At 50.4% G+C, this 202,586-nt stretch overlaps 6 protein-coding genes across 11 annotated transcripts; 2 read left to right on the top strand and 4 right to left on the bottom strand.

Moving 5' to 3' along the window:
• Positions 1-1,660: 1,660 nt before the first annotated feature.
• LOC120761116 (myosin-3-like) lies at positions 1,661-23,210 on the bottom strand. Its single transcript, XM_040082013.1, has 39 exons — positions 23,007-23,210; positions 21,711-21,854; positions 21,473-21,629; positions 20,627-20,654; positions 20,437-20,545; positions 19,851-19,943; positions 19,483-19,546; positions 19,299-19,397; positions 18,174-18,277; positions 17,955-18,093; positions 16,892-17,010; positions 16,565-16,714; positions 15,952-16,122; positions 15,031-15,340; positions 14,796-14,869; positions 14,480-14,567; positions 14,279-14,396; positions 12,809-12,932; positions 12,592-12,728; positions 12,260-12,515; positions 11,838-12,080; positions 11,295-11,471; positions 11,069-11,214; positions 10,892-10,982; positions 10,082-10,471; positions 9,854-9,980; positions 8,857-8,975; positions 8,181-8,377; positions 7,811-8,010; positions 7,014-7,169; positions 6,272-6,396; positions 5,771-6,079; positions 5,482-5,685; positions 5,221-5,346; positions 3,507-3,677; positions 3,309-3,413; positions 3,139-3,234; positions 2,881-3,018; positions 1,661-1,678 (listed from the first exon to the last, which is right to left on the bottom strand). The coding sequence occupies exons 1-39, from the start codon at positions 23,208-23,210 to the stop codon at positions 1,661-1,663; spliced, it is 5,826 nt and encodes a 1,941-aa protein (XP_039937947.1).
• Positions 23,211-27,406: 4,196 nt separating this feature from the next.
• LOC120760957 (protein SCO1 homolog, mitochondrial) lies at positions 27,407-34,438 on the bottom strand. Its single transcript, XM_040081743.2, has 6 exons — positions 34,373-34,438; positions 34,197-34,287; positions 33,322-33,519; positions 32,371-32,463; positions 32,142-32,257; positions 27,407-31,084 (listed from the first exon to the last, which is right to left on the bottom strand). The coding sequence occupies exons 2-6, from the start codon at positions 34,225-34,227 to the stop codon at positions 30,956-30,958; spliced, it is 567 nt and encodes a 188-aa protein (XP_039937677.1). The 5' UTR covers positions 34,228-34,287; positions 34,373-34,438; the 3' UTR covers positions 27,407-30,955.
• Positions 34,439-34,573: 135 nt separating this feature from the next.
• ADPRM (ADP-ribose/CDP-alcohol diphosphatase, manganese dependent) lies at positions 34,574-37,212 on the top strand. Its single transcript, XM_040081742.1, has 3 exons — positions 34,574-35,132; positions 35,641-35,757; positions 36,071-37,212. The coding sequence occupies exons 1-3, from the start codon at positions 34,580-34,582 to the stop codon at positions 36,355-36,357; spliced, it is 957 nt and encodes a 318-aa protein (XP_039937676.1). The 5' UTR covers positions 34,574-34,579; the 3' UTR covers positions 36,358-37,212.
• Positions 37,213-37,238: 26 nt separating this feature from the next.
• TMEM220 (transmembrane protein 220) lies at positions 37,239-41,971 on the bottom strand. The gene is made up of 6 exons (XM_040081741.2): positions 41,883-41,971; positions 41,749-41,778; positions 40,593-40,653; positions 39,379-39,502; positions 38,982-39,041; positions 37,239-37,904 (listed from the first exon to the last, which is right to left on the bottom strand). The coding sequence occupies exons 1-6, from the start codon at positions 41,952-41,954 to the stop codon at positions 37,772-37,774; spliced, it is 480 nt and encodes a 159-aa protein (XP_039937675.1). The 5' UTR covers positions 41,955-41,971; the 3' UTR covers positions 37,239-37,771.
• Positions 41,972-48,255: 6,284 nt separating this feature from the next.
• MAP2K4 (mitogen-activated protein kinase kinase 4) lies at positions 48,256-113,222 on the top strand. Of its 2 annotated transcripts, XM_040081863.1 has the most exons (12): positions 48,256-48,378; positions 73,058-73,160; positions 82,806-82,901; positions 88,458-88,632; positions 97,961-98,080; positions 102,471-102,590; positions 103,334-103,385; positions 103,772-103,899; positions 107,854-107,931; positions 108,881-109,029; positions 109,534-109,579; positions 110,320-113,222. In XM_040081863.1, exons 1-12 carry the CDS (start codon positions 48,291-48,293, stop codon positions 110,431-110,433), a joined length of 1,269 nt encoding a protein of 422 aa, XP_039937797.1. In that variant the 5' UTR covers positions 48,256-48,290; the 3' UTR covers positions 110,434-113,222. The 2 variants fall into 2 exon arrangements, with proteins under 2 accessions (XP_039937797.1, XP_039937798.1); XM_040081864.2 differs by lacking the exon at positions 82,806-82,901.
• A 4,471-nt stretch (positions 113,223-117,693) lies between these two features.
• Positions 117,694-151,427, bottom strand: MYOCD (myocardin). Of its 5 annotated transcripts, none has more exons than XM_040081735.1 (13): positions 151,057-151,427; positions 143,641-143,706; positions 140,091-140,146; positions 135,762-135,837; positions 133,162-133,323; positions 129,518-129,693; positions 127,872-127,997; positions 127,112-127,377; positions 126,607-126,760; positions 124,581-125,522; positions 122,284-122,397; positions 121,325-121,382; positions 117,694-120,359 (listed from the first exon to the last, which is right to left on the bottom strand). In XM_040081735.1, exons 1-13 carry the CDS (start codon positions 151,109-151,111, stop codon positions 119,791-119,793), a joined length of 2,820 nt encoding a protein of 939 aa, XP_039937669.1. In that variant the 5' UTR covers positions 151,112-151,427; the 3' UTR covers positions 117,694-119,790. The 5 variants fall into 5 exon arrangements, with proteins under 5 accessions (XP_039937669.1, XP_039937670.1, XP_039937671.1 ...); XM_040081736.1 differs by having other exon boundaries at positions 121,325-121,379; XM_040081737.1 differs by lacking the exon at positions 122,284-122,397.
• Between the last annotated feature and the right edge of the window lie 51,159 nt (positions 151,428-202,586).

Raw genomic sequence — 202,586 nt, 5'->3', positions numbered from 1 at the left:
GACCCTGAACCCAAACCTGCCCTCGTGCCCTCAGGATCCTCTCCTCCAAACCAGCCAGACCTACGTGCACGGTGTGTTATTGCCAACACAGGCACCACAATCCTGGATATGTCAGCCTGGGGACTCCAGGTGCCAGGTGGGAAAGCCAGGCTCTGGCACCAGCCAACCCTGCCGTGCGCCAGAGCCAGCACAAACCAAAAGTGAATTCCACTTTATGAAATGGGAAAGAGCTGCACTGCCAGCAGAAGGGAGCTGGTGCAGTGAAGGTAGGGATTATCCATGCAGAGCCTTGCAGGGACTGCTGGGGCTGCTGTGCTCTGCCCACTGTGCTTGGAGCCTCAAAGAACCAGGCACTGTGTAGCTGGGGCAAGAGCAAACAGCAAACCTTGTGGCAAAATCAGACAAGAGGGCTGGGAGGATTACATGACAGTGCCATGTCGATGCCTGGATGCTCTGGAATGGATAATGACAGGCTGGTAAGGGGTACCAGATTTGCCTAGGAGTTAGTAATTTTCTGTTGATTTTGCACAGCTACTCCTAAACAGAAAAAACTCCTGTTTTTCTGCAGGTTCATGAGGTAGAGTATGCACTGAGTAATCAGTCATTTGACATGGTGGGTTAAGGTCAGTGACATGGCCTAGGAGCACAGCAGGACTTTGGATTGCACCCTGAAGCACAGCACTGTGCCATGAGCTGCTGAGAACAAGATCTGGTCTCCTGAGAATGTGCTGCTTCCAGGCTGCAGGAGCTGAAACAGAATTCATCCCCTGGGGAAGCAAAAATCCTGTCAAACCTCTAGGTTTTAAATTCAGGATAAAATTGGTCAAACTGGTCACAGAAGGAGTAAGACTGAAACCCTCAGTTTTGACTAAATTCAGTAACAAATGAGACTTTAATTTAAAACTTCACATTTGGAGCATCTGAAGTTGCAGGTATCTATTTTATTGACACTAAACAGAAAATATCTGTGTTCATAAACAAAGGGAAAATTACTTCCACAGCTGGAGAGATACTTTGTGGAAGTTCTAGTTATCCCAGAAGAAGCTCATTTTTCGGTTTCTGACACCACCTAGAAAGGAGAGGCTTTGTTTAGTCTACGTGCACCCAAGGTGAGTTTTTTGATCCCTAAAATCATCCATCTCAGTGCACCATCCAGCTACGATGTGCAAGGGGAGCATGAGCCAATGCAGGGGTGTTTGGAACCCTTCAAACCACTGTGTGAGTTGAATATATGCAGGTAACACCAGGACAGCCACCATCCACAGCTGAGGCATTGAGAAAATATTAATTCCATTATTTCACTGGTAAAATGAGGACACATGCACTGCTAAGCTTATTCAATCTTAACAGGGGCCTAAGCCTTGCATTTGGCCTGGAGCAGGCGCAGTCTTTCACCAGGCTGTGTTTTACAATCTCTGAATTTCTTATCTCCCTTCTCCCCTTACAACGAGGCCCCAGTCTGGTGGGAAAAAAAGCTTTCAAGTCTTTACCAATATTCTGTTACCTGCTTTCAGAAAATGCCATTTCTTCTTTAGTGCACAGAAAACAACCCAAAACCAACATGTCATAAAAACATGAAAAAAAAAAAAAATCTGTAAAGTAGATACATTAATACTCTCACACTGAGTATTTTCTAACATCTCCCTGGTGCAAGAGCATCTCAAATCAGGATTTTAACCTACAGGATATTGCAGAGAGTGGTTCACAGTCAGCCTGTTCACCTGGGGATATCCAATAGAAGATACCTGAAATCTTGCCTCTGTCTGGGCTTCCAATTCAATTAGAGATTAAGCATTCCCTCTATAACCTTATCTCATGTCTAGAGACTTTGCTGAGCAACCTGGACTCAGCCATCCCCTGGAGTTTTGGCAAGATAACCTGGCAAGCACTGAGCCAAAGCCTTTTCCTGGTGCTCAGCTTTAGGTGGGGGTAGGAGCGCTCTGCAGAGGGACATGGACAGGCTGGATTGATGGGCCAGATCAAACAATGCGAGGTTCAAGGAGACCAAGTGTCGGTGTTGGTCACAACAACCACCTACAGCGGGGAGCTACAGGCTGGGGACAGAGTGGCCAGACAGCAGCCAGGCAGAAAGGGACCTGCAGATGCTGGTCAACAGCTGACTGAACACGAGCCAGCAGTGTGCCCATGTGGCCAAGAAGGCCTATGGCACCTGGCCTGGATCAGGAATGGTGTGGCAGGGCCAGGGCAGTCACTCTTCCTCTGTATTTGGCACTGGTGAGGCTGCACCTCGAGTGCTGCGTCCAGTTCTGGGCCCCTCAGTTTAGGAAAGATATTGATGGGGTGAAGTGTGTCCAGAGGCTGGTGAAGGGTCTGGAACACAAGTGCTGTGAGGAGCAGCTGAGGGAGCTGGGGTTGTTTATCCTGGAGGAGGCTCAGGGGAGAGAGAGCTCATCACTCCCTACAACTCCCTGAGAGGAGGGTGCAGCCAGGTGGGGTCAGGCTCTTCTCCCAGGGAACAGGGACACCACAGGAGGACACAGCCTTAAACTGTGCCAAGGGAGGTTCAGGTTGGACGTGAGGAAGAAATTCTTCACTGGAAAAGTTGGGCATTGGACTGAGCTGCCCAGGGAGGTGGTGGAGTCACTATCCCTGGAGGTGTTTAAGGAGAGCCCTGTCACTAAAAGTCCTTGCAAAGAGTCTTTCACTGTCTTTCTTGCAAGACCCATTTAAGGGGGCCAGAATAAAGTCTGCTCAGAGCCTTCTCTTCCTCAGGCTGAACAACCCAAATCCACTCAGTTTGTCTTTAAAAGCCCTTCCTTCCAGAGCTGTCCTTTCCAAACGATGCCTGTGCCTCTGGCAAGGCACAAATCTGCTGCTAGACTCATTTGAGCAAAGAGCACACCTGCAGTAAAGCCTTACCTTTGTAGTGAGGCATCCTCGGGCCTTAGCTCTGAGCTTATTTACTTGGTTCTCAGCAGTCTCCGCCCTCTCCAGGGCTTCACCTATCTTATGCAGGGCAGTTCTCAGTTTGGAGAGATCAGTATTGGCTTGTTCATCCTGAAATTCCAAAAGAAAAATTTAAAACCATCTGGCAACAGGCTGGGGCACAGAGCCAACTTTTAAACTGACAGTCCCATGAACTGGTAAATAAGTATTTGCTTCGCTTTAGTGACTCACTGCTTCCTCAGCTTGTCTTCTGTAGGATTTGATTTTCTTCTGCAGTTCATCCACCAGATTTTGTAACCTAATCATGATCCTCTTTTGCTCTTCACACTGTGGAAAGAGAACATGCAATTTTATGTCCTTGGGAGACAAAACATCAGAATTGCTTTCTATTTTTTACCCACATGGACAATGAGCACTTTCAGTCGCCGTTCAGATTTGCAGATGTCTCTCAGAACCTCTGAGGATTGTTTACGTTCTTCTTCCAGTTCAGCTTCTAATTCTCGGATCTGATGAATTAATCAAGAATTGGCTTTAAGCCCTCTCATCGGACTTGGAGAAGAAAGATGTTTCTGACACCTATGTTCAGTGCTGGTTCCCACCTTGGCGTCCAGCTTCTGGATCTCCTTCTTCCCTCCCTTCAGTGCCAGCTGCTCAGCCTCACTCAGGTGAAGCTGCATGCTCTTCACTGTCTGTTCCAGGCTCTTCTTTGTCCTCTCCAGGTGGGAACTGGTGTCCTGCTCCTTCTTCAGCTCTTCTGCCATCCTGGCTGCCTTGGAAAGGAGATGACACAAGAAACTGGAAGAATCTGAAAGAACAGCACATACTGTGCACCAGCAGATGATTAACTCCTGTGTCCTGCTGACCATTCCTGCCACCCCACTCCCTATTTTGGTTTTCCATTTTTCCCATGACATGATAATGGCAAAAACACGGCAGGAAATAGTAGTGAAAAGGATGGGAAAAGTCTGCCTTACTGCACACAGAGCTGGAGTGACAGAAAGGAGCAGAATGCTCTGACCCACTGCACGGTCCCACTGTGACCTCACCAACAGCTGCGTGCCGGGGGAAACCAGCCACAGCAACGGGAGAGTCTGGGAACAGGACATGGAACACCTGAAAAACTTCTGTGTCAACACGTCTGGGGTGTGCTGAGTGCTGTGCTTTAGTGCGTGCCCTGCTACTGCCACAACCTCCTGGACGGAAGTGCCACAAAGGCACAAAATAGTTTAAAATAATCTATGTTATTTAAGACTAACTAAGATTTATTTTGGTCTCAAATGTTGGATTCCTACACAATATAATTAAGCACTTTGATGAAACATTATAATTAATGTTATAGTTATATATTTATAATTAATGTAGAATTCAACAGATTGCTTTGGCAGCAAAATATCTGAAAAGGTCTAAATTGAAAAATGTGACCACTAGACATTTTATATAAATATATATGTGTATGCGTGTATAATTCATTGTAATGTTTTCTTTCTCTTTTATTCAGACAGAATAGAAAGCATTAAAACACAAGAACACCTCAACATGAGGAAGAGCTTCTTTCCATGGAGGATGGCAGAGCTTGGAACAGCTGCCCAGGGAGGGCATGGAATCTCCCTCTGGAGACATTCCAAACCTGCCTGGACATGTTCCTGTGTCACCTGCTGCAGGTGACCCTTCCTGGACAGAGAGGTTGGAGTGGGTGATCTCCACAGGTCCCTTCCAATCCTAATAATACTGAGATTCTATTTAATTTTTTTTTTTCCTTTAACGAGCAAATTGAAAAGTTTTCTTTCTATTTTAATTCCACATAATGTATCTAAGATTTTGGTTTGATCCTCTGCATCAAAAATCATGAGCAGATGGAGTCCCATGACACACCAGTCCTATTGCCTGCTTCAGCTTCACAGGTCTTGCATGGGAGGATTTAACACCAATCTTCAATGGAAATTTACAATTGTCAGTTAAAAAATTGCTAAATAGGATTCTGCAAAAAGATCTGTTGAGATGCCTTAGCCACTTTACTGGTTTCAATATTGCAAGATTCTTTGTGGATTATATGTTTTCATGCAGCACTGAAGAAAGCTATTTTGTTTTTGACTGACTAAATGCAGGTTTAGTTCTTTATGATGGCAACAGCCCCATCTGTCAGCAGGACGAGTTCCCTGTTGCTCTAAACCTCCTCAGACACAAAGCCTTTTCAACCAGTCCCACAGACTGTTCCTTGTCCAACATATGACAAGAGTATTTACATTAATTCCCAAGAGCAATGCCACTGGAAGCCTTGAAAATTCAAAGTGAAAACCACAGTAACATCCTCACATCTGTCATTGCCTTCTTAGCCCTTTCTTCAGCGCTTCTTGCTTGTTCAGTAACATCCTCTATCTCTGTTTGGAGTTGTGCCATATCAGTTTCAAGCTTCTTCTTTGTATTAAAGAGGCTGGTGTTCTACAAAGGAGAAAGAGAGAGGCTTTGAGTGTCTGTCTTTGGTCTGTTACACATAGAGATCATCAATTACCATTCATTCTCCCTCCATCAATCTCTGGGCCCCAAAATACATCAGTCTTAGCAAAGCTAAACTACCTGGGTATGGAGGAGCTGTGCACGTTCAGTGGCATCCAGAAGCTCCTGCTCAGCCAGTTTTCTCGATCTCTCTGTCTGCTCCAGGGCTGCCCGGAGCTCCTCAATCTCAGCCTGCAGCAGGTTTGTCCTGCGCTCCACCATGGCCACCTGCTCCTTCAGGTCATCCTGTGCTCTGACAGCATCATCCAAGTGCAGCTGAGTGTCCTGCATTGGAAGAGCCAGATTTATCCTAATGAGTTTCTTGAACACTGTGCTTAAAAAAGAAATTGACCGAATGGTAAAGCAAGACCTTGAGAGCTCCCTGGATGCTGTGCAGGTTCTTCTGGGCCTCTGCAGCCTGGCGGTTGGCATGGCTCAGCTGGATCTCCATTTCATTCAGGTCTCCTTCCATCTTCTTCTTCAGCCTCAGGGCTTCATTCCTGCTCCTGATCTCAGCATCCAAAACACTCTGCATTGTCTCCACAATCCTTTCATTGTTCTTTTTTAGCTGGTTGATCTCCTCATCCTTGTCAGCAATCTTTCTACTGATTTCTGACTTCATCTGAGTCAGTTCTTGGTTGACACCAAGGATTTTGACTTCTTCATGCTCAAGAGCTGCCTTTAAAAGGAAAAGGGGAAAAACAAAGATGAAGGTAACATTTCAGAAACAGGATTATTGAGCCAGTACTCAGTGCCTTCATAGAACTTCCTAAAGTTTGTGACAATCAACCTTGCACACAGCTACTGCCAGAAAAGGGAACAGAAAGCTGCTCATCATGCTCTTTACTATTTACAGTAATATTTAACTCACCTCTGCCTCCTCCAGAGCTAATTGCAGACCATTTTTTTCAATTTCAGCTTGCTTTTTGGCTTTCTCAAGGTCTCTGATCTTTTTGCCATTTGCAGTAATTTGCTCTGTGAGATCAGCTGCTTCCTCTGTGAGAGAAGAACAGCATCAACCAGAGGAGCTGAACTCTATGCTTGGTTGCTGCATTCAGCACCCCTTTTGCACACATAAATAGATACATAACACAAATGTATGTGCGCACACAATGGTTCACATGTCTGTAAATATGTACAGATAAAACTAGACACAACCAACAGATGCAGGCCAAGTGGGGCATCAGGTGTGCACGGTGTGGTTTCACAGCCCTCCTTACAGAGAGCCTGGAAGAGCTCTGCATGAGTTGCATCTACAGATAGGCCATCAGGGTGTAAAACAACAGGTCCTGTCTTTGTGTTCAGTGCACCTGTAAATCTCACTTTCATGAGCTGCTCAGTCTCCCATGGTCACTACCTTTGCCTGGGAAATGGTACCTCAGTGTCTGCAGAAGATGAGAGAGCCAGGACATTTGCTTTATTGGCTTAATCACTTTACAGTCACTCTTGGCAACTTTTGGTAAGACACTGATGTTGTGCATGAAGATGGAGAGCACGGGAAGGACAGAGTGCTGTCACTTGGTGCCCTCGTGCTGACATGAGTGTGCTCGTGGAGCGCACCTTGCTGTGGTTGGTCTGTGAAAGCTAACGGGAAACCAGAGCCAAACACGTACGCTGGAGAGCGGAGTTCTCCCGTTTGATTGTTTCAAGCTGATCTAAGGTTTCCTCATAGGCATTTTTCACTTTGAAAACCTCTGTGTTCAGCGAGCCTGTTTCTTTAGAGAGAGCTTCTCGCTCCAGCTGGCTCTCCTCATACTTCCCCTTCCATTCTGCCGTGACCTGGAAGACATCATAGAATCATAGAACGCTTTGGGTTGGAAGGGACATCAAAGTTCACCTAGATCCAAATCCCCTGCCATGGGCAGGGACACCTTCCACTATCCCAGGCTGCTCCAAGCCCTGTCCAACCTGGCCTTGGGACACCTCCAGGGATGGGGCAGCCCCAGCTGCTCTGGGCAGTCTGTGCCAGGGTTTCACCACCCTCACAGGGAAGAATTTCATCCTAATATCCAATCTAAACCTACTCTCTGTCAGTGTGAAGCCATTCCCCCTTGTCCTGTCGCTCCATGCCCTTGTAAACAGTTTCTCTCCATCTTCATGTTAGCTCCCTTTAGGCACTGGAAGGCCACAGTTAGGTCACCCCAAAGCTTCTCTTCTCTAGGCTGAACAATCCAAATTCTCTCAACCTTTCCTCATAGGAGAGGTTATTATGTTTCATTTCCTGCTGGCACTAAAAATGTTATTTTGTCTGTGATGACATTTTGTACTAGATAAATAATGCAGTCTCTGAAACCAGGACAAATTCCTACTGCCATGCCCATAGTGGCTCTAGTTAGATTCACCTTGACTTCAGTATTGACTGATGTACAGTGTTATTTTGGCTTTCTGGTAGGCTACACTTGAAAGATACCGTGCTCATTTATGACCTTATCAAAATTCTGCTGTTTCCTGTCGAGGGCAGCTGCTGATGTGTTTGCTCTTTGTATGTCCAGTGCCAGATCCTCCACTTCCCCCTGCAGCTTAAACTTCACCTTCTCCAAGGAGGCACACTTGGAATTCAGCGTGTCTGCCTGCTGCCCTGCTTCCTGGAGACGCTGAGAGAGCTTTTTCCTTAAGGCACATAAATAAAACAAGTGTATGATTAGAAAAAATCATTGCATTATGTGTCTCAGTTAAGACTATATGCAACCCCCAAAAAAATCATTTAAGTGAGGCTACTAAAAGTGGGTCTATGTCCTTCCCAATGTACATGTGGACAGCTCATCTCATCTATTCCGTACTTGGCCTCCTCGAGCTCCTCTGTGCGCTGAATCGCGTCCGTCTCGTATTTGGTTCTCCACTGGGCCACTTCACTGTTGGCCTTGGACAGGGCTCGCTGCAGCTCCCCCTTGGCCTCCTGCTCCTCCTCATATTGTTCCCGGAGCAAGTCACAGTCGTGGCGAGCCGACTGCAGGGCGTGGGCCAGGGCGTTCTTGGCCTAAAAAATATCCACAATATCATGTATTTCTGTTAGGAGCAGGAGACCATGTGACCTTCTGAAATACCTGAAATATGATCACTGCAGTGTGGGCAGAACACAAAGGGCTGGGGCTTTGTAAGTGTTCAGGAAGCTGCCTTAATCTGTCACCAATTCTACTGCTGGAAAAGACCAAAAGTTATGCTTTCACCTTGGCATATGCTGTAGCTTGTCTTCCCTGTGGCTACAGAAGCTAAACAAATCACATAGACCATGGCTTTAAAATTTAAAAACAAGAAAAAATTCACCAAGCTGAACCAGCTTTCAGCATGCCAGAGTCATCCTTTGCACACAATTCTTCCTGTACACATCCTTCCCCGGACTAATTTTACTGTGTTAGACTATAGGCAATACTTACAAACTCCCAAAAGTGGTTTTCAAATTAACTGAGACCCTGATACATTTTGAAGCCTTATCAGGTGCTCAGTAGTTCACACTACCTTGATCTCTTCCTCCAGCTGCCTCTTGAGTTCTTCTATTTGCTGTGTAAGTGCTTGCTTGCTTCTGGACAGCTGCAGCCTTACGGCTTCTTTCTCTTTGAGTTGACGGCTTAGTTCCCCTATGACAAGGGAGGGCAAGTTCTCAATACTGCCCAGATTAAGCATCCTGAAAACACTCATATATTTTAATAGTAGTAGTAGTAGTAGTAGTAAATAATAATAATAATAATAATAATAATAATAATTATTATTATTATTATTATTATTATTATTATTATTATTATTATTATTATTAATTATAATGATAATTAGTGGAATCACACAGCACTCTTATCAGTTGCTCTCATTATGTACATATGTCTACCATTGCACAATATATTTTAATCCTTCAAAATACTTTTGTTGTTCTTTCTTTATCTAAATTCACCTGATTCCCTAACTGTATTCCTTATTACAGTTCTGATCCACTAGATGCTATTTTTTTTCCTGAAGAGAAATGCTTTTGAAAATTTGCTTAATTGCTTTTTTTAAAGCCCAATTTTAATTGTGAAGCAGTAGGATTTTATGCTGCCACATTGGCTGAACTGACACAAAATGCTGTAGCAGTTTCCCGTAAATGGCCTTGTGATGTGAGAGATAAACCCTAAAGTTTCATTTCATAGGGTTTACAGTAACTGGAAAACATTTATTCCATATCACCCTCTGTCCTGGGGACTGAAGTACACCTCTCCCCTTTCTTGGAGAGGTGCCTATAGCTTATGCCATCGTCTCTAGAATTCTCAGTATTTCTTGTAGCTTTCCAATATCATCTTTTTCCGACTTTTCCTGAGCTATTTTACATTTTTTCTCAAATTTTCAATTTCATTCTAAGACTCCCCTTGAGCACTGCGCTCGATGACCTTACAACAAACTGGTCACAGGAGGGTACACCTGAGAGAATCTGTTTGCTACTGAAGGGAAAAAATATCCTCTCAGCACATCTTTGTGCCTTCCTTACCAGACTCTGTCTGGAGCTGGGTTTTTTGCATCACCATCTCAGTCACATTCCTCTGGTGCCCCTCAAGTTTGGCTTTCATCTCACTCATCTCATCTTCCAGTGTGCGATACCTTTTTTCCAGAATAGCCTGAACGAGAATAAGGAAGTGGAATCAGTGTAGGTGTGTTTGTAAAGTTCCCATCAGACAGAATTATTGGTAATTCGAGTATTTAAGTTATGAAGAAACACCTTGGACTTGGTAATGGTCTCTGTACGACTGGCCAAGTCATCAATCTCCATCTTCAGCTCGCTCTTCTCCTTCTCCAGCTTCTGCTTCACGCGTTGCAGGTTGTCGATCTGCTCGCCCAGCTCAGCTGTGCTGTCCGCGTGCTTCTTGCGCAGGGCGGCAGCCGTGGCTTCGTGCTGCAGCGTGGCCTCTTCCAGGTCACGGCGCATCTTCTGGAATTCTGCCTCGTGCTTCATGGTGAGCTCTGTTTGAGCAGTGGTGGCTCCTCCAGCCTCATCGAGGCTTCCGCGGATTTCCTCAAGCTCCCGAGCCAGCTCAGCACAGCGCTTCTCTGCTTTTGCCCGCGCCGCTTTCTCACTCGTGGTCTCCTCTTCCAGCTCTGCAGCACGGGCCTGTAAAACAAGGGAATGGCACATCAGGAATTAAATAGGGAACAAGTCATTCAGTGCTTAGGTTACTGCATATTTGTCACAGCAGAACACCAAGAAATTTGCTCTGGAGACTGTAAGCAAAACAAACTTCCTTCGAATGTCACTGTTTTGGCATTGTAGGTAAAGGCTTACTGACAGGAAAAGACCTATGGATTAACTCATTATAGCTTTAGATCACAGCTTTCTGTTGTTGTATTGGGTTTGCATGGCCAGGTTTTGGTAGTGGGGGGATACAGAGGTGGCTTCTGTGAGAAGCTGCTGGAAGCTTCCCCTGTGTCTGACAGAAGCAATGCCAAACTGTGGACACCAAGCATTATTGGTGGTACTACAGTTTAAAACTAGCAAACAGTAATGATGAAGTAGGTACATAAAGTCTCTTGCCTGCAATTCTCTCATCTTCTTCTGCAAATGGGTACCTGAATTTTGCTGTTCCGCAATTTTGTTTTGCATCTGGTTGAAATCAAAGTCTTTCCTGTGAAAGAGATGTTCTTTTTATTAAAAGAAACAATGTCCAGTTAAAGCCAAATAACAATTTTTTCACTGATTTTTTTCTCATACTTCCTTAATTTTTCATCTAAATGTTGTTTATCATTCTCCAGATCTACTATGGTTTCCTGTGCAAGCTTCAAGTCTCCCTCAAGCTTTCTCTTTGCCCGTTCAAGGTCCACACATGCTTTTCTTTCGAGTTCCAAAGATCCTTCAACCTGCAACATAAACATATATAAACATGAATATATAAACAACTAAAGAATCTGCTCCTTCTCCTTGTGTTGAACATGCTCACATCGTTCACTTGCTGCTCCAGCTTGATCCTAGCTTTGGTGAGGGTATTAACTTTGTCCTCCTCTATTTGCAGGTCATCCACTGCCTGTTGCTGGGCTTCTTGCAGGGCTTTCTTCTCCTTGACTAACTTTGCAACAGTCTCATCCAAACCTGTCACTACTTCAGACAGATTTTTGACCTATTGGAAGGCAAAATACTTTAAGGTCACTAATAATTTTGACCCTCACAATGAACACTGCTGATGAACTTGCTGTCAGACTCCCAAAGAGGCTTTGACCATTGCATGGTCACACTCTACAATCTCTCTGTTTATATATCAGCCCTTCAGAAGTCACAAAGCAATGCTGGACTTTAATTTTACTGCATTTTTGCATGCTTATGGGTTGTTTTTCTTGCACAACAGAGGTGCCCAGATTCAATACCAGGCCAATAAATCTCCTTACAGAGCAGCATGTAAGCATTCAAGTTTACTGAACCTTTGCAGCCTATACATAGACAAAGCAATTGTTATTAAACATTCCAGAAATAAAAAAAAAAAAACCACCTTGTTTTCAATGGCATGCTTTTCCTTTTCAGCCTTCACCAAAGTTAACTCAAGGTCATCCATATCTCTCTTCAGCTCAGAGCATTCATCCTCCAGTTTCCTCTTTCTGGCTGACAGATCAGCATTCATCTCTTCATCATCTTCCAGCTTTTCCATTACCTCCTTCATTTTTGCTTCCAGCTGGAATTTCAGTTTGATCAGCTGGTCGCATCTTTCTTCAGCATCAGCCAGATTTTCATTTTCCTTTTTATGGAGAACAGAAATGTGTTTCATTATCACGCATTGGCACTGACGCTTGCAGAAATCACCTGCTTATTAAGTGGCTTGTACACGAAATAACAGAATTTCCTTTCAGCCCTTTCCTGAACACTCAGACAAAACTGATGTAATCTGAAGAGCCAAAAATTATTTAAATTACATACAGCTTGTACTTGCAGCTGTAGATCTTTTTTCTCTTGCACCAGAGCCACCATTTTTTCTTCCAGTTTGCTCCTCGTGGCTTCTGATTTAGCCAGTTCTTCTTTTGTTCTCTCAAACTCTTCCTTCATCATGGCCAGCTCTTTCTCAGTTCCCACACTTTTTAAGAGGGGTTTGAACTTGAAGTACAGCTTCATCCAGGGCCACTGCTTGACTTTCATGAATGCACGGATGTTGTACTGGATGCAGAGGATGGACTCCCTGCAACCAACGTGATCCATCAGTACTGTGAATAAAGCCCATCTCTGAGCAACCAGACCTGGCAGAGGACACACACCTGTGGTCGAACATTCTTTTCAGCTCAAGTCTCCGGAGGTACCCCCTGCACAAAGCCTGGGTCCGTGTGATCAGCTGTCCTAAACGGTCATCTCGCATCTCTTCCAGGACACCCAGCAAACCTGCCTTGAAGAACACCTGCAGACAAAGGACAGACATCACTCGTTGCTGGGCTTGCATTTCAACGCAATGAATGTTTGGCAAAATTAAACATTTACCTTAGTGTGTCCAAATCTGTACTGAGTATGATCTATCGCAATGGAAGAGAGCAACTTTTCACACGCCTTCCTGCTATCGATAAACTTTCCTTCTGGAATGACACTGGCATTCAGAAGGTGGTATCTGATAAAACAAAGAGAAAAGCTTACCCATCAGTACCATTTCAGTGCACAAGATGCCACAAGAACAGCTGTCAGTTTGAAGATACAGAGGAAGGCTGAGTCTGGCTCACACCTCCAGCCTCAAATAGCAAAGCAGTAAGAAAAGCAGCAAATAGCAGCAGGACAGTTCAGTAGGTTCCAAGGATGCATTACAGCCCTCAGTGAGACTGAAGGCATGGACAGTCTGTTCTCTGCACCTGAGAGACTCTGCTCGTCTGTGTCAGTCATTACCACTACTCTAGGGGTCTCTAGAATTCTCTCTGAATCTGTTCTAGCTGTAAATTCACAAAAATTGATGGATTTTAAGAGTAAGGGAAACTGCTTTTCTGAACCATATCCAGCTTCTCACATTCCTCATGAACCATGTAACCCAGAATTAGACTTTGTATCCAGCAATGTTCTTCCTAATCCTACACTGAGAGGTTATTCTATACCTATTTTCAGCATCGACACACAAATCTGCCCTCCCACACCAATGGCTGGGCCAATGCCTTCATTTGGGACCCAAAACACCATTCCAGCCCTTCTCAGTGTCCTGCTCCCCAGCACACCCTGCACAGAGTTGTAAGGGGGGAGTGATTGCTTTGTTCTTAAAGATCTGACCCTACATTTGCCTTTGTTATAACACAACGAGCAGATGACCCCAGCTGGGTTGTCCTGAATTTAGCAACCCTTTATAAATGTCTTATTTGCAGCAGTTCCTGTGATAAGAGTTCTTGGTTGTGGGGTTTTATCTATAAATGAATCTGTAAATGCTGTAGAAATGTTAGCATGTAGAAATATTAGCCCACCACAAAATGAGAGGGCCATGTGGAACTAACTTGGATTTCCTGTTGGAGCCCCTTTTGTTACTGCAGCTCTATTTGCCAGTCAAACTCAGCATTTCATCAAGAAGTTGTATTGGTTTTAACACAATTTCATCTTTGTAAAACCATTCTAGTTAGAATTGTTTAAACCACACTCTTCAAACCTCTACTAGACAGCAGTTAAATACAGGATGTGCATAGACCACCCTCTGTATTTTTGCTGAAACATGTTTGTGCCCAATTTGAGAATTAAAGCAAAGAAGATCCAAACATTCAGATTAACTGGAATAAATTAAAAATAGGTTTTGGCACACAGTATTGAGGAAGGCATCTGGGTGGGCACTGCCCACACAGACCATGCTATTGGATAGGTCTTTTGCTTTCCATGCATATTAAATATTAAAATAGTCTTTTCCTAACAACTGTAGCATGGACTGGTTTAGCACGGCTCTTCTTTCAAATGAACTGGGCTCAATGCAAAAACAAGAATGTTATTACTGACCTTTGTTTGAAATCCCCATATGGTATCTTGTTAGGAAATCCTTTCCTGCAGATCCGAATGCCTTCCAGAACACCATTACACCGCAGCTGGTGCAGAACGAGCTTGTGATCCATCAGGCCTGTGACAGAGCAGCACGGGGACATACTGATTGCTCCAGCATTGCTCTTTCTGCCCCTTTCTATTCTATGCTTTATGAATTACCTGGGGTCTTTGTTTCATTGGGAATGATGCAACGCACAAAGTGAGGATGAGTGGTTCGTAAGTTAGACATCAGCTTATTTAGATTTTCCTGTAAAACAGAGATAATTTCTAATCTCTGTATTATCTCAGTTCTCAAAGTGATTTGACTCTGCTGAAAAGCAAAAATTCAGAACTTTGTCCTTTCTCTGCTACTGAATATTCTACAATCCTGTGTAGGCATCAGCAAAGTAAGTGACTACTACTGAAGAGCTTCCCTCCTGTCTTAAAATGAAAATGTGGCTGTGGTGTGACAGTCTCTGCCAGAGAGCACACTTACCCGAAAGAGTACAGAGACAGTTTGGAAGGAAGAGCCCTTCTTCTTGGTTCCTTTCTTCTTCCCACCACCTTCCGCTGGAAAATGAGATGACAGCCCAGCTGAGAAGTGCTGCAGATCCCTTGTTAGAACTGTGCATCTAACACACGGCACACAAGCACTGGCTCAACACTGATCCACATCAGGTGAGAGGCACAGTGGGAAATCCCAAACTGGAAACAGAATCCTCCCAGCCTACCTTCATCTATGGAAGCAAAACTGGCATAAAGATGGCATAAAATTTTCATAGATGATTTCTGGTACAGCCCAATGACAGTTTCATTCAGAGGGTCCTTGTTCTTCTCCAGCCAGCCAGTGATGTTGTAGTCCACTGTTCCAGCGTAGTGCACCAGGGAGAAGTGGGCCTCAGCCTTGCCTTTGCCAGGTTTGGGCTTCTGGAAGCTGCTGGACTTGCCCAGGTGCTGGTCATAGAGCTTGTTCTTGAAAGAGGTGTCAGTTGCCTTGGGGAACATGCACTCCTCTTCCAGGATGGAGAAGATGCCCATAGGCTGAATAGAAAAATATTGTTTTCAAATAAGATGAATTTCAAGCTATAATAATACAGAGTGAAAAGCATGCTAAAATTGAAGAACCGAAGGTATTTTATAGAGAATTAGCCTGGGAGGAGCAAATAAACAAGATTTATTTTTTTTTAACAGCTGGTAATATACTTAAAAGAACGCATGAGATTTTAATATACAGTTTTGAACTATCCAGACAGTGTGTGGAAAATAAAAGAAGTCAGGCAAAAAATGTGCAGTAACTTCTTAGAATACAGTAGTGACTTCTTACTCAGACATGAGGCTTTCTGGGATTTGAATTCAACTGAGAGAAAACCTGAGGGGGAACCAATACACAAAGAGGAAGGAAGGAAGGAGGGAAGGGGGAAAGGAGGGAAGGAAGAATAAAATTAGTGTCTTTTTAGAAGACAGGATACAGTCTGATTTGCAGTCAGTGGATAATTAATTAATCAAAAGGATCATATTTAACAAAACAGAGCAGGTGAAGAGACCTGAAAGCTTCCCACAGAGATTGTACTGAAGGCACTCGGTGAAAACACTCTCAAGAACCCTTTACAGATCCAATTTCTGTGATTCCACAAGGTGCTTAAGGAACTGACCTTCTCAATGAGCTCAATGCAGGCAGCCAGGTCCATCCCAAAGTCAATGAACTCCCATTCAATGCCCTCCTTCTTGTACTCCTCCTGCTCCAGCACAAACATGTGGTGGTTGAAGAACTGTTGCAGTTTCTCATTGGTGAAGTTGATGCACAGCTGCTCAAAGCTGTTAAACTAATATTTGAGTAAGTGTGTTAATAGTGTTAAACTGCCACTGATCAGTTTTTTTCACAGAGATGTCATGGCAAGGTCAAGCCAGACTGTCCCAAAAAGGGTTTTGATAACAGAATGTACTACGGGTGTCCAGGCTTACAGAAAATTGTGCAGTGCAGTGCAGGGTTGCTGCAGCCTGAATTGCCCATGGTTTGGGTGGCCCTAATGTCCCTAAATACAGAATCTGTGGGGAGACAGACAGCAGCTTCATGGCTGTGCTTCTGCCATGTCTCTCCTCTTACAAAGTGGGCGATGGATCTACAAAGGCAGAAGCAGCTTCAGACAGACTTGCCCTGGTCTTGAGGGCTGCACTGGGGTGAGGAGGAGGGAAGCTCAGAGAAGACAAACAAACAAACAAAAAAAAGCATTTAGAGACAGGCAGAAGTCTGAGAGCATTGCAAACCTCAAAAATCTCAAAGCCAGCAATGTCTAAGATCCCAATAAAGTGCTGTCTCGGCAGCTTCGTGTCCAGCTGTTGGTTGATGCGCGTCACCATCCACAGGAAGAGTTTCTCATAGACTGACTTGGCAATGGCATTCACCGCCTGGTGCACCTGCAGGGACGTGGTCACACAGCTGTGTCAGGGCACTGCCAGTGCACCCCCAGAGCAAAACACCCCTCACCATGCCCACACACAGTGGGCTAACAGGCCTTAATCATTCTCAGATGTGACCTGCACCCGTTCCTTTTCCTTAGGGAGAGCAGGTCCCTGCTGCTCCTTGACACTCACCTGATCCACTGTTTGGCCCTTCATGACATATTCATTTCCCACTTTCACTCGGGGATAGCACAAAGCTTTCAGCAAGTCTGCTGAGTTCAGGCCCGTCAGGTATGCTGCTTTGTCAGCCTCTGGAAAACAAAATAATTACTGGAAATATTTTCTTCTTAGCTCGGACACACACACGGGGCACTGGAACCAGTCAGAGCTCACTCTGAAACTTGCAACTTGATTGGCTTTACCCCATCCACAAATCTTGACTAACATTCTCATTTGCTTTCCTCAACAGCTTTGTAGGACTGGTCCTCATGACAGAGTGGCTACGGCAGCCCTGAGAGATGTGGTGAAACCCACGAGTGCACTGTTGATGGGACAACGCAAAGTTTTTCTCATCAAGCCACTTCTCGGCACTGTCACCTAGGCAGAACAAGTGTGTATGTGTGTTACCCTGGTTTTTCTGAGTTTCTTTATTAGCCTTTTGATTTTCATAAATGGAGTCAGATCTTTTAGTTACTGTAGAATATTAGAGCAGTTTTCTACCTTTCCCACAGAAGTAATATAAACAAACCCTTTGTTTTTCATTCTTTGTCCTTTGTTTGCATATTTCTAACCTGAAAACAATTGTAACTGACAATTCGTCTGGCCACTGAGGCTGAGGGGTGGAAACCCCAAAAAGCCAATCTTCTGCTAGACCCACAAATGTATAAAAAGTAAAAGAATAAACAAAGGGGTCTCTTCTCTCCGCCCTTTCAGCTGGAAGCTGGATCAGAAGAACCTCTGCAGAAATCTCTTGTCTTCGTGTGATTTCTTTGTGTTTCACGGTGACATATGTGTAACCAGAAACTGGAGGACACTACAGTAATGTGCCCCAGGCACAGGCTCCTACAGCAGAGTCATCAGGAATAAACTGGAAGCAGAAAGTGCCTCTACTTGAGGTGCCAAGTTGAAAATCAAACTTCATTTTTATGTTTATCAAGGAACAACTGCATCTCGCCTGGAAGACTCCCTCCATTTCTACTGAAAAATGTCATGGAAACAGTTGGAAATAGTTCTCTCCCAGCCTTGAAGGCATTACCTTCTGTGCCATCAGGCTCTGCCTGCTCCTCACGTGGTTTCTGCTTGAACTTCATGTTCCCATAGTGCAGGATCGCCCCCATCAACTTGTAAATCCCCATTTTCTCATCGAGGCTGAAGCCCAAAGTGTTGATGGCCACCTGCACACCAGACAGATCAGCTGGTTTTAACAGCGGTGAGAGCGAAAGTGACACTGTCTCTCCTCGCTAACTGTACTCACATCTGTGGCAACGAGCTCCTCCTGGTCATCGATGCTGGCCACAGAGATCTGCCCTTGGCTGATGAAGGGATAGTCGTAGGGGTTGGCTGTGACAAGGAGCATCTCTGAAAGGCAAACACAGGAGTGAGAGCCTGGCAGGGAAGGTGGGACAATGGCTCAGTGAAGTTTCATGAGCTCTCCTTTCTTTTGCATCCCAAACCCTTGGTTTTCTATTAAGAGGCCAGAAAGACAGAGTAAAACCTTTCACCTGCCTTCCCCTGGCTGAGCAGTCCTTCCAGTTTAATATGCTGTCAGCTGAGAGCTGCGCTGTCTGTGTGGCAGGCACAGAACACAGGCCGTCCACAGAAAGAGCTTTTAAGAAAGAGGCTTTTGGAGAAGGCTCATTTGTGCTTTTCCTCATACATGACACACACAGAGTGGGAGGATGGGAGCAGGAGCACCACCCTGGGAAATGTCCTGTGGATAGTTGGGAAGGATGGGCAGAGTGGATCGAGGATGAGTGCAGCAGCTGGGTGTGTGGCAAAAGGGACAGATGTGGGGCACGGGTAGGGAGTGCTGTGGCAGTGGGAAGGGGGAAAAGGTCAGAGGGGTTGCACTGGAAACAGGAAAATAACCTTTGCCCATGCGATGAAAAGCTCAGATAAATGGTTTGTATATCAGGGTACCTGCCCATCCTGCACCCAGAATTGCTCACCTTTCTGTTGAAGATTATTCACAGGACCTGGCCCATCTAAGTCGGAATTTCTACACCATGGAGAATAGCAAGGGGCAAGGCAGAGTACATTGGCCACCCCTGCACCTCACCTGCACACAGTTTGTGTTAGAACTTATCCAGGGAGGATAAATGGAGATGGAGTAAAGCCCTGGTGCGACCCTGTCATGCAGAGACACAAGTACAGCTTGGGGAACTCGGGCAGGGCTGATGCTGCAATGCTGAGTTTGTAAATCAGCACGTGATCCCTGTTCTGCACAGACTGAGTCACTGCCAAAGGGGCACCTGGGAGCGTGTGACACAGGGCACAGTGTCCTGGTACCGCTGGACCCTCTGTCACCGGGCGGGCACATGGAGGGAAACGTTTCCCACGCTGACTTTACTCAGTGTCACCAGGTGGTGGCTGTCCTTACCAAGCAGCTCAGGCTTCTTATTGGAGAGGATCTGGTAGAAGATGTGGTAGCTTCTCTCAGCTTTCAGCTGGAAAGTGACTCTTGACTTTTCCAGCAAGTCTGTAACACGTAGGCACATTTTAGACATTTTTCAGGTTCTTTAATTTCTAGCAAGGCTGTCACCCTGCCCCCCTCAGTTACTCACAGGTCTCAATGTCACCAGAGGCCAGTTTCCCAGAGGTTCCAAAATGGATCCGAATGAATTTACCCTGGCAAGCAGACAGAAGGTGGTGGTCAGTGCAGCAATCTCAGAGTGTTTTTACCTCTTCAGTCTTAGTGACAGCATCACCAAATCAGTCTGGTTAGCTTTGACATATATAGATAAAGGGGAACACTTTGCTGCAGCAATATAAGCATGAAACAGCTGCCAACACATCAGCATTTCATAAAGAACCAAGAAACTGGTCAGCAAGAACATTTTTCCCAGCCAAGGGGCTCGCAGTCACAGCTAACAAGCAGGCAAAGAGCACTAGAAACACAGGAGGGCAGAGGGACAGACACAGGATGACTCACAAAGCGTGAGGAGTTGTCATTTCTCACGGTCTTGGCATTCCCAAAGGCCTCCAGCAGTGGGTTGGCGCTGAGGATTTGATCCTTGAGCGTACCCTGCAGGAATAATTGAACAATTATTGAAAAGCACCATGAGCTATGTGGTAGGAAGAAGTGACTCTATGGCATGATTACATATGCAGCCATGTGCACTTCATTTCAGCTTTGCAGTGCTACTGCAGCCCCTTCTTGACTCCAGCACCAACTCCTGGGGGTAAACAACAAATAACTCATTTTCCTCTTATTCAGAGGAAATTTGTCTTATTTTCTCCCACAGTCAGAGCTCTTAGGTCTCAGCCACGGGGACAGATTGATCCATGTCAAGAAACTGCAGCCTCTGAATCTTCCTGCACACCTGGTTCCAGTCCAGGTGAAGCTACACCTTGGCAGTGTCAGCTCTGGTGGTTTGTATTTATTGCTGTCCTCACCGCACATCACCCCCTGGTCCGGTCCTACTGCCTTTCAAAGCGTGGCTGAAACTAATAAAAGCTATTTTGAGGCCGTGGTGAACATCCTGGACTGCCCTTCACCAAGCCCTTCCTCCCCACACCTTCATCAGGGACGCCTTCTTGGTGGCCGGCTCCCCGCTGGCGGCGATTGTCGCGTAGTACTGGATGACGCGCTTGGTGTTCACCGTCTTCCCGGCACCGGATTCCCCGCTGGCGAAAGAAGGCTCAGAGTGAAGAATAATCTGCCCACGTCTCGTTGGAGACAAAGTCCCGAGTGGCAGATGCACTTACGTGATCAGGATTGACTGGTTCTCACGATCTGTCGAAGGGAAAAACAGCTGCAGTCAGAGAAGCTGCAGGGAAAGTGCTGGTTCACAGGTAGCTGTGACCTGGTGTCCGGCAGGGGGAATGGAACAAAATCTCTGCAGGCGAAACTGAAAAGGTGCATGGTCTACTCTCCACCTCTCTTTCCCTCCCAATACTCCACTTCTTTGTCTTCTCTCCTCCTCCTTTGCTGATCCTCTGCTTGTTTTCGCTCCTGTCTTTTCAATTCTTTACCTTTAATACTTTTAAATATGGGACAGGACTTTATTCAAATTAAAACCATGTGTTTTGGTGACAATATTTCTACCAGCTCTGTTCTGAATCTATCTGCTGTTCCTTGAAGCTGCATGCAGGTGTGATGCCCAGGGACTTGTGATATTGTGTCCTGTCCAAGTGCAACTGCCCTTGGCAGAGATCCCTGTTAGGCTGCTTAGCTTGGTACTTCGACCAGAAATATAGATAATGCACAGCACAACAGCACAGTGCTTCCAAAATAGAGAAAATATAGAAAATACAGAAAATACAGAAAATATAGAAAATATAGAAAATATAGAAAATATAGAAAATATAGAAAATATAGAAAATATAGAAAATATTTCGGGAGGTGGGGAAAACTGTCAGGAGCTGGTTTTTGCATCAGCTAGGCTTGATAATAAAAACCAAGCAGATAATCTGCAATATTACACAGACCAAGCACTCTCCAAGAGATGGGAAAGGCGACTGAGCCGTGGCAGCATGGAATGGCACTTGGCAGAAGCAGCGGTTCTGCACACATGTTTTTACTCCAAGTCTGGTCAAAATAGAAAAGCTCACCAGTCAGCATGAACTGATAGGCGTTGTCAGAGATGGAGAAGATGTGTGGAGGGGCCTCCTGGCGCTTCTTGCCTCGGTAGGCCAACACCACCTCGGGGTTGTACACCGGCAGCCACTTGTAGGGGTTGACAGTGACGCAGAAGAGCCCCGAGTAGGTCTGCAGGAAAAAAAATAGAGGCGTCACTGAAGTCCAGCTCCTGCAGCTGTATTTTCTCCTTTGCCAGAAGAAGGAGCTTACATAGATCATCCAGGAGCTGTAGCGGTCCTTCAGGTTGTAGAGGACAGCAGGTTCATGCAGGTGGATCAGCATGGCCACATCCTCAACTCTGTCAAACTTAGGAGGGTTCATGGCATACACATCGTCAGGTTTGACAGCAACTGTCTGTGATTCAGAAAAAGAGCAAACCTTGGTTCAGCCACACTTGACAGTCCTTCCACAACCACAGGGAAATAATAACATCTCTAAGGCTACTCTAATTCATATTTTTCTTTATGTTTAACTGTGCTAAGCAGGATATGGCTATTTCAGGGAAAACACTGCAGCCAGCCAGGAACCCTACAACACTGCTACAATGACAGGATGTACATTTACTGGAATTGTTATGACCACACGGACATGATTTGTGCTGGACCAGATCTTTCAACACATTACCACTGCTTCTGAGCTTTAGGTCTCTGCTGCTCATGGCTGTAAGAGCCTGGGGCACGTCGGCTGGCCAGCCAACTTCCCAGCCTCCAGGGTTCCCATGACAGCGACAGGGAGCCGAGACACAAACAGCACAAGACTCATAAACAGCAAATCCATCCTTGGGACAGACTTGTTCCACTCCCAATCAAAGAAAGGCTCTGTCTCTACCAAACAGCACCATCTGCAGGGCTCACACCGTGGGGAACCATCCTGTCACACAGCCAGAGCCTGTGGATATGTTGTGGGGGCGGCAGAGGTTCACAGCTGGCAGCAGCTTAACTCAGCCACTGCTTTCGAAAAGCCTCGTAGCACCTACTGCCAAGACGTTGGTCGTGGCTGTTCTTTGAACTGCTGCAGTTATTCTTACAAAAGGTATCAGGACACGAGCTGCTAAGACATTTCAGCGTTTTGGAAGATTAACACCTTGGATGTTCCTCTGGGAAACTGCAGCCAGTGTCACTGACAACTTCATATGTAAATGCGACTTGCAAAGTATCTGTCTGCTCAGCTACCAGCAAAGGAAGGAATTTGTGAGTGGATATGACAGCTTTAGCTGAGAAAGCGTTAAAAACTAAGTTAAGACTGGCAAGGCTACAATCCAACCTGGTTTAGAGCACTGCCTGGTTTTTAGAGCCCAAACCAAGAATAATTATCCAATGAATACTTTTATCCTACCATCCAGAGCTATACTTTCCTGTGGAGGATGTGCTGGTCCCAGTCAGAGGACAGGGGAGGGCAGGGCAGATTTCTTGCCTGAGCTAGCCTGGTGCTTTCTCAGTTCATCCCCAGCAGATGCCCTGGGTCCCTAAGCAGGGCTGGGAGAAGGGCCACAAGGAATGCACTTACTCTGCCATCCTCTGTCTCAACAGTTATCTTCCCGTCCTGTGCAGCCTTAATCCTCCCCCTGGTGTACTCCACCTCGGGGTCAGCCACAAAGCAGTAGGTCTTGGCATCAAATGGCCGGTTCTGGGCTTCTATTCTCTCCTTCTCCGATTTGCGCAGGTACGGTGCAGCCTCACCAAAAATCTCCATGCCAGCGTCTCTGCTCATGGCTCTGAAAGACAAACCCTGCTGGGCTGGTCCCCTGCGTGGTTCTTAGGGCAGAGCTGCACATCCACGCTCAGCTGGCTGCTGCAAGCTCACCCCTCCCAGCTCTCAAGTGTGTGAAGCAAGATCTTGAGGGAGATGTTTGCTTTTCCATGCTGGAAGGCACAAAAGCAGTGGAGAAGAGCTCCCACCCTTCATGCCCCCAAGGGAAAGAGATCCACATCCAAAGGAGGAGGAGGGCTCCCCAGGGAAGTGGTCAGATCTGAAGGATTCATGTGGTCCTTGGAAAAGGAAGATTATTTGTCTTCTGGTTTTTAGTTCATGACTTCCCCCACTCTCTATTAACATGGAACCTGCTCTAGTCTCTGGTGAGCAGCCACGGTGGGCAGGAATGGACATGTGCTGTGGCTTGTTAAAGGAGCTCATGGAGAGGGAAAAACAGGGACCTGCCCACAGTGAGCACAGGAGAAAAGCCAGCTCGTGCCAGCCTGGGCAAGCTGTTAGTTTTCATGCCTCAAATCCTCACCTTAACAATCAGTCAACAGAAAGCGAGAAGGAACCGGCTGACATCTGGTGTCTCTGAAAGAAAAAGAGTCAAAGGTCAGACTTCAGCTAAGCTGCAGCCTCTCCAAGGCCCAACACCTTTCACTGTGTCTCTTGAAGGCCAGAAAAGTTCACCGGGGACCACTCCTTCCCTGCCCAAGGAATGGCCCAGTGGGGAATCTACAGCAGAATTCCCACCACAGTGCTACAGCCCTGTGAGGCTCCAAGCATGGGGAACAGGACCTGTGGTAGGAGCCCTCTGTCCCTCTGCTGTCCCTCAGCCTGGCCAGGACATCAGGAGCCACCAACAAGGGCTTTCTCCTTGACAGCTTTTATAGGCTCCGCTTAGTTCCCCTGGTTCAGCCCCTTCCCTATATTTGGAAGGAAGGGATCGACACTCCTGCCTGCTCACCAATTCATGTTCATTTTTTGCCATATACAGTGTGTGAAGAAAGGACCTGCTCTTCTCTCCCAATTTTAGTAACCCTGGGATCTATCTGTGGTTTGTAGACTTTTGTTTGGTGGAAATTTCCTTTACTGGGGACGTGCTCTCCTGCCAGCTACGGCCACAGCCAGCACTTCACTCTCACCAGCGTGTCGAACAAACGATGGCACAGAAGGGACCTGCCTCACTGCTCCTGCTCACAGGTCACCTGGGCAGAGCTGCACCGTGGTGAGGGAACCCAAACCAGCTCTGTATGGGGTGGAGAGGAAGGCTATGAGAAGGAGAAAGAGGATGAGGATTCACGTAGGATCAGTTATGGGAATTCTCCTGGCTTACAGCACTGCACGTGTCAGGGAGGACAGGATGGGAGCCCGTGACCGAAATACAATGTGACAAACACGGCAAATTAGAGGCTAGTCACAAAGAGCAACATCCAAACCTGCCCAGGGGTGGATGGTTCATGAATGTCAAATCATGAATACACTACACAGGTTTAGCTTCAAATACAACTTTGGCTGCCCACGATGTTCACTGCCCTTGGTGCCAGAAGGAGCTGCAGAAGCCCCATTGCACCATGGAGGTTCTCAGATGTGTGACTGTAATTCCCACATGAGAAGGACACTGGGAAAGTGGGCTCTACATGGAGGTCTCCCGGTCCCAAACACACTGTTTGGTTGGTACAGAGCAGGCAGGGTGGGCAGAGCAGCAGTTTGCAGAACAGTGGGAGTCTTCACGCACAGCTGGAGTGAGCTCCTGGTGCAGGAGAGGAAGGGTCTCCTCCCTCCTGAGGCATTCTGGCTGTTCTGGTCGTCTGCCACTGTTCAGCCACCCCTGTTTGTTCTCTGCACTGCACAGACACTCACCCAGGGCTGCAGAACCAACCTTCCCTCAGCAGAATGAAGACAACAAGACTTGTGTGAAGCCAGAAGCCCCCTCCACCCTCCCTGAACAGCTCCTGCCACCTCCCAGAGCACCACTCGCAGCTGGGGGAGCACCCTGGGACACCTGCAGCTGCTGCTGCAGCACAGGGGATGTCACCCTGCCTTTTGGACACTGCCTGACCCTGTTTGTGTTGGCTCGATGGGAGCTGAGCCTGTGGGCTTGCAGCAGAGTCACTGTCACTAGTGTTTTGAAAAACATGTTTCATGTTGCCCTTAATTTCATTTAAGGTCACTAAAAATGGACACCAAAGCCACATATCTCATGAACCATGAATTCCTAGAATCCCCCTAAGCCCGGAGGATAAGGGAAAAGCTTATTTTAGCATCCCTTGTGATCGGCCCTTTGAACTCAGCACAGCGGATGTGCTGAGAGCAAAAAGCTGAGACACACCAGACCAATGAGCAGTTTGGGGCTTTGTCCTGACACCAAATTGCCACTGTAATTCAGAAAAGACATTTCCTGCTGCCAGGCACGCTCAAAGCAGGAGGGGCTGGACCTCACCCACACAATCACTGGGGTTTGGAAAAGACTAAGTCCACTTTTGACTGGTGCCCACCTTGTCACCTGGCCCAGAGCACTGAGTGCCACATCCAGTCCTTCCTGGGACACCTCCAGGGATGGAAACTCCAGCACCTCCCTGGGCAGCCTGTTCTGTTGTTTGAACACCCTTTTAGTGAAGAATTTCATGCTGCTGTCCAAGCTGAGCCTCCCCTGGCCCATCCTGAGGCCGTTCCCTCTCCTCCTGTCCCTGTTCCCTGTTCCCAGAGCCTGACCCCCCCCCCCCCCCCCCCCCCCACCCCGGCTGTCCCCTCCTGTCAGGAGTTGTGCAGAGCCACAGGTTCCCCCTGAGCCTCCTTTTCTCCAGGCTCAGCCCCTTCCCAGCTCCCTCGGCTGCTCCTGGAACTCCACACTCTTCCCCAGCTCCATCCCTTTCTCTGGACACGCTCCAGCCCCTCAATGTCTTTCTTGTCAGGAGGGGCCCAGAACAGGACAGAGCACCCAAGGTGCCTCAGCAGTGCCAGCACAGGGGAATGGTCACTGTCCTGCTCCTGCTGGCCACACCATGGCTGGTAAAGTCCCCACACCCCGCTGTGGAAGCAGAACAAAGAGAACCCTCAGGCAGAGAACCACTGTCCCGGTTTTCTCTTGCTGGTCCAGGTGCCCAGGTGGGAGCAGAGTGCAGGAAAACAAGTGGCACTGAGCAATGACCCGTGGCAGCTGCAGGTACATCTGCTGCTCTGTGCTGCCAGCATCACTGCGGAGCTGTCCTGAGGTGAAGGTCATGAGGGTGCTGTCACCACGAGCCGCATTGCCTTGCAAGGCTCTCTCATCCCATCCTGGTGCTGCCAGGGAGCTTTCACTGCTGCCCTTCATTCAGAAAAGGGCACACTCATAGCTCAATATACCCCCACAAATTAAAGGTGGATTTACTGGTTGGTGTCTATCTATTTTTGCACAAAGAACTTCGGGAGAACAAGGAGGTTTTGTAAGCTGCAGCTGAGTAAGTTCCCTGGCACGCTGAAGGAACCTGCTTTATTAAACTAGTAATACACAGCTTAAAACATGGAATGAGCTGGCTCTTGCACAGAGACAGGTGCAACCGTTCCTGCCCAGGTCTCCCCAGCACAACTCTTCACACTCCCAGCAACACATACAACTGATGTAGAGCTGCTAGAAGTCAGGGGCTAGACACTCCACCACCAGCATAACTTCCTTTAAAAAAATCAGTTTCCAACTGAACCAAATCAAATTTTAAAATTCTCTTACAGGACACAGTCAGCTTTTTGCCTTTCCTTTTAGGCCACCAAACCTAAGAGCAGTCCAGCAAAACCGAGGGGCTTGTCAGTTCACGTCTAAAGTAAGGACTGTGGCCATTCCCCCTGCAGCACAGACCAGCACATCTGCTTCCCTGAGTGCAGACTCACTGCCCCAAGGCTGGGGAGCTCCTGAGCAGCCCCAGCACACACTGCACTGGAGCTACAGCTCCTGGGAGCTCCAGGTGAGTACACTGCTTCAGCAGCAGGGGCTGGGAAGCCTTGGCTGCAACAAGCAACCTCAAGTGCCTTGGGACAGGCTGTTCCCGGCTGTTTGACTCCTCAGCTGTCCGTGCACCGCTTGTTCTACCTGACTGAAAGCACAAACTGGTTTGCAGAGAGGTGGTGAAGAGCCCAACTCTGCTCAGCCTCAGCTCCGTCCTGCAGGTCGCTGAAGAGCACATGAGATCCTTTGTCGCTAGAGGATACGAAGAGAAATGACACTCACACTCTGATTTCAAGGCAAAAGAAGGGTAACTTTATTTAGATTACTTTGCTTATATAGATTCTGGACAATGACCAGGGGTTGGAGAACAAGGTTACCACCTCCCCACACCACTGGCCAGGCTAGAAGTCAATCAGCTGTCCCTCATCAGAGAGGAATGTAAATGTCAACTTGTTTATGTTACAAGCCTGAGAAGATTCCACTACAAAATGTAAACATTGACAGAAAGCTAATAAAATATAGCAACAATCCTTCATTCATCCCAGATCCTGGCTGTGGGCTGATGGGAGCACATCTCCAGAATGCTGGGTCGCTGCTGGGACCATGCAAGTAGGATGAAGGGAGAAAAGGCTCAGAAAATTCAAATTATCCTCAAAGGCACTGGAGAAGGGGAGAAAGAGCAACAGCATCTGTGGCCACACGTGACCTTGACCCAAGACTTGCTTTCTTCCTCAGGCTGTGCACAAGGATGAGGCGGCTGTGGGTGACTGCAGCAGGAGGTTGCACCCCAGACCTCCCGAGCGTCCTTCTTATCTGAGTCTTTCCACGATCTGGACTGAAAATGCAACACAGGGGTTTTACAGTTGTTTAAGCACCTCTTCAGGCCCTGATTCTGCCCATGCTGGTGCTGAGAGCATCCCTAAAACAGCCAAGCTTCACCCGTGTGGCTTTGCTCATTCATTAAGCTCCTCCATGGGCTGTGCAGGCGGCACAGGAGGAATGTGCTGCCTTCCTTGGGTAGACAAACGGAGCCGATCCTCATTCCTCAGACATCTCGTCACTGGTCCCCAGCCTGGGATGGCAGCAGCTCTTCAGCTGGGGCTGTGGATGTCAGCCCCTCAGAGGAGATGCTGCTCTCCACTGGTATTTTCCGGGACAAATAGCCAGCGCTGGGTGTGCTGCGGGCAAACGCAGCAGAGCTCTGCAGATCGGCCTCTGCCAGGACTCTGCTCTGTTCTCCCCCTGCCTGAGGGGGTCCCAGGGGTCCCTTGGGGAACACAGGTTCACCTTGCGCAGCACCAGACTCCAACAAATCCGGTTCCCAAATGAAACCAGGTGAAGTTTCCAGAGAGGAGATCCACTCGGGCAGCCTGGCTCTGCTCGGCCCCACACCAGCACCCAGCACAGCCCCCAGAGAGGAGCCCAAACCTGCCCTGCCAGAGCTGAGCTCCCTCCCTGCGGGCTGGGCACTGCACCTGGGGATACAGGGAATATGGGTACGGTGAGTACAGAGGGAGTCTGCTTCATTTCTAATTCTGGACTGGAAAAATACTGAATATCCACCGACAAAGTGTTTCCAAGCACCCCCAGCACGTTCTCTTCCCGTCCTTGACCAGCTCTGCCTCCTCCCAGTGAGCACTCAGCACAACCCCTGGGCCTCCTAAATACACAGGGAACAAATCTGTGCTCCCTGCTGTCACTGAACAGGACAGGGAAATCCTAACACTTGCCTAAACATAGTTTTTGGGTTTTTTATCAACAAACAAAACTCCAAATAAAGAAAAAAACACAAATGCCAAAGAACAAAACCCCACAGCCAACCACAACAACAAAAATAAAATTCTTCACTTTCAAAAGGCCTCCCTCCTGGAAAAGCCACGGGAAAAGTGATGGGCATGGTCAAATTGGGAGGCTGAAAAAAAGCAGCCATGAGGCAAGGGACTTGTCACTCCATCTGAAATCCTTCTGGGCCTTTGCCACACTCCCCCCAGTCTGCCAGAAGCATCCTGGGTCAGCTGGTTCTGCCTTTCAGGGCACAGGAAAACAAGGTAAAAGGACACGACACCGCTGCCAAAACATTTGGGAGAAGACAGGAATCCTGTATTCGTCTCTGTAGTTCGAGTCAGCTGCAAATGAGCTTTAGAGAATTCAGTGTAACAGGTGACTCTTCCCATGCTGCAGATCATGTGCTGATTTTGCAAAGCCTCAGGACAGAGGTTCGCCTTGTCCAAATTCTGCTTTAACTTGGCTCAGCTGTAACACAATTCTTTCTTCTGAGCAGCCGCCTCTAACTAATTTGTTTTATTTTTACTTACCACCGCTTCATACAATCATGATTTTGCAGACTGTCCTCTGTGCAGAAAAGGTATTTGGCCCTAATGCACTGCTGCAATATTTAAAATACAGGCCTGATGTGACAGCAGAGACCTTGGGAAGGGCAGACAAAGGCTGCTGTGCAGAGCACAGCCACAGGATGGTAGGAGATGGGGCAGAGATGGGCCCTGAGGGTTCCACAAACACAAACAAATCACAAGGGATCAAATCAATACAGACCTGCAGGTGAAACCCACGGAAAAGAGCAAATATCCAATATATGTAAAAATGCACGAGAGATGTCACTGCTCTGAAACAAGTAAAGTTTACTGTTTTTCATGGTTTTGGAAAGACAGAAATTTCCCCAGGCTTTGCACCTTCCCTCAGATGGGAACATTCTCTCCAAACCCCCACACTCAGGAAAACACCAGTGCTACCTGCAGGAACATCTAAGACTCTGGAACTCACACCAAGAATTGCTCTGATTTGTCTCGTGTGGGCCATTCTCTGAGGTCCAGCTTAAAAAAGCACATTCAGCTCCTGATGTGCATGACTAGAAATAAATACTGCTTTCTAAAAAGAAGGAAAGCAGAGCAAGAATATGAAGTTTGACCAGTATGCAAAGTTCTGTTGATACTCTAGTAAAACCTAAGGAAATAAAAATACGTATTGCCTATACAAATCAATCTTTATTTTCAAATGCTGCTCTGCATAAAATGTATCTGATTGCCAGCCCTGTGCATGGACACAGCCCCCTTCCACCTCCCCACCTCCCCTCTCAGCACAGCACAAGCAAAGCAACTACACAGACCATCATTCGCACCAGAAGAAAAAACCTCTTTGCAATCCAATTTTCCTTATGAGTGAACAGTGTTCACCTGGGAAAAAAATCACCAGAAAAATACATTTAATTTCTGCATTCAGGTGAAATGATCAGGCACGCTACAGGGCTGGTCCCATGTGTGGAAGCTGTCGGTGCTTTCAGCGCTCTTCACCTTCTTACCCTGGGTAAAGAAGCACTCTTAAGGCTCCCCTGCTTTTCATAGTGCAACTGCCTCTCCCAGAAGGCAAAACAGTGCAGAGAAACCAGAGGGCAGAGCTCCTCTGAGAACGCCATGGCCCCGTGGCTTTGCATCAAGTAATTCTCCTGCAGTCACTGTTCTTGCTGATGCCTTGCCAGATCAGCAATTTTTTTTTTTTTTTTTACCAGCAATATTTTACCAGCAGCACACACGTTCTTCCCAAGTGAAAAGTGCTTTCTATCCTTTGCTCCCAACAATGTTTCAGAGAAGTCCCAAATTTCATTCTGTACCCAAGATCTTGTTGGAAATTACATCCATGGGGAAGGCTCTGTAGGGATTTTTGGTAATGAGAATTTGCAGAAACACGGATGCCCTTCTTATTAGGAAGAAAGGAGACCTGCTTGGCAGGATGTTACACTTGTGTGCTCCTGCTTTAACTCCAATGTCCAGTCACAGCCAAGCCCACAGGTGACATTCACAGCAATCCTTGAAGAGCTTCTGTTTTAGGATCTGTATTTTCTCATGTGTGCAGCGATAGAAGCCGAAATCTCAGCGCTCCTCTTATTCTGGCCATAGTAGTCCACAAAGTCCCCATCGGGGCCGATGAGGTACATAATTATTGTGTGATCCACCTGCAAGAGAGCACAGCGTGGCTTGGGAAGAGAGACCACAGAATCTCAGCTCAGAAGGGAAATGGGGGATCGGGACCAGCAGTGGGATACAGGGAAATGCGGGATCGGGACCAGCAGTGGGATACAGGGAAATGTGGGATTGGGATCAGCAGTGGGATACAGGGAAATGCAGGATCAGGATGAGCAGTGGGATGCAGGGACATGCGGGATCAGGATCAGCAGTGGGATGCAGGGACATGCGGGATCGGGATCAGCAGTGGGATGCAGGGACACGCGGGACTGGGATCAGCAGTGGGATGCAGGGACATGCGGGACTGGGATCAGCAGTGGGATGCAGGGACATGCGGGATCGGGATCAGCAGTGGGATGCAGGGACATGCGGGACTGGGATCAGCAGTGGGATGCAGGGACATGCGGGATCGGGATCAGCAGTGGGATGCAGGGACATGCGGGATCGGGATCAGCAGTGGGATGCAGGGACATGCGGGATCGGGATCAGCAGTGGGATGCAGGGACATGCGGGACAGCGGCGCTCCCTGCCGGCGCACTGAAGCAGCCTCACTCATGCACATCCGGATATTCCTATTGGATTTATATCGAAATTAACTCCACTGCAGATTTATTTAAATGACGCTGCAAGTGCTGTCTGCACCTAACCACGAGAACACCGTTCTCAGCAAAGACACGGAGTTCCGCTGCTGGAAGCCATGACTGCTCAGGGCTGAAATACAGCTGTGCTCTGAGTTCAGCTGCCTCAGAAATGAGAAATCACAGTGACTTTGGAGCACACAGGAAAAGGGCCAGTCAAATATGTCACAGATCAGAAAGAAATTCGACTATTGCTGGGCTTGCTAGTTCCTGTGCTACTGTCTGCATTTCTGGGATTGTTTAGAACACACTTTGGTATGGTTCTGAGCCTGTAGGAGGGCATTGTGGTTCTGCCAGCTTAACATACCACTGTACATGGGACTTCAGTAAAGATCCAACAGCTGGTTTTAAAATGTACATGCTGCTCTTACACAGAGTCCTTCAGCAAGCAAAGGCTCCTTTTACTTACTATGTAATCATTGTCCTCATCCTTGGGCCCTTCGCTGTAGTACACACGGTATGCTTTAGCCACTTGGTCAATCTGTGCCTTGCTACCAGTCAATCCCACCAGCTTTGGAGAAAATTCTAGACAGAAAGAAGACATTTACACATTTTAGTGAAAAGAATTCCTTCCAGAGGCTCCTTTTCAGCGCTCTGCTCTGCATGCTGTGAGACACGGAGGGAGAAAGCAGGAATACCTTTAACATATCTGGCAATGGCTTCTTGGTTGTCCCTCTCAGGATCGATGGTGATGAAGAGTGGGGTCAGATTAGGCAAAGATGGAATTCGATCTGTGACATTAACAATTTATTATTTATTTTAGAGAACCAGGTATCACCTCTCATCTTCCTTCAAGAAGCTCACAGCCATGTAACACCAATCCAAGCCCACCCCGAGTGACTAAAAAGAGACCATTTTGTGCAGCTTTATCCACGTAATTTGTGAAGGAAGCAAATGCCATGAGATGCAATGCTCTGTGTCTGTGTCAGAGGCCCTGCCCTGCTCAGGAGCGATGACAGACTGGCTCTGCTGCAGAGGATGCTGTGGTGTGATGCATGTGTTGGAACAGTGACTGACACAAGGAAAGCACGCCAGGATGGTGGAGGAAACATGAAAACACAATCCAGGCTCTTTTCTTCACACTCCAGGCAAAGCTTTCACTTTGGTCTGATCTCCCCCATGCTAGGTTATTATTAACCCTCCCCAGTAATTCTTCAAGGCCTGCAGGCTAAGAAAACACAGCTAACACAGAGCCTTCCTCCTCCCTCCATTCCACAGCACAGGCACTCTGCTTCAGGAGAGAATCTCATAGAGATGAGCAAAACAGACAGAAAAAAATCCTAACATACCTCACAGTCACTTCTTGGCAAAAATACAATGCAATGTATTTCCTGTACCCTGCCACTCTCTTTTTATTCCCAAGTCCCCTGCAGTGCTGTCACGTCAGACCCTAGTGACATTAGGTATCGATCTATGTACCCCTTAGCAATTAATTCAATTACCGAATAATAGCCAGCAGCATTTTAAAAAACCAAAAACCAAAAAAACATTACCAGTTATCACCATCTGCGGTATTTTATCAGAATAAACCTGACCTACCCCAAAAAAATCCCTGTTTACTGACCCCTACGCCAACTGAATTCCCATACCAATTTCGTCTACCACTGCAATCATTTTCTCCAGTTCATCAGGACAGATGTCAGGGCAGTGAGTGAAGCCAAAGTAGATCAGCACCCACTGGCCAATGTAGTCCTTGCTGGTCCTGGGCTGTCCCTCATGGCTCACGAGCGAGAAGGGCCCTCCCAGCAGCGGCTTCCCAATGCCTCGGTTGCGTTCCCTCTCCAGTTCTACAAGACACAAGCGGGAATCAAACACACCCATGGCACAGTGCACAACGCTTCCCAGGCAAGCCCTGGGAGCAGCCACTGCTCAGGGTCACGTCAAGATCCAACCACACAGAAACCCGACATTCACGTGCTTTTGGACAACATCAAATATATCACTAAATTCCTTTGAGACACGACTTTCATTGTTACTGGACCGCATTTTTGTTTAAAAAGAGAAAAATAAAGACAGGTATCTGGCCTGCTGTGAAACAGTGAAACCGGCATCTGCTGAAGACCGAAAAGCTGCAATACCTCTGTTTTCAACAGTAAATCCACGAAAAGGAAATGTGCGGGCAGTTCCTGCGGGAGAGGGCAAAGCTCATGGGCGGCACAGCAGGAACCCAAGGAGCTCACATCACCCAGCTCCGTGTCTGCGCCGCGCAGGCTGGCACAGCGTGGGGCCGAACACAACTACGGCAACGCAGGAACTTTAAAACGCTGAACCTTGAATCGCTTTTAACTTCTCTAAATCTTCTGCGGCACTTCCGTCAACACAGCCACCAAGGGTACAGCGAGGATGCCGCCCAAGCAGATAAAATACATCTGAATGCAAAACCCACATCATCTAAACGGGAAAACTGCTTCGCCCGCACACGAAACGCGGCACCCCCGGCGCTCCTCCCGCAGCCCGCACTCACTCTCCTCCTTGAGCCGCTTCATCACCTTCATGCCGGCCAGCAGCCCCCCGCCCAGCACCACGGTGGCCGCCAGCGACCGCCACGACAGGAGCTGCGGGGACAAGGGGTTTGCTCGGTGAGCGCTCAGCGCACGGGAGCGGCCCGGCCCGCCCGCGCTCCCTCCCTCCCTCACTCACCCGCCTCTGCGCGCCCGCCCGCGGCCCGCGGCCCGGCGGCGGCTGCGACAGCGGGCGGCTGAGGGGAGCGGGCAGCACCGCCCGGCCCCGCACCGCCGGGCCCGACAGCGGCCACAGCCCCGCTCGGGCCCGCAGCAGCCAGAGCCGCGCCGCCCCCGCCATGTTCCCGCCGCCCGGCCCGCCCCTTCCGCCCCGCCCGAGGCCGCCATGCAGGCGGCGCCGCGCCTCGCCTTCGGGGTGGTCGCTGACATCCAGTTCGCGGACGCGGAGGACGGGCACGACTTCGGCGGCTGCCGGCGGCGCTACTACCGCAACAGCCTGCGCTTGCTGCGGGAGGCGGTGCGGGCGTGGGGCGGCGAGAGCCCGCCGATAGACTTCGTGCTGCAGCTGGGCGATAGCATCGACGGGCAGAACGCGCGGCGCGGCGAGGCCGAGAGCGCCTTGCGGCAGGTGCTGGAGGTCCTGGGGCAGCTCTCGGTGCCGGTGCACCACGCCTGGGGCAACCACGAGCTCTACAACTTCAGCCGGGCCCGGCTGGTGCACACCGGGCTGTACAGCCGGCCCGCGGGGGGCTCGGACGGGCCGGCGGACCGGGAGTGCCACGCTTATCACTGCAGCCCCGCGCCGCGGCTCCGCCTCGTCGTGCTCGACTCCTACGACGTGAGCACCCTGGGCGCCGACCCCGGCAGCGCCCGCTACCAGGTGGCCCTGAGGGTGCTGCGGGAGAAGAACCCCAACGATGACCTCAACAGCCCTGAAGGTATCTCCGGCTCGGCAAGGGGCACGGGCGGCCGAACCTTCGCTGTCCGGAGCTGCCGGTGCTGACAGCGGGACGCCAGGGGTTCGAGCATCTGCCCCGTTGCTGCCCACCTCGCCGCCTCCGTGCCGTCAGTGCGGCTCCAGGCGGGCACGGGAGATGCTCCCCCGTACACCCGCGGTGCCTCTGGGCTGGGGCTGTGCCGTGCTCTGTGCCCTGCGGGATCGGAATATCACGCAGAGCAACGAGTCGTGCCCACCCTATCCCACGCCGGGGGGACATCCAGCAGTGGAAACCTTGTTTGTGTAGTGTGACCGAAACTCCCGAAAACACTAACGAATAATCTTCACCTTTGTGCAAGGGGGCTGGAGTTTTGATCCAAGAAATGGAAAAAAAACCCCAACCCCCTACGGTTCTGAGAGTAAACCAACCATCAGTAGATTTACATGAGGCAAATAGAGGGGCCATGGGAGGTGTATGCATTTGTGCCTAACCTTCTTCTTCATTGCAGGGCTCAAAGAACCTCATTTTGTAGCATTTAATGGAGGATTTAGCCAAGCCCAGCTGGAGTGGTTCGATGAAGTCCTCAAGTTCTCTGATGAAAACCAAGAAAAAGTTATAGTTACGGGTAGGTGGATATGGAGGGGGATAAATAGATCAGAATGGTTTGTGTTGGAAGGGCCCTTAAAGCTAATCTAGTTCCAACCCCTATATTCCATGGAAATATGTGGGGGGGAAAAAAAAAGTTAGCTAGCCTGTGTATATTAGCTGTGGAAAACATGCAGTTGGTCTGGTGAGGGACAGGTAGAACCCGTGAAAGAGCAGAAGAGCAACCATGCCTCACTCTGGGGGTGAGCTGTCTGTACTGTTGGGTGGCTGAACTTCCCAGCAATGAGGCAGATTCGTTACACTCTCTTTATTCCTTTCCCTCTGCACCGCAGCTCACGTGCCCATTCATCCCTGCGCTTCCAATGGGGTTTGCCTGGCGTGGAATTACGAGGCTGCGCTGTCAGTGATCCACGCGCACCGGTGCGTGGTGTGCGTCCTGGCAGGGCACCTGCACGACGGCGCCTACTGCCTGGACTCGCACGGAGTTCATCACCTCACCTTGGAGGGCGTGATCGAGACGCCCCCGGAGAGCAACGCCTTCGGAACTGTTCACATCTACGAGGATAAAATGATACTGAAGGGGAGCGGCAGGATTCCCGACAGAGTTATGCCTTTCTGAAATACCAGGCAAATACAGATTGCTCTTCTTCAGGAAGGACTCGGACAAAAACGTAGGAGATTCAGCTGTTTGCTTTTAGAAAGCTGTGCATGGCTGATCCTTATTGCTTTAGCTCAGGCGTTTTTTTCTCTTGGCTACAGAATTTTAGAAATTGTGTTTCTGTAAGAAAGCACCTTATTTCTTTTTGGAGAATAGAGAAGGCCAGTAATTGAAATAAATATACTCAAATGCAGAAGGTTGATTTCAAACGCCCAATCCAGACTGGATTGCTACTGTGAAAAGATGCAAACCAAAAAAAGCTCCACTGCTGTTCTCTCAGTGTGCATTAAAGCATGCAGAGTTGTACCTGCCCAGCCACTTCTCTGTTTATTTATTTTCTGTGAACATTACAGTAAGGTCTCATGTCTGGCAGAATGTATCCAGCCTGTAGCCTAATTCAGTCTTCCAACATTGCTTTAAAAGACTAAAGTAATCCTCAGAAAAAGCTGAGCCTAAGGAGAATGGAGCCCATCTGCGCTGCAGCACGGAATTCTGCAGATACTCGGGCTGTGTGTGCACAGCTGGGATCACCTGCAGCAGTGCTGAGAGCCTGAGCTCTGACACCCATCTGAAGAAAGGTGCTGTGTGTTACACCTGGAGCTGCCCTGGCTCTGTCCCAGCCAGTTCCTGAGTCCAGGGTATCCACCTGTGCTTCCTTCTGCAGGATGAATAGTGGGACATGCTTGCTGCTGCGTGGGTCCTGCTTTCCAAGAAAAATTAGGTGAGCAGCAGGGTTGTGACAGAGTCCATATCTGCTGGTGACAGGCTTGTGTACGCATATTCCAGAAAATAAAAAGATACAGAAGCCTTCATTGAGTTTTCTTTTAAAAAATAGTGTTTATTATTCAATAAAACAGTGGCTTTCACTTCAAGATAATAGCAAAAATAATTTTTTCAGATATATTCTACAAATTATTTTAGCACGGGACAGAAATACAGACTGCTCAGTTTTCCAGTAAATCTGAAATGGATTATCCAGGCACATTTTTGAAAGTTCTATGGCTGTAAATAGTCATTTATTAAAACAGTATTTGTTTTACTTGTCCCTTATGTTACAGAACAGTAATTTCCCAATCTGTGAGGTGATGGGAGAGTGATCCAGGGATGCAATGATATCTTGAATATACCATCAGAATAGACATTAGATCAATGGTGCTTGGAAAATGTAAGAACCAGCAAGGTGAACAGTTGCCATAGATAATTTCCCCACTCAGATTTGAGGGTGTTCCTCAACATTTTACCCAATCTCAACTGGCACTGCTGGAAGCAGCCAGATATTCTTGGGTCCTATCAAACTGACACTCACCTTTTGTTAAGCACCAAAAACAAAGGCAAGTACAGTCAGCACAGTTACTGTAGACTTTCTCCCACCCAATTAAATCACGGTTTTGCAGTGTGTTGGCCAAGACTCTCGCATGTCTTTGTTGACATAAATGTACAGCCACGAAACAAAGGGGAAGAGGGCAACAACAACTGCAGCAACCAAGCGAACTCCTCTCAGAGGACTCCTGTAACAGAACAAATCCAACAGAGCTACCTCAAACCACTGAATCTGTAAGGTTGAAAACGACCTCCACAATCATCAAGTCCAACCTTGGACTGCATACCACCATGCCCACTAGACCCTATGGTGCAGTGCCACATCCAGTCATTTTTTTTTTCCAGGAATGGAGACTCCACCACCTCCCTGGGCAGCCTGTGCCAATGCTTGACCACGTTTTCAGTGAAGGAATTTTCCCTCGGATCTAATTTCAACCTCCCCTGGCATAGCTTGAGGCTGTGTTCTCTGGTCCTGTCCCTTGTTCTCTGGGAGCAGAGCCCGCCTGGCTACACCCTTCTGTCAGGGAGCTGTAGAGAGTGAAAAGGTCCCCCTGAGCCTCCTTTTCTCCAGATTGAGCCACTCCAGCTCCCTCGGTGACTCCTGGTGCTCCAGACCCTTTCCCAACTCTGTTCCCTTCCCTGGACACGCTCCAGTCCCTCAAAGTTGTTTTTGAAGTGAGGTGCCCAAACCTGACCCCAGGACTGGAGGTGTCTCAGCAGTGCCAGCACAGGGGACAGGCCCTGTCCTCATCCTGCTCACACCATGGCTGGATGTCCTTGGCCTTCCTGGCCACTGCTACAGCTACCACAAAACATTCACATCTGCCTGCAGCTGGAAAGACAGCAGAGAGCCTTTGGCCACTTTAATAGGGCTCCTCTGGATGTCTTTAACAGGAGAGTCACAAAGAATTTTCTGACAACTCAGGCTACAGAAACTAGTTGGAATTAAAAAAAAAAACAAAAAAAAACCAAAAAAAAAAAAAAAAAACAAAAAAAAAACCACCACCCTAAGCAAAGGGAAAATGTCCCTATTATGGCAGGGGGCCAGAAAAAGTGTTTCATGTAGCCTTGCATTCCCCCGCTGCCCCAACTTTTATCTGTGCAAGATCCTCCAGGCTGTAGCACCAGCTGGGCATCTGGAAGGTTCAGAGGGTGACATGAAACAGCAAAATAAGCTGCCAAAATCAACTGTGTGTTTTCAAGGAGCTAGTCACTAAATGTGAGTATTGGAATGGAATATAAAAAAAAGAGAAAACGAAACTTACTTTGCTGAACTGCGACAAAGACTCATCCATATTGTAATAATCACCAGACCAAACAACTCTCTAAAAAGCCAAGCAAAAAACAGATCTGAAAATAACACAAAGTATAGAAATTTTGCCTCCAATCCAGTAGTGGCTGCTCCTTTGGAGAAGTCATATATTTTGCTAGGATTATAATTATAAAGGTATTTACAAATCAGGGAAGTGATGACTGTTCACTTCCCTGTGTCCAAGGAATCACTGGTTTGGAGCATTATGGTCCCTCCTCTTTGGTCTGATTCCTCTGGACCAACAGCATTTACTACAACAGCCCAGGAAGTAAAGTATTGGAAGGCAACACCAAGAGGAGATGACCTGGAGAGCTGGATTTGGGTGGGAGCAAGTAAAACCCACTGCTCACCTGCCTTCCTCTTCATGAAAAATGTTTCCTTGAGCGTAAGCAAACAAAGAGCAAGCCAAGGCAACGGTCCCAACAACACAGCCAGCAGAATGAAGGTCACAGAGGCTCCTCCAAACACCATTGTCTGGGGAAAAAAATAGACTGTCAGTCATTATCATGAAGCATGAATAAACCCACCTGGTTCTCCTACAGACATGAACGGCAAAATGCCCTTTGGTGAATTTACATAAACCTGCAGTTTTACAAAAGTTGTGCTATTATAATCTTTCTGTTTCCACAGATCTTGGCACAAGGAAGACCCTAATTATGAGCTTAACGTGCAGATTCTCTTGATCAGACAAATGCCATTATGCCACTATTACACAGTAAACCTCCACTGAAATATTCAAAACCATAAGCAACCAACCCTCATGAGTTCTGAACTTAGGAATGCTGCCAGTTGATATGCTTAAGGTGTCCAGAATGACAAGAGACTGCAATAGTGTAATTTGTGACAATACCGTGCACTCCTGAAGGTTTTCTTTTTTGAGTGTGATTTTATTTAGTGTGAGTATTCATCCAAAACAGATACAGTCACTTTTTGTATATAAAATAGCCTTAAATTATTTCCACTGAATTAAATACAAAGATCTTAACTGTATTCTGAAGACCTGAAACAAATCTGATGGGAATGATCCTCCAAACTGCTGTTAGCCCCACAGTAAACAGTGTTGGAAACACAGCCTTTGAATGTTCCTGCTGCTGCCCATTGCTGCAATACCAGGCACTGAACTAGACCTTTAGCCTTTCACAGAACTGTGCAAAGCTCAGATGCTCTTGCACGAGGTAGATAAACAAAAACACAGATTTACAACAACGAAACAAAGTGAATTAAAGTGCTAAGGTCAACACAGAGCCAGGCTCAGAACAGGCTCCCAGGCTTCTGCTCCAGAAGGCTTTGAGCTGGAATTGGGGTGTAAAGGCAAGTCCATCCCAGCTGGGCTTTCTGCTGGGCTCCTCTCGTCACCTGCAGCATGCCCAGCCACCAACACTAAAGCAATGATCAGCTTCTGTAGAAACAGGCCCTGCAGCTTTATGCCCTCAGAAGGGAGTAGGATGTGTTTCCACACAGCCTGATTTTAATGTGCGGTTCAATTAAAAAAATAAAAATGGAAAAAAACCACCTTTTGAGGGCAAAATTTGAGCAGAGACTGTTTTGCACACCAGTATCATACCTGTTATTGAAGGGTTGATGCTGACAAGCAGTGTCAGGGCAGCTGGCACTAAGTAGACAACCTGTTAATGACATATAAATCTACTCGGTTGCAAAACTTAGCAGGGTCAGGAAGCAGAAGCGCCCAGCCACAGCAGCACTTCTCCCCTTTGCAGCAGTTTGTCAGAGGCACAGAGCACATCCCGGTCCCTCTTCCTCCGGCATGCCCTAGCAATGCTAGCGCTCATCTTCACCATCACCACCCAGAATCCCGGGCCATCAGCCCACAGCCAGCCCGTGTTCCTCTGCTCCCGGCTTACCCCTGCTGGCTGCCCTACCTTTTCCCTGAATCCTGATCCTCCAGGGAAAGCACTGACGGGACATGGTCCTGCCCCAAATCCACCCCCTCTGGGGAGTTCTCCCCGGCTCTGGTACCGCTCTCAGGGGGCTCACGCTCCCCAGGGCACAGCCCCTGCCCAGCCAGCAGCTCCTGTGGCACACGCACACCCCGTGCCCGTCTGCCCGCAGCTCCCAGCGCAGGCCCGGGGCAGCACGGGCACAGGAGCGGGGTTCGCCCCCTGTTTCCCGAGGAGCCCCAGCTGAGCGGCTCCGCGGGTGACTCAGGGCGAGCACAGCACCACGGGCACAGCGGGGCAGGAGGAGCGGGAGCAGCGCGGGATGCTCCGCACAGGCAAGCGCAGATCTGGGGTGAAATGAGGCCGATCCTGGAAGCACGGTGGCATTCCAGCCGTCGCTGCAGTAGACATCGTTTTCCCGGCGCCCGTCCGCTCTTCAGCTGGAAGCCGGGACGTTTCCTCCGGCGACCCCGGATCGGACGGGCATAAGCGGAGCGGGGCTGGCGCCGCCGGGACCTCCGGGGCAGGAGGTGCCGAAGGGGAAGGGAAGGGAAGGGGAAGGGGAAGGGGAAGGGGAAGGGGAAGGGGAAGGGGAAGGGGAAGGGGAAGGGGAAGGGGAAGGGGAAGGGGAAGGGGAAGGGGAAGGGGAAGGGAAGGGAAGGGAAGGGAAGGGAAGGGAAGGGAAGGGAAGGGAAGGGAAGGGAAGGGAAGGGAAGGGAAGGGAAGGGAAGGGAAGGGAAGGGAAGGGAAGGGAAGGGAAGGGAAGGGAAGGGAAGGGAAGGGAAGGGAAGGGAAGGGAAGGGAAGGGCGGCCCGTACTCACCGTCCACAGCCCCGCGTCGGGGTCGTTGACCTGCAGCGGGAGGAGCGCACTGAGAGCCCGCAGCCGCCGGCCCGGCCGGGGCCGCGCTCCGCGGGAGGGGAGCGGAGGGGACGGGACGGGAGCCCCGGCCTCACCTGCACGGCGGCCGCCAGCCCGAAGAAGGCGGCCATGAAGAGATTGCAGAGCCGCCACAGAAGCTCCGCCATGGCCGGGGCGGCCGGGAGGCGGGACAGAGGGGCGGGAGGCGGGCGAGAGCCGGCCCCGATCCCGGCCCCGGTCCCTCTCCCGGTCCCTATCCCGGCCCCGATCCCCATCCCGGTCCCGATCTCGGTCCTGGCTCCGATCCCGACCCCCATCCCGGTCCCGATCCCGATAGCGAGGCGGTCAGCACGGCGATACTGCGAGGGACGCGAGGTCCTGGCACAGGGTGCCCGGAGCAGCTGTGGCTGCCCCTGAATCCCTGGAAGCGTCCAAAGCCAGGCTGGACAGGGCTTGGAACAATACTGGAAGGTGTCCCTGCCATTGCAGGGGGCTAAATGGGATGAGTTTTAAGGCTGCTTCCAACCCAAACCATCCTGTAATTTTTTTTTTTTTTTTTTTTTGTAATGGTTCAGAATTAGTTTTATGTTTAAGACATTCAGTCATTTTGTGTAGTCTGGGGACCCAAAAAGGGTGTTGCTCAGAAGAATAGCATTGTGCCATCGTTCACTGATCATTTATGATGAAAAGTGGTAATAAGTGATGAATTGAAAATGGATCCTTTAGAAATGTGATATTTACCAAAACTGAGCCTCTGTGAGATCATGTCTCCCACTGATTTCAGTATCAACATCATACGGTTCCCTCAGCACCCAACAGAATCAGGTCTTGCTGAACTGTCGTGTGGACAACACATAAATGTGTCCACATTTGTGGAAAGGATTAATTCTCAGCTTATTTTTAACTGAGTCTTTCCTTGAGCAGGTTGCAAGAGATGAAATTACGGCAAATAAAGCCACAGAGAAGTATGAGTTATCTTTGTGAGACTTCCTGCCCCTCACCTCAAAAGAAGCAGGGGTCTAGTAATGAATCACCTTCATGCCTTGTTTCCAGGTCAAGGATAGGCTCTTGAATGTATTTTCTAACAGAGGGGAAGACATTTTGGGCTAGAAAATGGAAATGTCAGGGATTGAAAAGCAACAGGGGTGATAAAAAGTGTAAGAAGAATGTAAGAGACAGCATGTCTTCCATTTGCATAATAATTATTAGCATAATATGATAGGAAAATAAAAGCAGCCAAGCTTTTCAGGCACACCAGTCCTTTTTTGTGAGGGAAACAAAATTATGAGTCACTGCTTGTTTTTTTTTTTCCAACCATACTAGCCGATCTTCAAAATGAAAATTAATCTGTGATGAAGACTTTGGCTCTTTAATTTGTCTGATCACAAGTTATTGTGCAAATTTGCACAGCCCACCTAGTTTCTGTCACGGCTGGGCTGCTCCTTGACATCTATTAGGCTGCACAGTCAGGAGGGGAGAGAGAGCAGATGAGAGAAGCTGATAGAGACTGGGAAGGAAGCAGAGGAACAGCTGGAGAGACACATCCAGGACCCTGCGTGACGTGGGACAGAGCTCTGCTGAGGGGAAGGGAAGGCTGGGCTGGCAGAAAGCAGCTTCTAATGGGCATTTTGGAGGCATGGCATGGAAGGTTTGGCAATCCTGCGAGTGACCAAAGTTCAGCGACAAAAGAGCAAGGGAAGGCAAGTGACTCTCTGTCTCTCCTGAGGGTAGGAAGGAGGGATTGGTTTACCAGCTGTGGCGTTCTTTACTGCTCTAATTCACAGAATCACACAATATTCTGAGCTGGAAGGGACCCATGAGGATCACAGAGTCCAGCTCTTGAGCGGATGGCTTGTATGGGGATCAAACCCACAATGTTCACGTTAGCATCATGCTCTGGCCAGCTGAGCTAAATGGAATTCAAAAGCAATCAGGCTGTAACAAGCCTTAAAAATAAAAAGGTCTTTCAGTGCTGGGTGTGCTTATCTCAAAGAAAAGGTCGTGGCTGTTCACTTTAAAGCTTTACCAACCACCCTGAGCACTTCCTCCAACCACCCGCTGCAGGGACTCAGGAGGCTTTGTCGGCAGAAGGCAATACTGACTTCTCCCATGAGAGGGAGGCCAAGAACCTTCAGTATCCTTGCGTCGAACTTGAGCTACTCGTTCCTCAGTGTTAGGCAAAACATCATCCGTCCTGATGACTCTCTGGATCTTCGACTCACCCCAGAGCAGTCTGGGATTATCTTCGCTGCGACAACTCCGCCTGTAAAGAACAGACGCAGCAGGGATGGGCCCTGCAGCCAAGCTGTGATACTGAGAGCCAGGACATTTCTCAAGAGGCTGTACCAGAGATGTTACTACGACACAGCCAGAGTCACCCATCACAGTGTCCCATTTCATAATGGTCCATCCTTGTGTCATGAACGGTCATAGATTGGTTTAGATCGGATCAAAAGTGATTAAAAGGCTCTGGGTGGGCAGGTGAAGGGTTCAGGGCCTAGGGAAGCATGGGGCCACCTTCCTGAGAAGGGGAGCAGCCCCGTGCTCCCTGATTGACCAGCTTCAGAGGACACACTCCTGAAGCAAAGGCAAACACATCGCTGGGATTGTTTTTGCTCAAGGACCTGGGTGCACCAGATGAGTAATGCAGAGGGACAGGGAAAGATACATACCTCAAAGGGATTTGATTTTTGGGTGAGAACAGTCTGTAATGTTGAATTTCACATGAAATATTGATTGTTGAATTCCAGTGCCAGTCTATATCATAGTTACCATGGACAATCAGTAGAGACTGCTCCAGATACACCAGTCATGGACTAACTGAACTCAACAGACGTCTCGGTGCGGATGGCCAGTGACTACTGAAATAACAGCTGTGCTCACGTAGAGTTATATGAAAATATATGTATATAACACATATATAAAAGTATAAGATCCAGGCATGATGTAAATAGTACAGAATAAGGGGTGGATGATGTCCTGGTTGCAGAGAGAAGGGCACATCAGGAAAAAATGCTGACAAACCCCTCTCATATCCTGGTGTGGCACAATGTTTTAGGAGTAAAGTGATAAGTAACAGATGTCACATATGTTGACTTCAGGAAGGATTCTAACATTGGCTGTCCTGACCCCTTCTTAAGAAGATATAAGGGCATGGTGAGTGTAAAACTGGTGAGGTCATTGTACCTCAAGTACTAATTATCAGTGTTTGTCAAAATGGAAGGACATATTCAGAGGATTTTTGCAGGGGTCCATTCTGATGCCAGATCTTTTTAATTACTTCAGTTAACAGCCTGGATGGTTAACATCCATGACTGCCTTATTAAACCTGCTAATTACTCCAGACTGCTGAGGACAGCAAAGACAACAGGATTCAGCACGAGATGGAGAAATGCCCTGCAATCTACAGGGCAATATTCAACAAGTACAAATTCCAGCATTACTTTTATGAGCAGTGAGCAACACAGGTTTAGGTGAGGGAAATGGGTAGATACAGTTTTCAGAAAAAAACCCAAACCAAACAACAAACAAGCAAACAAAACCAACCAACCAACCAAACAAACAAAAAAAAAAAATAGAGTCCACAGTGTAATGTAGAGCAAACTGAGCACCAGCAATGGAAAAGGCAAATGCCATCCTGGAGCATGTGAGCTGTAGCCTCCAAGGCAAGCTGGGGTAGTATGCCTAGCTAGGGATGCTTTACTTCAAAAAATGCAGACGGACAGAGAAAACATCAAAGGAGGTCACTGAGAATGCTGGGAGGCATAGAAAACAGGAAGAAATGCCGAATGAAGTGAATTGATGTAACATGTAGAAGAGAAAGCTGAGGCAAGGGCAAGAAGGGAAACATTGCAGTTCATCAGTGCACATCACTGAGTGCTCAAGGGGTGATTTTGAAGAAGGCTATGGCCATAGTGAACAGGGCAGGATATAAAGGATTTGAAATTTAAAAAAAATACCCCTGAAGTTAGGCTTTTGGACGATGTTAGGATGTGTGTCAGAACAGATTGCTAGGGAATGGCACAATCCCCATCACTGGAGGTCTTTAAGGAAAGGTTTCACAAACGTGTCAGAACGGGTATTGTTGATCCTCCCAGATTTGCAGTGAGGTGAAAGTATGACTTTAGCTAATTGTAAGCAAAGCACATGTAGGTGGCACACAGCAGAAGTGGAAGTCAGCTTGTGCCAGTGTTTGCCAGTAGGCACTGGGTTTCTGCATCAAAGCCAAGGTGCCAACCCTAGACCTGCCCTCAGGGGTTAATGCAGAAGAGAAGGCTTAACCAAAACAGGGAAGAGCAAGGAAAGATGTGGAACTAGGGAGGGGAATGTTTTTTATGTCAGGACTCAAAGTGCACCTTCTGCCCCTGCCTCCCCCAAAGAAGTTTAACTCTTAACATTTAAGACAACTTTGCTGGTAAGAGAAAGTGGTTTAATTGCCAACTGGCTTGGGAGCATTTTGGGAAAAAGAAAGAAAGAAAGAAAGAAGCCCTGTGTGTACGTACGTATGTATGTATATATATATGCAGCTTGAGAAACTGCTAATGGAAAGGGTCACAAAGGCAGGTTCCCCCGGGCGCCTGTTTTTGTGACAGTTAAAAAACCCACAAGAGCACTGCTCCAGGTTGTCAGTGAGATCCATCACTCTAAGACAGACTCTTCTCCTAAGCAATCGATGAAAGACTGTTTTCAAATAGTCTTGTAATTTTCAGCCAGGTGAAACTGACAGAAACTTACAAGGTTTGTCTCTGTGTTGTTTTGCGAGAAAGTTAACAGTTTGGAGAGAGAGAGTGTTTTTGAAGTTTCATTCTGTTTTGTTTTAGTTTTTTTCCCCAAACTTTCCTTTTCCATTCTTTTAGTGTGTGTTAATAAAACTATTTGTTCATTTTTAAGCTTGAGCCTGCTTTGCTTTTCTCCTAGTCTCTCTCCCAAAGAAAAAGAGTGAGCGCTAAGACCACTACACTAAATTTAGCAACCAGAATTTGACGAACGTGAAACCACTGCATTAATACATAAACTACTCTTCACTCATTCACCTGGCAGCTGTTTTTAGCCAAAGCTCTTCCTTTGCTTCCCACCTAAGTTCAAACCCTGCAAAGAGGTTACTGGGATTTTGGCTCATGTGAGGGGTTATGGTGTTCCCCAAGGCAAAAGAAAGCTGCATCCTTGGCAGGGAGGGAGGTGAATTTGCTGGACTATCAGGAGCTGGGAGCAGAAATGGAGATGGTCAGGACTAGTTCTGACCTCTTCTCCCACTTCCTGGCAAAGGTGAGCTCAGCAGTGTGAGCTGTTCCCTGCAGAGCAGGGTTTGGGCAGAAGGCTGGGCTTCCTCTGTGCCCCAGGGACTATTCCAGCCTGTCTCCCTGACACCCCAACAACTGAGCAGGAAAACCAAAAGGCTCTAGGATGGAAGAAGATGCTTTCCTAAGTTCAGAACATAGGAAAGAAAATCTTGGCCTTATCATGAGGCCAGAGGAATCAATATAAGCTGAACTGGGAGAGAAAGAAGAAAGAAAGAAGGCATGGAGAGGCAGCTCATGCCCCAGCCTCCTCTCCCACTGCCCTTGTACAAAGGGTGATGGTTTGCAGCTCCTGGAGGCACTTCCAGTGTATGTTCAGGGCTGTATTATCACCTCCATGGTGACCTGGGCAATGGAGCAGCAGGGAAAGAGCCCTCATACTTCCAGTACATGGGACATCCAGCTCTTTCCTCAGCCCATCTCCATTCATAAAGAGGGTCAGTATTGTTTCTACCACAAAGATGAGGACACAAGGCCTCCTGTAGGTGAAGGGACTCCCTTATGTCATGCAGCAGGCTGGAGAGGGCCCACAGCTCTGGGGCAACAATTTCTCTGCTCTAATTCACAGTTATGTGCTGCCCCTATGTGACTATCAGTGTGGGTTTGCTGCAGTTAAGAGGAACGGCCAGAAACCATGTGCTGGCATGGACAGCAGTGGCCAAGAGGGGTAAAAAAAGAGGGGGAGACTGATGGTGGCAGGAAGAGGCTGATATCATGGGTGTCCAGGAAAAGCACGGCAAGGAGTCGTGCCCTGTGGTCTACCAGGGAGTCGGGAGAAGTTTGCAAGGGGCTGCCTGTGTAGGAGAAGTCCTAACCCCAGGGTGAAGAGGGGAAACGCGATAAAGCTGCTCGGGCCGGCTGCCGGCCCCCGAGGGGATGTGAGACAGGACGGCAGATGACCGTGCGCCGCCGACGGAAGGGCCGGCGGGGCCGAGCGCCGTGCGGGGTCCCCTGACCGGCCGCGGGCGATGTCCCCCGGCCCCAGGGAGCAGGAGCGGATCCGCAGGACCGCCCGGGGATGCCCCGTCCCCCCGCGGGAGGCAGCGCCGCCTCCGCCCCGCCGCAGCGGTGCCGCAGGCGCGGGGCCCCGGCGGGGAGGGGTTTCGCGGCCCCAGCCGGGGGCGGACGGGCGGCGGGGCCGTGTGTCCTGCCCTGCCGGGGAGGGCCCTGCGCAGCGCCGCCGCCGCTGCTCCCGCTCCGCGCACAATGGCGACTCCCAGCCCCAGCGGCGGCTCCGGGGGGAGCGGGAGCGGGCCCGGGCCGGGCGCCGCCGGCAGCAGCAGCAGCATGCAGGGTAAGCACCGCCGGGCCGGGCAGCGCCGGGCCTGGCCGGGCCGGGCCGGAGCCGCCGCAGGTCTCGCCCTGCCCGGGCCGCGGGGGAGCCCTGGGCGCTGCCGGCTGGCTCTCCCCGCGCTGGGCCGCGGCTGCGGAGCGGCGCTGCCCGCGGGAAGCCCCGGCTCCGGCTCGGCCCGGCTCCGGCGGCCCCGCTGCGGGCCTGCCCCGCTGGCGGCCCGGCCGCGCCCGGCGCGCTCGGCGGGAGGAAGCGCGGCCCTGGCCCTGCCCGCCGGGGCGCGGGGCCTGCCCGGAGCTCGGCCCCGGCCGTCGGGACAAAGGCCGGGCTGGACGCGGCTCCGGCTTCTCCCGACGGAGAAGGGTTCTGCGGCCGCTCCGGGCTGACCGCCGCAGGCCGCGGCTGCAGCAGCATCCCTCGGGGAGCCGGCCGGAGAGAAGAGCGCTGGGGGCGGCCCGTGCCCGCGGGAGCTCCTCGGGGCGGCCGGGCCGGGGCTGCGGCACCACGGCACTGCCCCGGCCAGCCGCGGTCTCAGCCGGCCCTCCGCCTCCGGTGTGTGCTTTCATCGAGACGAACATTGGAAGTAAAATCAGTTCAGCACGAACTTGCGGTTCAGTTTCGTTCCGTTCCGTTCCGATGGAAATTTACAGTGCTGCAGCGGGTCGTGTTGGTTTCCACCGGCACTTGTTGATGGTTGAGCAGCCTTGCAAAAACAGTGGATGTTTGTTTTTCGGAAAGGCCTCAGCAAACCCTTTGAATTTCTCCTTTAAAGTTAGACCACTGAAAAATACTCTCTGCTTGAAAAACATTTTAGGCCTTATTAGGCTGAGGTGGCACAGTGCTGGTTTGTTTCGTTATTTTAATTAAATACAGGGATGGTAATATTGAAGAAGCAGTTTACCCTGCTTTGGGACTGGAAGAAAGGAGAGGTTGTGCTCTCTGTGACAGAAGTGTAGGTACTGTTGTGAAATAATGTTTGTCGCAGTTATTTGCTGTATTCTGTGTTCTCTCCTCCTGGTATGGACTGTGCTGAGACTGTGGGGACTTGTTTGGGCGGAGAACTGATGGCTCAGCTGAAGAGTTTGGTATATTTGGAGTAAAAAGGTGAATTTTGGCTCCTTGTAGCTTCCTCTGCCTGGACGATTGGGTACCTTTTGGGCCTTGTCAAGGTAGGATTACTCATCTTTCAAAAAGCAGAATCCCAGGCCTTGTGAATTAAATGCGTGGTTTAAAAATTTGACCATGATATGCCAAAGCAGTTGTGATTTAATAAGAGCAACCCTTGTTCTTGTAGCGCACTTACAACCCTCAGTGTTGCCCACTGTATTTCCACCTGACCCATTTTTGAGTTTGAGTCGTTCCTCTGAATTGCCTGTATCTTCCCAGGCTCAGAGTTGGTTTTGCACCCTGGCACCTGCGATGCCCTGTGAGCTTGTGGTGATGTAGCATCTGCTCCTCCAGTGGAGGAAGGACACTTGGTTCTGCTGTAGCTGGTTTAAAGTGGCTGTTTAAATATGGATTCAGGACCATGGGCCAGTGTGATGCTGCCCACGTGCTGCTGGTTTTTCCTGAGATAACAGGGGAGTATTTAGATGTCCCAGGAGGAGTTGTGTGTGGGATCCTGGCTGGGCTCTGGAGCAGCAGGTTGCTGTGACTGTGATGGTTCCTGGAACCTGCAGGAAGCTCCATCCCAGGAGGACCTGTGCTGCCACACCACCTGGGTGGGATGGGAAGGGGCTGGACGTGGCTGCAGGTGGTGTGCAGGCTGCTGGGGCAGCTCTGGCTGCTCTCCAAGATGCACAGTGGCCTTGCTGATGCCAAGGCAGGCTGAGCTGAAGAAAGAAAACGCCACAGAAGTGCCGAGCAGGTGGGATCCCAGCTTGTGCTTGTGGTGGGGCTGGGCAGGCGCTGGAGCGAGGGAGGTGCAGGAATGCACTGCTGGATGGGGAGAAGAGTAGGTAGGACTGCATCAGTGTTGATTTAATTGGCTTAAACAGCATGACAAGGTGGAGCAGGGAAGTCATTAAGCTGGAAACAAGTAATTATATTTAAAAAAAAAAAAAGTTTTGCTCAGTTAATTTTCAGAAACACTCTGACCTGGCTTGTGCAGCTGTTGCTGGGAGGGGAGTGGGAGAGGGTGGGACTGCCTTGCCCAAGGACTGTGGCAGTGCTCTCCTGGACAGCAGTGTGTTGCTTTTGGAGACCCTGCCCGGAGGCCATGTGCTTGGGCAAGCTCTCCTGAGGTGAGAGTCCCTCGCAGGGGAGGTTTCTGTTTTGGTGTCAAGGCTGGCAGTTTTATAAGAAGTGTCAGCTGTCAGGGCATTCATCAGGGCCTGGGGGTAGGGAAGAGTTAGGAGGGTGCTGGTACACGGGAGAAGTCTTCAGAGAAATTGAGGCCCATCACATTGATGTTCAGGGCAAGGGCGGCAGATCCAGAAGGTCTCTGCAGGCCACCCAGTTATGGTTTTAATTCTGTGTCCTACACCATTTTCGATGCACACAGACTAAAGTCCTCCAGGTGACAATACAGAAGTGAAGTGACACTGTCCTGTCCTTGTGCTGGGCTCACTGTGCAGCCTTGGCCCTCAAGCCTGGTGATCAAGAAAGGGGTTGCTTTAGGCTTTATTGTTCTACACCCTTATTCTGCATGCCCCAGCTTCACTCTCATTTCTTCTCTTGGCTACCTGGATCAGCTGCCCATGCCAAAGGACCTGGAGCTTCATTTCCTCCCAAAGAGTCTCCTGGCCAGTGCAGTTCATGGTGCTGCATTCAAGGCACAGCTTGGAGAAAAAGAGCTGGAATTCTGAGTATTAAAACAGATCCTATTCCATGATTTTTTAAATGTCTGTTGCGTGCACACTGAAGTCTGACTGGTGACTGCTGGTGTGAAGAGTTGTCGTTCTTACTCATGTGTAATGTTAAAGTTTAGGAACAGTCCTGGATATTTAGTGTCCTAGATGTTTTGTGGAGGAAACCGATCCTGTAGGAAGTAGGATACCTTCGACAGTGATTTAAGGAAAAGCCAGCACTCAAACTGTAATTTGAGCAATTTTATGTTTCTCTCATTGCCAAAATTAGTAATAGTCATTACTGCTAATATTACTCAGAAAATGATAATTTGAAGAATGGTGCTATGAAATCTAGAAATGTAGTTTATTCCAAGGCAAAGGGAGAATTTGGATTCTAATTACAACCTGTGGAGTCACTCATCCTAACTACAGTGCCAAAGAAGAACTGGAACCACTTATAACTGATGGTTATGGAAACAGCTCAGCTGCATTGGGCGCTCAGGAAGACTGGAGGCAGCTGGGACTTCTCCAAATACTCAGTGCCTGGCGTGTTCTGGTGTCCTTAAAAAGCAAAGCAGGGCCACTTTATGGGTCTTCTCAGAGTGTTCATCATGGCTCAGATGTGTTGGGTGGGAGTTCCTGACTGGTTCAAGCAGAATTTAGGATTCTCAGTTCCCATCACATGTGTGGTCCTGTTTGCTCCCTCATTGATGTCTTTGCCCTCTTCACCCAACTCCAGCCATTTTTGCAAAAAATCAGAGGAGGTCTGTCTCTGCTGAGAGAGTCCTTTGTGGGTGTGAGGCAAGGAGCCTGGACAAGGAGGTTGTTGAAAGGTGTCTGAATGCATGAGGAGATGAACTAGAGTCTCTCTCTTACCCTTGGGTGCCATTCACGACATCAGTGGTTTACTGAAATTGTGTGATCAGTTCCTATTTACAAGGAAACTCTCTCCTGTACCTTTCTCTTCCTGGCAGAAAAGAGCTGCTGGGAAGCTCTTTGAGGGGTCAGGAATTGTTCATGTTTGGGTAGTGACAGAATTTGTGGGTACCGTGAGGGGCTTTGTCAGTCACTGTGGTCAGGTGAATTTGGTGTGGGTGTGAAATGTACACTGTGTCAGTGGAGTAATCACAGCTCCCACACACAGCACTGGCAGGAGCAGAATATTGCTTGAAACCATTTGTGGGCATCACTGTGACCAGACTGATGCTCAGGATGGGAATGCTGTAAGAGATGCCGTGGTTCCTGTGTCCTCCTCTGTTGCTGGCTGCCTGGGTGAGTGCATGGAGTGACTGGAGCTGCTCCCCTGCCCACTCCTGCCCTCGGTGGAATTATCAAACCTGTGTGTGTTAGCAGACAGCACTGATGCAGGCTGACTCTGGCAGATTGACAGGTGTATGTCTACTTGGACATATTGGCATTTGTTAAGAATGATAAAAGCTGTGTGCTGAGCAAATCAGTGTGTTTTAGTAATTAGTGTATTTTAGATCATTTGTGCCCCCAGTTTATTCCTGTATGGGCCTTAATGGCTGTGTCTGCTTTGTGTTTGTGTCTTGGCTTAAGCTTGTGTGTGTAGGGTTGTATTGGTATGCAGGCATATGGGTTTGCATTCTGGCTTTCTATTTTGTTTTACTGTTAATCAACTGATGGTTTTGATATGTCTGTTTTGTTGGTAAAGGGGCAGCCCAGAAGTGCTAGTGAGTCTCCTCAGATGCTGGGAGGCCTCTTCAGTTATTTTACAGGGAATTGAGGAAGCCAGGAGGTGTGAAACACTGTTGCCCATCAAAATGAGAGTTGTGCTGCAAGAGAAAGATGAGGTTTGTGAGGAAGCAGAAAAAGCCAAAATGTGTACTTTCCAAACTTCATGTTGGTGAGGAGTCCCTGAAATTAAATTTGTGTGTATGCAGTGAAGCGTTACTTACAGGAATCTAGTATAACTACATCAAGCTCTGCGTGTATCAAACACACATAAAAAGCTTTTTAGCATCACACAGCTTTGAAGCTGAATGTCTTCTATTGGATTTAGGTTTGATAAGATTTTACGTGAAAGAAAATGTGGAGGTCTGCTTCCCTGTGGAGGAAGCAACTACCTGTTTTATCCTGTGGAGACTGGAAAGGAAAGCTGTGTGAGGAGAAGAAGCTGTGCAGGGTGTTTGTGTCGTGCTCTGCCCTGTGGGTAGGAAATATCTATCTCCAGGCTCCACTGAAGTGATGTTTATAAAGAAGGTATAAAAATCTCTGAATGGATGTGACGCTCCTGGCGTCCTCTCAAAGGCTGAAGTGCGCTGATTTGGACCAGCCTTGGAAAGGTGCTGGTGATGTTCCCTGCTCTCGTGTGCCTCATTTAAAATGGGCTTCATCGTATTTAAATGCCTCCTTAAATGTGCATGTGTGTCTTGCCCTTCTGCCATCCACTCAGGAATATGGGCATTGCTCTGCTGCAGCAGCAGGGTGAGGAAAACCTGCCTGATACTGGCAGCTGAACCTTTTTCCTGTGGTTCAAGAAGTATCACCTTGGGATAGAGGCTTTTTCATGGATATTCTGGCCAGGATGGATTATTTTTATTATTGTACAGTGTTGTCTGCTGGCTTTGGAGAGATGAACAAATGTTTTGGGCATTCCTTTGTTGATCCTGGTCATTTGCTGTTGCTGGGCTGTAACATCTCTTCTGCAATGAGAACCTGAGTCCCTCTGATGACACTTGTTCAAAAGAATCTGTGTCTTTAAGTCTATTTGCCTAGGAGTTATTGCATTTTTAAACTGTTTTTTTAATCAGTTTGATTGATTTCTGGTTTTTGGTTCTCCCTTGGCCAGTGCATTCAGTAAAGTGAATCTTCCACCGTATTATTCCAGGCTGCTGGTGTTCCCTGCAAAGGGCCTTTGTCCGTCTTCTGGTTACTCAGGTTTCTTTTCATGTTGTGGATTTGTTTGATTGCAGAAGGGATGTGTGAGCAATGGGTAAGTGACAGTGCAGCGCTTGTTGAGCAGGGAAAAATGTCTTTCAAAAAAGTGTGTTACTACAGCTGCTTTACTGAATGTGCAGTAGATACTCATGGTAAATCCCGTGAGAGAGACACTTCACCTGTGTTTCTTCAGTTCAGCTCATAGATAACTTGAATACTGCATCTCTGCTTGGCTGAGAATGGAACAGCTATTGCATGTTCATGTCCCTTTGGTTTGGAGGATGTCTGGAACTTGAGTGTGAGGCTTGCCCCTCACAGCTGGCACTGACTTGGCTGTCAAAATATTGAAATACTTGATTATCAAAATCAACGAGAAGGAAAGTGCTCAGAGTTATCCTGAAGGTGCTGAGCCATTGTTCATAAAGTGTGAAATGCAAGGAGAGTGGGTTTCATCTTGTTCTTCTGAGATGGGATTGCGGAAAGGATTTGTGCAGCCTTGGAGCTTTGGTTTTTACTTGTGGTTATGTTAGTGCCTGAAGAAGACAAAATAATTTTTGCTGTGACTCTGCACCCTGTTTTCTACCCCCACCCACCTCTTCGTACTGCTGTTGATTTGTTGGACAGGTTATCTCTGTTACAGGTCTCTTGCCGAGGTTTGCTGGGTGGATTTATGTAAACTGTATATGAGGTGCTTGGAAAACTGCCACTGCAGGTGACATCTCATGTGGCAGCCTCTCGAAGAGCTGCTCCTGTGCTACCAGCCTGGAACTGACTGCAAGAGCTGCTGTGGATTTACCTTTTACATACACGTACCTGTAACATACACAGCCCATCTGCTTGTTCACTTTGTAGGAGTTTCCCTTGTTGGACCATGTTTGTCCCCTTGCCTTATGAGTGATCTCAGCTCTTCCCTCTTCAGAACTGTGTCTGAGTGAATTTGCCTTTTTCCTGGGACCCTGGAGCTGGTGGGAAGGGTAGACTGCAGGGAGATTTGCAGTAGGAGAGACTTCAGTTAATTCCTGTGATTTAATGTGATAAACTCAGAGCACCCAGAGGACAGTAGGGACGTGTTTTAAACCAAAGGATGTAAAAGAAGACTGATAAACTTTGGCAGCCAAGTATATTTGGAAATAGTGATAGGGAGGGAAGGGAGAGTTGAAAACTTGCTCTGCCTCAGCAGTGAAGCTTTGTCAGCCTGAACATTTGGATTTTGGAGCTGGTGTTCTGGACAGGCTGTGGTCCTGACTTAGGTTCTAAATTTCTCATTTCACTTTTATTTTATGTTGCATTAGTCTGGTTCTGATGGTCATCTTCAATCTTAACTGGGTTTGCTTTTGTTTGAGGGGAAGCTTTAGATCTTGAAACTCCCCATGGATTTCCTGGTCTGCTTAGGTGGCTATTACTTCAAGATTAGTCCTGCAGTTCATGCAGCTGTAACGTGTCTTTGTCTCCTTGTGGTTAGCAAGAAAGGTGCGAACATGATTTTTATCAGATGTCGTAGGTTTGTTTAAGCACGGTCCCAGTGGAGCTGTCTGCAGCCCAGTGTGCTGCCTGCTCCATGCCTGCTCAGATCCTTTGCGGGGCATGTGAGGTATCATTGGCCTGGATTTGCATCAGGAGTATCATGTGATGCTGCAGAGCATCTTCCAAAATGTGTGACCTTGACACCTCAGGCTGTACCCTCGGTGGTGAGAGCTCAGCTATTGCTGTTAGTGAGGAAACACAACACGATGTTGCCAAGTCTCTCTGCCCATCTCCCTCCTGTTTCTCCTCTCAGGTGAGCTGAACTTCATGCACATGGATGGTACAGTGACAGTGTTCAGTGGGTATGGCCCATTAACCTCCGTATGAGCATCGAGGGAGATGGGAGTATGTGTATTGCACAAATTGTGCATTTATTAGCTGCTAAATTGATTTCCTCTTCTGCAAATCAAAGCCTTGGTGTCTGCCCTTTACTGGAGGCAGGGTGAGCCCTCCAGGAAGCAGACAGCTCTGCTGGTCCTGGAGCAAACAAAGAGTCCAAGCGCCAGGAATTAGTCTGTTTTGAATAATTTATCTGATCTTTCTGAGGTGCTTCAGGAGATGCCCTGTGGCGTAAGGAGGACAGCTGTTGGGAGCAGACAGCTGAGCTGAATGCGAGTTTATCCTTTATCCGTTTTTGTCTAGGCTTATTTTTTTCCTGTGGACCAAAAGGGTTGTGTGGTTTGCTTTGGACCTAATTCTCTGGAAGTGGTTCTCTGAAGTGAATTAGCTATCTCTTTGCTTTTGGACCAGAAAGCAAAGTGTTTGTACTTTGAGGAGGTTTGTGGACAGAGATAAAACAGTTTCCTTTAAAAACATATGGCTGTGTTGTTTGACCTGGGAGGGGTTGTGGACTAAGATGAAAGCATTGCATTTGGAAATCTCTTCTGGGGCCAGTGGGACCGTGTCTGAGTTTTCCTGTAAAGACCAGTTCCTCTCCTGAACACGGTCAGTTCAGGACTTGGTCTCATGCCAAACTCTGGAAGCCTCATCCTACCTTTGATATCCTGTTGTTTCCTCTTGTCCCACCCAGAAACCTGCATGGGCAGAAAGTAGAAAGGGGGAGGATGGTCAGAACGGCTTTGTGCAATGCTGGCCTTCAAGGCCCTTTTTGCCTTGGGGTGGGTAGCTGCAACAATCAGTGTGTGGAAAGTGGGGCATTTGCATGTCAGTTTTTAGAGCTGGTTTGCTTTGTGATCTGCAGAAGAGGTCAGCTTTCTCATCTCATATAGCCCAGCTGTTGTCACTAGAAAGTGTAACACTAAGGTGTAAGTTAGTATGCAAGTTTACACAGAGGAGTTGTGAATGAGCTCAGACTTCTGTCGGAAGAAGAGAGGGTTGGATGCAAAGGTTTAGATAATGTGCTGCTATGGGCAGCAGCTTGGCAGTTGAGTTCTTTCTACACTGGAGCCACACGTTGTGGAATATCTGAATAAGCCTGCCAGCATTCTCCTGGAAATGCAAAATCTATTTGAAAATATATTTTTAATTAATGATTTATTTTTGAGAAGAATTGGAGTAATAGCCTGGAGCTTATCTGCCCAGTTATGCCAGAGTCATTCATAGCCAGATAGGCTTCTTATGGGTTGAGCTTTGCCACTGTGTATCACAGTGCTAGAAGTCCGTGGGGCTAAGAACAAAAATTCACTCTCTGGCCTGTTTCTGTGGTTTCATCCCTGCTGATCCTGCTGATGAGGACTGCAGCTGAGCAAATGGGAGAGGGATCTTCTCAGCAAGTGTGGAAGTGGCAAAGACTGAGACAGAAGTGGTGGGAGCTCGTGTCCAAGGCCATGTGTGTCTGTCTGGAGGGTTGTGTGGGAGGGCTTAGCTGGCTTCCCCATCAGGGCCATGATTTGGAATCTTCTGTGAGTTGAAGAAATTCCCAGTCTGATTTGTCAGTATGGCTGCTTTCTTCCTGCCCTACAAAAATACAGGAATGAAGAACGTGTGAACGCAGAGTTTATTTCAGTGAAGCCCTGCAATGATTCTAGGTCTGGTAATTTGCTTTAATACAGACAGGCCTTAGTCAGGTCTGACTTGAACAGGAGCCTGGAACTGAACTGCCAGCAGGAGTCTTGAACCCAGACCAGGGCACTGTGCTGCTCTCACAGTACCTGGGACACAGTCCAGGAGCCACTTGTCCACAGTGTTGTTTCCACGTAGTAAATAGCAGCTTTCTGGGAAGTTTTGTGTAGGGTTTCTTTCTCAGAGCTAAGTGATACTCTGACTTCAGCAGCAGGGCTTTGACTGCTGAACAGTTTTCTCAGAATAATCCTGTGCTGGCATGTCCTGACTCCTTGAGACCCAAACCAAACACAGATAATGCTTTGTGACAACATTCTTCACCAGGTTGATGTCCTTGCTGTTGAGCAATGCAGAAATGGAGGGTGTTGGAAGACTGGGGTCATCATCTTCCTGTCTCTTTAGACACTGTGCTCAAGAGTTGTGACTTTAGCAGCCAACACAGGTTGCTCCATGGCAGCTGACCTGGTAGAGGGAAGTTTGGGTCATCTTCATCCAAGCTGCCAGGAGTTGCTGCTGCTTTACTGCCCAGCAGGAGCATTGACGTGTGCCAGGAGAAAAGTGACTTCCTCTTCCAACCTTGATGATTCAATCCCAAGTATGGCAGTTGGTTTAGATGACTCTGGGTTTGGTATGATCTGGTCCATGGTAGGACTCAAAGAAACGCAAAAACCTTTGGAAATCTCTTTGAAAAGAGAAGTAAAATAGTGGCATATAGCAGCACAGTGAAAGAATTGTATCTGCACTGTGTGGGCACACGCATTCTGCTGGGACCAGCCAAAGCCCAGCTGATGCCCTTACCCCCCTAAGGGAACTGGCAAGCTGGGTGCTCAGGGATTCCTGTGACAAGTTTAATGCTTTATCTCCCCTACTTACCCCTTTCTACCTCATGCGTAAGCGTATCAGACTCCTCTCTGAAAACAGCTAGGACTCCTGGCTCTCAGTAGATTATTTCAGTCATTAGCTGATGTATTCTTTCTGTTGCCACACCTTGGTGATTTCATGGCACCTGTGTAGCTGTTGATCTGGCATCTTCAACATGCATGTGCTGCTCCCTGTGTAATGTCTATATCTTGGAGGTGTTTTAGGGTGTGATGGTGTTCCTGCCCTGGTGTGCCTTGGACTGAGCAAGGAACCAGCCTCCTCTCCCCTTTCCAGCATATGGGTGCTCTGTTCCCACTGATGGGACGTTATTTGCAGTATCTTTGGAGTTCCCATGTCTCTGGAGTTCGCTGATGGTCTTGTATGGAGCAGAAAACATGAGCAGCAAGGCCAGGTTGCTGTACCACAGCTTCCCCCTTCTCAGATGCCTCCGAGGGCAGCAGCACCAGGAGCAGACCTAAGCTGTGCTGCTGCCACGAGCAGAGATGACACCATTGATACAAGGTCATGCAGCTCCCACCTTCTCAGCAAGAACTGGGGAGCCCTGCTGTAGTGGAGAAGTTTCAGCCTCATAAACTGAGACACTTTGCTCTGGGGTGAGCAAGGCCAGGCAGGCAGCAGCACTGGCTCTGGCCACAGGCCACGCACGGGTTGCTGCAAAGGTGGAAAACTTTTCTTTGTGGCGCTGGGACACCTTGTGGGAGCCAGGAGGGGACTCCTGGTGCTTTTTTGTGGGACAGTCTGTTTGTATGCAGGGCTGGTGCACACATTCCTTTTCCTGGAAGCTTGGAGGGAGAAGGAGTTAATGGGGACAAGGGCAAGGGAAGAAGATAGCTGGATCTCAGCTGGGGCTACTGGCTGATATTTTTGCAGCAGTCTTCTGTTACCCAGTGTGAGACCGCGGGGATTAGCTGGGCAGACTCTCAGGCTCCTTCCGGACTGAGGGCCCGCCTGCCCTCTGCACACCAGTAGAGCTTTTTTACACAGACTTTCAAAATCCAGTGCACTTGGGGAATTTTTATTGAGAGATTTTACAGTGCTTATTTCTTCAGCAGTGAAATTTTGTGTTTGCCCCTAGTTATTTATACTGGTAAAATGGTAAACAGCAAGGTTGCTGCTTCCTGAGAGTGCAGTGGTGCTAAATTCCTTATGCACATTGCTGTAGTGCCTGCATCCCAGAGCCTGCTGGATCACACCTGCCTCTTCCAAGGTGTTGGTGGGTCGGGTGCTTGTCCCTGCTCAAAGAGTGGGAGCTTTGCCATGACCTGCTCCTTCTATCGAGCAATGGATCTGGAACCTGGTCTGTAGTGTGGTTATCTGGTGTGATCTCTGTGTGATGAGGAAGAAATTTCTTTGCCTGGGAAGAGATTGTGAGGATGATGAGACCTTAGCACAGGCTGCCCAAAGCAGCTGTGGCTGCCCCTGGATCCCTGGAAGTGTCCAGGGCCAGGTTGGATGGAGCTTGGAGTGACTTGGGATAGTGGGAGATGTCCCTGCCCATGGCAGGGGGTGGAATGAGATGGTCTTCAAGGTCTCCTCTCACCCAAGCTGTTCTGGGATCCTGTGAGTCTGGCTTGGCTGCTGGCAAGGTGAAGTGGGGGCTGCAGGCAGTGCTGCTTGCCCAGGTTGCTGTTGTACAGGTGAACTGTCATTAGCAGCACCTTTGGGGGAATTTCACAAAAACCCACTGTAAGTATCCTCCCCCACTCTGGGCAGGTGTCTGATGAAAGTGTGGAATGCTGTTCTTGACCCGGTCTGGTCTTTTACTGTGGTGGCAGTGCTGGAGAGTTGTGCTTCCGTGGGAAATTGCCTGGGCAGGAGTAGCTGGACCATCTGTTTTAAAATCTTGATTAATGTGGGCAGGTTTACTTCAAACCTTCAGCTTTAAGGGAGCAAAACAATCTCTTCAGTCTTAAAGTTTGTTACTTCCTATGGTGCTCTGGTCCACTCCTTTCCTGCCAGATGCCAGTGTTTGTCCCCTGCATCCTGATGATGGGACTGCTCTCTATTCAAAGCAGTGCAGCCTAAAGTTGGGTCGAAAAAATCCATTTTATTTATGATTTTAGAGTAGATGTTGAAAGATAAAAGGAGATTCTTAATGCTGGTGCACTCCTTTGAGTGAATGAATGAGAAATGGTCTCTTGCTTTAGGCTTTCAGATAAGCTTCTGTGCAAGAGCACACAGAGAGAAAGCTATGCTTTCTTTTTAGCATTATCCTTGCTTTTTTATCAATATTGGTACTGAGAATTTGCTTTTTCTTGCAACTAATGAGATATACCATTCCTAGTCCTGAGAGAGCCACTGTTTCTCACAGTGCTGGTGCAGCAAGAATTCAATTAAGACTTCTTAAAAGGTCAACAATTGTTGGGGTAGATTTGTGCCTTCTGCCTTGCCTGTGACAGAAGAGTAGCATGGTTTATTTCAGTTTAGCATGGTTTGTTTCAGTTTAACATGGTCTGTTTCAGTTTTTGGTTGTTTCATTTTTTTAAATATAAATCTGAATTGTAGGAACCTTGTGCCTTTGCGTTTCTTTCAATTTACATAAAGGTTTTGTTTTGTTTTGTTTTTACTCCATATGCAAATATGTTACAGCAGTTCTAATATCTGAAGAGATGATTGCTAATGTTTTTTAAACAGTTGATGTCTTTGGGATTTATCTCAGTATATTTTGTGATGCTGTTGAGAGACATTGCTTCTGAGATCCTGTATATAGAAAATCCTTTGTTGTCCATTACTTTTTCACAGATTTGTGTTTTTCTGTTTTGGAAGAGCTGAGAAGGAGCTCTGCTTCAGTTTTCCAGTACAGAGTGAGCCAGAATTACTCCCTTAGGACAGGGTTGGAAAGCACCTATTTATTCTTTAATAGCTTTCTATTAACTCAGGATACACAGATATTTAGGAAACTTGGTGTTGGAAGCTGGAATTTCAAACCTCTTTTGCAAGCTAGAGCTCTGTGGCATGAATTGAGGTAGATTTTTAGACCTTTCTGGTGGATACCAGAGAGGGCAGTGACTGAGGTGTGAGAAGAGATGGAAGGGAAGCATCTGCCCCAGGGAGCTGTTGCCTGGAGGTGTCTGGATGGAGAGAAGTGGCCTGTGGGCACAAGGGAGCAGTGGCCTGCTGCTGGCTGTGTGATGGAGCTGTGTTAATGGCTCTGCAGGTGAGACTGAGCTAGAGATGGGACTTGCTGGGAACAGCTGGCACCCCGTGGTTCACATGAGCTATGGCAGCCCAGGAAGGTTAATTAATATTTATTAAGGACAATGGCTTGCTTTTGTATCAGACTTTTCTGCCAGCTCCCAGTTGTCTGGCATGTTAAGACTGTAAATGCTTCTGCTGGAGTTTAGTTACTTCCCCAGCAGTGCCTTTCAGCTGAAGCCGAGATCTTCTGTCAGGGATAGAGTGTGTGAAGGGTTGAAGTCTGCTACCAAACAAAAACTCTTGAATAAAAGATATTCCACAGGAAAAAAAAAAAGGAAATAAAAAGGCTTTGTCATCAGTGGATTTTGCAATATAGTGAGGATTTCCCAGAGCTCAGCAGCTGGGTCTGACTGGTAGGAAGCCCCTGCAGTAAACTTGTGATGAATGGGATCTCAGGAAGGGAATTGGTTGTTTTGTTTTCAGCAGTTAAAGGATTCTGAGGCTGCCACAAGCTGAGGACTGGTACCCAGTGAATCCTTTCTGCCCAGCCTCACTGAATTGGCTACCTGGAAGTGTAGGAAAACATGGGAACTGCTTTGCTGCTGGCAGGGGACTGCAGAGCACAGCTGCTGGCAGCATGAGGCCCCGCTGCCGCCGAAGGGCTTCCAGAGAGCAGGTGACAAAAATCCCCACAGCATCACTGTGGCTTTCTGACCTTGACAGTTTTGGAGTGAAAATCAGTGCTTCCAGCTCTGGAATCTGCAGTGCACTTTGCCCTGCAAGCGGTGATGTGCTGGTGGTTTCTTACCCTGCCATGCTGTGAGCCCCCTGCACCCCCAGAAGGAGGTAAAAAGTTTCCATTTAATTGCTGACTCCTGTGCCTGGAGGCAGGAATGCAGCTAGGGCAGATCCAGGAGGCTAAAAGGCATAAAGAAAAAGCCTTAAATCAGTACTTCAGCACCTCTTTGCCAGAGCATCACAGTTTGCCTTAAAAATGCAGAAGATACACAAGAATAGTTGATAATACAGGGTTGTGCCCACAAACCCTAATGCTCTTGGTGTTGGGGAGTTCCTGTAGTGTTGACTAGTGGAGATCTTAATCTCCAAGAGTTGTGATTGTCTCTTTCTCTAGGAACAACTGCTGTTGTGCATCTCAGTGTAGATGGTCTTGGTTTGCACACTCGGAATTGTTTGTTGCCTGAGTTTTGTTCCAGGGAAGGTTTCACATCTCCCTAAGGGGAAGAGCAAGTGCTGGGGCTGTTTGCCTGGTTTGCTGCTTCGGAAGTCTGTGTCAAATATGGTCAGTTGGCTGTTCCTGGAGTTAGTCATTGAATTATAGAACGATTTGGGTTGGAAGGGACCTTAAAGCCCATCCAGGCTAACCTCGCACTCTGTTAGTTTAAAACCTGTGCAGGTAAAGATGAGACTCCTTGTCAGAAAGTTCTGCCTAATAAAAGATAATAAAACCTTGAAGGTTTTACCTGATAAAAGATAAAAGGGAGCAGCTGGGAGGGGGCCTTGTCCAGCCTGAGGGGTGGCTCTGGGGGCAGCCTTTGATGGGCTGGATCTGGGACCTTGCAGTGAGCCATGGCTGGAACATCTGCCTGTGCTGCGGGGTGGGCACTGTGTGCCCAGGGAGCTGCTGAGAGATGCCCGTGGCACGTTTCCCCTTTAGATTTTAACCAGGCAGATTAAGAAGTGAGCTCTTAGGAAAGCACTCAAGAAGATTCTTTTGACGGAACAAACCCCATTTGTTCCTGGCAAAAGTGGCTTGCAGCAAAGAGAAATTCTGATGTTAAGTATTTTCTGTTAAAAATACTGTTAACTGCTAAAGAGTGACAGTGTGTTTGCTTTAATGACCCCCAGAGTACATTTTAATTGTAATTTTCTCTTTAAAACACTTGTTAAAGTGCCGGGAAGTGTATTTACTGACTTGGTTGCATGCAAATGTCACATGTATTTTGAAGGAAAGGCTGACAATAGCATGAATGCATTTACGCATTTAGCTTTCTCTTTCATAGGCAATTTCTGTAGGTCGTGCTTACCAGCTATTAATGAGAATGACTGGGGCTACTGGGTGTTAATTTATTTTTTTCAAGTACTCTGTCAGTGCTCAGTAATTGTTGATGAAACTGATGGCACTTAGAGAGGGCAGGTGGGGTCTGGCCTGGACCTGGCAGAGGCTGGCATATACCTGTTGTCCTTTCCCGTTTAATGATGGTTTTTGCTGTGCCTCCACTTCTTTTCCTCCAGAAGAACACCTTTAATTTGAAGGTGGGGGTTATTTTGTGCTGAGGAGGAAAAGGCAGTTGCTGTTCTCTGTGCTGAAAGATCAAAGATCCTCTGCTTGTTGTAAATAAAAGGAATGTAACACAGGTGTCTGAATTTCTCATGTAAGCCCTTGAGAAGTGGCAGGATTGATTCCCAGTGCTCTACAGCCTTTTCATGGGAAAAAGAGCAACAAGCCTCAGTTCAGGATGGCAGCTTTGCCTTTGTGAATAATTTGGCAGAACTGTGTGCTGTCAGGTGAGGCACGAGGTGTGTTGATGTTCTGCTAACCTAGATTTGAGAGTCCCTGACAGTAAGCAGTCAGGGTATTAATAAATGGTGAAATGAGGGGGGAAATGTGCAATGCAACTGGCTTCCTGCTGGCTTAGAGAGCAGATTTGAGCTTGCAGCTTCTGTTCCATGTCTTGGGCTTCTGCCTTGTGCCCATGTGCCCAGCTCTGCCTTGTCTGTGGGAAGGGCTGTTCCCAGGGGCAGTTCCTTCCCGTTTACATTTTGCTGACAAGTAAGTCCGTATTAAGAAAATGAAAGGGGACTCCTCTCTCTCTCTCTCTCTGTTTTTTTTTTGGTTTTTTTTTTCCCCTGTTCTACCAGGATTGCAAACCTTAAAACTGTTGGAAATTTATTTCCCAGACTCTGAGGTGAAGTTCCTTTCCCAGTGTTATTTCATTAGAGCAAGAGCCCAGTCCTATGGTCAGGGCCTGTTAATGGTGCTGCAAGATAAATACAAAGTAATAAAAAACACTCTTTTTTTTTCAATTATAAAAACTGTAGCAATAAAAAGGCAGCAGGAGTTCCTGTGGTGTGGAAATAAAGGGTTTGTGTGGCCTTTGGGGAAGCAGAACCCTTTGAGCTGCGTGGTGGAAGGAGACCAGAGCTTTCCACAAAAGTTTCACCTCCTGACTGTGATCCATGTGCTGGGGCCAAGCTCTGCAGAGCCTTGGGTTTGTCCTGGCTGGAAACACTGGGGTTTTACTCATCTGGAACCACACAGAAAAGGAAAACCACAAAACCCTCAGCTTCCTGCTCTGCAGGTAACGTGATTGCAGCTCCTCTTTTCTCTACTTTCACTTTCTGCAGTGTTTGCTTGCATTAGGAATGGCTGTATTAAGGTCTTTATTTAAAATAGTTTTTGTCTTCTTAGATCCGTTCTCTCTTCACTGACAGGATGCAAGGTCTTTGTCTGGAGTTGCATCAGCTGATGTTCCAAAGCCAGTGTGTTGTTCATTTCTGTGGAAGTGCCTTCTCCTGAGGGCAGCAGCCCTGTGCCCAAATCCCTGCTTGACTCCAGCCTTCAGTGGAGCTGTGCAAGTGGTTTGATACCTGCTGCCTTCCCTCCTTCCAGCACAGCAGCAGCTCATCCCTGGCATTCTGTGCCTTTTGTCACTTGAATGACAATGTTGGGCAAGAGTGCCATCACCGCGTGTCTCCCTGAAGAGGGTTTGATGCTGCCGAGCTATTAAAGCTGCAAATTCTGTTGGAAACATCAGTCACTAGACAATGCCTGACGTGTCTCAGCAGTGGGAATCGAGGGTTCCTTCCTGTGCTTGTCCTGCTACAGGGTATTGCTAGTTCATACTGAGGGCTTCACAAGACAGTACAAAGCTGGAATTTTTATGAGTGCAGAAAGTTTTGGGGTTTTTTTGTTGTTGTTGTTGTTGTTTTGGGTTTTTTTTTTTTTTTGGTAAGGAAAACATCAGCCCAAAAGCTGGTGTTCACAGAGCCATGGTGTGATGTTTAACAAAGCCCCTGAATGTTCATTAAGTTATTTTGGTGTTGAGAAATGACTAACTTTTAGGTGTTTCTGCTGGATTTCAGCGTGAGGAAAGGTTTGAACAAAGTAAGGAAAGTGAACCAAAGTTCATTTAAGTAAGATTTTTCAGATTTTTTTGCCCTTTTTTGTTTGGGTTTTTTTTATTCCTTGCTATGTGAATTTTCCTCAATTTTTCCCTCTCCACTTCCTTGGAAAGCAGAGTAAGATGAGCTGTGACATGGCAGCAGGGCACTCCTGGTCGCAGTGGGGGTATGCTGGGCAAACTCTGGGCTCTGTACATCCCTTGTGGCATGGAGGATCTGCTCTCCCTGCAGTGAGCGGATCCAGTGGGAACACCCAGACCTGCTCTGTGGTCACAGGGAGATCTGTGCTGCTGCTGCGCTGGACAGAGTGATGGAAATTCAACAAAATCAACTTGTGTCTCAAATGCGAGTGTCAGGGCAGGTCCTGTGTGACAGGGAGAGAAAGTGGGTGGTGACAGAGCACTGGGCATGGGTGACAGGTTGTGTCTGTGCTGACAGCCTGCACGTAGCTGAGCTGCTGTGTTGGGTTTGTGTTGTTCAACTTGACTTTGGGTTGAGTTGGGTGAGCTCTTGCCAGCCTGGCACGATGGGGTCTGGCGCCCACAAGGCGATGAGAGGATGGGATCTGACTGTAGACGTGAAACCCAGCAACAGTCATTAAATACAGAGATACCATGGCTGACTGAGGAGGGCCTTGAGCTGGAAGTGGTCGGAAGATGAAAGAATATCCGAAGGAAGGATGTTGTGGCTTTGGTTATCACTCTTCATTGACATCTCAGTGCCGTGATGGAGGGCAGGTTGATGTGCTAGATCGACCACTGCAGCTGTTCTTGGGCTCTTTATCTTCAGATCTAATCCTCACCCCTGGAATTAGATCATCTTTTTCTGAAATCCAGATTGGAGAAGTACGAAAATAGGTCAGATAGATCTGTCTACAGATACCTCTTCTAAAGCTTAGCACAAAATTGTCTTGGATTTGATGTCTAAAAGTTCTCCAACTGAGTGCTTTCAAAGACAACTAAAAGCTTTATATGCCCTGTAGACTTGTGATTTAATTTCTTGCTTTAGCAACTCTACACGCCTCCATTATAATTCAGCAGAGCTAAGCAAAAATGCCCTTTGGGACCATGTATTCCAGGGTGTTCTTAAGATCCAGATCAAAATCTTTCCCAGTGTAACAGTGCAGGAAGAACCTTGCAGCTGAGACCAAATTTTCAGAAGGGCTCAGTTCCTCTCTATGGCTGCAAAGACACCGATCAGATATTTGGGAGAACAGCACATGTGAGCACTCACAAGCAAGAGACCAGTTCATATGAAGCAGATCCAAACTTGAGAAATGGGCTTGGTGTATTTTTAGTTATGCATAGATGTCAGGCTGGTAGCATTTGGAAAAAAAAACCCTATATATTACAAAGTTATGGACCCAGACATGAAGATCTGCTGTGCTTACGTTGCACAAAGGATTATCTCTTGTGGAAGTAGTGGTCAAGTGGAAAAGCAGCCCAGTGCTGGGGTCAAAGCGTTATCCCTCCCCAGGCAAGTGAAGCCTGTTAAAAGCCCACTCCAGTACAAGTCTCCTCGCTATAGTACAGATTGTTTCCAACATTTTATTTGTGGATGTTAGTGCAGCTTGAACATTTTCACACACACGCTTTCTTGGCTTATTCTTTCTAGTTATTTAACTAGTCAGTGACAGGCAGCATGTACCTGTTCTCATTCCCCTGCCTCTGCAGGATTTCTCACTCTATGATTCTGTGACTGGAGATTCAATCTGGTGGCTGGGTCCAATGTGTTTATCAGAGCCAGTGGGATGCAGGCTGTGATTTGTGTTGCCACTTTGCCAGCCTGAGGTTATCTGGAGGGATGATGGAAACATGCTTTATTCAAAGAAACTAAATCCTTTCCATTGACCTTAAGCAAAGGTCTCAAAGGGCAGATTTTTTTTCCTTGTTTTTAGTCCGAGTATAAGCTCCTAAAATTAAAAAGTAATAAAATCAACCAAGTTCCCTCCCCAGTCTTCCTTCTTGTGGTATATTTTATAATTGTTGCTGTGCTATTTCAGATTGAAAAAGTACCTGGCATGGCCCTTTGCATAATCTATTACTGTTGTTCAACAGGAGAGGCTCTAGGTGCTGCACAATAAATTTCCCGGGGCAGTGTCACACTTTATTCCTGACACCTGCTCCGTGACAGGCTCAGCTCTGCAGCGTTATGCCGTGCCTGCCTCAGGCACAGGTTGCAGGAATATTTTGGGTGAAGCAAAGTGCTGCTGTGAGAGCAGACACAGGCTCCTGGTCTGGCAGCACCTCCTGTGTGGACAGTTGAACCCTCCAGGTTCCCTGCAGTGGTGTTTCACCAGGCTTGGCACTGCACTGTGATTGTGAGCCATGTGTTAAATGCTGCTCTCCAGCCAGAAATTGCCTGAACCCCAGTTTGAGCTGGAAGCTGCTGTCTGACCCGAGTGCTGTGCTCTCCTCTGGGCTGGGAGCTTTAACCCTATTTATACAAATGGTGTTTCTATGCAGGGTGGCATCAGGGATAATATTAAAGGTTATTGGGTTTTGGAGTGTCCAAAGACTTCATTCTCAGGTTTTGCTTCAGGGAGTTTCCAGACTAAGGGAACTAATCTTAATCCGATTGCAATTTCTTGCCCTCTAAGCTTAACCTACTTTACCAGGTGTTGTGTAGAGGTATTTATAGATGCTGGAAGTGCTGTTGGATGTAGCCCATATCCTGCACTGCCAGTCACAGAGGTGGGTGTCTGCTGGTGCAGCTGTGAGCCACCTCCCAGCCCCAAATCATGCAGATGTCTCATTAAAATACTGTCTAGTATGATGGTTTTGCCATGGCGTGTGTTCATGAAGGCAGTGGCCAGTAATCCTTCCAGAGTCCTGGCTGCTCTAGGCTTGGATGTTTGTACCCCCTAGTTGGAAGCACTCTTGGGGCTGTGGGTGAATTATGGCTAAATCCTCTTTTTAATGAGGTGACTCCTAAAAAAGAGTGTACTTAGCTTACTCCTGCAGTGCAAAATCATCATTTCAGATTTGAATGCTGACTCTCAGATTATGCAAAATTGAAGGAGTAAAAACATCAATAACAGACAGATGCACTGAAAACATTTGTACCCTGTAATGTGAATTTCTGTAGTTGCAGCTCTTAAAACTAATAAGTCAAATCCCAGGCTTCTTCTTTCATCCAGACTCCTCAAATAGAACTGCATGATACGCTAAAGTTCTTCAGGTTTTGTTTCAAAATTTCAAAGTTTTTTCTTGAAAAATAGCTTATCTTGAGTGTAAGACTGGAAACCTGCTTTAGTCTCAAATTAGTTGTGCTGGTGTTGGAGTAGATCCATGAGCAAGACTGGGAAGGAAGGAAATAGAAGTGCAGGATGGTATGTTGGAAGGGTCTGTGGGGAGGCAGAGCTGTGCTAGCAGCAGCAGGAATAACCAGCTGGAAATCTTGGGAGCCTTCAGGGTGTCAGCAACTGCAGGGCTGCAGCTCTGAACGCAGGTAAATGTTCTTTGCTGTCTCTACATCAAAGCAGGCATTTTGTTAGCAGACAAGATACAGCAGTTTGGTTATTTAAAGCTGTTGGAAGAGCAGAGATCCGTGTTGGTTTTGTTTTTTTCTTTTTTCCTGTCTCACGTTAGAGTTTGCGCTAGCTTTGCTTGGAATTACCTTGGAAGAAATCAGAACTGATAGTTTTCTATTAAGAAAATGACCTCAAGCATTCAGCTGTTTCCAAATGGAAGGAAATAATCCATTCTTCCCCATTTCCTCTGTCATTTTGTTGCTGTGTTTTAATATTACAGGGGAGAGGTAGAAAGATTTCACAGCTCATTACGGATCCATTGACTTTCCTTCCTGCTGATTGCTGTCACAGTTTGTGTTTCTGTGGTTGCATCTCTTTTTTTCCTGGTTACAGTAAAGAAGGAGAGTGCAGATTGGATTCCTGGTTGGAAGGGGCTGCCCAGGGACGTGGTGGAGTCCCATCCCTGGAAGTGTAAAAAGAGGTGGATGTGGTGCTTGAGGCCGTGGTTTGATGGTGGGCAAGGTGGTGGTGACAGGGTTGGACTTGGTGATCTTAGAGATCTTTCCAACCTTAATGATTTTGTGATTCTGTAAATCATAGATGTCCTAGGTGAAGTAAAAATAGTAGTACACAATCTAACTCTGGAGGAATACTTTTGGCCTGCATGTGACCTGCTAGACAGCTGTTTCTTGTTGTTTGAACGTTGGTTGGCTGTGGTGGCCTCACAGTGATGAGAACTTAACTGCAGAGCCAAGTGCTTGGATTAATTCTGGTGACGGATAGCAGCACATAAATAATTCTGTCCTTGGCCTGGCACCCATTCACCAGTGCAGCAAGGAACAAGGGCTGCTGTGAGCCTGAATTTTTCTGGGGCTGTTGTGTCCGTGTTTTCCCCAGTTCAATGCACAGGCCTGGTGGTAGAATGATGACATCCTTTTAAAAATTGTTTTGAGGATGCCACCACCACTTTAAGGCTGGGACGATTTGTAATAAAGATTGCTATCTTTATGGGTAGATTAAGTTATTTACAACCAGAAAGCTACTTTTGGCTGTCTTTTTTCTTCTTGGAGAGCAGTCTAATGTAGGATACAATCCTGTTTAGATTCCCTCAAGACATAAGGTAGTACTTGCTACTTCTGTTCTGCTGAGGTCCAGGCCATCCTGCTTTCAAAGATGGTCTGAACTTGGTATAACCACTAACATGCTGAACAAACCCAGAAGTTCGGAACAATTGGGAAGAAAATAAGTCAGGAAACTTCATAATTTCAGGTCTGGTTTTGAGGATTACCCTAATTTGTGAAAAAATTATCTACTGCAGGGTTAGTTTAGGTTTCTTCCATATATACTCTCTTCCATAACCTTTACTGTAAAAGTTCTCAGAGAAGTAGATGTTAAATGGTTGGAATTATGTGTTGAGTTAGCAGAACTTTTAAAAGACAATTTATATAGGGTGGATATTTCTGCAGCACACTTTTGGGCAGTTTTGGTCATGCAGCCTTGGTGGTGATGGGCATTAGTGAATTCCAGAAGCACCTTAACCCAATCTCTTTTTTGTAGTGAGACAAGGTGGTCTGTAATGAACCTGTCCCTAGGAAAATCACAGCAAAACTCCTGCACTTAAAGGGGCTCTTGCCTCCAGTTAGAATGATGTGTCTGCAAGGAACAGAGATGTGGAATCAAAACTCTTGTTCAGGATGAAACTCAAGGTTTGGAGTCCACAGCTGAAGCTGTGGAAGGCTGCTGTGGAACACAGTTTGCTTTGGCTCTCCTCAGGCTTTGCTTCATTTGAATCTGTTGTTTCACTTACAGTACATTTCCATGTGATCTGCGCTGGATGGAAATTCCTGGCATTTCTCAGGATGTTCCTTTTTCCCGGTCACATTCTTTGTTCATCAGCTGAGCAGAAACAAACCATCCTGTTTGCTTCCCAGGGGCAGCCTAAGCTTCTGTATTCGTTGGATTTGTAGAAAATCCAGCTTCAGATGGTGGATTGACATAACTAAAATTATGCTTAGAAACCTACTGAGGTAGAAATCGACAGACCAATATTTAACTGTGTTAAAAAGTGTTCTGTCCCTGAGTGAAAACAGGAAGAGACTTGGTGTATAAAGTTTACAAAGAGTAAGAACGGGAGCAGGCAGTGAGAAGATTTTCTGATGAAGGTTTGTAGTTCATTGCGTCAATTTTGTGTTAATTTCAGTCTCAGGCCGCTTCAAGTCCCACGTTCTCCTGAGCTGTATGAACACTGCTGTGAGAAACGGAAAACCTTACAGCACCCTTGACCTAGGGCTGGGGTTTCAGGCATGAGAATGAAACAGACTCAAAGACAACAGAAGGAATCCCTGGATCCCATCTGAGGGCAGATTTGTGCTGCTGTGAGAGGTTGCGCGGTTCTCCACTGATTCCTGCCCAGCACCATCACCTGTGCACACCTGGGGGGAGCTGATGAACAGGGGAGGTTTCAGGGATCAGCATCGCATCCTCCAGACCCCTTGCAGCTGTGAATTCAGTCTGGTTTTGCTGTGTGTGAGGGGGGAGATGCCCTCAGGGGAGCAGTCAGAAGAGGTGTGGGAGGTTGGCCAGGCGATGGTGTGATGTTGTGACAGGTTGTGCACTCACAGAAGTCACTCTGGTTCCCTGTTGCTGCAGACCTGCCCTCAGCTGCATGCTTTGCTCAAGGGACAGACACAAGGTACGGAGTGCTCTGGGTCTGTGCTGCCTGGGTGTCCTTAGTGTCAGCTCGAAATGTGTTGTTACAGTGCCAGTGGCGAGGCACAGGCTGCCCAGAGAAGCTGTGGTTGTCTCATCATTCAAAGTTAGGCTGGGTAGAGCTTTGATCGACCTGACCTAGGGGAAGGTGTCCCTGCCCGTGGCAGGGGTTGGAATGAGTCAATCTTGAAGGACCTTTCCAACCCAAAGGCATCACCCAGGGGTTGGGAAGCTGGGGGAAATTCAGTCGTGGGCTCCTGGGAGGCCTCATTTCAGGTGTTTTGGTGTGAAGGAGTGTGCAGCTTTCCTGTGGGCAGGTGGGAACAAGACAGGGTCTTCTGTACCCCAGTGGGAGGGCTGGGGAGGGAAAACTGCCTTTGTAGTCCTGATCCTGCTGTTGCTTGAGCAGGTCATCTCAACTTCAGTAAAAATACAGAACCAGTGGCTGGCACAGTGACCAGGACCCCTCCCACACTACTGTTTATTTATTTTGTGTTTCCCGCTTCTTCTTCAGTTGGCTGCAGAGCTTTCCTGGCCACCCCTCAGACACTCTCTACTTGGCAGAAGGAACACACAGATATCCATCCTCCCTCCAGCCTGGTTATCTCCCTTTATTGCCAGCCTGAGGAGGATCAAGAACTCCAGCAGCCTTCCTGTGCTTGGAGTGTCCCATAAAAGACATCCCAAGGTGCCCTTTCCCTCTTCAGTGCCGTCCCTCAGGTCTGGTGGTGTGCCCAGGCTGTGCGTGGCAGGTTGCGCCTCTCTGCCCCATGGGTGTGTACCTGGAGGATGCTCAGCTCTGGAGCTGGAGGTGCTGTGCTTGCTGGAGCCCTGGCAGGAGATCCAGGTGCTCCAGCTGTCACAGGAGGTGCTGTGGATGCCTTGCTTTGGCAACTGCCTTGGAATGAGCTGGGGAAGAGCTTGGTATGAGAGCTGACTCTGTGTCGTCATCCCTGTGTCCTAAGGCAAGCTGTGATTTGCTGATGTTTTAAAATGTAAAATCCTTTTCTTACAGTATGTCATTTTTTTTTCCTGTTTATTTCCAGATGCTCTCAATATTTTGTGCTGACAAAAAGTTTACTTTGTGTTCGTTGTCTCCCAGGTAAACGCAAAGCGCTGAAGTTAAATTTTGCAAATCCACCTTTCAAGTCCACAGCAAGATTTACTCTAAACACTTCTGGAGTTCCTTTCCAAAATCCACACATGTGAGTATAAAGCCAATGGCACAACTAGTGGAACAACTTTGAAATTAATTAGCCAACACCCAGTGTTAGTTAAATGCAATTTGATTACTCCAGTTACTTGTAGGTTGTTTAAATCTCTCATTTTGAGTCACTGTAAAAGATTTTTTTCTAGAATTAAAGAAGAGGTTAAATTGGGATCTTTTTGGTTTACACTGGAGCTAATGCCTTCCAGAATTGATTGAATTGAATATTGTAGTTGATAATGCTAAATACACCTATAATTAATGTCTAGACTGAGTCACTGTTGTTTTCCTATCACTTTAATCAGCCTATTACTTTTTATTAGAATTTCTTTTTTCTGTGTTACTTGTGAAAGCCATAACTGTGATAGAGTTGTTTTCAGCACTAAAACAGACAAAGGTTGAGAATTATCATTTTAGCAACAGGGAGATGTTAGGGGACTTATGCAGACATTAGGTCTCAGTGAGTTTTCTAGCCAGTTTAGCCCTAGGATATCCCTGTCCAAAGTCAGAGAGCAAGTGTGGCACAGAGCTTTTCCTGACTCTAGTAAGTACCAGGGTACATCAGCACCAAAAAGATCAGCTTTGTATCCTCAGATCCACCAATCTAGCTGGACAGTGCTGCTCTGCGGCCTGTCCCTGTGGCAGATGCAGCAAGCATGCAAAAGATGTCCCACGTTTTTCTTCTCTAAGGTCTCAGGAGTTTGCTCAGTGTCAAGTCTCAGAAGCTGCACCTGCAGCCTCCCTGCTGCCTGGGCTCTCTGGAGTGTCCCTGTCATAGACTGCTCCTGCTTGGCTCTGCGTGTCACTGCCTCTCTCCTGGAGCTCAGTGCCTTCTGCTTCCACAGGACATACCTGCTGGGCGCTGTTCCTGGGAGCTTCTTTATGCTGGGCATTTCCAAGCAAGCTTTTACCAAGTTAGGAACATGTTTCTGATGAGTTATTGATGGTAATTACGATATAGAGAAATTTTACAGAGTACTTTGAATGATTCTTAAAATCCTGAGTGACCTGTCCAGCAAGTCCTCCTCTTTCCTTCTCTCTCCTTTCTGAAATAGCATATTATTACTGGTTATAGAGCTCACATTTAGGTACTCACTTTTGATGTCTTACCACATCATCAGACTCTTGTAAGGATTTTCTGCAGAGCCCCTTCTGGGGCTCTTTCATCTCTCTGACCTTCTTAGTCCATTAAATAAAGGATTTAGTCTCAGCTAGTGAGTCCCCACCATCAGCCATCTATAGGGATTTGACTTTTCTGTGTTTATCTGCCTCGGATTCACTGGAATTCACAGTGGCTCCTGTCTAGCACAGAAGAGCTTTTGTTGTTAGTCAATGGCATCTTAAGTTTCATGTTTGTGCAAGTGATTGTCAGCACTGCCCAAGACAGGTGCTGCTCTTTCCTGTGGGAGTTGCAGTTCCGGGCAGGGATTGGATCCTGGGCTGATGATGTTACTAGGTTTGAGGGCTTGCAGGTGTTTTGGGTTGGATATGATAGAATCAATGGTGATGTATCTGTGATAAAGCTTTCTTGGGAGGCTGCAAGCTGTCATGGCCATTTCTGTTGGAAAGAGATGGATGCTGTTAGCTTGGTTGCTTTCTCTGTGGTGAGGCTGGCTGAGCTTCAATGCAGCAAATTGTCCTTGTGTCCTTGATGTGTTTGTAGCAGAGGCTGTTCCTCAAAATCAGTGTTGACATCTTCTGGTTGCCTGCTTCTGTCAAGTGTTTGTCTCGCAGCTGATGTATCTCCGTCTCCTGCCTTCTTCCCTGAGATGCTGGAATGACTTTTTCCTCAGTAGGCTAGAAGCCTTTTCTAGACTTTGGATTTGAACAGGATATTTCAGAGCTCCTCACCCAGACATGTTCCTGACGCAGAGCCTGTTTCTGTTCACCGGTGCAGCTGAACAGCCTGGGTGTCCTCCCGAAACGAGCACTGGCTCCACACTGCTGGGGATTGTCCTGGACAGGCCCTCTTGGTCCAGATGGGTGGATCTGAAGATACAGAGAGGTTAATTTTTCACATGAAATTTGGGGTTCTGCGGTTTGGATCCGCCGATCCAGGGTGTCCTGTTGCTTCTGCCTGTGATGGTGTGTTGAGCAGCAGAAAGCGAGGCAGGGGTTTGGAAGGAAGGTTCATTCTGGTTCTGGGACTGCATGTGATGGAGGAGGTGTGTCTTGTTTGGTTCAGCTGGAACTGCTACCACCAAACCTTCTGGAGAAGTGCAAAGAGATTTTCATCTAGGTGTAATATGTTTCCTGCCTGTCTGTAGGGCATCCAGCACAGTTGTAAACATAATTTTACATGTGACCTCTAGAGGGTAGGGCAGAATAGAGCCTGAATTATGGCCAGTAGTTGGGGAATATAATTCATACTTGAAAGGATGCAGGCTAGAGAAGTGGTAAGAGTTTTACTGGTGGCTGATGCCTGGTCAGTCAGTGAGGCTGTGTGATTACCATACTGTGCAGGCTGGGGAGCAGTCGAGGCTGTGGAGACCTGCCAGGTTGGCACACGTCTCTTGTGAGTTCAGGCTGGCTTTGTCACTTAGACCAGATTAACAGCTGCTAACTTTGTTTTCCTGCAGCAGACGTTGCAGAGGCTGGAGGACACAAGCCATGGTTAGGGTGAGCTCTTCAAATTCTACCCCATTATACCAACTGGAAAGCATCCCACCTTTTACCTCATCTGTCCTGTGTCCAAGTAGAATTTAGGTCACAAACAAAATTAGAGTACTCCGTTATCTATGTGGAAGCTTTACAGAGCTGCTTGCAGCTGGTTTCCTTTGCTAAAAAGAGATTCAGATCACGCTAACAGGAGTGATGTGCTGAGGTGTGACTGTGGTTGTGCATGGCAGGATTTTTGGCCGGGCTGTGCTGCCCATTGCTCTTGAAAGCAAGGTGGAAACCACTTGGCTATAGATGAGATTTTTGATTTTCTGGAAAGCTTTGTGTTCTTGTGCATTGATACCTGGATGTAGACTTAGAGGATTTAGATCGACCTGCTAGGAAATGGGCAAGCACAGAGAGTGCTGTTTGACATCTGGTTGACAGCATGTTGCTTCTTGAGTGTTCTGTCTGCTGGCTGGGAAGTCTCTTGACTCTCAGAGTTGCCACTTCTTGAGAACCTGATTACCAGAGCATTGCAGTTTCACTTGGAAAGGTGATGAAATGAACTAATCTCCCTTAGTGTATAAACTTGATGTTTGACGTTTCTGGTGTCCAGCTGAACTCCACAGTCTCCCTGTATCTCGTGAGTGTTTTCATGGGTTTATTGGGACTTAAGCTTTCCAAAACTGCCTTGCATAGAGCTTCTTCTTGTGACACCTGGGAGAGTCACACACGTTCCAGAGAGCTGCCCCAAGAGCGTGCTGGATGTTCTACTGAGCTATCAGGGCTGGATTCTTCAAAAGCCAGTGGAGGTCCAGTTGCACATCAGAGTTTGCTGTTTCTCTTTTTTTCTGTATAGTTCAGGAACTGTTATTCTTGGAAAGGGTTTTGGGTTTTTTTGTTTTTAACTTTCTAAGTTTTGGTATTTCCTAAGTGTAGATCTTCTCTGCAAAGGAGCTTTTTGCCATCTGCAGCTTCCAAATTAAACTCCTCTAGCAGCTTCCACATCCCTTGGAGCTTCACTGCCCTGGTAGGACTGTTCTCTTCTTTCTGTAAGGGCTTCTATGTCTGGAGCCAAAATTTGGACCTTGTGTGTCTCCATTCAGCTAATCCACATGAATTATGTGCTGAGCACCTTCCTGCCACACTGCAGGGACCTGGGCTCCTCAGAATTTCTGGAAAGTAGTGAGCCACTCTTGGGTGTCTGAATCAAATCCAACCTGATGTTATGTAATGACCTGACTCCCCTGGGTTCCAGGTGCTTCACGGGTGCTGAGTGATTGAGCTGTGCAATTATAAATTGTTGCACAAATCTCTGCATTCCCCATCCTGTGGATGGGAAGCTGGGACGTGCTGTCTTTTGGAAGAGACAGATGTTAAGCCAGAAGCTTGTGATAGAGAGTTCAACAGGGATCTCTGATCTGTGATCCACAGGTAGCTCTGTGTTACCTGTCCCGTCTGGGCATGATTGGGAGCTGCTGTCCTGGTCCTTGTGCACACAGCCATGGTCAGAGCTGCTCATTTGGGGGCAGAATTTGGACCTTGCAGCCTTAACCCTCTCGGTGTGATGCATAACAGGATCTCCACCCAGGGCTCAGGGTAGGCCTGTCCCCCCGTGGTGGGAAGAACAATGGGTGTGAGGATGGTGATGGTGGCAAGTCACCTTCCAGAGCTCTGAGACCTGGCCTGTCCTGCCCAGACAGGGACGGCAGCTGGGTGCTGGGGCAGCACAGGAGCCGTGGTGGCAGGGGCATTGGGTTATCCAAGGTGGGAGAGGCTGGAGGCTTCTGTGCCTGTCCCTGTGGGCACTCATGGCAACACAGCCATCCTTGGCCACTGAGCTGGGACACAGATGTCTCACACATCAAGGCTCAAATGTCCCGCAGTTCTTAATTCAAGGTGTGATGGCTGATGTTTGTGTTGCCTCCTCGGGGCTGTTTTCCGTGGCAAGTTGGGCAAAAGAAGGTCTGATGGAGTAGTGGCAGAGCTGTGTTACCTCTAAAGGTGTTTTTAATGGTGTTATCCTCAGTTTTCTGGGGACACTGAGGTGGTGTCTGGGGTAAGTCACTCAAGAGTAGTGGTTTTGAGTTGACTGCCAGGTTTTTTCTACTGACTTCAATGATGTGGAGGGGAGTGAAGCATTCTGTGTCAGTGGGAATGAGAAAGGTACAGCAATGAGCTGGAAATGTTCATTTTCAAACTGAAATTAATTTCATTCAACATGAAATCTCACTCAGTGTGGCCTGCTGGGACATAGAGTGTCTGGACAGAAGAGCACCGCTGGGGATGTCTCCAGGAGTTTCCTGTAGACTTTCCTTCTCATGCCTGGCTTTTGGTGAGCTGTGTTGCCTCCCCTTCATCCAGTGACATAGCTCCATGGGTGACCTGCGGTTGTCCTTCCCTGAGACACACACCAGGCACCATCCCAGTGTTTGCAGCCTGTGCAGGACCAAGTTGCTGCTTTGGGGGTGCCTGTCATGCTCCAGAGCCTGAAGGAGAGCTGGGGGTGACCATTTTCCTTGCTTAGTCATCTTGGTTCCAAAAGCACAAGTTTATAAACCTGAATAAGAGGTCAGTGCTTTGATAGTACCTTGTGTAGTCTGCTGAGGAGCACGATTTAGGGAATTCTGTCATCCTGCCCGTGAAGAATTGGAATTTCCCCCATTCTACTCACTGTGCATGAGATGAGGGATGGTGCTGCCTTTTCTCTGAAAGCAGTTCAGGCCTTCAAGCTATGGATGATTTGGTGTGGTTTAAGAATTTCGGGTTGATGTAATTCCTCTGCTTGTGTCCTATGGTTCCAAGGTAGCGCTGGGTCTGGCAGGAGCAGAGCTGTCCCATCAGCACGCAGCAGACCCCAGGAACTCCTGAGCTGCAGTTCTCTTCACACATCCAGGGCACACATCTGCTCCTGGCACAGCTGTGTAACTCACACCAAGATGTAACTGCTGCAGTGTTTGTTTCAAAGCAGGGAAAGTAGGTCGAGGAGTTTCGGAGTTGGTATCAGCTTTTGCCTTTGTGCCGTTGTGTTACTAGAAGCAAAATTTTCTCCTCTTCTTTCCTTCCCTTTATTTTGAGGTGCTGCATCCACTTCCAAGAACAGCTCTGTATGTGCTCTAGGAAAACTGGTTGTAAGTCTTGGGGTATGGAGATTTTCAAAGCCTTCAGGACACCAAAAAAACCTCAGTGTTCTCTGGAGGGCTCATGAGAAAGCAGGAGACCACAGCTACGTTCATGTTGGACTTTTCCATAAGCAGCATCTGGATCTGTTGTATTCTCAGAGTATTCTAAGACTGTATGTTTGTCCCTTTAGTATTTTATCTGGAAAATTCTGTGAGCTGTTCTAAAACTCGCATTTCATGCTTAGTAGAAAAGGTGAGATGTGATGGCATCTCAGAGCATTCAAATGGTCTGATCAATTATTCACCAGTAACTTTTTATGGTTAAGAGGTACAGGTGAGATCCAGGATTCCATCTGACAGCCAGAAGCTCCTAAAATTTCTTTTTCCCTCTTTCCATGAGCAGTTCTTGGGATTGGAGCTTTTGGATCAAAATGATCCCAAGCCACCTGTGTGTTTGCTGTATCCCAGAGCGTCCCAGGGATCCTCTGGGCTGGACACATTGCTGCTGGCCTGCCCAGGAGGGAGCGCTGGGCATCGCTGTGTCTGAGCTCATCAGTTTGTAAGGCAGGACCATTAAAATTTTTGCCATTAATTTTTTTCCAGGGAGCAGGAGATGCTTTTGCTCATCTTTCTAAACCACCCGAGAGCACGGGGTTCCCTCTTGGCTTTCTGTAATCCCTTTCTTCAAGCCCCAGGAATCTGCTTTCTGAGCCTTTTCTTTTTTATTTTGATCCAAGGTCAGTGGGGCCATAGTTTTCCAATCCTCACATCCTGTTTGTCTTAGGGACTGGTGTCCTGGCACATGGGTGGAGTCCTCAGGCTGAAGAGAGCCCAGTATTCCCATGTTCCCTCCTCGTCCTTGGGCAAGTGCAGTATCTGCTGGCTTCCTATGCAGAACGTGCTGGTGTTAGGAGAGGAAAATGAGATGAAGCAGACTGTTATGTGTAGCATCTCTGAGTACATGTGTATAAATATATTTGTGTGTACACACAGGTTTGGTCTCTATCCGTTTTTTGGATGAATATCTTGTTCAATAATTATTTCCAAGTAGGAAAGTAGAACACGGCTTGTGCACTGGGCTGAGCTTGGTGCCTGTGTGTCTCTGCTGTGTTGAACAGCTGGTGGAGCTGGGCTCTGACCCTGAGGGGCTGTCAGTGTCACTGTTAATGTGAGAGGATCAAGCATAGACCACCACAGTTTGTATCTGATTGGAATCCAACCCTTTGACTCCAGATGGAAAACAACATTCCTGCAGGACACGTTATAAACCATCTCTCGGAATAAACTCTGCTCACTGCTACTCTATGTCCTTGGGATCCCCTGTTGCATCAGAGCAGGACAGGCACATCCTTTATCTCTTCAGACTTTAATCACCACCTCGTAGTAAAATGTCTTTTGTTTTCCCCTGGCTGCGGAAAAATGATTCAACTCTTCTGCTTTGTGGGTTCAAACTGAAGGAATCAGTCACTGCTTTTCTGTAGACATCGAGGAATGGAGAATAAAGAGAGAAGAGTCTTCGGATTCAGAGAGTGCATTGACCCCATGGGTCTTTGTGAACAACTTCTGTCCTCATTCTCTGCACAAAAATGAGTGACTTCCAGCATGTGCCGTAGAGAACGTTGGGTCTGAATGGACAGGATGCACCCAGCAAAATCAGGTGTTGAACAGAGTGGTCGTGGAAAGTATCTTGTGGTGGACAGGATGGATGTGCTGGAGGTGGGGTTGGCTGTGGGACTGAACTGGTTTTGCTGTTAATGCTGGTTTGGGGAACAGGCTTCTGAAAGGGACTTCAGTTATCTGTGCTTGCTGTGTATTATGTCTGTGGCAACTACAGACATCCTTGATATCAGGTGGATGTTCTTGGCTCAGACCACAAACACCTTTCCATTTTGGGAAACTTCAATGAAGAGAGACCAAATCATGAAATCATAGCATAAACTAAGTTGGAAAGGACCCACAAGGATCATTGAGTCTCCTGGCCTTGTGCCCTACAAAATTCCTGCCCTCTGCTTGGGAGTGTTGTTCAAACGTTCCTTGAGCTCTGGCAGCCTTGGGGCTGTGGCTGTTCCCTGGGGAGTTTGTTCAGTGCCCCACCACCCTCTGGGAGAAGAACTTTTCCTGATATCCAACATAAATCTAAATGGCCAAGCCATTTCTCTAGTGGATTATGGCAATGCTGAGCACTCTTCTTTGTTGAGCCTGTTTTAATTCCTTCCTTCCTCAGATAAGCTTGGAATAAATCCAGGTGAGCAAATGGTCCTTCATGCCTGGCAAAGTGGTGCCTTTGCAGAGACAGCTGTGGACCAGTGAAGTGATTGTTTCTGATATCTCTTGCTCCAAGCAGTGTGAAGGGAGTTGTCCTCTCTGAGGAGCACAAGGACTTTGCTACAAGGCAGCTTGTGTTCTTTTCTCTCTGATGTTCTAGGTGGGCATTTCACACCAGTGAAAAAGGGGAAAGGTGGTTGTCTGGGAACATTTAGCTCCTTACAGCACCCTTAGTTTTCTGTGAGCATCCTTGCAGAGCTTACAGCAAACCAGCTCTTGGCTCTGAAGGGTCAGTGAGAGCACCGTGCCCCAGCAGCCATCACGGAGGAGCCCAGCATGGACAATCTCACCACTCTACTGGAGCCTGGGAGTCTTCACCTGGTCTGCACAAATCTTTTGTCTTAGAGAAGGGGTACAAGTCAAATTTGGTCTACTTGGTCTTGTTACAAGCTCTTTTGGTCACCACTTTGAAGTAGCTGCGTCTCTGAATAAGCAGTCTTTGTCTTGCAGTCAGGTGCTTTCTGTGTCTCCCATCTGTCCTTGTCTGCCACAGAAAGAAATATGTGACCAGGTGCATTCTTGGCAGTGAATTTCAGGTTATTTCAGGCTGTGATGCAGCCCAAAGTTTGTGGGATATTGTGTGGTTGTATTTCTTTTAAATCCCAAAAGAGAAGTTAGACTTTTCCAGACATGGGTTGTAATTTTTTTGTCCTACAGAAGTTTGAATTAGAAAAATCGCTTATTTAGAGTATTTGAAACGAAACCATTTCTTAGAGTTGAATTAGCAGCGCTGATTATCTCAGGTGGTTCCCACAAGGAGCTGAGCAGAGCCCCTGGTTCCTTTGCTGGCCACGTGTCCGTGGCTGCAGTGGTCAGTGGTGCAAGGATCTAGGGATTGTCCTGCACACAGTGCTTAGCAGAAGCCCATCTCACCCAAGCTCCCCCACCTGCTCTGAGATAACAGGTCCTCATGTTGAGAAAGATTTCTAGAGCTGGACAGCGTGAGGGACTCTGAGATTCAGAATACAAATTTTATTCCTGGAGAGGTCTCATAGTGCAGAGTGGTGATTAACTCTTGTCAGTTGTAGGGCTCTGGAGGGAATAAGTAAGGATGTAGTTGTTCAGTTCACTCAGACTTATTTGGGAAAGGGGAATCTGATGAATGCCAAGCCCACCTGGGAGAGACCACCAGTCCTAGATTGGTGGATTCAGGATGGAAGCTCGATTTTTGACTTTTTAAAGGGAAAAAAAGTTGTTAGTAAGATCTGCCTTAGCACAAGAAAAGCAGAGCAGGGATGGTCAATGTGCATGTCACTAACATACAGGTATTTGGCTAATAAGTTAATAATGCATGTTCTAATTGTAGTAGTAATACTGTCGGAAATAAGAATTCTCACTGCTGTAAGAAAACAAATTGCTTATGACTTAATATGTTAAAATGAGTTCAAATCATCGGGTGCTGCTTTTTGCCCCCAGGGAGGGGAGGTTGCTTTGGTGTTAATTGGAAGAAAAAGGTCTGGCTGTGATTTGTGCCACCGAGTGCTCGTGCTCGGTGGGCAGTGTGACTAGCTGAGTATTGTGTTGTGTACGTTATTGTGCCATGTGATAACAGCACCATGTTTTCCTGTCATTTCCACAACTTTTCCTGGCTGAAGTGACACACAAGCAACCCTGGGTAGTAATCACATTGTCCCGTTCAGTTTCAAAAGGAGAGAAGCGGACCTCATCCAGAAACTTTCCAGCAGGCTACAGTAAGCTTTCCTGTCTGTTAGCCATTGTCAAATCTTCTCCATCCCGCAAAAATGGCATCTCTTAGAGTCATGAAATTGTCTCAGAAATAGTGTCATTCCATCGGGTGATCGCTGTGTAATAATGATTTTGCAAGCTATTTATGGTCTGTGTTGAGGTTATTTTGTTGATTCTTGTGGCTGTGCTCGTGTCTCTGTTTGCTGTTCTCTCTCAGAGAGCTGCCCGTGACTCAGGAAAGGAAATAAAAAGAATCAGCGTTCTCAGGAGGGTTGTTTAAATTAATTAGCTCAGTGTTTTCCAGTATTACCCTGAGTTCTTGAATCCAGTTTAAGCTTTGAAATCCCAGCGGTGGTGGGTTCAGTGAATGTGCCGCAGTCTGGCTCATGGCTGAGTCAAAATGAGTTTGAGATCAATGTGCTCAGTTAAATTCAGCTCAGTCTTCACCACTGTGGGTGGTGTAGGGTTAATTAAAATCCATTGTAACTCAGTATTTTACCAGGGGAGTTTAATACAAAATATTGACATTTTAAAAGCCTCAGCTAAGCCCCATTGAAGCCAGGGAGACTTAGCAGCCTTAAGCACGTGCTGGGCTGAGACATGCGGGCTGTGGAAGAGTTGGGCATCTTCCACTTTTTGTTATTGTCTTTATTTTGATGCTTTGGAGGAGCATAAAAAGCCAGAGCAGTGCTAGGGAGAATTTCAGCCTCTTATTCATAAGGAAAGGGAGCAAATGTGCTTTGCTTTAGTCTGGGTAGGTCACAGGTGCAAAAGTATTTCCTTCCTTTGCCACATTTTCTGTGTCTCTTCTTCAAGTCTAGGAATCTGTTCCTAAATACAATGAAGCCTCAGGACAGCTTACATGGATCAGAGCAAACCCAAATTAGTTCTGCTCCTCTTGCAAGGATGCTGTTCGTTCGTGAAAAGCAAAAATTTCTTCTTTTAAGAATCCAAAAACTTTGTGACAGCGTCAATATTTCCATCCCTCTTAGAAAAAAAAAAGGAACATTACTTCTGGAGACTTTTTCTAGTGGAAGTCAAACTAGGGTTGATATGGTATTAGCATTGGCCTGCAGGGTCTGAAAGTGGTTTTTAAAATGACAGAGACTTTGAGATAGAAGAAACAAAGCTGTCTCAAACCTCTCCAGGTGGTCTGAGAGTCTTGGAAGGAATGTGTCAGCCACAGTCCTAAACCCTGTTTGTACTCTGAAGTTGCACAGTGTCATTTGAACCCCGCAGTTTGCCTGGAAGCCTTTTTGTTAGGATTTACATTTTAGCTTTGGCTAAATCAGTTCTTAAAATGTCAGCTTTTTTACCAAACCTGTGGAGAAGTAGAACATATTCTCATTAACCCTAGTGAAAATAGGAGCTGTAACGAGAGACTTCTGAGGAGAATCCAGCGCCAGGCAGGCTTGGGAAGCACAGCTGGTTCACTTGGATCTTTTTGCTTCTGCAGATTTTATTCATGTCAGCTGTACCATCGAATATGTCAACTTTTGTGCTTCTTTGAGTCCCGCGGAGCTCTCGGCAAAGTGAAACAGAGGAGATAGGCAGCTACCTACAGCATCTTTTTGGCTTTGCTTCGTGTCTGTTGACTTTCAATTTTGCTTTAAAAAAAACCCCACCACCTTTTCTCTGCTTCTTTCAAACAATCCTCCTTTTTCATGCCAAGGAAATGCTCCTTTTTAAAAGCCGTGGCCTCCCTGCAGCTGGTTGTTTACAGCAGGGCTCGGGGAACTTGCACAACCTGTCTGGGAGCTTCCCAAGTTCTCCGTGGGTCTCCACAGGAGATTTTGGGCTCCTCTGGCCGTCGCAGACTTTTCCATGCGTGTCCAGCTGTGCAGCTTGTGGCGAGCAGCCTCGTGGGCCCGGCGGTGCCTGGCGCCAGCGCCCGCTCTCCTCCTGCCAAGCTGGGCACGGCTCTGACAAAGGCCAACTGTTCCCAGGAGTTGTTGTCTTGCTTGGTGCTCCTAATCCCTGGAATAACTGCTGTGACAAGCATAGTAACCATCTGCAGTGAGACCGACAACATTGGTGCCTTTCAAGTGCGAGGATGGCAGCCACCTCCTCAGCCCCTTTTTTCTTGGCTTTTTGAAAAATTTCAAAAGCAAGATGGGGAGTTGGAAGCTCAAGCCCTGGATGAGTTGTCACTCTAAGGTGCTTTTGGAAATGCTACTTTTAGCTGTTTGAAGAGTATCTAGCCCACTTTAGCTATTTATATTATATTTTTTTAAATCATGTATGAAGACCCACAGGTTCATCTTACAGATCTGGGGCGTTTGGAGAATATATGTCCAATTTTGCCCAACATTCCCAGGCTTAGAGAAGGTTGGATTGCACAGCTTAAAAACAAATTGGTAAGAGAAGGCACGTGTCTGCTGACTTTTGTGCAAACTCTGATGTGCAGCAATCCCAGGGACTGGGCACTGATTACTTTTCACCTTCACTAAACCCTGGGCTGTGTGGTTGTCCTGCTATTCTCTGAAGCAGCCTGCTGTAATATTCAGAGCACCAGGATGTAGTGCAGGGTTTAGGCAGGATTTTTTGTATTTGGAAGCATGTCCACCCTATGGATTTCTATCCTCATACATCTGCAGCAGTGCAAACATACAGATAGATGTCCTGCACTGTTGATTTAGTTTTTGTTGCCTCACTCAGATTTACATCAAAAAATTCCCAGTTTAGATGAATGCAGAGAGTCTGTGTTCTTGATTTGCATCTTTGAGCTGTTTTCTTGGCATGGGAATCCCTTGGAATTTTGATTTACACTGAAAAATTCCTGATACAAAGCACAGTTTTTTTAAATTAAAAACAATTATTGCATTCCACTTAGGATTCTTGAGGTTGGCTGTGCTGCTTAGAGGAAAACTGCCCTGCTTGCACATGGCAAATCAGCTAAACGAGCAAAACCTCTATTCAAGTATCTGTCACTCTGTCCAGCTGCTAATTTGGTTATTTGACCATTTCCCTGGGTATTTGAGGAGAGCTGAGCAGGAGCCGTGGTCGCGAGACAAGGCAGATGGCATCATAAATACGTAATGGAAATGAAGCCAAGCTCCAGGACGAGAGGGTTTGGGGCTGGATGGTTATGGTCTGTCTCGATGCAACCCCTGGAGAGCTGCAGAGCCCTCGGTGCAGCCCTGGGGAGGAGGGGATATTCCCCAGCTCCCAAGCTTCTTCCCGGCAGCTCCATCGTGCAGCTGCGGAACAATGGCCCCGATCCGCTTTCACGCCACAGCTGGGGACACACAGGCTGCCTGTGTGACGGGGGAATAATCAATTCCAATTCGCTTTCTCTCCTGGTGTAGGGTCAGGAAAGCAAAGTTTCCTAGCCTCAAAAAGAGAGGGAAGAGAGGAGAAAGGGGCTGATTGCTTATTTGAATAAATTACCTCAAGGTTTAAATTTTTTAGCTCCACGAGGAGTTTGATACGAAATGTTGTGTTCAAACAAGAGCTGAAAAAGGAGCTCAGTCAGTGAAAACTCAGCATTTCACCTCTCTGCCATTTTTTCCTCTGCTTTTTTTGAAGAGGATTTAGCTCCCAAAGATCATGCTCCTTTGTGCCCACCAGCTGGCAGGAGGTGAGGCAGGAAATGCCCATTTGTCTGTGCTTCCTTGGCATGGTGCTTCTCACCTCCCTTCCTCCCTCAAAACAAGAGCTATTTTTATGGTACTGACAAAACAGGATGGTGGAGCAGTTAGACAGAAACCAGTTCAGGAGCTCCCAACAGAAGCTGTCTGTGAGACACTTGGCACACGTGGAGGTCATGTTTCTTTTCTTTCCTTTTTTTTTTTTTTCCCATTCCTTCTTTCCTCTGTCCTTTTCGTTTTTGTCATTTTGATGCCTTTTTTTTTTTTTTTTTTTTTTTTCCTTCCATTCCTCTCTTTTTAGTAAGCAATTTCCACGGAGAAGCCCACTGAATGCAGGGTTTGTTATGCACAGAAGCTCTGAGATGGCATCCATCCCACCTGTGCTGTGTTGTAGCACTCAGATGGTTTCCCAAATCATCCCGAAGTGCAGCGTAGGGGCACTGCAGGGAACAGCAGACAGAAATCTTGAGCTGGGCTGGGAAACAGTGGCAGACACAGCCCAGCAGTGAGGAGAGGAGCTGCTCCCAAACGCTTTCATCCGACAGGTCAAGGGTTCAGGACGTGCAGCTGCTCCAAATGCAGCAGCGCTAACCTAAAGTGCAGCAGAGGAGAAGCCATTTGAACCATAGCTGCTCCAGTCAATTGGCCTTTTGCCCTCTCAAAACCTGGGATCCCAATAAAACCCCCTCATGGTTAGCACCCCAGCTGGGTGGTGTTTGCAGCTGCTGGGGACCAGCATGGGATTTATCAGCGTGGAATCTGCTGTGACCTGGTTTGTTCCTCGGCTGATAAACGCAATAAACTCCGTGTTTGGTCCCATCCTCCACGTGTGTTCTGCTCGTTGGGCCAGGCCCTGCACAGGCAAGTGGGGGCTGGATCAAATATCCAGTGAGTTTGATAGATCTCTCCTGTACCCAGGGTGGTCACGAGTACTTGTGTGCTTTAAAATCAGTGTGCCCCTGCAGTGGGAACTCTCTGCATTGATCTTAGTGCATCTTGAAAGTGGAAAATGTGGGCTCTTGGCTTACTTAATGACTCAAGAAGTGTGAATCAGCTAACTAACTAATGAAAACCTGAAATTTTGCATGGTATTTTAAGATGAAAAGTGTTGCAAATACTTGTGCGTTTCCTGCTAATTCAATGGTAGCATTGCTGCATGTGAATGAGCCAGTGGGGGCACCTTTGAACTCTCCGTTCACAAATTTTGGACATTCATCTGCTCCTTACCTGGGCAAATCCTGGTGGCTTCAGTGAGGGGCAGGGTTTGCCTGAGGAAAGTTAATTCAGGTGCTTGGTGAAGACACACCTGAACAGGCAGATTTTGGTTTTGTATGACACAAAGAACTTGTCTTGGTTTTTATAAATCACTGGCTCTTTATTTGTTTTTGGATAAATTAAATGATTATCTAAATGTGTTGGATTTGGGGGAGGGGTTGGGTTATTTTCTTTTTTAATTGCAGTTTTCCATTAAGGGCAAACTTTTCCTGAAGTCTCATTGGTTCACCCAGCAGAGCTTTGCCTGCGTTGATAGAATCCCAGCTGGGAGGGAGGCAGGTGCTGGGATGTGGTGCTGTAGAGCAGCAGGAGCTTTGGGGAGATGGGGCTGGGAGTGCTCTTCAGGCTCTTGGTGCTGCATGTTACCAGATCCTGCTCACAGCCCGATGGATTTTGTGCAAAGTAGAAAGAACTGTGTAAATGAGCGCTTAGAATGACTCTATGAGACATATTGAATTTTGTGCTGCAGCTGGAGAAACTTTTCCTTAATTGAAGCTGTGGGCAAGTGTATGTCATTTTTGATTTAACATTTTCCCTCACCCCTCCACCCCCCACCCCAACCAAAATCCTTCGTGGAGTCAGATTGTTGCTGTAGCTTTGTGAACCCCTCTCTTCTAATGTTTAATCAAGTGCTGAAAAGAGACATTTAAAGACTATTTAAAATGTGGAAAAATTGCTTCCCAATATTTTTGACAGAGAGAGACTGAGAACACACAGCATTGAATCATCAGGAAAATTGAAGATTTCCCCTGAGCAACATTGGGATTTTACAGCAGAGGACTTGAAAGACCTTGGAGAAATTGGACGAGGCGCTTATGGTTCTGTCAACAAAATGGTCCACAAACCAAGTGGGCAAATTATGGCAGTTAAAGTAGGTGATGCCCATCCTTACATTTGTACTTCAGTCCGTTGGGATGCAGTGTGATGGAGAATTAAGGTTCTTCCATCCAGCACCCATTTACTGCTCTGTTCTATTGATTTCTGGTGTCAAGGCTGCTGTTTGCTGAAAATGCAGTGTATAATGGGCATGTTTTCAGGTGATTTTGTGAAGTTCTCCTAATTGCTGTGCCCTTTTCAAAATGTCCATCAGGAGCCTGCTGTTCTGAGGGAATCACACATCTCTGGAGACTGATGATGGGGCACGGGCCTTTCACCTCTGGGTCACTGGTTCAGGTACAGCCTAGGCTGGTGGTAGGCACAACTTGACATCTCGTAGCTTCTTGGTGTCTTTTGTGAAATAAGGTAATGGCTTAAAATCAGCTATGTCAGCACATGCCATGGTGTGGCCTCGCCAGGAGGAGCTGGAATGGAGTGGATGTCTTCTAGGGAATGTTGTGCTCTTGCTGGTGTATGATGGAGTGTCTGCTTTGTGCTTACCATGTCAGACTGTCCCGGAGGTGGAAAGCGTAGCAGGTTTCTTGACTGTCCATTTTCTACTTTATGCTCCCCAAAACCTCACCTTAGAACCAGGAGCAGCCTCCTCTCCCAGCTGGGCAATAATTACCTGTCTTGCCACAGCAGTGCTGCTCACTGGGCGTCTTGGAGGAGCTGCTTGTCCGTGGAGGTGGGCAGCAGCTGTTCTCTGTCTCTCTGCTCCTGTCCTTTGCTCACTGCAGGTTACTAATGACATCTGTCTTTTAACTCTCTCGATGATATCAACTGTAAGTGCTCTCATGGCTCCCAGGAAAAAGCAGAAGTGAGCTGTGCAGGAGCCTTTGTTGCTGTCTTTTCCAACTCTCCGTCTTCTTTGGAATATTCCCTGATCCAATCTGGAAACGTTTGCCCTTGCTGGTCTCACATGCCAGGCAGACATATCTCAGCCCTAGCTCCAGCTCCTCTGAATATTATTCCTACCTGTCTCTAGTGTGTCAGGTTACTGGAGTAACCCTCCTCCTTTGATATTCTCCAGTAAATACTGACTTCCTCACCGTGGTGGGATCATTGGGTAGGTCTCTTGGGTGTTTTTGATCACCATGCAGTGCTGTTTCAAGATGGGTTTGAATCCCTAAAAGTCTCCAGTGGAGCTAGAGCTTGCCTGTAGCTAAAGGCTGCTTTCTTTCAGTTGCCTTGGGCAGAACTCACAGGTATAATTTGCAGGTGACCGGTTGAAAAAACATTGGTGTAGTGACATGATTCCTGGACACCTCCATCTTCTCAGAGTCAGGGTGTGTGACCTGGCTGCCTGTAGTTTTGCTAAGGGTGTGAAGGGGGCTCACCCCCAGAGCTGAGTGGCTGTTTCCTGGAGCTCTGCAGTGGCTACAGCCGTGCGGAGAAGGGCACTTTGTTGGATTAGGTCGTGCCAGGGAGAAGATGTGTCTGCTGGCACAGGGGTTCTCCTGTCCCACACTGTTAGCACAAGGGCTTTTCAGCACCCTGGGTGAGCCTGTTCAGGGCCTGTGGTGCAGAAGGCACCAGTTCTGTGTCCTTGAAGCACATGGCTGGAGATGGCATGGTGCAGCGTGTTGAGCTGGCTTTCCTGAGAGATGGGGTGTGTTCTGAGCATTGGGGGCTCACTTTTAAACAAGTAAATCTGATTTGTTTGCTGTGACTAAACTGTGAAATGTTGAAGTTTTGGGCTGGGCTGATGCCACCTTCTTTCCTCTGACCCTGTTTCTTTTGGGTGGACATGGCTGAGCCTGCTGGGGAAAAAAGGTTGGAGGGTTTGGGCAACAGCATCATTTCTAAAATAGTAGTGGTAAGCAACTGTTCTGTTTGTCCCAGTGGGGAGAAAACACAAAATTGAGCAAAGGAAGACCTGTGGGTGGAACAGTCAGTGAGGCAAGCAGCAGCAGCAATTCCCCAGACTGGATGGTGCAGTTCTTTGAGATGAGGATTCAGGATGGGGCTAAGCTTGGGCTGGTGACTAGTTCATCCCACACTCCTCAGATTTTCCTTTCTCAGCCTCCTGATGCTTTTGGGGCAGCCATGGTTGTGCATTAATCTTCTGCTCCTCCACTATCTTAATCTGTCCATGTTGGGAACTGTTCCCCTCCTGCTCCCTCTTTCTCTCAAGCTTTGTGGTCTCTTCACCATGGAACTGTTGCCTTCAGCCATGTGTTTTCCTTCAGCATAAAGCTCTTCTGTAAGAGAAGTTTGAGAAGGGAAATTGTGTTTTGTGAAAATGTGTCAGCTTAGTGAGATCCTGCCTTTGATCTCCTCGGCACCTGCAGCTCTGTGGTGTGGCACCGTGCTGGGGGCAGGTGACAGGATCCCCTCACAGCTGGAGCCAGTGTCTGGTTATTTGGGTGCTTCCCCAAGAGCAGCACCAGTGCAGCCGGCCAAGCATCCTTGGAAGGACATTCAGCACAAGGAAACAGCTTTATGGAAGCTGTGAGCCAAAAGTTGGCTGTTCTGTACTGCTCACTAGAGGCAGAGAAAATTGGCACAGGGTCCTGTCCCAACTGCTCCTCCATCCTTCTCCACCACTCCCCAAATTTCCATGACCGCTGCTGCAAATTCCCAGCGGGGTCAGGAAATTCCTACCCCACTTCTGGAAGGGCTATGTCCTGCTTGAAGCTACCGTGACCAGGCTTGTCACCCCATTCTACCACAAGGAGATTCAGATCCTCCTTGTTCTGCAGGTGTGCAGCTTGAAACGTTGCTCATTTCCCCTGGCTGAAGGCAGCTCCTGCTGTGCCAGGCCAGCTGGGCACCTCTGGTCACTCATCCTGCTCTCCTCAAAGGCTGTGGCTGCCAGAGCATAGCTTCAAATCCTATTTCTAGCTCCTTTCTCTTGCTTTTTGTAGCCTGTCCTGCCTTTGCCCAAGTTCCTTGAAGCTTCCCAAGCTTTCCCCTGCTTGGCACGTCAGTGCCATGGGGCACACAGGCTTCTGTGCCCCCAGGGCACCCACAGCTCTTTTTTTGCTTACCACTGAAGGAAAAGAATTCCTGAGGGCTGAAATATCACCAAAATAACTTGAGAGCTGCAGGTGCAGACATTGTTTTCTTTCATTTTTCCATTTAAGTCATTTCGGTCTATCAGCCCATGGGTCCTGGCAGATGCAATCCTGGCACCTTTAATGGGTCTCCTGGCACGGGCAGGGCTGCCAGGCCCTGGGTGAGTCAGGTTTTTCATCTGTGCTCCAGTCAGTAGAAAAGGAGGAAAATGAGCCTAAAATGAGCCTAAAATGAGCCTGGTTGTGTCGCTGGCTAAAACCACTGCAGCAAAGTTTCAGCTGGTGATGCATGGCTGGGATGATGAGCTCTTGTCCCCAGTCCTGCTCCTCCTTCTCCTTTACCCTTGGTCATTCTCTGTGAATAATCCTTTTCAATGACAAAAAGACATTTTGAATACTCCTTTCAATGACAGAAGGACATTCTGGACGTCCTTGGGAATAGGCTGAAGGCTGGAGTGGGCTGCAGGAGTAGGGGCCAGTTCCTCCTGTTGCTGCCACCTGCAATTGTTTGTGCACCCCTTATACTTTCTGCCATAGAGAGCTGCTTCCTAGAGCTATCAGGAGTAGGGGGAGAGGCTGAAGGAAAGAGGCATCCAGCTCAAGAGGACTTGTGTTCAAGCATTTTTTCCCCTCGAAAATGTTGCCTGATGTTTTCTTAATCTTTCAAATTCTCATTTACAAATAAAAACCAATCCTTTCTTTAGGTCGCTTCCTTTCAGATCTTCCTGGAGTTGCACCTTTTTACTCTGGGTCGATTGCCATCACAGTCTTCCTGTGACTGAAAACACCCTTTTCATTTTCTTAAGGATTTTTTGGCATATGAGGTCAAGACTTTTCCAGGTGGGAAAGAGAACAGCCCGGTTTTGTCCAGTGCCAGGTCTGGCTATGCAAACCAATAAATCCAAGGCCACTTTGTATGCTGAATTCTCACCTTGTCTGGTTTCTCTTCTGGGAGAGAAACCTGTCAGGTTTCTCCTCATTTTTCTGGGAGGAATCTCTTTTCCTGCTTGGTGTCTGTCTGCTGCACCAGCTCTTTGTGATCTTGCCTGGTCGGGATTGCAGTTCTACCCCCACTATCTTTTGATTTTGTTTCTGGTTTCTTGTTTTTGCGTTGGTCTGGTTTTTCCCAGTCTGTGGCAGTCCGTAAGTGACTTGTGACCATTGTCCTGAACTTCCCACTGTGCAGAGAGCCCTGGTTCCTCCTCAGGATCTGCTCCAGTGCTGTCCTGGTTTTGTCTCAGAGGCTCCACAGTGTGTGCAATTCTCCAGCCCTTTTTGTCTTTGCCCTCCAGCATCACCACGTGGTGTTGTCCCAGCTGCTCCAGGGACTGTTCCTCTTGTTCCATGAGGGTACCACAAATTACACCCACTGCTGAGGGGTGTAATTTCTGTCCTGAGGTTTTCTTCTGGCCCTGGTGATAGTTCACACAGAAAGGATGCTTTAAAAGATCCCTGGAACGGGAATTTACAAAACAGCCCAAACTGGAATGAAAGCTGGGGAACATTCCTCCCATTGGAGCAGGGTGCTCTGCTTTGCACTGAAATGTTGTACATGGTGTGGGTTTTATTAGCCAGGGTACTTCACAGTGCCTCTGGAAGGCTGGGAAAGCTGCTTGTTTGAAAAGTTCAGAAACTAAATAAGAACATATTTAAAATAGTCAACCTTTGATGTGTTGGGTGGCTCCTGGGCTGGTCAGGAGCCTAAACACAGCAGCGGTGTCCTGAGCATCTGGTGTTCCTGGCAGTGATGTCTGAGCCTCAGGCTGAGGCAGGAGATCTTCACCTGCCCCTCACCTCTTCTGCCCTGCAGCAGGGAACACTTTGGACATCTGGGGTTCACCACCAGCAGCTTCTCCCAGTTTTGTTTCAACCAGTTCAGCTGGCTGAGAAATACATCACCAAGAGATGAGTGGAGTGGTGTCATTGACCTTCAGGCTTCTTCTTACAGCCCCATGGAAGCACCTCACACTTCTTTTTAGTTGAATTATTTTTCTGCCAGGAATGGTTACAGCTGGGAGAGTAACCCAGCTGGGGGAGAGGGTGGTTTTGTCCACAGTGTTCAGTTTTCACCCACCTCAAAGGAAAATGATTTTCAGCTGTAGGCCAGAATTTTCTTTGTCTTCCAGTATCCTCAGCCTGGCTTAGTCCCACTGCAGTATTGCCTTGTCCAGCCTCCAGCAACAGTCAGTGTCCTCAGCCTTTGTGCTGGCTTCCTGTTTACTCTTTCATTTAACAATATTTTTTCATGCTCTGCTTGTTCTCTAAACTTGTCCTAAGGAAATCAGAAGCATTTTCGAGATCAGTTGGGTGATCAGAGGTGTCAAACCCATGTGCCCATCAAAGATCCCTGTAATCCATGGAGCTGTTCCTTGTTCCGAGGAGTGTCTCTTGTACATCGTTTTGGTAGTCAGTGCTTGTTCTCTCACCCACAGCTTCAAACCAGAAGTTCCTGTCTGACTTCCTCAGGTTTCTCCATGGCAGTCTCACAGCTCAAGGAGGGTGCTAAGTATCAAATGCCCCTGAGAGCAGAAATTTAACATTTATTTATACCTCCATGATCTCTCCATCCTTTCTTGGATGCCTGATAGCATAAAGGCCCATCAGAATAATAAATTTAGCTCCATCCGGGGGCAAATTTCTCTGTCCTTCCCATGTCCATATGACTTGCAAAGAAGAGAAGTCTTGGGGTTTTATTGCCAAACCATCACTGTAATTCTTCACACAATTGAGTGACACCTTCAGAATTTTCTGTTTCTTTTCTTTAGGTCTGCTGGCTGAGAGTTGGGGAAACCAGTATTCCCAGTCCTGCTGGTAGGGTAGCTGGGGAGGGAGTGGATGAGTAAGAGCTGAAAAGGAGTTGAGAGGGAGTTAGAGCCTCATCACAGGAGGTGGAAAACTAGTTGTGATCTACTTCAGTCAGCAGTGAATGTGTTTCAGATTGGGAGATAGGTATTCCCATCCTCAGCAGTAACTGGGCAAACCCTCTTTTGCTACTGGTTTGTTGTCCCAAATCCCTCCCATCCCATGGGAGCACTGCTTCTCCCATGGCACTGCCAGGCAGTGCTGTGCTGAGCTTTCTGCTGAGGACACAGGTGAGCCCCATGCTCAGGACAGTTCTGGATTGTCTCACAGCTCAAGGAGTTGAGTTTCAGTTTGGTGTTTACAGCTTTTTTTTTGTTGTTTTTCCTTTCTTTTTTAGATTTTTTTTTCCAACCAGTCACTTCACGCTGCACCTGAATCTTTCTGTGTGCATGTTGGGCTGGATGATGTCTCTTCTGTTTTGGGTCAGGTTTCTGGAATCTGCCTGGGTTTAGGTTTCAGGGTGGCACAATCCACAGCACAGACTGTGCTTTTGCTGTTGATGCTGCTCAGAGCATGGCTTCAGAGCTCTTCTTCCTGCTGTTGGAAGGCTTTCTCCTAACTTGTGTTTGAATAAAAAGGGCTGGAGAATTTTCTCCTCGAGGATTTGATACTTTAAATTGGAAGCCAATAAGGAATTATTAAAAAGGAAACTCCATAAACTTCTACTACACATCCCCCTTTTTCCATCCGTGGCTTGTTTGGCCGTGGGGTCACTTAGCAGTGACTGCCTGCAGGGAGGTGACTGGGCTGAGATCTGGAAGGCCTGAAATGAAGTCAGCTCCTGTCCATCCCTGTCTGGAACACTTCCTTCAAGCAGCTGCCTCACCTGGTGTCTTCCTTCCCTGCCACGTCCCATGTTCTTGGGGAGTGTGCCTGTGGGAGCTGCTGCAGTGCTTTGCACCATGCCCTGGGTTTATCTTGGCTGTTTGGGTGGTGACTGCTGTTGACTTTCCTCACCTTCCCTGTTCTGCTGCTCAGCTGGGAGTGCCAGGCTCCCTGGCACGCTGCAGCTAAACACAGGCACCTTGTCCAGCCTGGGCTGACCCTGTGTGTGCTGTACTGCGTGCTGCTCCTCAGAGTTCTCCCTCTCTCTCGGCTTTGCCAGTCTCCAGCACTGTTGTATGAGACCTCCCAATCTTGTATCATGGCATTCCTTTCACTCCCTGAAGCAGTATTTGTTGTAGTGTCCACGTTGGCTTCTCGAGCTGTTCTCTGCCCTGCAGCTGAGCCACTGTCTGTGCTCTGGGTCCTCTGCCAGCCCTTCCTTGCCAGGGAGCTCGTGTTTGAGAAGAGGAGTGTTTGGGTTCGGTGTTGTTCTGGAGTGCCATTAAAATCCCCTCCACCATACAGCATCTGTTCCACATGGAATAGATGTTTCCAGTGCTGGAGAAGTAACAGGGGAGGAGGAATGTCAGGGGTGGGAGGAGATGCTTTCAGGAGAAGCTGTGGGCTTTGAGGAGGATGCTGCGGGGTTGGCTGTGACAGGATTGTGCAGGTGCAGGAGCAGGGCTGGAACAGGGTCGTTATTCTCAGATGACCAGTAAAGAGGCTTTTTGGAGACAGACCAGGAGTGGGCACAGAAAGGGAACACAAGTCAGAATATGGAGTGAAGCTCCTTTTGGTTCCTCACCTTTCCAGTGTGGGTCTTGTCTCAGTGAGAGGCTGAACTATTGGTCATGGGTCTCACCACGGTGGCTTTGGCATCCATCACCTTCCCTGGAGGTCAGAGCAGTGGCATTTCCATTCCACACAGTGCTCCTGGTGTGTCTTGGAGAGAGGCACTGACTCTGCTGGGCCTTCAGCCTCTCGGGGGGGTTGCAGGGCTTGGTGAGGGCACAAGAGCAGGAAATAGCCAGAGGCTGGCTGAACCTGTGTGACACAGACCTGAACCAGTGACCCGGAGGTGAAGTGTTTTAGTTCCGTTCCTGGCCCGTTGAGCTGCTTCTTGCTCTGTTGGTGACACAGAACCTCACCTGCTCAGCACATCACGGATATTACGGACTGTGGGTGCTGGGCAAGTCTCCTGCCAGGTCCCCAAGAACTCTAGAACTCACAGGGTGGGAAAAGGGCAATATAAACGTATTATTTACTGGTTTAGGCCAAACTAGAGGTACTAGAACGTTAATAACAAGTGGTTAAATACCAAAATACCAGCATACACTACAGGTAAGGAAAATTAACAGTGTTGATGCTGTCCTTGTTTTATATGAATCATCACAAAATAAGTCCTGAAGTACATAACAGTGCACTGTTTCACACGTGGTGCTGTATGAATGGCCAGCCATGAAAGTACCTTCATTCACCTGGCCTGTGCTGGCTGATGTGTGTGGTCCTGATGCCACCAGCAGTTGCCCACAGGACCATAATATTGGTGAAAAGGGTGCTAGTGTCTTGCAGATTTTTTCCACAAGATAGAATAATTTTTCTTTCTTGGGTACCCACATAGTTTTTGTCCCTAAGGATGGTCCTGGCTACCTCTGTTGCTTTGGACTTCTTGCCAGATATTTTTTTCTGGGTTTTTTTTTTTTTTTTAATGTTTTTTCCACATGAGTCACAGCTTCGGGATCACGATTTCCTCACTTGTGATTCAGAGAATGTATTAATTAGTGCAAGATGTTAAATGTATCTGTGAAATCACATGAAAAACTGGATGGCCATCTCCGTCCTTCATTTAACCAGCTTCATGTTTGAAAATGTACAGTTTTCTGTTTTCAAGTGTGCATTGTTCTTTCAAGCCCAAATGAAACTTCTCATAATATGTAATATATATATAAAATATAGTGTGTGTATACATATATCTTTATGTACACATGGGGTATGTAGCCCTGTGAAGTATCTTTTTTGCAGTGTTGATGTTCCCTCAGCCAGTACTAGGTAAAGGATTGTTAGTTTTATGAGAGGAGCTCGCAGGACTGCTGCCCATCATTAACATAACCAGGGAAATGTGTTCCCTGGGTTTTGTGGCAGTCCCTTCTCCCCAGCCACGATGGAGGCTGTGGCAGGAACCTTTTTGGCTTCTGGGCTTAGAAATTTTAAACACAATGTTCCTTGGTGAAATTTTAAACCAGTCTTCAAGCCCTGTCTAACGTGGCTAAGAGTTGTGTGGGAATTTGTTTAGAAAGGAAAGCCTGGCTGTGGTGTTTTGCTGTAGTTTTCAATGAAATTTCAGCTCTTTAATTACTTCCTGACATTTCATCTGAAAACGTTGATGCTTATGCGAGGCCTGAGGGTTTTATAGTCTGATTAAACAGCTTTAGAAGTGTTCAGTTACATTTCTTATATGAGAGCACTGCTTGATTCTCTAGAGTGCTTTTGAGCCTGCCTGGGGGTCTGCCTGCTCTGCTTGGGTTTGGGGTCCTGCTCACTTGTCTCCACCAGCAGGGCTGAGGACACAGTGATGGCACGGAAGTGATGAAGTCTCTGCCACTCTTCCTCTTTCAGAGAATTCGGTCGACAGTGGATGAGAAGGAGCAGAAGCAGCTTCTGATGGACCTTGATGTAGTGATGCGAAGCAGTGACTGCCCGTACATTGTTCAGTTTTATGGCGCGCTCTTCAGAGAGGTGGGCACCCCAAACTCGCTTCACTTGTAGCAAGAGTTTGGCTTTTACCTTCTGTTCTTCCTTTTGTCATTTCAAACTCGCGCTAAGGAGGAGAAAACTGATTCTTGTTAGGTTTCTTGGTTCTCTGCTTTTACTCGAGGGTGTTCAGCCAGGAGACCCAGGTGTGTGGGCACTTTGGAGGAAGCATTTGTTCCCTTTGCAGCAGGAGAAGCTGGCACAAAGGGAAGGCAGGCTGCCTTCCACAGCAGGGAATGTTTGATGTGGAGAGGCAGAGCTGAGCTCTGGGATCCTGACTGTTTGGGAATACTAAACCAAATTGGACAAAATTATGCAAGGTCTTGCTTTATAACCAGGCAAATGTCCCAGCTGTGAACACAGGTTCCTGTGGCAGCCTCTGTGAACACCAGCAGCTTGATTTAAAAAGGCAGAAAATACTACACAGAAACTTCTGTAGCTGTATTTTCTCTTGCTTGTTCTGCATTTTGTGACAGGGAGAGCCTTCTCTGGGTCCTGCTTGTCCCTCAGCAGGCAGCACATGAACCTTTATCATTTGCTGCCTGTTCTTCAGTCAGAAGGGACATTTCTGTTACTGTGCAACAAGCACGAGTTGATTGCCAGGTACAGAACTTCTTCGGCTCGTTGGTACCCACTAGATGAGATTAAATTGCCTGGTCAATGAAACAAGAACAAAGCTGAAAAACAGAAGTGTTGGAAAAGTGCATGGAATCAGAGGCTCCAGTGCACCATTGCCAGGACATGGTTGGCTTTTTGGGCTGCAGGCACCTATTATCAGCTCATGTCCACTTTTTCACCCACTGTTATCTCCCAGCCCTTCTCCTCAGGGCTGCTCTCAATCCCATCATCGTTATTCTGATGAGTGCCCTGACCCAAGTGCAGGATCTTACACTTGTTGAACTGTGTGGGTTCCCCCTGGCCCCAGGACACCAGCTGCTTTTTCCATACTGCACCCAGGAGAGCCCAGAGTCCTGCTAGTGCACACAGAGCTGTCCACACAGCCATCAGGGATCTGACTGGAGAGGATCTTGTGTCTCCTCTCAAGGCTTGCTAGATGGGGGAAGGAAAAAAAAAAAAGGTGGTTGACAGGGTTCTGCAAACATTGCACTTGAGTCTCCTTGTGAGAAAAGAGAAGCTGTGGGCTGAGCCAGTAGGGCTGCACTGGTACCTCCAAGACTTTGGCCCTGAGCTGTTTTAAGAGGTTTTTAGGTCTTCTTTTCTTGCCTGTCTGCTCCAAGCTTTACAGCTGCTCTGGTTTGAAACAGCACCTGTAAAGTTAGGAATGTTTGGGTGGTTACCATGACCACACCAGTGGCTCTTCAAAGTACCTGTTCTGGTTGTGTTTCTTTTTTAAGAGCGGGAGAGAGAAGAAACCTTATCTGACTTGGAATCTCAGGAGTGACTCCTACCCAGTGCAAATTTAAACCAACACAGTCAAGTTTAAACCAACAAGTTTGATACTTGATAAAATCATCCAATGAGAAATTCATTGTAAGTTGCAGAACGTGCCTAGGAAGCTGGGTAAATCAGCCCATGGGGAACTTCTGCTGGCAGGAGAGAAGGGCTGGGGTGGATGTGTTGGTAGCTGGTGTGAATTGCTGACATAGCTTTGCTCAGTTGTTTGATTTCTTTGCTGTTTTTATGGAAATCCTTGTGCTGCCATTCCTCAGCACATCTGTCCCCGTTTTCAGTCCCTGCTCTGTAGGAAAAGTGTCCCGTGTGCCATGTAAATATAAATATAGTGGTGGTGGTGACGTTTGAGAGTCTCTCTCACTGGTGTAGCTGCAACTTGCATAAAGAGCTGGCTGCCCCTGCAAGTGAGCAGATGTGAAACCGTCAGCATTTGCATCACAGAGTGGTGGGTGTTAGCAGGGGCCTCTGAGGTCGCCTCTTCCAATCCCCATGCTCATGTGGGGCCACTAGACCAGGATTGTGTCCAAACAGCTTTTGAATCTCTCCAGGGATAGAGTCTGCACAGACTCCTGGAGCAACCTGTGGCAGGGATTAATCCTCCTCACAAAAAGTTCCTCATGTTCAGAGGGAACCTCTATCCCCTGTGCAGCTTCCCCTCAGAATGATGAGATTCTCCTGAACCTTCTCCAGGCTGAGCAGTCCTGGCTTTATCAGCCTTTCTCATGGGGAAGATGCTGCTGCTCCTCACTCATCTCAAATGCCCTTTGCTGGAGTCTCTCTTGTACTGGGGAGCCCAGCAATGGTCACAGCGCTCCAGGTGTGGCCTCACCACTGCTGGATCGAGGAGAAGGATCTCCTCCCTGCACCTGCTGGTGGTGCTTTGCCTCATGCTGTGATCCTTCAGCCCAGCAAAGAGGCATTGTTGGCTTGTGGTCAGTTCAGTGTGCACCTGGACCCACAGGTGAGCTGCACTCCAGATGAGTGACATCTTTGTGACAGCTGCTCCCTTGTCAGTGGGAATTCTCTGCATTGACAAGCTGAAGCATCTCCATTGCTTGTGAAGCTGCCTTGGTGCCTGTCCTGGACACGGGTATTTTGAATTAAATGCACAGGCTGTCCCTGGACATTTTTTTTGGAATGTCTACAAGATGTGCTTTAGCAATCTGGTAATCAAATACTCAATAAAGACTAAAATACATTCTTTGGAAGAATAGCTCTAACAAGAAGAGAAAACTAAAGCACTTCTTTATCATTTTATGATGGGAAATCAACCTGACCTAAGAGGCAAAATTTAAAGTGAAACTTCCAGTCAGGTGGTTTTGTCCTCACAGTTCACACTGGAGTAGGATTTGCCTGTGTACATCAGCACTTCTTGGTATTTGGTCAGAAGACAGCTGAGTCCCCATTGCCCAGCCAGTCTTCCTTTTTCTTCCCGTTAAAATTCACCAGTTTGCCATCATGAACGGCTCTCCAAGTCCCAGGAAGAGTTTAGCCTGTAGTGTTTTCGACCTTGCCACCAGCCTTAAGGATGCTGCACAGTGGAAAAGGCCTGTTACCTTTTTCCATTGATCTTGCTGACATGAATGCATGTAGGCCAGGTAGGTTTTTATATTACCAGATCAGTAAATGCCCCCATTCAAGAGTTCTGTATGGCATCTACTTCAGTAAATCAGGTCTTTCCTTGAGTGCTTTTGATCACAAAAGGTTCCTTTTTGTGCATAAAAATCACCATTAGATAGAAATTTGTTGTACTAATTTGAGGTTTCAGTACCCATCACAACTTGTGCTGCAGAGTACATGTGAATCCTTTATTATGATAATGGCTCTGCTCAAGTGTTGTTCCCTTGGTTTGTTTTTCTCTCCAAACACCAGCTGTTGTAACCTGGGCGATGGAAGCCGCTCAATACTGGTGCAGTTGGACATAAATACAAGGCTGCAGGTGGTCAGTGGTATTCTGGCTCTCTAGAACCAGTCCCCCACAGTCTCAGTACAATAGCTCAGGAATATAGCCCTGTCCCAGTTTTTTAATAATTCTGATCAAAACAGAAGCAGTTTTTGAATGGTGCTGTGGCCAGTAGAAGCAGTGCATGAGAGAGAGGCTGCTCTCACTACAGACAGCTCATAAAGCTCTGGTGGGCTTCCAGTCTCACTTGATTTATGCACATCACCAGCACTGGAGCCACATTGCTTGCCCTGAGCTACCTCCCATCATGTGGAAGTGCTTTGTCTGCACTTTGCCTTTGTTGCCAGTGTGGAAAAGAAGAAATTTTCTACATGTATTGCCCAATTTCATTTCTGTAGCGTAAATCTGAGCAGTTCCTTAGCCGACTTCCCTCCACAGCCAACCTGCAGTGTGTAGCAGCCCAGGTTCTCCTTTTTCCAGGTCTCCTGAAGTGTGCTGGTCATGTCCTCGTCCTGCTGCGCTGCTCTGGCCTCTTGTGATGTCCCTGCTTCTGTGTCTGTCACAGCACTTATTCCATCTTCTGCTTCTTTTTGGGGTGAAATGAGAATTTTCTGGACTCAGGCTTGTAGCAGCCCTTGAGTGAGTGGATGACATCAGCTCGTGATGTGAAAAGCCTGATGCCAAACGAGCAGCGTAAACTGGAGCTGCCCGTGGCTGTAAACCAAAGTCTTCTTCCCCAGACAGACAGCCCTTCCTAGGGAAGCAGCTCCCCTCCTCTGGGTGTTCATTGTGCCTGCAGCCTTCTGGAGAGCAAAGCAGTGTGCGAGGCTTGGATTCATCTGGGTTCCAGCATCCAAACTGTAGTGTCAGGTGTGAGCTGGGCAGGAAAATGCCTCTGCTGTGAATGGGAACAAGTCTTTCATTGCTAAGACTAATCGAGCTGAATTCCATCCTTTCTATAGATTGCATGTTGCTGTTAATGTATTTCATAGGATTCAACAGATCTCTGTATTTCTTCTTTTTATCTCAGCAGTAACACACATTCTTTTCTCTTTCCAGGGTGACTGTTGGATCTGTATGGAGCTCATGTCTACCTCGTTTGATAAGTTTTACAAATATGTATATAGTGTATTAGATGATGTTATTCCAGAAGAAATCTTAGGCAAAATCACTTTAGCTGTGAGTATTTTGTTAAACCTTTTTGTTGAAGATAATTTAAAAGTTCAGATCCTTGTTCAGACCACACTCCCTGTGAAAAGCTGGTTGGTCCCTGGAGCAGAATTGCTGCTGCTGTTTGCACTGTGGTTCTTCAGAGTGCTCATGACTTTTCCATAGTGTATTGCACAGTGTAAAAGGAGGTCCTGGGGTCAGTAATAAATTCATAAACAGACCCCAGGACCAGCTTCCTGCTCTGTCTGCTTGAATGTGAGCACCAGCAGCCAAGACACCAGCCCAGACCAGAGAAGCTTCTGGCAGTCTTGTGCAAAGGTTCCCCAAAGCACTGGAGAACCTGGCTGGTATTTTCTTGATATAACTTGGAAGTTCTGGCCTAGAGAAAGGTCAGCTAATGGAAACAGTTGTGACCTGCTGAAAAAAATACAGCAGAGGGCTTGAAATAAGTTATTGCTCAGGATAATTAACATCAGAGATTGTTCTGGCTCCACCCCTTGCTCCCCTCTTCCAGAGTGGGATCTTTGCAGGTCACAGGGGATGTGTGTTCACTTCAGCCCATACCCTCTCTTATGTCACCTTCTGTTTGCTGAAAAGTTTCAGAGAAAACTGTTTTTATTACATGGCATATTAGAGCATTGATATCTCCATGTATTAAACGCTTTTTACCCCTGTCCTTGGAGTTCCAAAAATGTAATAATCACAGCACTCTTACGACATCTGCTTATTTTTCATCTATTTTTCTTTCCTAGACTGTGAAAGCACTAAACCACTTAAAAGAAAACTTGAAAATCATTCACAGAGGTGAGATCTTTATGGTATTTTTTCAGTTCATGTCTTCTTCTTGTCTGTTAAACTGATTGCAAGAATTGTTAGTGGTTCACTCGAAGTGTGAGCACAGCACCTGAGTGCAGGTTTTGAACAAGCGTCCCAGTGCCTGTTCTGTTGCCCTTTTACCCTGTGCTTTTTCCATGCAAGTGTGATTTCAGGGTGGTTGGGCATCTGTTTCTGCCTTTGGGCACGTGGCATCTCCGGGGCTGGCTCCATCCCCTCGCGCTCCCCTGCGGGATCCAGCGCCAAGGCTGACGGCGACGGCGCGGCACTGCCGGCCTCGATCCTCTGCAGCTGCTCTGCTTGAAAATTGAAACCTGCAGCCGTGACTTACCGGTTTAAATTTCTTCCCCCTGCAGACATCAAACCTTCCAATATTCTTCTGGACAGAAATGGAAATATTAAACTCTGTGACTTTGGCATTAGCGGACAGCTCGTGGACTCCATTGCCAAAACGCGGGATGCAGGGTGCCGGCCGTACATGGCGGTGAGTGGGGTGAGCCCTGGGCTCTGTGGGGTCTCACCCTCCCCGTTATCAGCCTGTTTCCTGTGGGGTGAACATCCCTTTCCTGGATGAAGCTCAGCTCTGCATCGAGCACTGCTGTGGCAGTGTCACCCAGGCTGTGGCAAAGTGACCAAATTCCTGCGTTTTTTGCTGGGTTTCTCTGCTGCTGCCGGGGCTGTGGTGCCAGAGTGGAAAGGACCTCTGTGCCTTCCAGCAGCTCCAAAACAGCATTCCCAGGGGAGCAGGGCTGTCAGAGTGTGGGTTTGTCTTGGTCTGCAAGAAATCCATTTGCTCTGGTAAGATTATGTCACAAGAGTTATTGCAGAGCAGAATTGCAGTGAGTTTTGTAAACCGCTTTAATTCCAAAGTGTGCCAGAGCTTCATTCCTGGAAAATGTGATTCTGGAGAGCGGCAGCAGCAGAGCAGCTGTGTGGAAATTGCTGGGGCTGAGCTGTGGCTCCTGGGAGTCTGTCCTGCTTGATTGCTGCCCTCCCCCTTCCAGAGAGAAAAGCTGTAGCAGTGATTTTGGAAATGTTTTGAACACTTCAGTGCTTCAGGGTGCTTTGAAAATACATCTCTGTTCTTACATAAGCTGAGGGTACCTTCTGCAAGGAGCTGTTCATATAACTTTTAGTGCCTGTCTTTAATTTTTGTTACATATTTATGGCCCTGTATGCTGAAAAATTACTGTTTTCTGTGCTCTTTTTATCTGCCACCAAGTAGAAAAAAGGAAAAATACCTCTCTTTTACGTTATGGTTCCCATTTGGCCCAGGCCAAGGCTCTCAGGTGGCTTTTCTCTGACTGTGGTGTCCAAGGCAAAACCTGTCTGCCCTGACTGATCTTTCTTTGGGCCATGGGTAGGAGGTTAGCCCTGCTCGGGCTGTTGTAGTTGTGCCATGCCAGTTCCTGAGATGTCTGTAGGGAGCTGCAGTGCTCCCTTTCCCCTGGGATGTGGGTGGGTGAGTGCTTGCACAGCCCTTTGGTTTTCCTCTTTTCTGTCTGTCTGTCCACGTGCACTCCGTGATTTGGGTGGACTTTGAAGTGAGCAGAAGTGTTGCAGTTCAGTTTGTTTTTCAGAGCCTTGGCAGGGCGCAGGGTTTGTGGGGCAGCCAGCAGCTGGCAATGATGTGGGAGATGATTGGCCTCTTCCCTGCAGCCTCAGTGACTCCTTTCCAAGTACATGAGCATTTCCACGTACCAGGGAGCCTGGGAAATGGGGAGATGTCCCCAGTGTGCAGACACATCTGCCAGCTCTTTCTCCAAGCCAGCAGAGGCTCATGTCTGAAGGGATGCTGTGATCAAACTGGATGTACCTGGGAAGGAATCAGGCTGCCACACTCCTCTCAAAAGGCAAATAGTATTCTTTTAGTGTAGAATAGGCCAAGAACAGTAGCTCTGTTCAGCCAGGGAGGCTCTGCTTAGGGCTGCTGGATGCTTCTCCCTGCTGACAGTGTCTTGTTTTGCAAGGCCCACCAACCCCATGCCCCCTGAGGAACCTGGTTCCCACGTATCTGCTGGTAACAATGGCCCTGGATGTCAGCCAGCCTGGCTGTGAGTGCTCTGAGGAGGCAGCAGGAGCCACGTCCAGCTGCCAAGCAAGTGCTGTGTGCTTGAACCAAAATTGTTGGAGCTGTCACAGCGAGCGGCGCCTCAGCCTCTGCGGCGCTGAGAGCTTGTTTTGCTTTTGGCTTTCAGCTCCCCTGCAATTGTTACAGTGAGCAAAGACCTGGGAGTGTTGGTACCTCGTGTTCTCTGAAGGAAAGAAGGGCAGAACCGAGTTCCCAGGCAGCTGCTGGCCCCTGGAGCAGCCTGGGCTCTTCTGAGCCCTCCTCACCCGTGCCCTGTGCTGGTGGCAGCGCTGGGGGTTTGCTCCAGGTGAGGTTCCACAGCCTTCACCCAGCACTGGGTGCTCCTGGCCAGCCCTGCCACCTCTCTGAGTGCTGCTCCCTGCCTTGCCTCTGGCTGTGTGTGCCACTGGGACTGGGCTCTGTGTGCCACACTGGAGCTGGTGGCCTTTGTGACATTTCTGTTTTCTGCCTTCTGAATGCCCCAGTGAACCCAGTGCCTGTGTCAGAGGGGAAGGGTGAGTCTGGAAGTGCTTGGTTTAGGGACAAGCAGACCCATCTAGTCCTGCCCTGCTTCTTCAGGACCTCCAGGAGTCACCTCCATCCTTGGTCACTCAGGTCCTTTTCCCAGGTCAGCTTGGAGCCTCTGGCTGCAAACTGTGGCTTCTCACTTCTCGCTGGTGAAGGTCACTGCTGGCAGGGCCAGCTGGATGCCCTGTGCTCAGGTGGTTCAGGCAGAGATCAGGCTGAGTATGGCTGTGTTTGTATAGCTGGGGTTTGGGACAGAGGGAGGTCTGTGGTGCCCACTGCTCGTTTTTCAGTCAGGTGCTGGTGCTCAGGTGGACACTGAGCTGGAGGAGCCCCATGGCAGCCTGTAGCCTTCTCTGCTGCATCCATGCCCTGTCCCTTCACCCCATCAGCACATCCAGAGATGGGTCTCCAACTCAGCTCTTTCCTGCTTGCACTTGGCATCAGAAGGACACCTGGCCTGAGCCAGGCTTTGTCTGCAGCCCTCGCTCCAGGTCCCCAGAGTGTGACATGGCGACTCTTCCTTCCCTGGTGTTAATTGCTCCCATGTGATCTACATGGAAAATTCTCAGCATTCTTCCTGCTCTCTATTTAGATGGGATTTATTTTGGTCCATCCTGCTTTCCCTTTAACTGTGCCACCGCGGTCTAGGGCCAAATCCCCGTTGCTCTCTTGGGTCACAGGAACAGGGTGCCCCTCATGGGTGCTCTGTCTCACCGGTGCCACCCATCCCGTCGGTCCCCTTTGAGCAGTTTGGCCCTGCCCAGAGCAGCTGCTCCTCATGCAGAGTCCCCTCCTTCATGTGCAGCCTGGCAGCTGCTCTGCTGTGGCACATCCCTGTGGTGTGTGGGTCACAGCGCTGGCCAGGCCATCATTTGATGTGCTCTGAGCTGGCCCATCCGCGGTGGCAGCAGACATCGTGGTGTGTCCCCTGTAGAGGTCAGGGCTGGGCTACCTGCTGCTGCACTTTTCAGCTGCATCTGCCATGAAATTGTATTAGAATGTAGCTTACAAAGCAACCAGGCCTTTCAGAGTATTACCCCGTAATTTAGAATTTGTTGATATCCAGGTATCTTTATTATCGTTGTAGTCAAAACTGAATGAGAGCCTGTTTCTTTTGACACGTTAATTATTATATTTTTAACTAAAAGAAGGCAGACTGAGGTTTCTCATGAAGATGACATGCAAGGCATGAAGATGTTTTTTGCTGGCTCAGCTCTCTGGATAACTTGCTCTTAGGTGTGAATCACCCATGTCTGGCTCAACATTGCTTTCTATGAAAGACATTTTGGATGTCTTAAAGCCTTGTAATATCATAGTTGCCTTCAAGGGATGACTAAAACTTTGTTCAGAGGTGTTTTTTTTAAAGCACATTGTTTTTAGTAGTTTCTTAGTAGCTGGCTGTGGAGAGGAGTTCTGGTAGATGCTGCTAAGCTCCACTCCCCAGGGTGGTGGATGAGATGTTGATTCCAGTTCTTACGATTCCTTTGGCAGAACTTGGCTGTGAAAGGTGAGACTTTGTGTTAAAGAGATCCCAGAGTTGAACAAAACTAACTAAATAAGACAGTCACAATTATTCAGGGTGTTTGTGCAAAAGGAAAGAAAAACCCGAAGCACTGGACTGTGCTAAGTTGCCATTTCTGATCACCTTTTACACCACACCTCCATAAAATCAGTATTTAAGTGATTCCTTGAGATGTTTCTCCACTGGGGTTGGATGGCTGCCCTTGGCCACAGGTTTTCCTCCGGAGCTGTGCCAGGCTCAGGGGTTTTTATTCTAGGTTTGCAGATCTTTCTCATTGCTTCCTGCATGGCTTGACCGATCCTTCTTTTCCATTTCAGCCGGAAAGGATAGACCCCAGCGCGTCCCGGCAAGGCTACGACGTGCGCTCAGATGTCTGGAGCTTGGGGATTACATTGGTGAGTGAGTGAGGGGCTTTGCAGCCCAGCTGCTTGTGCACTGTGGAGGTGTCACACGTGGGCAGCACAGCCCAGCTCCTTCGTGTGTTGGGGTTGAAGTGAGCCCTTCCTGGCTCAGGATCAGCCTGGGTGCTTTCCACGTGAATGGTTCTCCTGAGCCCCTGCTGCTGTGTTTGCAGAGAGCAAGATGTGAGCAGGGAGGAGGTGTTGGATTGTAAATTTAGTGTTTTTAGAACCTGAGATGAGGGTGCTGAGTGTGGTGGTGCAGAGCAGAGCAGCCAGCCTGAATAAGCCTCTGACAGCCCTGGCAGCTGCTGTGCTTTGGCTGCACAGAGATTTTGGTTAATCCTGGATTCTGGGATTGTGATTCCTCACTGGCTTAACCACACAGCACTGCTAGCTGCACGCATTGACACAGTGAGAGGCTCTTACTTTCTCCAGGTTGTGAAGCAGAAGTGAAAGCAGATGCAATTAAGTATGAATCAGTAGCTTCTGTTTCCAGCACTGATGTTTAAAAAAAATACATTTTCATTATCCTGCAAGGAGCAGGGAGTTGGATTCAGGGATCCTTATGGCCCCTCTCCAACTTGAGATGTCATGTGATTGTGTTGTTATCCATTTTCTCTAGTGGTTGTTAGGATGCATGGGAAGGGACTGGAGGATTTTACTCTCCTATACTGGTTTGTTTTATAATCAATGGAGGAGCAGACACGGCCAGCACGGAAGCATGTCCTGGTCAGGGTGAATCTGACCATGCCTCTCACACGGGCAGCCAAACTTACTGCTGGGTAAAACCTTCCCTCTACATAAAATCATACAGGGGATAGGATGCAGAATCTCATCTCAGTCTTCCTTCTGGGGGGATTCAAGGCCATTGCAGACATTTTTTGTTTCCCTGACTGGACTTCCCGATGTAAACCTGCCTGGTTCTGTTGCTGTCTCCCTGCAGTACGAGCTGGCCACGGGGCGATTCCCCTACCCCAAGTGGAACAGTGTGTTTGACCAGTTGACACAGGTAGTGAAAGGAGACCCACCACAGCTGAGTAACTCAGAGGAAAGGGAGTTTTCCCCAAGTTTCATCAACTTCGTCAACTTGTGGTGAGTGTGTGCTGCTGCAAGCAGTTGGGGCTGGCTCGTTTTGTTGGCTGGTGTTTGGCAAGGGTCAGGTGTCCAGCACTTCCTGGCTTCTTTTCACATTCCTACACCAGCATGAGGGTGAGGACCTCTCACATCTTGGTGGTTTGGAGGTGGTGGGGGATTTGTGTGGGTTGGGACTGAAGGGCAGACCTTGGAAACTGCTCTTCAGGAAAGGAATTGGGAGAAAATCTCTGAGGCTGTGCTAGAGAGAGAGGAAACACGTAAAGGAGGGAAGTTTTCATGGCAGGAAGTTTGTGTCAGACACAGCCCCAGCCCCTCCACAGCTGGGATGGCTGCAAGGGAGGGAGGGAGGTTACTCCTGTGGTCACTCACAGTGCAAGATGGGTTTTCCAGAAAACCAAAGGAGGCGAGTCCCTCTGCGACAGCATCGTGTCCTGTAAGTTTGTATTTGATCTCTGTAGCATTTTCCCCACTTTTTCCTAATTATCTTTATGCTTTCTTTAGCCTTACAAAGGACGAGTCCAAAAGGCCAAAGTACAAAGAGCTTCTGGTGAGTTCTCAGTGCTGCATCTTTCAATGGCCACAGCTCACCTGGGGCTGGGCTCAGGCAGAAGTGAGACCTGAAGGAGCAGAGCCCTGGAGCTGGGCAGCAGCAGGGCCTGGCTGTGGTGGGGGTGCTAAAGGAGAGAGGGCAGCGATGCTTTTGGCTTGGATCAGTCACATGTGGCAACTGTGCACCCTCAGGGAGCTCTGGGCACGTGGAAGGCGCCTCTGAGGGGCTGTGGTTCCACACTCAGTCCTGGGCTTTCACATCACCTGATGTCCTGGCCCAGAACCTCCCTGATGTTGCATTCCAACTGCTCTGATCTGAGTCTGGCCAGTGCTTCCTGCTGGGCAGAGCAGAGGGTCAGGGCTCAGGAGAGCAGAGCTTGGGTTTGACCTCTGCAAGGCCACTCCCTGTCACTCCTGTCCCTCTCCCCACTGTGACAGTGCTGATGTCGAAACCTCTCCTGAAAGTATTTCAGTAAATGTCAGTGCTCCAGAGGAGCTGCTGATGGTGCACCCTCACTCAGCTCCTGACACTCTGGACTCTGTCCTGCCTCAGTAACATCCCACTAACCTCCCACCTTAGACACGAATTCCCAGTGTGGAAAAGCCATGGACCAGGCATGTCCTGGCATCCTACAGCCACCACCAAGTCTGTTCTTGCACCAGACAAGCTCACCTGCTCAGTTTTTATCTGAGGGGCACGTGCCCAGAGTAACTTTGTCGTTTTTTATCTGCTTCCAGAAACATCCCTTCATCCTGATGTATGAGGAACGCACAGTGGATGTTGCATGCTATGTTTGTAAAATCCTGGATCAAATGCCAGCAACTCCCAGCTCTCCAATGTACGTGGATTGATACTGCTGCTACATCAAACTCTAGAAAAAGGGCTGAGAGAAAACAAGCTGTAAAGAATTTTCATCACATATTGCAGTGTTTTTAATGCTCGCCCAGACACCATGTGCAATAATATTGGTGTTATTTCCATCCTGTCTGTATACTGTTGTCACATATAAAGTGCATCCCTGTAATACCTGATCACACAGTGTTAGTGTTGGTCACAGAGAGACCTCATCTTGCTCTTTTGTGGACATATTCATGAAATGTGGAAATAAGTACATTTATTTGTTGACTGTGATTGGATAGCACCTAAAATTCATTTCTAGACTCAAAACTTGGAGACTCCTCAGCAGCTACTGGAAAGATTTTTTTTTTTTTTTTCTCTCAAACTCTTCCAATTGTTGTTTCAAGTAATAATAAAAAGCAAACAAACAAAAGTTAGGCGTTGTCTGTCTGAACATTAAGAGACTTTGCCTGGAGGGAGAAGAACTTGCTTAACCAACGAGATGCTTTGCCTTCTGGAGCTGGAAAGGCAGAGGAGAATTTTATTCTTCACAAAGTGCAATAGATTTACTGCTATGAAATTCTGTTGCTTTACAGTCGCAGTGTACTTTCTGGGGACAGTGTGCTCAGCTGAACTTCCTGTTAAAGAGAGATCATGTTAAATATAGTGAATATGTCTTTACCAAAAATATGTTGCATTGAAAGAGGCTAACATTAAACTATTGAGATGGGACATAATGTATTCTTCCTCCTTTTACCAAGCCAGCCACTCTTCACTCTTAACTAGGTGTCCTGTAAATTGTTACCTGGTAAGATAAGACCTTTGACCTGAAGAATTATTAAACTACTTGATTGAATTTAACCTGCTTGTTGACCTGGTTTATAGCGCACAGTGCTCACCACCCACCGGCTTGGCTTTGCCTTCACCCAGTGCCATCCACAGAGGCTGCAGCTGCTCGAATGGGCCACCAGCTGCTGGCTGTGAGTCCTGGCCAGCGTTTCTCCTGTTCCTGCTGTCCCCAGCCCTGCTCTTTGTGCCTGTGGCCCCTCCCAGCCCCAATTCCCTGAGCTCCATAGTCCCAGTCCAAACCTGAGCTCTTCCTTCTCACCCCTGCAGGCAGGATGGAGCAGGGGCTCTGTGCCCACCGTGCCCTGCTGAGCTTGCTGGAGACAATTCACCACCACCTGCAGACTGACCCTCCTCTGTGAGCTCCACAGCTCCTGGTGCTGCACCCAGAGCAAACCTCTCTGAGATTGTGGGGTGCAGAAGGAGATGAGGTGGAGATGAAGGAGCATCTAGCTCCTCTCAGCTGGCCCAGCAAGGCCAGGCAAGCCGCGGTCTTCTGGTCCATCCCTAAGTGAAACAGTGCATCAGGCTTTTCTGTTTGTTTAACTGATGTGTTTTTCAAACAGTAATTTTTCCCCAAAACTTTTTTTTTCCCCCCAAATACTGCAGTTTTCAGGTGTTTAGCAGCACACCAGGGCTAGAGTGGAGGCTGCAGAGTCTCTTTTCCATTTTGAGCTGGGTTAGGTGCTTTGGTAGGACTTTGTCAGTGTTAGAGCAACCTCCCATGAGAGCCTGGACACAGTGGGAATGAAAACAGCGTGGTGCTGGCAGGACCCCCAGGGAAAGGCTCCCCACCTGTGCAAACCAGCCCGAGGCAGAGCGCTGAAGACAGCCAGCACATCCCAGCTGGGAGGGAGAGCCGAGGCCGTGCCCTGGCACAGCCCTGCTGTCTGTCAGCCTGGTGCTCCTGCTGGCACCGAGGCTGGCGCTGCCCTGAGCCCCTGGCACCCCTTGGTCCTGCCCTTCCTGGATTGTGTTCCTCTTGGGCTGCTCCTCAGGCGAGGCAGGCACCAAAGTCTTCCCCAAACAGGCAAGGCAGAGGTTTCTGCAGCAGCTGCTGCTCCTGGCAGCTCCAGTGCATCCTGCATAAAGATCAGTCAGACCCTGCATGTCCAAAGCTGTAATTCTGTCCCCACCCCCCCTAGCCTTCCTCAGGCCACTCCCCAAGGAGCTGTGATTCCTCTCTCCAGCTTTCAGCCCCTGGAATGGGACTGCAGGTGCTCCAGGACTCGAGGGGCGCCGGCTGTGGGGGCTGGAGAGACCCAGACCCAGGAAGGGCAGCCACAGGTGGGGCTGTGCCCCTGCCTTGGGGTGTGAAATTCTCACTCCTCCCGGTGACAGGGACCCCAGAAGCCTTTCAGCACTGAGATGGAGCTTCCCAAAGCACACGGGGCTGCCTTGCTCTGCCCTGTTGGGATGGCTGGGTCTGTGCTCCGGTGCCGTCCCAGCTCCAGCCCAGGACCAGTTTTGCTGGGAATGGAAATGCAAAGCTTTGAGCTGCCAATGGCAGGAGTGAGGTGCTGCTGCCTAGGGTGGCCGTACAGGACAGGTTTAGCCTATTCAACATAGATTATTATAAATTATTAAGGGTGCACCATTTATTGCAATGTATCTATTAAAAAAAAATAAGGAAAAAAAATGTGTATAGTGTTCAGAAGCTGTGAAAATAGTCTAAGAACTGTACATTGTGAATTCTGGTTATTTTTTTTTCTTGTACCATAGGAAAAAAAAATGTATAAAAATATCAAAAAGCTGATGTGCAGGGATGTTGCCTTATTGTCTGTAAAATGAAGCTCAGGAACACAACTGCTTCAAAGAGCTTCCGAACATTTTATCCGGTATCCTGGTTTGACTTCCTCCTCTATTTAAGCTATTCTACGTGGATCAGAGTGTTTATGTAATAGTTCCATTCTTTTGCCTGCAGGTCAGTTGTAATAAAACTAAGATGCGACTGTGACCTTGTTATTTTCGTTTTGTAAGGTCAGGCATGAGTGGGAAGGTTCACTGCGAGCTGTGGAATTCTTCCTTCCAGGCCTGTCCTCCAGGTGGAGGAAACCTTCAAAGGAGGAAGGAAAGCAACCTTCAGATGTGCTTGTGCCAAATGAAGAGGCGTAGGGAGCTCTGGATGGATTTTCTCTCTCTGGAAGGCTGCTGGGTGTGTTCAGGCTCCTCTCAGCACTGCTGGCAGCACAGGGAGGTTCTGGTGGCTCAGGACCCCTGGTCCCTGTGAGGGGGGCAGGTGGCCCTGCCCACCCTCCAGGGAAAGGGCAGCTGGTGCTCCCAGCTCTGGTGGCTGCTTTAGTTTTGCCAGAGCACTCAAGGTCTGCAGCGCCCGGATGGTCTCAGAGTCCTGGCTAAGTCCTGGAGCTGGGATGTCTCCTCTGCCTGCAGGGTTTGGAATCTGCCCAGTCAAGTGGGCAGAACTGGACCCCAGCAGCCCCACTGGGAAAGAAGAGTGCTGGGGGAGAGGGCCCGGTCACGAGTGCCTGTCCTGCTCCAGTGGGCTGGGTGGACGCTCCAGGAGTGCCCAGCCCAGAGAGGAGAGAGCCAGAGCATCCTGCTCATGGTATACCTCAGGATGGGGAATAGCTGGGAGTGGGTGGATCACCCGACACCAGCTCTTGCAGGGTCTCACCGCTTGGAGGGTGACAGCTGGGGACAGCGAAGGGAAGGCAGGGAAGAGAGAGCTGGAGGAGGTCTTGCTGTGTAGGGATGCACGGTGTGATAGCTTCACGTAGCTCAAGTCTTGTCAGTTTGCCTAAATTCTGTGTTCCCACCACACCAAGCCTTTTTTCTGGAGTTTTTTTGTGGCCAGCACAATGCTTTGGAGATTTTTGGGTCACCTGCTATCCTCACTGTTCTGTCAGAATCCAAGGTCCCTCATTTGGTGAAGGAAGAAGACAAAATCCGAGCACAGACCAGGAAGAGATGGAATGTATTTATGGACATTTTGGTCCCTCTCAGCTGCTTGAACTCGTGCTCCATTCTCCCTCTGGTCTTCTTTCCTGCCTGTGAGCACTTCACTGCCCTCACTGAGGATCCTGTTGTCACCGTGTCACCGCTGAGGCAGCACAGAAAAAATCCAACCTCGTCCCAGACGCTGCTGGTGTCTCCAACAGGATCTATTCCTGCACAGAGCCACAGTACTGCTCCCCACAGCCCTTGGACAACTCCAACACTCCTTGCTTGAGCGATGTGTGATGGCTTTCTCCAGCCCTGGCTCTGGGAATTTCCCTTTGGGCATCACGGCCATGGCTGGGCTCTGGCTCTCCCCCTCTGTACCAGCACACGGAGCCTGAGGCTGCCCTGGTTCCATGCTCAGTGCCAAGACTCTGGAGCAGCTTCCCAGCAGACCTGGAGCCACTGGCCCCTGGCTGTGCTTCGTGGCTCACACCAATCCCTCTCACCTCTGTGCCCCCTGGCATGGCTGAGGTGCTTTGCAGATCTTCACCAAGCATCATGCAGCATCCAGGAGAGCCCACTGTGCTCTGCTGTGGTTGTTATGTGTCCAAGACCAGCTTTGAGGTTTGGATGAGCTCAAACCCCTCCGTGCCTGGACCCAAGCAGGCGGAATGCAGATGGGCATCATCACCGGTCCTGTCAGGAGCGCTCTGAGTTGCATGGGCAGAATTTGCCATTAATATTCTGGCATGGCTTCCCCTGGCCTTCATCCCAGCCCCGTGTCTCCTTTGGGGGCCGGGTGAGTATAAATGAAGGGCCCAGGCCTTTGTTGCTGGGGGTTCCCCCTGTGCTGGCACTGCTGGGGCACCTCCAGTGCTGGGGACAGCTCTGGGACACTCAGGACAGGAAGGACATGGGGGGGCTGGAATGTGTCCTGAGAAAGGGACGGAGCTGGGGAAGAATGTGGAGTTCCAGGAGCAGCTGAGGGAGCTGGAAAGGGGCTCAGCCTGGAGAAAAGGAGGCTCAGGGGGAACTTGTGTCTCTGCACAGCTCCTGACAGGAGGGGACAGCCGGGGGGATCGGGCTCTGGGAACAGGGAACAGGGACAGGAGGAGAGGGAACGGCCTCAGCCTGGGCCAGGGGAGGCTCAGGGTGGACAGCAGCAGGAATTTCCCCATGGAAAGGGAGCTCAGGGCTTGGAAATGCCCAGGGAGGTTTGGAGTGCCCATCCCTGGAGGTGTCCAAGGAGGTCTGGAGGCGGCACTCGGTGCTCTGGGCATGGGACAAGGTGGGGATCAGGATGGACTCCGTGGTCTGGGAGGGCTTTTCCAGAAAGTGATTCCATGATTCTGTTAACACACAGGTGCTGCTTTTTTATAACAGCTCCATTTTCCCTTCGACTCCTGATACAAATCACACGTGGCCATTGCTCTGAGCGTGGTGAAGGGAAAGATGGAGTGACTGCTCTGAGGAACAAGAAAAGGAAAGAACCTTTGTATTTCGCCTTTATGTTGTTCACAGCCGTGCGTGTGCCTGGAGAACGAGATGAAGCACAAACTCCCTCTCCTGGAGACACACGGCACTTTGTGCTGGAAACACAACAGCGGGGCAGTCTGTGCGCTGCTCTGGGGAGAGCCAGAAAACCCTTTTTTGTCTGGGCATAAATCCCACACCTCGCACCAGGAGAACGGGGTGTGGGCAGACAGCAAAGCCCAACAGCCCCCAGAGCGCACCCAGGCTCGGGAAGGCTGGAAGGGTTTGGAGTAGGGGGGCAGCTGCTCACAGGGGGATGTGCTGGACTGCAGGGCTGTGTGTGGCAAAGCCCGTGGTGCCTGCGGGGTGCCCGTGGTGCCTGCGGGGTGCCCGTGGTGCCTGCAGGGTGCCCGTGGTGACTGTGGGGTGCCCGTGGTTCCTGCGGGGTGCCCGTGGTGACTGTGGGGTGCCCGTGGTGACTGCGGGGTGCCCGTGGTTCCTGCGGCGTGCCCGTGGTGACTGTGGGGTGCCCGTGGTGACTGCGGGGTGCCCGTGGTGCCTGCGGGGTGCCCGTGGTGCCTGCGGGGTGCCCGTGGTGACTGTGGGGTGCCCGTGGTGACTGTGGGGTGCCCGTGGTGACTGTGGGGTGCCCGTGCATGCTCTGCCCCAAGCACCACCTGTCTTGACCCCAGGGCTGGCGGGGAGATGCTGTGGATGTCTCGGTGACTGTGGTGGGGGAGGCACCGGATGGTGAACTGACACAGGCAGCTCGCATTTAAAAAAAAAACTTGCTAAAGGCATGAGAAAAATGCTCATTTGACTCTCCAACATTCTTTGTTTGATTTGTACTACCTCTGTTTTTTCGGGCAGGGAAATTGAGGGAGAGTGGGGCATCACTGAAGGGATCCTTCAGCTTGGTGTTGAGAGAAAGGGAAATCCCAGAACCCTAAATTCCTTGGGACAGACTGGGTGAGAGAATCACCTACACGAGGAGTGAGGCTGACCAGGCAATGGGAGGGGCTCATCCCCCTGGCACAGCCTCTGCTTCCCCACGGCTCCGGTTTGGCTGGAGACCCAGGCGGGGCTGGGCTGAGCTCCTCTCCACTCAGCACAAAACCTGCTGCTGGTGGCCTTTGGGGCCTGGACCTCTGATCCCTCTCTCTGCCCGTGGCAGGACCCTGGCAGCACCCTCAGCTCCCCAGGTGCTCTGCTCCAAACCTTGGCACCTGACATGAGTCCTTCCTGCCCTTCAGAGCTGAGGCTCCCTGTACCACTCCCTCTGCTCTTTTCCCTTCTCAGCAGGGAGACTCAGCCTCCCCAGGGGCTCTGCAGCGCAGGCAGGCTCTCCTCAGCCGGCAGACGGGGCACGGGAGCGCTCCAGTCCATCGATATTCCTGGAATAATCCTGGGCTGAGGCTTGTCTCCTCATTCTCCGAGTAACCGTGACCTGGCTCAGCCCAGCACAGCTGGCTGCAGGGTGTGGGTTAGACACCAAAAGATGTTCACAGGAACCGGTTATTGGTTCATCTACATCTTTTCAGCTTCACTTGGGCCATTCTCAGGACTATTCCACCTTTAGCCCACCTGGGCACTCCCTCCTTGCACACAGGTGGGCAAACACCCGAGAACCTTTTCTAATTGAAGGAAAGATGTGACAATCTGGAAAGAGACCCTCGGGGCTGCTGAGGGGAAGGATCCAAGGTCCCCCAGGGGGAGATCCCAGCCTGCTGTGCCTGTGGGAGGTTTGGCTGTGGCACAGCTCTGCCTGTACCCAGCACCCTGCAGCCACCAGCCCCGTGCTGACAAAAACACCAAGGGGCTTGGGCAGGGGGTCAGCTCTGCCTTCCATGGGGACCCCCCCAAGGAGTGGGGTCTGCAGGAAAACAAAGCAAAGGCAGAGCCAACAGAAGAAAAAGACAGGAGAATCTGGCTGGTGAGTTTGGAAATCTTCCATGAGAAACTGCTGCCATGGATGAAATTCATCTGTAGCTGTCCCAGGGCATGGACTCTGTGGTTGTCCCAGTGGTGAAATCAAACAGCAAATCATGAGCAGGCAGAGTGGCAAGACAAAGGTTTTAATAATGAAGGTGTTGCTGGTAACATAGGTAAGGAAATGTGCTTGCTTACAGGTCTGAAGCTGACAGCATCCCTTTAAATAAGGAAATACATTTGCTGAGAGGAGAAAGTTACCTGGAAAAGCTCTGTACAAGGCCGCAGTGGAGCAGCTAACACTACCCTGGTTCAAGTGCTCTGAATATTCTCCACGGACTGGCTTCAAAAAAAAAAACCAAAAAACCTCTCACTTAGAAAAAGAAATCCTTTAAAAAAAAAAAATAAAAATGCAACCTGTGATTGTCTATCCTAGCGGTGCCCTGTGACATTTGTACAATAGAAAAGTGGTGCTTTAAATAGTGACTTTTGAAAGCTACTGCCACGTGCTTTATACAGCATGCAACAACGGCAGGGACTGGGGACACCGCCCGGGCTGCAGGGCTGCCTCCCACAGCTCCAGCATCCCTGGGGAAGCGCCACGGGAGCCACGGCCGGGCTGGACCTCCTCCCAGCAGCTTCATCTCCGTGTGCTGTCCTTCCAGTAACACAAATATTAAATACACTCAGTCTGTAAATAGTTTAACAATCTTCGTCAGCGACAATATTTACTTTGGCAAAACCAGAGCTGCGACGGACAGACGCGTCCATCGCACAGCAAGTTCTTTGGTGGAAGCCAAGAAGTGAAGCGAAGGCTCCTTCTTGTTAGAGCCTGAGGAAGAATATTGCACAGAGACTCAAAGGAGAAATGCTGGTGATTCCAAACGGGAGCATCACTGCGGGAGAGCTTCCTTCTCTGCCGGCTTCGGGAGAACGGGCTCCTCCAGGCTCGGTGATTCACAGCTGTTCTCCGCTAGCCTTGCTCTGGGCTGAGGGAGCAGTGACGCTGGATAGACTCGGGGAGGAGGGGAACACTGCTGGGGATGGAGGAGGGACGGGCAGAAGGACGGAGAGGAGGATGGCAGCGGGGCAGGCGGGCACCCACACAAAGCCTCAGCCCCGCGAGGGCTCGCTCAGCTCTGCCCCAGGAGCGGCCCCTGAGTGTCCCTGCCCGGCTCCCCCTGCTCCCGGGTCATGCAAGGGCTGGAGATCACCCTGGCCTGGCTGCGCAGAGAACAGCCCCTCCAAAGCCTGCCTGGTCCTTTCAAACCACTTGCTCCTACCTTGGCCAAAACACATCACGCATCCCTTTGTGCGCACCGGGGACGCGGCGTCCCCGGCATTCCCGCGCCTGCATCCTGAACATCTGCCTCCAGCGTCCGGAGCTCTCCGCTCCAAGGTCACGGGCTGCGGCCTGATTCAGCTCAGACTGCAGCCAGGACGGCTCCTGGGCTTTTGGCCCCTCAGGACATGCCAAGGTGCCACCGTGAACACGGTGATCTCCATCTCTCATCCGCCTGGAGCAGAGCTCGGCAGGGATGGGGCAAGGCAGCTTTGGGCACGAGGGAAGCGAGAGCCTGGCTGTCCAGAGAAGGGTGCTTGGCACCTGGCTGGGCACAGCCCGCTGCTCTTCACCCTGGCACGGGCACGGCCAAGATGAGCCCAACAGGTCTGCCCGAAGGGCTGGATGAGGAGAGGAGAGGAGAGGAGAGGAGAGGAGAGGAGAGGAGAGGAGAGGAGAGGAGAGGAGAGGAGAGGAGAGGAGAGGAGAGGAGAGGAGAGGAGAGGAGAGGAGAGGAGAGGAGAGGAGAGGAGAGGAGAGGAGGCAACAGTGGGCTTCCCTCTCCATGATTTCCTGTTGCCACCCAGGTGAGGTCACCTCACCACACAGTCTTGTCATGAGCTGCTCCAGTTCTCACGAGAGTGACTGCTAAAACTGGGGGAGAAAAAGATTAAAGAAAACTGAAGTTCTTGTCAATCAAAGGAAATGTTGTTTCAGGCACTGGTGTCCCTCTGTGGGGTTAGTGTCAATGGAGGAAAACCAAAGTACCGGAGCTGTGCCATCAATTTTCAGTGACTGGGAATTCAAACAAGTTCATACGCTGGGAAAATGACTCCAGTTTCCCCTGGATGAGGCACGTTAGCCCTGCATGTCCTCTGGCACGACAGGAGCGCTGCCCTGCCTGCTGCAGGCTCACAGCACCCTGCCCCAGCACGTCCCCTCACCACTGCTGCAGGTGCAGGTCCATGCTGGTGTTCAGGTTGAGGTCGGCAACATCCAGGAAATCGATGTTGAAGATGCTGGGGCCCGCGGGGGTGAGCGAGCTGAAGCCGGTGGCCGAGCTGGGGGGGGTGAGGTCCAGCCACTCCATCGTTTCCCACGGGGACTCAGTGAAGCTCATTTGTAAACCCGAGCCTTCGGCAGGCGAAGGGGAGAGCTGCGTCTCCATGGGCGACAGCGGAGTCTGTAAAATCTCCTGGGAGTTGAGCAGTTCATCGGCGGCTTTCCCGGAGAACCCTTCCATCATGCCATCGTAGTGGGGCTCCTCTCCGCCCATCTTCAGCAGGGCCATCTCGCCCACCCTGCCCAGGGGGCTGTGGGCGTTGAGCAGCACCTCGAGGTGGGCATCGCTGCCGCCCGGGCAGTGCTCGAAGGGCAGCGGCGCTGAGGACACGGGCTCGAACGGGGCCGAGCCCTTGGGGACGGAGGCACCGGAGCTCCCCGCAGACACCATTATCTGAGGTACCTTCTGGAGGCAGGAGCGATCCTCCTTGGCGTTGGCTGGAATTTCTGTCAACAAATGAGAGGGATTTGAGGTGCTCCGGCAGCACCGCTGGGCACAGGGGCAGCGCCGCAGCCCTGCAGCTGAGCTCTTGGGCATCCCGTGGAGACCTGCTCAATCCCGCGGGCACTGCCTGCCCACCCTCCCTGCGGGAAGCACATTCCTGCCTTTCTGACCTCGATCCCCCGGGTTTGGACGCAGTCCTTAGGGTACAACAGTGGCAGCTGTCCCCGAGGGGCTGAGGAAGAGCACAGGCAGCGCTTTGCACAGGGGAGGGCACCACAAGTGCCCTGAGTGGGAGATGGCACTGGCAGCCCTGGGAATGGGGGCACACTGGGGGCTCTGTGTGGGGAGGGGGCTGGCAGAGCTGTGCACAGGGCACCTGCCCTGCTGTCCCTTCTCTCTGTGTGGGGAGGGGGCTGGCAGAGCTGTGCACAGGGCTCCTGCCCTGCTGTCCCTTCTCTCTGTGTGGGGAGGGGGGCTGGCAGAGCTGTGCACAGGGCACCTGCCCTGCTGTCCCTTCTCTCTGTGTGGGGAGGGGGCTGGCAGAGCTGTGCACAGGGCTCCTGCCCTGCTGTCCCTTCTCTCTGTGTGGGGACGGGGCTGGCAGAGCTGTGCACAGGGCTCCTGCCCTGCTGTCCCTTCTCTCTGTGTGGGGAGAGGGCTGGCAGAGCTGTGCACAGGGCTCCTGCCCTGCTGTCCCTTCTCTCTGTGTGGGGAGGGGGCTGGCAGAGCTGTGCACAGGGCACAGGTGACACCCACTGAGCCCAGACCACCCCACCGGGCTGGCACACGCAGGAGCAGGCTCCTGGAGGGCCAATATGCTTTTGGGGTCAATCTCAGGGGCTGCTGGCACAGGGGGGGGCAGGGGAAAGCTGTACTGGGCTCAGGCAGCTCTGCTGGGGTGCACAGGATGCGCTGAGCCCCACAGAGTGATGCTGGCCTGGAGGGGAAGAGGGAAGCAGAGCGTTACCTCCACTCTCAATCAGCACGTCCAGGAGCTCGTCCATCTGCTGACTTCGTGTCATCTGCTGCAGCAAACGACAAAGAGGAGAGTAGAGGGCGTTAGGAGGACAGTCCCTCCAGCCACAAAGCCAGGTTTTGGGCTCTAGACCCCCCAAAAAGATGGCTCTAGACCCCTCAGATGGCTTCCTCCCACACAGAAGAGAGGCCATACCAACATGGGGCTGGCAGCAGCGTTCAGGGCACTGCAGGGACGTGGCACAATCAGGGTGGATCCAGGGAGCCAAGCTCCCTTCCCTGCTGCCAGCCCTCTGCTCAGTGGCCACCACAGCCTGCCCTGTCCCAGGGCCCTCAGGACACACCGAAAATTCAGCCCCAGCACCTCACACTGGGATGTACCTGCCTGCCCTCCCTGCTCCCTGCACTGCCCAGTCTCCCTCCTCTCCCTGACTGGAACGTGGAAGATCTCCTGCACGCTGGCATAAACCCGTTTTCACCCTGCCAACAGCACTGCTCCACTTCCCTAAAGGCACCAGCAGTCCCAGCACTGAGGCTGCTCGCAGACTCTGATGGGAAGGAAGATGTTCCTGGGCCACGGCCAGCCCTCCCTGCAGGAACAGCGCTCCAGGGTAGGGCTCAGGGGGGCAGGTGAGGCTTCCTGGTGACCTGGGAATGCTCAAGGGTCTGTCTCTCACACAGCATTGAGCATCCAAAGAGAGCTCACCGGCACCCCAGGGGACTAGGGGGGTGTCAGGACCCCTGGGTGCGCAGGGGACACTCTCCTGCCCTGTCCTTTGTGGCAGCTGGTCAGTGAGAAACCCTTCAAAAGAGCCCATTCCTCATGGAAACGGGCCTGCCCTACCCAGAGACCCCAGAACAGAATGGAACTCCTGCAGCTGAGTCCCACTGACTGCAAAAAGACATCGTGGGCAGCCCTAGCCCTGTAGAGAACAAAAACCATGCAGTTACCTGCTTCACTGCATCCTCATAGGGTGGAGGCTGCTTTACCTCTGACAGGGCTGGGCTTGACTTACAAAAACTTGGGGATGAAATAGAAAACTTTTGGCCTGACTGCGCAGCCATCTGCATGGGGAAATACAGGGAAACGGAGTCAATGCACGGCGGCAGGCCCGGCCCTCTCATCCCTGCTGCGGTCCGTGTGGGGCCAGGGAAAGAGACAGTCCTGCAGGTCAGACGAGCTCAGACAAAATGCCTGGCTTTGGGCAGGGAGGCTTTGGGCAGGGTAGAGGCAGGTCAAGCAGCTCTGAGACGCGGGGCCAGGCTGGCCTCTCATCACTGCCAGAGCACAGAGTGCCACAGCCTGGCGCTCAGCCAGCGGCACACGTGCGGGACAAAGGGAAGGCAGAGATGCTGCTGGTGGTGAGCTGGGCTTGGCCAGGGATGGGGCACTTCCCCAGCCACCCCAGCCCCCTCACACAGCTCAGGCCAGGGAAGGTCACTCCAAAGAGAGAAATCTCTGCCTGTGCCAAACATCTGCGTATCCTGGCCAACGTTTTTGTTTCTTTTTTGTTTTTTTTTTTTTTGTCAGGCTCCCCTTCCAGGATGGGTGGCATTGGAAGCACAGTGCCTGTCAGCTGATGGGCATCACCTCCAGCCCCTTGTGTGTCCTTCTCCACTGCCTGGCCATGGTCTTTCCCCACAAAAACCAGCACCAGGGGATGGATGGTCCAGATGGGAGGCGTTGGAGTTGGGATGAGCTGCAGGACGCAATGGGACCATCCCCTCTGTGCACCCCCTGCCCTTGGGCAGTGAGGGAGCAGCTGGAGATGCCCCTGGGGTGTTGCTGCTCCCTCCTGAGCCTCACTGCCCTGCCGCCTCTCTTGGATGTCACCTCCCAGCACCGTGTCCCAGTGCCCCCACAGCTCTGCCCGGTTCACCTCCACGGCCCCAGTGCCAGCGTCACCCCCTGCATCCCCTGCTCTGGTCCCCATTGCCCAGCTCACCCAAACCAGCGCTCCCATCACCCTCCTCACCCTGCAGCAGCCCCACTGCCTGCCTCACCCCAACCCCACTGCCCTCCATGCCCATTCCTCTGAAGCTCTGTCTCTGCCCCTCCTCGCCCTAAACTGCTGCCCTTTCCCACCTCACTGCCCACAGCACCCACCATCCTCAGGACACAGCCCTGAGCCCCACTTTGTGCCCCTGGGCAGGGCTGCACCCCGAAGCCTGCTCTGTGCCCTGCACACCCAGCCCTCCCCTGCCGCACCCTGTGTGCACACCTGGCACCCCTGGGCACGGCACGGGCCTCTGAAAGGTGCTGCTGCTGCCTGGGGGGCCCTGGGAGGGCACTGGCTGGGCTGGGGCTGTGACCAGCAGACCCTTTGTGCCTGCAGCGTGTCCCCCTCCCCGGGCGCTCGCCGCTGTCCGGGGGCTGCGTGAGGAGCGCCGGCTGCTGAGGACAGCTCTGCTGGCCTGGTGGCCTGCTGGGGAGGCACGAGCTCTGTCTGACTGCAGACCCCATCTGCCAGCCCTGCTCCAGCTCCCTGGGAGAAAAGGCTTCCCCGGGGCAACTGCTCTCCTCCAACTCAGTGGTGAAACGCCCTCACGCACTGCTGGGAGCCACAATGGCTTGGCAGGACGCTGGGAAGCCCTGCAGCCCTTCCCAGGGGGTGGGAACGGTGCCAGGGCTCTCCCAGGAGCTGAGGGGTCCACGCTGGTGCCTCCCTGCTGTGTACAGAGCTGTGCCAGGGCTCCACGGGGCGCGGGCAGATGTGCCAGGACTCTCCCAAGGGCAGAGCAAGCTGTGCCAGGACTCCTCCTGAGGGGAGAGGCAGCTGGGTTTGGGCTCCTTTAGGGTAGAAGAAGCGTGCCAGTGCTCCCCCAGGGAAGAGGGAGCTTGCCAGGACTCCTCCAGGGGCAGAGAGAGCTGTGCCAGGGCTCCCCAGGGCAGAGGATGCTCTGCCAGGACTCTCCCAGGACACGGGCAGCTTTGCCAGCGCTCACCTAGGGGCACAGAGAGCTGTGTTTGGGTCCCCCTGGGGAAGAGGGGAGCTGTGCCAGGGCTCCCTGGGGCAGAGGATGCTCTGCCAGGGCTCCATGGGGCATGAGAGCCGTGCTGTGGCCCCTCCAGAACAACCGGCCGCAGCGGTGGGGCTCCCCAGATGAAACCCTGCAAAGGCCCCTGCAGCGCCCTCAGCTCCCGACCCACTGTCCATCTGGGACACTCTCTGCCCCTGCAGCCCCAGGCCAAGAGGAAAGGCCTCCCACGAGTGGGTGTGACCCGTGGGGTCCGGGCTGGCACTCACCGGAGCCGTGCGGAGGCAGCTGCTGCCCGGAGGGGACCCGCTGCGACCCTCGGGGGACACGGGCAGCAGGTAGTGGCTGTTGGGGGACGGTGGCAGGCTGATGTGCTGGGGGCTCTTGGCAGCCCCCAGGGGAGAGTGCTGGGGGGAGCACTGCGGGCTCAGGAATGTCGAGGAGGTGATGGTGCTCTGCCCGGCGGGCTCCAAGCAGCGGCTATTTACAACGTGGGGCACCTGCGGTACTCCGCAGTTACTCAGCTTCTCCGAGCTGCCGGCCTGGCCCTTCAGGGCCATTTGTTTGGATGCAAACGGGCAGCTGGACACGGCGTTCTCTTGCTTGACGGGCACGCCAAAGAAGTGCTGGGCGGGCTGCTGCTTCTCCTCCAGGCCGTTGCTTCTCTTCCGCTTCTGCAGCTGCATCCGCAGCTCCTCCACCTGCCTCTGCTCCTGCTGCAGCTTCCACGTCAGCTCGTTGATGACCTTCTGCTTCTCCACCAGCATCTTGTCCTTCTCCGTGTCGATTCCTTCCAGTTCCAGCTGGACGCTGCCTCCGTTCATGCTGCTCATCAGGCTTTCCTCCGCGCCGCCGTGGACCGGCGACGGCTGGAGTCCGAACTGAGGAGAAGACATGGGCCCGTCGTTGAAGGTGTCCGGCAAGGAGCCGCTCACAGAGAGGTCGGAGGAGGCGGGAGAGATGGGTGGGGTGGAGCTGGTGCTGCCAAAGTGGTAGAAGCCGTTTGATAACATGCTGGTGGAGGACTGCGACTGGTAACTGGACAGGGTGCTGGTTGGAGTGACCGGGAAGGTGACGGTGGTGATCTCGCTGAAGCTGGGCACCGCGTTGCTGCTGCACTCCTGGAAGGGCCGCAGCCGCTCCATCAGCGCTGTTTTGGTGCCCGACACGGGCAGGCCTCGTATTCGGAGCTGCTGCCTCAGCTCTGACACCTGGAGGGAAAGTCACCCGTCATCAGTCCCGGTGGCAGATGAGCCCTTTAGAAACGCAGTGCTCCTGACAAGGAGCCTCAGATCACAGGCTCCCAGCTCCCAGCTTTAAAGCTCTGACCTCCCAGGTGCTCCCTGTCCCACCTGCAGCCACCAGAGTCACCCTGCACAGGCCTGAGCACTGCACATCCTGCGGAATCTCAACCTTTCCCGACAGGAAAACCTTCCTCCAAGAACTGCGACTCCTCTCCATCAACCAGCAGTGGTCCTTGGGTCAGGGAAGCAACTCAGGATTCCCTTCCTAGCAGCAGATTTCTCCATGAGCAGAGGACGTTAACGCAGACCAGGAGCCAGCTGATGGCTCGGAGACTGTGGCACCTTGGAGCCACATGCTCTATGCTCAGGCACATGGTTCAGTCACTTGAGTTAGGGCAAACTCATGCTGTTCCTGCCTTGAGGCTGCCCCCAGGTCTCTGCTCCTGGAAGGATTTGGCCCTCCCCATGACTGAGGGTCCATTAGCAAAGTAAAAAAGCATAGCTGGTGTGAGGGGTTCTCCCCTCTGCCCTTTCTCGCCTACATGAGAGGTGCTCAGAACAGTGCACGTAGCAGGAGGTACCTGCTGGTGCAGAGAGCTGAGCCGGCCTGGCTGAGGAGCTGAGTCACTAAGGGGAGGCCACGCTGCCCTGCTGGCCTCTGGCTGGCCTGTCAGAGCATCCACCATGTCCACCATAAAACCACGTAGGGATGGAGCCAGGAGCGGCAGGAGCAGCGGCTCAGATCACCCTTTAGCCAGACCTGCAGCCGCCCCAGGCTACACCTCTGGTTTGCCGACACACAGGTTCGGGCAGTGCACCCCTCACCACCTGCAGAGCAGCAAGCCCCGGTGCTCAGAACCTCCCCAGTGACCAAGCCCTGCCCCAGGGCGCTGTGCTGCACCCCTGGGTGGCTCAGAGCACGGGGGTTCAGGTGTGCTGATCTGGAACACGGCCCCTCCCAGCCTGTGGCACTCCCCTGACGCGCGCAGAGGCAGCACAGCACACTCAGGCTGTGACATTCTGCTCCCGCAGTGACAAAGCTTGCACTCACTTTGAGATCATCCAGGTTGGATGGCAGAGGGCCTGGCTTGATAGACGAGACACAAGTCTGGCCTGAAAAGGTGGTTTTCACTGGAGAGAGAGGGGTGTTGCTGCCAGAAGTTGATGAAGAATTTGAGCTTTTGACCATTTGCTCATTAGATTGCCTGAAATAACAAAGGAGATTTGGGGTAACTTGTCTGTTCCCCCGGGGTCTTTGCACCCAGCATCCCAGCCCTCTGCTCCCTTGGGTCTGGTGTCTCCTACAGGAGACTTCAGGATGGCCAAGGAAAACCAGGCTGGGCTGTGGGAGGTTGCTGGTGTCCCGCCAGAAGGTCACAGGTGCCCTGGCCAGTGTGCAAAGCCAGAATGGCTCGGAAGGAGCCTGTGCTGTTCCAAATCTTTCCTGTTTCAGTGTTGCGCCTCTATCCCCTTGCTCTGGCACAAATGGACAGAGAGGGGAAAGTCTAGAGAGAAGAGACAGGACTAAGTCCTGCTGCTGGCACAGTGCCACTCACTTTAGCTGCCCTTGGTGCATCCCAGGGTAGTTGAAGTGCTGCTGCTGCTGCTGCTGCTGCTGCTGCTGCTGCTGGCTGAGGATCTGGAGCTGCAGGAAGAGCTGCTGCTGCTGCAGCAGCCTGGCATATGCAGAATCCATGGGCGGAGGGGACTTCTCAGCTTTCTGGTCTGGAGGGATGTACTGGTGGTACTTGAGCTTCTTCACTTTGGGCTTGGTGTCTTTGGGCTTTTTGTGACGGTTCTTGCTGTCACTGGATGATTTGGACTGTGGGGCCAAGAAGGACAGGAATTAGGTGTGAGAAGAGCTCTTGTCACCCCCATGGGACCTCAGAGGCCTGGGACAGAACAATGGCACCTTGACATTCCAGCTCCAAGACCTGCTGAGCCTGGATGTGGGGGACTCCCTTGGCACTGTCCCATCTCAGCTGTGCTGGAGAGCCCATGAGATGGAGAATGACCCTCCCTGCCTGCAAGGTACTCCAGTGTTGCCTTGTGTCTCCTCCTGCTCCCATCCCCAGGGGATAGTTTCAGTGCAGGACTCAGGCAATTGCCTCTAGCAAGGTGTGTTGCTCTATGTTGTACCATCACACGATGAATTAAATTAAATTATGACACAAAGTTGTCTGCCTGAATTATTCAAAGCCTTTAAGGCCAGACACCCAGCGCTCCCACACATTTGGGGCGCAGCACACGGACACTTCAGCCTTGGATGCCCTGGGCTGGTTCCTGTCCTGGGCAGCCTAGAGGCACCGGCATTACCTTCACTGCAGAGGGCACCGGCAGCGTCGGGCTCTCCTGCCCCACGGGCTGCTTGGGGCTGTCGCACTGGCTGCCCTGCCCCGGGGCGGTGTCCGGAGCGTGGCCATCGGCACTGGGGGGACGATCCTGCAAGGGAGAGGCGAGAGGGGCTGTGGGGCCGGACCCAGGAGCTGTCCAGGGGCTCCTGGTACCTCGTTTCCTCACCCCATGTTGTTCTCCATCCCCAGAGATGCCTCAGTGCATCCCAGTCCCCTCATGTCTATCCCAGCCACATCCTCAGGCTATCCCAGTCCTTTCCTAGTCCTCTACTTCTGCAGTCCTCCTTGGTTTTCCAGCCCTCCCAGTTTCACCTGGGTCCCGTATCCTCGCTCACTGCTGGCCTCTCAGTGTCCCCCAGACCAGTGGATGGCCACAATCCCTTTGGTCCTCCCTCACCCCAGTCTGCCCCAGTTCCTCCCTTTCCTCTCGGTCCATCCCAGCCCCTTCAGTCTGCCTTACTCCACTCCAGTTCTCCCCTTCTCCACGGCCCCTCTATTTCTCCAGACTCCACATTCCTCCAATTTCCCCCCAGTCGCCGCAGTTCACCCAGTTCCCCCAGTCCCTCCCAATTCCTCCCAGTCCCTCCCAGCCACTCCCAGTCCCTCCCAGTCCCTCCCAGTCCCTCCCAGCCACTCCCAGTCACTCCCAGTTCCCCCCAGTCCCTCCCAGTCCCTCCCATTCCCCCCCAGTTCCCCCAGTCTCTCCCATTCCCCCCAGTCCCTCGCTCCCCCCGGCCCGGCGCTCCCCGGGGCTGCAGTACCCGCGCAGGCCGGCAGTGGGCGCGCCAGGCCCGCACAGCGCGGTCACCCCGCGGAAGGACAGAAGGACAGAATGATACAGAATCACAGACTGACAGAAGGACAGAAGGACAGAAGGACAGAATGATACAGAATCACAGACTGACAGAAGGACAGAAGGACAGAAGGACAGAAGGACAGAAGGACAGAAGGACAGAATGATACAGAATCACAGAATTAACCCGCCTAGAAAAGACCTTTGAGATCATCGAGTCCAACCTGTGACCTAACACCACCTTGTCAACTAAACCACGGCGCTGAGTGCCGCATCCAGGCTCTCCCTAAACCCCTCCAAGGATGGTGACTGCAGCACCTCCCTGGGCAGCTCATTCCAATGCCCAATCATTCTTACAGTGAAGAATTTCTTCTGATGTCCAACCTGAACCTCCCTTGGCACAGTTTAAGGCTGTGTCCCTCTGTGGTGTCCCTGTTCCCTGGGAGAAGAGCCCGACCTCACCTGGCTGCACCCTCCTCTCAGGGAGTTGTAGGGAGTGATGAGCTCTCTCTCCCCTGAGCCTCCTCCAGGATAAACAACCCCAGCTCCCTCAGCTAGCTGCTCCTCACAGCACTTGTGTTCCAGACCCTTCACCAGCCTTGTTGCCCTTCTCTGGGCACAGCATCTCCACATCCTTCCTAAACTGAGCGGCCAGAACGGGACACAGCACTCGAGATGCGACCCCACCAGCGCTGAGTACATGGGAGGAATCGCCCCGCGTGTTCCCCGTGTGCTCCCTCCCCTGTGCCATCCCCGTCCCCGCGGCTCTCCCCTGTCCCCCCGCATTTTCCCTGCTCCAGCAGGGCTCTCCCTACCTGCGGAGCCCCGGCTGGGGCGGCGGGGGGCGGCTCCGGTGCCTTGGAGCCGGGGGCCGGCTCGGGGGGACCCGGGGAGCCGCGGCTGCGGGGCCGCTCCGGGGACAGCCCATCGTTGCTGCTGTCCTCCTCGAAGGCGAAGGCGTCTGTCTGCCGGGGAAAGCCGCCCTGGGTGCCTGCGGGGGCAGAGGGGCGGCGGTGAGAGCCGGCGGGGAGGGACGGGGGGAGCTGAGCCCCTTCCCCGGCCGGCGGTGCCCGGGGGGATCGGCCCACTCCGGGCTGGGGGGCGAGCAGGGGGTCCCAGCCACGGACAGGGGCGACTGGGACAGCGAGAGAGGAGGGGTCTGAGGATCCGGGACCGTGAGCTGTGTCCCTTGGGACAGAGGAGGATCTGAGGAGCCGGGACCATGGGCTGTGTCCCTTGGGAGAGAGAAGGGCTTGGAGGAGCCCGGCTCACCAGCACAGCAGAGCAGGTGCAGACAGGTGGGACTGGTGCAGGAGGGGCTCTGCCATCCTGTGCCTCCACTGGGCTGGGATGGGAGAGGAGCGCGAATCGCTCTCCCTCAGCTGAGCACCCCAGCTGAACACCCACACCATGCATGGAACTCTGTCCCCAGCAGGACTGGGGCTGAAATCAGCTTGGAGCGTGATTCATCCGCTCACAGCACAAGAGCCAACAAGAGTGGATGTGGCTGCAGGTGCACAGAGGCTCCCACATCCTGTCTCTGTCCACAGGTTTCACCCACTGATGTGGTTCAAACCACTGCTACTGCCTGCCCGACAGCCCCAGGCTGCTCTGCCTGCACAGCTCCTGCCCTGCTATCTGCCAGTCGGATGGGCAAGGGCTCTTGACCCCGAGGTTTGGTGATAAATAAAGTGCTGAGGAAAAAAAAGTCTCATGTGAGCCTCGGGAGAGCTCCAGGTGGGGGTAGAGGAAGGAGCAGCGTGGCCACACTCGTAATCTCCTCGTGCTCATGTCTGGCATTTGTCAGGGAGCTTGGCACGCTGATAGTGAGGTGACAAATGGGGAAATAGGAAGGGCCTGGGGACAAGCTTCCACCTGCCCCTGCTGCTGGTCTCTAGCAATGTGCACCTTCTCAACGACACGCACCTCCTGCTCTGACCCCTGCCCCTATCTGGGAGATAAGGGTTATCTCCACTCCCTGTGGCTGCTGGTGCCAGGGTGGGCGAGGACAGAGCCCTGGCTCCCTGCCTGAGCTGCTGCCCAGACATGGGCTGGGGAAATGAGATCAGCCCTGTCCATCTTGCTGTCTTCATATGTCCTGGGAAAGAGGGACCGTGTCCTCTCCATCCTCTCCATCAGAGGCAGCACCCAAACAGCTGTTCCCTGAGGAGCTGCAGCATTGCATGGGACACCTGGGCTGCACGGGAGCTGCTTCCCACGCCTGCAGGCCAGCGTGGACATCCCCTCTTGGGAAAAGTGGCTCCAAGCAAGGGGGACTCGTGGATCTGCAGGGCTCCTGCTGCGCTGGCACAGAAGCGTGTGTTGGGAAGCGGTGCCAAAGCTGGGAGCACAAGGGACCTTCAGGACACAGCCACAGCCCAGAGCACGACAGGAATGTGCTGCATCCTGCTGCTCAATCGGCCTGTGCTGATGGGGAATGCTTCCCTTATCTGTCCTGCTCTCACCCAGCCCGGCCTGAGCGTATTGTTTCCCGGTCCCGTGTCCCTGCTGTAATCTCAGGCAGGATGGCGTTTGCCCTGGGCTGTTTCTAATGCACTGGGTATTGTCCTCTTGAGCGCATTGGACAAAGTGATGACAAGGACCCGGTAAAAAAAGTTTCTTGTATCACTGCTCAGCTATGCAGGGCATTGGCGGCCTCCTGTCACTGGGACGTTCGGGCTTTCGGTTGGGGTCTGGCACTTTGTGCTCACCCTGCCGGAGGTGATTAGAGGAACACGTCAGCTGAACTTTCCACTGTATAAACAGTCGAGATTCCAAGGTTAAAGTAAAATGATTTTAAACCCTGTCATCTTTCTGGTATTGCGAAAACAAAAGGCTTAACATTTACAAGTGCTCTTCTAACTCATCTCTGCTCTGTGTTCAGTCCTTTGCCCCAAACTGTGAGTGCCACAAGGTGCCTCCGACTCCAAAAATGAGCTGGAGGATCCTTCAACTTGAGGCTTTCTTCTGCAGAAAGCTGAGGGCTGGGTGATGTTCCTGGTGCAGCTGCACCGCCTTCTTCTCATGGCACCCTACGGTACCAAGCAACTCGGTGTTGGACGCTAACGTGCCACATTTCACCCCAAGTGAGTTGAAACTGGCTAACAAGGACACGTTTTACCCCAGCAATGTGATAGAAGAGCGTTGTGAAATTTAAAACTGAGCAAATAATTTTTAAGCCATGCTTTTTGTTTTTAACAGTTTGGTCCCGTAAATCTCTGTTTACCATGAGCTCCTGACAAGGCAGCTGGAGAGATGTTCTATTCAAGATTCAAGATCATTTGCCCAGTCTCCAAACCTCAGCTCCGGAGGATAAAGTCATGCTCACACTGCCTCAAATGTTTATAAAGGGGGGATTTTTTTAAAACTTTTTTTTTTTTTTTTTTTTCCCCACTGTTGTCTCCTTTAGTAAGTGGCCAGGGAGATTTTACTTGAACTCTCCTTAAAAATTCCTCTCCAGGCAGAGTCCTGGAACATTTCACCTTCAAAGAGGAGAGCTGCGACACGCTGGGAATGGAGCAGCTCCAAGGCCAGGCTGGAGAAGCTGCTGTACACACACAGCCTGCATTTCACAGCCCCCAAATCAAGAGCAGGAATAGCTATGGGGCAGGACAGAGCAGTATCTGAGCCTGGAATATTTCATGTCATTTAAGACGGTTTCTGAGATGAAATGAAAATCAATGTGCTTCCTGTTTCAACTCTCATTTTTGGCGTGGCTCCTGTGGCTCCAAGACCCTTTCTGTCCCAAAGCCATTGTCCCCAGCGTGCTCTGAGCTCCAGAACAGACCCTTCAAATGGGATTGTGCCAATGGAAATGATCCCATTAACTGAGGAACTGTGAGCAACAGAACAAGCAGCTTCCAGGGGCAGAGCAGCTCTCAGTGCCTCATTGGAGACGGAGCAGGGTACACCCAGCACTTGCCTTATGCCTAAGCTTGGTTTTCCTCCATCACCTCCTCCCACCACAGGAGGGAGGAAGAATCATCCACAATTACTTCCCCCACGCTGCTGCAGGGGAGCTGGTGTGGGAGCCAACACAGAGCAGAGAGGTGACTCGAATTTCACCAGGGCCCAGTGCCAGGACAGGGAGAGCCGAAAGCAGAGAAAGGAGCAGGAAGGTCGGCAGGGTCCTGCAGTGAAAGGACAGCAACTCGTATTTTTGAAGTCTGGGGCTGTCTCCACATGAGGCTCTTTTTGAGGGAATGTGGCTGAGCAATGGTGCAGGTTTCAGTGCCACTGCTCTAAGATGAGAGCTCTGTGCCCACAGGTTGTGCTGGACTGGGTTGGTTACTAAAATTATTAAATTATTACTAAAATATTATTAAAATAATGAAACTTAAGCCATAAATGCAGCTCCTTCATCCAGGTCAGTCAATTCCTGTGGTCACTGTGGGTTCCTGGACAGCCCCTGCCCCACTCCATGCTCACACACAAACACACACATGTTCACTGCCACTACCTTTTATGGCCTCTTTCACAGCTGAGTCCACAGGAATAATATTCTTCTCCACCAGCTCCAAAGGACCCGGCCTGAGCGCAATCTTTTCGTTGAGGTCATCTGCCAGTCGGGCTCTTTTCAGCTTCATTTGAGTAGACTGAATGGACCCCTCTGCAGCTGAGTCTAAAAGGGCAAACAGAAACATCAGGGAAAAGATTTTCACTGGAAGAATAATAAAGTCCTGGAATGATCTGCCCAAGGAGGTGGTGGAGTCACCATCCCTGGGTGTGTTTAAACAAAGCCTGGATGTGGCACTGGGTGCCAGGGTTTAGTTGAGGTGTTGGGGCTGGGTTGGACTCGATGATCTTGGAGCTCTCTTCCGAGCTGGTGATTTTGTGAATTCTGTGACCAGGGGCTCAGCACTCAGTGAGGATGTGGAGTCCTTCAGCACAAACTCTGGGGGCTGTGGCCAATACCTGAGCATGGCTCAGCACAGCAGCATCTGCTCTGCTAGACTGGGTGGGGCTGCTGGGGTTTGGGACATGAGTCCTTCTCTGAGCCTCAGGCTCAGCCTCTCCATCCCCAAACAAGAGCCTCTCTACTGCCCTGGGCTTGCAAACCCAGCCTACAGCTGGAGCATCCTCTGCAAGGCCCAGGAGTGATCTGTGATGGAATCTTCATGAGCAAGATGCCACTAGCAAGGGCCAAAGGGGTCTCCAGCTCCTGGAGCACATTGGCCCCTTGTGGCAGATGGATCCCTACCTCTGGGAAACAGCTGGAGAATAGAACCACTGGCAGTGCTTGACAGCTGGAGTAAATGGCTGAAGTTTACTGGAGTAAATGGAATTCAAAATGCCGAGGTTTGGGCTGTGGACTTCTGGAGGTGACTTGACTACAGTGCTCCAGGCTTTCAGGGAAGAATGAGCTGGGGAGGAGCAGAGCGAAGGCAGGTAGATCTGGAAGCTGCACCCCTACCAAAGCCAGCTGAGAAGACCGCCGTTATCAAAGGGTGACAGAAGAATAGCAACTTAAAGAGAAAGATTTCCTGAACAAAGCTATCTGGCTCCTCTCTTGGACCAGGCATGAGTAGTGAGGGAGTGGGATTCTAAACCAGACCACTGCTAAACCCTTGAGGGTCTAAAGGAGGAACAGCTGTCTGTAGGTTGTTCTGTCTTCAAAGCCTGGACAGTCTCTGGAAGAGATACAGTCAGGAGCATGAGCTACAGGGTTTGATACCACGGAAATCCTCTACAGGAGGTCAGGAGAGCTGGTCCAGGGCCATTCCTGGCCTCAGATTCTACAGACCCAGTGCACACAAATGAGCTGCTTAAAGTGAATTGCAACAGGAGGGGCGCCTTCAAAGCACTTGGGTGATGCAGACCGTGTCACCTGGCCAGTTCCAATCACCTCTAGGTGCAGCTGGGAACAAAATGGATTTGTGAGTCATATCCACAGAATGGATATGCCAAGACACAGCTCTGAAAGGCAGAGCAGGACAGACAGAGGTGTGAGCAGAGGTGTGTGCAGGTAAGGGGGGCGTGGGGCAGCACATGCCTCTTGCTGAGTGCACAGCCAGGCACTCTCTGCTCTCTGCAGTCTCTCTCCCCTGGCTGGCTCTGTCCCTGTCCCTGCCCAGGGACTGCAGCTGCCTCCACATCTGGGAACAGCCCCCAGCTCCAGTCCACATCGCCTCCATCATTTAACCTAAGGGAAGGACACTCTCCATCTCTTAAACAAGCAGTGGGGCTAGCTTATTTGAGGGATGGAAACCCAAAAGCAAGGCAGCAACACTGATCCAGCACAGGACCCAGGCTCAGCCCTCCTGCCTGCCAGAGGGGAAAAAGAAATACAGATTGCATCCATGCTGAGAGCTGAGGGCAGCACTCACAGCTGCCAGAGTGTGATCTGCTTCTTCCAGGCAAGTGCCAGGGCTCAAGGAGGGAGGGAGGGAGGCTGCACATCCTCTCTGTCTCTAAGGATCTCGTTATCTCTGGAGATAACGAGGGACACTGTGGTGTTCTGCTGTCTGTGATGGGATACAGCCCTGCCAGCTCTCTGGCTGAGAGGGAACACCAGGATGGGAGAGGAGAGAGCTGCTGTGGCTCACGGACTGATAGCAGGGCTTTCCATACAGCTCTGATTGGGTCACTGACTGCACGGGCTGTCACACAGAATATCCAGAATTATTGCAGCACAAAAGATGCCCAGCTTTGGGAAGGTGTTACAATGAACTGCTATAGGAATTTCAGTGCCCTGGAAAAGTTCCCTGGGTTTGCTCTTCATGTTCAGCCACTGGCACCGGAGTCTAACAGAGTTCTCTCTCACAGCTGTTCTGTACCCCATTGTTCCCTAGAGCATCTTATGCTGCTCCCTGCCAGAGATGGGAGGAAGACTGGGTGGCCTTGGGACTGTGTCTGTCAGGAAATAAAAGCCTGTCCTGCTTCCTGAACACCGGGTCTGGGCAGAATTTCGTACGTGTCCCATTCGAGTCTGCCCCCCATGAGCAGCTGGAGCAAAGCCATGGCAATGAGATTCCTGAAGGAACACGAGAAGGGCAGGAGAACACGAGTCCCAGGGCAGGGGACACAAGGGGTATGTGGGAGAAGCTCGGGCAGTCTTACCTTGCAGAATGTGCATATTGACCAGGTCTGACCGCTCAGGCCTGCTTCTGATCTTGTGCTTGAGATAATCTTCAGTCTGCAGAACACAAAGCAAAGTTACCTGGCTAGAGAAGCAATAAGGTACTGAGAGCACCTGCCCCTGTGCCATCCCACGATCCTTCTGGGTTTATTACAAGCTGGGTTGAGCGAGCTCCTAAATTACATTTTCCATCACTGAAACGCTTGTTCTTGGGCAGGAGTTCTTCAGAAAGGGAACAACGTGCACATAGCTGCTGACTGTGCACTGCAGCCACTGCTGTGCCCTTTGCCATCGCTCTTGGGCTTCTGATGCCTGAAATGTTAGGAGAACTCACAGGAAGGGTGAGACTTTATTCCCTGGGAGCAGAGGGCCTGCACACAACGTCACCTCTGAGAGATGCTCCAGGATGTCCTGGTAGCAGCAGCTGCTGTGGAAAGCCCAGCACTCCGGGGTGAGGTGTCAGGCAGAACAAGTCACGAAAGCACTCAGACTCTGTACCCAGGTCAGCCACGAGGCTTCACCTCCCTGCAGCCTTGCAGCCCCGGTGCTCTGTGCTTCCTCACCCAAGCTGTGATACGGGGTTGGGAAAATCGGCTTTGCAGTCACTGCAGTTGGGTTTGTGATGGACACGGTCCTGGAGCCTTGTGCCAAGCCCCTCATGGATTTAGGAACAGAGAAGCACACAGAGGTACAGGAACACCATCCAGGAGGGCCAAGAGAGTCAGCCTCGAGGGCGGGTGACCTCAAGAATACAAACATAAGCTTATCCCCTGGTGAAGAAAAGCTAGAGCTCAACTTAGACAAGCTCTAAACTAAGCTGAGCCGCGAGAAGAAATAGTACAAAAATTGCACAGAGTTCAAAGAGATTAAGATCTTAAGGATAAATATAAAAGAATAGTACAAGCAGCTGGAGCAAAATTGGAAATCCACAGTACAAAATGTACAGGATCATGAGAAAAGGATCTTGTAAGGACTTCTGTAGCCAGGATCAGGCAATGGAAAGTGCTGTCCGTGTTCCATAAACAGGAGAAATAATTGTGCATACCACTGAGATGGCTACAGGATTTAATGCCTTTTAAAAACCATCCTCACTAAAAAGATTAATGGCTCTTTATCAAACAGGTGGCTCAGCCAAGAACCTTCAGCAACAAAAGGGAAGAAACGCCAATTGTCAGGTTGGAGGACAGGTTAGAGGGTACTCAGAGGAGTTAAATGTTCCCAAACAATTTTAAGACACGCGAGGCTGGAGCAACTATCTGTGGTTCTCCAGGAAACTGGGCAAAGGAGAGTAATTGCTAGCTTTAAAAGAGATGGGAAGAAGAAACCAGGAAATTATCAAGCAGACAGCAAGATATTGTACCAAGTAATCAAACAATCTATATAAATTAATTTTGAAGATAGCAAGGAGGTGAGCAAGAGCCAGGATGAATTTATCAAGAACAAATCGCATCACATCAACCAAAATTCCTTCTATGGAGAACTGACAGTTTTCTGTTACAGGAGTAAACAGCGAGTATCACGCAGCTTGACTCAAAGCATGTTTTGACATTATCTCCCATGGCTTTCTCACGTGCAAGCCAGAGAAATTTGGTCTGGATAAGACTAATATGAAAAAGGAGCAGAGCTGTGCATCACCAGAGGAATTGGAAATGGATCAGAGTCTGAACAGAAGAATAAATCAAATCCTGTTAACAAAGCGATTTTTCCTGCTAGTCAATATATTAATTAATGCCTTGAATGATAGAAGACGCACTCCTTAATTCTGAATCATGCAAGGCTGATTCCAGTGCACCGCGATTTGGCACAACTGATGATCCGAAATGCACGGGCTACAGTTCCAAGAGGGACATTTGGGAAGGGCTGTGTTCAGGTTACAGCTGATTAGGCACTGCGGTGGATGGAGACCCAATGCACCAGGGATGCTCCTGCAGCGGTCACTGGACAGGGCCTTAGGCAGAAATTAGTTACTTCATGCATTGGAAAAGTGTAAAAGGCTCTGGAGAATCCAGTGATCAGGAGCTGACCCACAACCCCAAACCAGCAAGGGAGACACAGCACAGGGTGTCAGTGCTGTTCCCTGCGTCTGAAAGGGTCCAAGGAAGGGTCTGGGCAGCAGCTGCAGACATCACCACGGAGTCAGAGATCAGATCAGAGGGGGGCTGAGGGAGGGGACGTTGGTCAGTCCACAGGTGAGATGGTTATCGGGAGACAGGGTGCAAAACAGCTTTTAAAAGTGCTGCAGGAAGAAAGAGACACAGCTCTGGATACACACACAGTGGTGTGCTCAGACTTCAGCAGAGCAGCTTGGGCTGGGAGCGAGGGGCCAAGAGCTCACAGCACAGTTCAGAGAGCAGACAGTGGGCAGGGGGGCTCTGTCAGTGCTCACACCCCAGGCACTGCTCACACACTAGTCAGGACTGCCCTGGGGCAGAGGCAGGACAGGCACCTCACAGCCCCCCCGTGCCGGGTGAGGGCTCGAGCCCTGCCCAGGCAGACAGCCCCAGGAAAGCCAGCCTGCTCTCTGTCCTCCACCCCAGCAATCTTTTATAGGACATGGACTTCAAAGTCTGCTGCGCTGGCCTGCTGCCAGCCTCTAACGTAGCCAGTGACAAGTTTAAACAAATAATAGACAGTTTATTTACTGAAGTCTTTACGACGCCTTGCCCTTCCCCCGTGTTTTCCCCAGCTTATTTCCACCAACACAATCCCGTGCTTGGACCGTGTGTAGGTTTGCCTGGTTCCTGTGCCAGGTCAGAGCAAGCTGGTGTCGGCACCTGAGTGCATTTTAAACTCACGCAGTGCATTTCCAGCTAATCCTTAGATCAGGTCCTGACTTGGGCTCAGCTCCAGCTGCTGTCCCACAGCTGTGTTCCTGCTGTGACTTCAGCTCGTTTGGACCCTGGCTGTTAATATGCTGCATTTGTGTCTCTGGGGTGCAAATGATGAAGAATTCAGATGTGAGCTTTCCTAACAGCAGCTGGAGCAGAGGAGCTTCCACAACACAGGGACAGTTATCTGCTTTCTGTTTGCACAGCGTCAGCTTGGGGGAACATCAGCTAAACAACAAATGCCTTCGAGCAACTGTCGGGAAACAGCTGCTGATTTTCCAGGTCTAAGCAGGGCAGCTTTGCAAGGGAATAATGTTTGTTACGGGCTGTGCTCAGTGTCTTCATTAGCACTTTCTAAACATGCCCGTGGTTTGGGATAGACTAGACCATCCTTCCCCTTTCCCCAGGCAGCCAGCCAGTGAAAGCTTTTGAAGAGAAAAGACAAAGAGACACGAATGTATACTTTAACTGCAAAATATATGACGCTTCAAGGATACTTTGGATTGCTTGAAATTTTTTAAGCATACTAATCTTTCAGAGCCGTGGTTTATTTCTTATGCTCGCCGTTTGTTACCACGGGAGGCTCGGGGCAAGTGATTTGGAGTGTGTTTAAGTTCAGAAGAGCGCTTCCCTGTATTTCACAATCATTCTTCCTTGCAAAGGTCCTTCCCCATGTGACTGCAGGCAGGTTTTGCAGACTAATGGAGCAAATTCTTGTGTTCAGGCAAAACCTGCACGATTAATTGCTTCCCTTTCTGGGATCGTCCCTCCAGCTTGATCAAGGCTGGATTGCTGGCGATTGGAAAACCAATGCGAGCTCCCAAGAAGTGATCAGATCACAGAGTTTCAATGTCCTTTGGCAGTGTTTAGGGGAGCCTGGTAATGGGGTGAGTTGGAACCTGGCCCATTTCCCCCTTGGACGTTGTGTCCTAGTGGCCAAGGTACGCTGCAGGGATCAAGCCAGAGCTCCAGCCTGGTGACAAGTGCGGGTTCCCTGGGGACTGGCTGCAGGTGGCACCTGCATTCCCCCTGCACGCTTGCTGATGTGTTCCCTCAAGCCTGGCCCTGCTCTCACCTGGCTGCCAGGAGGGCAGAGCAGCCAGCACACGGGGAGCAGGCTGTGGATGTGACCCCGAGGGGGAAGCAGGAGTTCCGCTGGTTGGACATTTACTGCAAGGACTGGCAAATCTGTGCTGAACCCTGCCCTGCCCACAGCCATCTGTAAAACCTGGGGCTGCTGTAAAACCCCACGGCTCAGGGCACAGATGCCCCTTCTGCCCTTTTTTTATACCTTCTCTGCTCGGGGAAGGATGCTTCAGAGCATTCTGGAAGCAGAGCAGGTGCTCTGCCCCTCATCCTTGGCCACCAGGCCAGAGTGGAGGGTGCCAGAGGAGGGGACAGTGGTGGAAGGTGCTTTCAAACCCCGTGATTCATGCAAAGCAAGCCCATGTGTTCCCTCATTGGGACGGCTGCAGGAGTTACCTTGGCTCGCTCCAGACTTTTTCGCTGTTCATGGAATGCTGATGGGCTTTTCAGTGCTGCAACAGGAAAGAAAGAGGAGCAGTCAGCACAGGAGCGGAAGCAAGCAGCTACCAGGATATTCAGCAACAGCATTTTAATGAGTGCTATAAAAATAGCAACACAAACTAGCCGTTCTCTTTATTGTGCTGACTAAAAATAACTCAGGAAAGCTCTGGGAAATCCCATGCTCTCAGCCAGTCCATGGCAAGAGAGCAGGGGGGATGGAGAGCATGGGGAGAGCAGGAGGCACGTGGGCAGGGAGGGGGTGCAGGCTTTGAAACACAGTGCTCTGTGGGACACCTCGGAGAGCAGATAAATCTTTTCCCTGTCGTGTTCCCTGCAGGTAATGGAAGGCACCACAGCTCCAGAAGATGGATCTGGGAAGAGCAAACACCTGTGAGGGACCTCACCTGAAAGTGAAACCTGAAAGTGAAACCTGTCTGTGATTAAGATTTGAGGTCAGCAGGAAAATTAATACCTGCCTCAGCTCTTGGGGTCTGTGGTGCAGCCTGCAGAGAGGGCATTGCCAGGTGATCCTTTATCCCCTTCTGCCACTGACCATGACTGGACATTTGTCCTGTCCTGCTCAAAGGCAGCTGTGTCACATGTGGGACCTCCCTGGGCAGGCAAGGAGCACACCATGTCCTCAGCATCTCCTGACTCCAGTAGTGCTCCCAAAAAAAAGGTCAATAGTCCCTGGCTCTGGGGCCAGTGAACACCAGTCCCACGGAGCAGCCTGTATCGGAGTCAGGGAGAGCCCTGCACATTCCCTTGTTTAATGTGGTGCAGTAGGAATCGAGGCAGAATTCGCATGGTGAAGGGGTTAATGCTTCTCAAATCCTACAAAAATTCTTTTCTGCCTGTGTAAGCAGACAAAACTAACTGCTCCCATTGGGACCAGGAAGGGGAAGGTGTCCTGACCCACAAAAAAACAGTCTGCTGCAACTCTCTGTCTGGCAACAGAAATTCCCTTTCCATCGTCTGAACGGGGTCCAATAAAGACAGAAACTATTTTCGTGCAGGCCTTGTTATCCTCCACCAGGTCTAGGGGAGAAACAGGAAAGGTTTGGGGGACCCCTGAGTGGACTTTTAGTGGTCAACGCCCAGGCAACCCCTGGAAGATCCAGTGAGCCACAGGAAAACACAGAGGGCACATTCCTGCTCCTGCCCTTTGGAAAGCAGACAGACAGACAGACAAGCTGGTGTTGCTGTGCCATGCTCCAGTGAGCAGCCACCAGCACTGGTGACAGCTGCTTTAATCGGAAGCAAAATTAAAGAAAGAGAAATGAAGTTAGCGAGAGAGACGACTTTCCCAGCCCTGCTCACGTGAAGGACTGATGTTGGCAGTGTGCTACAGGCACTCACCAAGTGCTGTGCCATTCAAGGGGAGAGTGCTGCAGAGTTCAGTAATTTACCAAGATTTGTGGAGGAATTACGTGGCTGCTGCAGCTTGCATCAGTCTGCAGGACAAATAATGATACTGCTAGTTCAGAGAACGTGTCAGGGGATGACATTTCAGCATGAAATGGGTGAGGGTCTGGGGGCACCAGGGCAGAGGCGCCGTGTGTGGTGCTGATCACCTTGGGACAGCTGTTTAAAGGCTTCAGTGAGGATGAGGGGGTGGCTGTGTGCAGCAGGAGGCCCTTCAAGCACAGGTACTTCTGCAGTCCACCACAGCCAGGGGGACTCACCTGCTGGTCCTCAGAACCAACATGGCATGGGAAGAGATGCTTAACAAAGCCTTGTTTTTTCCTAAGGAATGTCTGCACATGCCCAAGCCATGGGGAAGCTGGCTGGGGCTCGCATGTATTAAACGCTAACATCTGACACTTCCTCCCCATGTCAAACCCAGCAGTTAAATCCTGCCTGTTTGTTTTTATAATGGCATAAGTGCCTTTTCTTCTGTTACTTTCGGCGAGTGAACCGCGCTCAAGTTTCCCAAAATGGTCTTCTTGGACAGAAACCAGACTGCAAAATGTCAGCCTAGAAGTTGGGAGTGCAAAGAAGCCGTAAGTAACAGGAAAACACCCTTCAGTTGCCATCAAATGTATTTGGCTGGATACTTTGCGGTGTGGAAGGTTTGGGGTGTCGGGTGCCTCGTGTGCCAGCGCAGCCTCGCAGAGCAGCCCCAGGTGTAACAAACCCCTCAGGGGGCACTGCTGCCCCATGTTCTTGCGTTCCTCTAGCGAATATCACAGTATTTTGTCTAAAGCTTCAGCTCCTGGAGTCCTGTGATCAAAGTGCCTGCCCTTTCGTGGCAGGCAGCATCAAATCTGAAGGCTTAAAGAAATAAACGGGCGAGAAATGGAAAGAGTAGGCATTTATCAGCCTTAAAACCACTGAACATTTTGGCAGCCGTGATTTTTCGTCGTCCTGCTCGAGTTTTCCTAATGCTTGGTGCTGACAAGAATGTCCTGAGAAGGCCTTTGTTGTTCAGCACAATCCTCCGGGAGGGACAGGGCAGGGACAGGGTGCAGCAAGCGGTGCTAGAGCCATGCTTGTAGAGAGGTGGTGTTCTGCTGCTTAGGCAAGAGCTCCACCACAGCCTTCAAGGGCAGCCAGAAGAGACAGAAGTGACACAGCCTCTGGAAAATTGTGATCTTAGCAGCGAACCCAAGGGGTTCCTTGATGAGGCAGAAAGGATAATCCTCTACCTGGGTCCCAGGTAACCACAGATATGCACATGGAGCCTGAGCTAGGTCAGGATGGAGTATTCCACTGAGCAGGGCTGAGCTCCCAACATCCTTTCTCCAGTGGTGCTACAGCTTTCATGGTGCACCTGCAGGTGCAGAAGGGGATGGTTTTCATTCACTGACTTTTTGGGCTCTAGCAGCTGACTTTCTGGTGCAGAAAGATTTCAGGATAATGCTGTCCTGGAGTCCCAGGCTCGAATGCCAGGTGAGCAGGGGTGGATTGGGGTCAGGGGGGAGCACATTTGTCACTCTGCAGCGAGCAGCCCCTGTGGGGGTTCACTGGCCTCAGGTGGGTGCTGACAGCTCTGCCCTGTGGGGTCCTGCCTGGGCACAGGTCTGGGTATGTCTCAGTCCTCCAGGGACTGCCTGGAGCTCCCCAGAGCTGCCTTCCTCCCCAGCCTCCTGGAATGAGCCCTCTCTTCCTTCTCCTATCACAGACAGGCTTGTTCTTGTCCTGGCTTTTACAGGAGGGCAGGAGAGTCTCTGCCCTTGCATGAACAGCTTTGTGAGCCCTGTTTGAGCTGGGTATGCTTGTCCTGCTGCAGTCACCTCTGGCACGGGGAGCTCTGCAGCTGAAATTTTGGATGGTGTAAGGAGAGCATCTCTCCTGCCTTCACTTTGAGCAGGGGCATTACGGTGTGATCAGTGCACTGTACAGCACCAGGGATTGTCATATCTCTGCAGGGCTGGAAGCAAAGTCCCCCTGGTAGCGCTTTGCTCTGAGCTGTGGGGGGCTGAGCAGGCAGCTGGTGCCACACGGTGCCCCAGCAGTGCCCAGGATGAGCACGGGATGGAAAAGGCAGAAGAAGGTAACTCACGTGGCATGATGCCTTGGTCTGCCAGCTGCTCACGGGTCCTTCTCTGCTGGAGCCGCAGCTGTAAAACTGTGAGAGAGAGAGAGAGCGTCAGGGAAAGGGGCGGGATTGTGCCGAGGTGCCAATGCAGGGACAGAGTGTGTAGGGTCTGCGTGTGGCACAGAGGTCTGGCACCGATCCCTGCTGCTGCTGCACCAGTAATTTAGCTCATCCCATCACCCAGGTCAAGGGACTGCACTTGGAGTTAGCGTCAGATTCTGCACCTGTGGTTTTGTCTTCAAAGAGGACGCCTGTATCACAAGGTAAAACACAAAACTCGATTCCGTGCTTCCCTGCTGGAAGCTCAGTACAGCTTGCCATGAACACAAACACCTCAGTCACAACACAACCACACGCTTCCCTGCCCACCAGCACAGCCCCAGGCTGCTTCTCCTCAGCTGCCTGGAATGAGCTGGGGTTGGAAGGAAAAGAAAGGCAAGAACAGCATTTATGTCCTTGGGAGCAACCTGCTGAGCTCTGCCAACAGCTCGTGTCAACAGCACAGCTCTCCTGGGATGTGGGATGGAGCTGAAAAATAATCCCTCCCAGAGCAGTCCCCAAAGCATGGGGCTCCCTGAGATGCCACTGCTGGTGACTTTTCCACGTCCTCTGTACAAGCCATGTTTCACATTCAGAGCAAACGCTTCGTGAAGGTTTCGTATGGGACAACGATCTCCTGCCAAATTCCAGCACTTCTTTGGACACCAAAGATAGATTCTTGCTGTGAGGGAAGAATGTAGCCTTCAGTATGCAGTAAAGTCTGTGTGTGTGCTGTTCTTGTGAACCCAGGGTGAAGCTGATGGCTGAAGTCACTGGCAAACCTTGCTGCCGGGGGAGTTTGCAGCCCTCCTCTTCCCCATGGCACCACCCTCACTAAGGGCTGGTTCTGCCTGTGGACACGGATTTAAACCCTCACACTCTGGGTACCCACGCTGCACCCAGTTATCTGCACCCCCTTTGCAGAAGTCACGGCCCTCAGGGACCCTCAGAACCAAATGAGGTGGTCCATGCTCTGGGAATGCCGGTGTTTCCTCCTGGGCCGTGCAGATCTCCTGGCTGGGATCTCACACAGGGGCAGCTGGACCCCAGCTTCCCTGTGTAGAACCTTCTTTGTGACTGCCCACACTGAAGAACCGAGCAGAGCTTGGCACTTTCCCTGAGGAAAGGTTGGATCTTCATGGAACAGGTGAGCTGAGGGAGGTCAGAAACTGTCCAAGAATAAAAACAATCTCCTGCTCACCCAAAAATGGTTCTGCGCTCTCCTGGTGCAGGACCCCAGGCATTAGAGCATCCTGCCTTCAACTGAGGCAATTTACACACAGCACCACATTATTAACAGGAGTCACTTACACCACCCTGTCAAGGACACAGCAGTGCCCCATCAGGCTGGAGGATATCCCGAGTGAGGATCCTCCATCACTTCCCTTCACAGCTCCCACGTGTGCCAAATTATTTGCACCATTTCACTCCAGCTTCCGACGCAGCCGCACCAAGCGATGCCCCACATCCACACAGGCGAGGGGGGATTCTAACAGTCTGTGCATTCAGGGCCCACATTCCCTGCTGCTCCTGCTTATTTCGTAGCCCTTCCTAGCAGACAAACAATTCACCAGCCCCCTGGAGCAGCCAGCTGTCAGCCAGGCTGGTGAGGAGAAAAAGGAGAGGATACAAATCCCCTTGGAGCATAGCTCGGGAGGTGATGATGATTTCGCGTGTGGTGGGTGTGAGATTCATCATCTGGCCCGCTGCAAGAAGTGATGAAAACGTGTGGGTTTCACTGCCACAGCTCTCCCACTGCGTGAGCAGTGCTTGGGAGCCCGGATTCCCCAGATCCCACTGGGTCCCAGTGAGCAGGGCACAGCCTGGGGGATCCCCCCCACTGCAGCTGGTCCATGCTCCACCTCACAGCCTCTCCTTCGCCTCCTGCCCTGTGGACAGACTGTCACAGAGGGGATCTGGGGCTAGGTAACGGTAATTTTGTGCCAGGAGGAAAGGTCTGCAGTTTGGTTTTTGTGCTGTGACCCAGCAATGCCACTCAGTGCTCTGGTGTGAGAGCTGAGCGATTCCACGGGCAGGTCACCTCCCCCAGACAGGGAGTTCATCATGGGCCATGCTGAGTTTACAAACATCCTTAAGCCTGGCCCATCCTTAAGCTACAGGGGCAAGGAGGAAAATTTTATCCAGCTTTGTCTGTTCAGGGAGTGCTGTCAAAAAATGTGAGTGTCCAAAAATGTGAGTGTCCAAAAATGTGAGTGCGAGTACCAGCCACTCCCAGGAGCAGCACACACTCAACAGCTGAAACAGTTATTTCAGCCACCAAATATTCATCCCAGTCTGGACCTCCTCATGCAGCAGGATGCATGACTTGACTCTCAGATATTCCTATGGACTTCCAAAACCTGTTGCAAACCATCTGAGAATATCCAGAGTAGGAAGGGACCCACAAGGATCACCAAGCCCAAATCCTGGCCTTGATTTGGACCCAGCCACCTTTGAAGGGCAGGACTGCTGCTGGCTGCGAGGCTGGCTGTTCATGTCCCAGGTACTGTGTGAGCCTGATGGGGAAGAGGAGCTGCCCCAATGACTGTCCCAAGGTCCTGGCAGGGCTGGCACTCGGGCAGGTTCAGTCGTGCTGTTCATGGCCCTCTCAGACTGGGTCTGCTCCTGGCAGCTGCACCAGGAGCAGGAGTTGGTTCTCAAAGCAGGATGTGGGCAGGACTGTGGGGCTCCTTCCCACCCGGGCAGCAGGGAAGGCATCAAACTCCAGCGGGGAGTGATTCTGAGCTGGGTGACAAGCCAGCCAGCCTCCGTGGAGCTGACACAGCAGAGCCTCGTAAGATTTTCCTGGAGCTGCTGTTTTGCAAAAACACCTTGGCCAAACTTTGTCCTGAGCCCCTCCATGGATCTCAGCCCATCTGCTCTGCCCATAGCCACGAGCCACAAAGTGATTTCTCTGTAACATCGTGCCTCCAGGCCCACGTTGTCCTCTGTGGGACCTGTGTGAGCAGGGATGAAGCTCAGAGGTGAGGCTGGAAATGGCACTGCTCAGCCATGGACAGCCCTGGTCAGTCCTTTCCCAGGTGGGCACTGCTTTATCTCTGCCTGTGATGTCACTGCAGAGCTGGGAGCATTTCACTTCTAACAGCCAGATGTGCTACACATGTGTGTGTTACCTGGGAGACTGCACTGAAAAATCTCTGCGTGGGGGAGAACTGCATTTTTAACCCAGGTCCAGCTCTTCAGGTATCTTGGAAGAGACACTAGGGTAGCACAGCTGGCTAGCAAGGAGCCCAGGCCACCAAACAGACACAACCAGCTGTGAAATCCCTCTGAATCCATCATAATGTGCAGCCTCAGCCTCACTGGGGTCCTGAGAACAGGGTCTCCCCTGGGAGCCACCCCTTCAGCACCCCCACGAGCAGCCCAGATGTCCCCTGAAGCACAGTGAGGTTTTGATCTGTGCTACAACACATGCTTGACTGACAGAGAACCAGAAAAATGAAACCAAGCCCAAACTGATCTACATCAAGTCAGTGTTTTACAAAAACTTCACAAAACAGTCTCATCAGTTACAGCAAGGCCATGGTCTGAGCACACACGCACTGACTGTGACCTGCATGAGTTCATGATCCGAGAGGAAACGCAGGCGCATGCTTTATCTTTGGACACCAGGAAAATCAAAATAAAGGTTCTGCCAAAACGCCTGGCCAAACACCCTACCAGGACCTATTCTCTTCTGCCTTTGTTGACCTGCTGATTTTGGTCCAAATCACTCTCGCCACCGGAGGCAGACAGAATAAATTCCTCTCCCATCTCAGTTTCATTCAAGCCCTACGTGTAAGCATGAACACTTTCCTCCACGGAGCCAGGCAAGTCTTCCCTGCAAACCCACACCCATGTGTCCACAATTAGGTCTTGGTACCCCATGCCAAGCCATGCAGAGTCTTATTTATAGTGTTAAACTTTCACTTCTCACCAATTATCTGAATTACCACTGAAGTTAGGCAGATGTTGGCTTTGCAAGCTCTTTTCCATGTAGCTGCAAAAAATAAAAAAAAGGTCAGGGCTAAGGCTGGATCTGCATTTGTCAGCTTTGTTTGCTTTGCTCGATGCCAACGCTTCTCCACTGCTGGAGAACAATTGGTTTGTACTCAGAGCAAGAGATCACATAAATGATCATCTCTGGGAGGAGTTAAATGTGTTTCTGGAACAGCACTTAGATGTCCCGTTGATTTAGTGCAACCCCATTGATAGCTGGATCGCACGGGACAGCATGGCAGACTTGAAGAATCACCTTTCCTGCAAAATTTGTCAGGATGACCTCAGATCGGAGCATTTATCTTTGGCCAAACAGACAAAATAAAGAGGCACACAGATCCTCGAGGAAGGGAAGCGGGACCCTGCAGGACTGCAGCATGGTGGTGATTTCCTCTCTCTCCTCTGGAGAGGCTCCTGGCGCCTGGCAGTGGGATAGCCACTGTCCCTCCTCATGGCACAGCTGTGCTGGTCCTTCACTGGCACCACTGGAGACACAAGAGCAGGAGAAACGGCTGTGGCACTCAAGGGGTGATTGCAGGGCACCCTGAGAAGAGCCACTGCCAGCACCACGGCAGCCTTTCCTGGATAAACACAATTTTGCTTGCTAGTGATGCTGTCAGAGGGAAGTGAGGGACCAGAGAGCTGAATCTGGAGCCACACCAGTGCCAACATCTTCTAGCTGCCACCTCCTTGCTCCACTTTCTGCCTGGAGCATAGCACAGAGATTAAAGGGATTCTAGGAGGAGGAAACAACAAGTAATGTATCTCCAGCTCCCCTCAACGCACTCACATAGCTCCTTCAGCTGCTCTGCGTGCGCAGGCCAGGGAGAGACAGCGAAAGTTTAGTTATTAAGATTTACTTCAGCCCTCTTTAATGTTGGCCTGGAATCCCTCAAAAGGGATTCAGACTCATCGTGAGTCATGGAGCACAGCTAATCCTCCCCAAACCTGGGGAGCAAACAGAGCCTCACACCTGCCTGCTCGAGAGCGTTTCCAAAGCGATGGAGCACGGCTCAGCGCGGCTCCTTGGGGCTTGGCATTTATTCTGGGGGCTGATCCCTCCTGCTCCTCTGCAATGTACACAGCTCTGGAAGTGCTGCTGTCCCGTGTCACAGCCCCTGAGCCGTGCAGGACGGTGTGGGGCACAGCCATGGGCTGTTTGAGACTCTCAACCCTCTTCCAAGAGGATGGAGGATGGTGAATGAGAGCTGTGCACCTCCTGCCATCCTTGTGGGGCTTCACAGATGACAAAGCCCCCACACGGAGCAGGGACGCCACAGGAAACTTTGCAAATAAAAGAGGTTCCATTAAATGTTAGCTTTTTCCTTCTCTATTCCCTACGTTAATTAAAAAATCCAGCACAAACTGGAAGCAGCTTTATTTGACTTATTTGGGTTTCTCAGCATCCTGGTCTCCTCACGCCTCACACACTTGTGACATCCAGGGCTGTGCTGCGGCCGTGTCCCGCGTTAGCAGCGGGCACAGCCATGGGGACAGCGAGGCGCAGATATTCATTGGGGGTGCTGGTTGAACCCAGCTCCAGCAAAACCAACAGGCAGAGAAATCTCATCAAATGAGAAGCCTGCCTTTCACCAGGCCATTGCAAAGGATAGCAGTTGTGGGAATAAATCATGAACCAAAGAATGCCCCACAAATTGACTGTCCTAGAAATGCTGAAAGGCACGAGAATTTATGGACGCAAAGACCCACACAGTTTACTTTTCCTGGAGAATCATTTGAAAAATATGTTTAGAGAGCCCACTGTTGGTTCCATAATAAGGCCAGCTTACAAATAAACCAGAAATGAGCCTTAAAAACAATCCTGGTTCATTTGAAAAGAATGCAGGGACAATGCACAGCCCGTCCTCCGCTCCTCAGGGAGGTGGCAGTGTTGCTTTGTACATGCTGGAGGAATTGTTACAGACCGAGATTTTTTTCAAATGAACAGCAGTGTACCAATATACCAACAAATTTTAAGGAATGACTTAATCTAATGAAATGTAAGATCAGAGCGATATGGAAACCACACCAAAGACCTGGACCCGGGCTTTGTATAATTCAGCCAGACTGGGACACTTGTGTTTGCACACACACTCTGGGGTTTTCAACCAATTGCCAACTTTGTATTTGCTGAGAAAACAAAGTTTAAGTTGACCACCCAGCTGTCTAAGAGATCCTGATAACACCACTCATGTCTCCCATCAGTACCATAAATCTCCCGTTTCATTATCTACAATGAGTAAGGAGGCAAAAACACACACGGCGTGGGTGACACGCCAGACCGGGTGCATGTTCCAGCGTGACTGCCCCGTCCGCATTTAAAGCATCCCGTACAGCACACGCGGCTGATTTATCTGCACATCCTCACAGATAACATTCCCAGGGAGAACTTCACCTCTGGGAAGGTCAGAGAAAGCACCTTGAGAAGGTTTTGTTACCGTTAAAATTTGCAGTATGTTCTGATCGTTTTAAAAACCCGCAAAAACACAACAAGCTACAAGTCAGGACACCCACTCCCAAAGAGAGAATACTTACTATAGACGCAGCCAGTGACTAAAGGCATGAACATCCAGCAGAGGGGCTGATCTAGAAGCCACCGTCCCATAGTTCACCTTCACTCACCTTCACTCAGTGAACGTCCTCGGAGAAGCCCCTGCCCGGTGCTTCCCCTGACTTACGAGCCGGAGGCATGTTTGACTCGCGAACCCTCCGCGAGCGGCAATCAATTGTGTGCCTCCGGTTTTATTTCTCTGATGATGTCACTTGAAATACTTTTCATGTTCCACTTGTTATTTTTACTTCTAAAAATGACGCGTTTCTTCAAATCCATTTTTCTCCAATTAGTCACGACTTTAACGGGACGGGCTCGGCTGCCTGCCTGTCAGAGAGAGTGTCAGGCCCGTCCTCTCTCCGGGATTATCCCACACAGACCCGCAAGAGCACCTGGAATACACGGACGGCATTAGGCACCTTGTTTATCCCAGATGCCCTTTTGGCTTCCTGCCCAAATCCTTCGCAGCAGGGCCAGAGCAGGAGAACCGGGAACTGCCGTTTTACCCAGATTAAACCGCAGACATAAATCAAAGACAGCGAAAAACCAGGAGGAGGAGAAAAAAAAAAAAAAAAAAAAAAAAAAAAAAAAAAAAAAAAAGAAGCCAGAGAGAGGAAGGAAGATGCGTCTCTCCACTTGTGGAACAGCCTGTGTGAGAGCAAAGCCGTGACAGATCTACAACCCCTCGACTCTTTTGCTCACACGCTGCTTCCGAGCGTTTAATGCCAAAGTCTGTGGCTGAGGCTCGACAGAGAGAGAAGTTTTAAGAGAAATCTCAAGGTTTTCCCTACCTGATCTGAACTTGCTCCGAATCAGCAAGGAGTGCTCAGACCCCAGGAGTGTCATGGTGACTCAGGGACCAGATCCAGACGCCCCTCACTTAAACCATTAACTTCCTCCACAGGGAAAAGCCGACCAAACCGTGCCTGGTGCTCAGGATTCATCCAGCTCTCCTGGACTCTCTGGGTGCTTTTACGGCCGGCTGGCAAGGAGCAGCAAGCGGCTTTGCAAGATTTGGTCCCATCCAGCAGTGACCCTGCACAGACACCGACTGCTCCCCCTGTGCAGCGCTGGACTAATTAACGCGGAGCCAGCGGGAGCCTCCTCCCGCCCGGAGTTTACTACCAGCAGCTGGGTGTCCTGGCTGATGTCATCGTCTAGCGGGGAGCAGCGACTATCGGAAAGGGTCTTAGCAAAGACAGAAGTTTGATATCTGATCCTAATTACTACCGGCCCTACGCAGCCAATCCGGGCGCTCCCCGTCTCCGCCGACTTTGGGAGCCGCTGGAAATATCAACAGAGCCAGCGCTTAACTCTTTGCAGCGTGGTGGGACGCGGGTCCCGCACCGCAGTTCCCAAAGGCGAGGGGAGGGCTGATGGATGGATTCGGCCCGGGGCGGGTTCACACTCCAACGTCAGGAATGTGAGGATTGAATTAGAACCTTCAGAAAAAAGTAAAATACGTAAATCCGCACGGGCTGGGGACGGGATCAGCGTCCCGGTGAGAGGAGGGCTTTGGGAAGGTGGTTCCAGCTGCTGCTGCCCTGTGAGCAGGGGGTGCTCAGGTGTGTCACCTGGGCGTCCCTGCTGCCACCGAGGTGTGCCCAGAGCTTTACCCTGACCTTCCCCTTGCGTGGCTGTATCCAAGGGGTTATCCACCTCAGATGCTCCCACGTGCTGCAGGCACCCGGAACGTGTTCTCTCCTGCTGTGGACACGGGATAAGTGAGGCAGGGCTGAACCTTGGCTCTAAATTTCCCATGCCACATCGATCCCAAGGAGGCTGAGGACTCTGTTGTAATGGAGGATCCCCCCCCACGTACCAAACGCGCTCTCAGAGAAGAGGAGATGATTGCAAACACACAAAATAAAGAGGAACAGACCCTTTGAGGCTCCCCTTCCCCGAGCCCACATCTGGTTCACTTGAGTGGATGATCTGCTGGCACCTTTTACTGGGCAGTGTAAGTAGTACAAGCCAAGCTAGGTCAAGATCAGCTGACACACGGGTCTCACCTAGGAAGCTGCCTAAATTCCCTCTAGGTCATAAAAATGCTTCAGGACTGGTTTGAAATTTTGTTGGGATTGGTTTTTGGCGGGTTTTTTATTTTACTTTCTTTTAATCCTGTGGTTTCTGGGAAGTACTCCTAAACAGTTTGGGTTGGGGATAGGAATTTCAATGGCTTCTATACTCTTGGCCCCAGAGGCTCTGATTCATCAGTGCCCCAATGCAGCAGAAAACCCCTGGGGTCTCTCATCCTCATGTAGTCCCTGCGACAGAGCCGCAGAAGCACAGAATGAATCATTTAGGTTGGAAAAGCCCTCTAAATCATCCAGTCCAACTGCCAACCCAGCACTGCCAAGCCCAGCAGTGCCCATGTCTCAAAGCATGTCTCAAAAAATAAATCTACACATTTATTGAACATTTCCAGGGATGGCCATCCCACCACTCCCCTGGGCAGCCCGTTCCAATGCCTGAACGCTCTTTCAGTGGAGAAATTTCTCCTAAATCCTGGCACAACTTCAGACCATATCCTCTTGGCCTATTGCTTGTCACCTGACAGCTGAGGTGAATGCGGCTGTCCTGAGCTGAGTTCCCTCCTTACCATGGGCTGGATGTGATTTCCTGCTCGTGCTACATCTGATAGAGTGGATTTTCCTTAATGACTGGCAAGGGAGAGATGATTTAAATAAGTTAATCTCCAAGCATTGAGCTGATAAACAGAGTTCTACTGTATTGTCTAGCAAGGTGGCCAGAGTCTTGTTCCTTACTCGTTTCTCCTAATGTTTAGTCCACTGTACTTGAAATGTCCTCTCTAATGGAGTTAACATCACAAACACAACAACAAACTCCACCACCATGCAGGACCATGCCATGAACAGCTCGAGGATAAGGCAGGACCCACCGACACCCTGTGACTCAAACTGCAGGGTTTTGTAATTTTTTTACTTTGCAAACTCCTGTTTGATTTACTGCTCCTGCTGGCCAAAGCTCTCACTCAGGTATCCCCGCTCCCTTTGGAGTTTCCAATGCCTGCCTTCCTTCCTTCCTTTCTTCCTTCCTTCCTTCCTTCTTTCCTCCATCCCTCTCTCTTTCCTTCCCTCCCTTTCCTCCTCCAGGGGATACCAGTGAGGGATGGGAGGGATGGAGATACATCTTTCCTTGGAGGTGACACCACCTATAACAAGCTCTAATTTGTTGACTCATCTCAGCAAATTGCTCAACTGCTGAACTCACAGTCCAGAGCTGATGGTCATTATGTGAGAGTCAGCCCTGACCTCTTGATGTCCTCGGGAAACAGAGGAAAGTTGTCTCTCATGGACCTCAGAGGCGAGGACAGGACTGAGATCCCACCACAGATACTGAGCCATTTGCCTGGCTGCTGCCTGCTTTAGGTAGCCCAGAAATATTTATCCTCCTCCCCGACAAGGTCCTCATGAGTTTCCAGAGCTGCCATTGCCCAGCCCTCGTGTCTTGGCCGTGTCTGCACTACAGTCACTGTTCAGCTCTGGAAAGGGCCTCACCACCAGCTGCATCACCACCTTTCTCTGGAAGGTGACACAGGCACAGAGGTCCCTGCAGAGATCGCAATTGTTCCCCATTCTCCTGTTCCCAGCTCCGCTGTAAGCACCTCTGGGGTCAAACTGACTGCAGTGAGCCTTAAATGCCAGAATAAATTAGTCACGGCAGGGAATTCCTTTGAACTGAGAAGTCACGCCCCAGAGCCATAAGGATATCAGCTCTGTGCTGTTCAGCAGATCCCAGGAAGCCATCCCTTCTAGTCTCCCAACACACCCTATTGTTTATGGGACTGATTTATTTTAAAGCAGATTGTTTGTTTGTGTGCAGATTTGCAACTATGGGAAAAAGAAGCAAAACCTTCCAGCGAAACCCTCTGGGGGCTCGGAGGGGTCAGTGTGTGGCAGTGCCTGTGCCAAAGAAGGGGAGTTTCCCCAAGCCTGGTGTTCTGCCAGCCATGTCTGCTCAGATTGTCCCCTCCTGTGGGAATGGGACTGGCTTGTCCTTGACTCCTTTTCTCTAGCACCTGGCAGCTCCATTTGGAAAAGACCCCTCCTGCCGTGGCCTTACTTCTTGAATGTTCCCAGCGCACTCTGGAAAGGCAGATCCGATGGGAGGAACTCCCAGCCCGGACTCTCCCATCCCGTGTGTAGGGTGGTGATAATCTGCTGCAGCTGTGGTGTCCAAGCTCCCATGGGGAGGGACAGCTGTACTGGCACACAGCTCTGTGCTGAATGACCCCAGGCTGGCATAACTCTGAATCCTGAAGGAGTGGGAAGGCTGCAAAAAGAGCTGCCTTTACAAATACGTTGCTCAGGAGGGCTGCATTCTTCAGTTCGTACCCAATACAGAGTGCAGAGCAGTAGCCAAGGGCAGGTGTCACTGGGAAACCAGTAGCCAAGGCTCACAAGGAACTCTGGACATCCTTTGAAGAAGCCTGCTGCCAGGATGTCATCATTGTGATAGAGAATGGAAGAAGAGATCCATCCCTGAGAAAGAGTTTTCCCTGAACTGCCCATTAGTGGATTCAGGGCAGATCTGAACCTCCTGCTCTGAGGCTGCAGCAGCTCAGCTCCAGCCGTGCTGCTCATCATGAGCCTTTAGGAACCTGAAGAGAAATTATCTTCTCTTTGAGTGCCTGCGACTTACCTGGGGGTGAATTGCACAGAAAAGAGCTCCCGCGGCTTTCACATGGCAAACAGTCAGGACATTCCTCTCCACGACCTGGGACAAACAGAGGCTTCTTGGAACTAGCGAGGCAGCAGTGTCTCTGCCACTGTGAAGCAGAGCTGGTCTCTAGGGACTAGCTCAGAGAGATCCTGGCTGTGTCCTAGCTCAGGACATGCCCAGAGCGTGGGATTTTCTTTGCTCAGGGAGCTGGGAGCAGGGATGGTCCAATCCTTCTCTTCTGATAGCACCTGGCAAGCACCATGGCAGCAGCATTTCACTATCTTGAATTTGCCACGCTTTTAATGGCCTGTCCCCTCCCTATCTCCTCGCTTGAGGTCTGGAATTTATGGCAGAGATGCGGGGAGCTCTTCCCATTCCGACAGCAGACAGCCTTGCTTGAATTGGAGCTGTGAACTATTTATCACAGTGCTGCAAGCATCCAAGCAAGGTTCCTCAATTTATGAAGGTCCAGAAAATATTATGCAATTGACAACATGAACACAAAAATACTTCTGCACTTTGCTAAAGCTACTATTAAGCTGCCTGATGTTTTCATCATAATATTTATTTCTTTGTAAATACACTAAATTCTCCAATCCCGACTCAAAACAGAAAGATCAGAGAATGAAAATAAGGAGATGACATAGCTGTTTAAAGATTATGTAAAATGTTTTTGCTAGCATAAATATTTGATTGTAAAACTCTGGCTGTTGTGTTTACCGAGCAGGGATGTGCAGTGAGTGCAGAGAGCTGCCAGGGCCGGGCACTGCACTGGGGGCTGTCCCATGTCCCATGTCCCATATCCCTGTCCCATGTCCCTGTCCCTGTCCCTGTCCCTGTCCCTGTCCCATGTCCCTGTCCCTGTCCCATGTCCCATGTCCCATATCCCTGTCCCATGTCCCTGTCCCTGTCCCATGTCCCTGTCCCTGTCCCATGTCACTGTCCCTGTCTCTGTCCCTGTCTCTGTCCCTGTCCCTGTCCCTGTCGCATGTCCCATGTCCTATGACCCATGTCCCATGTCCAATGTCTTATGTCCAATGTCTAATGTCCAATGTCCAATGTCCCATGTCCCATGTCCCTGTCCCATGTCCTGGGTCCTGTGTCCCCTGTCCTTGTCTGTCCCTGTCCCAAGTCCCGTATCCCATGTCCCATGTCCCATATCCCATATCCCATATCCCATATCCCATATCCCATATCCCATATCCCATGTCCCATGTCACATTTCCCATGTCCCTTATCCCATATCCCATGTCCCATGTCCCAAGTCCCATATCCCATGTCCCATGTCCTGTATCCCATATCCCATGTCCCTGTCCCATGTCCCGTATCCCATGTCCCATACCCCATGTCCCATGTCCCATGTCCCATGTCCCACGTCCCATGTCCCGTATCCCATGTCCCATATCCCATATCCCATATCCCATATCCCATGTCCCATATCCCATATCCTATTCCCATATCCCATGTCCCATGTCCCATGTCCCATATCCCATATCCCATGTCCCATGTCCCATATCCCATTCCCATATCCCATGTCCCATATCCCATGTCCCACGTCCCAAGTCCCGTATCCTATGTCCCATGTCCCATGTCCCATTCCCATGTCCCATGTCCCATGTCCCACGTCCCTGCCTGTCACTCCCCGTGTGCACCACGCTGCAGGGACCCTGGCTGCACTGGCTCTCATCCCTGACTGCCTGGCTCCGGGTGGATTGTCACTCCTGACTCACAGACTGATCCCTCAGCAGATCCTTCTGCAGCCACTCCACCAGCTCCAGGAGCCTCAGGACGGAGGGCAGAGCGGATCAGAGCAGGTGAAGGAAGAGTTAAAGGCTCGGGGTGTGAGGCTGGTTTGAGGGAGGTCAGCGGGAGGGGTGATGCTCTCCATGGGGTCGCTGGCTGGAGCGCAGAGCTCAGGTCAAGTGGGCTGTGCTGGCAGGAGCTCAAGGCACTCAGGGCCCTCCTCTGTCCCATGCAGAGCAGGGGGAAGCGCCGGGCCAGACGCAGCCCGTGCTGTCCAGAGGCATGGGACGTGGGATGGGAGATACCAGTAGCTGCCTCCTGACTCATGACTGTGGTGGGACACCAAGGTCAGGGCTCTGGCCTCGCTGGGAGGTCCAGCACAGCAGCACACCATGGCCCTGCTGTGGACTCACAGGCAGTGGAGGGTCTGGTTCCCCTGTCCCTGTGGGGAGGAGAACTGGGGAAAGGCTCTGTGAACTCCCAGCGGGCACAACTGAGGGGGTGTGCAGCGAGTGGGACTGGGAATTTCTGTGTTTCACAGCTGGGGCAGGCAAATTTCTGTTTTAATCCACCAGAGATTACACTCTGGGGGTGGTTTCCCAGTGGAGCTGGTGGCTTGCTCCCTTCTCTCAACCCCACATCTGTTCTGATGCCTCGGGCCACAAGCAGGATGCTCCCAGGTGCTGAGCTCCCCTTGAAGCAGTGCCTGGGGTAAACTTCAAGCGCTGCAGCCCAGCAGAGCAGGAACTCCCTCCCTCCACCTTGCCAGTGCCTCATTCATGGTGCAAACCAAACCTAGAGCTGGCTGCCCGTGTCCTTCCTCTTGCACCAGCCCCACTGCTCACCACACCAAGGGTCCAAGCACGCCTTTGCCCCCCCAGGTTGTGCTGCTGGACACCTCTGCGTGCTGTCCAGTGGCTCTCCTGCCCTTACTGCCAGCAATGTGCACCCCCTCCAGGCACCCTCACCCCCCAGGCTCAGGAGCCCTTGCCAGAGCATGAGGAGGGTGAGGCTGGGGCCGGGGTGATGTCCCTACAAACAGGACTTCCCAGCCAGCTGGACTGGCGAGAGGAGCTGCATGACCAGTGCTGAGGGCGATGAGGAACACGTGAGGCCAAGCTGGTGTGTTGTGTAGCAGTGCTGAGCTCTTGGCTGATTTCTGGGTGGCCAGCGCAGGCAGAGGAAGGATTTTGTGCCTGGTCTGGCTGCTCCAAGCACTGGTGACTCGGTGCCTGTCTGGAAACGAGGGAGAGAAGCGATGGCAGCACCAGTATCACCCCCAGGGCCACAGATAACCTGTTTTGCTGACCTGTGTCTCCCCTCTCCCTCCATTCTGGGTGTTTCCAGAGCTCCTTGGCAGCGCAGGTGCCCCAGGGGCTGCACGAGTCCCTTTGGTCCATGGAGCAGCTGGATGCCCAGGCAGTGCAGACGCTGCCAAGGGGGACGAGTCTGCAGCACCCCAAGAGCTGAGGAGGCTCCACAGGGCCCGGCCAGAGGTGACCTGGCTTCTGTCCCCTCCTCAGCGGGACTTTGCGCAAGTCACGTCTCCGTTGGGCTCCCTTATCTCCAACTGGCCGTAATGAGGCTAACCCCTCTGTAAAGCCCTTGGAAATCTCCCCCCCGAGCAGGGCCCGATAAGAGCTGTGCTGCTCTAAGCCCTGCAGCAGCCCCAGAGCTCGAGGCTTCCCCACGGAGCCGACTGCACCGCCCCACCTCTGCTCCCACCACGCTGGTGCTCCCACCTGCATCCCTCCCTCCCGCTCGGTGGCTCAGCCCTAGGCGAGGAGGGCGTTTTGGGGAGGGGTGTGACAGGCACTGGCGAGGGATACAAAGCAAAGCCGGGCCTGGGTTAGTGGCGAGCAGAGCTAAAGCCCCAGATATACATCGGATGGGCTGGGAGCATTATGTATTCCTGGAATGCCTTCTGGTCTTTATTAAAATGAAACCACAGCCAGCCCAAGAGAGCTCATCGCCCAGGCACCGGGCCAAGTATAAGTTACTTCTACAAATATTTATTTAACCATATCAATGACAAACTCTTTTGTATAAATGTTTTTATTTAATCATAATTTACCAATTATTTTAAATCAATTGTTTGCCTGGTTTCTAAACACTAATCAAGAGGCTTGCATTAGCATTACTCAGGCGGATTAGATGCATTATTTCGCTGAATCTTATGCCATTGCTTGCCTGCCTTGGCCACGGAAGAGGGTGCAGATGGATCCCAAATTTCACTCAAAGTGTCAGATTCCTGGAGGACTGAGCATGCAGCACTGCCAGCCCTCCCCACCCAGGTGACCTCTGGACTCAGCTGTGTGCCTCAGGCACGGGGATGCACAGACACGGATCCCACCTGGTGCTCTCAGGACAGGGCTTCCTTCTGGTCTCCCTGTGCCCTGTTCTCAGGGGATGTCGGCCCCATCACTGATGCTCCGAGTGCCCTGCCCTTGCCCTGTTGAACCTGAGCCCAGGACTCTCACTGCTGTTGCTCAGCGTCCCCTCAGCCCAGCTGTGGCAGGAATACATGAGCATGGCCGTGGTGCTTTGGGACAGAGCAGGGGCAGCTCCCTCCCACACCGACCTGCTCCAGCCCAGTTCTCTCATTTCTGCCCCTGACTTTAGGCAATGCCAAAAACCGGAGAATCTGCGCTTCTGCAGGGCTCTGCCTGCTCAGGAGCTGCGCTGAGAGCACCCAGCAGAGCTGACAGCACACAGCAGCCTTGGGGAGCATCTCATCCTGCACAGCCACGCAGACCTGGGGCAGGAACAGGAATCTGCCTGTTGCCATCTGCAAGCGCTGTTTATTTATAAAATTTCAGGCTGCTACTGTCCTGCACCTTGGCTCGCTGCTCGGCAGCGCCTGCTGCAAGCTCCGCTCACGCACGGGTCTGTTCAGCATCTGCCTCTCCAGCCCGGGAGCTGCCAGCTTCCCCAGGACCCCATTCCCCCCGCAGTTCTCCACAGGGCGCTGGCCTTTTGCTGCCAAAATCCCCCTCACGAGATTTTTTTATTATTATTTTTTGCTGTTTCCTTCCACCAGTCACCGTCTGCTCGGAAATGGGAGCGGCGAAGCCGGGAGAGCTGGTGCTTTATCCCGCTTCCAGCAGCCTCCCCAAGCCTCCCCTCGGTCTGTGCCACTCAAGGAGGAGAGAAAGCAGAGACTTTGAAATTCTCCCTGATGGGGAGGGGCGTGGAGGTGCCAAGCTTTGCAAAACACAGACTTGGAAATGAATAACCCGTGCGCAGACTTGGTCGCAGCGCCGCAGCAGAGACCCGAAATCAACCAGCAAATTTCTTCCAAGATAATTAAACCCCAAACAAATAAAAAGAGGAATCGGGCCAACTTGGATAGAACTACGGGACTTACCTACTATTTTAAAGATGACAAAAATAGAAATCAGTGCCGTATATAACCTTGTAATGTTTATGTTTGGGGTTTTTTTTCTGACTGATGAGAAATAGAGGTGCTGCTAGAGCCTGAGCAGTGCAAACGTGGGCTGTGTGTGCCTGTGGCCAGAGCTCTGCAAGCGAAAAATATCACAGCACTGGGGACAGGAGCTGCCTGCTGCTGGATTGGGAACACACAGGGAAGTTCTTTGGACAGGTCCCTGACATGCTGTGTGAACACAGACCTGCCACTCTAACGCAGATGAAGGGGAAACTCCTGGAAATGAAATCATTCTGCACGCCGCTCTAGAAAGCCTTTCAGTTCTGAGGGAAAATGAGCCAAAAGTGCCTGTTTTGTGGTCTCTCATTTCTTACAAACTTCTTTTCAGAAATTAACTGATTTTTTTTCCCCCCTTTTTCTTTTCCTTGAAAGTACTGAGGGATTTCTCGGAGCCTCCCATCTCTGGTTGAGAAGGAAGAGTCTCAGTGAGAAGTCCACACCTGAGCCATGCTGGCTGGGACGTGGCTCCTCGCTGTGCAGGTGGGAGTGACAGTCGTGGAACACGCAGGGGTGGCTTTAGCCCTGCTCTGCTGTAAGCTCTGAGAGAGCTGCATTCATCCTTCCCCGCTGGAATGAAACCCCGATGTGGAATTCTGCTGTCATCTCATGTCACAGACTGCCAGGTGTGAGATTTTTCCTGACCACGGACAAGATAATGTGAAGATCACTGTGGCCCTTCATCCACTGCAACACCTGGGTCGGTTCAGTGTGAAGACCACAGGGCAAGGAGGTCCAAAAAGAGATAAAAGAGTTTGGAGCCACAATAAGAAAAAGAAACTGCCTTGTGATGATTTACAGGACAGGAAAAATCCAGTGGAAACCATCTCTGTTATTCAATAGCAAATGCTTGTTCAGGACAGGGACAACTGTAGAAAAGTAGATGTGCTGTAGGACATTTATTCCAATTTGTTGTCTCTGAGGAGTGGGCCCCAATCCCAAACTGGTCATCCAGACACATCTGGAAATGTTAAATATAGTGGGGAGCAAGGAAGGATTCCTGGATTCTGTATTCTTTTTAGGCTGTGTATTTACGTAAGATACTTTTCTTATCTTCCTGAACTATTTATAGTTTTGTTTGTATGTTTGGGACGCAGACTATCCTACTATGCTTCAATAAATCTGAAATATCTTTGCTGACAAAAAGAAATGTCGTCTGCTGTTCATGGAAAGAGGGAAATCTTTGTATTGAGCTACTTGTACAGTTAATGTTTTAACAAATGGTCTCTGGGCAGATGTTGACTCACACAAATACTTAATTTTTTATTTCTTTTACAAAAAAAAGGAAGTTAAAAATTAAATGTTTGGGTCAAACATACTTTGAAAGCTAGGAATAAACTAGAAAAAATAAATGTTCCTTCCCAAAGATCTCACATTGTCACTATCACTCCCCACCACACAGACCAAGACCAGGTAAAATGACTTTCGAAGGGCTGCCATCGCCAGCAGGGTGCTGGTGACGTTCCACACGGAATTTCAGGTGTCAACCCCCAAACAATCCCCCTGCCAGCGAGCTGGTACCCTGGAAAGAGGGGTGAGAAAGGGGCAACAGTGACTGAGTGAGGGCAGCAGTAAGAAAGAAACACTTGGGTTTTTGTTTTTTTGTTTTTTTTTTGTTTTTTTTTTTTTTTTGTTAAGTGAGGGAGGTTTTTTTGATTTTTATGTAAGGTGTGGGATTCTGCAAATGACAGGGTGCTTTTATTTTGGGCTGAGCACAGGTAATTTTGTCGAACAGGGTGATTTAAATAACTCCTTCCAAGCCTCTTTTAACAAAACCGTCTCTAGGCACATCCAGTTTCTCCAGACAGAAGGTACAGAGGGAGCTCCACAGAGTCCTTGGATTAGTGTAAAACGAGATTTACGGATTCCCAGCGAGTGGCAGCCGGGCTGCCTCCGTGTCACAGTGGGGCTGGCAGGCACAGCCCCAGAACTTCTCTCCTGGAGTGCTTTCGGGGCTGTTGGTGCAGAGCACGAGGATGTGGGATGGGGAAAAGCAAAGGTGTGCTCAGCCCTGACCCATCCCACGGGCTGGTGAGCTGCCTGACCCCCCCTGGCACCGAAAACAGACGGGCTCTGCTCCTTTAATACGCCTCAAATATTCTGGAAATGAAAGGAGGCAGGTTAGCTTGATCTCATTTACCCCGAGATCTTATTTTAATGTAGGTTTGATAACTAAATGGAAAACAAATGTGGGATATTAAAAGGGAGGCGGCCCAGCCCAGCGGCGGGAACGGGACCGGTGCAGGAACATTTTTCCAAAGATCCCTTCTGGAATGTTATTTTGAACTCCTCGAAACGCCAAAGGTTTTTAGACGTTGTGTGTTTTGTTAAGCGTCCCTCGGGAAGGCTGGGTTTAAAATTAGTCAAACTCTTTCACTTTTTTTTAAAGCCTGCCCTAAAATAGTTGATGTAAAATTTGGTGGGAATTCTGCTGAGAGCTTAAATTGGCTGAAACAGACGACCTAATGGAAATGACATTTGGGGAAAAAATGTGAAAAAACCTGGTTTTCTTTCTGGCTTCCAATGACATAATCAGGACATGGCAGGACTGCCTGCTCCTCTGAGTATGGCCCTGACCCTGGGGCTCTGGTCACCAGTTTCCCTCGTACGGGAGAAGGAGGGAAGCAGCTGGGAGAGAGCTAAAAGAGGGAGATGACTGCTCTGGTACGGTACTGCCCGTCCTCTGTGCTTGGATTCCTCTGTGGGCTGTTCACCGCCCTCAGACACCCACATCCCTGTGCAGAGGTGTGTGGTGGAGCCGTTCCCTCTGATGGGACACCTGGCTGGTTCTCTGCTCGGGACAGGAGGAGCAGGCAGGATTTGACCCAAGAGGAGATATGTGAGAGTTCTCCAGGCTCATCTTCCTGACAAATGTATTCGGGGCAGCTTCTGGGTGAGCCTGTGTCACCTTGCCCTCCCAAGGGTTGCTTTGGCTCAGTGCCCTGGTCCTGCTGTGCTCTGTGGGGTGTGAGGAAGGCTTGCACTGGCAGCCACAGTAAGAGAAAGAAACTGCCTGGTGATGACCTAGGACAGGCAAAACCCAGTGAAAACCATCTCTGTCATGAAGTAGCAAATACTTGTTCAGGACAGGGACAGCTGTAGAAAAGATGTGCTGCAGGACATTTATTCTGATTCATTGTCTCTGAGGAGTGGGGCCCACGCCATGCATTCCTGCTTGGCAGCCTGACAAAATCACCTGTGCTCAGCCCAAAATAAAAGCACCCTGTCACTTGCAGAATCCCATACCTTATATAAAAATCAAAAAATTATTCCCTCACTTGACAAAGAAAAAAAAAAAAAAAAAAGTGTTTCTTACTCAGTCACTGTTGCCCCTTTCTCACCCCTTTGCCCAGTGTCAGCTCCTCCATCAGCTCCTCCCAGCTCAGCAGTGCGTTGTGGTGGTTCAAAACACATCCCAGAAACACGTCTGGGACCTTCCCCAGCCCGGTAGCTTATTTGCTGGAGTCATTTTGTCACTTTGGGAGATAAAGCTGCTTTCACACGCCGCAGGTTCCTCTCTGGGAGATAAGGGCTAAGGGGCGCTGGCTCCTACTTGCCGTGAGGCTCGGAGGATTTCAGGACAGGCCTCTTTGGGAAGCCACCTCTGCTATCACTTTGACAGGTGTCAGCTGTGCTCTGAGCAGCCAGCCACAGGCAGAGATTAGCCAAAGGTGTCTCCTGCCCGGGGCGCTCAGACTGTCCCGACACGGCTCCACAACCCAGAATGGGAAAGGGTTTTGAGCTGAGATAGGGGGCTTTGCTCAGGAATGGGCTGACCTAAGCACCCCGCTATCAGCAGCCCCTGCAGCCACCACAGAGGTGATAAGAGGAGGGGCTGCTCTGCTACACAGACCCCAGTTTAATGTCTGGAGTGCAGGGATGAGAGTGCTTTGCGTTCTGCTTTCTGCCCCCTGAGCTGTGCCGGACACACACCGGCATCAGGGCAGCCAGCTGGGGAGGGGTGAATCCCTTGGGGAACTGAAGCTGGGCGAACTCTCGCCGCGTTGCTGAGCACACACTTGGGTTGGGGGGCATCCAGGTGCCCGTGGAAGTTACATCAGCCAGTCAGAAGGGCACTTGCACTTCACAAACACAGCCAGAGCAGCCAGCCGTGTCCTGGGGTCCCCAGCCTGGCCCCAGGCGGGGCAGGGCTGGTGGGCAGCGGGTTCTGAGGAGCTGGGATGCGGTCTGGGAAGGGATCCGTCCCTGTGTGAGGAGCAGGTTCTTCCAGCAATGGTGCAAGGTGCCACGGAGAAGGCAAGGGCTGCTGGAGGGCAGATCAAGAAGCGGCCAAGAGCAGCACGTGTCGTTGCAGATGTGTCCAGCTTCTGGGGGTTGGAGAATATTTAGGAGAAAGAGCAGTGGCTGGCACAGATGCTCAGGGAACCTGCCTTTGTCACCAGCCAGCTCAGGGAAGTCCCTCTGCAGCAAGTCACTTCTTGGCCTGCTTCCTCTCCAACTGAGATGTTAAATTCCTCTGGGTGGGGGTGTCCCTGGTCGTGGCCTGACTCCTATTCTTGTTACCTCATTGTAGAAGGCATTTTTCCCGGAATTTGTGAAGGGTTGCCTGTCCGCTCAGACTGCCTGGATCTCCCTGCAGCTTTCTGCAGAGTTTAGCTTCCCAGGCATGCCCAGTCTATAGGTCAGAGAGCAGAGCCAGGCACAAGAGAGGCACGTATTCCGGGCAGGACGTTCGTACCCGCCGCACGCATTTATTGCAGGGCCCCTTCTGGTAGCACTGAAAAATGGCGTTCCTCATGGTACCCACATTTTCAGGCCAAACTAAACTTTCTTGTCCTTTTCAGAGGTATTTATAGATGGGAATCTTGACAAGAATGAGTTTCTGTTTTGAAAGGAATAGTTTTATTTATTGCTAACTCTGATTTTGAGTCTGTGTTTGCGTGCATGCTCAAAGGTGAGAGCAAGCGACAAAAATGCCGCCTAAAGAACGTGCTAAAAGAATCCCTTGGGGGAATGAGGAGGAAAAATGAGACAGCTTTTGAGCTGGATGCTGAAAAACTCGACAGAAGCAAACACGCTCCTCCTGGATGGTGCTTGGGGCCAAGGAGAAGGGGCAGTGGAGCCGGCAGGGTCCCAGTGCTGGTGTGTTCTGTGAGCAAACAGAGCTGTGCTCACAGGGGAGCCTTTGCTTCTAGGCTGCTCTCACCTCACTGCAGCACGGCGGGCTCGGCTCCAGGGCCCGGCAGAAAGGAACTGGGTTTGGCCAGAGGGAAAAACACCTGAGCTGAGAGGGGCTGTGTGGAGCTGCCCTCAATCAGACTCACCAAGGACTCTGAACTGACATCTGAGCTGTGCTGCGAGGATGGGCTGGCTGGGGGGGACAGGGTATTCCAGCTTGGAAAGAGTGCTGTCAGTGAGCAGTGGGGTCAGTGAGCAGTGGGGTCAGTGTAATGGGGACAGTCAGTAATGGGGTCAGTCAGTAATGGGGTCAGTGACCAGTGGGGTCAGTGAGCAGTGGGGACAGTCAGCAGTGGGGTCAGTCAGTAATGGGGTCAGTGAGCAGTGGGGTCAGTGAGCAGTGGGGTCAGTCAGCAGTGGGGTCAGTGAGCAGTGGGGTCAGTCAGCAGTGGGGTCAGTGTAATGGGGACAGTCAGTAATGGGGTCAGTGAGCAGTGGGGCCAGTGAGCAGTGGGGTCAGTCAGTAATGGGGTCAGTGAGCAGTGGGGCCAGTGAGCAGTGGGGTCAGTCAGCAGTGGGGTCAGTCAGTAATGGGGTCAGTGAACAGTGGGGTCAGTGAACAGTGGGGTCAGTGAGCAGTGGGGCCAGAGAGCAGTGGGGTCAGTCAGTAGTGGGGACAGTCAGTAGTGGGGTCAGTCAACAGTGGGGTCAGTCAGTAATGGGGTCAATGAGCAGTGGGGTCAGTGAGCAGTGGGGTCAGTCAGTAGTGGGGACAATCACCAGAGGGGACAATCAGTAGAGGGTCAGCCGGCAAAGGGGACAATCAGCAGATCTCCTGGGTGTTTTCTCCACTGCCATACCAGCCAAGGGGACAACCACCAGCCGTGCTGGGACTGGCCGCACGGGCGCTCCTGGCAGCAGCAAACTCCGGGAACACAAGATGTCAGGCATGTCCCACCACCCCTCCCCTCGCTGGCTGCTGCCTCAGTCCCACCTCCACATCCTGCACAGCCAATCCCTTTGGCTCTCCTGGCTCCAGATCCTGGATACATCCACACAATTCTACCTGCCGGTACCTCCAGGCTCCCATCCTGCGTGCCAGGGCTGGAATATTCTCCAGTCTGGAGATTTTGTCCAGCAGCAGGCAGTTCCATGGCATCGGGAAGGCAGCAGCCAGGCCTGATGAAAAGCTCTCTAAGCCACCTGAACAACACCCAAAACTCTGATTCTCAGCTTGCTGGTGAATGCAATCACTGCCTTCAGCAAGCACAGAACTGCATCACCGCTCTGCGTTGCAGTGGTGGACAGTTCCCATCCCTTCTTGGCTGCACACCAAATGAGCAAGGAAAAAATCAGGGCTAAAGCCTGGGAGAAAAGAGAGAGCTTTGGTTTTGTAGGACTGTGGCAGTGTCTACAACTTGACAAGAACTGGAGTGGAGAGGAATTCAAGGAACTCACCCCTCCCTAATCGATTGAAAGTGTTTCGATGGCAGACTGTACACGGAGCAATTAAATTAAGAACAATGCCATGCAAATAGTTCAGAAACGAGAGAGATAAGGAACGATGTTTAGAAGTCCAAGGAAAAACCATAGACATGAAATTTTAGCTAAAACCGGGACTGGTGTTAATGGTTCTCACTGATCTGCCCCTGGTCCCGGTGCTGCTGTGAAAAGCTTGGGAATGTGTTTGCAGAGCTCCTGCACACCTGCAGGGCAGCTTCCCAACAGTGCTGTGAGCAGCTCCTGGTGCCAGCAGCGGGGACAAAGGGACAATCCAGAGGCCTGGAGCACAGCCCTGCCCAGGCCACGTGAGCAGGTGTGAGGTGGCAGCCTGAAGGAGTGAACGTCTTACAGTCATGGGAAGGTTTGGATTGGAAGAGACCTCAAAGATCCTCTCATTTCACCCCTGCCCTGGGCAGGGACACCTTCCACTGTCCCAGGCTGCTCCAAGCCCTGTCCAACCTGGCCTGGGACGCTTCCAGTGACAGTGCAGCCACAGCTGCTCTGGGCATCCTGTGCCAGGGCCACAGCACCATCCCAGGGAGAAATTTCTTCCTGATATCCAATCTAAATTTCCTTTCTTTCAGCTTAAAGCCATTCCCCCCATGTTCTGCCACTCCAGGCCTTCGTAAAAAGTCTCTCTTCATCTTTCTTGTAACTCCCTTCAGACACTGGAATGGCACAATTAAGTCATTCTGAAGCTTCTTTTTTCCCAGCAAATCCCAATTTCTCAGCCTTTCCTCCCAGCAGAGCTGCTGCATCCCTGGGATCATCCTGGAGCCTCCTCTGGGCTCTGCAGCAGCTCCAGTTCCCTCCTGCGCTGCTTTGGGGCAGCTCTGCAGTGGGCTCTGACCTGAGCACAATCCCCCTCCCCTCCCTGCTGCCCATCCTGGGGCTCAGCCCGGGGCAGGGGGAGTTTCTGGGACCCAGCTCTCACCCACAGCACCCCAAATCCTGCTCCCAGGGCTGCTCCCTCTGCTCATCCTAAACCCAGTCCACATGCAGCACCTTGCACTCATTCTAGTTAAACCACATGAGATTCCCACTGGCATTTCTCGAGCCTGTGCAGGTGAAATTTCTGCTCCCTTTTCCTGTTTCACCACTGGCTATGCCACTCTCAGTGTACAGATGCTGCTGTACTTTGTATTTCAAGCAAGTTTCAGTCTGCAGCCTGTGCAATGGGCCAGGAGTTTTCCAAAGCTTTGAAACAGAGGTACCAAGCTGCCCTTTCCTTCATGAGCAGCCCATGAAGAAAAAAAAAGACATTAAAAACCGAAATTATATCAAATAAATCTGGGAAGTTCAATGTGAGACAGAGTGGAAATTGGCAGACATTGCAAACAAGATGCCCTTGGCTCACTGAAACCTGCTGGTCTCAGATTTTCTCTTCAAAGGGAAACTCTTACAAGGGAGAAGAAATCAGGAAGGGAAGTTCAGATGAGGATGGGCACAGCTCCTCAGGCATCTCCATTTCACCTCATCCCTCCTTTGTCTCTGAAAGAGGCCAAGATGCCAACTTCCCAAGCCAGCTAAGGCACCATGGCAGCTCTGGAATGCATTTCTTATTACGATTCTAATCGTGTCTTCTGTTGCTCCATATTTTTTGTAGCTATTTCTAATATCACAAATATTTGCCTTGCCCCGATTTTCTGAGATTCACATCACATTCTCAGCTGCTCATGATGTCAGCTCGGGGAGTTCACTAGGTGGAGAACCAGAAGCCCTCGGAGGATTTACGCCAGACTGGGAGTCCCACGGCGTAGGACTCCTCTTTAGCCCCTCCATCTGGATCTCATCCTCTTCACTGGCACACAGCAGCAGCAGGAAAGGCTGTGGCAAGGGATGAGCCCTTGACCTTGTCCCTCAAAGTTACCCCTGCTCCAGGCTCTTGGCTGTGAGCTCTCTCCTGCACTGAGATGGGTCAGCCCCTCTTGTGGAGAATCACAGACCCTCAGGACCTTCCCTCTTACCGGGGGGAGTGAGAAACTTTCAGGAAAGAGATGATTGACCCCCTTGCTTCAGAGGTGATTTAACACCAGAACTGGATCTCTCCTCTGTCTCCAGGAAAATCCCAGCCACTGTGACCTGGCACTGCCCTGCCACAAACTCTGCCCTCGAGTTTCCAGGATTTGATGCTCAGCCAGCTCTGTCAAGGGATCCACCTCCTCAGGGACACGGGATCGCCTGCCTGAATGTCCCCAGAGCATTATCAGGATACAAAGTCTGCCCTGAACCTTGTGGCAAGCGAAACCTGCCTCAGCAGACCTCGACCACGGGCAAGGTTTGCAAGGTGCTGATCCCCTGGGCGGCATTTGGGCTAAGGGAATGAGCAGTGGGAGCCCTGCTCCTGTCAGCCCAGAGCGCCAAGAGAAACAACACCAGGGCTCGAGTGGGGACTCACAGCCCCTCTTTCAGCCTCTCTCTGCAGCAGCTGCCTGGGACATCCCGCGCTGGCAGAGGCAGCCCAGACCCACCTGTTCCTGTAGCTCCTGCTAAAGGGCAGCTTTCCTGTCTCCCTGCAGCCCGGGGAGGCTCAGCTGGCACGGGGTTGTACGTGCTGTCCCCCGTGTGCCCGCAGCTTCACGGACACGCAGCAAGGTGCGCGGGGACAAACGCCAGCAGCTGACTCAGCCCTCCTGAGCCCCAGGTGTGCGAGTGCCTGCTGCTGCCAGGCCTCCAGGAGGGAAAGGGCAAGCAGCTGCCCAGCGCAGTGACCCTCACACAGCTGCACCCATCAAGGGCTCTGTGCTTACCTGCCCTCCTCGCTCTCCACTTCTCACCCAAACTCAACTCAAGGTCAAATTTGGAATTTGGAGACATCCACCAGCGAAAAAACTGGCGGCCAGGCCCTCCATCCTGGAAGGGAGATCCTCCAGCCTGCTCTAGGAGGATCCTGGGATGGGTTTTTGTCCCTAGGTTTGCCGTTGGAGGTGTTTGTGGTCTGTCCTGCCGCTGTGTTCCCTGGCAGCCACCCCACCCTTTGAGCAGAGCCTGTCCCGAGGATGTTCCACAGCAATTCCCAGGAACTCACAGAGCGCTTCCTCGGAAAGTCAGCGTGCCCAAGGTTCCTTGCCATGCATGGAGAGGAGCTCTGTGCCCTGCCTGGTCCATCAGCACCGCTGACCACCCGCCAGGCGGGCAGGATTTATCACCAGGCTGAGCTCACGGGGAGGTGTCTCAAGGACCCAAAGGGCTGTGCAGGGACCAGCCCCTGCTCCCTGGAGAGACAGGCCGGGCTGTTTCCCCGTGAGAAGAGCAGGGTGCTCTTCGCTGTGTCACTGCCCCGTGATTTCACCTCCACCCGTGCCCTTTCTGCCCCCTCCGGTGAGTGCTTTGAGGTGGGCACTCTGCTCACTGCAGGCGCTGCTGCAGCCAGTGCACTGCATTCCTCCCGTGCTGTGCACCCCGGGCATGCAGAAACCTGACAGTCACGAATGCTTTACTAAACCCACGATTTCCACCTGTGCTTGGCAGCCCGGAGCAAAGAGGCGCAGAGGCAGCGTCGGGGCGCTTGGGCAGCCCGTGACAGCGCGGTGACACGAGTTGTCACGGCAGCAGCTCCAGCACTAAGCTCACAGCAAGGCTTCACCCGCGGGGGAGATGCTCAGAAGAGATCATCACAAAGCTGGTGAATAAAGCAGGTCGGATTTTGGAGAGTGCTTCACCCCCTGGTGCTGGGAGCAGTTGCTCAGCACCCCCCCGGAGCCAGTCACACGGCACAGAGAGGAGCTTTGCCAAGACGTGTGCTCAGCCTGGCTTGGTGTCCAGCTAGCTGCGATTTCTGGGAGCGCCGGGGTTCCTGGTGAGCACGTGCACGGCTGCTCCTCGCTGGGGCGAGCGTTCGCAAGGCAGAAACACGCAAAGCCAGCCTCAAAGCGAGCATTCATCCGAAAAGCCTAACCAGAGTGTATTTTTGGGGCTCCTGCTTAGAAGCCATCCAGCGAGGGAACAGAAACAATGGCAGATGATTTAAGCTATCAGCCACACGACGTGAACACGAGCTAACAGCCAAGTCGAGGGGTAGTGGTTTGAGCTCCTCGCTCGTGAATGAGGGCACGCTGGCAGAGCTCTGGGGGAGCAGCTTGATTCCTGGCTCTGGGGTCCCTGAGCTCCCCCTCACCAAGTGCTTGTGTGAGGAGACTTGCTGGGTCTCACCAGGAGAGGGGGGTTAAAAGCTCCTCAGCACGAGAGAAGCTGTCACTACCCTGCGCTGATGTGTCACAAGCACATCCCTCTTCCCCTCAGCTCACATCTCAGAGGCTCCTGCCTCTTCTCTGCTCCAGATGTGTGATAAGGAGGATTTACTCAGTTCCCACTGTGGCTTGTGCTTGTCTCTCCCTCTGTCCATCACTGAGCCCTCTGCACAGCCTGTTCTCCTCACCTGGAAGTGAAGCTCAGATCCCCTGGGGCTGTGCTGCCCAGGGGATGCCCAGGATGACCAGCTGCAGGAGGTGCATGTGGCACACACACACTGTCTGCCCTGAGAAGGACCATTGTGTGTCTGTGGGGTACAGAAATGGGTTTGGGGTGACCTCTGGGAGATCATTTGTTGTTTTTGAGGCACAGAGAGCTAGAATGGGAGTATTTGGCAAAGTCTGTCCCTCTGGCTGCACTCTGCCTCTTCTCAGCACCCAGGGACTCCTGGTCTGGAAAAAAAAAAAAAAATCAGTGTGTGCTGGGAGACCAAAGACTGAGCAAAACAAACAGACCACTTCAGAGGAAGGGCTGATAACCAGAGCCTGTGCTTCAGCTGTGCTCAGCTCCTGGTAATTCCCTGTGCCCAGATGAGCCAGACACGGGGCTGCTTCTGCAAATGAGGGATCACCGAGCTGGGGCTGCCCCTACACACAGCAAGGTGCTCTCATTCTGCAGGCAATTGTCTCCATTGTGAAGGGGTTTGATTTGCCTCCATTGTTTGTAGGGAAAGCTGTTCCTGTATTTCACTCCTGTATTTCACTCCCGTATCTCACTCCTGACCTTCAGACTGTATTTCTTCATTTTCAGATTGAGTTCATGACAACCAGTTTATTCCCATTTGTTCTTCTGCCAGCAAAGACCTTTAGCTTAAAGAGTCGAGTAATCCCTGGAATTTACCCCAGACTTATGTCCAGAGGGCAATGGTTGTGTCTCTCTTGGAGCAGGCAGCCAGATCTGCATGCACTTTTCCAGGCACAGTTTTCCAGAGCTCCTGCCATCACTTTCTGCCTGTCATTCATGCTGGAGCCCTCCTGAGACAGCCTGGCATTGCATTTTCCCCTTTCACTGTGACTTCAGTGGGTTAGACTTGTCTTATGATAAATTCATGCTCTCCAGCCTCCCCCGTGGTTTCCAGCTGTTGAATTCCCAGCCTGGAGCAGAAGCCCACTTCCCGAGGGCGTGATTCATGCTGGGACGTCCCAGCCAATTCCCAGCACTCCAAGATCAGCTAAAACTAAGATGCAATCCCATTCATCTAATCATCAGTGCTATTTCTGCCAGCGCTCTCCTGTCGTGGCCGACACCATCACCACAGCAGCACCAGCGCTGCTCCCAGGACCCAGCATTTTGTAAATTGGATTAATTATTGCTGTGTTGACTGCATGGGGCAATGTCTTGCAGGGCTTTCAGAGCTCCAGGAAGAAGCTGAGGTCCAAATCCTGCTCTGAGGCTGTCCCCCAGCGCGACGTGCTGCTGAACCCATGCAGTGCGTAGCTGGGAGACTGTCGCTGGTGTTTTTGACATGGTGCTTATTCTGCTAGGAAACAACCAGAATTATTTGGCCCAGCGAATTTAGTTCCCATTCTCTGCGGGCCCCAAAATTTCTTAGGACTGGAAAAAAATGGAAACCACAACGTTCTCTGACAATAATGCAGAGAGCTCGCCACCTGAGGAGTCAAACCCCCAGTCCCTGGCTGTTAAACACACTGCAGCAGACATGAGGTTTGGCATAAACCAGAGGCTTTAGCACAGAAAGTGGCAGGGAACTTGTGGGAAAACCAGGCTGGGAAGAGGAGCCAGAAGGCTGCAAAAGGAAAATTGCTGCTCCTGGAGGGCTACAGGTAGTGCAGCCTCAGAGCTTGTGAGTTGGTTTTCTTCTTTTGTCCCCAGAAGAGCTCTGTTATTTATCTGTTTTAAGCAGATTCAAACTGCTTCTAAGGTACCCCTGAGAATCCTGAACACACCCCCTGCTGTCTTTTGTCCCTTCCCCTTTCCCCTGAGTGTTTCTGGGCTGGAGATGAAGCTCTGGGGCTCTCAGGGGTGCTGGGGCTGAGCTTGTCCTGTGGCAGGTTGGACCCACTGGGTGCTGGACACAGGATGGGGCATGACACCGAGAGTGCCGCTGGCAGGGTCAGGTGTTCCCTGGCACTGGGAGCGGGTTCCCAACCACCTCCCTGCCAGCCTGCAGGTCCCTGTGGGGCCGGAGGGAGCCTGGGCTGCTGCTGGGCTGCGAAGGTGAGCGAGGCAAGCACAGGTAAGGTCAGTGCCAGAGCCTCCGTGAGCCCAGCACCACTGGGAGAGCTCTGCCCCGGTACCCAGCGAGCTGCAAGGACCCTGCAGGCTCTGCCGGGTGCAGCGTGTGCCGGTGCAGCCCGTGATGGGGCCGTGGCCTCTCCGTGGTGCCACAGGGTTGAGTGAAGGCTGTCCCTGCTTCTGGGTACCCTGCCCTGGCTGCGGGGCTGCTGGGCTGCCTCAGGGAGCAGCTGGCTCCAGCCCTGGCATCCCCTCCCTCCTTCCCTCCCTCCTGGGCTGGGGCACGGCTGCCTCAGGTTCCCCGCCTGGACCTGGCGCTGCCAAGGAGCAGCTCCGCAGGGAGATGGAAAGACCTTGTCAGGAACCACAAAGAAGAGAGAAACAGGAACGCAGCAACCCAGAAAACTTTTCAAGAAACACAAAAGGACATGGAAGAAGCTCGAATATATCTGCAGAATTCTGCGAGGTTGTACAGCAGTTTGTCAGACTTTAAATTGTCGTCTTTTATTATTATTATTATTATTCTTTAGTAAAGCTGCGCTTTAAAAGGTCCTGCTCAATTGTGTTCAGCTGCTCTCTACCGAATTTTCCTTTTCCGCTGCGCTCCGTGATGCCACAGCGAGCCAGAGCGCAGCTGGGGAGCGCAGCTGTTCCTGCCGGAGCCAGGCTGGCATCTCCCTCTGGAGGCTGCTCCCGGAGCGATGCTCCCTGCGCTGGGCTGCCAGCAGCTCTCCGTCCCCTATCAGCCAGGGCGATCATCGCCCGAGGGCAGGAAGAGAGCGAAGCGCAGCAGATAAGATCGCTGAGAGCGGAGAGCCAGCAGTGATTCCAGGTGAAGGTGGAGCGCGGTGCGGAGCGGAGCCAGCTGCCTGCGGGGTTTGGATGGGGGATTCTCCCTTCCTGGGAGCGCAGGCCATTGTGAGCACACGCACAGCCCTCGCTGCGAGGGCCCTTTTGCAGCTCGTTCTATTGCACCAGTGCCAGAACTCGGAGGGGGTTCGGGAACCTTCCCCTTCGCTGCCTCCAAACCCAGAGAAAATATTCCTGACTGCTGCAGCATGAAATCCCAGGGCTGCCTGCCGTGAATCCTCAAGGGAATAAACACGATGGCAGGGGCACGTGTGTGGGGCTTGATGGGAAAAGGCAGGGACTCCGTTTCCACTTCTGTTGCTCCCTTTACAAATAAAGAATGAAACACAGATCAGATAAATTAAAGCCTTGCTTTTGCCCCTCTGGAGAGCCTGGGAAACCTTGGCAGCTCCATGCGTGGAGAGCACGTGCAGCTAAAGCCAGATGAACAGGAAAAACTGACCCAGCATCTTCAAAGGATTAAAGGCAGCAGGAGTAAGCTGTACGCCATGTAAGGCTCTGACAGGGGGAAGCAGGGCTTTTTAATGAATCACTGCGTGGTGAGCTCTCGTGTGCCTTTCCCTGTGGGATGAGGCACAGCGATAAGCATTCCCTGACCTGCCTCGAACACTCAAGCAGCGTTCCATCATTCCCTCCCCATGCTGCAGACAAGCAGGACAGAGGCACAAAAGATGAGAAAGCGAAGCTCACATCCTCCTCTTGGCCTGTTTCATCTTCCTTTCCACCAGTAAAGCTGATCCCTCCCTGCCCTTTGCAAGGGCGTCTCCTTCTGGGCAGCCTTTGCAGCCTCTCATCCCTGCTCACGGAGAGGGAGAAGTGACCCCGGCTCCCCAAGCTTCAGATCCCAGATCCTATAGGCATGAAAGATTTAAGTGACGCTGGAAGAACCGTGTCTACACGAAAAGGAGTTTAAAAGCAATCAGGGAATTGAATACAGAGGAGATCTTGTCAACTTTCTGGTTCCATTAGCACTGTCAGGAACACTAAGAATATAGACATTACATGGTTTGAAAACGTTTCCAAGAGTTCTGTGTATTATTATGCTATCTCTGATCTAAACCCCTGTTAGGGATTTCATGGTCTTAGCCTGTGTTTGAGATTCAGCACATTAATCAGTGAGATCTCTCTGAGATGTGTCAACAAATTCAACCCGCTGTTCCGCGTTAGCTGCTCCGAGTAAATGAGCACCGTGTTTAGGAGCAGCTTGAACCTGCAGGGGCTGGGTCACCGTGCAGGACCTCATGAATGAAGGAGATGTCCCAGAGCACCTTTTCAGTGGAGATTGCAAAGAAACAGACCAGGGACACCATCCTTTCTGTCCACCTTGGCTGCATCCCTCTTCACAGCGCTTCCTCTGGGATGTGGAGTTTCAGGAAAGGGCGGCGGAATGTTAAGAGTTTGTGTAAATGGAACATTTGGATGGGTCTGTAACCCACGGAGGGTGAATGCTCTGTACATCCCCACACCTGCACACAGAGCAACCAAGAGACCAAGCACAGACTGTGCCCAGGCCTGGGTGCTCTCTGGTAACTGGGGGCTGTGTCGTGTCTGCTGTGTCCTGCCTGCTGTGTCCTCTGCACGGGAGGAAGGGGGAATCTGGCACTTGGGAGAGGGGACTGACAGATTTCTGCAGCCTGGTGTTCCCAGTCACAAAGCAAATGGAGGTGTGGCCATGCAGCCAGCAGAGAGGAGGATGGAGAATCATGGAATCATGGCATCACAGAAAGGAATGGTTTGAAAAGGACTTTAAAGGTCATCCACCTCCACCTCCCTCAAGATGAGGTTGTTCCCAGCCTTGAACCTGGCCTTGAACACTTCCAGGGATGGGGCAGCCACAGCTTCTCTGGGCAACCCGTGCCAGGACCTCACCAGCCTCACAGTCAGAACTTTCTTCTTAATACCTAACCTAAACCTACTTCCAGGCAGTGTGAAGTCATTCCCCCTTGTCCTGTCCCCCTCCATCCATCCCTGCACCACAGAAGGAGGTGAACTCAGTCCATCCACAGCTCGTGCTTCCTACAGCTCGGCACACAGCATGGTCCACGAAGCTCTGGAGACACGGCATTCCCATCAGCTCCAAGAGCTCAGAGCACCCATCTGTGTGAAGCCCAAAACGCTGAGGAAGAACCACGGCGGCAGCACCTGAGGGTGGGGCGAGCTGGGTGCCGGCAGCACCGGGAGCCCCAGCGCTCCCCGGGCACACTGCGTGTCCCGCTGCAGCCCCTGCCGTCCTGGGAGGGTGGGAATGTCTTCCTGAGAGCCTTGGCACGTGTGTGCTGGTGGCTGGGCAAACGTGCGAGGCAGATATCCCTGCACCTCCACACGCCGTGCCCTTAGATTTTATTTCCTCCCTAATTCATCCCACGCCTGGGAGTCAGCTGGCAGCGCGGCGTGGTGCCGTACCCCGATGCACATCAGAAATCCAGCCCAGAATTATTCTCCCTGTTGACCAACGTTTCTGAGACAATAGGGAGATGAAATTAATTGCAGAACTCATGTTTTTGGAAGCAAATGGAATTAAGGAAAATGTTCCCTGCCAAAATCTGATCTAGTAAGAGTAAGAGTGAAAGGGAAAATAAAGGGAATGTTACTGGAAACGCTACTTTGCAACACCGCATTTCCCAGCAAAGATAACCTTGGGTACAAGCTCTGATCAAATCCACGTTGTCCTAACGAGGTACCACAGTGCTAATCAGCTGTTTGTAAGGGCTGGAACAATCCTCAGCAGCAGACCTGGCTAAAGCATCCCTGGAGCAGCGCTGTCACTCAGGACCCTGTCACTGACCCAGGTGCTCTGCAGAGCCCAGGGCCACTTCGCTGTCTGCAGCACCAGTAAATCTTTACATTAACGCATTGCCTGGCTGCTGGGGATGCCCACCACGGGCTGTGCCAGCTCTGTTACCCAGACACTGTCTGTAAGCAGATTTTTGCCGTGATAACATCTTCCACAGTGCTGGTGCTGACCAGCCTGTGCATCCTCCACACAGTAACAGGGTTGAATTTCTTACAAATGAGTATAATCAGTTAACAAAGCTGCTTCGGGTGTAAAGGGATCTTTGTAGTTGACTTGATCCTCTGGTTTTGTCACGTCCTTCTCAAAGGTTTTTTGGAGAGTTTTCACTCTTCACCTGAACATGGCTGATGGCGCTGGGGGCATCTTGCACTTGACACTATTAAAACTCAAAGGGTGAAATGATGCCAGTGTTTCCCTGAGAGCCTGTGGGACTGGCATTGACCCTGTGCAGCGAAGATCAGTCTGTGAACCACAGGCAGGCAGAGGCAGGACGCTCTGCCTCCCTCTCCTTTGGGATGGAGCAGCTGTCGTGGTCCCTTGTCATTGTCACAGGAAAGCCTCTCCCTTGTCACCCACCCAGTGAGGGCCTCCAGAGAGGAGGAGCTGCAGCCCAGCAGAGTGACCACACCTCGGGGACAGGGACACCCCGGGCTGGGGTGTGGAGCAGGGCTGGCTGCTGGCCAGGGCTCGCCCTGCACGGGTCCAGACTCTCGGACAGCCCAGGAAGGAGCGGTGCTAAGCCTAGCTCCAGGGCTTAGGGCTTTTGACAACATGAAAGACAGCTCGAGCAGCGTCCAAACCGCCTAGCTCCACCTCGCTTGGGGAAAAAAGTGAGGAGAGGGGGATATCCGAAATAATGACTTTTCTGAATATTTATTCGAAACATGACAACAGATAAACTCCGATCACATGTTGCATTCAAATATTGGGAGGCTTATTCCAAATATGGTCCTGTTGCAATTGTATGATAAACATGAAAGCGAGAGTGCAGTTATTTATGTCCTGCCTTCGGCTCCTCAATAGCATGTTTAAGTTTAGGGTATTTATGCTCTTTCATCCAGCTGTCTGACTTTATCAAGTCCTGTGCAACTTGTGAGAGGCAACCATGCCAGCAGCAGAACAAGCCCCAGCAGACCTTGGTAGAATGGGCTTCCCTCATGGAAAGCACATTATGTCCCTCCTGCTTCTCTCCTGGCCCCCATGGAGCAGTTCTGGCACTAAACTGCCCTATTACATAGTCCCCTGGCAAGGAGGGAAAGCCTTTCTCCCTGGCTGGGGCTGGAGGAGCTCCCAATATCGTTTAAACGAAACAATAACTTGATGGTAGCGAGCGAGGGTTATTTGGGGCGCTCCAAGAAGGCACATACTGTGCCCAGGAGCAATGGAAATTTAGGCAAAGGGAAGTTTTGACTAAAGAGCCAAAAAAAGCTCTTGGCAGGACCTCCTGTACTCTGTGGAGCCACCTCTCGTGTGGCAGGATGGATGCCCTCCTTAACTGCTGATGTGGAATTGGATTCTCGCTTACTGCTAGGGTATTGTGTTTACTTTCACGCTCTGCTCTGCTCTGGCCATGGACTGAAACTGTCAAGAGTCCGCTGAAGTGACAGGGCTGGAGCTGTACCCAGCACAGACATTCTCCTGGGATTTGGTCAGGCTCCAACACCTCCTTGCCCAGGGCCAGGGATTCCACATCTTTCTGGGAGAACAAACCCACAGACATCTGGGTGGGGTGATGGAGACTGGACAAATCATCCTCTGGGTGAGTGCAATGCCAGGAGAGTAAACACAGCCCACATCCTGGTTCTGGAGGAGGGAACCCACAAACCCACTGCCAGGAGAGTAAACACAGCCCACATCCTGGTTCTGGAGGAGGGAACCCACAAACCCACTGCCAGGAGAGAAAACACAGCCCACATCCTGGTTCTGGAGGAGGGAACCCACAAACCCACTGCCAGGAGAGTAAACACAGCCCACATCCTGGTTCTGGAGGAGGGAACCCACAAACCCACTGCCAGGAGAGTAAACACAGCCCACATCCTGGTTCTGGAGGAGGGAACCCACAAACCCACTGCCAGGAGAGTAAACACAGCCCACATCCTGGTTCTGGAGGAGGGAACCCACAAACCCACTGCCAGGAGAGTAAACACAGCCCACATCCTGGTTCTGGAGGAGGGAACCCACAAACCCACTGCCAGGGGAATAAACACAGCCCACATCCTGGTTCTGGAGGAGGGAACCCACAAACCCACTGCCAGGGGAATAAACACAGCCCACATCCTGGTTCTGGAGGAGGGAACCCAGAAACCCACTGCCAGGAGAATAAAAACAGACCACATCCTGGTTCTGGAGGAGGGAACCCACAAACCCACTGCCAGGGGAATAAACACAGCCCACATCCTGGTTCTGGAGGAGGGAACCCACAAACCCACTGTTGGTTCTGACTAATCTGAATTTTGGGCTCCAACACTGGGATTCTGGGCTTGATCAGAGACCCCAGGGCTCTTTGAGAGTATAAGTTTCCTAAGGAAAACTTAGTAGAAGAATGAATAAAGGATGAAATCACAGGGTTGTCAAGACATGAGATGGTCTTCCTAACCTGCCAAACCATGAAAACAGCCACAGTTGCAAAATATTCCAAGGATAATCCATCTTCTAGCAGCAGGACCAGAAGATGGGTGTCCTGCTTCTCCTGGGGATGGGCAACAAAACCACTGAGAGCCACCAGTAATGGCAAATAAATTCCACCCGGAGTGACCTTGTGAACATGCCCCGTGCTCCTCCGAGTTTCAGCTGCCTCCCAGATCTCCCGATTTCACTGTCCCTCACCCTTAAATTACAGACATATTGTTACATCAGTTTTTCCAAGTGCTTGTCAGCTTTATGATCTGCTGAGAGCTCCTTGGGGGCTCAGCTCTGAACCCTGTCCACAGCAGAATTTGCAGGTTGTATGGGGTTGCCTCACGCACAGTAGAAAGCTTCCAGGGGAAAATCAAACAAATTCCCCAAGTGCCTACTTTGCACTTGAAAATTAGTGTTGGAATAATGCCTCCAAGTCCTAAATTCTTACTTTGAAGCTTTGTCACAGGAGATTTCTTACGCACATGAATGTACGGCATGCTCTGAATCCATGGGGTTTCTGCATTTACAGCTTCCCTCCACTTTTACAGGGTCTAACCCACTGAACATGTCTCAGCACCTGAATGATGATAACAAAGAGTGAAGAAGGAACCTGAGCGTGTTCTGACGTTTCTTTGCTGTCCCTCAGGGTTTGTGTCTCTATATTATGTCGTGGTATCCTCGTACCTTCTCTCAGATCAGACTCTCTCTGTCTCTCCATCTCATCTGCTCTTCTTCCCCTCGGCTTTGTCCTCACAGAATCACTGAATGGTTTGGGTTGGAAAGGACCTCAAAGACCACCCAGTTCCCTGCCTTGGGGGGACACCTTCCACTGTCCCAGGCTGCTCCAAGCCCTGTCCAGCCTGGCCTTGGGCAATCCCCGGGATGGGGCAGCCACAGCTGCTCTGGGCACTCTGTGCCAGGGCCTGCCCACCACGCAATCCTCCTGAGGATGGGTGATGGACACCAGGTGAATGCACATCAGCCTTTTGTGCCAGTCTACCCCAGGGTAAGGATCTACCCTCGGGAGCACTTTACTGGTTGCTTTTGTCTTCACTTTTGCATGGATCTCCCATTGGGGATCAGCAAACATAATTCCTTGATTGCAAAACTTAGCCAAAACCAGCTCCAAAATTCGCTTGTCAGACTGATCTAAGCTTAGCCAGGTTCCTTCCATTCTTGACTGATGTCATATAATTTTCCAGCACCTACAATACTTTCTTACTTCAAAGTGTGGAGCCATTAGTGTATTATTGAATATTAATCTCATTAGAGCTGTTTCTCGCTCATATATGTCCATTTATTCTCCGACTTGGTAATTTTTTTTTTTTCATAAGTGAAGGCAATAGTGGATGAAGAGATGGCTTTTTTATTAGTTTGTGTGTGTATTCAAGAGAACAACAAAGCAAAGAGGCATATGCTAAGATGCATGAACAGGGTGCTTGCTCTCCAAAACCACTGAGGGTTGGTGAGATGGTCTGAAAAAGACAATCAGGTCTCTAGAGCCTGAAAATGCAACTCCAGCCTGGAGTCCAGACCATAAAACAGGTGTTTATGGAAATAATTTTCTGGATGGGCAAAGGGAAGCATATTCTGGGAGGGCCGAGAGGGACAATCCCAGCTACAGCTGTTTCTCTCCACTCTTTTTGTCCTCCTGGCAAAAGAATGCACGCCACCACCCAGGAATGCTCAATGTGCAGGTGTCAGAGCCGAGCCTGCAGCCCAGAGGGTTTCCTGCACTTTCTGCATTCACCAGACTGAACCTCAACACCTTCCAGGAGCTGCCCCGGGCTGAGGTGCCCTGTGACACCCCAAGCTCCCACCCGGGCATCTCCTAAGTCACAGCAGCAGCAAAGGGATTGTGCCGGCATCTCCGAGGCTGGGATTTAGCCCAAGCATCACAAAGTCCTGCACAGTCTGTTGATAGTGGTGGTGGCATCTCATCTGGAAGGAGCCCAGCGCGTTTCTTACAGCCCTGCGAGAGGGGACGGGGCAGCGTTCGTTAGCTGGCACCTGCTCCTCCATCCTCTCCTCCTGCAGCCGTGCTCATCTGTGAGCTCTCTCTCTCTCTGGAGCAGTGTTTCCCCAAGCCCTGTGCTGGGGACAGCAGTGGACAGCTGTCTTTGGCTGAGCTGTCACCGAGGGCAGGGAGATAAAGCCAGTTTTCCCACTGTGCCGTGCTCAGCAGAGCTAATTGAAGGGCCCCTTAAGAGACAATACACGGCAATATCCACAGTATAGAGCCTTTTGTGCAGGCCAGAGCCACACTTGGAAGCGACTTCCAGTGCTTTTGCCACCTGTGTTTCATTTGCAGTCTAGGAAAATTGAGCAGCAGGGAAAGCTGAGAACTTGCTCAGGTTGCTCAGCGAGGTCTCCCATTATCCACCCTCCGTCCCTGCGATCTCAAGGCATTGCTAACATGGAGCAGGAGCAGAGGGAATACTGCACGTAATGAGGCAACCAGAACCATTTTTCTGACAAGTTCTCTGCTTAGAGGAGTTGCTCATGCAGGTTTTTACACTCTGGGTGAAGCAGAGCATTCCAAACCCTTTGAGCACGATTTACCTGCAGCAGCACTCCCGTTGCCTGCACCCTACTGCTCTCATGAAAATAGCTGACAAGGAGCTTGGGCGACTTGGAGACAGAATTTGGCTTTGACGTATGAGAATTTAGGCTTCAAACCCAGTAAAGATGAAGCTGATTCTGGGAGCAACAGCTCGAAGAGGAGGCTGGGGTGTGGTGTCCATTGCTGCTTGTGGGCTGGAGTTGCCAAGGGATTCCCAAGGTTGGGCAGGAAAAATTCAGGTGAGAGATGGCCAAGTCTCACGGGTTGCTGCAGGAAGCAGGATGTGTGGGAATGGGTGTTAGCAGGGCAGGCTGCTGAGCCCTCTGCAGCCTGAGGAGTGAGGTACCAGGGCAGAAATGCCTCCTCAGAGCACCTGATGGGAACAGGGAAAGGGAGCAGCAAGAGGGTTTTGTGCTCAGCCAGGAGAACGGAACACATGCAGACACATCATCAGTCTGTGCAGGAGGAACAGCAGGGCTTAGAGATAAGGGAGAGTTACGGATACAGTTAAAAATAATGAATGGACTTCACCTAGGAAGGAAAGCAGGCAGAGAATGAAATTAGTGTTTGCAATCATGTGACGGCAGATAAAGGAAGTGAGCCCTGAGGCTATTAGGAAGGCTTGTCCTGAGTCCAAGAGAGCCATCCCAGCATCCCAGGAGGCTCATCCCTGCCTCTCCCAGTCCTGTGTGACTCAGTGGGGCAGGGCAGGGCACAGCAGCCCCTCTTCCCTGCCGGTGGAGCCTTGGAGCATCATCCCAGGGGAGCTGGGGCTTTGTGCTGCCTCGGCAGGGCTCCGGTTCTGGGGTGCTGTGGTGGCACGGCGCTGCAGCAGGGTGCCAGGCAGGGCCAGGGCTCACTCAGGCTGCAGGGGACTGTGGTGCCACCAGCGGGGTGGAAATCACTTCACCTGAAAGGCCCCCAGAGCAGGCTGTGCTGCAGAGACACCAGAACTCCTGGGGCACCTTCCAGGGAAGAGAGCACCGGGGTGGGACATCAGACAGTGAAGCCGTGACAGAGGTTAAAAGAGGTAGAGGAGACTGCAAATACTGGAGGGTGGCAAATTGGAAGGGCAGCTCTGCAGGGAGCCCAGAGATCCCTCTCTAGTCTGAGATGACAAGCTGGAAGCTGACTGAGGAGAGCTGAGGTGAATCCCAACCTGAAATCCAGCATCACCCTAAGGGAATTGCCATCCATGGGGGAGGAGGGGATGTGGCCTTTCTCATTTTATTTGCTAGAGCAAGGAGACAAATATTTACTGGGATGTTTATCTGAGAACAAGTCGGTGGGAAGAAGAGCATGGCTGATATCAGAGGAATGCTCATTCGTGTCACAGCCTTTGGAAGCAGTGTTTATGATTAATTCGTCTTTCTGTGATCAGCACTATCCACAGAGTGTTTGCTATTTATTTATTCATTTATTACCCTTTTCTGTATCCATCAGAGTGATTTATAACACATAATGAACTGAAGATCATTAGTGCGTGACTGAAGAACTGGTACAAGCTTATCTTCAGGACATTGCTCGGCAAAGCACCAAATTCTCTTCTGAATTTATTTTTCCCCATCAATACATCATCTAAGATGTGGTGTTTTCTTGAGCCTGGCCATTCCGAAGATGTTATTTCCCTTTGGGAGGCCCTGGTTGTTCAAATGTTCAGCAGTTGACAGCTGCCTGGAACGCACTACAAAAGAATTAAAGCCAACAACGTTTCTATCTTTTCATCTTCCTAGCCTTAGACTGAATCAGGCACTGGCTGCTACTTGTTGCTGCTATTCACGACATAGCTGGTGTTGCTGTGACCTTTTCTCTGTTATGGTCTTATCTGATGTTTGCAGGGCTTTGTATAATTTGAGGGGTTTATGTGTAGCCGTGTTTCTGGGTCATTTTCTCTCTGCTCCTGGAGGAATTTATCGTGGGTGAAAGGTGCTGCACAAGTGACATCACAGCCCGAGATCCCCCAGGAAGTGATGAGGCAGTTAGAGGAAGGAGCAGCTCGGGGCTGCTCTGAGCAGGTGGCCCCAGCCCTGGGCAGAGGGGCCACCCAAGGCCAGCTGGGCTGTCCCAGGTCACTGGAGGCAGCAGGGGCAGCCAGAGCAGCTTCTCCTGCCCCAGAGCTGTTCTCATCCAGCAGAGCCTGGGGCAGCCCAGCAAACAGAAAGCGAATTCAGCACAGGCTGGAGGGTGTTTTCAGTCCAGACACTATTTCTGACAGAGCCCTGCCCCGTTCAGGCTGCACAGCTGCACGGAGAACTGTCCTCTGCTCTGGCAATGCTGAACAACAGCTCTGAGGTACCAGGCAAGGGTGCTCTAACGGCTGCTGCCTGAAATTTTAGCCAGATGAGCAGATGAACCACACCAGAGTGGCAGGGATGGACATCCCAGTGCTGCCAGCTCCACACCAGGGTGGCAGGGATGGACATCCCAGTGCTGCCAGCACCACACCAGGGTGGCAGGGATGGACATCCCAGTGCTGCCAGCTCCATGTGGGGTGACAGGGATGGACATCCCAGTGCTGCCAGCTCCACGTTGGGGTGGCAGGGATGGACATCCCAGTGCTGCCAGCTCCACGTTGGGGTGGCAGGGATGGACGTCCCAGTGCTGCCAGCTCCACACCAGGGTGACAGGGATGGACATCCCAGTGCTGCCAGCACCACACCAGGGTGACAGGGATGGACATCCCAGTGCTGCCAGCACCACACCAGGGTGACAGGGATGGACATCCCAGTGCTGCCAGCTCCACATTGGGGTGGCAGGGATGGACATCCCAGTGCTGCCAGCACCACACCAGGGTGACAGGGATGGACATCCCAATGCTGCCAGCACCACACCAGAGTGACAGGGATGGACATCCCAGTGCTGCCAGCTCCACGTTGGGGTGACAGGGATGGACATTCCAGTGCTGCCAGCTCCACGTTGGGGTGGCAGGGACGGACATCTCCAACACTCTCAGTGACATTCTGGGAAGGACTGGCACTACCCAGACAGGATGTGGTCTGTGCCAGAGGGTGAGAGAAGCTGGTTAAAGGCAGAAAGAATGGAAAATGTTCGCTGCTGTTTCTGTTTAGCTTTAGGAACTGATCCAGCTGAGATAATAACAGAAGAGTTCACTTTGCCATGTCAAATATGCAGGTACTTTGCAGCATTAAGATTTGATGTCCTGTTCTTATAAAACTGGCCCCTGCTGACTATGGGAAGAGAAAGTTGCCCATAAACAATGTTTTATTTCTTATTTAACACAAATTCTTGGGCAAAAGGAGTCAATCAATTTTTCATAAAGTATAAAACAGAGATAAGTGCTTGGGATCATGTGTGACTCCCTGTCAAACAGAACCGATAAGTCCATGATGCAGTACAGGGAGTGCTTTGCAAGTATTGTCCAAGTGACCTTTTCATTAGCTTGCCTTAAGCAGTTAATCTCTTTTTTCCAGGATACAGACTATTTTAAGTCCCATTACATCATGCATGTATTTTAAATATTAATTTTCCTTCCATGTCATGCCTAGGAGGATTTGGTCATTTTTTTTACCGTGTTTTAGTGCAGCCCTCCCCATCTTGCTGAGTTTTCCAGCAGAGTCAGAGTTAAGGAGCTTCCAGGCAAGAACTGAAAGTGCTTGTTTGCAGGGAGTATGTGCTGCCCGAGGGGCAGGATGTGAAACCCTGTGATTTAGCAAAGGCTGCCGGGCCAGAAGCAAGGATTGGACCTCTGCAAAGGCAGCCTGTGATGGCAAGGGAAATATAGGGCCAGTGAGTGGAGGCATTTACTGCCTGTGTGTGGGGTTCCATAAATGGGAGAAATGCAGGGCTGAGCCAGTGCACCTCAGCAGGGCTCCAGCTTCTGCCGAAAAATACTTGAAAATTATTTAGAAGGAAAAAAAAAAAAAAAAAAAAAAAAGGGGGCCTCGAAAGTGTCACAGGCGGGCTGCTGTTTCTGACTTGTAAATCATTGCAAACTCCCTGTGCCACATAGAGGAAGAGCTGCCACCTGCCAAAGGAGCCCAGAGTCTTTAAACAAAGCTGTTCCCTACCCCATGCCGACCTTTGCAATGTAAAAAACGCCTCGGGGCAACACCTTCGGCGCGTTCCCATCTCTCTGTATTTGGAGTCGCTGGTCGCATAACAACAGAGCCCCAGCTTTGCGCAGGGTTCACACTTTATTATAAGCCACAGTTGAAAGAACAAAAATAAATCAACTTTGTTCTTGGGAGTTGCGGGTAAAGCGGAGAGCTGGGTATTTATGAGCGAGGTTGCGACGGGTAAAGCAGGACGGTGTTTTGTTGATATCCAGGGGTAACACGCAGTGCTGAGCCCTGTGCTCAGCAAGTGTCTCCTCTCCAAAAGGGGATGTTTTCCCTGCAGGGGGGAGCTCCTGCCGGGCCGTCCCTGCTCTGCACAGCCACACAGTCACTGCTCTGCTGCTGGAGCAGCTCCGCAGGATCCCGGCACTGCTGCCAGGGGCAACCACCCCTGAGCACCCCGTGCACCCTGGAGAAAGGACAGGGATGTCTTCCAAGTGCTGCTCTCAGGCCTGGAAGCATAGATTGTAGATGGGAGCCCTTATTTTTGTGGTGGGCACATTTTCGGCTCCTCTTCAAGCAAACTTGCTGTGAGAGAGAGCATCATGGAGGCACCCCACCATCAGAGGGATATAGTTGATGTAAGTTAAAAAACATGTCAGGGTTTTTGAGAGCAGTCCAGGGAAGCCTTGCCTGGACTGATGACTCTTTCTCAAACTTTCTGGAGGGCTGGAACTAGTGGAACCATCACCTGGCACGGTCCCTTCCGAAAAGGAATCACCCAGCCGTGGTGTCCCAGCCTGCTGAAGCCAAAGTGAGGAGTCAGTGGCCTGAGACCACCACGGCGAAACAAGGAAAGCAAGGAGCCAGTGTGGCACATCTGGTTTGGCCCAGTCCCCTGCCCTGTCATGCTCTGGCTCCTCTGTGGGACCAGTGGGACTCTTCAGACCTCTCTTCTCTGGGTCTCAAGTATTTGGGATTGCTCCTAGGAACCTGCCAACTGGGTCACCCCCGAGCCTAGATCCCACCACCTCAAGGAGCAGAGCAGATCAAATCTGCTCCAAAGAGGTTCTTCATCTCCCCAGAGTTGCTCTCATCTTCTCCAGGGCTGAAGAACACTGGAGGAACCATTCACTCCATTCCCTCAGGGCAATCCCTCAGCAGGCCTGGAGGAAAGGGATTGTCCCAGGTACTGACTGGATAGGAGCTGGAGACAATTCCTCTCCATTGTTCCCTACAAGAGTGGCAGGTGGCTGAGGCAAAGGCAGACAAACAGAAGAGGATCCTCCCTGCTCCCACATAGCCTTGATTAGCTCCTCAGATCTAGAGTCTGACTCAGTTCTATCCCAGGAGGAGGGCAAAAGGGGCAGGAGGCCACTCTGGAGAGCTGGGCTGAGGAAAAACCTTCCTTGCACGGTTCATGAGTGCTGAAACTTCCCATGTCCTCATTAGTTTTGGCCGTGGCCCTGCTACACTATTGCTACACTCCCTGCAGAGCCAGAGCAAGGAATTAAAACATTTGTGTTATTTCTATAGTCATGAATTTCTGAGGGGTTTTTTTTGTGCAGCACTTCTGTATTTCCTCCCTCCCCCCCTTCCCGTCAGTAACACCCAGGTTCTTCTTTATGTTCATATTATGCAAACAATTTCACAGTTCCAGCAGCGCTTACTCTGAGTGTCCACCTCTCCTCCCCTTGTTGCATCTCCTGAAGGTTTGACCTGTAAAACCCCAGACCATTTTTGGACAGATTTTTTTTTAAATTCTCAGCTTCTGTTGCAACCTTAATAAAAACATTTCTTTCTAAGTAGTGGCTTTTACACTTTTTACTCTCCCAAGGGACTACCTTCCCTGCTTCCCTTCCTGTTTCTGAAGGGAACTTCAGCCTGCAGTCACACTAAACCAGCGCAGGTTGAAAAAATAAAGAAAAGCACTTTTGGTGTGGGCGAGGCTGAGTGTCCAGCTGTGATGGGCTGGTGGCTGCACCCTGGATCCTGCCCAGTCCAGCACACCAGGACATCTCCCCCAGCGATTCAGCCAACAGGGTTTAACTGAGGAGCACTTCAAAAACCAGAAACACTTTCTGAATCCGCAGGAAATCAGATGAGCGCTATCTCAGACTAAAGAGCTCCACGGTGTTTGTGGCTGCTTGATGAATTTTTAGCAAAATTATCTCTCTTGGTGACTCCAAGCCCAACTTGCCGGGTCTGGGGTCAGCCCAGGGAGCACCGGGCAGGACCTGAGCCCCGGCGTGTCCCAGGGCAGCACAGGGAAGGCACGGGCACAATCTCCTGCGGACACACCGAATGGAAATCGCGAGGGGAGCTGATCTCCGCCTTGCATCAGGCAGAACAGCGGCGTGCGCGCAGATAAGCGCCCGGCGTGAAGCGTCCGGCAGGAGGAGGTTTCGCATTCCGCCTGACTCAATGGAGCCTTAAAATAGCACTTCCCAATGGAATACTTTAAACAAAGGCATCCAAGGGGTTATTAATACCACGAGACAGAAACGGGTTTCATGTATTCCAGCAGAGAAGGGCAGAAAGGGAGCGGTGCGCGTTTGAGCCGTGTGCGAGCAGCCGCTGCGCGGGGGCAGCTCCGCCCTTCCCCGGCTCCGGCTGGGGATGGAGAGGGGCTGCAGGTGCCGGTGTGATCCTCCAGCCCCTCTGCAGCCCTGCAGGGCAGGGAACGCGAGCTCCAGGGGCTGCTTGCGGCCGTCTCCTGGCAGATGCTCGCCCTGTCCCGCTCCGCGCCGGCTCCGGGGGCTGCAGCGGGGACACGGCACTCTTGGGTTTAGCCGCGTCCAAAACCCCGTGTGTCCCACAGCCTGGGTGACGCGCGGGCTTTTGCACGTGGCTAAATCACGCAGGAGCTCGAGATCCGTTTTCGAGGCCCCTTCTCCCCGCTAAATCTCCTCGGGGAGAGAAGCAGCGAGCAGCAGCCTGTGCGTTTGTCCCCGCTCCTGGTGCCGGGCCGGAGATCGCTGCCATCCTTCTGCACAGGCTCCCTGCCCGCCTGTGTGTGCCACCTGCTCTGTGCCGGGAGCTCCGGCAGCACGCTGGCATCCTCCGGGACAGCCCTCATCCCTGCCGCCGCCCCGTGCCCTCTGCCCTTCCTCAAAGGGCAGGGGAAGCTTGGCAGCAGAGACCTCTGTGATTTTTTGGCCGCGCCTTTGCTGCGTCTGACCCCATTCCCACCGTTCCCTGGAGCCCCGGGTTCTCCAGCTGCCGCCTGCGGGGGGATTTTTCTGCGTGGATTGTTTTTTACCCGGGTCTCAGGAGAGGCAGAGGAGGTGCATGAGCACGGCTTCCCGCGATTGTTCTTCCGTGCTGCAGAGCTCTCATCAAACCTGAGAAACCTCTTTTTGGGTCTCCTCCACCGCATTGCTGCACATCACACGTGTAGTGGTTTGACATGGGGAAGTGATTTTTTTAGGAGGTTACAGGTAAAATAATAGTTTTAAAATTGATAGCTGATATAGCTACTAGAGAAATGATACGTTCCAAGTTTTGTCTTTATACATCATCTATTAAAAAAAAAAAAAAAAAAAAAAAGCAGCTAGTCGGGGAGGAGGACAGTTTTAAAAAGTTTCATTTTAATTCTTATTTTCTCCTTTTAATATGTGTTAATACACCCATCTTTATACCTTTAAGTCTACTTAACTTTTCACCGAATCCTATCTCGCAGTAAAAACAAAACAAAACAAAACAAAACAAAACAAAACAAAACAAAAAAAAACCCACTCAAACCACTGCACTAAATTTAACAAACAAAACCAGGCAAAAGTAAAACCATTCTGAGGTGTTATCCTTCTCCCATCCTTCTCCCAGGACACCTGCATCTCCACTCTCCCAGTGGGAGCAGCCAGAAACTCAGCTGAAATCTCAAAAAGATCAAAGGGACGGTGAAAAAGATGGGAGTCCTCAGAAGCTGGGTGGAATGTCAGTGTTGTGCTGCCATCTGTGCTGCCAAGGGAGGGGAAAGGAAACAGAGGGGCTGCGTGAAGGAAATGAACTAAACGGGCTGTTTTACCCAAAAAAACCACCAAATGGTGAATGCAAGAAGCAGGAAGGTTTCTCATTTCTCTCTGGATTTCCAGCCGCTGTGAGCTGGCTTTGCCAGAAGTAAATAAAATGAAATTTGGTCTTGTTCCCTCACAGGTATTTTCAATGGCAGTTTCCAGTTCCTTTGCCCATCTTTCCCTTTTGCCGGCAGGACCACTGAGGTGAAAACATAGAGATCAGGAAAATGGTGCAGGTTTTAAAAAAAGGGGGTTGTTGGGGGTGGGTTGGTTGGTTGGTTTTTTTGTTTGTTTGTTTTTTTAATATTAATCTCTAAATCTATGTAAAAATCTAAGATATTGGAACATGATTTCCTTCAAGCCTGAAGATGGATCCTCCCCATCAGCATTCACACGTCTTTGGGTTCATCAAACTTCGTACAATTAAAGTTCACTGAAATAAACCCACTGCTGAGAGTACTGGGATGAGCCTCAACAGGCAAGAAAGACAGGATATCCCACTCCACAGCAATTAACAGCAATTAATACACTTTACAAGATGAAATTAAGAGACCCACACATCTGAAGGAGCCCTCCGTACCCAGCTTTTACAATCCCTAGAGATGTCAATGTGACGGGAGAGCACAAACCCAACCTACAACAGAGCCCTGGCAGGATTGTGGGAGCAATGTAGCATCTGGCAAAGTCCGTGATGAACCAAGAATTTATCCTGGCTGGAAGTTTCCTGCAGACTGTTTCATCTCAGTGAAATGTCCTGACAGCTGAATTGCAGGAGAGCTTCTGCAGGCTCCTCCGATCCTACTGCTGCTGCCCAGGGCTCTGCAGTGCTGCCTGGCCACTGATGTGCTTTGGGGGGCCTAAAGATTAGATTCAGTTTGGTTTTAAGTACCAGTTCTTGATGCAGCGTCTTGATGGAGAGTCAACAAGGACCGTGCCAAATGTGAATTTGCTACAGGTGCCTCACAGCCAGTCACAGATACACCGGTCACCATCACAAAATTTAGCGAAGTTTTTGGAAGTTTTTGGAAAGTGACTGATTTTTCTCTTGTCCTTCGGTTTTTAATGTTTGAGTGAGGCACTTGGCCTCACAGTCCCTGTTCATATCTCATCCAAAAATCCGAGCAGCAAGGATGTGCAATTACGTTTTTGCATAAAAGCATTGCTACCGAGTTAAAATACGGGGTCTGTAACTACCTCAAAAACATTAAGGGGAGACAGACTATTGTAAACAGACAAGCAGGAGATGATTCATAAGGAACACGAATCAACCCCAAACCTCCTGTCAGCTCTGCTGCGTCTCCCTGCAGCGCTGTGGCAGATTTACCACGCTGGGGCAGCTGCCCCGGTGTGCTCCCAGCTGCCCAGCCCACGGGCACTGCGGGGACAGCCTGCAGTGCCTCATCTTCCACAACGCACACTTTTTCCAGCTTGGATTCCTGACACCGAGCACACTCCTGGGACGCCGTCCAAGCCCAGGCAGAGCGAAATCCTAAACTGTCCATGAGACAGCATTGGCGGAGCAGCAGACTGACAGGAACCCCGGCGAGGAGTTTCCAAAGCAAACATCGTGTGTGCAGTGATAGGATCTGAGAGGGAGGGTGGCTTTTTTTTTTTTTTCCCCCTTTTTTTCTGCAGTCAACCTTTCTTGTTTTCCTTATGGCAAATACTAATGAACTCAATGGTAAAATATGGCGTTTCCCAAGCAGCGATCTCCTCCCCGAGATGCACCGTCTCCGGCATGGGCCTGTCATCAAGCCTTCGCCTTTAATCGCTCAACACATGTTTTCAATCCACATGTTCATATGGTAATAGCTTCACTCTATTAGTTTTCATTTGTCAGACCAAAATGCCCTTTAGGTTGGAGCATGCTGTAGGACACTGTCCAGGCAGGTTATTCTTAGCAACAGATGAATTTACAAAGAAAAGGCAGGTCTACAGTTCAGCATTTGCTTTTATTGCCTGCGCTGCTCCCGTCCCACCTGACCCCCAGCCTCTCCTCCAGCCCCTCCCCAACCCACAGCCACCACCAGCTGCCCACTTTGCTGCGTGCTTTACATCAGTTACTAAAAAACGACAATGAGACCATCAAACCCAGCTTGCTTGGGCCTGGAAATTCCCTTTCTGCCTCTTTCCACTACACCCGTGGGGCAAAAAAAAAAAAAAAAAAAAAATCATGCCTCAGCAAGATCCTGACAAATCCAACAGAACTGGGCTGGTGGACCTGGCACAGAGAAGCTGTGGCTGCCCCATCCCTGGTGGTGTCCAAGGCCAGGTTGGATGGGGCTTGGAGCATTGGAGCACCCTGTGATGGTGGAAGGTGTCCCTGTGCATGGCAGGAGGGGTAAAACAAGATGAACTTTAAGGTCCCTTCCGACCTTGGTGGGCGCAAAGGATGCTCCGCAGTGCTCCACATCACTGCTGAATGCCCAATAACCCCTCTGGCCATGCTTTGGCCCTAAAGGCAAGGCAGCTCCTCTGTGAATAAAGGCAGCAGGAGCCCGGAGCTGAGCTCTCCTCAGCCACCTCACACACCAGAGTGCAGCAGCTCTGACACCCCAGCTACATCCTGCCTGCTCCCACTGCATTCAGGAGCGCTGTTTGTTTCTCACACGGGAGAAAAAGCAGCTCTTGGGAGGCAGCTGGAAAGCAGAGACTGCTCTGTCAAGGGACTCTCAGAAACTCAGAACTCTCGGCTGCCACGAGAACCATATCAACACTGAATCTCTCCTGTCTGCTTTCCTCTGGGACATTGCATTTCCAAGACGTAACTCTGTGCTCAGGTTCATGCTCCGAGCTCTGCACTCTCCCCATCAGATCTTCCATAAAAAAATTAATTCATGGCCTCTCCTGAGCAGGAGGTGTTCTTGAAGATGACACCCTCCCCACCCAAGGAAACAGTTCGAGGCTGCCCAATAAATTACTGGTGAGATGGTTGTTTCATAATGGTTCCTAATTGCCCTGTGATGATCACAGATATCAACCATATCTTCCAAAAGGCTATTTCAGCCTATATATGGTCAGAAGATCATTGGGCCAGCATATTTGTTTTGTTGTGCTAGAATCAGATAGCTAGGGCCCATCTCTGACTCCAGTGGGGTGGAGAGAGAGCGCTGCAGAGGGTGATGCTTCTGGAATTACGGAGCCTATGAACTTGAGTATGAGTTATCCAAGTTATTGTTGCTTCACAAAGAACAAATGCTGGGGAGGAGGAGGAGAGCAAGTAAAGGCAGCAGAAATATTAGGGGTAATAAAAAAGCCAAAGAGTCATTGCACCAACCATCTCTGTTTGGTGTGCACTTGTTCCTCGGAAGATTTTGCTCACTGCTTGGAGTGAATACTTGAGGAACAGGATATAATTTTCAAACTACCTCTACCACTTTGTTCTTGAATTTCTCTAAGACCTCTGTCAGAAGGCACTGTTGCAGTGGTTTTATTTCAAGGTGGGTTCCAGATATGAGACAGAAAACACCGTGAAACTGCAGAAGATGTAGCAGGGTTTGTTTCTAAGCCTCACTGCTGATTTACATGAGCAAAAGTACAACTTAAAGAATGAAAGTCTATTTGTGCTGCTTATGCTAATAATAATTTACCACAAGTCTCCACTGCTGAATGAAAACCCAAATCAGCCCATCGTGGAAACACAATATGTGCTGTCAGAATAAACATTTCTCTTTACCAAAGGGACTCAGAGCACACACTAAACAAAAGTCTCTGCAGAGCAAATCCATTATTGTACAAATTGTTATAGCACTGCATCAAACCACAGATACAGACCAGCCCTGTCATTACAACATAGAATTAAATTGTTGGGTTTTGGTTTATGTTTTTTTTTCCTGTGTGTTAATAAGCAGAATTGAAGGGCATACAATCCTATTACATATTGCTATACTCCTATTATTTTCTGAGATGCAATTGCAGCCAGCCTTAAAGCAGTTCTATGTTCTGATGAAACCTGAAATGCAACTTTGCAGAAGAATATAACTCAGGGATCCCAAAGTTCCCACAAGATGATGCACTGCACACTTGTGCTTGTGAATTGCCCAGAGCTGCTTTTCAGTGTTAGGGAGAAGCCATAAGAAAAAGAAGATACTTAGCCATAAGAGAAAGAAGATATTTAGACACCTCTGTCTATGCTTTAAAAGAGCCAGGGTTTATTATTTCAAAAGTCATAAGTTCAGCACATTTCCCAGGAAGATTTCTGAACTGGTTTTGGCTAACAGCTGACTGCTGGCATCTCAGTGTTGCACTGAAACCTTCGGGACAACGCTTGCTCCAGGGCTGTGAGCTGCTGCATGGAATTGCTGTCAAAAGCCAAACTAGCAGCTTTTCATGCTGCTCAGTCTTTTCTTCAGGCCAAGAATTTCCTGACTGTTGGGGATAGTCTATTCCAATCCTTTGTGACACACCTGTGCTCCAGAGAGGATCCCTCTGTAGCCTCTGCCTCCCTCCTCTGATCTCCTCCCTTTTGTTCTCAGATGTAAACCCAATAAAAAAGGCACTCTGCAAAGTGTTCTACCCTTGACTTTTCAGGGTGGAGCAGATCCAACAGCATCTCCACACCAGGCCTGGGGAGAGAGAGACCCCTGCACTGTGCTGTGATCCCCAGAGGATGTGGTCCAGGCACCTCTTCTGGCGTTCTCACCTGTGGATAGGGTGATAGCTCCTGCAGGGAAGGGTTTTTCTCTTCAGAAAGGGATTTTCAGCCTCTTGGGCTGCTTCTTCAGATAAAGAAAGAGATTCTGGAAGAGTCCCCTCTCCTTTGGCTTTGGAGGTTTCATCACCGCCTCATCCCTCACAGCAGCAGCTCCAGCTGGGTAAGAGCTTATGCCAAAACCCGGTGTTATCTTGCAATAATACATTGTCCCACGAGGCCACAGAGGCTTCTCAACAGGTTCATGAAGGGGATTTGAGCAGAAACTACACCTTGGTTTCTTTTTTTAATCTTGTTTGCTCAATTGTGCACAAGGAGAGAAACCCATCAGTAACAAGGACGTTGAAACCTCATTTAACAAGAAAGGAAGCAGGGTCAGAAGCAGAAAACACTTCTTGAGAATGTGGCAGGTTTTTTTAAGTGGAAGCTCTGGGAACGCCAGCCCTAACTTCTCAACAGGACAGAAATTTTAATGTTTTGATGAGGAAAAACTGATTTAGGCTATTTTTTTTTTTTTATTTCCTGGAGCAAACTGGAGACACTGAATGTCCTGACATTGTTCATTTTGTCCTCAGCTCTGCAGCACCCTCCTTCACATTGGACCAGTAGAGACAACGAGCTTTAGAGAGCTCAGGACCTCCAGGAAACTCCAAGAAAACCTGTGCAGATGGCTCTGAGAGGGAGGAATTTCATTCCATTGCTCCAGGCGAAGACAAAACTCTGCCATTCCTCTGCAGCATGGGCCCTACAGTCACACACCAGCAACCTGCCCCCAGCAATTCTCATCCTTTGAGATGTAGGAAAGTGCATTTGCACAGAGCTGGCGACACGCAGTGAAACCAGAGCCTCCCTGTGCTGTAACAAATGTGGCTCTGGCAGCAGCCCCAGGAGAGGAGCAGAGCAGGAGATCACCCCACTGTTGGCAGTGGTTTCGTGTTGGAACCCTGGAGGACAAAAATTTCAGGCTTTCTGAGCTGAGGGGTGCTGAACCTCAGGCAAGCACCACATTTGACTTGAAGCCCTGGAACAGCCTTCCGAAATTGAGTGATGGCGCTGGGGTTGTGGGTGTGGAGTTTGGATAGAATTGTGCCATCTCACAGGGTGAAAAACTTAGATGTAAGATTTTAGTATATAGTAATACATGTGAGTCAAGATGGAGGGGTTTGGGCATTGTCTGCGCCCTTCTTCTCCACCTTCTTCTTCCTTCTTCTTCATGGGTTTGGGTGGTTTTCTGTACTTGGGTGAAAAAGGTCTGCATTGCGGGTCTTGAGTGGTCATCTTTGGGTCAAAAGTATAAATAATATCAGTGTCACCTCGTTATTGGGTAATTATTATTTAAATAAGAGTTAGAAGCTCTCCATTTTGCCTCCATTTTCTACCTTGCTAGTGAGAGCTCACAACTGGCGAGTCTGTAAATAGATAAGAAATAATAAACACCCAAGTGCGGACTCGAAACCAACGTTTCCCGTGTATTATTCATCCTGACCTTGGCAAGGAGAAAAAGAAGCCAGAACTGACAGGGTTTCACACAACCAGCAGCATCCCCAGGTCGTGCAGAACCGAGCCGCCAGCAGGAATGATTTATCTCCAAAAGGGAGTTTATTTCTACTCCTGTTTCTCTAAAGTGGCTTTTCCACTGGAAAAGTTCCTTTCCAGCGGCTCTTGCATGCCCAGGCCTCGAGGGCTGCTGGAGACTCTCTCCCCAGCGCTTGCTGCTCCCGCCTATAAATAACATTTCAGATGCCCAGGCCACGCAGTCAGGCTGCAGGAAAGGTCAGCAGGAATCGTCATCGCCCAGAGATCAGCCTCCACCACTGCCCCATGGCTGAGGCTGGCCTGGACTGCTGCCAGAGCTCTGGACCTTATCAGCCTGGATCTCCCTGGGAATTTTCGGGTGAAACGTTTTATTGGCAAATGCTGATTCATAGACATCGAAATGCTTCATGGAAGCGCACCAGTTTTGTGGGTTTTTGTGGGTTGTTTTTTTTTTTTTTCTGGATTGACAAGGAAAGCCAGACATTATTTGGATGCTCTAGTGGCTGGTTGGCTGCCAGGGTATCCCATGGCTTCCAGAGTGTGTCTGCTTGCAGGACAGCTGTGTCCTCTGCGCTGCTCCAGACACGGGAGCCCGAGCTCGGCCGAGGCCTCTGATGGCCTTGCTCTGGTTGAGCTCTTGGCAGCCCTTAACCCCCAGCATGAGATGGGCTGTGGGGGTTTTGTGCTCCTGAGGAGTCACCAGGTGCAGCAGGGACTGCGGGCTGCCGCTGCTTCTCCTCCTTGGAAAGGAGGGAAAAAGGTCTGGTCTCTTTACAGAAATATAGATGGATTTTTCTTTCTCTATAAATGACAATAATCCAAATACCCTGGCACAGGATGGGCAAATAAATGACCTTCGGCTTTCCAGAGCTTTCCTGCTGCATCCCCTGCCTGGCACAGCAGTTCTTCCTGGAGCCTTCCTCCACACCCCCTCTCTGCTCCCCTAAAGCGTGAGCGCAGCCCAGAGTCACTGGCACAACCCCCTGGCTCACTGCCCCACCTCGAGCTGAGCTGGGCACGGGCCATGCACCAGCAAAGGTTATCCAGAACGACTCCAGCTTCCCGAGATCCTGGTCCTTGGCAGCCCTTCCCCACGTGCTGCAGGACCCCAGGCGACCTCTGCAGCGCTGCAGAAACTGCCACGAGCAGCAGAATCTGCCCTGGGATTTTGCCCCGGCAGAGATCATCTCTGGGAAGCCTTTCTATTGTGTGAAGACTTTAGGCTGCTCCCATTAATTCTGGGGCCTTCCTGCGTGGGAAAATGTGACCATCATGCTTTAGACCACTCCCATGGCTGCTGTCTGGTTTGGTCTGCGGTTTTCAAGGACTTCAAGACCCAAATCTTTACTTCTCTTAGAAGGGAGTTTCACGAACTTCAGCTGAGAGGTCTTTGATGCAGAAAACCTCAGGTCTCCAAAAAAAAAAAAAAAAAAAAAAAAAATCCAATAAGACCGAAACCCTCCTGATGCACAGTTCACTGTCCACAGCATCTTTGCAGACACAGCATCCTCTGACCCTCAGTCCTTCAGTGGCACCAAGCTCTGCGTGGTCCCCCCTGGGACCAGAGGATAAAACCTTTATCTCTGTGCCTTCTGCTGTGCCTGCTCCTCAGGAGTTTCCTGTGTCTGCTCCTCAGGAGTTTCCTGTGTCTGCTCCTCATGTGTTCCTCGTGTCTGCTCCGACATCTGTGTCCCACCTCTCTGCTCCCATCCCCATGGTCTCTCCTTCTCTCCTCGTCCTCCCAGGGCTTCACGTGCCCCAAGGATGGGAGCCAGGAGGTGGCAAACAGCAGCCATTCCCTTGCTGCCCAGCCAGGGATGCTGTCCTGCAGCAGAACACCCAGCATGGCACCGTGTAGAAATAGGATGTTCCTGTTCCCATTCCTTGCCCCTCTGGAATGCTGAAATCCCTCTGGCACCTGGAGCTTCTCTGTGACCAAGGGACAGGGGATAAAACTGTGGGCAGAAGGGGATGGGTGGGGCCAAGTCCAAGCAGTTTTGGGTGGTAAATGAGTAGGAAGTAACATGGAATGAATAAAATACTCACTGACTTCAGCCCTTCTGTGGGACAGAACACTTTGGTCTGTCTCTGGTAAGGCTGATGGAGGCTGCCCCTCCATTCTCTAAGAGAGGTGCCATGGGGACAATTCCACTTTTCTGCCAAGAAATCCCTCTCTCATCCTGAGTACAGGAAGTCCCTTCTCCCTGAGGAGTAGTGTGAGCCTTTGCCACTACGTGCCACTTGTCAGTCAAAAATGAGGAAGAGGAAACATGAAAAAAATCAGATTTTCAGCCTCATTCTTCCAGCCAGTGCTGTGCCAACAGCTGAGGATGAATGACCCCTGTTCTCTTCCCTTTTATGCTGAAGGACCTGGAGGGAAGAAGCTCCCCTACAAGTCATTACAAATGCAGCTGCATTTCTCTGGTGAGCATTTAATGGGGCTGCTTGTCTCGCAGAGACAGAGAATTTTATTCAGGAAATAAACCAGCTCAGAGCAAGTGAAAGTCAAAGCGTCTGGAGAAGGTGAAAAGTACAGAAAAGGGGTATTCTTATGAAAAGCAAAGCATACCAGACCTCCCAGGTCACTCTGACACCCCGGAAAAAAGTGAAGCTGGACACAATTTTACCTGACCTGCAGCTTGGGTGGCTTTTTTGTGGACAAAGAGAAAAGGAAAAGCCTTGCAGAACTGAGCTCTTCACAGGTAGTTTGGGGACCCATTTGGGGGAAGTGTCTAAACAGCATCTGTGATAAGGAGATGCAGGAGAGATTCCTGCCAAGACAGCATTCCTGAGCTGATGGGAGAGGGAAGCTTTCTAAAGCAAAACAAACAAAGAAACTCAGACCTGACAACAAGACTTCCTCCGAGCAAGGTAACATTCCTTTGTTTTGAACACATTGCAAACGATGAACTGTGAAGGGCTGGAGAAGTACAAAGAAACAAGCTTATGTTTTGGGGTTTTGTTTTCTGAGACAATTAAAGATTAAACTCCAGATTTCTTCTATTTTTACAGAAACGAACCCAAAGTCATTAAAACGCTCTCAGTCAGCTGCGGTGGGCTATGCTATATATGGTTAACAAACTGACCTGCCTCCACAACTTTGGGAAGTCTCCGTTGTTGGATGGGCTCTGGCTTGGGGATGCGGTGGGTGTGGGGTTACACCTGGAGCTGGGGGTGCGCTCTGTGCAGGTGTGAGCTTTCCATCTGGCTCTGGGTGTGCTGTCTCCAGGCTTTTCCCTGTTTTCTCTCCAGCAGGACGGGTGCTGGCAGGGGGCAGCTGCCCGAGGCTGGGTGAAGGGAAGCAGAGGAGGTGGAAGGGCTCTCGGGGCTGGTGGTGTTTCTGCTCAGCCTGAAAGGAGCCCAGGCTGGCTCTGGCGTTGCCAGGGGTCTTGGCAGCCAGCAAGGAGCAGTGCTAACCTCTATTTTCCACTGCCTTGATCTTTCCCAAAGGCTGTAGTATAGCCAAGGCAAGGTCTGAAACATTTTTGTGTTTTTGTGAAGCTTTTGATTCTTCCCAAGATGTAACTCAGCATGAGAGAGAGAGAGAGAAGAAAAGCTGGGAAGGAAAAGAAACCACGATCTGTTCCTGGGTCAGATGGAGAAAGAGATGTCATTCCAGTTTCTCGTATCTCCTTGAGTCATTTCTGGTACTCAAGCTCTTCTTGGAGGTGATTGAGGTACTTGCTCCCTCTCTTCCATTGATACACAACCCGCTCTTTGTCCTGGAGTTCCACTTGCTTTTTCCTGGGAGGGGGGGCAGTGGGACCTTGTGGATATGTGAAATCCATGTCCTTCCTTCCTCAGAGGAGACTTTCTCACCCTCCACAACTCCCTGACAGGAGGGTGCAGCAGGTGGGAGTGAGGCTCTGCTCCCAGCAAACAAGGGACAGGATGAGAGGAGTTGACCCAAGCAGAGTCAGGAGAATTTTAAATTGGGTATTAGGGAATATTTCTTCACTGACAGAGTGGTAAAACCTTGGCACAGGCTGCCCAGGGCAGTGGCGGAGTTGCCATCCCTGGAGGGGTTTAAAAGATGCATGGATGTGACACCTGGGGACATGGTTTAATGGTGGGCACAGCAACCCCTAGAGCTGTGCTCTGCCTCCCCCAGTGTGTTTCATTCCAGGATGACACCCCTTTGTGCAGAACGTGTCTCTGAGCAGCTCTGGTGCCCACCAGGACAACTGTCCAGAAAGGAGTAAGCCTTGGAATAATCAGCCAAGGTGCAAATGAACAGAATTCTGCCTGCTCTATATATTCCATGCAGTAACTGGCAGATGTGCATCTGTTGTAAAATACTAGGAGGTACTGGCAGGCATAGAGATGTAACACTCCATACGGCTTTCAAAAATGCTAAACAGAGTATCTGCTTTTGAAAAATGGAAATCGTGGAGCATCTACTTCAACTTCCATTTCCAGAAAAGTACTGGGACAACAAATCGAGCCAACAAACCAACGCTGAAACAAATCAGGGAAAAGAAACAAACCCCAGCCATTATGCATGTGTCAAATCTAATCCTTCTGTGACACTTGTGGATAGGGAATAAGCTGTACATGTCATCTATCTCGCGTTTAACGAGGCTGTTGACACCGCCTGACACGACATTGTCTAAAGATTTTTGGGAAAGCGTGGTGTGTATTGCCCAAGGTGGTGAGAAACGCTTGGAGAAGCACACTCAGAGAGAAGCTCTCAGTGGGTCACTGTGTCCCTTTGTCTTCTGTGTTTCCTCTACAAAGTGGAGTAGAAAACCATTTTATTTACTGGGAGGTGAAGCTGGAAGAGGGCACACGTGTGCAGCAGAGCAGCGTTGGAGCGAGATAATCGTTCTAAAAAGAAGCGATGATGTGAGGACAGTTACAGAAACAAACCCAGTGAGAATTAGGCAGGGATTGCACATACGCAGCGCACGGTGCAGAATGTTCTGCAGCTGCTCCGTGACGGCAGAGCAGGACCGTGAGCAAGCTCAGGACCATCGGTGATGGGCAGAGAGTGTGAGAAGGGGGAGCAGGGGCTGTGCAGGGCAGGCTGCAAAGCAAATCCCTTCACCTGCCTGCTCTGCTCTGCTCTGCTCGAGCACTGCTGACAGCTCTCGGCCACGCCAAGAAAGGTGAGAGGCAACAGAAGAGAGCCCAGAGTGCAGAAAGAGACAGCAGAAGTCTAGGAAATGAGACACTCAAGGGAAAGCACAAAGACTGAGGGGCAGTCCAATGAAAAATTATCTGAGGGGAACCCTCAGATTTTAATCATTTTTGATCAGATTTTAAATATAAGGAAGGCTACCATGGAAAGAAACGGAGTGTTTTGTTTCTCTTTGTCAAACTGAGAACTAGGAGTTACGGATGTGCACTTTGGGGAGCAGCTGGAGTGAAAAGAGTTTGGGCAAGAGTTGGAATCCTCTCCAACCAAAGAAGGTTTTTGAGAACAGGGTGGACAAACTTCTGTCAGGAATGAGGGAGGGGAAGGTGATCTTGGCTTTGGGCAGCAGAGGTTTCCCCCAGCTGTACTCAGCATGCCACGTGGCTGTGTGGATTTAGAGGGGTGTGTAATGCTTAGTTCCAGGCTCATGACACACTCTGGTGGTTTGTGTCATTTGCTCTCAGGGACGTGCTCGGTTTCAGCAGCTGAACTCTGCTCCTCGACAAAGAGGAGCCTTTCCCCTCGGCTCATCTGTGCCTCTGCTGCATCAGCCATTCCTCAGCCTGCCGCATGCCTAAAGGCAAGTGAGACCCTGGCAGAGGCAACCAAGAGGCACCTCAGGAACTCAGGCACACGGAGAGCCCCATTTCCAGCCCCAAATCACCGACCATCTCTGCAGCCTTCGCAAACAAGAGAAAGGAGCGGGGTCTCTGCTTGCCAAAGGCAGCAGCGGTGCCGTGGGAGGAGCGCTGCCTGCTCCTCTGGTTCTTGAAGCAGAGCTGTGATTTACACCCCTCGGGAGGCCACCGAGGAAGCAGCAAATCACCTCTTTAGCACGAGTTCAAAAGGCAATTAGACAAATCCATGTAAGAAACACCCGCTGAGGCCATTAAATCTAAAGCCTTTCTCCGGTTGAAGGAAAAGACCAGTAGCTGGGGCGGGGGGAGAATTGCTACTGTGGGATTACCCTGGTTTTCCACATTCTTCTGGCTCCGGGGCTGGAGATGAGGGGATGAGCTGGAGGAACCTCCTGACCCAGCCAGGGCCATCCCTGGGTTCTTCATCCGGGATGGGCACAGCCCCAGGGGGTTGTTAACAAACAATTGCAGCTGGAAATGGGACAGAACCCTGTGCCTCCCTCCAGGACGCATCTCAG

Source organism: Hirundo rustica, chromosome 18 (genome assembly GCF_015227805.2).
Source record: "Hirundo rustica isolate bHirRus1 chromosome 18, bHirRus1.pri.v3, whole genome shotgun sequence".
Lineage (NCBI taxonomy): Eukaryota > Metazoa > Chordata > Aves > Passeriformes > Hirundinidae > Hirundo > Hirundo rustica.
This window is presented reverse-complemented; position numbering and strand designations above follow the sequence as displayed.

Excerpts from the sequence above, each read along its gene's own strand:
- LOC120761116 (XM_040082013.1), bottom strand. The coding sequence starts at position 23,210 with ATGAGCAGAGACGCTGGCATGGAGATTTTTGGTGAGGCTGCACCGTAC. Across the intron at positions 21,855-23,006 it reads TTGAGACAGAGGATGGCAGA|ACAGTTGCTGTCAAACCTGA; the intron begins GTAAGTGCATTC and ends TCTGAATCACAG. Across the intron at positions 3,678-5,220 it reads CTAAGAAGGCAATGACAGAT|GCAGCCAGGATGGCAGAAGA; the intron begins GTGAGGATGTTA and ends CTCCTTTCCAAG.
- LOC120760957 (XM_040081743.2), bottom strand. The coding sequence starts at position 34,227 with ATGAAGGTGATGAAGCGGCTCAAGGAGGAGA. Across the intron at positions 33,520-34,196 it reads GAAGCGGCTCAAGGAGGAGA|AACTGGAGAGGGAACGCAAC; the intron begins GTGAGTGCGGGC and ends TGTGTCTTGTAG. Across the intron at positions 32,464-33,321 it reads TGCAGTGGTAGACGAAATTG|ATCGAATTCCATCTTTGCCT; the intron begins GTATGGGAATTC and ends TTAATGTCACAG.
- ADPRM (XM_040081742.1), top strand. The coding sequence starts at position 34,580 with ATGCAGGCGGCGCCGCGCCTCGCCTTCGGGGTGGTCGCTGACATCCAG. Across the intron at positions 35,133-35,640 it reads TGACCTCAACAGCCCTGAAG|GGCTCAAAGAACCTCATTTT; the intron begins GTATCTCCGGCT and ends TCTTCATTGCAG. Across the intron at positions 35,758-36,070 it reads AGAAAAAGTTATAGTTACGG|CTCACGTGCCCATTCATCCC; the intron begins GTAGGTGGATAT and ends TCTGCACCGCAG.
- TMEM220 (XM_040081741.2), bottom strand. The coding sequence starts at position 41,954 with ATGGCGGAGCTTCTGTGGCGGCTCTGCAATCTCTTCATGGCCGCCTTC. Across the intron at positions 40,654-41,748 it reads CCGACGCGGGGCTGTGGACG|GTTGTCTACTTAGTGCCAGC; the intron begins GTGAGTACGGGC and ends TGTCATTAACAG. Across the intron at positions 39,042-39,378 it reads TTTCATGAAGAGGAAGGCAG|AGAGTTGTTTGGTCTGGTGA; the intron begins GTGAGCAGTGGG and ends TTGGCTTTTTAG.
- MAP2K4 (XM_040081863.1), top strand. The coding sequence starts at position 48,291 with ATGGCGACTCCCAGCCCCAGCGGCGGCTCCGGGGGGAGCGGGAGCGGG. Across the intron at positions 82,902-88,457 it reads AAACTTTCCAGCAGGCTACA|AGAGAGACTGAGAACACACA; the intron begins GTAAGCTTTCCT and ends TATTTTTGACAG. Across the intron at positions 109,030-109,533 it reads ATCAACTTCGTCAACTTGTG|CCTTACAAAGGACGAGTCCA; the intron begins GTGAGTGTGTGC and ends TGCTTTCTTTAG.
- MYOCD (XM_040081735.1), bottom strand. The coding sequence starts at position 151,111 with ATGACACTCCTGGGGTCTGAGCACTCCTTGCTGATTCGGAGCAAGTTC. Across the intron at positions 140,147-143,640 it reads AGACCAAGGCATCATGCCAC|CACTGAAAAGCCCATCAGCA; the intron begins GTGAGTTACCTT and ends TTCCTGTTGCAG. Across the intron at positions 129,694-133,161 it reads TGTGAAAGAGGCCATAAAAG|GCACCCAGGGCGGCTTTCCC; the intron begins GTAGTGGCAGTG and ends CTGCCCCCGCAG.